The sequence below is a fragment of the Megascapheus bottae genome, chromosome 31, assembly GCF_031878675.1.
Source record: "Megascapheus bottae isolate mThoBot1 chromosome 31, mThoBot2.hap1, whole genome shotgun sequence".
Taxonomy (NCBI): domain Eukaryota; kingdom Metazoa; phylum Chordata; class Mammalia; order Rodentia; family Geomyidae; genus Megascapheus; species Megascapheus bottae.
In genome coordinates, this window is record NC_143539.1 from 5,961,233 (window position 1) to 6,226,780 (window position 265,548).

The window sequence follows — 265,548 nt, forward strand, 5'->3', positions numbered from 1 at the left end:
CCAAGCTCAGACAGAGTCACACCCAGAGCCTGGCACCAGGGGCAAGAGAATACCCCTCCTTCCTCATCCCTGCCTGGGACAGCTGCCAATCCAGGTTATATTTAGCCTAACTGTGCCCTTCCTGAGTGACAGGTCCTGGGGTGGGGTGAGGGAAGCTTCCGGAAGGAAACCCACCCCACCCCAGGTACTCCTTGTTCCCAGCCCTACCTATACCACTAGGCAGGGGGAGGGGCAAGGCTCCTCCAGGAGTCCCAACTCACACTGGATGAGAGATCTCATGGGGTTTCCATGTGAATGAAGTCAGGTAGAATCTTCTAGATGCCAAATGTTGTTTTGATCTGTTGGCTTTTTTTTTTTTTTTTTTTTTTGCCAGGCCTGGGGCTTGAACTCAGGGCCTGGGCACTGTCCTTGGGCACTTTTGCTCAAGACTGGTACCAAGAAACCGAACCCAGGTCTTCATGCATGCTAGGCAAACACTCCACCACTAGGCCAAACTCCTAGCCCCTGGCTTTTTTTTTGCTGGTTAATTGGAAATAAGAGTCTCATGGACTTTCCTGCCCAGGCTGGCCTCAAAACACAATCCTCAGATCTCTGCCTCCTGTGTAGCTAGAATGACATGTGTGAGCCACTGGTACCTGGCTGTCTTGAGCCCCTAAGCACGCGGGTCCACGGTCTGAAAGTCCACCTCAGGGGTGCTCAAGGCTTTCATTTTTGTTTGTTTGGGTTTTTTTTTGTCGGTCGTGGGACTTGAACTCTGGGCCTGGGCGCTGTCCCTGAGCTCTTCAGCTCAAGGCAGTAGCCCTACCCCTTGAGCCACAGGGCCACTTCCAGTTTTCTGGTGGTTAATTAGAGCTAAGAGTCTCACGGACTTTTTAGTGCGCAGGTGGCTTTGAACCTTGATCCTCAGATCTCAGCCTCCTGAGCAGCTAGGATTACAGGTGTGGACCACCAGGCCCGGCTTGCTCAAGGCTTTCATTGCAGCTGGTACGGGGGAGTTGTCCCTTGGGCTCAGGCCCCTCTGTGGAGCCAGGGCTTCTAGGAACCTTCCAGAAGCCCCTCTGGCATGCTTTTGGACCATCACCAAGCTCAGCTCCACTGGTCATCAGGGGCCACCTGACTTCAGCAGGTCCCTGCACATTATTAGCTCAAGCCATGAGGGGCCAGGGGCGGGGTGCTAAGGCAATAGCTGCACTGCCTTCAGTTTTTCCCTGCTCCATCCCCTCCCAGGTAGGAAGATAGTAAAGGACCTTCCCCTCTGGGGCCTCAGTTTCCCCACCTGTAACATGGAACCGATCAAATGGCCTAGAAGGGTGGCAGGTGTGTAGAATAGTCCTGCTGTGCAGGAAGATGGGGGGACAGGTATAAACTAGCTTCCTGCAGCATCTGGCAGTGCTTCTGTCTCCTGGGGTCTCCTGTCTAGCCTGGGCTTGCTCAGTGGTCACCACCCCTTAACCAATCCCCAGGCACAGGCTCAGCAGCAGTTCCACAGCCCCCCTGGGGAACCAGTTCAGTGACCTGGCCTCTACCCAACCCATTTTAGTGGCACAGAGGTTGAACTATCCTGCCTGAGTCTACAAAGTCAGAAGGAGGAGGAAGTTGGAATTTGAACCCAAGGTGTGACTTTCAAGTTTGTGCCTCTCATTTTTGTTTGTTGCTATTTTTGGAGCAGTCCTGGAGCTTGGACTCCAGGCCTGGATGCTGTGCTCATGGCTAGAACTCTACCACTTTGAACCGCTGCTCCAATTCTGTTTGGTTTTTTTTTTTTTTTTTTGGCGGTTCCTTGGCGATAAGAATCTCTAACTTTCCTGCCCAGGCTGGCTTTGAACCATGATCCTCAGATCTCAGCCTCTTGCATAGCTAGGATGACAGGTATGAGCCACTTTGCCTGCCTTGAACTCTTCTGTCACTCTCCCACCCTAGCCCCAGCCCCTCCCAAGCCTCCCAGGTCTCCCGGGTTTTGTTCCCAAGGTTTCTCAGCTTGGGCCAGGAGAGGACCAGCCAGTTGATGTCTTACCCTTGAACCTCCAGGCGCTGTCAGGACCTCCAGAGCTCCCAGCCTGTCTGGCCAGTCCCAGCCCTAGGCTTGGAGGGGAAAAGGGATGGGGAGGGATGGGAGAGGGAGACCCCCAGCCATTGGCTGCCTAGGGGTGATGTCAGCAGAGGGTGGGTGGTAGAGAAGCAAACATCCCTTCTTCCAGTGGCATGCATGGTGGGGGGGGGGAGAGGGGGAAGGGAGAGGGGAGGAGGGGAAGGAGATAGGGCTGGAGATGCTGCCCCTTCTTAGCCTGAGCTGTGACCTCTACCTAGTCTGATGCCAAAGGGGTTTGCACTCAACCATCATCCTCAGAGACTAAGCAACCCCCTCCCCCTATCATCGCCTGAGTCCTCAAGGTCAACTGCTCTTCTTCCCTGTTCCTTGATACTTTTAGTTCAGATCCAGCTCCATCTGGCTGGGGTGAAACCAAGTGTGTCTGGGCTTTGATTTCTTCCTCTCTGAAGTGAGAGTAGGGGTGCCCCCCCCTGGGGTGGTTTTGAAGGCCAATTGAGTATTTTAAAAAGGCTAGAAATAGCACACACCTGTAATCTCAGCCTTCTGAGTGGTGAGAGCAGGATGGTTATAAGTTCAAGGCCAGCCAAGGTGTGTGTATCACAACATCCTTTCTGAAATACAAAATGAAGCTGGGAGCTTGTGGCTCACGCCTGTAATCCTAGCAAGTCAGGAGGCTGAGGTCTGAGGATCACAGTTCAAAGCCAGCCTGGGAAGACAAAGCCTAGAGATGCTCATCTCCAGTTAATTAGCAGACAAAGCTGGAAGAGGAGCTGTGGCTCATAATACACACACACACACACACACACACACACACACACACACACACACACACACACACACACACACACACACACACACACACCCAGCATGGCCTTGGAATGAGAGTGTTAATCTGACTGGCAGGTAAGAGGCCCCAGGTTCCTTGTACTGTTTGTTGCACACATTAGAGGGCTGGCTATTTTGAAGGGGCTTTTGGACCCCACTGTTTAAGGGGGTCCCCTTCTACATACTCAGTACTACTGGGCATCCCAAGTTCAGCCTGTGCCTCAAGGTGCTCATTTTGTAGTTCTATGACCAGGAGATGGTGGACCTGGGCTCCAACCCCAAGGACTGGGCTATGCTCTTCACAGAGAAGAAGGTTCAGAGTGGGTGAGTGAGTCATCCTGACCCAGCAGCCAACCATTAGAAACCCAAACCTGCCAACTCCCAAACCAAGGCCACCAGGCTTCCCCGCCTCCACTGCCCCAGGCCCCCAGCCTGCCCTGACTCACCAGACCCGGGGGGGCGGCACAGAGAACACAAGTACCCCCACATGCCCCAGGTGCCCACTGGACTGCTGCCTTGGCTGCTTGTGGCTCTCTGAGCCAGGGCCTGGGGCAGGGCCGGGACGAGGCTGGGGGACTTACCCCCAATGCATATGTCAGCAGCTTCTGCCCCATTGTGCAGCCAGGCAATGCCATGGGGCTTGGGGCAGCCACAGGGCCCCTGTGGACCTGTCCCCAACCCCCCAGGCAGACCTGTTCTGAGGGTGTGGTGCGAGGGGAGGGGGGAGCAGGCACAGGATGGCAAGAGCCCAGAATGCTGGGGGGCCTCCATCCTCTCTCTCTTCCAGAATGTCCCCCAGCCCACTCTCAGCCACCAGGGAAGCCAGGAATGTGCTGAGCTCTAGGAAATGCCTTCCAGGCCTGGGCGGGGCCGGAACCCGGCCAGCAGCAGCGCCAGCCTTGGGGATCATGGAAGGAACTGGGTCCCTGTGGTGGGGGCTGCTTGGGGAGAGACCCCCCCCCATCTCCCTGCCTGTTTCTCTCTCTCCTCCCTCTCACGCTCCCTCTCTCTCTCTCCCCTACCTTGACTCAAAAAAAAAAAAAAGCATTCTCTTATTTATTTATTCATTCAACAAACCTCCCAGAGGCTGAATGCTGGGGACACCACGCTGGGGATCGACTGACTGGAGCTGTGATCCTCAGATCTCAGCCTCCTGAGTAGCTAGAACGACAGATGTGAGCCACCAGCACCTGGCTTTGTTTGTTCGTTTGTTTTCAGTTGTCTTAGGGCTTGAACTCAGGGCCTGAGTGTTTTTCGCTCAAGGATACCACTTGAGCCACAGCTCCACTTCTGGTCTTTTTATTTATTTATTTTTTTGTGATTAATTGGGATAAGAGTCGCGTGGACTTTTTCCTACCGAGGCTGGCTTTGAACCATCTCAGCTCCTGAGTAGCTAGGATGGCAGGTGCCAGCCACTAGCACCCAATTTTTTATGGATTTATTTTTAAATTTGTTGCTAGACTTTGAAGTTGGGCTTACACCCTTGTTGTCTTCATAAGCCACACTCCCAGCCAGCCTTTTTCCCTCTAGTTCTGAGATAGGGTCTCACCTTTTTCTTTGCCCAGATTGGCCTGGACTATGATCCTAGTCCACTTTCTGTGGAGCAGGATGCCAGGCACCACCGCTGTGCCCCGGTTTTTATTGGTTGAGAAGGTAGGGTCTCAAGCACCTTTGGGCCCTGGCTGGCCTGGAGCTGTGATCCACTCATCTCCAGCTCCAGAACAGCAAGGGCTACAGTTGTCTCTGCATCGGTTTCACTCTTGTCGCCCAGGCTGGTCTTGAACTTTTCATCTGCCTGCCTCCGTCTCCCTAGCGCTGGGCTTACAGGTGTGTGCCACCACATGCAGCTCGTCTGTTTTTCTGTCTCCCTGTCTGTCTTGCTTTCCTCCATCTGAAGGGGTGTGGCTAGAGGAAGTTGAGTTTTGCAGGCTGGGGGTGGGTGGGGGGGTGGCACTGGTGTCCGGTTCCGGCCCAGGTCACTTCAGTAAACACAGGACATCCTGCCGGGTTGGGGAAGCAGGAGGAAGGCGGAAACCACTCCCCCAGGGACCACCCTCTCCTGACCCAGCCAGGCAGCGGGCTCATTCTGTCCTGCCCAGCGTGGCCCAGCCCCTGTACCCATGCTTTCTGCCTGCTCTCACTCCTTGTTTTACCAGTAGATGCCTCCCCCTCCATAGCATCATCATCATCATCATCATCATCATCATCATCATCATCATCATTTTGGTGCTGGTTCTGGGACTTGAACTCTGGCTTGATGCCGTCCTTGAGTTTCTTATGCTCAAGGCTAGCCCTCTACCACTTGAGCCACAGCTTTTTTGGTGGTTCACTGGAGGTAAGAGTCTCATGGACTTTCCTGCCTGGCCTGCTTCAAACCGCAGTCCTCAAATCTCAGTCTCCTGAGTAGCTAGGATGACAGGGGTGAGCCGCCAAAGCCCGGCTGGAGTTCATTCTTAGGCTCCAACCATCTGACAGTCAGGTGATGGATCCCTAATGACTTCCTATGTCTCCTGTGCTGCCCCCAACTCTGACTGCTCCCGTATTCCCCCTCATCCCCCCAAACCCAGTGGCTTAGAGACCCCTGAAAACATAAAACATTGAAGCCCAGCACCTCTCAGCCTTTGTACATGGTGTTCTCCCTCTCCCCCCCTCTCCCCCATAACAATAGCCCTGGAAAGTGGATCCAATTCCTGTTTGGATTCACAGCTGAAGACGGGGTGACCCAGAGATGTTAGGTACCTTACCACAATCACACAGCACCAGAGCACCAAAGCTAGGCTTTATGATTTACACACACACACACACAAGCCTAGCTGGCTCTTTTTTTTTCTTTTTTGTGTATTCTTTTGCCAGTTCTGGGGCTTGAACTCAGAGCCTGGCCACTTTCCCTGAGCCTCTTTGTGCTCAAGGCTGGCACTCTACCACGTAAGCCCCACAGCACACACTCTCACTTTCTTCATGTTGTCTCTGATTAGCCTATAGGAGGTAAGAATCTCATGGCCTTTCCTGTCCAGGCTGGCTTTGAACTACAATCCTCAGATCTCAGCCTCTGGATTAGTCAGGATGACAGGTATAACCCACCAATGCCCAGCTGTTTTGGTATTAAACTATTTTTTTTAAATGTCAGTTATTTGGGGGGACTTGGGGATCAAACCTAGGATGTTATGCTTGCTAAGCAAGTACTTTTTCATCCCAGTCCTCATGTCTATGTTTATGGTTACAGTTTTATAGGAGAGGGAGGTCAGATACCTGAAGGAGCATGTCCTTAACACAAAAGCACCACTCTGGTCCCATCCTCCTTGTATCCCTGAGTTAATGAGGGTTCAGGCCTGAGACCCCCCCCTCCCTCTTCCCATGCTAGACTCCCACAGGCTGGGTCAGTCCCTGGGGGCCAGAGCACTTCAGCCAGCAGATTCCAGAGCCCACATCATTCCTGGCAGAGCCGCCAGCCCTGGCACTGCTACTGCTCCTCACAGCGCCTTTGTATATTCCAGAGTGGACCCACCCACCCCAGCCCCCCCACCTCAGGCCAGCTGTGCTCTGGAGTGTTCACTCACACACAGCCAGCCACGAACACCCGTCTCCTGACACCTGCAGAGCTGTCTCCCACTTTCCCTCCCTCATTTTTGTATCCCTCCCTCACTCAGCAGAGATTGATGCCCTGTGTACCTGTGGGTCATGAGGCCGCCCCTGAGCTCTTCAGCTCAAGGCCCTACCCTTGAGCCACAAGGCCACTTCCTATTTCCTAGTGATTAATTGGACATAAGAGTCTCAAGTTCTGCCCATCGTAGTGGCTCCTGCCTGAAATCCTAGCTACTCAGGAGGCTGAGATCTGAGGATCAAGGTTCAAAGCCAGTCCGGCATAAAAGGACCTGAGACTTATCTCCAATTAACCTCTAGAAAATGGGAAGCAGGGCTTGGCTCAAAGTGTAGGGCAGTAGCCTTGAGCTGAAGAGCTCAGGGACAGCACCCAAGCCCAGAGTTCAAGCCCCATGACCCACAAACACACAAAAAAAGAAAGTCTCAGGTTCTTTAGTGCCTGGGCTGGCTTTGCACCTTGATCCTCAGAGCTCAACCTCCTGAGTGGCTAGGATTACAGGAGTGAGCCACTGCACCTGGGCCTGGCTAGGAAAAAGGTTTGTCTTTTTTTTTTTTTTTTCCCTTTTTCTTTCTGGTTGTGGGGTCTTGAACTCTGGGTCTGGACACTGTCCCTGAGCTCTTCTGCTCAAGGCAGCACTCTACCACTTCGAGCTACAGAGCCATTTCTGGTTTTGAGTGGTTTGCTAGGGCTAGCTTCGAACCATGGTGCTCAGATCTCAGTCTCCGGAGTAGCCAGATTGACAGACCTCTTCTTACAGTAATACTTTTGCATTAACTGGGGTTTGAACTCAAGAGCCTCAGGCTTCCCTAGTGCTTTAACTGCTGGAGCCACATACACACTCCTATTCTTTTGTGTGTGTGGGGGGGGGGTCACAGGGCTTGAACTCAGCCTGGGTGCTGACCCTCAGCTGTTCAGCTCAAGGCCACCACCCTACCTTAAGGCCAAGCCTCACTTCCCCTTTTCTAGAAGTTAACTGGAGATCAGTCTCAGGTCCTTTTGTGCCTGGGCTGGCTTTGAACCTTGATCCTCAGATCTCAGCCTCCTGAGTAGCTAGGATTATAGGCCCACCGCACCTGGCTTCTTACTCTTTTTAGTTTGTGTGTGTGTGAGAGAGAGAGAGAGAGAGAGACAGACAGACAGAGACAGAGAGAGGAAACTTGAACTCAGGGCCTGAGCACTGAACCTGAGCTCTTTTGCCCAAGGCTAGCAGGCTACCACTTTAAACCACAGCGTCACTTGTTGTTTTCTGCTGGTTTATTGGAGATAAGTTTCAGGGACTTTCCTGCCCTGAGTGGCCGTCATCAGATCTCAGCCTCCGGAGTAGCCAGGATGACAGGTGATGGCCACGGGTGCCCGGCTCCTTTTTAGTTACTTTTCAGGTAAAGTCAGCCCTCTCCTCTTTCTGAGAAGGGGGACTGCAGGCTCGTCACCTCCACGGGACCCTGTCTCCCTGCAGACCAGCTGAACTGCAGGATGCACGCAGCAGAAGCCGCCCCCTGTGTACCGAGAGGAAGGTCTCTCCCAGGACGCCCCCGACCCCAGCCCCGCTGAAGGACCCCTCCCTTCCCAGCCCTCTCCTAGGATCCCACCCCCTCCCCCCAGCCCCCACCTTCCCTCGGGACCCCCGCCCGCCCCGGTCCTCCCTCGGGACCCCCATCCCGCCCCGGCCCTCCCTCGGGACCCCCATCCCGCCCCGGCCCTCCCTCGGGACCCCCCCTCCCCGCCCTCCCTCGGGACCCCCCGCCCGCCCCCGCCCTCCCTCGGGACCCGCCCTCCCTCGGGACCCCCCGCCAGCCCCCGTCCTCCCTCGGGACCCCCCCCTCCCCGCCCTCCCTCGGGACCCCCCGCCCGCCCCCGTCCTCCCTTGGGACCCCCCCTCCCCGCCCTCCCTCGGGAACCCCCGCCCGCCCCCGCCCTCCCTCGGGACCCCCATCCCGCCCCGGCCCTCCCTCGGGACCCCCCGCCCGCCCCCGCCCTCCCTCGGGACCCCCGCCCGCCCCGGCCCTCCCTCGGGACCCCCCGCCCGCCCCGGCCCTCCCGCAGGACCCCGGGTCGGCGCCAGGGGGCGCCGGCGAGCGCAGCGCGGACGCCCAGGGTCAGGGTGGTTGGCGCCGGGCTGGGGTTCACCGGGCCCCCGGGAAGACCCCCGCTCAAGCCCGGGCACCTGGACGGCCCCAGCCGCCTCTCCCGGGCCAGGCTCGGCCACTTCCACAAATGGGCACCGACCACAGCTCCGGGAGGCCGAGCTGCGGCCGCCCCTTCCCGCCTCCCAGCTCCACCGCGACCAGCCGCCGCGCCCAGCGCTTCCGGCCCGCGGGGAGGGGCGGGGCGACGGGGGTGGGCGGGGCGGCGGCGGGCGGGGGGGGGGGAGGCGGGGCGGGGCGGGAGAGGCGGGGCGGCGGCGGGCGGGGGGGGAGGCGGGGCGGGGCGGGGGTCTCGTCCCCGCCGGCCGTCTGGCCGCCGTCCAGCCTCGCCCGGCCTCCCCCTCCCTCGACCCCGGTGACACCCGCCCCTGCCCCCTCCCCCTCCTCCCCGCCCCGCCCAGGAAGGACGCCGCCCGGTCCCGTGCCAGGCCCGGGAGCGCGGCCCCGCCCAGCCGGGCCAGGAATGCGGCTGGACGGCGGGGGCGGCCGCGGACTCCCGGCTCCGGCTCGGCGCGGCCGTGGCCCGGGCCTAGCCCGGCCCGACACCTGGGCAGGTGGCCCCCGCCCGCGGGGCCTCCCTCCCCAGCCGAGCCAGGGGCCCCGGTGTCAGCTGCCCTGCCTGCCCGTGCCCGCGGCGATTGGAAGCCAGCATTGCTCTTCGTTGACTCCAGGCCTTTTTTTAATTTTTTTTTCGTGGAGAGCTTGAGTTCCATCCACTCCCCTCAGCTTTCTGGCTCTCCTCTCCAGGCTGTTTTTCATTTCTTTTCTTCTTGGGCCAGGTCTGGTCTTGAACTCAAGTCCTGGACACTGTTCTTGAGCTTTTTCAGCTCAAGACGCTGCTTGAACACTCGAGGCACTGCTCCACTCGCAGCTTTTTGGTGGTTGATTGGAGATCAGAGTCTCACTGGCTTTCCTGCCAGGACTGACTTCTGACGAGGATCCTCAGATCTTAGCCTTCTGATTAGGCATGAGCCACCTAAAGCGTTTGGTTTCCTTTTTGAAGTAGGGTTTGGATGTGTATCTCAGGCTGGATTTGAACTATCATCTTGCCTCGGCTTCCCCGAGAGCTGAGACTACAGGCACTATCTTGTCCATTCTGGAAACTTTTCTTCCCTGTCTCTGCAAAATACACAGGGCAGGACAGATTTATTATTTAAGTGTCCTGGGGCTTCACACTTAGGAACATATAGGCAGGACAAGGAAACAGGGCTGGATGTTCTGGAGAAAAAGTCCCACCAGTTGTCAGACTTGTTCTGCTTCTTCAGTGAAACCCATGGTTTGAAACATAGTTCCCCAGAGCCTCAGTTTCTGCTGGGGTTTTACAGGATTTAGTGAGCCAATACATGTCAGTACTTAGAACAGGCATGGAGCCCTGTTTAAGCTCAATAAAGCTTAATATCTTGGCCTTAATAAACATATTTGCTTTTTGTCGCTGTGGGGCTGGAACTCAGGGTCTGGACAGTCCCTGCTGTCTTGTTCAAGGCTAGCACTTTGAGCCACAGCCCCACTTCCAGTCTTCTGGAGGCCAGCCTGGGCTGGCTTTGATCCTCAGATATCAGTCTCCTGAATAACTAGGATTATAGGCATGAGCCACTGGTACCAAGGCTGTGATTTAAAAAAAAAAGAAAAGCTCTATCTCATGCTTTGGAGCTAGAACTCGGCCTGGGTGCTGTCCCTGAGCTCTTCAGCTCAAGGTTATACAGCCCTACCCTTGAGCCAAGCCCCACTTCCCATTTTCTACAGGTTAATTGGATAGGAGTCTCAGGACTTTTTGTGCCTAGGCTGGCTGGCTTTGAACCTTGATCCTCAGATCTCAGCCTCCTGAGTAGCAGCTAGGATGACAGGCGTGAGCCACTGAGCCCGGCTATCTTCTGCTTTTATTAGATCAGAGACAATGAAACTCACAAACTTGAGATTTCTCAAGAATGCTTTTAATTTCAAAAACAAAAAAAGTTGTGACCTCTTCCCATGTCAGGGAAGGAGAAGCCAGGGTTATTTCCCCAGGAAATGCAGTCGAGCGCAGGGCACAGGCCAAACACATCAATCACCAGATCCTGTCACCATCCATAGAGGCCTGCGCCACTCCTTGCCAGCCCAGACAAGAGGATGGATGCAAACCTGCCCAGGGACTGATTCTCACTCCAAGATCATCAGAGCCCATCCTGTGTCAGGGAAACCAGCTGCATGTCTCTAGGAGGGGCTGGTCCCATCACTAGACTCCACTCAGACACCTATCCCAGCCCTGGGGTTCAGCGCTCAAGCCCCTGTGTGCCCACCAGCACGTCCATAAGGTAGTCCAGCTCGGCCTCGTCCAACACCGGACTTTCCTCTTTCCCCAGCCCATTCTCAGAGCCCGGTTTGTGGCCCTCGGAGGCTGGTGCCCAGAGTTCACTGTCATACATGGAAGTGTCAATATCCTCAAACAGGCCCTCCAGTCCGTCCTCTAGCAGACAGCCTGTGGCTGGGCCTAGCAGGTCCAGGGCACCCAAGCCTGCTGGGGCTCCCCCAATGGTGCGGCCTGGAGGCCCCTCATCTGAAAGGGGTTGAGGGGCCTGGCTCAGGCCTTCAATATGGCTAAGGTCCTCCAGGAGGCCAGCCATGGAGGCTGAGAGGGCAGCATCTGAGCTGGCCAGCAAGTTGTCAGTCTCCATGGGGGTTGGGGGAGGTGTGGGCACAGAGGGCAGGGCAGCTGAGGGGGCCATGGAAGCCTGGATCCGGCGCAGTGTGTTCACGACCAGCACCAAGTGTCTCAGGTCAGGCTCGCTCTGCCGCAGGCTGTGATGAAGCTTGAGCACAGAGAGGTCAAAGAGGGAGTTGGAGGCCACTGTTGGGGGGCCTGAGTCCAGCCACCAGGCATCTACTGTCAGGGGTTCCTTCTCCTCCTTTTCCACCTCCTGCTCCTCCTCTTCCTCCTCCCGCTTGCGCTTTAGACCCTTGCTCAGCATCATCTGCAGGGAAAGAAAGCAAATATTCAGTTCATACATTGGCTGGGATAAATGCTGCTAGTGCAATCTTGGATAAGTAACTTAACCCCTCTGAACCTTGGTTTGTTTCCTTCCTTCCTTCTCCGCCCCTCCCCCCTTGTTTTGTGCTATACTGGGACTTGAGCTGAAAAGCCTCACACTGTAACCTAGCTTTTTCTCTCATAGCTGATACTCTACTGCTTGAGCCATGTCTCCAGTTCTGGCTTTTTGCTGGTTGATTAAAGATGAGGCTCCAACTTTCTGTCTGGGCTGTCTTCAAACCACAATCTTCAGATCTCAGCTTCCTGAGTAGCTAGGAGTACAGGTGTGAGCTACTAACTGCCTGGTTTGAGACCCAGACTGGTCTTCATGGAGGAACTTAGGTTTGGATGAGTTATTCCTGCTTTATACATTGTTTTAAACATTAAGAGAAGGACTGGGAAAGTGGCTTAGTGGTGGAGTGCTTGACTAGCATGTATGAAACCCTGTGTTCCATTCCTCAGTACTACACACACAGAAAAAACTGGAAGTGGTGCTGTGGCTCAAGTGGTAGCCTGTTAGCCTTGAGCAAAAGCAGCTCAAGGACAGTGCCCAGGCAGAGTTCAAGCCCCAGGACTGGGGGGAGGGGAGGGGGAAGGTTAAGTGAAATAAACAAAAAGCACTTGAGGGGAGGGCGAGTTTGATGGTATACATTGTATCACAATGAGACCCCTGGTACAATTTATAAACGCTAATTTAATGAAAGCACTAGCAACATCGCCTGTTACTTGGTAAAGCTTCCTCTTACTAAGTAACTCTTGAGAGTATCTCATCAAATGATGTGGAGTACTGACCCATCTTTTCAGTTACAAAAGCACCTGTTTGACATGGCGTGTCTAGTATGCATTAAACACTCAACTTGAAAATATAGGAAATGCGGATCGTCATAGACGACACCAAAGGATCCTGAAGGTGGTCTGGGAAGGCTTTGAGAAGGAGGTGACATTGGAACTGAGTCCTGATAATAGGTGTGAGCCCTGGAAGGCCCAGAGGAAAGCATTCTGGGAAGAGGTCACAAAGGCAAAGAAATATCTAGAAGCCTGGTAAACCAGAACTGGAGAAAAAACATCCAGTGTGGCCTTCCCAGTCCGGGAGACCCTGTAGGAGTCCGGGTGGGGGTGGGGCACAGGGGAAGACAGATGGGAGGAGCAGGGGACCTGGGCTTCTAAGTAGCAGGAGTCTCAGGCCTGAGGGTGTCCCAGCAGGGTGTGATCTGATTAAGTTTCCAGAAGATTCCTCCTTGGCTATGGCGAGGGGATAGGTTCGGACCCATTATGGGGGGGGGGGTCTTCCTGGGCCCTGAGATGCTGGTGATGAGCATGGAAAGGGGTTGAGAACTTATATCGGAGCCAAAAACAGTTGGACCGGGCTTGCGGAATGCGGCTGGGGGTGGGGGGGGAGGAGGCAATCAAGATGGGCACGGGAGGTCGGCGATAGGGGGTCGGTGATCAGACGAGGGGGTCGGTGATTGGCAGGAGCTTAAAGACGGAGGGTGAGCGGGCCTCAAGTTTTGGGGACCTCTGGCCCAAACTACCCGGCGGGGGTGGGGGTTACCAGGAAGATCCCAGGGTCCGGTCCCCGAGACGCTTCCCAGGCGAGCCGTCACGACTCAGAACTGAGTCTCTCTTGCCCACTCCGCCACCGCCAGTCCGGGAGTCCGGGAACCGCAGGAATTCAGCCCCCGCCCTGGCTCCGCCCCCCGGGCCGCAGCGCCCCCTAGCGGACCTCCTCCCACCGCCCCCCCATCCCAGGGGATTCCGGCCCGCCTGACCCCGGGATCCCCAACACTGCCTTGGGTCGCGCCCTACGACTTCGGCCTGCCGGGCCAAGGCGTCGGGACCCCCGACGGGCGGTTCTGCGCGCTCCTGGCTTCCGGAAGGCCGTGGAGGCGGCGGCGGCGGGGGCGGGTGAGTCACGCAGCCGGAGCCAGGGAGCCCGGCGCCTCCGCCCCCTTCTCGGGCTGCGGCGTGATTCACCCAGCCCGGCCCCGGGCGGGTGGCACGTAAAGACCCGGACGCCTCGATCCTAGGTCAACCTTCATCTAACCCAAGCCTTGGGGATCGAACACGCCGAGAAAGCCGGCCCGCCGGTAACCCCGTCTCTCCCCAGGCCCCTTCATTTACATACCCAGCTCACTCGCTGCCAATCAGAACGAAGACGTAGCCACCTGCAGCCAATCAGGAAGTGGCGGCGGCAGCATCGCTCGCTCACTCTCCACCGGCAACGGGCGACCGGCTCGGGAGACGCAGTTCTGACTCTGGCGCACGACTCCGGACTCTCGACTACCCTTAGGGACCGCCCACTCGCGTGGCGGCCACGCCCCCTCCGCCATGATTGGTTCTGGACAGTAGTGGGCGGGGCCTGGATGCGACAGATTAAAATGAAGGCCAGGTTGGTTTAAAAAGCGCATGCCCAGCCGGCTCCCCGGAGCAAAGGCTGGCGATTTGCGGCGGGAGGGGGGGCCGGGAGGGACGGGAGAGGAACTGAGGCAGGAGAAGAGGCTTTTTGGCGTTTGAAACTACAGTCCCGTGTTCCTGCTAAACCCAGGGGCTTAGGTACCCAGTCCCCCAAAGAGGGGACACTGTAGATCACTTAGGGTTCAAATCCTATCTCAACTCACTAGTGTGTGTGACCCTGGGGAAAGGCTTAAACCCTCTCTGCCAAAAATCTGTTAAATGGAGGTCTTCTTGCTTACCTCTTCAGAGTTAGGCTAGGATCTTATCTGTAAGAGCACTCTACCAGATTCAGCAAATGGTGGACAGTTGGATTCAGTTGTAGTTAAAGACCAGAGGGGAGGGGGACTGTGGTGGCTCATGCCTGTAATCCTAGCTACTAAGGAGGCTGAGATCTGAGGATCACACTGCAAAACCAGGACCAGAAAACCGAAAGTGGAGCCGTGCCTCAAAGTGGTAGGGGCTGGAAGTGGGGCCTAATGGTAGAGTGCTGCGCCTAGCATGCACAAAGCCCTGGCTTCCATTCCTCGGTACGACATACGCAGAAAAAACAAGAAGTGGTGCTGTGGCTCAAGTGGAGAGTGCTAGCTTTGAGAAAGCTCAAGGACAGTGCTCAGACCCTGAGTTCAAGCCCCAAGACTGGCAAAAAAAACCAAAAAAACAATCAACATTCCAATGCCCAGGCCCAGAGTTCAAGCCCAGGACTCACTGAAAAAAAAAAGAAAGACCAGAGTGAGATCAGAAGGGACTGTCACCTAGGCATCATGGCTCATTCTTGTAATCTTAGCTACTCAGGAGACTGAGATCTGAACATGGAGGTTTGAAGCCAGCCTGCCCAGAAAAGCCTGTAAGACTCTTATCTCCAATTAAATAGCCAAAAGCTGGAAGTAAAGCCAAAAAAAAAAAAAAAAAAAAAAAGCTTAGGAACAGCATTCAGGCTATGAATTCAGGCAGCGGGAGGAGATTGGGGGAGAATTTCTGAAAGATATTATGTAGTTTCTTTATTGCAACCCAAGTAGCAGGTGAACCTTTTAGTTAGTTCCTGATTTGGGAGAGGAAAAAAAGCAACTGTAAATGATCTTTTACCCTGGCATGGAAGTGTCTACCTGAGGTTCCAAACTGGGAAGGATCTCATGAATTCAAAGGCAAGGAAAAATATTTGAATATACATTGGATAATAGGGGATACATTAGAAAAACCTTCTATCTCCACCACAAATGCCTTAAGAAAAGTAACTTCCTGGGAAGCATTATTTTACTCAGTTTCAGAGATTTTGGTCCATCATGAAGGAGGGGGCATGAGGAAATAAAGCAGCTCACCTCCTGGTAGCCAGGAAGCAGTAAGAGGGAGACGGGAGGAAAAAGAGAAAGCACTAGCTTTTTACTCTAGGAAGCTTCCTCCTTGTCTCCTTCTCCTTTAGCTAGCCAAGTCCTTTGGGATGGTGGCACCCACATTCGGGGCCAGCCTTCCCCCAGAGTTAATCATCTCTGGAAATACTTTCACAGACACACCCAGAGGTGAGCTTAAATTCATTTCCTAGGCACTTTTGAGTGCAATCAAATTGGCACTTAACATTAACCATTGCAGGTGATTTTGTGGAATTCTCCACTATCTTAATATGTGAAATAATATTTCACTTGTGGTTTGTAAGTTAACATTTTTTGTTGTTTTTCATTTCTTTTCACTTTTCATGGTATTGGAAGGGAAGCCAGTGCCTTGAGGGTGTTAGGCAACCACTGAGATCTACCTCAGTTATCACTCCTATAAATATCATTGACCATTTTTTCTTTCCTCTCTTCTTTTCTTTTTTAATTGGTTGTCTCACTGTACCATTCAGACTGGCCTAGAAGCCAAGATCCTCTTCCTGTAGCCTCTCAGTGCTGGAATTACAGGTATTTATCCCCATGTTCCATTTATCTTATTATTTTTTGCTTCCGTTCTGGGGATCAAACTCAGTGCCTGGCACTGTCCTTGAGCTTCTTTTGTTCATGGCTGGCACTAGACCACTTGAGACACAGTTCTGCTTCTGGCTTTTGGTGGTTCACTGAAGATAAGAGCCGCATGGAGGGCCGGGAGTTTGGCCTAGTGGTTAAAGTGCTTACCTAACATGCATGAAGACCCAGGTTCGATTCCTAGGTACCACATACATAGAAAAAAGCCAGAAGTGGTGCTGAGGCTCAAGTGGTAGAGCTCTAGCCTTGAGAAAGTCCAAGGACAGTGCTCAGGCCCTGAGCTCAAGCCCAGGACTGGCAAAGAAAAAAAAAAGTCGCATGGGCTTTCCTGCCTGAGCTGGCTTTGAACCATGATACTCAGATCTCAGCCTCCTGAGTAGTTAAATTTACAGGCATGAGCCACCACCATCCACCAGGCCGATGACTTTTTAGAAGGCAGAAAGTCTGAATTGGGGACATGGCTCAAGAAACAGAGCACTGAGTTCCAACCCCAGGAGAGAGAGACACAGAGAGAGAGAAAGAGACAGACAGAGAGAAAGAAAGACAGAGAGAATAGCATTGAGCATTGAGCATTGTGGCTCATGCCTGTAATTCCAGTTGTTCAGGAGGTGGAGATCAGGAAAGTCCAAGTTTGAGGCCAGCAAAAACAAACAAACAAAAGTGTTTGTGAGACCCTCATCCTCATCCCAACCAATCTGATTTCAATTAAGCAGGAAGTATAGCTAGAAGGATCATTGTCTGAACCAATCTGGGCAATGTCTGAAAAACAATAAAACAGGCATGGTGATATAAAGGCCTGCTTAGCAAGCAAAGCCTTGAGTTCAGTCCCCAGTACTTCCAATAAACAAAGGAAGAAAAGAAATTAAAAGGAGGATAAAGTACAGAGGGAGGGGCCAGGAGTTTTACCTAGTGGTAGAGTGCTTGCCTAGCATGCACCAAGACTTGGTGCCACATACACAGAAAAAGTGAGAAGTGGTGCTGTGGCTCAAGTGGCAGAGCTCTATCCTTGAGAAAGGCCAAGGACAGTGCTCAGGCCCCGAGTTCAAGGCAGGACTGGCAAAAAAAAAAAAAAAAAGTACAGAGGGGGAGGGGAAGTGTCATTTGAGAAGACGTGACAAAATTCAGGCAGCAGCAAAATTGAGGGGGCATTCTTACAGCGAAACAGCCAGTGCCAAGGCTCTGCCATGCTGTATGTCAAAGAGCAAGGACAACTGGAGTGGCAGTGGCTTTGGAAGTGGGAGAATTTATCAAGGACTTTTGGACCATTTCGTGAATCTTCTTTCTCCACCTGCAGAATTGGGTGATGCAAAACTCCCTGGAACATGAAGGAAGAAGGAAAAGAATTTCTGCTGGCGTTCAGGGATGGAAGGGCTGAGAGGCCTGGGGGTGGGGGGAGGTGCCTGGCTAGGGCGATTGGACTGAGCTGGTCCCAAGGAGGTGACACTGGAGCCAGGAATTCAAAGTTGGGGGAAGGGGGGGATGGGGCGGAGGAGGAGGAGGAGAGAGAGAGAGAGGGCGATCGCACAACTAAGACTTGAGAAATGAAACCAGAAGGGAAGCCACCAGCCCCGGGAGGAGGGAAGGGGGGCGGGAGGGAGGGGGGAGGCGCCGAGGCGGCTCCAGCAGCCCGGGTCTCTCGGGGGGGGGGGGGGGGGGAGGGACGCGGCCTTCCAGTCCGGCCCAGGGCCACCTCGACCCATCCCCCTCTGCAGTCCCGCGGCGGGAGAGGACTGGTTGGGGGAAGGTGGACTCTGCCCTCAGGGGCTGCCTTCCTCCTCCGCAGGGCCTGCCTTTCCACTTCTGCAGCCAGTGCTTTCCTGGGTGCCACTGCAGCCTCGACCTTCCCCTGCACGGTCTCTTCCGTCTGTCTCGCAGCCCTGTAGTTGCACTGCCTGGCTTGCTCGCTGCTCTGGAGGCTGAGATCTGAGGCTCCCAGCAGATTAAGTCTTTGAGACTTTGCTCTAATTAACCCACACAAAGCCAGAAGTGGAGCTGTGGCTCCAGTGGTAGCCCTAGCCTTGAGGAAAACAAACAAACAAAAACACCTCAGTGACAGCACCCAGCCCCAGGACTGGTGTGCCTGCCTGCGCACTCAATCTTTTTATTTCAACCTGAATGTATATTGTGTGCAGGCTGCAAGAACTTAGGGGAATGGGAATGTGGTTCAGTGGTAGAGTGCTTGCCCAGCATGCACGAAGCCCTGGGTTTGAGTCCTCTGTACCACATACACAGAAAAAGCTGGAAGTGGTGCTGTGGCTCAAATGGTAGAGTGGAGGCTTGATCAAAAAAGTTCAGGTGCTTGCTTTGGCAGCACATATACTAAAATCGGGACGATACAGAGAAACATTCTATATGTAAGAAGAAAAGGCAGAAGGAGGAGGAGAAGAAATTCAGGAACAGTGCCCAGGTCCTGAGTTCAAGCCTCAGGACTGGCACCAAAAAAAAAAAAAAAAAAAAGGGAAGAAAGACAAAGAACTCAGAGTCTCGAACTGCTCTACCACTGATTACCCCAAACCTCCAAGCTTCAGAGATTTCCTAGGTAAAAAGTATTAATAGGCAAGCACAAGAGGGCCTCACACTTAGGTCAGCAGGGGCAGGAAAATCTATAAGACTCTTATCTCCAATTAGCCAACTATAACCAGGAAGTGGTGCTGTGGCTCAAAGTAGTAAGAGCACTAACCTTGAGGGAAAAAGCTCAAGGAAAAAGCATCCTGGTCCTGAGTTCAAGCTCCAGGGCCAGCAAAACACACACACACACACACACACACACACACACACACACACACACAAAACAAATAAGTACCTATGTACGTAATAGTGAAGATGAAAGGATTTAATTCAAATTAAGTTACAACAGTAATTTTTTTTTTTTGTCAGTTATGTGGCTTGAATTCAGGGTCTGAGTGCTGTCACTAGCTTTTTACACTCAAAGCGAGTGATCTACCATTTTGAGCCACAACACCACTTCTGGTTTTCTGGTGGTTCATTGGAGATAAGTCTCATTGACTTTGCTGCCAGGCTGGCTTCGAACCCCGATTCTTATATTTCAGTCGGCTGAGTGGTAACTAGGATTGTAGGCGCGAGTCACCAGTAACTGGCATACAACAGTGCTTTATTTATTTATTTATTTAGGCCAGTCCTGGGGCTTGAACTCAGTCAGGGCCTGAGCACTGCTTGGACTTTTCTCAGTGCTTGCCCCCTACTACCTGAACCACAGCTCCACTTTTGGCTTTTTCTATGTACAGGAAAAGAAATCAGGGCTTCATGCATGCTAGGTAAGCACTCTACTACTCGGACATACTCCCAACCTTTTTATTTGGCCAGTCCTTGGGCTTGAAATCAAGGTCTGGGCACTGTCTTTGAGCTTTCTTGAGATGAGCACTCTATCATTTGACTCACAGTGCCACTTCTAGCTTTTTCTGTATTTGTGGTATCAAGGAATCACACCCAGGGCTTCGTGCATGCCAGGCAAGCACTTTACTAGGTTACACTTCCAGCCACAAAACCCTCTTAAGGAATACTCAGGCACTTATATGATGATATACCTGCTCTACCCTTTGACAAAGAAAAGGGTAGGAAACTTACCAGAGCCTTCCCATCATCCCAGTGAAATCTACACACCGAAAGCCACACCAGATCTCTCCAAAATACTTTTATTCAAAAAAAATGTACAATACTAACAATAAAAAAATCCCCAAACCCATAAACCCAGCCTTTCTTAAATATGTGGTTTCCATCCATTATTGCACATGGTCCGGCCTGCTTATGAATCAGGCTGCTGGAACTGGGGTTCAGCCTGGGAGGAGAATGGTGGGGGGAAGACCAGCCTCTCCTCTCACAGAACAACCTGGCTGCACAGTGCTGTCACTCTTGGACTGGCCCAGTTTTGTCTTTCCTGAGGCCCCTGTGTGGTCAAACAGGGGAGGGGGAGGTGCACATGGACGAAATGTGGTCATGAGAAGTCAGACTCCAAGCAATGGAGTCTTGTTAAGGCATTTGGAGCAGATAAATTAATTCAGGAAGAGCCACCTTCACAGAAGGCTGTGGTAACCAGACATACCACACATATACATACACACACACACACACTCATGGGACAGTCTGTGGAACCCTGATACAGGAAGAAAGGGGGCCACGGTCTCTAGTTTTTTCAGAGCCTACACACACACACAAAGTCACTTCTAGGGATCCAGCCCACCAAGGCTGGAGGAAGGATGGTTGATGGTCTTTAGGACCCCAGAATGATTTCCATAATGTGGTCTAGTTCATTCCACTCCCAGGACCCAGGAGCACAGAAGAGGTTGTGTGAAGGTTCTGGGGTAGCCAGTGCAGGCTCCTTTTCCACTCCAGATGTGTCAATGTCCATGAAGAAGTCATCCAGGCCAGAGTCGCCCAGGTACCTGGAGCTCAAAGCTTCTAAGAAGACTGGCCCAGGCTGGGCCAGCCCTTCATTTGGAAGGCCTGGGGCAGCCCCTGGAATCTGAGGTGATTCTGTCTCCATCGATGTCTCCAGCTCCCTGAGGATGGAGCCGATGGTGGTGGAAAGGGAGAAATCTTCTTCACCCAGAAAGAGGGGCTCAGGGGGTAGGGTGGGAGCTGGGGACAGATGAATAGCAGCCTGGAGCTGTTGCAGGGTATTGTGGATAAGCACATGCCGCCGGAGGCTGGGGGCTCGGGGGCCCAGGCTGCGCTGGACTTTGTCTAAGGAAATTCGGAGTAAGGCCTGGTGGTAGTTTTGAAGGCGGGCTGGACTGCAGTCCCACTTCTTTTCCTCCTCTTCCTCATCTAAGTCCGAGTGTTTCCTCTTCAAGCCTCCCACCATGATGCCCTGGGAAGAGACAAGAGTTGTGATTCTCTTTTCTTTTTTTCGGTGCCAGTCTTGGAACTTAAACTCAGGGCCTGGGGACTGCCTCTGAGCGTTTTTGCTAAAGGCTGATGCTCTACCACTGGAGCCACCGCTCCACGTGGGCCTTTTTGGTGGGTAACTGGAGTTAAGGGTCTTACACATACTTGACTGCCCAGGCTGGTTTCGAACCATCCTCAGATGTCAGCCTCTTGAGTAGCTAGGATTATCGGTTTGAGGCACCATAGTCCCGCTGTTTCTTTCTTGGTCTTAACTGACTGGCAGCGAACCCAAGAGCAGGGAAGGGGCCGCCTTCCTCATTCCTTCCAACAGCGCCTCTGATTTCCCTAAAGTGCGCCCCAAAGGAAAGCTCGCTAGATCCCCACTAGCGCCAAGCTCCGCCCCCTCAAAGCTCACCCAACCAGATCTCGACGTCCCAGAGCCCCGCCTTCCCCTGGACCTCAATTGAGCACCTAGGACCGCCCCCGATTTGCCCCGAGGGCTTCTGGGAAATGTGGACCCAGCGTAGCCTGGCACTCCTATTGACGGGGACGAGGAACTACAATTCCCAGAGGGCCTTGCTCGCGGAGGGTACCCTGCTTCCCCACCCCCACCCCAGAGCAAGCGCACTAGGAGCCTAGCTGGTGGGGGAGGGGAACCCGGACGTCCAGCTGCCGGGCGCCAGCCGAGCCCCGCCCTCCACTGCCTCCGGGGATGTGGGTCTGAGCTCCACGCCCGGAACACCCCTCCCCCACCCTACTCCAGCTCTAAAACTGCTTTCACCCCGTCCAACCACCCGTCCCCCCTCCCTCCCGGGTCTGAGATTCTTCCCCAAACAGCGGAGGAGTCCTGAGACCCAGGCTCTCATCAATTCCCTCCAAGCTTTCTGATACAAATGCTTTTGTATGGGGAGACTTCGTATCTCAAATTCTGAGATTTTTCTCCCCACCCCAGATCTTTCCAGTTCACCTCCCAAGGCCACGTCCCGCAGCTAGGACCCCCACCCTCACCTCCTCCCCGGGACGCACTCCCTGCCACGGCGTCCAGCGAAGGGCCTTAGGATTCCACAACTCTCGGGGTAGCCGTCTAGAAACGCTCGAGATCCCAGCCTTAAACCACTTCCACTTTTTCCAGTACCACCACCAAGTTCCCACCCCAGGCCGTCCGGAGATGAGCCGAAATTCTCTGCTCTCCAAAGTTTCTTCTGGTTCTCTCGCTTATCTACCTCCGCCCCCCAACTCCTGGCTCCCCGCCTAGCCGCCGCTCCAAACTTTCTCCAGTTCAAAAATCTTTCCTTGTCTCCCCTGCCGGATCTCGAACTCAGGTCTCCTCCGGTGCTCAGCCCTCCAAACCTCATCACTCAACCTCCACTCCGGCGCGGACTCCGCCTTCAGCAGTCAGGGACCTGTCTCCTCCCGCCCCCAATCATAGGTAAATCCCCCTCCTCACCAGAGCCTTCTGGTTCTCAACCAGGGACGCGGACCGCCAGACGGGACTCCGACCAGAACAGAGCAGAATCCTCGCTCTCCTTCCCCGGGCCTCCGAGTCTCGGCCGAGACCCAGCCGCCCCGCCCCGGAGCTGGACGGCCTCCTGTGATTGGCTGGAGTTCTGCCCAACGCCGGACCACGATTGGCTGGGCGGAGCCGCCGCCGCCGCCCGGCACCGCCCTCCCCGCCTGCCCCTCCCCAACGCCCGGGACCATTTAAAGGATTTTTGACTTGTCAGGGGCCGGGTTTGTGTCTGGGCTGGAGAGTGGCAAAGCCATCAGAACCTTTTTTTTTTTTCCTTTTCTTTTCTTTTTCCTTCTGCCAGGCGCCGATGGCTCCTGCCTGTAATCCTCCCTACTCAGGGTCTGGCGATCGTGGTTTTGAAGCTAGCCCAGTGAACCACCAGAAAGCCGGAAGTGATGCGGTGGCTCTGTTGGTAGAGCGCTAGCCTTGAGAGGGGGTAAAAAAAAACAACAACAACAAACACAGGGAAGGCCCCCAGGCCCTAACTTCAAGCCCCAGGACACACACACACGCAGAATCTCTTTTAGGATTCTGCTGAAGTTTCTACTGTGGAATCGTCCCCATAGTTCTCTCTCTCTCTCTGTATGTTTCTCCTCTCTCGTCCTGCCGCCCCTTTATGCCAGGGTCCACACCCCCACCCCCACACGGCGTCTTCCCCCGGCCTCACGGCAGGGCGGGGCTGAGCAGCCAGAGCACGCCACGCCCCCGGGTTTCCCGAGGCGGGCGCTGGGCAGCGGAAGGTGATGACGCACGAAGTACTAGCCAATAGTAGGGCTCGGCCTCTGTTGCCTGGCGACCGCAGCCCCGCCCCTGCTGGGCGCTTCGCCCGGGATAGGAACCCCTGTTTTAAAGTCGGTTGGGGGTTTCTCGGCGCGTTTTCGGGTGGTCCCTCCTGGGTAGTCACTCTGCGACTGGAACGTTTTCATGACTCCCCACCATTCTGGAAGAAAGTTCAAAGCCTTTCTGTCTTTTTGCGTTTGTTTTGTTCCTTTTTTCGGACACAGGGACTGTGTGATGTAGTCCCAGGCTGGCCCTTCCATTTTTCTAGCTCCACCCCGGGGTGCGAGGATTATAGTAGCACCACTATGCTTGGCTCCAACTTATTACATTCCTCTGGAAGCCAGCAAAGGATCTGGCCAGCGAAGCCTGGCAGTGTAAAATTCACTGTTTCCAATCATCTTAGCTGCCTAAGAGGCTGAGATCTGAATATCCCCCCAGTTCACAACCAGGCTGGGCAGGCGTCTGGATTCCCAGATTTTGTGTGTCTGTTTGTTCAAGTCTAGCACTCTACAAGTTGAGAGCCACAGTGACACTTCTGGCTTTTTTTCCCTGTGTATGTGGTACCGAGGATTCGAACCCAGGGCTTCATGCATGCTAAGCCACATTCCCAGGCCATATATATATTATATATATATATACATATATATATATATGGGCTTTAATTCAGGGGGATTCCAGATTTTTATTTTCAGTTAACCTGGAAAAAGTGAGCCAGGTGGGACCAGGAGTTTGGACTAGTGGTAGAGTGCTCACCTAGCATGCATGATGGCTGGGGGTTCGATTCCTCGGTACCACATACATAGAAAAAAGCCAGTGCTGTGGCTCAAGTGGTAGAGCTCTAGCCTTGAGAAAAAACCCAAGGACAGTGCTCATGTCCTGAGCCAAGCCCAGGACTGGTTAAAAAAAAAACAAAACAAAGTGAGCCAGGAACAGGTGGCTCTAAAGTTCTCTGTGATCCTACCTACTCACAAGGCTGAGGATCACATGTTTGAAACCAGCCTGGGACAGGAAAAGCCAGAAAATTCTAATCTCCACTTAACCACCAAAAAGACAGAAGTGGAGCTGTGGCTGAAGTGGTAGAGTACCAGCCTTGAGCAAAAGAAAGCTCAAGGACAGTGTCCAGGACCTGAATTCAAAAGAAGGGAAAAGAAAGAATAAAGAATAACTGAACAGAGACAAACTGAAAGAAGAGTCATGGAGTCTTCTGGAATAAGTTGAAGCTCTTGGCTCAAGATTTACTCCTTCCTTGGGGCTCATTTCCCAGCATCCCAGGCTTTTAGGCAGAGTCAGGGTTCTAGTCATACTGGTGGGATGGGTAAGTATTGTGCCCATTGTACTCATCCGTGGTGAGACAGCGCAGCATGAAGTGACCTAGGTCATGTTTGGAGATGACCCTCGATGGGCCCCGTCCATCCAGGGTCACGGTGTAGGCCCCAGTGAGTGGCTGGTCCCCTGGGAGGTAAAGAGGGGCAGGGTGAAGTAGATGTCTCTTTTTTTTCTCTTCTCCCACATTTTTTCCTACCATGAATGTGTGTGCCAGTACTGGCACCTGAACTGGGGCCCCAAAATGTGTCATCAGAATTTGTTAAAAGAAATAAATAAATATGGGCCTGGTGCTAGTGGTCTATACCTATAATCCTAGCTACCCAGAAGGCTGAGATTTGAGGATTGTCAGCCAGGCAGAGCACCAAGGCCCCTGAGACTCTTGCATCCAATTAACCCCCAGAAAACCAGAAGTTGAGCTGTAGCTCAAAGTGGTAGAGTGCTAGCTTTGAGCTGAAGAGCTCAGAGACAGAACCCAGGCAGAGTTCAAGCCCTATGACCAACCAAAGAGAAAAGCAAAAAACAACAAAACAAAATGGACTGGGAATGTATGTAGCTTAGTGGTAGCGTGCAAACTTTGGGCACAGAGAGGCTCAGGGACAGAGTCCAGGCCCTGCATTCAAAGCCCCAGGACCGACTGGCAAACAACAACAACAACAAAAGAAAACAGCAAGAAAAACTAGGTTTGGTGGTAGCTCACACCTATCATTCTAGCTCCTCAAGAGGCTGAGATCTGAGAATTGAGGTTCAAAGCCAACCCAGGCAAGAAATCCTGAACAGTCGCATCTCCAGTGATTGAATTTGCCTCTTACATGCTGGGATAACATGCTTTTGTCACCTCATCACCTCACCCACCTCAATTTTCTTCTCTATTTTTATTTTTAGTGCCAGTTCTGGGCCTTGAACTCAGGGCCTGAGCACTGTCTTTGAGTTTTCTCAAGGCTAGAACTTTACCACTTGAACCACAGCATCACTTCTGGCTTTTTTTAATTTCCTATGTACGCGGTAATAAGGAATCAAACCCGGATCTTCGTACATGTTAGCCAAGCACTCTACCACTAGGCCAAATGCCTGGCACTCTCTCTCTCTCTCTTCCTCTCCCCACCCGCCTTCTTTGAGAGTAATGAGAAAAAGCCCTGTAGATGTCTCTAGAAGTTTTGGTGGGACAGGCTGGTGGCAACTCACCTATATGTGGAGGCATAACAGCCACATATTTAAGGCCAGATTCCTGCAGTACTTTGTGCATCCGGATATGGTCATTGGTCACCTCCTGCAGGCGTGGGGGTACCTTAGTGGGGTCCCATAACAGAAAGGCTACAAGGGTGGGAAGAAACACATGGGGCAGGGTCAGCTAGAACTGTCTTGTCTTTACACCCAGGACAACATCTTTCTGCAGCTGAGGGCTGGTGGCTCATGCCTATAATCCTAGCTACTCAGGAGGCTGAGATCTGAGGATCAAGGGTCAAAGCCAGCCCAGGCAGGAAAATCTGTGAGAAATTAGCTGCAATAAATCAGAGAAAGCTAGAAGTGAAGATGTGGCTCAAATGGTTAAGAGCCAGCCATAACAACGAAAAGCTTGGCCTTGTGAGGCAGGCCTGTTACCCTGGCATTCAGGTGGCTGAGGCAGGAGGATCCCAAGTTCAAGATTGGCCTGGGCTACATAACCCCATCATGTCTCCCTCCAATATTCTCCCTCTCCCCCAGCATTTGGGTTCCATTTCCACTTCTACATTTGAGACAAATGCATTATATATGCAGCTGAGTGCTGGTGGCTCACTCCTGTTCTCCTAGCTACTCAAGAGACAATGATTTGAGGGTCGAGGATCAAAGCCAGCCAGGGAAGAAAGTCCTTGAGACTCTTATGGGTCAATTAACCACCAAAAAGCTGAAAGTAAAGCTGTGTAACTCAAGTGGTAGAGTGCCAACCTTGAGCAGAAAAGCTAAGATACACAGCCCAGGTAATTAGGCATTGAGTACAAGCACCAGCACCAGCGCAAAACAAACAAAGAAACAAGAGCAAGGGAGATGACTTTACTCAGACTCTCAGCTAGGTCTCGCCTCTGGCCCTTTGCTTGTGCTGCTCTTACTGCCTCGGAGCCATCACTCTCTGGTAGCCTTTCAACAACACAATCCAGCTATTCCGTCCCTAGAGAGGCAGCTAAGAATGACGTCTGTGATGACAGCTTATGGAGAGAGTCCGGTGTACCTGCCAGCTGCCAGCTGTGTCAGCTGAGATGCTGTGAACCCATGGAGTTTGCTGCTTACTTACTGGGGAGAGTCTTACACACAAAGGAACTCTGTGAGTTTCCCGAGGGGCTCAGGCAGGGCTCAATAAATGCTAGCCACCTGCAGCCTCCATTCAGAGCAGTGTGTGTGTGTGTGTGTGTGTGTGTGTGTGTGTGTGTGTGTGTGTGTGTGTGTACTGGAACTTGAACTCAGTGCCTGGGTGCTGTTCCTGAGCTTTTTCTCTCAAGGCTAGCAGTCTACGCCTTGAGCCACAGCACCACATCTGGCTTCTGATGATAAGTGTCTTACAGACTTTCCTGCTCAAGCTGGCTTCTAAAGGCAATCCTCAGATCTCAGCCTCCTGAGCAGCGAGGGTTACAGAGGTGAGCCACTGGCTCCTGGCTCAAACTTTTTTTTTTCTTTTCTCTTTGTTTCCTCCCAGGGCATTGTGCACACAGATGGTTAGAGAAAGGGCATCTATCCATAATAAGGTCACCACGAAGGTCCCCTCTGTGACTCAATCATGCACAGTCCAGCTGGTCAACACTTTGTCTTCTGCATCCACCAGCAAGGTGAAGGCACACAGTTGGTGCTCAATAAATGCAAAAAAAAATGTCACTTGGAAATATGAGCTCCCTGGCTCCCCTGGCCAGTTTGCGCCTCCCAGCTCAGCCCCACCTCCAGAACCCACCACCCACCCGATGTGCACGCCACGACCTTGTCCACTCCATGCGCCTTCATGGCCGCCACAATATTCCTGGTGCCCTGGGACATCACAGTCGTGGGACCTTAGAGGGGACAGAGAGTGGCTGTCACTGCTGGGTGGCGGTGGTGGTGGTGGCAGGGGTGGCAGGGGAGGGGCTGGGGGTGGGCGTGGTGCTGGGGGCCGTGGTGCAGGGGTGGGCCTGGGGCACAGGGGGGGCTCAGTACTGAGGTCAGTGCCAGTGCCCAGGAGGATAATGATGGCTTCCTGTCCAGCCACGGTCTTGTCCACGTCGGCGGCCTGCAGGACGTCACCCACCACCACGTGAGCTGGCTGGGGCCCCTCCGACGGCAGCCTGGAGGTATCCCGCACCAGCACAGTTACTTCATAACCTGTGGTCAATCAGAAGTGAAGAGGAAGGTCAGGGGACGTGTGGGAGGGCACTTGGGGTCTGGATGGTGCCATGAGCCCCCAAATCCACTGCCCCACATCCACTAGGCTGAGACACTGATTTGTAAGACGGGTATATGAAATCATTTCCCTCTCTCTGCTTGCTTGCTTGCTTGCTTGCTTGCTTTCTTTCTTTCTTTCTTTCTTTCTTTCTTTCTTTCTTTCTTTCTTTCTTTCTTTCTTTCTTTCTACCACTTGAGCTACAATCCCACTTTGGACATTTTCTCCTTAAGTGGCTAGGTTGGCTTTGAACTACCCTTCTCTGTTCTCCATCTCCAAAACAGGTAAGATGAGGCATGCGCCTCCTTCCTGGACTCCGAGGCAATGCAGCAGTCAGCAGAAACAGGAAGTGGATAAGTGGTAGCCTCAGGCTGGGTGAGGTTAGGGCTGGAAAAACCGTGAGTGTGGGGGGTGGGAGCAGGGAGAAAGGAGATGACTTCTGAAAGTTTCTTTCTAGGATGATGAAAATGTTCTAAATTTGTTTTTGTTTTTATTTGTTTATTTATTTGCAGGTCCTGGGGCTTGAATTAAATTAAGGGCCTGGGCACTGTCCAGAGGGGTTTTGTTTTGTTTTATTGTCAGTCATGGAGCTTGAACTCTGGGTCGAGGCGCTATCTCTGAACTCTTCAGCTCAAGGCTACTGCCCTACCCCTTGAACCACAGTGCTATTTCCTGTTTTCTAGTGGTTAATTGGAGATACGAGGGTCTTGTCTTTAGTTCCTGGGCTGGCTTTGAACCTTGATCCTCAGATCTCACACTCCTGAGTAGCTAGGATTATAGGCATGAGCCATTGTGCGTGACTGGTCCAGAGCTTTTTAGCTCAAGACTCTACCACTTGAGCCACAGCTCCATTTCAGAATTTTGCTAGTTAATTGGAGACGAGAGTCTCTCCCTGACTTTCCTGCCTTGGTTGGCTTTCAACTGTGACCCTTAGACTGCAGCCTCCTAACGAACTAGGATTACACAGGTGTGAGCCATGGATGCCTGGTGAATTGTACGTTTTATTTTATTTTTACTTTTTATTTCTTGCCAGTCCTGGGGCTTAAACTCAAGAGCATTGTCCTGGGGCGTTCTCAAGGCTAGAACTCTACCACTTGAGCCACAGCCACTTCCAACCTTTTCTATGTATGTAGTATGGAGAAATCAAACCCAGGTCATCTTCTTTTTTTTCTTTTCTTTTTTTTTTTTTTTTTGGTGGGTCACGGGCCTTGAACTCTGCCTGTCCCTGAGCTCTTCAGCACAAGGCTACCGCCCTACCCTTGAGCCAAGCCCTACTTCCCGTTTTCTAGAGGTTAATTGGAGATAAGACTCTCAGGTCCTTTTTTTTTTTTTTTTTTTTTTTTTTGCCAGTCCTGGGCTTGAACTCAGGGCCTGAGCACTGTCCTTGGACTTTCTCTGCTAGGGCTCTACCACTTGAGCCTCAGCACCATTTCTGGTTTTTTCTATGTATGTGGTATGGAGGAATCGAACCCGGGTCTTCATGCATGCTAGGCAAGCACTTTAACCACTAGGCCAAACTCCCAGCCCCAAGAGTCTCAGGTCTTTTTGTGCCTGGGCTGGCTCTGAACCTTGATCCTTAGATCTCAGCCTCCTGAGTAGCTAGGATTATAGGTGTGAGCCACTGTGCCCAGCTCTTCTTGCATACTAGGGCAAGCACTCTACCACCAGGCCGAATTCCCAGCCAAACTGTACATTTTAAATGGAAGAGTTGTATAGTATGTGAATTATAGCTCAATAGAACAGTTACTAAAAAATAAAAATAAAACTGGGCGTGGTGGCTCATGCCTGTAATCCTAGCTACTCAGGAAGCTGAGATCTGAGGATCACAGTTCAAAGCCACCCCGGCACTAAAGAACGTGATACTTTTCCCCCCCCCATATTTTTGTATTGTAATTAATAGAGGGGTTACAGTTATACTTGCCAGATAATAGGTGCATTACTTCACATACATTGACACCCCTACTCATGTCTTTGTCCCCATTTCCCTCCCCCCAAGAATATGATACTCCTTTTTGCCAGTTGTGGGGCTTGAACTCAGGGCCCGAGCATTGTCCTTGGACTTTTCTCAAGGCTAGAGCTCTACCACTTGAGCCACAGCACCACTTCCGGCTTTTTTCTATGTATGTGGTACTGAGGAATCGAACCTGGGCCTTTGTGCATGCTAGGTAAGCACTCTACCACTAGGCCAAACTCCCGGCCCCAAGAACGTTTTACTCTTATCTCCACTTAATCACTAGAAAATAGGAAGTGGGGCTATGGCTCTAGGGGTAGGGCGGTAGCTTTGAGCTGAAAAGCTCTTGGCGAACACCCAGATCCAGGGGTAAGGTGGTAGCTTTGTGCAGGAGAGCTCAGGGACAGCAGCCAGGCCCAGAGTTCAAGCCCTAAGACTCACAAAAATAAAAATAAATGCAGCTGGTTACCGGTGGCTCATGCCTGTCATCCTAGCTGAGGACTGTAGTTCAAAGCCAGCCCAGGCAGGAAATTCCCCACGAGACTGTCATCTCCAAGTAACCAATCAAAAAGCCAGTAGTGGCGCACAGAAGTGGCGCTGTGGCTCAAAATGGTAGAATACCAGCCGAGAGCACAAAGAGGCTCAAGGTCAGCACCCAGGCCCAGTTCAAGCCCACAACCAACAGCAACAGCCAAAAAAGCTAAAGCAGCCACAACAGGACACTTCCTGCCTGCGATCCCAGAACTTGAGAAGCAGAGGCCAGACGACAAGCCCAGGCTTCATAGTCAGGGTTCCACCAGCTCCTATCTCTCCAGACAGATCTTTCCAGTCATGTCTAAATGTCTTCCTGCTCGGATCCTTCCGCCCTACTCTCCCTTTCTTCCCACTCCCCCCTACCCCATACCTTGAACCATAGTCTGCTCCCCTCAGTACTGCCTCCTTCAGAACCCCTCTGGACCAGGCCTTGTCTAGTCTTCACCCACTGTACTCCTTTCTTTTCTCAAACACACATGCTGTTTCCTGGCTCCTGGCCTTTGCACGTGCTGTGCCTTGGCCTGGATCAACCTTCATCTTCTCTCCCCAGGCCTTTCCCAGTCATCTGTACTTCCTCCGTCACCACTCTCCCGCTGACAAGAGAAACACAAGAGCTCTGCAAGTGCAGGGACCATGTTATTTATTGCTGCCATCTCCCTGACCCCTGACAAACATAAAAATTCAGGCTTGAGTGTCACAAAGACCTGGTTTTGTTTTGCTTTGTTGGTGTTTGTTTGTCTGTTTTGAGACAGGACCTCACTGTGTAGCCCCGGGGAACCTCAAACTGTGGATCTTCCTGCCTCAAGAGCCTGAGCTTGCAAACTGGCTTGGTTACTGATTGCCTGAAAAAGTTCATTCAATGCTTTCATCCGGGCCCCGGCTTCCTGTCCATTTACATTACTCTATGATCGCTCTTTAAAAAAAATGATGCTGGGCCGGGAGTGTGGCCTAGTGGTTAAAGTGCTTGCCTAACATGCATGAAGACCCGGGTTCAATTCCTCAGTACCACATACATAGAAAAAAGCTGGAAGTGGTGCTGAGGCTCAAGTGGTAGAGCTCTAGCCTTGAGAAAGTCCAAGGACAGTGCTCAGGCCCTGAGCTCAAGCCCAGGACTGGGGAAAAAAAAAAAAAAAGCAGGAAGCTGTTATTGAATGCAACTTACAATGCTTAATAAAAATCTTAAAAAAAAAAATGATGCTAGGGGACCAGGAGTTTGGCCCAGTGATAGAATGGTTGCTTAGCATGCATGAAGACCCAGGTTCGATTCCTCAGTACCACATACATAGAAAAAGCCAGAAATGATGCTGTGGCTCAAGTGATAAAGTTTGAGAAAGCCCAAAGACAGTGATCAGGCCCTGAGTGCAAGCCTCAAGACTGGCATAAAAAAAAAAAAAAGAAAAAAGACTCTGGAAGCCGTGTGCTATGGGTGTAATCCCAGCTACTCAGGAGGCTGAGATCTGAGGATGGAAATTCAAAACCAGCCCGGCACAAAAGTCTTTGAGAATCTTATCTCCAATGAACCACCAGAAAACTGGAAATGGTGCTGTGGCTCAAAGCCAAAGAGGGCTAGCTTTAAACAAAAAAATCTCTGGAACAGCACCCAGGCCCTAAGTTCAATAAACAACAAACACATAAATAAAGGACTCAGGTCTAGTGCTGGTGGTTCACGACTGTAATCTAGGCTAATCAGGAGGCTGAGATATATCTAAGGTATCTTAGCTTTTTTTTTTTTTCTGTCCGTCATGGGGCTTTGGCACTGTCCCTGAGCTCAAGGCTAGTACTCTGTCACTTGAGCCCCAGCACCACTTCCGGTTTTCTGGTGGTTCATTGGAGACAAGTGTCTCATGGATGTTCCCGCCCAGGCTGGCTTTGAACCTCAATTCTCAGATCTCAGCTTCCTGTGTAGCTAGGATTATAGGTGTGAGCCACCGGTACATGGCTTATCTTACTTCGTTGTTGTTCAAGGTTGGAATTTTAGTACTTCAGCTACACCTCCATTTCCAACTCTTTTTTTTTTTGGTGGTTAATTGGAAATGAGCTCACAGTTTCCGGCCTGGACTGACTCTGAACCAAGATCCTTATATGTCAGCTTCCTGAGTAGCTAGAGTGAGGGTGACATGCGCCACCAGTGCAGGGCTAACGTAAATACATTTCTGTGGCTTATAAGCCACCTAGTGGATAGTATTTGTTATGGCAGCCCCAAAAAAGCGTTCTTAAGGCAGTCGTGGCTTTGACTCCTTTGGTGTTAGGTACTAAGAGGTGGTGATAACAGGGAGAACTTCCAAAGGCTACTCTGCCTCACTTTTTCCAGGAGTGGACTGAGTGCTTTTTACTTTCTTTGTTTTGGCTTTTTTTTGAAAACTTTTTGTAGAGGTGGAGCTAGAACCCAGGGCCTGGCCTATGTCCGCAAGCACTCTACCACCAAACTACATCCATTGCCCAAGTGGAATTTTCTTTTTCTTTTGTGCCCCTCCTGGGGCTTGAACTCGGAGTCAGAGGCTGGGCACTGTCCCTGAGCTCTTTTGCCCAAAGCTAATGCTCTACCACTTGAGCCACAGTGTCACTTCTGATTTTCTGCTGGTTAATTGAAGATAAAGAGTTTCATAGACTTTCCCGCCCAGGCTGACTTGAACCATGATCTTCACATCTTAGCCTCCTGAGTAGCTGGGATTACAGGCATGAGCAAGCCGCACCTGACTTCAACAGGCCCCTTGGCCTTAGCAATCACCCAGAGGCAAATAAACCCCAATTTATCTAAACCTTTCCTAATTTTTTTTTTTTTTTTGCCAGTCCTGGGGAGTGAACTCAGGGCCTGAGCACTGTCTTTTGGCTTTCCTCAAGGCTAGTGCTCTACTACTTGAGCCACAGCACCACTTCTGGCTTTTCTGTGTATGTGGTACCGAGGAATGGAAGCTGGGTCTTTGTGCATGCTAGGCAAGCACTCTACCACTAGGCCAAACTCCCGGCCCCAACATTTCCTAATTCTGATAGGAACTCTCAGAAAAGGCAAAGCACCCCTGGGGCCCCTGCCATCCCCTTGGGTCAGCCCTGGGCGCAGCAGAAGTGTAAATGAAACCTGTGGATTTAGGGATTAAGAAGAAGGTAGACACACACACACACACACACACACACACACACACACACACACACACAGAGTGACTCAGCATGTTCCCACGTGTGTGTCTCTCTCTTCCTGTCTCTAGAAATGCTTATCAGCAAATTAAAATTTAATGGAGTCCCTAGTTCACTCCTTCCTGAAAATCAAGATCCTCACAAGGCTCCCGGGGCAGAGGACAGTCCGTCTAGTAGTGGAGAGTTGTCAGAAAGAGTCTCTCCTTCCTAGCAGCAGGGCATGGTAGGGCTCATGTACAGTGCCAGCCCCTGGGAGGCAGATGGAGGACGGTGAGTGCAAGATTAGACTTCCAAACTGTCTCAAAAAAAAAAAAATGCTGGGCACCGGTAATCCTAGCTACTCAGGAGGCTGAGATCTGAGGATTGTGGTTCAAAGCCAGCCTAGGGGGCTGGTAGAACATTAGCCTGGCATGTATAAAGTCCTTGGTTCAACTCCTCAGTACTACATACACAGAAAAAGTCGGAAGTGGTGTTGTGATAGAGTGCTAGCTGTGAACAAATGGAACTCTGAGACAATGCCTAGTCCCTGGGTTCAAGCCCCAGGACTGGAAAAAGAAAAAAAAAAAAAAGCCAGCCTGGGCAGAAAAGTCCAACTACCTCAGCTCCAATTCATTACCAAAAAGTCACTAAAAAAAAAAAAAAGCTAAGGGACAGTTCCAAGGTCCTCAGTCTAAGCCAGAGAGACACAGAGAGAGAGAGAGACAGAAGAGAGAGAGACAGAGAGAGAGGGAGAGAGAGACAGAGAGAGAGGGATAGAAACAAAAACTTTGTCTGTAAACAGCAAATTTTGGATACTGAAGATCTCCACCCTTTGGGGGCACACAGATATTTTATCTTCAGGGTCCCTGAGGCTAACTAGGAAGGGTGGAGTCCCATATCTGGAACTTCCAGGCCCAGCTGGTCACTGGTAAACTCTAGCAAGAGGGGCAAGGGATAATGGACAACTCTGAATCCTCCCCCGGAGTAACCAGAATTTTTTCAGCCCTCACTGCCATTTCTAGGACGAGAGCAGGAGGTCACAACCTTTCCTGTAACTTTTTCAATTTTCTTCTTGTGGTGTCCAAAAACAAAACAAAACAAAACAAAAACCTAGTAAATTTCTTTTATGTTTAAGAGCAGGACCTGGAGCCAGTGAGTCACACCTGTAACTCTAGCTTCTCAGGAGGCTGAGCTCTGAGGATCACAATTCTAATCCTGCCAGAAGCTGGTGTGGCTCAAGTGGTAGAATGCCAGTCTTGAGTAAAAAAAGCTAAGGGACAGTGCCTAGGCCCTGAGTTCAAGTCCCAGTACTGGTGCACACACAAACTTGTGCTCACACACACACCAAAACAACAGCAACTGGCTTCAAACCTTAGCGCTATCACCGACCTGACGTGACATCGTGAGCAAATCACTCTCTGGGCCTCAATTGTTTTCTCTGTCAAGTTGCCCTCATACTAGCACTCCCCCCTGGAGAGGGCAGAGCTGCGTGGCAGGCAGAAGCTGGCTTAGTAAACTCTCTGGGTGTGCCCACAATCTCCATGACTTTCACAAGAGCCCTGATCTAGCCACTGCTGTGTCACTGGCCTCCCCCAGGCCCTCATGGGCCGATTTCAGTGTTATGTGTCTCAGCCTCCCATGAAACGAAATCTCACGGCCTCCCTGCATTCACTGGCCCCGTGGTCTCTTCCTTTGCTCCCTGAATCTCCACGCACCTGACTGGGGCACTGATGGCCCCAGTCAGCCTCCGCCTGGCCCAGTGACCCCCCTTTCTAAATGCCCGGCCCTGTGCACGCCCCCATCCCACCGTCAACGACCCCTGCTCATGCCTGCTTGCACCGCCTGCGCCATAGTGGTGAGTCCGGTCTTTCCGGTGGCACCGAAGATTGCGATCTTCTTGACAGTCATGCTGCCCGGGGGTCCTAGGGTCTGCAAGGCCAGAGGCTCGGGAAGCGCGGGAGCCCAATGGCCGCTGGCAGGGTCCTCCGCCCTTCTTTAGTTGGAGGGATGGGGCGGAGCTAGTGCAGAGAAGCCCCGCCTCAGCCCCGCCCCCGATCATTGGTCAGCGGGCGTGGCAATCAAAGCCACGCCCCCAAAGGGAAACCCGAGAGCGGGCGGGGCAAGAGTTTCCTCACCCTGGAAGGACACGCCCCCTTCTCTGGGAAAGGCGCGAGTGGGCGGGGTCAAGAGCGCTTGTCACTCACTGCCCCGCCTTCACATTCCAGCCACTCAGGGAAGGCCGGTGGGACGGGAGCCACGCCCACCGCCTCTGCTGGCTCCCCTCGGGTCTTCCCAGCGTCTGGGGTCGGAGGTGGGGCTCCGGGTCAGGCTGAGAGCTTTCTCAGGGGGCCTGTGGCGTGTAACGGTGTGACCACAGGGGGAGCACGCTCGTGGGTGTCCCCCCAGGCGTGAGTGTGACGGCGTGTGATCGCACCTGTGGGAGGCACTGTTCTTTGGTGACCTTGGGTGACACTGAGTGACAGCGAGTGTCAGCCTGGGTGACAGCACATGAGCGTGGCACACGTGTCAGGGATTATTCGATTGCTTCGGGAACACCAAGCCCCTCGGACGGTGTCTGTCGTGGTTGGGACCGAGTGGTGACCGTGTGATCGACGTCTGCGTGTGTCCTCCTGCGCCTGTCACTGGGGCAACAGGCTTGAATTGTACTTACTTATTTTTGTGCCAGTATGGAGGCTTGAACTCAGGGCCTGGGCGCTGTCCCTGAGGATTTTTTTTTTCTTCATTCAGAGCTAGCACTGTACCACTTGAGCCATGAAACCACTCCCAGCCTTTTCTGTTTCTGTGTTGCTGAGGAATCGAACCCAGAGCTTGATGCATGCTAGGCAAGCACTCTACCACGAAGCCACCTTCCCGGCTCTCTTCTGGGTTTTCGCTGATACATTGGAGATAAGAGTCTCGTGGACTTTGGGGGGGAGGAGACAAGAGTCTCGTGGACTTTGGGGGAGGGAGGGAAATGGGGACAAAAACTTGAGAGGGGTTAGCAAGGTGTGAGAAGTAATGAACCTACTACCTGACAAATGTAACTGTAACCCCTCCATACATTATTCCGACAATGAAAGAGAGAGAGAGAGAGAGAGAGAGAGAGAGAGAGAGAGAGAGAGAGAGAGAGAGAGAGAGAGAGAGAGAGTCAGTCAGTCTCATGGAGTTTCTTCCAGGGTGCAGGCTTTGAACCATAATCCTCATCTCAGCCTCTTGGATAACTAGGATAACAGGCTTGTCACACCTGGCTGGTGTGACACTCTTGTTTTTTTTTTTTTTTGCCAGTCCTGGGCTTGAGCTCAGGGCCTGAGCACTGTCCTTGGACTTTCTCAAGGCTAGAGCTCTACCACTTGAGCCTCAGCACCACTTCTGGCTTTTTCCTATGTATGTGGTACCGAGGAATCGAACCCGGGTCTTGATGCATGCTAGGCAAGCACTTTAACCAGTAGGCCAAACTCCCGGCCCTGGTGTGACACTCTTGAATGTGTAAATATGAAGGCAACTCTGAGCTGGTGAAGATGAATGTGGGTGGGGAGAGTTTGAAGGTCTGACCCAGAGTATCCTCCTGAAAGGAGTGACATGGATTGTGGAGACTGTGTGATGTTGAGGTGACCCAGTGTGTGTGTGTGTGTGTGTGTGTGTGTGTGTGTGTGCTGTCAGTGTGGAAATGTCTGTGTGTGTCAGTGTGGGTGTGTGCCAGTGTGCCAGTATGGATGTGTCAGTGTGGAGTATGTGTCTGTTGGTGTCAGTGTGGAGGTGTCACCCTCTGTCTGTGGAGGTGTCTGTGTGGGGGTGTCAGTGTATGTGTCAACATGTCTCTGTGTGTGGCAGTGTGTGTGTCTGTGTGTGGCAATGCGAGTGTGTCTGTGTGGGGGTGTCAGTGTGTGTCTGTGGAGGTGACAGTATGGGGGTGTCAGTGTGTGTCTGTGTGTGACAATGTGGTGTGGCAGTGTTGTCTGTGGGGTGTCAGTGTGTGCGAATGTGGGGGGTATCACTGCTGTATGTATGTATCAGTGTGGGGTGTGTCCTTGTGCGTCATGTGGAGGGAGTCAGTGTGTCCCTGTGGGTGGTCAGTCTTTGTCAGTGTGGAGGGTGTCTGTGTGTGTGTGTGTGTGTCAGCATGGGGGGTGTCCGTGTGTGTCTGTGGGGGTGTCAGTTTAGGAGTGTCAGTGTGTTTGTGTGTCCATGTGTGTCAGTGTGGAGGTGTCATGTGTGTGTCAGCGTGGTGTCGTGTGTGTGTGTCAGTGGGGGTGTCGTGTGTGTGTGTGTCAGCGTGGGGTGTTGTGTATGTCAGCATGGTGTTGTGTGTGTCAGTGTGGGGTGTCATATGTGTGTCAGTGTGGGGGTGTCCTGTGTGTGTCAGTGTGGGGTGTTGTGTGTGTGTCAGCCTGGGGGTGTCGTGTGTGTGTCAGCGTGGTGTTGTGTATTTGTGTCAGCGTGGGGGTGTCCGTGTGTGTCAGCGTGGGGGTGTGGTGTGTGTGTCAGAGTGGGGATGTCGTGTGTGTGAGCATGGGGGTGTGGTGTGTGTATCAGCGTGGGGGTGTCCGCATGTGTGTGTGAGCGTGGGGGTGTCCGTGTGTGTGAGCGTGGGGTGTCCGTGTGTGTCAGCGTGGGGGTGTCTGCGTGTGTATGTGAGCGTGGGGGCGTGGTGTGTGTCAGCGTGGGGGTGTGGTGTGTGTGTCAGCGTGGGGGTGTGGTGTGTGTGAGCGTGGGTGTGTCCGCGTGTGTGTGTCAGCGTGGGGGTGTGGTGTGTGTGTCAGCGTGGGGGTGTGGTGTGTGTGTGAGCGTGGGGGTGTCCGCATGTGTGTGTCAGCGTGGGGGTGTGGTGTGTGTGTCAGCGTGGGGGTGTCCGCGTGTGTGTGTCAGCGTGGGGGTGTGGTGTGTGTGTCAGCGTGGGGGTGTGGTGTGTGTGAGCGTGGGGGTGTCCGCGTGTGTGTGTGAGCGTGGGGGTGTGGTGTGTGTGTCAGCGTGGGGGTGTGGTGTGTGTGTCAGCGTGGGGGTGTGGTGTGTGTGAGCGTGGGGGTGTCCGCGTGTGTGTGTCAGCGTGGGGGTGTGGTGTGTGTGAGCGTGGGGGTGTCCGCGTGTGTGTGTGAGCGTGGGGGTGTGGTGTGTGTGTCAGCGTGGGGGTGTGGTGTGTGTGTCAGCGTGGGGGTGTCCGCGTGTGTGTGTCAGCGTGGGGGTGTGGTGTGTGTGTCAGCGTGGGGGTGTGGTGTGTGTGAGCGTGGGTGTGTCCGCGTGTGTGTGTCAGCGTGGGGGTGTGGTGTGTGTGTCAGCGTGGGGGTGTCCGCGTGTGTGTGTCAGCGTGGGGGTGTCCGCGTGTGTGTGTCAGCGTGGGGGTGTGGTGTGTGTGTCAGCGTGGGGGTGTGGTGTGTGTGAGCGTGGGTGTGTCCGCGTGTGTGTGTCAGCGTGGGGGTGTGGTGTGTGTGTCAGCGTGGGGGTGTGGTGTGTGTGTCAGCGTGGGGGTGTCCGCATGTGTGTGTGAGCGTGGGGGTGTGGTGTGTGTGTCAGCGTGGGGGTGTGGTGTGTGTGTCAGCGTGGGGGTGTCCGCGTGTGTGTGAGCGTGGGGGTGTGGTGTGTGTGTCAGCGTGGGGGTGTCCGCGTGTGTGTGTCAGCGTGGGGGTGTCCGCGTGTGTGTGTCAGCGTGGGGGCGTGGTGTGTGTGTCAGCGTGGGGGTGTCCGCGTGTGTGTGTCAGCGTGGGGGCGTGGTGTGTGTGTCAGCGTGGGGGTGTCCGCGTGTGACACTGTGACACTGTGTGACGCTGCGTCGCGCCCCCTCTCCAGTGCAGCTGCGCGTCGGGGCGCGCGGCGGGGCGGGGAGCGGGGGTCCGGGCCGGGGTCCGGGGCGGGTCCGGGGCGGGTCCGGGGTCCGGGGCCGGGGTCCGGGCGGTGCTGGGCCGGCTCGCGGGCGGCCGCGCTGCTTGGGGGCGGCGCGCGGCCGGGGGGAGGCGGCGGCGGCGGCAGCGGCGGCGGCGGCGCGGAGGCGGCGCATGCGGATCTGGCCGAGCTGGGGACCGGCGGGGCCGAACGGAGCCGGGGCCGGGCCGGGCCGCGGACACCGGCGGCGGCGGGGAGGAGAGCGGCCGGGCGCGGCGACGGCGATCGGCGGGGAAGGCAGCCCCGGCGTGCGGCCGCGGGCCCAGGTGAGCGGCGGGGCGGCCCGGGCGCCTCCCGCAGCCTCTCCCCCGCCCCCCGCGCATCCGTCCTCCGAGCCTGGCGCGGGGCGGCCCGCAGGCCTCGTCCCTCCCCGGCCCCCACCGCCCCTCGATGGCCGGTCCTGCGGGGACGCAGGGCGGCCGCGCCGCTCCGGAGCGCCGGCGGGGTCCCCCAGCCCGCCCAGGGCCAGCCTCCGCGGCCGGCCGGGACCCTGCCTCCCCCACCGCTCCCGCCACCGCCACCATCCCCTCCGCCTCCGGCTCCCACTCGCCCCGCACCTGAGGCCAAGCCGCTGCCCCTGCGTGTGACCCGCTCACCAAGTCCTCGAGGCCACCCCCTCCCCCCGTCCCCAAGCACCTCCCTCGAGGAAACGGCTCCCAGCCCTGCTTCACAGGGAAGGAAACTGAGGCACGGAGAAGCCAGGTGGGAGATAAGCCGCTGTAAGACACAGGAGGAATGCAGCAGGGGATCGGAGCGGTGGTGCCAGCCGGGCTGGCGCGGAAAGGCTCAGGGACGGGGCTCAGGCCCCGAGTTCAAGCCCTGTACCAGCTCAGGCTCCCACAAAACGAAGAATCACGCCGAGAGCCTGCGGTGTGCCAGAGACCACAATCCCGAGCTCTGGGAGCTCACCTGATCGAGGCCCCTGGGACTTGAACCAGGGAGTCGGCTGAGGATGGAGGGGGAAGTGGTTGGACCCAGGTTACCCAGGGAGGCGTAGGCTTGTGTGCAGCTTTCCACAGACACACAGAGTCGCAGTGGGTTTGGTTGGGCGTGTTCACCAGAGGGAATAACTTCCACAACTCTGCACCACAATCCGCTGGATTGGCAACTGTCTGAATCGTGTGTGTGTGTGAGTTACGGGGCTTGAACTCTGGGCTTGAGGCCTGTTCCTGGGCTCCTTTGCTCAAGACCAGCACTCTAACACCTTGAGCCACAGCTCCTTCTGGTTGTTTTTTTTTTGGGGGGGGTTCATTGGAGATAAGAGCCTCATAGACTTTCCTTCTCCAGGCTGGCTTTGAACCCCAATCCTCAGATCCCAGCCTCCTGAGTAGCTGGGATGATAGGTGTGAGACACCAGTGCACAGCTCTTAGCCACCTTTTGCTTGGCTTTTTTTTTGCCACATAGAGTCACTCCTCTACTTCTGGCTTTTTTTTTTTTTTCAGTTGGAGAAAAGAGCCTCATAGACTTTTCTCCCTGGTCATTAGTATCATTTTACGTCATTATGTTACTGTTAGTAATGTTATTGTTTAATAATAATAATAGGATCAACAATGACAGGTTGCTGAGTGGCTATCTGGTGCGTGGCACTAAGTCAGGTGACCTTCACATAGTCCTTTGAAAGTGGACAGGATGGACACTGTTGTCACCCTCACTCACGATGACAGAGGCAACCAGACTCAAAACCAATCATGGTGAGAAGCAAGTCCTCTGAGCTGAGACCATGGCTCCAGCCCTAACCTACCTTTCTCCATCCCTTCTCCCTGCCACTGCCCCAGGCCCTTCCTTCCCCAATGGCACAGATTCCAGGGGAGCTGGATAACATGGAGGGCCTGCCTGCGCCCAACAACAACAACCCTGCAGCCCGCTGGGAGAGTCCAGATAGAGGCTGGGACCGGGAGCCAATGGCGGCTTCCACAGCAGCTGCTTCGCTGTTTGAGTGCTCCAGGATCAAGGCCTTGGCAGGTACATGGAAGAGGGCTGAAAGGCTGGGATGAGGGGGAGGGGCAGGGGAGGGTGAAGGAGGGAAGCAGGGAGTGGGAGGGGCTTTTGGGGTAGCCTTAGACATTACTGTTTAAGAACCTTGGTGGCTGTGAGAGGAGAGGAAAGCCAATGAGCTTTGTCCAACAGAACTTTCCATTCTGCAGGAAGTCTGCATCCATGGTGGTTGAAACCATGACCATTAGTTTATATGGCTCTGGAGCCCTTGAATTGTGGCGCGTGCCACACTTGAGGGACCACTTTAAACCTTTTTGTTTTAATTAGTTTTAACTTCTATAACCACGTGGAGCTCAGCGCACAGTCGAGTATGGGTTAGCCCCGCCTTAGAAGCAAGTGCTTATATTTCAACTCCTGTGTAGCCCAGCCTGGCCTCAAACTGACAATCCTCCCGCCTTAGCTCCCTGCACGCCTGCTGTTTACAGGTGTAAACCACTATGCCTGGCTGGAAACTGAAACCTGTAGAAATGAAAAGAATGCAAATATATAACTGTATGTCCCAAGCCTTAGACATGTGTGTGTGTGCTGACTCGATCTTGAACTCAGGATCTCTTGCACTCCCTTAGCTTTCTTAGACAAGGCTTGCACCCCTGCCACTTGAGTCACAGAATTTAAAGGGCACCAGTGGTTCTTTCCTGCTAGCTACTCAGGAGGATCTCATATCAGATGATCTGAGGATCTTGGTTCAAAGCCAGCCTAGGCAAGAAAGTCTGTGAGACTCTTACCTCCTATTAATCACCAAAAAGCTGCAAGTGGAGCTATGGTTCAAAATGGTACAGTGCTAGCCTTGAGCAAAAGAGCTCAGAGGCAGCGCCCATGTCTTGTGTTTAAGCTCTATGACTGACAAAAAGAAAAAGAAAGACAAGAGGCTCATGAACTTCCCTGTCTAGGCTGCCTTCATATCAAGACCCTCAGATTTCAGCCTCCTAAGTTGTTAGGATTTCAGGCATGAGCTACCCAGGTGTAGCACACGTCTTAGAAACTTTGGTCCTTGGCTGCAAGCTGTGAAAAACTAAACTCTAATGAATACACATAGACACGTAAGACATCATTCTAAACTGTTAGAGTTGCAGGTAAAGAAGTGAGGAAATCTCCAAAGTCTGAAGTCTCAATTAGCTCCCTCAGAATCTAGGAACTGTGCTGTCATCTTACAACTGGGGGTATTCCTGTAATCTGCACTGGTGTTGAGTGGAATGGATCCAGGACCTTAAGTTACCAAAATCTGAGAATGTTCAAGTGCCTTATATAAAATAGCATACGATTTGCATATTACCTACACATATCCTCCTGTACATTTTATTTATTTTATTATTTGTATTAAGGTTTGAACTCAGGGTCTCATGTTTCCTAAGGAGATACTGTGCTGGGCTGGGCCATGTTTTCAGCCTTATCTTTTATTATAAAACAGATTCATCAGAAGTTATACAAGTTATAATGATAATACAGATGTTTAAAAGACCAAGAAGCCAAATTTAAAATGGTCAAAGAAACAAGGTGTTAGTGGCTCTCGCCTGTAATCCTAGCTACTCAGGAGGCTGAGATCTGAGGATGGCGGTTGAAAGTCATTCTGGGCACAAAAGCCCCTGAGACTATTTGACTCTTTTTTTTTTTTTTTGTGGGTTGTGGGTCTTGAACTCTGGGCCTGGATGCTCTCCCTGAGCTCTTCAGTTCAAGGCTACCACCCTACCCTCCAGCCACAGCCCTACTTCCCATTTTCTAGGGGTTAATTGGAGATAAGAGTCTCACGTGCTTTAGTGCCTGGGCTGGTTTTGAATCGTGATCCTCAGATCTCAGCCTCCTGAGTAGTTAGGGTTACAGGGGTGAGCCATGTGCCCGGCTTAAGCCTGTGAGACTTTTCTTTCTTTCTTTTTTTTTTCCAGTCTCAGAGCTTGAACTCATGGCCTGAGCACTGCCCTTGGACTTTTCTCAAGGCTAGAGCTCTACCATTTGAGCCATAGCACCACTTCAAGTTTTTTTCTATGTATGTGATACCAAGGAATCGAACCCAGGTCTTCGTGCATGCTAGGCAAGCACTCTAGGCCAAACTGGACCAAATCTGTGAGACTTTTATCTCTAGTTAACCACCAAAGTCAGAAGTGGAGGTGTGGTTCAAGTGATAGAGTACCAGCCTTGATCTGAGAACATGAGGCCCTGATGTATTCAAATCATAGTACCAGCATTAAAAAAAAAAAAGGACTGGGAGTTTGGCTAGGGGTAGAGTGTTTGTCTAGCATACAGGAAGACCAGGGCTCGATTCCTCAGTACCACATACACAGAAAAAGCTGGAGCTGGCTGTGGTGTCTCATGCCTGTAATCCTAGACACTCAGTAAGCTGAGATCTGAGGATCATGGTTCCAAGCCAGCCTGGGCATAGAAGACCAAGAGACTCATCTCCAATTAATGGGGCTGTGGCTCTAGGGGTAGGGCGATAGCCTTGAGCTAAAGAGCTCAGGGTCAGAGTTCAAGCACCATGACCCACAAAAAAAAATCCGGGCACCAGTGGCTCATGCCCGTCTAGCTACTCAGGAGCTGAGATCTGAAGATCAATGTTCAAAGCCAGACCGGGCAGGAAAGTCCAGGAGCCTCTTATCTCCAATGAACCACCAGAAAACTGGAAGTGGGGGCTGGAAGTCTGACCTAGTGGTAGAGTGCTTGCTTTGCGTGGACAAAGACCCGGGTTCGATTCGTTGGCACCACATACATAGAAAAAAGCTGGAAGTGGTGCTGGGGCTCAAGTGGTAGAGCTCTAGCCTTGAGAAAGTCCAAGGACAGTGCTCAGGTCCTGAGTTCAAGCTCCAGGACTGGCAAAAGAAAAAAAGACCTGGAAGTGGTACTGTGGATCAGAGTGGTAGAGTGCTTACCATCCTTGAGCTGAAGAGCTCAGAGACAGCACCCAGTCCCAGAGTTCAAGCCCTATGACTGACAAATAATAGTAGTAGTAGTAGTAAGACTGAGAGTTTGGCCTGTGATAGAGTACTTGTCTAGCATGGATGAATGCCTGGGTTTGATTCCTCAGAACCACATTCATAGAAAAAGCTGGAAGTGGTGCTGTGGCTCAAGTGGTAGAGCTCTAGCCTTGAGCGAAAGCCTAAGGACAATGCTTAGGCTCTGGGTTCAAGCCCCAGGACTGGCAAAAAAATAGTAGCAGTGGTAGTAATAATAATAATACCATGCACTGGTGGCTCATGCCTATAATTCTAGCTACTTCAGGAGGCTGGGATTTGAGAGTCAAGGTTTAGAGCCATCCAGGTCAAGAAAGTTGGTAAAACTTTTTTTTTTTTTTTGGCCAGTTGTGGGGCTTGAACTCTGGGCCTGAGCACTGTCCTTAGACTTTTCTCAAGGCTAGAGCTCTACCACTTGAGCCTCAGCACCACTTCCAGCTTTTTTTTCTATGTATGTGGTACCTAGGAATTGAACCCGGGTCTTCGTGAATACTAGGCAAGCACTCTACCACTAGGCCAAACTCCCAATCCCACTGGTGAAACTCTTATCTCCAGTAAACTACCAAAAAGCCAGAAGTGGAGTTGTGGTTTAAATGGTAGAGCAAACTAGCCTAGGAAAAGAAACTTGGGGACAGCACCCAGATCCAGAGTTCAAATCCCAGGACTAGCACAAAGGAAAGGAAAGGTAGGAAGGAATAAATCTGATACTGTGTAATTTATACCTTATACTACATATATAATAACAACAGCTAGGAAGAAGGCTCCTGATCAATTTCTCTAGCCAAGTGAAGCAGATTTTCTGCTTTCTTCTGCTGCCCTCTCATTGGTGAGAAGCCAGTCATGTGTCTTCTGGTACCCTTGGGAGGCAGGAAATGTAGAGTCAGCTTGTCCTACCCCATTGCTCTAGACAGGGAAGGGTTTCCTGTCTGTTTTCCACTCAGCAACCAGAGGACTTCCTGAACCGCACCTTTCATCCTGACACTTTCTTCCTTAAGTGTCCCCTCACCCATTGCCTGTGTCCCAGCAAACCCATGTTCTGTAAGTACAGTTCCAAGAATGGAGTGGGTGGCACCTGTTGCATAAACGAATGAACAGATGCGCGAACAGTTCCATAGGCTAGCAGACAGGAAATGGTATTTCAGGAACGCCTGCACAGGTGGCTCGTGCCAGTAATGCTAGCTACTCAGGAGGTTGAAATCTGAGGATCCTGGTTCAAAGTCAGCCCAGGCAGGGAAAGTCTCCAATGAACCACCAAGAAGCCTAAAGTGGAGCTGTGGATCGAATAGTAGAGTTAGCTTTGAGAAAAGGAAAGCTCACAACAGCAGCCAGGCTTTGAGTTTAAGCCCCAGGACCTACACACACACACACACACACACACACACACACACACACACACACACACACACACACTCTTCAGGGCAACTTCATAAAAGAAAGCAACCTGTTTACCAGGCACAGATAGCATCCCTGGCAGGGGAAGCTTCCAAGACCTAGGCCTGAGCAGGCTTGGGCTGGGTGGTGGAGGCCTGGAGAGAAGCTGGAAAAGGGCACAAAGGCTTCAGGGGAGGTAAGAATCATGAGGCCCCTTCCCCAGATGAGCGAGAGGCCGTGCAGAAGAAAACCTTCACCAAGTGGGTGAACTCGCACCTGGCCCGCGTGGGCTGCCACATCGGGGACCTCTATACCGACCTCCGGGATGGCTTCGTGCTCACGAGGCTCCTGGAAGTGCTGTCTGGGGAGCCGCTGGTAAGGGGGCCAGATGGGCAGGAGAAAGGGGGTGACCCTAGGGGTTGGGCATCGCTGGAAGGCTGGATTTGGGGCTTAGCTGAAGGACTGGCAGGGCACCCTACAAGAGCCCTGTGAGTACAAAGCCCCTTGGTTTGAATGGGTGGGGCCCTGGCCTAGGGGCGAAGCTTGGTGGGGAAGAGCTGGGGTATGTGGATTGCCCGGGAGCTGTGTTGGAGGGGGCGTGGCTCCGCGGGAGGGGCGTGGCTCCGCGGGAGGGGGCGTGGCCACAGGGAAAGGGTGGCGCTTTATTAGAAAGAGCCAGCCAGGTTATGAGCTAGAAAAGTGGCCTGGCTGTAAAAAGCCAGAAAGAATTCTGTTGCCGGGCGTCCGTGGGGCTCTAGGATGGGATCTGAGATTGAAGGAAAGGGGCGGGTATTGTGGTAAGAGCAAAGACCTCATGGAAGGGGCGGGGCTTTGTGTGGAGGGGCGTGGCAGGACCCACTGGAAGGGGCGGGGCTCAGTGGTGAGTGACAAGGGGCAGACCCAATGGCACGGGCGGGGCTTTCAGGCTGCAGGTGGATCATCGGTGAGAAGCGCGGGAAGAAGTGTGAGGGTAAAAGGACTGGGTGGGTTTGGAGTCGTCCACAGCACTGGAGGGTCTGGTCGTGGAAGTGGGGCCGAGCGCATCTTGCCCACTGCCCCTAGCCGAGGCCCACGCGGGGCCGCATGCGGATCCACTCACTGGAGAACGTGGACAAGGCCCTGCAGTTCCTCAAGGAGCAGCGCGTGCACCTGGAAAACGTGGGCTCGCACGACATCGTGGACGGGAACCACCGGCTGACGCTGGGGTTGGTCTGGACCATCATCCTGCGCTTCCAGGTGACCCCCAAGAGACCCCCGACCCGCCCCTGCCCTCCCCCTTGGGTCCTCACCATCCATTCCCTAGGTGGTAGGAAGGGAAATAATTGCACGTTATTGTGTCATTTCTATCTTGTTCTTTCTGTTTGGGGCATTTTCTTTCTTTTTTTTCCTCCTCCTCCTCCTCCTCCTCCTCCTCCTCCTCCTCCTCCTCCTCCTCCTCCTTCTTATTCTTCTTGCCAGTCCTGGGCAAGGACTCAGGGCCTGAGCACTGTCTTTGGATTTTTCTCAAGGCTAGAGCTCTACCACTTGAGCCTCAGCACCATTTCTGGCTTTTTTCTAGGTATGTGGTACTGAGAAATCGAACCCAGGTCTTTGTGCATGCTAGGCAAGCACTCTACCACTAGGCCAACCGCCTGGCCCTTGAGGCATTTTCTGTGTGTGTGTGTGTGTGTGTGTGTGTGTGTGTGTGTGTGTGTACACACCAGTACTAGGGCTTGAACTCAAGGCCCTAGAGGCTGTCCTTTAGCTTTCACTCAAGGACTCGGAGTTACAGCTCTTCACCCAGGGGTGCTGGGTAATTAGAGATAGGAATCTCACGGATTTGGTTTGTTGGGTTTGTACTACAAACCCTGATCCCCAGATCTCAGCCTCCTGACTAGTTAGGATTAAAGGCCCGAGCCACCAGTGCCTGCCACTCAAACCTTTCTTTGCATCCTCCCAGATTCAAGTCATCAAAATTGAGACGGAGGACAACAGAGAGACGCGCTCAGCCAAGGATGCGCTGCTCCTATGGTGCCAGATGAAAACAGCTGGGTGAGCGCCCCCTCCTCACAGACAGGTGGGCCCCTAACCTTTGGGGTTCCTACTGGGACAAGAGCTTAAGGAAGAGCCGGTGTCCTGAGTCGAAATTTACAGCCGGAGCTAACAAATTGGTAAATAAAACATAGCCACTTGAAGGCCAAGTTCAAATGTGGTGTGTGAGGGGGGAGGGTTTCAGACTCCTTCCAGAGCAGTGCTTGGAAAATGGTGGCTGTCCCTCTGCCTCCTTCCCCTTCCCAACCTGGACATCGGAAGACCCCAGCCCAGCCCACGTCCTGACTCTGCTCACTGTGTCTTTTGGCAGCCAGCCACTCCTCTCTTTAGGAGGGTACTGGCCTGGTGTGTAGCAATCCAGGGAATGTAATCCAGGGTCCTGGCACCTTCTGTGTGGTTGAGATGATAAAGGCAGACATGGGCTCTAGTGGGTGTGTTATGTTGGAGCCCCAGCTCTCTGCCTTGTGAAGAGAGCATGGCCTAGAACTCCAGAACCACTCCCCCCCCCCCCCCCAGGGAAGTAGAAGGGACAGATGGCAGAAAGGTGGGCTTTCGGTGACTTGCTATTCTGGGCCTGTGTATTTGCCCTGCAGTGCAGTCTGTGACTCCATGTGTGTCTTTATCTCTATATCTGCTGGTCTTTGGACTTACATCACACCTGCCCTGCTTTCTCTCTGCCTTCCTGTCCCTCTGTCTTTCTGTCTCTTTTACTTACTTTCTTCTCTCTGTCTCTCCCCTCTTTCTTCTCTCCTTTCTTTACTTTGCTTCTTTCCTTTTCTTCTCCTGTCTTTCTTCATCTCCCTGACTCATTTGGTCTATCTATCTATCTATCTATCATCTATCTCTACCAATCTATCTACCTTTTATCTGTTCATCTACCTATCATCTATCTGCCTATCTATCTCTATCCATCTGTCTGTCTATCCACCCATCCATTTCTCGTACCCACTGGACTTCCATCTTTTATGTCCTTCTTCCCTGTATTCCATCCTGACTCTGCCTACCTCTGCCTCTGCCTCTCCCTCTCTACTGCCAGTTACCCAGAGGTGAACATACAGAATTTCACCACCAGCTGGCGGGATGGCCTGGCCTTCAACGCCCTCATTCATCGGCACAGGTACCACCTGCTTGGGGGGCATCCAGCCCTGACCCATCCACCTCCTACCCCATGCCCCATGTCCCTGCAGTTACATAGCTGTGTGTGTAGACATAAAAGATCCCATTCCTTTGCTCCAACACATACATACACATTTGTTTCACTTTCTACATCTGCTCCTCATATGAGCAGGCAGGTACAGCCACATAGATTTTTTTTTTTTTTTGGCAGGGGAGGGAGTTGGTAGTACTGGGCTTGAACTCAACACTTGCTAGGCAAGAGCTATACCACTTGGGCCACATGCTTCCAGGCCACAACTCTACTTTCAGTTTTTTAGTGATTCATTGGAGATAAGAATCTTACAAAGCTGGGCACCATGGCTCACACTAGCAATCCTAGCTATTCAGGAGGCATAAGATCTGAGGATTTCAGTTCAAAGCCAGCCCGGGCACTAAAGACCTGAGACTCTTATCTCCAATTAACCACTAGAAAACGAGAAGTGAGGCTGTAGCTCAAGGGGTAGGGTAGTAGCCTTGAACTGAAGAGCTCAGGACAGTGTCCCGGCCCAGAGTTCAAGCATCTTTTTTTTTTTTTCCAGTCCTGGGCTTGAGCTCAGGGCCTGAGCACTGTCCTTGGATTTTTCTCAAGGCTAGAGCTCTACCACTTGAGCCTCAGCACCACTCCCGGCTTTTTTATATATGTGGTACCGAGGAATCGAACCCAGGTCTTCATGCATGCTAGGCAAGCACTCTACCACTAGGCCAAACTCCTGACTCCAAAGTTCAAGCATCTTATAGACTTTCCTATGCAAGCTGACTTCAAACGATGATCTTCACATCTCAGCCTCCTGAGGAGCTGGGATTATAGGCACAAGCTGCCTGGGATGGATACACTCATGGTGTTGGATCATCCCACAAAGACTCGCACAAGCATTTCTTCCACAGATTGGTGAGCTCACACATTGCCATGTAGATTGATGTACAGGTACCCAGGACAAACGCACAGAACATGTGCAGTCCCAAGGCAGCTCACACCACACACACTTGCAGCTCAGCCCCATGCCAGCACACTCAGTGTCCCCTTGGCTGGGTAGGGCCCCTCACTTGATGGGGGGGGCTGGTAAGGAGTTCAGACAAGACTATCTTTTTACCACCTGGCTTGGGCCTGACTGCGGCCTGCCTCCTCTATGCTCTCTACCCAGGCCCGATCTTGTGGATTTTGGCAAACTCATCAAGTCCAATGCCAACTACAACCTGCAGAGAGCCTTCTGCACAGCTGAGCAGCATTTGGGGCTGGCACGTTTGCTGGATCCTGAAGGTCAGCCGAGGGTGACCCCCCAGCCCTACTTTTCTCCTTGGGGGGAGGGAGATACCCAAGATCAGTTAGTTCCTTCTCAAGATTCCATTTCTTCCAGCACTGCCACATCCCAAACTCAGTTCAAAATTCCACCTTTATCCCCAGCCCCTCCACCTCCTCATTTCCCATCCCCAGCCCCCATCTCCCCATCAGTCCTCCTGCCTCATTCTCAGCACCATCCAATCCCTGGGGTGTGTGTGTGTGTGTGTGTGTGTGTGTGTGTGTGTGTGTCAGTAGGTACTGTCCCATATCACTCTACCACTTGAGCCATAGCTTCACTTATGGCTTTTGCTGGTTCATTAGAGACAAGAGTATCCTAGGCTGGATGCCAGTGGCACATGCCTGTAATCCTAAGTGGGGGACTGAGATCTGACGATTGCAGTTCAAAGCCAGCCTAGGCAGGAAAGTTTGTGAGACTCTTATCTCTGAATGCACTTCCAAAAAAGCTAGAAGTAGAGCTGTGGCTTAAGTAGTGTCCAGGCTATGAGTTTAAGCCCCAGGACTGGCATGTGCGCTCTCTCTCTCCCTCTCTCTCTCTCTCTCTCTCTCTCTCTCTCTCTCTCTCTCTCTCTCTCCACACACACACATACACACGCCTTCAATAAATCCATAAATAAACAAATAAGTGTTTCCTAGATTTTCCTGCGCTGAACTACAATCCTCAGATCCCAGCCTCCTGAGTAGCTAGGATTATAGGCGTCAACCACCATGCCTGGCTCTCATCATGATTTCTATGTATCAGGCACTAAGGATGGATTTCCACAAGGGACGGATGCAAAAAACCCAGGAACAGGCTGTGTCACTCCAAGTCACACAGCTCCTGAAGTCTCCATCTTGTGCCTCCTCTTCCCTCCCCTGCCCATCCTGCCTTCCCTTCCCCCTCTCCTCAGACGTGAACATGGAAGCTCCAGATGAGAAGTCAATCATCACATATGTGGTGTCTTACTACCACTACTTCTCCAAGATGAAGGCCCTGGCAGTGGAGGGCAAGCGGATTGGAAAGGTTAGGAGGAGCAGGGGAGTGGCCTGGGAAGTGGCTGGGAGCCACTGACACTCAGCCCACCTTCCTTTGCTGGCTCAGGTCCTGGATCAGGTGCTGGAGGTGGGAAAGATCATAGAGCGCTATGAGGACCTGGCGGCTGAATTGCTGGCCTGGATTCACCGCACTGTGGGTCTTATCAGCAACCAGAAGTTCGCCAACTCTCTAAGCGGGGTGCAGCAGCAGCTTCAGGCCTTCACGGCCTACTGCACGCTGGAAAAGCCTGTCAAGTGAGACCCCCGCCCTGGAGGAAGTGCCGAGGGGGTTGGAGATGGAGGGGCGGGGGAACAAGACCCCCTGAGTTCGTGCCCCTTCCAGGTTTCAGGAGAAGGGGAATTTGGAGGTGCTTCTCTTCAGCATCCAGAGTAAATTGCGAGCTTGCAACCGTCGCCTCTTTGTGCCTCGGGAGGGCTGTGGCATCTGGGATGTTGACAAGGTAAGGCTGTGGGTGTAAAGGAAAAACGAAGTTGCTTGATGGGAAAGTTTTATAGGCTGTGCACTGCTCAAGAGAATGCATTGTAGACTTGCGAGTTGGATGTTTATTGAACACTTTCTTGGGAGTTATAAGTAAACATTTTTTTTCGCTTTTTTTTTGTCATCAGTAATGGGGCTTGATCTCGGAGGTTTTGTGCTCAAGACTAGCAGTGACTTTGAGTCACTACGCCACTTCCAATTTTCTGATGGTTCATTGGAGATAAGAGTTTCTTGGGCTTTTCTGCCTGGGCTGGCTTCAAACCATGATCCTCAGAGCTCAGCCTCATGAGTAGCTAGGATTACAGATCTGAGCAACCAGTACCCGGTCACTTCTGGCTTTTTTTTTTCCTGGTTCATTGATAATGAGTCTCATGGACTTTCCTACCCAGCCTGTCTTCCATCTGTGATCTTCAGACTACAGCCTCTTGAGTAGGTAGTTACAGAGATGAGACACCGATACTTACACTCTTTCTAACTTGCATAAAGTTCTATGTATGATAGAACAGGGTCATGAAAATGGGAGATAAGCTGGGTGGCAGATGATTCTTACCTGTCATCCCACCTACCCAGGAGGCTCAGATCTAAGGATTGTGGTTTGAAGCCAGCTTGGGGAAAGAAAAATCTCAGAGACCCTTTTGTCCAATGAACCACACCCAAACTGGAATTGGAGCTGTGGCTCAGGTAGTTGAGCACCAGCCTTGAGTAGGAAAGGCTAAAAGACAGTACCCAGGCCCTGAGTTGAGTTCAGGCCCCAGGACTGGCACAGAAGACAGTGGGCAAGGCTGTTGACTGTGTCCTGTCTTCCTTAGGCATGGGGCCAGCTGGAGAAGGCGGAGCATGAACGGGAGGCAGCTTTACGGGCTGAGCTGATTCGGCAGGAGAAGCTAGAACTCCTGGCCCAGAGGTTTGACCACAAGGTGGCCATGAGAGAGAGCTGGCTGAATGAGAACCAGCGCTTGGTCTCCCAGGTACAAAGAGGAAGGCTGGGTTCCATGGAAGGGAAGGCACACAGGGTAAATGGCTTTGAGACTCAGAATGGAGCCTTGATCTCCTTAGCAATGAGAAAGGGTTGAATTCATCAAATGACAGCAAGACAGGAGTCTTAAGAGATGACAGGTAGCAAAGTGCCAGTGGCTCATGCCTAATATCCTAGCTACTCAGGAGGCTAAGATTGAAGGATCTTAGATCAAAGCCAGCCAGGGCAGAAAAGCCCATGAGACTCTTATCTCCAGTGTACCACCAAAAAAGCCAGACATGGAGCTGTGGCTCAAGTGGTAGAGCACTGGCTGTGAGTGCAAAAGTCAAGGGACAGTGCCCAGGCCCTGAGTTCAAACCCTAGGATGAGAAAACCACCCCCCCAAAGAAATGAGGAAAGTGGAGCCGAACTCCAGGTGAACAGAAGGGAAAGCATGGTCCTCGGGGAAACTAAAGAGCAAAGAATTCATTTCTTCAGAAATGACGGTTCATCAGGGTAAAGGTTAAAGGAAGTTGAACTAGTGTGGGGACTCAGGAGGGTAGAATTGGGCTCCTAAATAACAGAAGAGTAAACCAGACTCTAGGGCAATGGAAAGATGGGGTCTGTTTCCTGGGTGACAAGGGGTTAGAGAGGCAGCAGAAGAGAGAGGAGATTCATCTCCAGCATCATGGAGGAGGCTAGGGCTCACATCCACAGTAGGTGGGCAGGGTGGGGCTCGTCTCCAAGGTAACAGGAAGCTAGGACTGATTTCCCAGGTAATTGGAAGGTGGGGCTGGTTGCCAAGGTAACAGGGGGAAGGTAAGGCTGACTTCCAGAGGAGCTGAGGCTGGTGGGGCTGGTTTCCATGGTTACTGGGAAGGATGGGGCTGGTCTCCGGAGCAACAGGGGATGGTGGTACTGGTGGGTAGGGTGAGTAGGAACTGACAGGGCTGGTTTCCAGGGTAACTGAGGAGTACCTGGTATCCAGGGTATTTGGGGGAGTATTCAGGGTCCAAGATAACAGCTGGACTGCTGAGGCACCATGGTAAACATCTGGCTTGCACTGCTTAGGACAACTTTGGGTACGAGCTGCCGGCTGTGGAAGCTGCCATGAAGAAGCACGAGGCAATCGAGGCAGACATCGCAGCCTATGAGGAGCGGGTGCAGGGCGTGGCCGAACTGGCTCAGGCACTGGCCACCGAAGGCTATTACGACGCCCGGCGCGTGGCAGCTCAGCGAGACAGTGTCTTGCGCCAGTGGGCTCTGCTGACCGGGCTGGTGGGTGCCCGGCGGACCCGCCTGGAGCAGAACCTGGCTCTGCAGAAGGTGTTTCAAGAGATGGTCTACATGGTGGACTGGATGGAGGAGATGCAGGTGGGGACCAGAGGAGGGGCTGGAGGCTGTGGTGCGTGGGGAGGACGGCGGGGTGCCTGGAAGAGTGGGGCAAAGAGGTAGAGATGGAGAGGGAGGTGAAGGACAGACATAAAGAGACAGAGGGCAGGGGCTGGGAGTTTGGCCTAGTGGTAGAATGCTTGCCTAGCATGCACAAAGACCCAGGTTCGATTCCTCAGTACCCCACATACATAGCAAAAAGCCAGAAGCGGTGCTGAGGCTCAAGTGGTAGAGCTTTAGCCTTGAGAAAGTCCAAGGACAGTGCTCAAGCCCTGAGCTCAAGCCCAGGACTGGCAAAAAAAAAAAGAGAGAGACAGAGGGCAGTATAATTGCAGCTACTCAGGAGGCTGAGGCCTGAGGGTTGAGGTTCAAAGCCAGCCTGGACAGAAAAATTCCTGAGACTCTTATCTTCAATTAACCACAAACAAACAAACAAACTCTAGAAGTAGAGTTATTGGTCAAAGTGCCAGCCTTGAGCAAAAAAGTTAAAGGAAAGTGCCCAGGACCTGAGTTCAAGTCCCCCAGAACCAGTCCCCCTCCCCCCCCAATACACACCACAGAGAGAACTAGAGTACAAGCATGAAGTCTCAATTTCATCTCTTTAGATCTACAGAAAATGACATACTGCTAAAGTCAATTGGGAAAGAAAACCCATTAGCTAGGCTGCATGTGTTTCAGGCCTGTCGTCCAAGCTACACAGGAGGCTGAGATCTGAGGACCAAGGCTCAAAGCCAGCCTGGCAGGAAAGTCCTTGACCCTCTTCTATCCAATGAACCACCAAAAAACCAGAAGTGGAGCTGTGGCTCAAGTGGCAGAGTGCTAGCCTTGAGCAAAAAAAATCTCAAGGCTCTAAGTTCAAGCCTCAGAACTAAGAACTAGCATGCACAGACTCGCACGCGCATGACAGATGGAGATGGGTGCAGAAGGGATGGAAGGAGAGGGGGGAGAGGATGACAAAAAAAAAGCAGGAGTAAAGGTGAGGGAGTAAGAGAACCAGAAACACAGGTGAGAGAGGAACACACCCAGAGACAGCCTGAGACCAAGTCCACTGAGGCAGCCATCAGAGCTCCAACCGTGGAATCTTGTAGCAGAGGGCTGGCGTGGGGGAGGGGAGGGACCGGTGCCCTCCCTCCTGTCCTCCCTTCCCCTTCTCTCCCTCTCCTCCCCCCATCCCCATGGCAATGCCAGACCCTTGCTTCGTGCTTCCCGCTCTGCAGGCTCAGCTGCTGTCCCGGGAGTGTGGACAGCATCTGGTGGAGGCAGAGGACCTGCTGCAGAAGCACGGGCTGTTGGAGGGGGACATTGCGGCCCAGAGCGAGCGGATAGAGGCTCTCAACGCCACAGCGCTGCGGTTCTCCCAGCTGCAGGGTAAGTTAGGGAGTGGGGGTGGGTTGGGGTGTCTGAGGATTGGCACCGCCAGAGGTGAGGACTCCTGAGAGATGGAGAAAACTCCCTGTCCTTGGAGACATGTAAGCAGAGACTTAGATCTCTTTCCTTTCCCCCTTTTTTTTTCTGTCTGAGGCGGGAACTTGAATTCAGGCCCCAATGATGCTTTCGCTCATTGGCTGGAGCTCTACCAACTCAGGCCTCCAACCCTGAGACCAGGACCTCATGGCTCATTAGGAAATCTTGAGGGAGGATGGCCCTCTTGACCCCTTCCTACTTAGATTCTACAGTAAACTGCACATATTCATTGAGCGTTTAGGTGCTCGGCCCTTCCCATTTCAATCTCAGTGAACATCAATAAAACCATAAAAACAACCTGTGTGCTGGTAGCTCACATTTGTCATCCGAGCTACTCAGGAAGCTGAGATCTAAGCATCACAGCTTAAAGCCAATCCAGGCAGGAAACTCCACAATCTCCAATTAAACACCAGAAGATCAGATGTGGAGCTGTGGTTAAAGTGGTTAAGTGCTAGTTTTGAGTAAAATAGCTCAGGGACAATGCCCAGGCCCAGAGTTCAAGCCTCATAACTAGAAAAAAAAAAAAAAGCCCACACAAACAAACCCTCTCCCAAACTAAACTGTGTAAGGGACTAGAAATGTTGTTCAGCGTGGTAGAGTGCCTGTTGCAAATATTTAGGGGTCTAGACTAAATCCCCAGAACCAAAAACAAACAAGGAAAAAACTACCCTCCCCTGCAACACTAGTATAAGATAATATATAGTCAAGACCTATTCAGAAAGTAACTGAGAGAAACTTAATTCACCTGTTTGAAGGAGTCAAGAAAAATAGATAGGCTTATGTAACCAAAATGTCTAAAGAGGACATGTTGTGACTTCAGGTATAGCTGGATCCAGAGGGGCTCCTTGATGCTTTCCAGACTCTTGTCTCTCCATGTTTCAAATGTCTGGGTTAGTATCATTGTCAGGCTGGCTGCTCCCTTGTGGTGAAAAATCTGGGATGATTCAGCCTTTTATTCACAACACCTGAGCCATTAAACAGTCCCCAAAAGTAGACAATTTCCCTTCTCTCAAGAAGTTGACTCAAGGTCCAAGGAAAGATTTCATTGGCTCACTGTGGTTTCCATCTTCATTGCTCAGCCAATCATGTGGCATCAGGACATGGACAGCTCTCATTGGCCCATATCTGTGATATGCTTGCCCACTCCAGGGCCAGGAAGAGTGTCAGTCCCCTTCAAAGACATGACAGAGAAAATCTGGAAGATGGGGCCACTCTTCCTGAAAGGAGAACATGAATGCAGATAGACAAATTAATACATTAATTAATATTATATATACTTACCAAAGGACTTATTGGTAGGAGTTAGTGCTGGCTTAAGTGACAGGAGATATGTCAGTGCAGGGGGTGTTTTGAATAGCATGCCATAAGGATCTGGGGAAAAATTGTACGACTGAACATCCCATTGTAATCACTTGTTTTGTGTGTATGTGCTGACACTGAGCTTGAATTTAGGGCTGGAGCACTGTCCCTTAGCCTTGTCTGCTCAAGGGTGGTGCTTTACCATTTGAGCCATATGCACCTCCAGTTCTGGCTCTTGGCTGGCTAATTGGAAATAAAGAGTCTCATAAATCTGTCTGCCTGGGCTGGCTATGATCTCCAATCTCCAGGTCTCAACCTCCTGAGTAGCTAGGAGTACAGGCTTGAGCCCACTGGCACCTGGCTGTCTGTAATCATTGCCTTTGTGTGTATGTGTTGGTCCTGGGCTTGAACTTAGGGCCTGGAAGCTGTCCCTTAGCTTTTTTTTGCTCAAGGCGGGAGCTCTACCATCTTAGCCACGCGCACACACACACACACACACACCCCTCCATTTCTGTCTCTTTACTGGTTGATCGGAGATAAAAGTCTCATAGACTTTAGTGCCTACGCTTGTCCTTGATCTGCGAACCTCAGATCTCAGCCTCCTGGGATTACAGGCTTGTGGGGAATCCCACCAAGGTTTTCTAAATATCTCCTTCTTCCTCTTACCTCGTGGGCCTTGGAGAAGGGATGAAAAGGAGGACAAGGTGAGTAACCTGAGGCCCACATCCAACTCGATCCTCTCCTTCTCCTGGCCCAGGCTACCAGCCTTGCGACCCTCAGGTCATCTGCAACCGCGTGAACCACGTGCACGGCTGCCTGGCGGAGCTGCAGGCGCAGGCGGCCCAACGGCGCGGGGAGCTGGAGGCGTCGCGGAGCCTGTGGGCGCTGCTGCAGGAGCTGGAGGAGGCGGAGAGCTGGGCCCGGGACAAGGAGCGGCTGCTGGAGGCGGCGTCGGGGGCGTCGGCGGGGCCGGCGGCGGGGGGCGCGGCGGGGCCGGCGGCGGGGGGCGCGCACGACCTGTCCAGCACCGCGCGCCTGCTGGCCCAGCACAAGATCCTGCAGGGCGAGCTGGGCGGCCGGCGGGCGCTGCTGCAGCAAGCTCTGCGGCGGGGCGAGGAGCTGGCGGCGGCTGGCGGCGGCCGGGATCTGGGCCCCGGCGCCGACCCGGTGCAGCTGGCGGGTCTGGCGGAGCGCGCGGCGAGCGCCCGGCGCCGTTGGCAACGCCTGGAAGAGGCGGCGGCGCGGCGGGAGCGGCGGCTGCAGGAGGCGCGGGCCCTGCATCAGTTCGGGGCCGACCTGGACGGGCTCCTGGACTGGCTCCGCGACGCTTACCGCCTGGCAGCCGCTGGGGATTTCGGCCACGACGAAGCGTCCAGCCGGCGCCTGGCGCGCCAGCACCGCGCGCTCACCGGGGAGGTGGAGGCGCACCGCGGGCCCGTGGGGAGCCTGCGACGCCAGCTGGCGACCCTAGGGGGCGCGAGCGGCGCGGGGCCGCTGGTGGTGGCGCTGCAGGTACGCGTGGTGGAGGCCGAGCAGCTGTTCAACGAGGTGGCCGAGGTGGCGGCGCTGCGGCGCCAGTGGCTGCGGGACGCGCTCGCCGTCTACCGCATGTTCGGCGAGGTGCACGCGTGCGAGCTGTGGATCGGCGAGAAGGAGCAGTGGCTGCTCGCCATGCGCGTGCCCGACTCCCTGGACGACGTCGAGGTGGTGCAGCACCGGTGAGCGCGTGCTCCGGGGTGGGGTGGGTATGGGAGGGGGGTCCCCCAGCCTCCGGATCCCTTGCTCACCCCCCCCCCCCGCCCGCCAGGCTCCTCCTTAACGGGCCTTGTGACAATCTGGAGTTTGCCCAAACCCTCTGAACCTCGCAGTTTGCCCATCTGTGAAATCGGGCAGGAAGCCAGACGCTGGTGGCTCACCCCTGCCATTCTAGCTACTCAGGAGGCTGAGATCTGAGGATCAGGGCTCAAAGCCAGCCAAGACAGAAAACCAGTCCTGGATCTTGAACTCAGGGCCTGAGCACTGTCCTTGGATTTTTCTCAAGGTTAGAGCTCGACCACTTGAGCCACAGCACAGCGCCACTTCTGGCTTTTTCTATGTATGTGGTACCAAGGAATGGAACCCGGGTCTTCGTGCATGCTAGGCAAGCACTCTACAACGATGCCAAACTCCCAGCCCCGACAGACTCTTATCTCCAGTGAACTACTGGAAAACCAGAAGTGGAGCTATGGCTCAAAGGGGTAGAGCACAAGGTTTGAGCAAAAAAGCTCAGGGACAGCACCCAGGCCCGGGGTTCAAGCCCCACAACTCATAAAAAGGGAAGGGTAAATGGGACTGTGGGGCTAGTAGGAACAGAACCGGCCTGTAATCCCAGCTATCCAGGAGGTCAAAATCTGATGGTCATGGTTCAAACCCTGCCCTGGACAGAAAAGTCCTTGAGACTTTAATCTCCAATTAACCAGCAAAAAGCCAGAAGTGGAGGCATGGCTCTAGTGGTAGAGCACCAGGCTTAAGGATAAAAGCCAAGGGAAGGTGTGAGGCCCTGAGTTTCAGGCCTAGGACAGGCACAAAAAAAAAAAACAAAACAAAACCAGGGGTGGTTTGGTGAGGAAAGAAAGCAGGCAGACAGGAAGGAAGGAAGGAAATGAGTAAATTTGAGGCACTTAGCAAGCCCCTGGGGTACCCATGAATTTGTCTCCATCCTGGCCAAAATGATTCACAGATACCCCAGCCCAGCCTGCCACTACAACTCCCCAGCCCTACAGTTAATGTCGTCTCCAACCCTATCCCTTCCATTCCCCTCGCCTTCTTCACATTTCTTTATCTCTCACCCTCCAGCTCCATGTGTCATGCCCCCAGTTGTCTCACCTGACAGCCCTGAGTGTTAAACGAGTGGATGGATAATGTCTGTCCTCTGCTTCCCCTACCCCAGCCTCTTGTCCTTCCATCCAGCCAGCCATCTATCCTTGCACAGGGATTTCCTGAGTTCCAGTTCCAGAGCTGGACTTGAATAACTGACCACCAATATCCAGTTGTTTTATACAATGCTTTTTACAAGAGAAGACCATGTTCAAGTTGGGGCAAGAAACAGGGGTGGCTGGAAATTTAGAGAAGCAGCTGGGTTGGGAAGGGGACAGGCCTGAGCTGTAGTTAAGAGTCCAAGTGCCAGGCGCGGTGGCTCACACCTGTAATCCTAGCTACTCAGGAGATGGAGATCTGAGGATCCAGGTTCAAAGCCAGCCCAGGTCCTGAGTTAACCACTAGAAAATGGGAAGTAGTGTTGCGACCCAAGGGGTAGGGCGGTAGCTTTGAGCTGAAGAGCTTGAGGACAATGTCCAGGTCCAGGGGCAGGGTGGTAGCCTTGAGCTGAATTGCCCAGGGACAGCGCCCAGGCCCCGAGTTCAAGGCCCATGATCCCCCCACACACAAAAAAGTTCAAGTAAAGTGGCCATGGCGTGGTGTTAGTGGACTGGGAGCAGGGTGTTAAGCTAGACCCAGGGGTCATCTGTCTTGGGGTGATGATGGGGAGTGTCGCTGGGCTGGGGAGTCCAGAGGACAAAGTAGAGTCAAGATGGCCGTGAAAGCCCTGCGGAGAAGTAGTACAGCAAGCTTTAAGGTTAGAGGTAAGTTGGAAAAGAGTTTAGGCTTGCAACTGGATTGTGGCTGGCTGCTCAGGGGTTCGAGGTGTGAGGTCTGAAGATGTGGCGATGGGTGTGATGGACAGGATGGGGTGCTTAGCAACCAAGCATGTCCGCTGCCAATAGAAGAGGAGGAACTGGCAAAGGATTCTGGGACACGAGCTGGAAAGGCAGGACCAGAGCCAGGAAAGGGAACATGAAAGTCAAGACTGGGGGGCAGGTCCCAGGGGCCTGACCCCTGAGCACTTCCACCCTCCCTTTGCAGATTTGAGAGCCTGGACCAGGAGATGAATGGTTTCATGAGCCGTGTCCTGGATGTGAACCACACAGTCCAGGAGCTGGTGGAAGGAGGTCACCCCAGTTCGGATGAGGTGCGCTCTTGCCAAGACCACCTCAACAGCAGGTAAACGGGGCCTGGGCTCAGAAGTTCTTCCTGGGATCTCACATTGTTGTTGTTATTATTATTATTACCACCAGTCCTGGGGCTTGAACTCAGGGCCTGAGCACTGTCCTTGGGCTTTTTCTTCAAGGCTGGCGCTCCACCATTTGAGTCACAGGACCATTTCCGGTTTTTACTATGTATGTGGTATGTGGAGGAATGGAACCCAGATGTTGGTGCATGCTAAGCAAGCACTTTATCACTAGGCCACATTCCTGGCCCCTTACATTGGTTTTTCCTATCTTTCTCCTCACATTCAATCCACCATGATAACCAAACCAAATGTATCAAACTGGTCTCCTCTTCTTCCTCCTCCTCCTCCTCCTTTTCCTCCTTTTTTTGTTGGCTGTGGGGCTTGAACTCAGGGCTTGGGTACTGTTCCTGAGCTCTTCAGCTTTGAGTCACAGAACCACTTCTGATTTTCTGGTGGTTATTTGGAGATAAGATTCTCACAGACTGGGCTGGTTTTGAACTATAATCCTCACAACTCAGCCTCCTGAGCACCCATCTTTCGTCTTAAAACACTTGCTGAATGTTCATTGTAGGTGTGTGTGTGTGTGTGTGTGTGTGTGTGTGTGTGTGTTTGTGGTTTGAACTCAGAGCCGGGGTACTGTCTTTGAGACTCTTTGTGTTCAAGCCTAGTGCTCTACCACTTTAGCCACAATGCCACTTCTGGCTTTTGAGTGGTTAATTGGAGATCAGAGTCTCAGGGGGACTTTTCTGCCTGAGCTGACTTTGAACTTGGATCCTCAGATCTCAGCTTCCTGAGCAGTTAGATTACTGGCGTGACTTACCAGCACCCAACTAATCTCTTTCTTCTTAAAACACTTCCTGAACATTCGTTCACTGTAGTGCGCATAGGTGTATGTGAGTGAGTGAGTGAGTGTGTGTGTGTGTGTGTGTGTTTGTGGTTTGAACTCAGGGCCTGGGTGGTGTCCCTGGGCTTTTTCACTCAAGGCTGGATCTCTACCACTTGAACCACAGCTCCACTTCTGGCTTTTTGCTGGTTAGCTGGAGATAAATACCTCATGGACTTTTCTGCCCTGGGTTGGCTTCAAACTGCCATCCTCAGATCTCTGCCTTCCAAATACCTAGGATTCCAGGCCAGCTTGCCCAGCGCCTGGTTTGCTCTAAGTTCCAGTGAACCTGTTGCTCAAAGCTGGGGTTCCGGGTTCCATCTTAACAGGCAGAGCCCACTTGATCACGGGGCGTGGGTGGAGGGGTGGGGCCGGGGAGGGTTCCTCGAAGCGGAGGCGGAGTCCCTGCCCTCCAGGCTCGCGATTTTCCCCTGCGCAGGTGGAACCGCATTGTGGAGCTGGTGGAGCAGCGCAAAGAGGAGGTGAGCGCGGTGCTGTTGGTGGAGAACCACGTGCTGGAGGTGGCCGAGGTGCGTGCCCAGGTGCGGGAGAAGCGGCGGGCCGTGGAGAGCGCACCCCGGGCTGGCGGCGCCTTGCAGTGGCGCCTTAGTGGTCTAGAGGCCGCTTTGCAAGCGCTCGAGCCCCGCCAGGCGGCCCTCCTGGAAGAGGCGTCCCTGCTGGCGGAGCGCTTCCCAGCGCAGGCGGCGCGGCTGCACCAGGGAGCCCAGGAGCTGGGTACCGAGTGGGGCGCCTTGGCCAGCTCGGCACAAGCCTGCGGCGAGGCGGTGGCGGCGGCTGGGCGCTTGCAGCGTTTCCTGCACGATCTGGATGCGTTCCTGGACTGGCTGGTGCGTGCCCAGGAGGCGGCAGGGGGCGGCGAGGGGCCCCTGCCCAGCAGCCTGGAAGAGGCCGACGCGCTGCTGGCGCGCCACGCCGCGCTCAAGGAAGAAGTGGGTCAGCGCGAGGAGGATTACACACGCATCGTGGCGGCCAGCGAGGCGCTGCTGGCAGCCGATGGCGCCGAGCTGGGCCCGGGCCTGGCCCTTGATGAGTGGCTGCCACACCTGGAAGTTGGCTGGCACAAACTGTTGGGTTTGTGGGAGGCGCGCCGAGAGGCGCTGGTTCAGGCCCACGTCTACCAGCTCTTCCTGCGAGACCTGTGCCAAGCTCTGGCCGTGCTGCGCAATCAGGTGCCAGCAGGCGGGGGTGGGGGGGTGGGGGGCATGGGGCTGGGCTGGGGGGGGGGTCCTGGGCCACATGTGGGGAGGGCGGGAAATGCTTTAAGTGCATGGTCTAGTTTCCAGATCATTCTGGGAGGAGAACCAAATGTAAAAATACAATAGGGGAGCCAGGCGAGGTGGCTCACCTCTGTAATCCTAGCTGCTACTCAGGAGGCTGAGGTCTGAGGACCTCGGTTCAAAGCCAGCCTGGGCACTAAAGAATGTGAGACTCTTTTTTTTTTTTTTTTTTTTGCCAGTCCTGGGCTTGAGCTCAGGGCCTGAGCACTGTCCTTGAACTTTCTCAAGGCTAGAGCTCTACCACTTGAGCCTCAGCACCACTTCCGGCTTTTTTCTATGTATGTGGTACCGAGGAATCGAACCTGGGTCTTCATGCATGCTAGGCAAGCACTTTAACCACTAGGCCAAACTCCCGGCCCCGAATGTGAGACTCTTATCTCCAGTTAATCACTAGAAAATGGGAAATGGGACTGTAGCTCAGGGGTAGGGCCGTAGCCTTTTGCTGAAGAGCTCAGGGACAGCACCCAGGCCCAGAGTTCAAGCCTCATGACCCCCTCCACTAGCACACAAATTCAGTAGGGGCTGGGAGTATAGCCTAGTGGTAGAGTCCTTGCCTAGCATACATGAAACCCTGGGTTGGATTCTTTGGTACCACATACACAGAAAAAGCTGGGAGTAGCGCTGTGGCTCAAGTGGCAGAGAGCTTAGCCTTGAACAAAGTGTCCAGGGATGCTCCAGGACTAGCAAAAAAAGATTAGTGGATAGAAACCATCAGTTTAGGGGCTGGGAATGTGAGGGGGGGAGGAAGGAAACCCTCAGTTTAGCCAGGTGCCAGTTGGCTCTCTCCTGTAATCCTAGCTGCTCAGGAGGTTGAGATCTGAAAAGCACCAGTTCAAAGCTAGCCCAGACAGGAGAGTTCTTGAGACTCTTATCTCCAATGAATCTCCAAAAAGTAAAAAAGAAAAAGCCACAAGTGTAGCTGTGACTCAAATGGTAGAGCACCAGCTTTGAGCAGAAAAGACCAAGCAGAGCATGAGGCCCTGAGTTCAAGCCCCTCGTACTAGCATACTCAACACAAAAAGCTAAAATCCAAATCAAAACCAAACCCTGATGCCAGGGATAAGCTATAGGTACCAAGTGAGGTTGAAGAATATAGTTAATGGTTTGAGCATTTCAGAGGCTTGAACAAGAGGAGACAGCCATGGTGGAATCTAGAGGTCCGGCTGTCAGGTAGAACATACAGCATAAGCAAAGCTCGTAGGTGGAGCCAGGCCTGGCACAGTCCATTTGAACTCATGGGGTGGACAGTGGCAGTAACAGCTGGAACAGGAAGCTGACCTGTGCTCCCTCTCTTTCCCAGGAGGTGGCGCTGTCCAGCACAGAGCTCCCGGGTACAGTGGAGTCTGTGGAAGAGGCCATCAAAAGACACAGGGATTTTCTCACCACCATGGAGCTGAACCAGCAAAAGATGCAGGTGGCAGTGCAGGCTGCCGAGGGCTTGCTGCGGCAAGGCAACGTCTATGGGGAGCAGGCCCAGGAGGCTGTGACCCGGCTGCTGGAAAAGTAGGTCCTCACATGCAGGGGACAGGACAGACACGCACTCCTGGTGATGTGGGATGGCCCTGGGGGACCTACACTGTGGGCAGGAGGCCAGACTGATGTCTGGGCCTGGGTCCAGCCTGCCAGTGTTCTCAGGCCAACACCTGACCCCGCCCCCTATGCCCTGTAGGGGCCACCGCCCTGCCTCTCTGTGCCCAGTGCCATCTCTCTCTTTCCTCTTTGCACCTCTGCCTGTCATCTGTCTGTCTGGCTGACTATGACTTCCTGGTGCCATCTGGGCACCACTCTACCGGTTCCTTTCTGGGGTCTCCCAACTTCCACTGTCACTTTCCTCCCTCTTCCTCCTCTCTTTCATTGTCAGAAGCTGCTTCTCTTTCTGCCTATGCGCTGGTACTGGGGCTTGAACTCAGGGCCTGGGCACTGTCCCTGCTCAAGGCTAGAACTCTGCAACTTGAGCCACAGTGCTACTTCTGGCCTTTTCTGCTTATGTGGTTCTGAGAAATTGAACCCAGAGCTTCAAAAATGCTAGGCAAGTGTTCTACCACTAAACCGTATTTCCTCCCCCAACTTTTTTCTTTTTGCCAGTCCTGGGGCTTGAACTCAGGGCCTGAGCATTGTCCTTGGGCTTTCTCAAGGCTAGAGCTCTACCACTCAAGCCACAGCACCATTTCTGGCTTTATTTCTATATATGTGGTACCAAGGAATCAAACCTAGGTGTTTGTGCATGCTAGATAAGCACTCTACCACTAGGCCAAACTCCCCCCCCCACTTTTTTTTTTTCTTAGTCTAGAGCTCTACCACTTGAGCCACAGTATTATATCCAGGGTTTTCTATGTATGTGGTACTGAGGAATCAAACCCGGGTCTTTGTGCATGCTAGGCAAGCACTCTACCACTAGGTCAAACTCCCGCCCCCCCCCCACCTTTTTTTTTACCAGTCCTGGAGCTTGAACTTGGGGCCTGGGCACTGTCCTTGGGCTTTCTCAGGGTTAGACCTCTACCACTTGAGCCACAGCACCAGCTTTTTTCTACGTATGTAATACCAAGGAGTAGAACCCAGTCTTTGTGCATGCTAGGCAAGCACTCTACCACTAGGCCAAACTCCCAGCCCATCCCTGAGCTTCTTTTGTTCACGGTTAGCATTCTATCACTTGAGCCATAGCATGATTTCCATCTTTTTGGTAGTTTATTGGAGGTAAATCTCTGGGCTTCCTGTCCTGGCTGGCTTTGAATCCCAATCCTTAGATCTCAGTCTCCTGAATAGTTACAATGACAAGTGTTAGCCACCTTTTTTTTTTTTTCTGTTTCTCTTCTCATACTTCTTCTCTGGAGTTGTCTAATTCTTTCTCTGCCTCTCTGCAGTCCAGAACCTGCCTCTGTCCCACTAATATCTCTTGCCTCTCCTCATGAGTTGCCACCTAGTTCCTCCTCCTCTTCCTCCTCCTCCTCCTCCCAGCACCCTTATAATTTTAAAGTGTCTCCCCACCAGCGTTTCTCCCAACCTTTCTCTTTCCCATCTCCAGGAGCCAAGAAAACCAATTAAGGGCCCAGCAGTGGATGCAGAGGCTATTCGACCAGCTTGGACTGCAGCACTTCCTCCGAGACTGCCACGAGGTAAGGCCTGCACCTGGGCCCCCCCAGGGATCCTGGCAGGGAAGGGGGGCAGCGGTGTCCCCTTGTCCTAGGGAGGGACTTGCTCCCCGACAGAGGGGGTGGGGGTGGGGACGCCCCGTCCAAACGGGTCGCGGAGCGAAGCTCCCCGCTGTGCCGCCAGGGGGCGCGCGGGAGTCGGCTCTCAGTGCGCATGCTCGGCCGTGCAGGCCCGCCCACGCCAACTGTGGGGGTAGCGGGGTGGGGCCTGGGCGCCCCTGGCAACGGCGCGCGCCCGCGCCGACGGGTCCCGCGGGGACGAGCTCTGAGCTCACCTCCCAGTTGGTCTGAGAGAAGCGCTCGGCTCCGGGAAGCTGCAGGGAGTGGGGGTGGACCTTGAGTGAAACTTTGGGGCCCCTCCGCACCCCTCTGAAGGAATCTAACCTCTTCCACACACACACGAAGGGTGGATCCACCTGAGGGGGATGATCAGGAGACGGGCCGCCCCCCCGGCCTTCCTCAACCGGGGCAGACTCTGCCCACGTCAGACTGGGCCCAGTAGTTCCCTAATCGCCGAAGACGATCCCAGCCCCAGGTCCTGCATCGGAGCGCCTGCGCCTTAGATCTTCTAGCTGAGCCCCTTCCCCCAGATCCCCCACCTTTCCCCCACCTTGACCCCCTCTTCCCCTCCAGATCCCCCACCTGAGCCCCTTCCCCCAGATCCCCCACCTGAGCCCCTTCCCCCAGATCCCCCACCTTGACCCCCCTTCCCCTCCAGATCCCCCACCTGAGCCCCTTCCCCTCCAGATCCCCCACCTGAGCCCCTTCCCCCTAGATCCCCCACCTTGACCCCCCTTCCCCTCCAGATCCCCCACCTGAGCCCCTTCCCCCAGATCCCCCACCTGAGCCCCTTCCCCCAGATCCCCCACCTTGACCCCCCTTCCCCTCCAGATCCCCCACCTGAGCCCCTTCCGCTCCAGATCCCCCACCTGAGCCCCTTCCCCCTAGATCCCCCACCTTGACCCCCCTTCCCCTCCAGATCCCCCACCTGAGCTCCTTCCCCCTAGATCCCCCACCTTGATCCCCCTTCCCCTCCAGATCCCCCACCTGAGCCCCTTCCCCCTAGATCCCCCACCTTGACCCCCCTTCCCCTCCAGATCCCCTATCTGAGCCCCTTCCCCTCCAGATCCCCCACCTGAGCCCCTTCCCCCTAGATCCCCCACCTTGATCCCCCTTCCCCACCAGATCCCCTATCTGAGCCCCTTCCCCTCCAGATCCCCCACCTTGACCTCCCTTCCCCTCCAGATCCCCCATCTGAGTCCCTTCCCCCAGATCCCCCACCTTGACCTCCCTTCTCCTCCGGATCCCCCATCTGAGCCCCTTCCCCTCCAGATCCCCCACCTGAGCCCCTTCCCCTCCAGATCCTTCTCGGAACCCCTCCTCTTCATCCTCCATCTGCCCCCTCACCCAGGATCAGCCTGATGAACCGGACGCGGTTCTGGAGCCAGGTTCTCGCTCTCTTCCCACCCCAGCTAAAGACAGTTCCACAGGGAACCCCGACACCCGAGGGAGGGGACCTTGCCTCCTGCTTGCCCCGACCCCCGCAGACTGTTCTGGAGTATGGGAACGGATGTTCCAGGGCCAGAAACCCGCGCCCCCGCGCGGCAGAGCTGCCCCCGGGGCTGGGGGTCAGCCCCCCTCCACGGCCCCCCTCCACGGCCCCCCCACTCCCGAGGGGTGAGAGACGCGCAGAACCCTCCCCGCCCCCGCGGAGTGAGGGGGAGCGGTGGTGAGGCCTCCTTCACCCCAATTAGGGCCTCCCCCCCCCCCCCCGCATGGAGGCGAGCCCGGAGGCCGGGGGGGAGGCGCGCGGGCGGGCGCGCGTCCGCGGCGCGGGGGCGAGGCGGGAGGGGGCGCGCGCCGCCGCAGCTCCGCCGCCGTCCCCGCCGCCGTCCCCGCCGCGGACTCCCCGCCGCCGCCGCCGCCGCCGCCGCCAGGTCTCGGGGGCGCCCGGGGGAGGGGCGGGGGCGGCGGGGACCCCCGCCCCGGGGGAGGGGCGAGGGCGGGCGCCGAGAGCTGTCCGCGGTGCTGGCGCGGGGCGGGGCGGGCGCCGGCGGGACTGGGGCGCCGGGGGTCCCCCGGGAGAGGGAGGGCGCGGGGGGGGGGGGGGGCACTGACAGACCTGCTCCTGGGGCGTCCGCCCGCCCTCGGGGGCCCAGCCTGCCTCGGGGGCCTCGGCTCCGGGTCGGGGGGGGAATTTTCCATGTGTCGGGGTGCTGGCGGGGGGAGGGTGGGGGTGCAGCACTTTTGGGGGCCTCCGCGCTTGGCCTTAGGGCTTGTGGGTTGAGTGTGTGTTTGGGGGGGAGGGTCACTGACTCGGGGTGGCCTGGCCTCGGGGATGCGAGGCGGTCCGTACTTTTGGGGGGACGGTTACCTTGAGGGCTGGGACCGTCTCCTCCTGGGGGGCTCTGGCTGCCGGGGAACTCGTCCCTGCGGCTGGGGCGGCTGGGGACGGAGCCGGGGCTTGGGCACCTGTGTGTGTGTGTGTGTGTGTGTGTGTGTGTGTGTGTGTGCGCGTGTGTGCGTGTGTGCGCGCGCACCCCTGGGGAGCACGTACTTCAGGGGTGCGGGCGGGGCCTGGCCAGCCCGGGAATGGTCCTCCGCGGTGTTGGAGTCCGTGGTGGGTTTCTCTCTCTCTCTCTCTGGGGGGAGGAGGGGAAGGATCTTATGACTGGAGGGGGAGGGGGAGGCAAAGGGGGAGGAGCCAGCTCGTCCCAGGTGCCAGGTCTGGCCGTAAGCTAGGAGGTTGTAGCTGGGTGGGGGTGGGGGTGGGGACAAGCCTTGCTTTTTATTTTTATTTATTTAATTAGTTATTTTCCTGGAGAAGTGCTCGGAAAACCCTGGTTCTGTCCAGGGTATTGAGCGGATAACCGTAAGTGACATGGTCAATGTCTGGTTTCCCTGCTGGCTTCCATTTGGGGAGCACGGTTGGAAGGAGGTTTGGTTTCATTTACCTTGGGGAGTCTAAAACTGGATTTGGGGGTCAAGCTGGTTCAGGGAGCAAAAAGGCAGCCTCGTTGTTGTCAATTTTTGGGGGGTAGGGGTGGGGAAGGATTAGCTTTCGTTGGGAATTCAAGCTGATGGTGGTTTGGGGGAGACAGGGGCTGGATTTGGGGAGCCCTGTGGGGTTTCCTTGGGGGGGTGCCATTGGAATTTGGTCGCATAGGATTGGGTCTGCATTAGCTGTCAATCGTTGGGGGGCGGTTGGGGGCTCAATCTGGCTGCGATGGAGTGAGTATTTGGGTGCTAGATGGGGGACTAGCTTGGAAGAGGGTGAAGATTTTGAACCCATCCTTTCGTGGGGACTGAATTGGGGGTGGAAGCTTTGTCATGGGGGGGATGGCTGAAATTGGGAGTTTGCCAGATTCATGTGGAGAACTTGTTTTGGGGCTGACCATATCCTCAGTGTTGCACGGAGACTTGGGGAGCTTTTCATACGTATTCCACAGAGGACAAGGCTTGAGCTTGCCCCTACCCACCACACCCAGCCAGCACCAATGTAAAGGCCTCTCTTGAAAAGATTTGCCCATCTCTACCTCCTTCAGATGGTTCAGCCCCCCCCAAACCTACTTCCATAAGTGGGGTTTCCTGGAAGGCGTGAGGGGACCATGGCAAGATAGAGGGTGGGGGTGGCTGATCCGTCCTGCTGTGCCCTGCACAGCTGGATGGCTGGATCCACGAGAAAATGCTGATGACCAGGGATGGCACACGTGAGGACAGCCACAAGCTTCACAAGAGATGGCTCCGGCACCAGACATTCATGGCCGAGCTGGCTCAGAATAAGGAGTGGCTGGAGAAGATCGAGAGGGTGAGGACCCCGAAGGCCCCTCTGCCCAGCCCTCTCACTTCCCATGCTCCTTCATGGCCAACCTGCTGGCCTTGTACCCCTGAACTGGTTCAAGCCAGCTCTGTGTCCTCCTGGCAGTGTAACCTCTTTGAGCCTCAGTTTACCCACCTGCAAAGTGGCTGGCCTCTCTTCTAAATGATAGCTTCTGTTTGTGAACTCTTTCATCTCCATTTTTTTCCCTCTGGTATTGAGACTTGAACTAAGGCCCTCATCCTCTCCTTTGGTTTTGTTCTGTCCGTCCTCCCCCCCCTAGTTAATTGGAGATAAGAGCCTTTAGGATTTTTCTACTCAGGCTGGCTCGGAACTGTGGTTTTCAGATCTCAGCCTCCTGAGTAGCTAAGATTACAGATGTGAGTCACCAGCACCCAGCTTGTGGTATTATATTTTTTTTTAATTTTTTTTTTTTGCCAGTCTTGGGCTTTAGCTCAGGGCCTGAACAGTGTCCTTGGACTTTCTCAAGGTTAGAGCTCTACCACTTGAACCTCAGTACCACTTCCAGCTTTTTTCTATGCATGTGGTACCAAGGAATCAAACCGGGATTGTCGTGCATGCTAGGCAAGCTCGCTACCACTAGGCCAAACTCCCGGCCCCTGGTGTTATATTTTTTGCCAGTCCTGGGTCTTGAATTCAGGGCCAGAGCTTCTTTTGCTCAAGGCTAGCACTCTGTCACTTCAGCCAGAGAACACTTCTGGCTTTTTCTTTTCTCTCAGTCTCTCTCAATCTCTCTGTCTGTCTGTCTGTCTGTCTGTCTGTCTGTCTCTCTCTCTCTCTCTCTCTCTCTCTCTCTCTCTCTCTCTCTCTCTCTCTCTCTTGCCAGTCCTGGATTTGAGCTCAGGACGTGAGCACTGTCCTTGAGCCTTCTCAAAGCTAGACCTCTACCACTTGAGCCACAGCACCACTTCTGGCTTTTTCTATGTATGTGGTGCCGAGGAATGGAACCCAGGTCTACGTGCATGCTAGGCAAGCACTCTACCACTAGGCCAAACTCCTGGCCACTTCTGACATTTTCTGTGTATGTGGTACTGAGTTATCAAATCCAGGGCTTCATGCTAGGCAAGCACTCTTAAACCACATTCCCAACCCCTGGTATTATTTTTAATATCTAGGATCCATGTGGCTCTGGGCTACCAAAGAACTTGATTACCATTTTGAAGACCAGATAGAAAATTACTTTAGGATCCAACCCCTTAGACATACCTCCTACTAAGGCTGAACCTCTAGACCTGCTAGCCCTGGAACCACCCCCCAATCTTCTCACTCAGATGAAGAGATGGAGATTGTTCTTTCTTTCTTTCTTTTTTTTTTTTTTTTTTTTTTATAGGGCTTGAACTCGGCCTGGGCGCTGTCCCTGAGCTCTTCAGCTCACGACCACCACTCTACCCTTGAGCCAAGCCCCACTTCCTATTTTCTAGAAGTTAATTAGAGATAAGAGTCCCCGGTCTTTTTGTACCTGGGCTGGCTTTGAACCTTGAGCCTCAGAATTCAGCCTCCCGAGTAGCTAGGATTACAGGTGTGAGCCACTGCACCCGGCCTGAGATGGAGATTGTTCTTACACCTTGACATGGTCATTTGGGAAGCCATAAATGGCAGCATAGAGCCAAGTCCAATTTTCTGGACTAGGAGTTACGTGGAAATTCAATCTTTACTTCTTGATCACTCTTTTCTCTCTTTCTCTGGTCTCTCTGATGGCCATTCGTGGCCTTCTGTGTCCATCACTATGGCTCTCTGCCTCTTGTTTTTCTCTCCTATCTTCATTTGTGTCTCTTGTCTTCCTGCCCATACTGTGTTTTTTTCTTCTTGGTTCCTTCCATCTCTGGGCTTTTCTCTACCTCTACTTTTCCATTCTCAATTCCCTCCTTTATCTTTCTCTCCTGTGTTTGGTTACCCCAACCCATGTCTATCCATCCATTTTGCTACCCCCTCTTCTTCCTTCTCACTTCCTGCCCCTTACTGCTGCTACAGGAAGGCCAGCAACTGATTCAGGAGAAGCCAGAGCTGGCGGCCTCTGTGCGGAAGAAGCTGGGTGAGATCCGCCAATGCTGGGCAGAGCTGGAGAGCACCACCCAGGCCAAGGCCCGGCAGCTTTTTGAAGCCAGCAAAGCAGACCAACTCGTGCAGAGTTTTGCAGAGCTGGATAAGAAGCTTTTGCACATGGAAAGCCAACTGCAGGATGTGGATCCGGGTGGGGACCTGGCTACTGTCAACAGCCAACTCAAGAAGCTGCAGGTATGGACAGGTGCCACCTGCCCCCGCCCTCAACCAGCATTTCAACCTGAAGGGATTTCATGCAGGCCAGAAGAGCACAAAGGGGATACTGAGGCAGTGTTTACCAGTAATAACTGTTATAAGCAGCCACCACCACAGGGCACAGGGCATAAAGGAGAGGGGAAAACTAGGCAGTGATGGCTTACCAATGTCCTCTTAGCTGCTTAGGAGGTGGAGACCTGAGGATCAGGGTTCGAAGCAGCTCAGGCAGGAAAGCCTGTGAGACTCTTATCTCCAATGAACCACACACACACACAAAAGCAAAAATCCAGACGTGGAGGTATGGTTCAAGTAGTAGAGCACTAGCTTTGAGCACAAAAGTTTAGGGACAGGGCGTAGGCCCTGAGTTCAAGTCCAGTGCTGACATGAATAAATGAATGAATGAATGAGGAACCAAAGAGCAATAGATTCATACCCAGAACCCTGAGGCTCTCTCTCTGGATCCTAGTACCTGTTGTCTGAAGAAAGGGAAGGCTCCGAGGCAGGAAAGTTATTGAGAATTCAATTAACCAGCAAATAAAAATGCTGAGCTGGGGCTCAGAGTTTAGGCTAGTGGTGGAGTGTTTGCCTAGCATGCATGGAGACCCAGGTTGGAATCCTCAGTACCACATACATAGAAAAAAGCCAGAAGTGGGGCTGAGGCTCAAGTGGTAGAGCTCTAGCCTTGAGAAAGCTCAAGGAGAGTACTCACGCCCTGAGTTCAAGACTCACAACTGATAAAAAAAAATAAATGCTGAGCTAGGAGTAGATTTGTGGTCCAAGTAGTAGAGCACCAGCCTGGAACAGAAAAAAGCCAAGCAATCGCTGCTGTTGGTGACTCATCTGCCATCCTGGTTACTCAGCAGGCTGAGATCTGAGGATCACAGTTCAAAGCCAGCCTGGGCAGGAAAATCCATGAGACTCTTGTCTGCAATTAACCCCCTAAAAACTGGAAGTCGGGACCTGTGGTCCAAAGTGGCACAGCACTAGCCTTGAGCTAAAGAGCTCAGGGACAGTGCCCAAACCCTGAGTTCAAGCCCCCCAACTGACAACAACAAAAAGGTGACTTCACACATATGCTTCTGTATTTGGTCTGTTGCTGTCCCGTAGGTCATCTGGTTTCTGGAAAACTTGATGGAATACTCCATAAGGCATGAGAATGAGAAAGGCAAATAACACCTTAGTTTTGTTTTACCAGTCCTGGGGCTTGAACTCAGGGTCTGGGCATTATTGTCCTTGGACGCTTTTTGCTCAAGGTCAGCCCTCTGCTTCTTGAGCTACAGCACCACTTCGGGCTTTTTCTTGTATGTGGTATCCAGGAATTGAACCCAGGGCTTCATGCATGCTAAGTGAGCACTCTACCACTAGGCCATGCTCCCAGCCCAACACCTTAGTTTTATTTTTAAAAGAGTTACAACTGACTAGTTGCCACATGTGGTATTAGTCACTTGTGATGTGGCGATAATAAGGCTGCAGTTTTGAAGTCTGGCCTTGGGCACAAGTGTAAGATATTTATTTTAAGAAAAGGAAAAAAAAACCCAAAAAGCACTGGGGATGTGACTTTGCTGTGAGACCCTTAATTCAATCCTCAGTACTGGAAATAAAACAAAGAAACCAGCCAACCAAAACAGTGACCTTGTACACACCTTGACAAGATGGCTGATTCCAGGGTGTGCAGGCCACACTGGGAGAGGCGCTGAGGAGGGCTACACCCAGGATTGTTCTGGGCATCATTAGCCCCGCCTTTCCCTCCCCCTTCCTCCCCTCCCCCCCCCCCCCCCCCCCCCCCGCAGCTGCCAGCAAGCCACCGTTACCTCATGCATCCAGAAAAAGCCACTGCGCAGAAAGGATCTGTGGTTAGCTCAAGGTCACACAGCCACCAGGTGGCTGGGCAGTATTTGGTTTACTTCCCCTCCACCTTTCTCCTTGGATTTCTTGTGGACCCCATTGGGGACCTGAGGCAATCTCCGGCTGGCCTCTGACCAGTGAGTCTCAGATGAGACTCACTCTCAGGCTCTCAGGCTCCCAAGAATGACTTGACTTTAAATCTTCTCATCTAGATCTTCCTGAGTGTGTGTGGCCAGTGGTCTAGATGGCCAGACTTGAGGAAACAGCAGGAAAAGCTGCCAGGGACCCAGGGACGAGAGCTAGAGCTCAGATCCCAGCCAGAAACCTTGCTCTGATTCCCCCACGCCTCCCCTGACCTCTCAAGGAACACACTTGTGTGAACCTCACTGGGCAGGGCAAGACTGGGCATAGAAAGGTGCCACTTAAGCCAGGTGCCATGGCTCGTGCCTGTAATCTTGGCTACTCAGGAGGCTGAGAACTGAGTGCCAGTTCAAAGCTGCCCAGGCAGGGAAGTCCATAAGACTCGTATCTCCGATAAACTATTCAGAAAAAGCTGGAAGTGGTGCTGTGGCTCAAGTGGTAGAGTGCTACCCTTGAGCACAAAGAGGGTCAAGAACAGGGCTCAGGCCCAGAGTTCAAGCCCCAGGACTGGCAAAAGAAAAAAAAAAGAAAAGAAGTTAGCACAGTACTTTGAATCTGAGTTCAAATCCAGCCTGGCTATAGGGCAAGTTCCAGGCCAACTTGGTCTTATCCACTGAGTCTCCCAGCCCCCAAATAACTGGGGCTATAGCTCAGTGGGCAGGGCACTTGCCTAACATGTGAGGCATTAGACCCTATCCCCAGTGCTGGAAGAGATAGATAAGTAGATAGACCGACAGAGAGACAGACACATACACACACACACACACACAGCAGAGCTGGGTGCTGGTGGCTCATGCCTGTCAAGCTTGTGATCTTAGCTATTCAGGAGGCTGAACCACCAGAAAACTGGAAGTGGCACTGTGGCTCAAAGTGATAGAGTGCTAGCCTTGAGCAAAAGAGCTCAGGGACTGAGCTCGCCAACGAACCCCTAGAAAACTGAAGTGGAGCTGTGGCTTGAATGGTAGAATGCTAGCCTTGAGTGAAAGAGCTCAGGAGGGCCGGGAGTTTGGCCTAGTGGTTAAAGTGCTTGCCCAGCATGCATGAAGACCTGGGTTTGATTCTTTGGTACCACATACATAGAAAAAAGCCGGAAGTGGTGCTGAGGCTCAAGTGGTAGAGCTCTAGCCTTGAGAAAGCCCAAGGACAGTGCTCAGGCTCTAAGTTCAAGCCCCAGGACTGGCCAAAATAAAATAAAATAAAACAGGTTTTAAAGAAAGAAAGAAAGAAAGAAAGAAGAAGAAAGAAAGAAAGAAAGAAAGAGCAAGCGAGCTCAGGAACACTACCCAGACCCTGAGTTCAAGCCCCTTGACCGACACAGAAAAAGGAAGAAAAGAGGAGAAATTACTCAGTTAATCTTTTCTCCCTCTTTCCCTTGGTCACATACGTTTTCCTCCCATGATGCATAAGAATTTCATTTCTCTGTGTTGCTTTGAAAACCTGTTTGAGGGGTGGCATATGGCATATGAATCCACTGTCTGCATGCTGCCAATTATGGGGTGTCTCGTCCTTCTGAAGAGCGATGCTCCCTCCCACAGTGTGGGTGCTCTCATCCCCTCCACCTGGGGCCAACACCTGGAGTCCCCACTGCAGCATCTCCCCATTCTCCATAGCCAGCTGGGTGGAACTTGGGGAGTTTTCACTGCAGCCCTCCCGGAAGTGGCCAACGTGGGCCTTGCGTCTCTCTGGCTGGCCATGTTGGTGTCAGAGGACAGATGTGGGGCCTGTGGGGAGACCATGAGAACGGGGCATATGTTATGGAGTGGGGAGGCTGAGGTCTGGATAGGACAGCGGATCCCTGGTCATGAGGGTGGGGACAGCCAGTGCTCGAACACCGGACTCTGTCTCGTTTCCCAGCAGAGGGAGCTCGAGGCAGGGAGTGGACCCTCTGTGGCCAGCACCCCCAGATGGTGCCAGCTGGGGCCTCAGAAGCCGCAGAGGGAGGAGCAGGGGACCTCCTGAGGCCCTGCGGTCCCCCTGGAGCCTGGCCATCCAGCTTAGCATGTGGCCTGGCTGTCATGCCCCCCCCCCCCCATCTCAGTGTTACCTTCTGGATTGTTGTGTCTGCCTGCAGTCTCACTGTCTTTTCTCCGTCTCTTTGTATTTGAATGCCTCCTCTCTGCCACTCTTCCTGGGGCTGCTCCTATTCCCTGGTGACTTCCCCATGTCTCCGTGTGTCCAGTCAGATATCATCTTCCTGCTCTAGGCCGTGTGCTCAGATCCTGGCTCATGGTCTCTTGTCTGTCCTTCTGGTCCAGGGAACAGATGGTGGCATCCTGCACTCTTGCTTCTCAGCCCTCAGGGGCCCTGGGCCAGCTGGTCTCACTCAGTGTGATGGGGTGTGGGGGAGGGGACCCCCTTGCTGGGCACCCCAGGGTTTGACTCTCTACTGTGGGACCTGGATCCCTGACTCCCACCCACCTGAGCTGCAAGGTCCAGTTTATAGAGAAGCAGAGAGGGGAGGTGTTTGCTTTGTGGAACTGAGGTCCTGGGTTCAAATTCTGACTCAGGAAGTTTTTACTGCTCTTGCTCCACTCTGAGCTTCAGCCTCCACAACTGGAAGCTGGAAAAGAGCAAGGGGGATCCAAATAAGAATAAGGTGGAGCCGGGGGTTTGGCCTAGTGGTAGAGTGCTTGCCTAGCATGCAGGAAGACCCGGGTTCGATTCCTCGGTACCACATACATAGAAAAAAGCCAGAAATGGTGCTGAGGCTCAAGTGGTAGAGTCCTAACCTTGAGAAAATCCAGGGACAGTGCTCAGGCCCTGAGCTCAAGCCCACAACTGGCAAAAAAAAAAAAAGGTGGATTCGAAGGACAGTGATTCTGACATCTTGCCTATTGTATGGCTAAGGACTGAGGCTGCTTTGCAAGATGGCTCTTCTGTTTGTTTTGTTTTAACTAGGATGCCTTAAAAAAAAAAAAAGCCAGATGTAGCGGCAAACACCTGTAATCCAAGCACTGGTGAGACTGAGGCAGGGGGATCTGGAGTTCAAGGCCCACCTAGGCTAGATAGTGAGACTCCTGTTTTTTGTTGTTGTTATTGCTTTTTTTTCCAGTCTTGGGCTTGAACTCAGGGCCTGGGGCTGTCCCTGAGCTCTTTTGCAAGGCTAGCCCTTTGTACTTTGGGCCACAGTGCCACTTATAATTTTCTAGTGGTTAATTGGAAGTGAGTCTCTCAGACCACTCCTGCTTTGGCTGGCTTTGAAACATGATCCTTAGATTTCAGCCTCCTGAGTAGCTAGGATTATAGGTGTGCCACCAGTGCCCAACTTGATTCTGCTTTTTTCTTTTGATTTCTACAATTGTAATTGTGCCTCTGTGTGTGTGTGTGTGTGTGTGTGTGTGTGTGTGTGTGTGTGTGTGTGGCAGGGGGTGGTCATGGGGCTTGAACTTGGCCAGAGCACAGTCCCTGAGTCTTTAGCTCAAGGCTATCACTTTAGCCCTCGGCCTGGGCACTGTCCTTGAGCTCTTCAGCTCAAGGCTACCACCCTACCCTTGTGCCAAGCCCCACTTCCTGTTTTCTAGAGGTTAATTGGAGATAAGAGTCTCGGGTCCTTTTGTGCCCAGGGTGGCTTTGAACCTTGATCCTCAGCTCTCAGCCTCCTGAGTAGCTAAGATGACAGGCGTGAGCCACGGTACCAGCTCCCATGCTCCTTTTGCCCAAGGCTAGCACTCTACCACTTGAGCAGTCACAGAACCACTTCCAGCTTTTTCTGTGTATAGGATACTGAGGAATTGAACCCAGGGCTTTATGCGTGCCAGGCAAGCACTCTACCAACTAGGCCATACTCCGGCCACTTGAGGTGTTTTCACCGGTGTACTTAGATAATAACATGACCATCTCTTACCTACTCCTGGTTGCCAGAGTGAGTTCAGTGTTCTGATTAGCCAGGCTTGGTCCATCATGGAGCTCTAGGTTTGATTAATTCCTCTGTGGGATTTAAGATCTTTGTAAAGGAGGGTATGAGTGTTAACTCAGGCAAAATCACAACTCTATACTACAGAACCTTACAATAAAAAGCTTTACTTGGAAGCTCAGAGAGACACTGCACACCTGTAATCCCAACAATTGGGAGGTTGAGGCAGGAGGATTGTGAATTGGAGGCCAGCCTGGGCTACATAGCAAGACTCTGTCTCAAACAAGAGCCAGGCGCTAGTGATCACACCTGTAAATCCTAGTCACGTAGGAGGCAAAGATGTGAAGGTTACCATTGGATGCCAGCCTGGGCAGGGAAGTTTGTGAGACACTTGCCTCCATTTCACTATCCAAAATCCAGAAGTGGAGCTATGGCTCAAGTGGTAGAGCAGTTAGGCCCTTAGTTCAAGGTCCAGTGCCTGCACACACACACCCCCTCCACACACAGCCTTGGCTTAGTTCTCAAGTTGTAATTTTTGTTTTGTAGTCATTTTCTATAATCTGTTACCTCTTAATTTTATTGTTTTGTTTTCTTCTTTCGCTTTCCTTCATCTGTTTAGAATCACACAAGCAATAGATAATCATATTCTTTTGGTTAATTCACTAACCTACAAGTCCTTAGTAAAACATCTCTCTTGAACTACCACATCCATTCACACACCCCAACATGAACCTTAGGTTTCACTTGGTGTGCATTTTTCCAGATCTTTGAACAAGATGTTTATTATACATTTACAAATCTCTTAGTATTATAATTTTATTATACATTCACTTCTTTGAAAATACTCGTTTTTATTTAGTAGTTGTACAAAGTAGATTCACTTTTAATGCTTTCATCTTATTTATCTTTCATCTTTTATTTGCATTTCTTGAAAAAAAAATAACATCTTCATGGTTCAGGCATTAAAATCATATTTAAGTAAATCTTATGTGAAAATTTCCCCCATCCATCTGGGTTCTTTTTACAAAGTTCCTATCCCCCACCCCATCAATGCCACCTGTTATTAATTACTTGTTTACTCCCAGGCAATTCTTCATGCATGTACAATTTGCTACAAATACAGATCATATGGAGGTTTCTCGACGGCTTTTTCCTCTTCCCAGGAGCTCTGGTCACCCACACTGACGCTGATTTCATTAACTATTTCATTCTGGCTGAATAGTGAGTCATTTCCAGGTTTTTCTCATTATAAACTCCATCCATTGGGATGAAATTTTTTTGTGTGTGTACGCGCGTGCGTGGGTGCCAGTGTGTCTGGAGCTGGTTCCTCGAAGGGGAAGGGGCTAGCGGCCAATGAAGCATCTACACTTTGCATTTTGATAGGACCTACCAACTTGCTTTCCAAAGAGGCTCAGCCAATTTGCACCACCGATGGTGGCTGAACACACCCCTCTCCTTCCATCTCTGCCAACCTGAGATACTTGCACATTTTTGCTAATCTGATAGATAGAAAAGACTATCAAGCCGAGCATGCCATGGTCTCACACCTGTCCTCCTAGCTACTCGGGAGACTGAGATCTGAGGATCACAGCTCAAAGCTAGCCTGGACAGGAAAGTCTGGGAGACTCATTTCTAATTAACCACCCGAAAACCAGAAATGGAGTGGTGGCCCAAGTAATAGAGTGCTAGCCTGAAGACAAAAGTTCATGAATAGCACCCAGGCTCTGAGTTCAAGCCCCAGGACCAACACACACACACACACACACACACACACACACACACACACGCACAATCAAGCTGGGTACTGGTGGCTCACACCTGTAATCCTAGCTACTCAGGTGACAGAGTTCGGTTCAAAGTCAGCTCAGGCAGGAAAGTCCATGAAGACGTCATTTTCAACTAACCAGCAAAAAGTTGGTCTGGAAGTGTGGCTCAACTGGTCCAGACACACCATCCAGCTCCCTACTCATTTTAAATTTATTTTGTTTGGGGGAAGACTTAGATCACAATCCCTTTATCTTTCCCCACCTCATAGCTCGGGCAAGTACACACTGCCATACCTGGCTTGGTTGAGATAGGTTATTGTTAACTTTTGCCTCTAATATGAATCCATCCAATCTCTTCCTTCCAACTAGCTGGGATTACAGGCGTATGTTATCATGTCCTGCTGCTTTTGCACTTTCTGTTTATCTTTAAGGGCCTCCAGTCATCTGAATGACTATAGGTTTCTATTTATTTTTGCTATATGGCTAAGTAAGTTAGGTAAGTTAGCCTTTTGCACAAACTATTTCACTCCTGTGAGCCTCAGTTTCCTTCTCTGTAAAACTGATATAATCAGCCAAGAAGGGTGGCTCTGAGGGTTGATAGACCATCTTAAAGCTGAGGGTTCTTCAATTTAGTAAATTTTGGGGGTGTCGGTTGTGGGGGTCCCTGAGCTCTTCAACTTAAGGCCACCACCCTACCCCTTGAGCCACAGTGCCACTTCCAGTTTTCTAGTGGTTAATTGGAGATAAAAGTCTCACGGACTTTAGGCCCCAGGCTGGCTCTGAACCCTGATCCTCAGATCTCAGCCTCCTGAGTAGCTAGGATTATAGGCATGAGCCACCACACCCCACTAATTTTATTTTATTGTAATTTAATTATAATTATTTTTGCCAATCCTGGAACTTGAATTCAGCATTTGACCACTGTTCCTGGGCTTTTGTGCTCAAGGCTAGCACTCTTCATCTTGGGACACAGCTCCACTTCTGGCATTTTTGGAAGTTAGTTGGAGAGCCTCACAGTGTGGCCTAATGGTAGAGTCCTTGCCTAGCATGCACAGAGCCCTGGGTTCAATTCCTCAGTACCACATACACAGCAAAAGCCAGAAGTGGTGCTGTGGCTCAAGTGGTAGAGCTCTAGCCTTGAGAAAGCCCAAGGACAGTGCTCAGGCTGAGTTCAAGTCCCAAGACTGGCAAAGAAAAGTCTCACAGACTCCTTCCCAGGGCTGGCTTCAAACCATGATCCTCAGATTTCAGCCTTCTGAGCCTCTGGGATTGCAGGCCTGAGCCACGGGCTCCTGGCTGGGCAGGTGACATTTGAGTTGAAGTCTGACTGGCAAGGATAACTGGCTGGCAGAGGACTAGCAAAGCCAAACAGGAGGCAGGACTGGCCGGGACTGCTGCGGCGTCAGAGGATACCGCTGTATCTGGGGATACAGGGATCTGGGGAGCCACAGCAGGCTGGGTGGGGACACAGCTTAGTGACACCGCCCCTGTCCCCCGCAGTCCATGCAATCTCAGGTGGAAGAATGGTACCGAGAGGTGGGAGAACTGCAGGCACAGACGGCATCGCTGCCTCTGGAGCCGGCCAGCAAGGAGCTGGTGGGCGAGAGGCAGAACGCGGTGGGCGAGCGCCTGGTGCGGCTGCTGGAGCCGCTGCAGGAGCGCCGCCGCCTGCTGCTGGCCTCCAAGGAACTTCACCAAGTGGCCCACGATCTGGAGGACGAACTGGTAAGGCCCGGAGAGAGGGAGGGAGGGGGGAGCTGGGCCAGGGCAGATGCAGGCTGAGAGCCCCCCACCCCTCCTTCTGTTGCAGCCGCTGGCTGAATTATTCATAAACTGACTTCTTTATCCACTCAGCCATACTTGATTCTGTCTTCTGCTCTTCTATCTACTTCCTGTGCATGCATCTGCCCATTCTCTCATCCACTCATGTCCTCCTTGAACCAAATCTGCTCACTCATTCATTCCCTAGAGCTGGGATTTGCTCACCCACTCCATCACTCTGTGCCCAGTTCGGTGGGCATGGTGATTGCCTGCCGAGGGCTCAGAATCCAAAGAGAAACAAAGATTTGTGATTACTGGGCCCACTTAAGGCAGAAGTTTAAAGTTACGACGGGCTCCCTGGCAGAGAGCTTGTCTGAGGTCAAGGAAATCCAGGAGTGGCAGGAATAGGATGGCAGTTTCAGGAAGTAAAACCTGAGTGTGGCACAAGCAAAGGCCCTGGAGTAAGGAAAACTGGCCCAAGTACAGACTGCAAGACGTCAGTCCAGGCAGCTCAAGGCAGCTCGTGGGTCTCACACCAGGGGGATTGGATGCTGTGGAAGGGGCCTGAAGATTTCTTGAGATGTAGCCACCCTTGAATCCAGTCTCTTTGACCTGACTCCCTGTGTCCTCCTCAGGCATGGGTTCAGGAGCGGCTGCCAGTGGCCATGCTGACCGAGAGAGGGGATGGTTTACAGGCTGTCCAGCAGCACATCAAAAAGAACCAGGTGAGCTGAGCCAGACGATAGAAGGAGGGAGTGTGGAGATGTCTGGAAACTGCTCAAGGGGGTGAGAGGGAAAGACAGACACAGACAAGACGGACGCCACAGGTTTTTCTTTTTCTTAATTCCTGTGTGTGTGTGTGTGTGTGTGTGTGTGTGTGCGTGCTAGTGCTTGAACTTGTTCTCACTTGACCTTTTCTGCTCAGGACTGCTGCTCTACCACTTAAGCTACTTTTAAGTAAAGAATACATTTCCTTTTGGACCATTTATGTTACATACGCCACTTTAAAAAATGCTTTTGGGGGGCCAGGAGTGTGGCATAGTGGCAGAGTGCTTACCTAGCATATACAAAGACCCAGGCTTGATTCCTGGGTACCACATACACAAAAAAAGCTGGAAGTGGTGCTATGGTTCAGCTGGCAGAGAATTAACATTGACCAAAACGTGTCCAAGGACAGTGCTCAGACCTTGAGTTCAAGTCCCAGGACCAGCACCAAAAACTTTCCTTGTGCCAGTCCTGGAGCTTAAACTTTGGGCTTCAGTGCTGTCCTTAAGCTGTGTTTTGCTGAAGGCTAGCGTTCTACTCCGGATATCTAGCTTCACTTCCAGGTTTTGGACAGTTAATCGGACATGAGAGTCTCACAGACTTTCCCTGTCTGGCTGGCTTTGAACCATGGTTCACAGATCTCAGCTTCCTGAGTAACTAGGATCACAGGTGTGAGGCTTAAAGCCACTAGTTTTAGTATTTGATGAAAATACTATATGGACAGTGGTCTATCTATCCTTGCTCTAGTTGATGCGTTTTTATTATTATTTTTTTGGGGGAGGGGGATTCTGAGAACAGGGTCTAGCTAGACAGGCTAGCCTCGAGCTTGTGATGTCCCTGCTGGCAGCCTCCTGAATCCAGGATGAAAGGCACGGGGTTTATGGGTGACCGAGCACCGGCAGAATGGTCCCTAGCCCGTGGTCAGTGATCGGTGGGTGTCACTCAGTGGATCCTGTGACTCGGGGTCTCTGGAGGCCCCCTCTATGCGGGTCTCTCGTCCGCAGAGCCTGCGCCGGGAGATCCAGGCGCACGGGCCGCGTCTGGAGGAGGTGCTGGAGCGCGCGGGCGCCCTGGCCTCGCTGCGCAGCCCGGAGGCCGAGGCCGTGCGCCGGGGCCAGGAGCAGCTGCAGGGCGCCTGGGCCGGCCTGCGGGAGGCGGCCGAGAGGAGGCAGCAGTCGCTGGACGCCGCCTTCCAGGTGGAGCAGTACTACTTCGACGTGGCCGAGGTGGAGGCGTGGCTGGGTGAGCAGGAGCTGCTCATGATGAGTGAGGACAAGGGCAAGGTGCGCCCGGGCTGGGGGGGCAGCGGAGGGCCCGGGGCGCTGCAGCCGGGGGCCGGCCGCTGCCGCCTCACGGCGGCGCCCTGTGTCCCCCTCCCCCTCTTCCACACCCTCAGGATGAACAAAGCACCCTGCAGCTGCTCAAGAAGCACCTGCAACTGGAGCAGGGCGTGGAGAACTACGAGGAGAGCATCGCGCAGCTGTCGCGCCAGTGCAGGGCGCTGCTGGAGATGGGGCATCCGGACAGGTGGGCGGCGAGGGGCGGGGCCAGGAGGGCGGGGCCAGTGCCCAGGAAAGGGACCAATGGGAACCGAGGCTTCGCTGAAAGGGACCAATGGGAGCCGAGGCTTCGCTGTCGGTGGGGGCGGGTCTGGGATCGGATGTTGGAGTGGAGTGGGCCCTCATGGTCCTTGGATTTGGGCCGGAATGGCTGGACATAGAATGGTTGCCACGGTGGGACCAGGAACACTCTACCCCTTAAGCCACAGCACCATTTCCAGTTTTCTGTGGTCAACTGGAGATAAGAGTCTCATGGACTTTAATGCCCAGGCTGGCTTTGAATCTTGATCCTCAGATCCCAGCCTTCTGAGTAGCTAGAATCACAGGCCTGAGCCACAGAGTCTAGCTTAGAGTGCTACTCTTGAAAGGCAGCTAAGGGGGCCGGGAATGTGGCTTTGTGGTAGAGTGCTTGCCTAGCATGCATGAAGCCCTGGGTTTGAGTCCTCAGTGCCACATAAACAGAAAAAGCTGGAAGTGGCACTGTGGCTCAAGTGGTAAAACACTAGTCTTGAGAAAGCCCAAGGACAGTGCTCAGGACCTGATTTCAAGCCCCAGGACTGGCAAAAAAAAAAAAAAAAAAGCAGCTAAGAGACAGTGCCCAGGCACCAAAAGAAAGGAAGAGAGAGAGGGAGGCAAGAAGGGAGAAGGGGGGATAAGGGGAGGAAGGAAAAAAGGAAGGGTAGGTGATCACTGTAAATGGAATTAGATGATTGTGGCTCAAGTGGTAGAGTGCCTGGCAAGCTTGAGGTCCCGAGTTGAATTCCTTAGTACTGTATGAGAGAGACAGAGGCAGAGACAGAGAGAAAAATGAATGGACCCCAAGAGTGAGCAACCCTCATAGCAGAACCAATAGAAATTGATCAGGAAGGCTTAGTGGTGAAGACCCTGCAAGGTGACTGAGTCCCCTGGTCACTGGACAGTGAAGGGACCTGGTTAAAACAAACAAACAAACAAACAGGGGCCTGGCAAAGATAGAGGCGAGGTTAAAGACCAAAACCAGTAAAAGAAATAGTGTGAGCCTGGACTGGGAGTGAGCTCATCACACCTCAGACGAGTGTTGAAATCCAAGTGGGACAGGCTGAATCTGAGACTTGGAGAAAACAGTGGGGGCCATGACTCTTTCCTGGAAATTCTGGGAAACAGCCCTGCTGTTAGAGGGGGGAGATTCCAGGCTGGGAAGTCACAGAGGGCTCTCTCCCTACTCTTCCTTCCCTCATCAGTGAGCAGATAAGCCGGCGTCAGTCTCAGGTGGATCGTCTTTACGTGTCACTCAAGGAGCTGGGGGAGGAGCGCCGCGTGAGCCTGGAGCAGCAGTACTGGCTGTACCAGCTCAGCCGCCAGGTGGACGAGCTGGAGCATTGGATTGCGGAGAAGGAGGTGGTGGCTGGCTCACCTGAGCTCGGCCAGGACTTCGAGCATGTCTCGGTGAGCGGGGGATAGCAGTAGCACTCAAGGCTAAATGAATGCAATGAAAGCACTTAAAAGTATCTGTGACTGGGTGTTGGTGGCTCACACCTGTCATCCTAGCTACTCAGAAGGTTGAGATCTGAGGATCACAATTTAAATCCAGCCAGGGCAGGAAAAGTCTAGGAGACATTTATCTCCAGTTAACCAGCAAAAAGGGTGAAAGTGGAGCGGTGGCTCCAGTAGTAGATGCTAGTCTTCAGCAAAAGTTCAAGGACAGCACCCAGACCCTGAAGGTCAATTCCCAGTGCTGGCACAACACAATATTTTTTTTTTTTTGCAGTCCTGGGGCTTGAACTCAGGGTCTGGGCACTGTGCCCGAGCTTCTTTTTGCTCAAGGCTAACACTCTACCACTTGAGCCACAGAGCTCCTTCAGCTCTTTCTGTTTATGTGGTACTGAAGAATCAAACCCAGGGCTTTGTGCATACCAGGCAAGCATTCTACCACTAAGCCACATTCCCAGCACCACAGCACATTTTAAAGGGCTGGGGATGTACCTATGGAGGTAAACACTTGCCTGGCACTTGCAAGATCTCGTGTTTGATTCCCAGCACCTGAAAAAGTATAGATGTGTGTGGCACATAGTCAATACACAGCCCAGTGTTCAGTATTAATACTCTATTATTATAATTCTATTATTGCTACAGAATGTTTAGATGTTATTTCTGCTTTACTGGTGTTTATTGTGACCTATCTCAAGGGAGCAGGTTGGAAGGTGCAGAACTATTGCTCACCTGATGCTGTGCACACCCCGCTCTCCCCCCCCATGGCCTTGTGGCAGGTGCTGCAGGAGAAATTCTCAGAGTTCGCCAGCGAGACAGGCACGGCAGGCAGAGAGCGGCTGGCAGCCGTGAACCAGATGGTGGATGAGCTGATCGAGTGCGGGCATACGGCAGCAGCCACCATGGCCGAGTGGAAAGACGGGCTGAACGAGGCCTGGGCCGAGCTGCTGGAGCTCATGGGCACGCGGGCCCAGCTGCTGGCCGCCTCGCGGGAGCTGCACAAGTTCTTCAGCGATGCCAGAGAGCTTCAAGGGCAGATCGAGGAGAAGCGGAGGCGGCTGCCCCGCCTGACCGCCCCGCCCGAGCCGAGACCCAGCGCCAGCTCCATGCAGAGGACCCTGCGAGCCTTCGAGCACGACTTGCAGCTCCTCGTGTCCCAGGTGGGAGCAAAGCCCGCAGGGCCAAATGGGGCGGGGCCAGGCCAGGGCGGGCCGAGGGCGTGGCCTGCGCGCCAGAGGCAGAAAGAGGGCGGGGCCAGGTCACAGGGGGGCGGGCTGAGGGCGTGGCCTGCGCGCCAGAGGCCGAACGAGAGCGGACCCTGAGCCACAGAGGAGGGGGTAAGGGGTGGAGCCTGAGTGAGGGAGGGCTTAGCCAATGGGCGGGCCGAGGGCGTGGTCTTGCTCACAGGGGTTGTGTTGGGGGCAGGGCCTTTGCCACAGGGGCGCGCGGGAGGGCGGGAGAGAGGGCGGAGCCTGTTGGCCAGTGGAGGATGGCCCCGACCTCGCATGCCCCTCAGGTACGGCAGCTACAGGAAGGGGCAGCCCAGCTGCGCACAGTGTATGCTGGCGAGCACGCAGAGGCCATCGCCAGCCGGGAGCAGGAGGTGCTGCAGGGCTGGAAGGAGCTGCTGGCCGCCTGCGAGGATGCCCGGCTGCATGTGAGCTCCACGGCCGACGCCCTGCGCTTCCACAGCCAGGCCCGCGACCTGCTCTCCTGGATGGACGGCATCGCCAGCCAGATTGGAGCAGCTGACAAACCCAGGTTGGCCTTCATCCCACTTCCTAGATACCTCTAGCATCCTTCCCCTGCCACCCAGCGCATGCCCAGTCACTATCCTGTAGGAAAGGGCCAATACAGAGGTTGGGTACAATCTCCGTGAGCCGTGCTTGTCAAAATCCTTGTCAGGTCAGAGGAGCACACAGGAGACATGTTCTAACTAACAGTGGCCTGTCCTGTCTGCCAGGAAGACTGAGGCTGAGTGCAGGTGTGTGTGCTAGAAGAGAAGGACTTGAAGGGCAAAGTCATGTGGCATTGCTCCTGTGGTTATGGGCCTTGAGCCTTCTTTACTCAGCAAAGATGATCTTTGTGCCAATCCTGGGGCTTGAACTCAGGGCCTAGGTGCACTGTCTCTTAGCTTTTCCACTCAAGGCTGGTGCTCTAGCTCTTGAGCCACACAGTTCCACTTCTGTCTACTCCTGGTTAAGAGATGAGAGCCTGAGGGACTTTCCTTCCCAGGCTGCCTTGAAATTTCAATCCTCAGATCTCAGTCTCCTGAGTAACTAGGATTATCCAACAGCAAAGATTTATAGATTTGATGTCGGGCCTTTATATGCTAGGCTCAGAAAATGTTTACTGAACGCTTGTGGAGCTCTGGATGGAGAACAAGGCTGAGCTCTCAAAACTCCTTATGTTCTAAAGTGGGACACTAATCCCCCTCCCAATATTAGTTCACAGAGTAAAATACTGCGGTGAAGAAAAATAAAGCTGGATGCCAGTATTATATCTAAGTCCTAGCTCCTCAGGAGACTGAGATCTGAGGACTGATATTCAAAGCTAGCCCAGGCAGGCAAGTGTAAGAGTTTTCTCTCCAATTGATTACAAAAAAGTCAGAAGTGGAGCTGTGGTTCAAGTGGTAGAGCACCAAACTTGGAATAAAAAAAATTGAGATCAGCTGGGAGTTTGACCTAGTGGTAGAGTGCTTGCTTAGCATACATGATGACTTGAGTTCAATTCCTTGGTACCACATACATAGAAAAAGGCAGAAGTGGTGATGTGGCTCAAGTGGTAGAGCTCTAGCCTTGAGAAAGCTCAAGAACAGTGTTCAGACCCTGCGTTCTTGACTGGCCAAAAAAATAGTGAGAGTTTGAGGCCTTAAGTTCATGCTGTCAACACACACACACACACACACACACACACACACACACACACACACAGAGTCATTAAATTAGTGAATATTCTGGAAGATCCAACTTGGTCATAGGAGGCTGGTATTCTGAGGAGCTGAGAAGAGCCCATCTAAGGATTTGGGCTCATTAGCAGCTGCCTATTGAGGACAGGCCGAGGGAGGGCAGTTGCCTGAGGCTTAGGTCCCCACCCATCACCCACTGCAGAGATGTGTCTTCTGTGGAGGTGCTTATGAACTACCACCAGGGCCTGAAGACAGAGCTGGAAGCACGGGTGCCAGAGCTGACTGCCTGCCAGGAGCTAGGGCGCTCTCTACTGCTCCACAAGAGCGCCATGGCTGATGAGGTAGGAAGGGGTGGGAGTGCAGGCTGCTCCCCGCCCCCTCATTGGCTCGGGAGTCACCCCTGATGCTCCTCCATCCAATCATTGCCCGCAGATCCAGGCTCAGCTAGACAAGCTGGGAAGCAGGAAGGAAGAGGTGTCGGACCAGTGGGACCGCCACTGGGAGTGGCTTCAGCAGAGTGAGTGGAGACCCGGACAGGGGTGGTCCAAGGACACAGAGACTTCATGGCTGACCAAGATTCCAGGGGTGACATGGACATGTTTCCCAAGAAATGAGTCTAAGGGCGTGAGAGGGCAAACATGGGGGCTCCTTGGCTATTGAATCTGGTTGGTATTGAACTAGAGGAGAGAACCATGCACAGGTGGCTGAGATCTGTGGATCATGGTTCAAAGCCAGCCCAGGCAGGAAAGACTTGAAATACTTATCCCTAATAAACTAGTCAAAAAACAAAAACAAAAACCCAGGCCTGTACTCCTAGCTACTCAGGATGCTGAGATCTGAGGATCGAAGTTCAAAGCTAGCCTGGGTACTAAAGACCTTGAGATTCTTATCTCCAATTAACTTCTACAAAACTAGAAGCGATGCTGTGGCTCAGGGGCAGGGCATTAGCCTTAATCTGAAGAGCTCAGGGTCAGTGTCCAGGACTAGAGTTCAAGCCCCCTGACCAACAAGAGGGGGGCAGGAAGGGAGGGAGGGAGAGAAAAGAGAAAGAAAAGCTAGACCTACGCATTGGTGGCTCATGCCTGTAATCCTAGCTACTCAGGAGGCTGAGATCCAAGGACCAAGGATCATAGCCAGCCAAGGCAGGAAAGTTTATGAGACTCTTATCTCAAGGAATCACCAGAAAACCTATAATGGCACTGTGGCTCAAAGTGGTAGAGCTGTAGTGGACAGTGCCTAGGCCCTGAGTTCAAGCCCCAGGACTGGACTGGCACACACACACACACAAACAGGAGAAGCTAGAACCTTCAGAAATAGCCATAGGCTGTCTCTGCTGTACTGCTAGAGTGTCAAGACTGGAGGGGGAAGCAAGAGAGGGGTTAGGAGATGGCCCCCAGCACGTCTCCCTGCATGCCTGCCCCCAGTGCTGGAGGTGCACCAGTTTGCCCAGGAGGCCGTGGTGGCTGACGCCTGGCTGACAGCTCAGGAGCCCCTCCTGCAGAGCCGGGAGCTGGGCGGCAGCGTGGACGAGGTAGAGCAGCTCATCCGGCGACACGAGGCCTTCCGCAAAGCAGCTGCAGCGTGGGAAGAGAGGTTCAGCTCTCTACGGCGCCTGACCACGGTCAGCACCCCCAGATTTTGCCTCCCATCTCAACAGCAGGCAGGCACACCTGCGCTTGGGGTGCAATTTGGTGTTGAGGGTGGAGACAGATGCTTCCTGGGCACTGAGCGGTGTGAGGGGGAGGACAGGGGTCAGAGCTGTGAAGGGCAGGGATCTGGGTGGCAGAAGTCTAGGGAGCCAGGAGAATCTAGCAGCACTTGATCTGGTTGGAAGAATGAGGTGGTGAGACCATTATTAATTTCAAATCTCGAGGCTTGGAGTGGGAGGATATGGAGGAAGTGAGGAGGGAGGTCGGAGAGGCACCAGTAAGTAATCACAGCTACTCTGGAAGTTGAGCTCTGGGGGATCAAGATTCCAGGCCAGGAACAACCAAAAGCTAGTGAGATCCCTATCAATAAATAACAGGGGCCTGGGAATGTGGCCTAATGGTAGAGTGTTTTCCTAGCATGCATGAAAGCCCTGGGTTCGATTCTTCAGTACCACAGAACACAGAAAAAAAAAAGCTGGATTTGGCACTGTGGCTCAAGTGGTAGAGCGCTAGCCTTGAACAAAAGAAGCTTGGGGACAGTGCCCAAACCCAGGGCCATTAAACATAAAGATTTGGGGTTCGTTTACCTAAAGAATAGGAATGAAGCCAGCAGTAGAGAAGCAGCAGGGCCTGAAATCCTTGCTCCTTCAAAGCACCGGTAAAGCTGAATGGCCAGGCAGGACCCCCTCTCCATCTGACCCCTCTCGCCCCGGCTCCCCTGCCTCCAGATCGAGAAACTCAAGGCAGAGCAGAGCAAGCAACCGCCCACCCCACTGCTGGGGCGCAAGTTCTTTGGGGACCCCACGGAGCTGGCAGCCAAAGCAGCCCCTCTGCTGCGACCCGGGGGCTACGACCGAGGCCTGGAGCCGCTGGCCCGGAGGGCCTCGGACGCGCTGTCGGCCGAGGTGCGGACCCGGGTGGGCTACGTGCGCCAGGAGCTGAAGCCCGAGCGCCTGCAGCCGCGCCTCGACCGGCTGCCCGAGGCCCCGGGCAGGGCGGACCCCGCGTCCCCGCCGGCCGCGCCTCCGGACGCGGCGGCCGCCCCGGTGCCCCCGGTGACGGTGTCCGTGGAGCAGGTGCGCCCGCGGCCCGAGCGCCAGGAAGCTGCAGATCGCGCCCCCGAGGAGCTGCCCCGGAGGCGGCGGTCGGAGCGGCAGGAGTCGGCCGATCCGCCCGAGGAGCTGCCCCGGAGGCGGCGGTCGGAGCGGCAGGAGTCGGCGGAGCACGAGGCGGCGGCGGCGGCGCACAGCCTCACGCTGGGCCGCTACGAGCAGATGGAGAGGCGGCGGGAGCGGCGCGAGCGGCGGTTGGAGAGGCAGGAGTCCAGCGAGCAGGAGACGCCCACCAGGGGAGAACTGCTCAAGGGGTGAGGCCTCCGAGCGATCGGAGGGGGGGGGGCAGAGCTCCTAGAACCCCAAAGGCCCCCGGGCAAGGAAACGCGAGATGGCATCGCGGGCCCCATAGAGGCAGATGGGGCTCTGGCCTCATGGGCAGCCTGCTTGATCAACTGGAGGAAGAGCAGAAACCAAATCTGCCCTTAGCTCTGTCTCCAGGAAGCTCAGAATCTGGGGGGGGAGGGGGTCCTCTGGGGAGGGCACGCTTGTCACCCATCAATGATAGGGCTGAGATGGGGACAGCAGGAGAAGGGAACTCGGGGTGCTGCAAAAGGAGGCAGTGGGTTCAAAGACATGGAGATGCAGCTTTTTTTTTTTTTTTTTTCCAGTCTTGGGGCTTGAACTCAGGGCCTGCATGCTGTCCCTGAGCTTTCTCAAGGCACTCTATCACTTGAGCCACAGCACCACTTCTAGCTTTTTTCTGTCTGTGGGACTGAAGAGTTGAACCCAGGGCTCATGTACATTAGGCAGGCACTCTATCACTAGGCCACACTCCCAGCCCTCAGCTTGCTTTTATGATCTTGAGGCTGTTTAAAGCTCAAAGAGGGAGCCAGACACCAGTGTCTCACTCCTGGAATTCTCAGGAGGTTGAGATCTGAGGATTGAGGTGCAAAGCCAGCCTGGGCAGGAAAGCCTGTGTAAGGCTTTTTTTTTTTTTTTTGGCGGGGTGGGGTGGTTGTGGGACTTGAACTCTGGGCCTGGGCATTGTCCCTGAGCTCTTCAGCTCAAGGCTACTGTCTTACTCCTTGAGCCACAGCATCACTTCTGGTTTTCTGGTGATTAATTAGAGATAAGAGTCTCACAGACTTCAGTGCCCCATCTGGCTTTGAACTGTGATCCTCAGATCTCAGCCTCCTGAGTAGCTAGGATTACAGACGTAAGCCACCAAGTCTGACTTGTATCAGACTTTTAATCTCTTATCAGCCCAAAGTAGGAAGTGGAGAGGTGGCTCAGGTGGCAGAATGCTAATGTTGAACAAAAAAAGCTAAGGGACAGTGCCTAGATCATGAGTTTTCACAGCACTAGGTACTGGCTGTGCATGTGTGCGTGCACACACACACACACAATCTCCAAGAGGACTGGTGACATGGCTTCAGTGGTAAGCCCAATGCTATGAGTTCAAATCTCAATACTGCCAAAACTTGAAGGGAAGAGAGGCTTTGTATTGGGCATCCAGTATCTGAACACATCTGTGGAGATAGTGAAAGGGGGACAGGGACTGGTGTTTCAGGTTAAAAAAGTGGAGGCTCCTCTTCCTAGCCAGGCAGGCCTGTCCTTGCCAAAAGGCACTTCTGCTCTGTTGAGTCTTTCTGTCCCTCCTTCCTCAGAAAGGCCACCCTGGCTGACATTGTGGAACAGCTGCAGGAGAAAGAGGCAGGCCCGGGGCTCCCAGCTGCAGTGGTAAGTTGACCAAAGCATGGAGGGGCGGGCAATGAAGGCTCCTCTCCACTGAGCAGACCCAGGGATCTCAGAACAGTAATCAGTGCTCACTTCACTTCCCCACCTGGACCCTCCAGAACCAGCATGGGCTTTAAAAAAATTTTTTTTGTCCCCTGTCCTGGGGCTTTCCCTGAACTCTTGTGCGCAAAGCTAGTGCATTACTATTTGAGCCACAGCACCACTTCTGGCTTTTTCTGAGTAGTTCATTGGAGATGAGTGTCACTGACTTTCCTGCTTAGGTTCACTTCAAACTGCAATCCTCAGATCTCAGCTTTGCCCAATTTAAACATGGATACCCAGATGTCCCCTACAATCTGAACATTTCCCCCCTCCCGTCCTCCCGTAGGCATGTGGCTCACACCTGTAATCCTAGCTACTCAGGAGACTGAGATCTAAAGATTATGGTTCAAGACCATCACTGGCAGGAAAGTCCATGAGACTCATCTTTAATTAATCCAAAGAAAACCAGAAGTGGTACTGTGGCCCAAAGTGTTAGAGCTCTAGCCTTGAGCAAAAGAGCTCAGCGACAGCATCCAGGAGTCCAAGTCCCACCATCAACAACAAAAACAAAGTGGAACCTCTAACCTAGGAGACCCCACTTCCCAATCTTGTGTGTGTGTGTGTGTGTGTGTGTGTGTGTGTGTGTGCGTGTGTGTGCCAGTTCTAGAGCTTGAATTCAGGGTCTGTCCCTGAGCTTCTTTTTACTCTACCACTTGAGCCACAGCACCACTTGGGCTTTTTCTGTGTATGTGGTTCTGAGGAATCAAACCCCAGGGTTTCACTCTACTCCTAAGCATCCTTTTCCCTACGTCCTGGACTCCCCTCGTCTCCAGCGTTGTGTTTTCTCAGGGACAGCCACAAACATGCACAGAAGGCACCGCCAGACTCCCTTCCTTCCCACCTGTGGGTGGGAATCCTGGCAGGGCCACACCCAATATCTAAAGGGGCCCCCACAGAGTTAACTCCCCAGCCCTGCGTTCCTTCCATGCGGGCCTCCAAGACAGATGAGGGATGGGGACCCCAGACCCAGGGCGCCCCCAGACAGATAACCCCCATGCCCTTCGCTCCATTCACACAGCCATCGCTGCCCCAGCCTCGCGAGCTTCCCCCCGGCCGCCTGCCTAACGGGCTGGAGCCGCCCGAACGGACACCCCGACCCGATCGGCCGCGGGCTCGGGACCGGCCCAAGCCCCGACGGCGGCCGAGGCCTAGAGAGGGCGGCGAGGGCGGGGGAAGCCGGCGCTCACGCTCCGCCCCGGCCCAGGGAGGCTCCGCCCCCGCGCCTCCGCCCCCGCCCACTCACACGGTGCAGCACGAGGGCTTCCTGTTGCGCAAGCGCGAGCTCGACGCCAACCGCAAGTCGTCCAATCGGTGAGTGTGTGGGCGGGGACCTTGAAGGCGGAGCCTCCGGCTCACCGTGTCCAATCAGTGAGTAGCAAGGCCGAGGAGGGGCGGGACTCAACTTCTAGGGGCCCAAACTCTGGCTCCGGGGCTGGAGATGGGTTGGGGCCCGTGAGCAGAAACGTCCTGTGGCTCACGCCGCTCAGGCGGCTGAGATCTGAGGTTCGCGGTTCAAAGCCACCCAGAGATGGATTCTAGTCAAGAGGGGTCCAGTGCCAGGTGAGGTGGAAGCTGAAGATGGCATCCAGCTTCTGGGAGTCTTGAGGCCTGCCTGTCTCCATCCTCATGTCGTAGCCACTCATGAGGCCGAGATCTGTGGATCAAGGTTTAAAGCCAGCCCAGGCAAAAAAAAAAAAAAATGTGAGAATCTTATCTTCAATTAATAGGCGAAAAAGCCAGAAGTGGAAGCGTGGCCCAAGTGGTCGAACCCTAGCCTTGTTTGAGGGATGGAGAAATGGGGAGGAAGGCAGGGAACCTGGAGGGGGCAGTAATTTAGTATTGTGGGAATAGGGTAAGGAAAGACAAACTCTGGAGGTACCACACTGGGCAGAAGACTTGATCCTGGGAACCTTAGATAATTCCTACAGTGCAAGAAGAGCCAGCCACAGGGTAGAGCATCCTGGGTACAGCGCTAACTAGCTTGGACAAAGGCCCATTGGTAGAAAGGCCCAGCCATATGCTAATGAGACTGCCAAGGTACAGTGTTGCAGCTCTGCCTCAAACTCCATGTCATCTTTCCAGGTCATGGGTGAGCCTTTACTGTGTGCTCAGCAAGGGAGAGCTAGGCTTCTACAAGGATGCCAAAGGCCCAGCTTCAGGGGGCACACATGGTGGGGAGCCATTGCTCAGCCTGCACAAGGCCATCAGCGAGGTGGCTAATGACTACAAGAAAAAGAAACATGTCTTCAAGCTCCAGTGAGCAGCCAAACACCCCCCCCCCACCCTTCACCCCATCCATGGGCAGATGGGAGGGATCCAAAGGGCCCAACGTCCCTTTCCCAGCAAGAGCTGGGCTCTCCTGATCCTTCAAGTCCTATGTCTCCTCCTGCAGGACCCAAGATGGCAGTGAGTATTTGCTCCAGGCTAAAGACGAGGTGAGATGACCTTCTGTGTAGACCTCAAAATAATCTGGTTGGGTGACTGAGGCCTAGTCCAGAATGATAGGGCTATAGTAGGGCTGAACATAGGCTAGAGTTATCAAGGCTATAACAGAAAGCCTATAGGCAGTGGGAGGCCAAGGAAGGCCCGGAAACCAAGAATGGTGGGAAGGGCTTTTGGAGAGCTGCCTGTAATCCCAATGTCAGAGTTCAGCTTCCTTGCCTTGGGGACTCGGGTAATACTGGAAAGACAGGCGGGGAGATTTAGCTTCCAGAAGGGATGATCCAGAGTCGGCACCTGTAATCTCAGCTACTCAGGAGGACCAGATCTGAGGCTCAAGGTTCAAAGCCAGCCTGGGCAGAAAAAACCCTCAAGACTCTTATCTCCAATTACCAGCAAAAAATGCTGGATGAGACTCCCGTGGGAGAGCACCAACCTTAAGTGGAAAAAGCAAAGAGATATGCATAGGTTCTAAGTTTAAGTGATAGTATCTACACATACACACACAACTGAAGTAGGCCTTATTCTTCTAGGCTTCTTTTTTCCAATCTGTAAAATAGTTTTGTATGATAGTATTTTTGTGAGAATTAGATTAGTTGGTACACACAGAGAATTCAGTGATGTTTTGATGATTATCTCTCAGTGAGTGAATTCACAAAAGTGCCTCCGACAGATTCTAGGCTGTGGTGTAAATGCTTGAGTCCTAGATCCTTCATCTCCTGTTCTCCAAACATGAACCTTGTGTTCTGTTTCTTCCTCCAGGAGGAGATGAACGGTTGGCTGGAGGCCGTGGCTGCTTCCGTGGCTGAGCATGCGGAGATCGCCCGCTGGGGCCAGACACTTCCCACCACATCATCCACAGATGAGGGCAATCCCAAACGAGAAGCAGGGGAGCGCAGGGCCAGTGGGCGTCGGAAGTGATCCCTAGTGGGGCCCCCATCAGGGTCTGATGCATCTCCCCGGCCCTCCTCTCTTGCACTGTGGGCACAAAGACACTTTCTCTTCTGCAATTTGGCGGGAGCAGAACTGCAGAGGCACCGTGATGGGCACTGGAAAGGAGGGGACTTCTCCCACACCCCAAGAGATGTGTGGGTGTGGGGGGGAAATTGCTGCCCCTATAGCCATATCTCGGCCCCTTCCTGCTCGCCACCTCCCACCCCAGGTGCTGGGGATCCATTATTTTTATGCAATAACAGAGCTTGGTGGGGGGCGGGCAGGGGGCCAGTTGAGCCAAGTTCCCCCCCACTCCAATCCCCAGATCCTGCCCCCCCCAAAAAAACAACTGAGGTGGTGGGGGCAATCATTCTTGGCCTCCTCTCCACCCTAAGGATGGGCACAGGGGGCGCTGGTGAGGTCCCCTGGACCATCCAGGGTGCTAGGGGTGGGGAGGGAACAGTCCCTCCTTGCCTTTACCTCACTTCCAATGCTGCCTTGACTTCTGTCTGGGAGGGGGGAGCGAAGGGGCCCCAGTCCCTTCACTCTACCACCTCAGAGCCATGTGGTTAATTCCTGACTTAGTTTATTTTTGCAAAACATCCACCACCACCCCGACGGGCCCCCCTCCCCCCACCGCATCTGCGCCAAGGCTTTTAAATGGGAGGGGGCGTCAACGCTCAAGGAAAAAAAAAGTCTTCCTCTCTCCTCCCCCCTCCAGCTGTACATGACCCGAGGCAGGAGGGGAGGGGTGAGAGGGAGCCCTCCCTCCTGCATGCTTCTGGCTGGAGCACCTCCCTGGGGAGTCTGGCAGGGGATCGGGGTTGGGGCAGCCCCCCCCCCCCGTGGCCGCCTGGAGGAGCTGCCGGAGCCCCGGGGTGTGGGGCAGTGTGGCTGGCGCACACTGTCTGTACCTATAATAAACCCTTCGGCTTTGACGGTCTGCCCTGGTTTGTTCGCGTGAAGAGTGCGCTGGTTGGCGGGGTGCAGGGACCATCTTCATGGACCCCTCCCGCCGTGGGGCTGACCTCTCCATCTGGTACTGGGAAGTGGGCTCCGGGCCTGGGCACTGTCCCTTCGCACTCTGCCACGGAAGCCATTCCTCCCCTTCTGAGAACATACGTGCTTTGATGAACCACGAAGATGTCTGTCACGCCTAAACCGCAAACACTAAAGCGACGGGGAAAACAAACTTCCCGCAAAGAGCCGCTGCGCCGTCCGCCCCGTCCAGGGCAGGAAAGGCGGATCCCCCTTAAGGAGGCTTAGGACGTAATTGCGACCTGCGAGTATTCTGTCCAATCACCAGCGGCCCCGGGAGCCTCCTAGCCAATGAGCAGGCAGCAGGGGTGGGACTTGAGTACACACCCGGAAGTGGGTGCTGGCCGGCCGGCTCACCCCCGGGGGCCATGGCGGCGGCGGAGACGGCGACCGAGGGGGTCCCGAGGCGCGGCCCTCCCGGGGAAGTGATTCATCTGAACGTGGGAGGCAAGAGGTGATGCTGGGAGATTTGTGAGACTCCCTCCGTCCCCCCGCCTTCCTCGGAGCCGGGGAGAGGGATGGGGAGCCGCAACTTCATCCCTGTCAATCAAGGGTTGCCCCGCCCCGTCGTGGAGGCCCCGGGCCTCTCCGGGTGGGACCCGGCTTCACCCTCCTGCTCATCCTTCATCTCCTGCTTTCCCGGTTTAGATTCAGTACTTCTCGCCAAACTCTCACCTGGATCCCGGACTCTTTCTTTTCCAGGTGATCGGTCAGGCAAGGGGGTTGGGTTGGGGTGGGGTGGGGGTGGGGACAGGGCTGGGAGGGGAGGGGGGCGGACACCTTAATTGGCACCTTTGCTCTGTCTCTGGTGTGTGACCACCTGCCACTTCTCCTTCCTGCAGTCTTCTGAGCGGACGCATCTCCACTCTGAAAGATGAGACTGGGGCAGTGAGTAGCCAGGCGACCCATAGGAGGGGGGACAGGACCTCAGTCCTGCTCTTTTTCCCATCCTTCCTTTGGCAACCCCTCCATCTTCCCACACCTCCCTCGCTTCCATCCACAGATCTTCATCGACAGGGACCCCACCGTCTTCGCCCCCATCCTCAACTTCCTACGCACCAAAGAATTGGACCCCAGGTTGGTATGGATGAAGAAAAGGGGAAAACCCTCCCTGCCCCACCATCGTCACACTCTTAGAAATCTCTTAAGATGGCCACTAAGGTGCCACTCCATTAGGCTTACTTAGAATGGTGACTATTTTTTAAAGTTTTAGTCCTAAGAATTTTCCCAAACATGTTCACACTGGTGTCATTTGTCCCTTACAGTCTTTTTTTTTTTAATTTTTATTTATTTATTTATTTGTTGGTTGGTTGTGGGGCTTGAACTCTGGGCCTAGGCGTTGTCCCTGACCTCTTCAGCTCAAGGCTACCACCCTACTCCTTGAGCTAAGGCCCCACTTCTGGTTTTCTTGTGGTTAATTGGAGAAAAGCATCTCATGGACTTTAGTGCCCTTGGTGGCTTTGAACTTCGATCCTCAGATCTCAGCCTCCTGAGTAGCTAAGATTACGGGTGTGAGCCACTGCGCCCAGCTCTCTTAGAATCTTGATTCTATCAGAAATAAATTCCTTGGCTAGAGAGAGTAGCTTGTGCCTGTAATCTCATTTACTCAGGAGGTTGAGGTTTGAGGAGCACAGTTCAAAGTCAACCCAGGTAGGAAAGTCTAGGAGAATCTTATCTCCAAAAAGACGTGAGAAATGGAGTTATGGTTCAAGTGGTAGAGTGGTAGCCTTGAATGAAAAAGCTTTAGGACAGCATAAGGCCCTGAATTCAAGGGCTAGTACTGGGAAAAAGAAAAAGAGAGATGATGGGGCTGGGAGTGTGGCCTAGTAGTAGAGTACTTGCCTAACATGCATGAAGCCCTGGGTTTGATTCCTTGGTGCCACTTAAACAGAAAAAGCTAGAAGTGGTGTGGTGACTCAAGCGGCAGAATGCTAGCCTTGAGAAAGCTGAAGGACAGGGCCCAGGCCCTGAGTTCAAGCCCCAGGACTGGAGAGAGGAGTGGAGCAGGAAGGGAGGGAGATATAGAGACAGACAGAGAGAGAAGAAAGAAAAGATAAGGAAGGATCGAAGCCTGCCCTCCCAAATTCTCTGTATGGTTTCCCTTAACTTCTCCTTCAGAATTCTTTGCCCTTTCCTGTAGCCCAGACCTTGACTTCTAATCAATTCCTCTACCCAGGGGTGTTCATGGTTCAAGTCTCCTTCATGAAGCCCAGTTCTATGGTCTCACCCCACTAGGTAAGTGGGGATCCTCAGTTAATATACTCATTGCATAGACAAACAGCTTTCCGTGGACACTTCCTGAATGCTTTCTGTCTTTATTTCCTCTCTCCCCTGAGAGGGTTGGTTTAGAACTAAGACTACAGAGATTTGGCCCTGGTTCTATGGGGATGTGCTTATTCTGTAGAGAAAGAGATGGGGAGATAGAAAAAGGGACCTGCTTTAGTGCCCCTTAAAGCCCAGCTTTGCTTTGAGTCCTTCATTGCAGTTCGTAGGCTGCAGCTGAGAGAGGAGTTGGATCGTTCTTCTTGTGGAAACGTCCTCTTCAATGGTTATCTACCTCCACCAGGTGAGAAATCCGAATGGATGGCTGAAGTCTACGTTTCCCATAATGCTTCAGCCTTGTGAGCCCTAACACCTAATAGAAGTTGTAGTTCTGTATTAGAGGAGGGGAGAGGAAGTAGGAAACAATATTTTCCATGAGGCAGTAGGCCAGCAAATTTGTTGAAAGCTCACTAGCATACCATAGAGCCCAATGGGAGTTGTAGTCCAGCTTTGTTTTCTGTTTGGGAAGATTTTGGAAGAACAAGAGTCCTTGACATAGAAAGAAGGAAGTTATTGGTTAGACTCTCCAAGAGAACTTGGGTCAGCCAATCCATCCTTTGGAGGACTCGCCCCAAAGGCTGTTGGGAATTGTGGTCCACTAGACTTCGCTGATTGGTAGAAGGGATAGAATGGAGGAGGGGGCTGTTAATGTATGGCTTTATTCCCTTACCTCCAGTCATTCTCTACAGTTGGGAAGTTCGCCATTTATAAAGACCTTTGCTATTATTTTCCTTAGTTTTATCCCAGTTTCCAAAAAAAAGTGTGTGTGGGGGGGAGGTGTGCACACATGCACACCAGTACTGGGGTGGGCTTGAACTCAGGGCCTTATGCTTTCAGTTGACCTTTTCACTCAAGGCTGGAGTTCTGTCACTTGAGCTACAACTTCACTGCGAGATTTTTGTTTGTAAATTGTAGTTGTCTCCTAGATTTTCCTTCCTGGGCTGACTTTGAACCGTGATCCTTAGATCTCAGCCTCCTTAGTGGCTAGGATTATTAATGGAAGCTAACATAACCTAACTGAAAGCTTTTTTGATTAGATTAGCCAAGTATTAAAGAGCTGTTAGGGCTGGGAATGTGGCTGAATGGTAAGAGTGCTTGCCTAGCATGCATGAAGCTCTGGGTTCAATCCCTCAGTATCACATACTCAGAAAATGCTGAAAGTGGTGCTGTGGTTCAAGTGGTAGAGTCCTAGCCTTGAGAAAACTCAAGGACAGTGTCCAGGCCCTGAGTTCAAGCCCCATACTGGCAAAAGAAGTAGAAGAAGAAGAGGAGCAGGGAGGAGGAGGAGGAGGGGGAGGAAGAGGTGGTGGAGATGTTAATATTATAGTATCTCTGCAGTACAGTAGATAGTAGGGCACTGGGAAGGGACAAGCCCTAACATTTTCACCAAGGGTGAGAGACAAGGGAGGTGAGGGGGCCATCTACACCGATAACTGTCCCGAGAAATATAACTGCTCTACCTCTCTCTCCCAGTGTTTCCAGTGAAACGGCGAAACCGCCACAGCCTGGTGGGACCCCAGCAGGGTGGGGGACGCCCAGCCCCCGTACGTCGAAGCAACACCATGCCCCCCAACCTGGGCAATGCAGGGCTGCTGGGCCGGTTGCTGGATGAGAGAGGCCCTCCTCCGCCCTCCGGTAGGTCTCTTCCTTCTGGGAGGTAAGGACAGCCCGTGGACCCCTGTGGTCCTATTCTAGGCCCTTCTCTTTTCCTCAAGGACAACCAGAGGAACCTGGGATGGTGCGATTGGTGTGTGGTCACCACAACTGGATTGCTGTGGCTTATGCCCAGTTTCTTGTCTGCTATAGGTGCCAGGATGAAGGGAGGGGAGAAGGGAGGTCTGATCTTGGATGGGGGTGTGGTGTGAGATGGTGATTGATAATACTTCTCCCACCCCCCCTTATAGACTGAAGGAAGCCTCTGGCTGGCAGCTGGTCTTTTCCAGCCCCCGCCTAGACTGGCCTATCGAGCGCTTGGCACTCACAGCCCGCGTACCTGGAGGAGCTTTGGGGGAGCATGACAAGATGGTGGCTGTGGCCACAGGCAATGAGATCTTGCTGTGGGCTCTGCAGGCAGAAGGCGGAGGCTCTGAGATAGGTACTATTCCTGGCCTTTTGCAGAACCATCGTCCCTGGAGAATTCTGTGGCCTGTTAAAATAGCCTGCCCTACAAAATTCTCAAGCCTGTAAGACTTCTCCACCCTGTTAGATCTCTCTGCCCCTATGAGAATGCACCAGCCCTTCAGAATTTTATACCCTGGCTGAGCACCATGCTTCCTACCTGTAACCCTAGTACCTGAGGAGGCTGAAGTCTAGTTCTTGAGTTTGAAACCAGCCTAGGACAGGAAAATCCTCCAGATTCCAGCTCTAAAATCATCAGCAAAAAATCAGGGGCACATGGCCCAAGTAGTTGAGCATAAGCCCAGCATTTGTGAGGTCCTTAATTCAAACCTCAATGCTGGGGAAGGAAAGAAAAAAAAAAAGAATTTCCAATACTGTTGGAATTCTTTAATCTCTTAGAAAACTCCTCCTAGGTACAATTTTCTCTTCCATCTAAGTTTGATTTCTTTGCTCTGTCAAAATGTTCCCTGGGAGTAAAAATCCCAGGGCCTATTCAAATCTATTGGTGCTAGACTTGTTAAATCAATCTGACCTTGATGATATCCAACCCCAGCCAACATATTTTTGCTCATTTGTTTTCGTTTGTGCAAGTACTAGGACTTGAACACAGGGCCTGAGTGCTGTTCCTTAGCTTTTTTCCTTAAGGCTGGTGCTCTACCACTTGAACCATAGTTCCACTAACTGCTTTTTACTGATTAATTGGAGATTAATTGGAGAGTCTCACAGACTTCTTGCCTGGGTTAACTTCCAACTGCTCTCCTCAGATCTGTCTCCTGAGTATCTAGAATGACCAATATGGCTACCTGCACCTGGCTTTTTCCTTTTCCTTTTTAAAACTTTCTGCTGGAATCATCTCCCTGAAGAGAATTCCATGGCCCAGTATGATCCTCTGAGCCTTGGAATTCCTCCTGCCACATCCGTCCCCATGAAATGGGGTTCTGGCTGACCCTCCTTGTCCCCTCCTTGTCCCCCACAGGTGTCTTCCACCTGGGTGTGCCCGTGGAGGCCTTGTTCTTCGTGGGGAACCAGCTCATCGCCACAAGCCACACGGGGCGTATTGGGGTGTGGAATGCTGTCACCAAGCACTGGCAGGTCCGAGCTCTGGCCAGCCTGGGGCCCCCCTGCTTTCCAGATCACACAGCCTAAAAGAGAGGTTCCTTTCTGTCCCACTCCACCGAGAGAAAGCCAGGAGACCCAGTGATGGGCGGAGCCTGGATATGTGTTGTATCAAAGGCCTTCCCAGGCCAGGAGCGAATGGCTCACACCTGTCATCCTAGCTACTCAGGAGGCTGAGATCTCAGGATCACGGTTCAAAGCCAGCCTGGGCACTAAAGACCATGAGATTCTTATCTCCAATTAATCAATAGAAAACTGGAAGTGGCGCTGTGGCTCAAGGAGTAGGGTAGTAGCTGAATTGAAGAGTTCAGAGATAGCACCCAGGCCCAGAGTTCAAGTCCCACAACTGACCAAAAAAAAAGAAAAAGGAGTCTCAGGACAGGTAGAAATAAGGCTGTAGCTGGCCAGGCTGGGAGAAGTAGTTTTGGAGCCCAGGTAGGTGTTGGAGGGTGGGCGCTCTGTGAGGGGTACCATAAGAGCAAAGTTGTAGAGGGACAGAGTCCCTTGTTGCCACCTCCCGCCTGTCCTCCCTTTAGGTCCAAGAGGTGCAGCCAATCACAAGCTATGATGCTGCTGGCTCTTTCCTCCTCCTGGGCTGCAGCAATGGCTCCATCTACTATGTGGGTAAGTGACAGCCTCCTGGAGAACAGAAGGGCCAGCAGGGGGCCTGAAACACACCTCACTTTTCCCCCCCTTCTCCCTCCCCGCCTCCCAGATGTGCAGAAGTTTCCCCTGCGCATGAAAGACAATGACCTCCTGGTCAGCGAGCTCTACCGGGATCCTGCGGAGGACGGGGTCACTGCCCTCAGCGTCTACCTCACCCCCAAGACCAGTAAGCTCTGGCACCTGTTGCCAGCTGGCCCTGGCCCAGCCTGCAGCCAAGTGGCCACCTGTGTAGCCTGGCATGGGATTTATTATTTATTAAGCAAACATTCATGGAGCACTGTTCTCAGGGCTGAGCTGAGGCCAAGCCTCTCCACCAGATGCAGAACTGGCCTCTAGGAGTTCATTTTGCTGTTTCTCTTCCATCCCTGGTGGTCAAGGCATGATGTTTGTGTGTTCATAAAATCGGAAAGCTAGCCGGACGCTGGCGCCTCACACCTGCAATCCTAGCTACTCAGGAGGCTGAGATCTGAAGGTCTTAGTTCGAAGTCAACCCTGGGCACAAAAAGTCCTAGAGACTTAGTGCCCGGCTGGCTTTTGTTTTTCTATCTCTTTAATAACCTATGTCTAATGTTATATGTCTGTGCCTGTCTGTCTGATTCTGAATTGTTCTAATTCAGTTTCCCAGTTCCGTGTGTGTGTGTGTGTGTGTGTGTGTGTGTGTGTGTGTTGTGTCTTTTTTTTTTTTTTTTTTGCTAGTCCTGGGGCTTGAACTCAGGGCCTGAGCACTGTCCTCAGGCTTTCTCAAGGCTAACGCTCTATCACTTAAGCCACTGCACCTCTTCTGGCTTTCTCTATGTATATGGTACTGAGGAACTGAACCCAGGGCTTCGTGCTTGGTAGGCAAGGACTCTACCGTTATGCTAGCCTCCTGACCTCCCTGTGTCTCTATTTTTCTGTTTCTCTTCTCTCATTGTCTTTTTTTTTTGTCTGTCATGGGGCTTGAACTCTGGGCCTGGGCACTGTCCCTGAGCTCGTCAGTTCAACGCTACCACCCTACCCCTTGAGCCACAGTACCGCTTCTGGTTTTCTGGTGGTTAATCAGAGACGTTAGTACCAGGCTGGCTTTGAACCACAATCTTAAGATCTTAGCCTCTTAAGTAGCTAGGATTATAAGTGTGAGCCACTGCACCTAGCTCTCTCATTGTCTTAAATTTTGTCTGTGGTCTTCTTGCTCTGTTCCTTTATCCTTCTAGTCCTCCAATTTCCTCATCTCACCAACTCTCTCTGTGTCTGTCTGTCTGTCCCCCGGCGTCTCTTCTGGGCCAGTCTCTGTCCACCTCGGTTTCTGTCTCTCTGTGATATGAAGGTTCTCTCTCTGTCCTTGTCCCTCACCAGGTGACAGTGGAAATTGGATCGAAATTGCCTATGGCACCAGCTCGGGGGGCGTACGGGTCATCGTGCAGCACCCCGAGACTGTGGGCTCGGGGCCACAGCTCTTCCAAACCTTCACTGTGCATCGCAGTCCTGTCATCAAGATCATGCTGTCTGAGAAGCACCTCATTTCAGGTGGGTCCCCCGCAGGAGAGACGAGAACAGAGCCACCCTGGGGTTTCATGGCTGAGCCTGACTCTGCCGTCCTGTGCTCCCCAGTCTGTGCTGACAACAACCATGTGCGGACGTGGTCCGTGACCCGCTTCCGTGGCATGATCTCCACGCAGCCCGGCTCCACACCCCTGGCATCCTTCAAGATCCTAGCTCTGGAGTCAGCTGATGGTCACGGAGGCTGCACTGCTGGCAATGACATCGGTGCTTCCTGATTCCTGGCCCCTCCCCACTGCCCCGCCCCAGCAACCCCTGTAGGTCTCTGCTGACCAATTGGGCTCCCCTTTCTAGCCTTCACCATTGACTGTTGACCCTTGTGGACCCCTGTGTCCCCTGCCACATTCACTGATTGCTACTGACAGCCCCCAGGCCCAGGGTCCCCCCACCCGATCTGCTGATAGGCCTGAATTCACCACTGCTCCCCCTCTTCTTCCCTGACCCCACCCAGGGGCCTGGGAGTGAAACCCATGTCTAGAAGGAGATTCAGCCAGGGGAAAGTGAACCTTAGGGTCTGGAGGTCCCAGGGCCCCTGACTGGTCCTGAACACCCACCCCTACTTGTCCAGGCCCCTATGGCGAGCGAGATGACCAGCAGGTCTTCATTCAGAAGGTGGTGCCAAGTGCCAGCCAGCTCTTCGTACGTCTGTCAGCCACTGGGCAGCGGTAAGGATTGTCCTGTGAGCCACAGAGACCAGAAAAAGGGGTCCCCATGGGAGGCCAAGCAGGCTTGGTGGCTCAAGAGGTAGAGTGCTAGTCTTGAGTGGAAAAGCTAACTAAGGGACGGTACCCAGGCCCTCAATTCAAGTCCCAGAACTAGCAAAACAAATAGGACAAACACAACAAAATAGGATAACAACAACGAAAGGACCAGGCTGGGCCTGCGGACCCTGATGGCTCGCTGTGTGCAGGGTGTGTTCCGTGTGCTCCGTGGACGGCTCCGCCACGACCGCCTTCACCGTGCTGGAGTGCGAGGGATCCAGGCGACTGGGCTCCAGACCCCGGCGTTACCTGCTCACAGGGCAGGCCAATGGCAGCCTGGCCATGTGGGATCTGACCACTGCCATGGATGGCCTGGGACAGGCACCTGGTACTCCTGCCTCACTTTGAACTCAGCCCAGCGCCCTCATCTAAGCCTGCTGTGGTGTGATCTCGTGGCTCATCCTGTCCTGCAGCTTCTTGTTCTTACTTCCCTGTCTCTACTTCGCCCCTGACCCTCGGCCTGACCATCTCCAAACCTTTTCACTCATCCCAACTCTGGATGCTTGCACTACTGCCTCACTGCCTTGCCCTCTGACTCTGCTTCCTGGGTCCCCAGCAGGTGGTTTGACGGAGGAAGAGTTAATGGGACAGTTGGAGCAGTGTGAGCTGGCCCCCCTGGCTGCCTCTCGGACCTCACTTCCCAGCCCCTCGCCCCGGACCTCACTTACCAGGTATAGTTGATTGTGGCTCCATTTCTCCCCGTGGTATGGTTGGGGGGACAACAGTGTGGCCTTGGGGGGGAGAGGGACAGCCCACTGTCCCCTGATGCCCCCCTTCCCCCTCCCCTTCAGTCTCCACTCAGCCTCCAGCAACATCTCCCTGTCTGGCCGACATGGGAGTCCCAGCCCCCCACAAGCAGAGAGCAGGCGTCGAGGGGGAGGCAGCTTTGTGGAACGATGCCAGGAACTGGTTCGGAGTGCCCCAGAGCCCCGGCGACCACCCACGCCAGCCCCTCGGCCCTCTGCGGGTCTCGGGACACCCCTGCAATCTCCCAAGAAGAAACTCAACGAAACTTCTTTTTAAACCCAGCTTGCCATGGTGCTTTGGATTCCCTGCTCCCAGGGGACGTGGGTGCCTCTCTGCTTCTGGTGGGAACCTTGAGTTCAGGGCCAGGGTCTCCACGAAGCAATCATTGTTACTAGGTCTCCATTTCCCCTTCCCTTCCTGCCTTTTTTTGGGAAGCCAAAGTCACTCTCCTCAATAACATTTTCACTGCCAACTCCCTGTTTTGTATTCTTAGATTTTGGGGGGAGTAGGTCCCTAGGGAGTTGTGGGTCCTGGTGGTAAACTGATGAGTATTTGCCTCTCCTGGTTTAAGAAATGGCTTACTCTCTGACTTCAGGCATGGCTACATCCAGGGGTTCAAACTCTCATCCCCAATGGCTTTCTCTGTCTCTTGGATTTGCTTTCCTCTGGGCTGCGTCATTGCCAATCAGTGGCAAGATTATTATTATTTTTATTATTACTATTACTGTTGTTGTTTGATTATTTGCCAGTCTTGGGGTTTGAACTCTGGGCCTGGGCACCTGTCCCTGAACTCTTCATCTCAAGGCTGGCACTCTACCACTTGAGCCACTTCTGATTTTCTGTTGGTTAATTGAAGATGACTCTCATGGACTTTTTTTTTTTTTTGCCAGTCCTGAGGCTTGAACTCGGGGCCTGGGCACTGTCCTTGAACACTTTTTGCCCAAGGCTAGCATTCTGCTGCTTGAGCCACAGCACCATTTCTGGCTTTTTCCTGTGTATATGGTACTGAGGAATGGAACCCGGGGCTTTGTGCATGCTAGTCAAGTACTCTGTCGTTAGACTACACTCCTGGCCCCAAGTCTTATGGACTTTTCATGTCCCAGCAGGCTTTGAGCCATGATCCTCAGATCTCAGCCTCCTGTGTAGCTAGGATAATAGATGTTAGCCACCAGCTCCAGCTCTGAGCCTCATTTGCTCAAGGCTAGCACTCTACCACTGGAGGAGCCACGGTGCCACTTCCAGCCTTTTCTGTGATACTGAGGAATCAAACCCAGGACTTCATGCTAAACAAGCACTCTACCCAATCCCAACCTGGCAAGATGATTTTTAGGGAGCTCTTTAATTTTCTTTTGCTTTCTAGCAGCAAAAACCATAGGTCTGATGATCACTGGCTTGCGTTGATTCAGATGAGCATTTCTGAACCATTTACTATGGTGATGGATAGCGCTAGGTCTTCTCTCCCAGATGGTGGGTTCCTGACTCTCAGAATCTGAAACAGTTGACCTAACGCTGATAGATTCTAAAACCTGGATGTTTCAGAACTCTTCAACCTTCAGAACAATTTTTCTTGTTTTGTTTGGTGCTGGGAATGAAGGCCAAGGCCTTGTGCCTGCTAGACAAGTTCTCTGCCACTGAGCTACGTGCCTAGTCATGGATTTTTTTTTTTAAACATTCCAGGACATTCAGAACATTGAAAAGTATGTGAATGTTAAGAATTCTAGAGAGAGTGGGGGAGGCATGTAAAATGGCCGCATATTGAGAACTCAGAGACGTTGTTATCTAATGCTCCCAGATCTAAACAACTGACATTACCTGCTGTAGGGAAATCTTGTGAATCTTGAATTTCATGATCTTAAAGTAATAGAGAAAGATAGTATATTGTCAAATCTAGAACACTAAAAGGTTTTATTTGGGGGTGGGGGGTGGGAAGTGGGTATGGGGCTTAAACCCAGGGCCTAGGCCCTGTCCCCGAGCTTCTCCCCTCCCCCTTCCCTTAAGGCTAGCACTGTGCCACTTTGAGCCACACCACCAATCCTGGTTTTCTGGTGGTTAATTGGAGTTAAGACTCACAAGCTTTCCTGCCTGGGTTGGCTTTGAACTGTAATTCTTAAATCTCAGCCTCCTAAGTATCTAGGATGACAGGCATGAGCCATTAGCACCTACCTGGCTTTTATTGTTGTTCTCCAAATAAGATTAGAGATATTGCTGCACAGTGGCTCACACCTTTAATCCTAGCTATTTAGGAGGCTGAGATCTGAAGATCTCAGTTCAAAGCCAGCCCAGGCACTAAAAAGTCTGTGAGACTCTTATTTTTATTTATTTATAATTTTTTTGCCAGTCCTGAGAAAAGGGGCCTGAGCACTGTCCTTGGGTTTCTCAGGGCTAGAGCCCTGCTACCTGAGCCACAGCACTACTTCTGGCTTTTTTTTTTTTTCTTCTATGTATGTGGTACTGAGGAATTGAACCCAGTTCTTCATGCATGCTGGGCAAGCACTCTACCACTAGGCCAAACTCCCAGCCCCAAAGTCTGTGAGACTCATTTCCAATTAATCACCAGAAATCCGGATGTAGGGCTGTGGCTCAAGGGGTAGGATGGTAGCCTTGAGCTGAAGAGCTCAGGGATAATGCCCAGGCCTAGAGTTCAAATCCCACAACCAAAATTAAAAAAAAAAAAGACTAGAGATACAAAGGTATGGAGGAGAGAGAGAGTGATAAGAAGAAGCTTCTGGAATGCCATAGGACTGGAGAGGTTCGGAAGGGTTGGGAGTTAGAACAGGTTCCAGAGATAACATTGATAAGATTCCAGAAGATAAGAAAAGACTGGTTGCTGGGTACTCCAAATTCTGGGGAGGGGAGGAAGGGAGGCCAGTACCATCCCCGGAAGTTGCAGTGGTGAGCCAGAGGCTGTTGCCTAGCAACGAGCATTGAAGATGCCCTGGATCCCAGGCAGAAGGCAGAAATTTCGGCAGCGCCCCCAGCAAATGCTCCAGCCACAGGGTAGGATGTGGGAAAGGGGATGGAAATGGGTGAGGGACCACGGTGGCGTGTAGGGCCATGTGAATGGGGATTTTGAGGCCACACAAAGGCAAAGGCAGAGCACATGTAGTGGGCAGAGCCGGGCAGTCTGGCCTCAAGCTGGGTCAGTTCTTGAATGGCTGTGATGAGACAGCCATTGTTAACTGCTCCAGGGAAATAATGTGTCCATGAATGATGGTGGGCTCAGATTTCTAGGTGTTCGTATGAGATGGGAATTGCCGTAGGTGGTGATAACGGTGGAAAGACGGTGGAAGTGTAGCTGTGTGAGTCAGCCTGTGTGTCTCACGGCAAGGGAGGGGTGACTGCTTTACGCTACACATCGTCCATTGGCAGGAGTAGGAATAAGGAGCAGGGTAAAGCCAGAGTATTTGTTCTTAGTCTGAGGTGGGCTCTGCCATTAGGAACAGGGGCCCTGTAGTACCCTGTGTGGACTGAGCTCAGGATGGGCTAATGCTATAGAACTATGGAAATGTTGAGACTGCTGGGAGAGAACCCAGAAGCTGAACAAACATGGAAAGGGTGGGGCCTAGGATCTTAAATGTGGGATTGTATCCCACTTCTCTGGAAGAGGTGTGGTCAGACCTATCAGGAAAATGAAGGTGGTCAGAGGCCAGGGACCAGCCTGAGAGACAGGGTTGGGGAGTGGGGAGGAACACAGCTTATGTGCAAAGAGGGCAAAAATTTGTATCTGCTCCTGATTCAAGAACAAGTAAGAAAGCTGAGGGTGAATGCAGGACCCCGAGTTCAAGCCCCAGTACAAGCATACATGCACTCGAGCGCACATGCACACACACACACACACACACACACACACACACATTACAATGAGCTGGACACTGGTGGCTGGTGCCTATAATCTTAGCTACTTAGGGGGATGAGATCTAAGGATTGCAGACTGAAAGCCCAGGCTGGAAAGGCCCTAAGATTCTGATTTCCAACTAACTACCTAAAAAAGATTGAAAGTGGAGTTGTGGTTCCAGTGGTAGAATGTCCGCTTGAGCCAAAACAACAACAACAACAAAAAACCCCTCTCAGGGACAGTGCCCAATCCCTGAGTTCAAGCCCCAGGACCAGCGCAAATAGAAGATTCACATGGGGAAGGAGTCTGGCACTGCCAAGGAGCAGAAGCAGGGTGGTGGTGAACAAGGCAGAGCTGGAGTCCTCTGGGAACAAAATCTGTGGGTAGAGCCAAGAGTGCGCCTCCCCCAACAAGCTCTTACAGATGTTGGTCCTGGAACAGAGGGATAGGACCTTGGGAAGGGACAAATCTTTTTGGAAGGTTTAGTGTGGGTCTGGGGCCCTCAGAAGAAAAGACCTCAGCCTGCGGCAGGATTAGCATTCCACACCCATATTTCTCTGGGGGAGGCAGAGATGGGGGGGGGCTGTCTTGGTAAGTCAGCCAGGCTGGCCTTGAACTAAAAGCTCCTTCTACCTCAGCCTTTTCAAGTACTGGCATTATAGACATAAGCCACCATGATTTTCACTCCCCAAACCAGGTGTTTGGGGAGTGAAAATCAAGAGACTGGGATCTGAGGACTGTAGTTCCAAGCCCGCTCTGGCAGAAAAGTTCATGAGACTCATCTCCAAGTAACCAGCAAGATACTGTAAGTTCAAGCCTCAGTACTGGCACACAAACACATCACAGCAAAAGATTTTCAGGCCGGGTGTGGTGGCTCACGTCTGTCATCCTAGCTATTCAGGAGGCTGAGATCTGAGGGTCGAGGTTCAAAGCCAGCTAGGCACTAAAGAATGTGAGATTCTTATCTCTAATTAATCACTGGAAAATTGGGGCTGTGACTCCAGGAGGAGGGCGGTAGCCTTGAACTGAAGAGCTCAGGGACAGCCTCCAGGCCGAGAGTTCAAGCCCCATGACCCACAAACAAAGATTTTCACCCCCAAATCTTTAGTACCCCTGGCATGGGAAATGGGTACTGTGAGGCTGTCGCTTGTACCCCAGAACTGGGAAGGAGGGCTGTGGCCTGCCAGCAGAAATCTAATTTAAGGGACCCTGCGCCTCTCTGTGCATGTCCCCCCAGTTGTAAGCAACCCTCATGCGGGACCTTTACTGTCTAAGAGGGCTGGAGGGCTCGGTGCCTGACTCCAAGATTGCTCGCTCCCCCTGGAGAACCTCAGACCCCGCCTCCACCGACCCCGCCCCGCACCTGTCCGTCTAGCCCCGCCCCTGCCGCTTGCTGATTGGCTGTTCGCGGAGCGCCAGCCAGCGCCGGGGTCTGATTGGCGGGAAGTTTGCAGTTCGCAGGCCGGGACAGTGGAGAAAGTGAGTCGTCCGTGGAGCAAGGGGCGGAGGCGGGGGCGGGGCGGGGCTGGGGTCCCGCGGAGCTGGACCGGCTGGACAGACCGCCCGCCGGGAGCAGGACACGATGTGGCAGCTTGGCCCCAGCAGCCGCCACCCCCTGCTGACACTGACACTACTGATGCTGGCGGCCGCTGCCCAGCCCAGCCCCGACCCCAGCCCCGGGCCCAGCCCCCGGCCCAGCCGGGCCTTGGAGGTCGCAGAAGACCTGGGCCGCCCGGCCGGGTAAGCCTCCCTTCTGCAGCCCCTTCTTCCGGGTGCACCCTCCACCCAGTAAGTCTGGGGGTCCGGGAGAACCCGGGGCTTTCACTGATTCAGTGAAAGGATGAGCGGGGGACCGGGCCCTGTTGTGCGGGGGTCAGAATCCTAGAAGTACTGAGATCTCAGGAGGAAAGGGCCCCCTCCCCTTTCCAGGGACGGTGAAGATAGCTGCAGCAGGCCCCGCGAGTGCAGGGACTTATTTTTGTGGATTTAGGAGAAGAGGCTTTGCATTCTCTCCAGAATGTAGAGATGGATGGGGACCCTGAGCTAGGATGGAGTTCCCCCAATCTGGGGGGATTCTCAAGGAAGAACGGTGTCGGGAGCTTCGGGAGAGTGTTGGGCGGGGGTTGGACTGGGTTTGGGGTAGCCCTGCATTCGTTTAAAAGGACCTTCTGGTTTTTCTACTAGATTAGGAAGACGTGGATTCTGGGGGTGCTGGCATGGGAGTTCTTCAGGTTTGGACACGCTCTAGGATTGAATGAGTGGCCATTTATTTCTCGGCGGGAGATGCAGGATGTCCTGCGGATTTGGGGTTTACGGGGCACCCCTCCTATCCAGGGGTGGCACGATCCAAAGAGCCAAAGAAACCGTCTGCCAGCACCCCCCCCCCCCCCCCCCCGGCCCAGCAGCCCAGCGCTCCGTTACAAAGGCCCCGGGCTCCACTCCCGCCTCGGTCTCTGCGAATGCATTTAGTAACCCGAGCCGCGCCGGGGGGCGGAGCCGGGAAGGGGTTAACCCGGAGAAAAAGCAGGAGGGATCTTGACGGGATTGAGGGGGGGGTCCCAGAAGTGCCCTCTTGGGGAGGCGAGAGGCCTCCTTCTCCACTGGGCCCCAGGGTCTGGAACAGGTCCAATAAGCTGAGGACCCCGTTCTCAGCATCCTACATTGCTCTGCTGTGAGGATCTGGACCCAGCTCTCATCCCTTGCACCCCCCTTAGGCCTGGGGATAATGGACTTGTCTGTTGCGGGGAGGGGAGGGTGGCTGGATTGCAGTGTACTTGGCCACTGAGACTGTTCTGAGTGTAGAGATGTCTTCAGGAAAGAGTACTTCTGTCCAGGCAGGAAGCTGAGACCCACAGATCAGGAGATACTGGCCCCAGGATGCACAGCATGGAAAGCAGGAACGGAGTAGAACTCTGGCCTGGAGACTGCCCCTTCCACATCTCAGCACCCTCAGGACCTACAGTCAAAGGGGGTAGAGACCAACGGTGCTCAGCTGCAGAGGCCTGAGGTTGTAGCACCACCTATTGACCAGCTCAGGGAGGCAGCTGAATCTCAAATTTGGGGTGGAAGATTTGGACGGGAGGGCAAAGTTCCACATCCTGAACAGTTGGGATTTGGGAATGTCCATAGAAATCTTTATTTTTATTATTTTTTAAAATTTTTTGTGGGTCATGGGGCTTGAACTCTGGGCCTGGGTGCTGTCCCTGAGCTCTTCAGCTCAAGGCTACCAACCTTGAACCACAGCACCACTTCCTGCTTTCTAATTAATTGACAGTAAGAGTCTCCGAACTTCAATGCATGGGCTGGCTTTGAACTTAGATCCTCAGACCTGGGATCTGGGATCTGAGGATCTAGGTTCAAAGCCAGCCCAGGAACAAAAGTCTGAGAGGTACTTATCTCCAATGAACCACCAGAAAACTGGAAGTGGTGCTGTTGCTCAAATGGTAGAGTGTTAGCCTTGAGCTGAAGAGCTCAGGGTACATCCCCCAGGTGCAGAGTTCAAGGCCTGTAACTGACATATGTGTGTGTGTATGTGTGTGTTTGTATATGTGTGTGTATGTGTGTGTGTGTGTGTGTGTCCTGTAGCAAAGCCTTAACTATTAAATTGATTTCATAAGATCACATAAAAGTAACATAGCAAAACAGAGCTGGTGGCTCATACTTGTAATCCTAGCTGGTCAGGATGCTGAGATTGTGGTTTGAAATCAAGCCTGGGCAGGAAAGTTTTTGAGATTCTAATTTCCATAAGCTATGCAGTGGCTCAAATGGTAGAGCACTAGCCTTAATCAAAAGAAGCTTAGAGGGGCCAGGAGTTTGGCCTAGTGGTAGAGTGCTTGCCTAGCATGCATGAAGACCCGGGTTCAATTCCTCAGTACCACATACGTAGCAAAAAGCCAGAAGTGGTGCTGTGGCTCAAGTGGTAGAGCCCTAGCCTTGAGAAAATCCAGGGACTGTGCTCAGGCCCTGAGCTCAAGCCCAGGACTGGAAAAAAAAAGAAATAAAGTGCACAAAAGAAGCTTAGAGACAGTACCCAGGCCCAGGACTGGGGAATGGGGGTAACTTTGCTTTGACCTTTATTCTTCTATTATATAAGCCTCCCATGTCAGGATGGGGAAACTGAGGTATGCAGAGAGTTGTTGTTTGTTTGGTTGGTTGGTTTTTTTGGTCAGTCCTGGGCCTGAGCATAGTCCGTGGGCTTTCTCAAGGCTAGAACTCTGCCACTTGACCCACAGCAACATGTCTGGCCTTTTCTATTTATGGGGTACCGAGGAATCCAAGCTGGGTCTTCATGTATGCTAGGCAAGCACTCTACCACTAGGCCAAACTCCAGACCTGGAGATTTTTTTTAATGCAAGTTTGTTAAATGCTTCTTTCCAGATTCTTCAAACCTTGAGTTCCCCTCCCTCCCTCCCTCCCTGTCTTGCTCTGGGGGAAATTCTGAGTTTAGGGGACCCTATTCTTCTCCCCTATATTTTTTATAGCATTGCTTCTTGCCGCTGCTGCTTAAACCAGACACCTAGGAGAGGCCGTTGTACCCGAGGTGGGTTCTTCCTGATGGGGTATGGTAGGGGTGAAATGGCTAAGTGCTGGGGGCTCCATTCCTCAGCTTTATTCTAGTGGGAGAATGAAATGTACTGGGGAGGTGGGTCCTTCTTCACTTAGTCCCTGGCTGTCTATGAAGCCTCCTGCAGGGTCCGAAGCTGCTCACCTGAAGAGTGCACAGGCGTCTGGCAGTGCCACACCCCAGCACCTCCAGTGCCAAGCCCAAGCCCCAGTGCCAGCACAAGCAAGAGACAGGTGTCCCTCAACTGGCAGCCACTGACGTAAGCGTGTGGTCATCTCCCTATTTGGGTCTTTGGGGGACACATTCCCCCCCTTCTCTTCTCACAACGGGCCTGTGTCAGTATTTCTATTTCTCTTTCCCAGCCTAGCTGAGATTCTTCAGTGTGTTTCTGTCTCCTTGCTTCTCTTTCTGCCTTTCCTTCTAAGCTATCTAAAGAAACCTGCGGCCTGTTCACTGTAAAAGAGCCTAGAAATGGGGTGAGGTTGGGGGGGTTGGTTTGGGAGGCCCTTTCCTTGAAGGGGTGAGGTGTCAAGCTTGAGTGCCACCCAGCTCTTTCTCTGCCTTGTCCCACCCAGGCTACAGGAGGCCCGAGCCTTGTTGAAACGAAGGAGGCCAGGAGCACTACTGAAAAAGAGGCCCCCACCGCCTGCTCATTCGGGCCAGGCCCGGGGTAAGAACATCCGCTTTTCCTCCGTCTGGGGGGTGGGGGTGGGGGTTCCGGGTCTGATAAAACCGTCTGGTTCCCACGGTCCAGCTGCCGCCTACAGGCCACCCCTCCCCATTGTAGCTCAGGGCCGTCCCCCGCCCCCCAGGACTCGGCCACCTCTAGGGACCCCTGCCTCCGGCTGTGAGAGGTGAGCTCGGGACAGGACTAGACGCAGGCCAGAGGTCCTGACCCATCGGGGTGGGGCCGGGAAGCCAGGCGTCCAGGCTCCTGCAGCAGAAGGCAGGGAGGGAGGTGGCCCATTGGCCAGCAGAGAATGAAGCTAAAACCAGCCCAGACAACAAAAGTGATTGTGCGGGTCGGCGCCTGCCCCCTGGAACTGAATGCCCAGGATTGTAGGGGCACGCAGGCGTTTTTTTTCTCTACCCCAGCCTGACCCTCCCCTGCCCTGCCCTGCCTCTCCCCGGACTAGAACACCATCTAGACTCAACCATCCTCAAAAGTCCCCCTTCTGCTGTGGCCGTCAGCCCAGATGTGTCCCCTCCTTCCTAAAGCCTTCCAGATGTGGGCCCAGCGCCAGCTGCAAGGACCCCCGCCCACAGCCTCCCTCAGTCCATCCCTTCTTCCCTGTATCCATTCTGACTTTCTCTCACCAGGTGTGTGAGTGGAAGGGGAGGGGGTCTTGGCTCGATGCAGCGACGTCTTCAAGTGTGCCCCCTTTCCAGCCTTCCCTCCAGGACCCAGACAATTCCTTCAGGTGTTCTGGTGCCAAGACCCTTCTCCCCCTGGGCTGTGTTACCTGGCTGCTCAGATATGGCACAGTAGCTACCTGTCTAGACAATCAACCCCAGGCAGATCAGCCTTTCGGCTGGCTTCCCAAATGTGAGCCCCCCCTCCCCACTTCACTGATTTTAATGAATTTCCGCTAAATGGATTTAAGTCTAAAGGGGAGGGGGGGAGGAAGTTCTTCCACCCTCACCTGTCGCTTCCCGGGTGCACCCCTGCGGGCTCCTTCCACTTGTTGGAGTGCAGGGTGGGGGTGCGGAGGGGGCGCCCCCCTTCCTCCTGCGCGCCTAGGGCCCAGCCTTCGCGCCTCTGGCTAAGCGCCCAGCCCCACGCGCCCCTGCGCGGCCGCCGGGGAGGGAGTGGTGGGGAGGGGGGGCCTGGGCGGGGGCGCGGCCGCCCTCCCCCGCGGGCGGGCAGGCCGGCAGGCGGGCGGGCGCGGCCGGGCCCCTCGGGCGGGCTCGGGCGGCGGAGCTGCAGCCATGGCGGGCGGCGCGCGGCTGCTCTGGGTGTCACTCCTGGTGCTGCTCGGGCCCCAAGCGGGGCAGGGCCGGCCCCGAGAGCGGCTCCGCGTGCGCTTCACCCCGGCCGTGTGCGGCCTGCGCTGCGTCCACGGGCCCAGCGGCTCCCACTGCACCCCGATCTGCGCGCCCCGCAACGCCACCAGCGTGGACAGCGGCGCGCCCGGCGGGGCGGCCCCGGGGGGATCCGGCTTCCGCGCCTGTGAGTGCGGGGAGGGGGGCTGTGATGCTGCCAACGGAGGGGGGGGTGCCCCGAGGGAGAAGAACCCCAGGAGATTGGGGCGGGGGAGACAAAATCCTGCTGGGAGAGGGGAGCCCAGATTTCATGTGCATTGGCGCTGAGGAACGGGGAGAGTTAATGCTTAGGGGTAGTTGAAGCGAAGAAGGGGTTCACACTGCTAGTTCGGGGTGTGGGTCCTCAGGATCTGGATTTCACAAGCAGTGTGAGGTCTCGGGGACCAGTGTTGTCCCACGTGAGGGGGCTGGGGCCGGCTTTCGTGCCTTTGAGTCAAAAGCGAGAGCGTCAGAACTTTTGGGAAGGAAATGAACTTGGAGTCTATGTAATCGGTCCCCAGGGAGCCAAGGGAACACTTTTTTTTTTAGGGCTGTGTGGAGAGGGGGGGGAGGGGGGGCTCCCACTTTGGCCGGGAGGGATTAAGGTCGACCTGGAGAAGAGGAGTTGGGATGAGGAGAGCCAAGAGGAAGGGGGTCGCAGAGAGAGGTGGGGGTGAGCAAGATGTCCCTGCAGGACCGGAGTTACAGGGGGTCCCACGTGCTTCAGAAATCCAGACAGGAGGCCTGGGGAAGGGGCGCCCCCTGGGGGGCAGAGGAGAAGAGTATGCACCAGTCAAGGGGAGCCTTCCAGGGGTGGGGGTTCAGGTGAGGTGGGAGAGACTGCAGCCACCTGTTGTTCCAGAGTATGGAGGTGGGCAGGCTATAGGGATGTGGACTTCTCCCTGCCTCTCATCCCTCAGGTCCTCTGGAGTGGGGAGTGGGGCCTCTGGCGCCGAGAACTCGCCCAGCCTGGCCTCTAGCCAGCCTAACCCGGCCCGTTGTGAGCTCATCTCCCGCCTGAGCCCCCGCCCGCTGCCACTCCCTCTCTCCTCCCCTTCCTCCCTCCTTCCTTCCTTCACTCCCTCCTGGCCCAGCCCCTACTTGCCCGTGCCAGGCGCCGTGCCCAGGAGGGTGCCAAGCCCCTGGAGGCACAAGGAGGGGCATGTGGAAGGAAGGCTGACCTCAACAGGACCCTGGTGTCCTCATCTCATCTAACAGAATGCTCCAGCCTGGGCATCTTTCAGGGAATTGAGGCTGGCAGTCTACACACAGGCCCAAGATAAGGCAGAGAAGGACCTTCTGAGGCAAGGAAGTGCCTCTGGGTCTGGCTGGCTTCCAGGATTTCCATCTGAGACCCTTCCCATTTGGAATCTTGCTTCTTAGTGAAGCAGGATTAGCAAAGCTTCTAGGCCTTGCTACTCAAGGGCTCCCCCCCCCCACACTACAATATTTGGAATCCAGATCTGTTTCTCCTAACTAGGGGACCCCAGAGTTTCTGCCTGTGGATCCAGAGCTGCCTCCACACCCCTGCTAATAGACTCCTGAGAAGAACTCCTCCAGCCAAGTTCCCTCCCAGTCTTTTAAAGTAATTCCCCAACACTGTGGCCCTCCCCAGAGAATGCTAATATTGTCCCTTGACCACTTTTCCCATTTCCAGGAGAAACCTGAGATTTCAAGCTCTATGTAATGATAATTCCCCTCCCCAATTGAGAAGCCCACAAAGGGGTCACATTTCCTCAGACTTCCAAGGGAACACCCCAGTCCCATCAGAGATCCCTAATTCCTGCCTCTCCAAGTCCAGCTGACTCCTTTCCCAGAAACCAAATCACATATATCTTCAGAGAACGTCAGAGTTAGTCTTTTTTTTTTTCCAGTCCTGGGACTTGAACTCAGGGCCTGAGCACTGTCTTTGGGCTTTCTCAAGGCTAGAGCTCTACCACTTGAGCCACAGCACCACTTCTGGCTTTTTTCTATGTATGTGGTACTGAGGTATCAAACCTCCGTCTTAATGCATGCTAGACAAGCACTCTACCACTAGGCCACACTCCCAGCCCCCAGAGTTAGTCTTGATAGGTGGATTTTCCCAAGACTCCAGATTCATGTTTCCCCCCCTCCTTCCCCAGACAGCCATTAGGCAAATCAAAAGACTTTGGTGGGGGGTTGAGAGATAAAGGGGTTTCTGCAGTATCTTAGGGTCCCAGACAGTGAAGGTTCTTAGGTGCTGGAAACTTCCATTTCTCCATCCAAACTTGCTCTGATTGTCCTGATTTCTAGGTAACTCTCTTAGATCCTCAGTTTCCTCTGAATTTGCCTTCTCTGTTCTAGAAACTTTCAGCTGTCTTTGAACCCTAAAGTACAGGGAATCTAGCTGATCTGTCCCCTGACCCTTCTAAATTGAGGTGGCCGTTCCTGTGCTTTTTTCTCTACAGTTGGTGGCTCACAATCCCAACATGCCTCTCTGGACCGCCCTGGCTGTCTGCCGACCCTCCTTCCCCTCGGCACAGCTGTCTCCAGCTGTTTTCAGGGAAGGAAAAGAAGGAGGGGTGCCCTCATTAGACACATCCAATCCCCCCTTTGGCTCTGTGGTTCCAGGGCTCCCCAAGGGTCGGGAATGTGGGGACACCGCCCTGGCCCAGCCGCACCCCTCTCTTTTGTTTATCCCGCGGTACAGCTGGCAGTGCCCCGCCCAGAGGTGGCCAGGGGCCCAGCGAGGGCGCGCAGAGGGGAGAGGAGGCGCGTTCCCGCTGGTTGTCCCAGCCTGTGTGCTAGTGGAGGGGGGACTGGATGGATGGAGATTGTGGGGTTGGGCAGGGCATGAAGGAGGGAAAATCGGGGTAGGGACGAGCGGTAAAAGGTGATGAGGAAGGGGCGCTAGGCCTGTGGGCGTGGCCAAGCCGGTGGGCGTGGCCCACCACCAAAGGCAGAGGCGAGCCAGTGGGCGGGGCTCGTGATGGGTGGGCGGGGCCTGTTCAGTGGGCGTGGTTGGAACCCCTTGTTCTCGCAGAAAATGGGTTTTGCTGAAATAGGGAGAAAGCAGGTGTCGGGACCGCGCGCCGGAAGAAGGCGTGGCGAGCCCACTGAAGTAGGTGAGGCCGCATCCTAAAGGGCCGAACCACTGCCTCCGGCGCAGGCCAACCACCGGAGCTGGGGCTGTCTCCCTCTAGATACTTGGACGGCCTATTTGCAACGCTGAAGCCTCAGCTTGGGGTGCGTGGGCCTGAGGGGCACCTGCCATGCGTGGGCGCCGACCTCGCATGTCCTCGATTCCTCCCCGCCCGCAGTCCTGTGCCCTTTGATCTGTCACAACGGCGGGGTGTGCGTGAAGCCGGACCGCTGCCTCTGTCCTCCGGACTTCGCCGGCAAGTTCTGCCAGTTGCATGCCTCAGGAGCCCGGCCCCCCGCCCCCGCCATGCCAGGCATCACCCGCTCGGTGTACACCATGCCTCTGGCCAACCACCGCGACGACGAACACGGTAAGGCGGGCATGGCCCACAGTCCCCGTCCCTGTTGTCTGACCTCCGCCTTGGTGGCATTCCCCCCCCCACCCACAGCTCTAGCCCTCCCCCCTCGTAGACGTGCCTTTGCCCACCCCGCCCTCTCTGCAGGCGTGGCGTCCATGGTGAGCGTGCACGTGGAGCACCCGCAGGAGGCGTCGGTGGTGGTCCACCAGGTCGAGCGAGTGTCGGGCCCTTGGGAAGAGGCGGATCCGGAGGCGGTGGCCCGGGCCGCGGCGGCGGCGCGGGCGGAGGCGGCTGCGCCCTACACGGTGCTGGCTCAGAGCGCCCCCCGCGAGGACGGCTACTCGGACGCCTCGGGCTTCGGATACTGCTTTCGGGAGCTGCGTCGAGGCGAAGTGAGAGGAGGCCCGTGGGGAGGGGCCCGGAGCGTTCGGTCCGGTGGGGACGCGCTCACCCGACGCTTCCCCAACAGTGTGCATCGCCGCTGCCCGGGCTCCGAACTCAGGATATCTGCTGCCGCGGGGAAGGCGTGGCCTGGGGCGTTCACGACTGTCAGCCGTGCTCCGAGCACCTGGGTGAGCTCAGGGTCGTCTCCCCCCAGGTGTTGGAAGCCCCAGTAACTTTCCTTACTGTGCCCATAGGTGAATCTGCTTCACAGATTCTAGTTAGGCTAGAGTTTTTTAAAATCATTTTTTAGTCTACATCTGCAAATTTCTTTTGGTGCTTTTTTTTTGTGTGTGTGCCAGTTTTAGGGCTTGAACTCAGGGCCAGGGCACTGTCCTTTAGGGTTTTCAAGGGTAAAGTGCTCTACCACTTGAGCCACAGCAAAAATTCTGGCTTTTTTTCTGTGTGTGGTACTGAGGAATTGAACCCAGGGCTTTGTGCATGCTAGGCAAGCACTTTACCACTAAGGCACATTCCCTGACTTTGGTGCCTTTCTTTTGGGGCTTCAACTCAGTTCCTTAGCTCGGTCCCGTAGCTTTTTCAGCCAGTGCCAGTGCCCTACTACTTGAGCCATAGTTCCACATCTGGCATTTCGGTGGTTGATTGGCAATAAGAGTCTCAGATTGGCTGCAAACATGGCTTAGTTGCAGTATGCTTGACTAACATGCATGAGGCTCTGGGTTTGATTCCTCACTACCACATGAGCCAAAATAATAACTGGAAGGAAAAAACCAACCCTCACAGACTTCCCTGCCTGAGGTTGGCTTTGAGTTGTTATCTTCAGATCTCGGCCCCCTGAGTAGCCAAGATGACTGACAGGTGTGAACAACTAGCCCTGGGCTCTACACCATTTTCTGACTTTAGCCATTGGGTTCTCAACTTGATTTTTTTTTTTTTTTGTCCATTGTGGGGCTTGAACTCTGGGCCTGGGCATTGTCCCTGAGCTCTTCAGCTCAAGGCTAGTGCTCTACCACTTGAGCCACAGCACCAGTTCTGGTTTTCTGGTGGTTAATTGGAGATAAGAGTATCTCAGACTTTTGTGCCTGGGCTGGCTTTGAACCTCGATCCTCAGATCTCCACCTCCTGAGTAGCTAGGATGACAGGCATGAGCACTGGTGCCCAGCTCCCAACTTGCTTTTGCACCTTGTTGCCATCCATGAGCTTTGAGAGCCTCCCGAGTGAGGGTTCGCAGACCCCACACCACTTTATCCCTACCCATCCCATCTTTGTTCTGCGCTCACTAATTTCTCCTCTCTGTCCACCTCAACTTCCTCTCCATAGGGAACAGAGTGGGTGGCTCCGATGGACCTTGCCCCACCGGCTTTGAGAGGGTTAATGGATCCTGTGTAGGTGAGGCAGAGCTTGGTTCTCTGGTGGGGGGGTAGAAGTAGAAATCACGTGGCCCCTTCCACGGCGACTTTTCTCCCAACCCACGCAGATGTGGACGAGTGTGCGAGCGGAGGGCGCTGCCAGCACGGGGAATGTGCCAACACGCGCGGCGGGTACACGTGCGTGTGTCCCGACGGCTTCCTGCTGGATTCATCTCGCAGCAGCTGCATCTGTGAGCTGCCAGGAGAGGGGCTCTGCCCTCAGACCACGTCCCCAGCCATTCCCGGCTTGTCTTAAGCCCTCCCCCACCCAAATTCTGCCCTCGACCCCACCAACCTTTCCCCCGCCTCCCCAGTGTCTCAGTCGAACCCCACTGACTCCCCACCCTGCCCTAAGCCAAGGCTCTCCCCCTTCTTCCAGCCCAACACGTCATCTCAGAGGCCAAGGGGCCCTGCTTCCGCGTCCTCCGAGATGGCGGCTGCTCGCTGCCCATTCTGCGCAACATCACCAAACAGATCTGCTGCTGTAGCCGTGTGGGCAAAGCCTGGGGTCGAGGCTGCCAGCTCTGCCCACCTTTCGGCTCGGGTGAGTGCCTTCCCTCGGTTGCCAGGAACCACACAGGCTCCGTCTAAGCTCCTCCTCCCTCCGAGACTTGGAGCACTCCAGCTCCCAAGGGCCCGGGCTTGGCCACGCCCCCAAGGCGTTGGGATCCGCTTGATTGGCTGGAGACTTCATCCTTAGCCACACCCACCCCTGCGGCTTTCCACCTTAAAGTTAGTCTGTGTCCTGAGCAATCTCACACACATTCCTGGCTCCTGAGAGGTGCAACTCTGTCCAGGAGCTTTAGTCAGAGCCCCAACTCTGCAGACACCACCTTCAGTTCAGGCACCCTAAGAAGGCCTACCACAGAACTGCTTCTGGCCCCCCAACTCACCCTTACAGCCCTCCAACCAGATTCTAAGTCCTGGTCCCTGTCATCATGCCAAATGGGTAAAAACTTCACTAGCTTCATCTTTAGTCTTGTAGACTTTTAGGACACCAGCGCAACCCAGCATCCAAGCAAAATTCCTGGCACACTCTCTCAGGCCAAGGCACTCCTGTCCACGCCCCTTCGCTTCCTTCCCTTTCCTCTCCCTGTCTTGTGCCCAGAGGGTTTTCGTGAGATCTGCCCCGCTGGACCTGGCTACCACTACTCAGCCTCTGACCTCCGATACAACACCAGACCCCTGGCTCAGGAACCACCTCGAGTATCTCTCAGTCAGCCACGTGTCCCACCGGCCACCCCTCAGCCACCTGCAGGTGAGCTGGTTCTGGGAGGTGGGGGAGGACATTGATTTCAAATTCAGTCCCCCCTCCCTAATACCTTTTCCTTACCAGGCTTTCTGCCCACTCATCGCCCAGAACCTCGCCCTCAGCCTCGGCCTCAGCCTCGACCTGAGCCCCGCCCAGATGCCCGCCCCGCATCCCGCCCTGAGTCTCGACCTGAGTCCAGACCTAGCCCTGAATTTCCTCTGCCCAGCATCCCTGCCTGGACTGGCCCCGAGATTCCTGAACCAGGTGAGGTAGAGAATGGAGAGTATTGATGGCAGGGTAGATTCTAGAGGGAAGAAGATGCCAGGGGAGATCAAAATTAGGTAAGGGACTGGTAGGAAGAGATAAGAATGTGTGTAGGGGGCTGGGAGTTTGGCATAGTGGTAGAGTGCTTGCCTAGCATGCATGAAGTCCTGGGTTTGATTCCTGGTGCCACATATACAGAAAAAGCCAGAAGGGTTGCTGTGGTTCAAGTGGTAGAGCTCTAGCCATGAGAAAGCTCAAGGACTGTGCCAAGACTCTGAGTTCAAATCTAAGGACTGGGGATCGGGGGAGAAAAAATGGGGACAAAAACATGAGAATGGGTATCAATGTGTGAGAAGTAATGCACCTTCTATCTGGCAAATATAACTGTAACCCCTCTATACATTACAATAAAAAAAATCCAAGGACTGGCAAAAGTAAATAATGTGTGGAGGGTTATATGGTAATTAGATCCTGGGATGGCATAGGAATTGGGCTCAATTCTCTGTTAGTTGAGAGAAAATGAGGACTGTGAGGCTTCAAGGTTTCAAAGAGATGCCTCTGACATATTCACCAGATAGAGAGCTATGGAGAGTAGATTCTGGCAGATCAAATGCAGATACTTCAAGGTTAAGAGTAAGATTCTCCTCTAAGACTGGACTTGGGGAGGAGAGTTCCATAAAGGTGTTGTAGGTGAACTTGAGCGAATTCAGATCAGAATTGGAACTTGGCTGACTGGACCCCCTCTCTGTCTTTCCCCAGGTCCCTCCTCTGGCGTGTGTCAGCGCAACCCTCAGGTGTGTGGCCCAGGCAGATGCATATCCCGGCCTGGTGGCCACACTTGCGCCTGCGACTCGGGTTTCCGCTTGAGCCCCCAGGGTACCCGCTGTATCGGTGAGCTGGGCCGAGCTGGTGGTCGGGCTGTGGGTGCTGGGGATGGGGTGGGGCTCTGCCCATCACCTGATGACCCTCCCTTTCCATGCCCTCAGACTTGGATGAATGTCGCCGCGTACCCCCTCCTTGTGCTCCGGGGCGCTGCGAGAACACACCAGGCAGCTTCCGCTGTGTGTGCAGCCCGGGTTTCCGAGCCAGCCCGAGGGCTACGGAGTGCCTGGGTGAGAAAGTTATCAGCCAGGCTCCAGGTCCCACCATTGCCTGGCTCTGGTCCCTGATCTCACCAGAGCTGTGACCCTCCTTTCCTTCCTCACCCTGGCCCAGCCCTAGTACTGTCCTGTCTCACCCCGGCCAGCCTCAGCCCCCTCCTTTAGATCAACTCTAGGCCTCTTTTTGGCTCCACCCCTGCCCTACCCCCTCTCCCCAATCTGGCCAATCTTTTCCTGGCGGTTGGCCTCTACTGTAGCCTAGCATTCTTTCCAACCTGGCCCTGGCTCCGCTCTTCTGTTGTCCCCTCCCCTTCTCCATCTCTGACTAGCTTCTTCCATAAGCCCCGCCTCTGTAAAGCGCACGATTTCCCCCTCTCGCATCAGATCCCCATCTCAAACTGCCCTTCTTTCTCTATCCCTGCTCCTGCTTCCCCCTCCTTTTTTTTTTTTTTTTTTTTTAATCCAAGCTCCCCCCCATTCCCCTCTCCAAATTGCCCCCTCTCACGATCCTCCTAACCGGGACAGCCGCCCTTGTCTGGCCTCCCAGGCCGTCCCACTTTCTAGCCCTGCCCAAAGCTCCGCCCCCAATTTGGCTCCACCTATTGGCTTCCCTGTCCCGCTGACCGCGCCCACGGACTCCGCCCCCACGCGGGTGGCCACGCCCCCTCCGGGCTCTCCGGGGATTGCGCCCCACTCCCCAGTCACGCCGTTCTGCCCACAGATGTGGACGAGTGCCACCGCGTGCCGCCGCCGTGCGATCGCGGGCGCTGCGAGAACACACCCGGCAGCTTCCTGTGTGTGTGTCCCGCCGGGTACCAGGCTGCCCCTCACGGAGCCAGCTGCCAGGGTGAGAGGGGCTGAAGGGAAGGGGTTACAGAGGAAAGGAAGCTTCTAGCAGAGATGAGGGTTGGAGAGTGGATAATTGAGAAGAAGTGAGGGTGGCTTGATGAGAACTCCAGGCCAGGGAATCAGACCCAAGGTGTCTGGACTATAGAGTGACCTGGGCAGGAGATGCCAAGTAACGGGATACAGAAAGGCTGAATTCGAGGATGGACAATTAGAATGCCAGGGACAGGCAGGGAGGGGGTATGATGCAGAGTGGGAAGTCAGGTTGAGGGTCAGGGAAGCCAAGTGGAGCCTCAGGAATAAAGGAGCAAGTGATCCCTGGTCCTCTTGTCCCCACCTCACCACCCCACAGATGTGGATGAGTGCACCCAGAGCCCGGGACTCTGTGGCCGTGGGGTCTGTGAGAACCTGCCCGGCTCTTTCCGCTGTGCTTGCCCGCCTGGCTTCCGGGGTTCGACATGTGAGGAGGATGTGGATGAGTGTGCGCAGGAGCCACCACCCTGCGGGCCAGGCCGCTGTGACAACACCGCTGGCTCCTTCCACTGTGCCTGCCCTGCTGGCTTCCGCTCCCGAGGACCAGGGGCTCCCTGCCAAGGTGAGGGTGCTGCGTCCTGCAGCAACCCTGCTTGTAAGAGCTATGTGACTAGGGGAGGAGGGGGGCAGAGACCAAGGCCAGGGACACTGATAGAGTGGGGAGGATCTCACTAACAAAGAGGCAAAGGAGGGTGATAAGGAGGAGGTAGCATAGTCTGAGAGCCTATAACATGGGCAAATAATGGTTTCATCTTCAGGCACCAAAGACTCATGCCTGTCATCCTAGCTACTCAAGAGGCTGAGATCTGAGGGTCAAGGTTCAAAGCCAGCCAAGACAAGAAAGTTCCTGAGACTTTTTATCTCCAATTAACCGGCACAAGGCCAACATTGGATGCATAGCTCAAGTGGCAAAATGCTAGAATTGAGGGGAAAAGGTCGCAAATTCAAGCTCCAGTACATCACACTACACACACACACACACACACACACACACACACACACGGTTTCATCTTCCTGGGAGGCTGCCTCAGGCTGGAAAGGTAGATGGAGATGGAAGTTGCCTAGATCCCTTTCCCAGATTAACTGGCTCCTCTCTGCCCCAGATGTGGATGAATGCGCCCAGAGCCCTTCACCCTGTGCCTATGGGCGGTGTGAGAACACAGAAGGCAGTTTCCAGTGCATCTGCCCCACAGGCTTCCAACCCAACGCTGCTGGCTCCGAGTGCGAGGGTGAGGCCGGGGAGGGAGGGAGGAGTGTGGACAGGGGACGGGTTGTCTGGTGGCTCCTTCAAGGCAACCTCTCCCCTGCTCCACAGATGTGGATGAGTGTGAGAACCACCTGGCCTGTCCTGGGCAGGAGTGTGTGAACTCACCTGGCTCCTTCCAGTGCAGGGCCTGCCCTGCTGGCCATCTTCTGCTTCGAGGCAGATGCACTGGTAAGACCATGACCCCTGACCCCAGATCATCACCCCCAGACTGACCACAAGCGTGACCTGACCCCTTACTTTCTAACCTGGACCTTACTCCTCTTACCCAGACAACAACTCCTGTGACTCTATATCTGACCAGGCCACAATCCCTGAATCTGTCCTTGAATCTATCATAACTCTTACCTTGAGTCTATCTTGAATCTGTCCATTTATCTACCTACCTACCTGACGAGGAGCCTCCATCTTTGTGTCAGTTTGGGGGCTTATACTCAGGGCTTTGGCACTGTCCCTTAGCTTTTCCCACTCAAGGCTCAAGGCCATAGCACTGTCCTTGGGCTTTGTCAAGGCAAGAGCTCTACCACTTGAGCCTCAGCACCACTTCTCGCTTTTTTCTATGTATGTGGTACCAAGGAATTGAACCCAGGTCTTCATGCATGCTAGGCAAGCACTCTACCACTAGGCCAAACTCCTGACCCTTGAGCCATACAGTTCTATGTCATGTGTTTTGCTGGTTAATTAGAGAAGAACCTTCACAGACTTTCCTGCTGGGGTTGGGTTTGAACCACAGTCCTCAGATCTCAGCCTCCTGAGTAGTTAAGATTACAGGCCTGAGCCCACTGGTGCCCGTCTGGTCCATGAATCTAAAGGTGACTCGACTCCCTGACTGTGACATTTGACCCCACAGATGTGGATGAGTGTAGTTCAGGAGCATCCTGTGGTCTCCATGGCCACTGTACCAACACAGAAGGCTCCTTCCGCTGCAGTTGTGCACCGGGTTACCGGGTGCCATCTGGTCGACCTGGACCCTGTGCTGGTGAGTGGGAAGATGACCCTGGGCCTGAGTTAGGGCCAGTGTACCTGAATGAGCAGGAGTCAGAGAAGTGGAAACTGGATAGAGAGTCTGTGTGTGGGGGGACATCAGTATTTAGATGGGACTTGTGGGTAGAGCTACAACCTTGGTGGGCAGAGATGCAACCGTGTGGTGGGTGTGGGCACATAATTGTGGAGGTGGGGCTGTATCGTTGTGGGTGGGTCTTAGGTACAATGGGCCAGCTTCCCTCTTTGCCCTACCCTAGACATAAACGAGTGTCTGGAGGGTGACTTCTGCTTCCCCCATGGCGAGTGTCTCAACACTGATGGCTCCTTTGCCTGCACTTGTGCCCCTGGTTACCGGCCTGGACCTCGGGGAGCATCTTGCCTTGGTGGGTACCCTGAAAAAGTGGAAGAAGGTAGAATAGGTACTCTACATAATAAAGAGTTTTTAATTTTTATTTTGAGGGTAGGGGATGTCTCCTTGCAACAGGGAGGGAGGACTTCCAAGAGTGTCTAGGAGAATAGGAGGGAGTCTGGGTAGTGCTTGGAAAGGATCTCCCCTAAGCCCTGGGGGGGCAGGTTTGGGGGGAGGGATGGGGCCTAGGAGAGCAGTGGAGGGGTGTGGCTTGGGGTGTTAGTGGAGGAAGGAGGTGAGCCCGGGGTTGGGACACCGCCCTGCAGATGTGGACGAGTGCAGTGAGGAGGACCTTTGCCAGAGTGGCGTCTGTACCAACACCGACGGCTCCTTTGAGTGCACCTGCCCTCCGGGACACCGCACAGGCCCAGACCTGGCCTCCTGCCTGGGTGAGGTGACCCCAAAGCTCCCCTTCCTTGGTCTCCCACCTCTGCCATCCCCTCACCGGCTCCCCCTGCCTCCTGGATCTCTGTGTGATGGATGCTGGCACTGGAGACTTGTGGGGAGGGGGAGGGTTGCAACTCAGCGGGTGGGGACACATGTGTATGGGCGTGGCCACACCAACACAGGACAGTGACTTGAATTAATTAGGGGGCGGGCTTAGGTTTGATGGGCAGACCCAGCCACCCCATCTCTTTTCTACTTCCCCTCTAATCTTCTGTCTACCCCCCAACATCCCCTGCCCACGCTGCATCCCCCAAACTGACCTCCATGCCTCCCTCCTCAGACATTGACGAATGTCGAGAACAGGGCCCAGCCCTCTGCGGGTCCCAGCGCTGTGAGAACTCCCCCGGCTCTTACCGCTGTGTCCGGGACTGCGATCCTGGCTACCACACTGGCCCCGAGGGCACCTGTGACGGTGAGACAGGCCCACCACTCCATCTGCTTCCTTGGTGACCAGAAGGAACACCCTGTCATGTGGTCCTGGAGGAAAGCACCCTCCCACTAACTCTATCTTTCCCCTCCCTCTGTGTCCTTGGTCGGAGAAGATACTTACCATGGCCCCCTGGACAAGCCAAGAATCACCTACCTAAAAGAGAACTACTGAGGCAGGAGACTGGGGAGGAGGGTGGTTAGGATGGTCTGTGGGTTAACATTTTCTAGAACTTAGCGAACAAAATATTTGTGGGCTACCTTGGGCTCTCTGCTTGCTAAACCTCAATTAGTGTCACTAGATCTCATGTATCCATTCCAAAAGAACTTATTAAGTACCTAGTTTGTGCCAGATACTGACGCCACAAACAGGGAGGGAGTCAGGTGAAAATCTTCGTTCTCACAGAGCTCACATTTGGGGTGCCTCCCCCCCTCCCCCGCAAAGGAAATAAGGTCAGGATTCATAATGAGTATTATAGGGTCCATGGGGTCAGGCATGATTCTATGTCTTTTGTTTTGTTTTGTTGCCAGTCCTAAGTCTTGAACTCAGGGCCTGAGCACTGTCCTTGGACTTTCTCAAGGCTAGAGCTCTACCACTTGGTACTACCTTGGTATGAGGTACCAAGGAAATGAACCCATGTCTTTGGGCATGCTAGGCAAGCACTCTATCACTAGGCCAAACTCCTGGCCTTTTTCTTATGAGGCTACTGTGGCTTGAACTCAGGAACTGGACATTGGTCCTTTAACATTTTCCCTGTGTGGAAAAGTAGCAATAGGAGCGCTTCAGTGAAATAAAAGGGGGAGTAATGCAGATTGCTGGAAGGAGGGTATACCTGACAGAGAGAATAGCAAGTGCAAAGGACCTGAAGTAGATCCTGTTTGAAAAATGGCAGTGTTCTGGGCACTTGTTCATCTCTGATGCTCAGATTCCTAGAATACCAGATTCCCTGCAACTTCTTAGTTATGGGAAGTGGAGGTGGCAATGGGAGCCCATAAATTCAGGCCCTGAGCTCACTTCTCTCTTCTCTTCTTTCTCTTGAAGACGTGGACGAATGCCAGGAATACGGCTCTGCGATCTGCGGAGCTCAGCGTTGTGAGAACACTCCTGGCTCTTACCGCTGTGTACCAGCCTGTGACCCTGGGTATCAGCCCACCCCAGGAGGCGGCTGCCAGGGTGGGTGTTCCCCACGCAGTGAGGGATGTGTGGGAGGTGGAGGCGGAAGGTGTGCGGGTGCCCTGACTTCTTTGATGGTTGCAGATGTGGACGAATGCCGGAACCGGTCCTTCTGTGGTGCTCATGCAGTATGCCAGAACCTACCTGGTTCCTTCCAGTGCCTCTGTGACCAGGGATACGAGGGGGCAAGGGACGGGCGTCACTGCGTGGGTACGGGTCTCCTGGGGGTGGCTGGGGTCGCAGGATAGGAAAGAGCTGGTTTGTCAGTTCATGTGTGTGTGTACTGTGTCTGTATGTGCTGGTCCTGGGGCTTGAACTCAGGGCCTGGGTGCTGTCCCTGAGGTTTTTCACTCAAGGCTGGTGGTCTACCACTGGAGTCCCAGTGCTTTATTAGAGATCAGAGTCTCACAGACTTTCCTGCCTGGACTGAGTCTAAACTGCAGGCTTTAGATCTCAATCTTCTCAATAGCTAGGATTAAAGATATGAGTCACCAGCGCCTCGCTAATTCTTTTTTTTGGTTAGTTGTTGGACTTGAACTCTGGGCCTGGACGTTGTTCCTGAGCTTTTTAGCACAAGGCTACCACCTTACCCCTTGAGAACCACTTCCAGTTTTCTAGTGGTTAATTGGAGATAAGAATCTCACGGACTTTAGTGCCCAGGCTGGCTTTGAACTGCAATCCTCAGATCTCAGCCTCCTGAATAGCTAGGATGACAGGCGTGAGCCAACGTGACCAGCTCTATTTTCTTTATTGTGCCTGATTTCTTTCATGTCTGCCAGTGGATTCATATAATTGTTTTGGACAGATTCTATAATTAGACTGCAGGCCTTGATACATGAACCCCTTGAATTCGTCAGCATTTGTGCATAACATTAACTAAAATTCAGTATATGTAAGGAATCTTTTCATTTGAGGTCTAATTTATAACAAAGTGCATGGCTCTTTTTGGTGGTACTGGTGTTTGAATTCTGGGCCTTTGGTGTTTGCTAGGCAGATTCTACTATTTTGCCACTATTTTTTTTCTGGTGTATATGTGTGCATGTGTGTTTGTGTGGGTGTGTATGTGTGTTGGTCCTGGGGCTTGAACTCAGATCTGGGTGGTGTCCCTGAGCTTTTCTTTACTCAAGGCTAAAGCTCTACCATTTGATCTACCCTTCTACTTACTGCATAAGCATGCTGGAGGCCTGGCTCAAGTGTGAAGCACCTGCCTAGCAAATATGAGGTCCTGAGTGTCCCATCCATCTCTAGTACCAGAAAAAAAATCTTTTTTGTTATAGTAGAGAGTTCATATTTTCAGACTTTGGGAAATTACAGATATGTGTGTTCCTGTCTCCTGGTTACAGATGTGAACGAGTGTGAAACACTGCAGGGTGTGTGTGGAGCTGCCTTGTGTGAAAATGTGGAAGGCTCCTTCCTGTGTGTCTGCCCTAGTAGTCCTGAGGAGTTTGACCCCATGACTGGACGCTGTGTCCCTCCTCGGACTTCTGCTGGTGAGAATGGTTTGTTTATTTGTTTAGCTGGTGGCTGCAGGCCCTGTAGGAAAGCGATGTGGCCTGACCAGCCCTGATATGGACAGCTGCCACTAGCCAAGTGCTGTTGTTTTCCACAGCAACAACAAAAAAAATTCAGATTGTGTGGGCTGCCAAGGGTATAGGACTCTCTCAGGAGCTCCACATCCTGGCCCAGATTCTGCCAAGTTCCTGCATTCGAGAGGTGTTCACAGAGTGTTTAATGTGTTCAGACTTTATTGTGGCCGCTAGGGACTCAGTCATGTCCCTGATTTCCAACCTTGAGGCCTCAAAATCCAACAGAAAGCTAGGTAATGGTGGATCACATTTGTCATCCCAACACTAGAGAAATTGAGGCAGGAAATCAGAAAGATCCAGGCCAGACTAGACTCCACAATCAGACGCTGTCTCAAATAACAACAAAAGAGACTCGGAACAGCCAGTGACTCATGTCTGTCATCTTAGCTAATGAAGAGGCAGAGATCTGAGAACCAAGGTTCACAGCCAACTCAAGCAGACAAATCTAAGTGACTCTCAGCTCTAGTTAACCATCAAAAAGTGGGAGTGGAAGTATGGCTTAGGTGGTAGATCGAGGGACATAACCAAGTAAAGAGCATGAGGTCTGGAAATCAACCCCTAGTACTGATCTAACTCCTGCCCCCCCTCCCCCCCCCCGCCTTTTTTCTCTCTCTCTGTAGGCACATTTCCAGGCTCACAACCCCAGGCACCTGCCAGTCCTGGTCTGCCTGCCAGGCCGCCCCCTCCATCTGCACCACGACGGCCCAGCCCACCTAGACAGGGTCCTGTGAGCAGTGAGCGACGGGAGTGCTACTTTGACACCGCAGCCCCAGATGCATGTGACAACATCCTGGCTCGGAACGTGACGTGGCAGGAGTGCTGCTGTACCGTGGGCGAGGGCTGGGGTAGCGGATGCCGCATCCAGCAATGCCCGGGCACTGAGACAGGTGGGAACAGGGTGAGGGTTTGGGTAGAACTAGAGGATCATGGAACCTGGGGCAGAGGTTACAGGAGGACATGAGACTGAACTATCAGCACCACAGGTGGGTGGGGGGCACAGAGCTGTGAGGTGGGCACTGGCAGGCATGGGCCTGAGGACTCAGGCCAAGGACAAAAGCAGAAAGCCAGGTTTTGCTGCTCACAACTATAATCCTAGCTACTCAGGAGGCTGAGATCTGAGGATCAAAGTTCAAAGCCAGCCCAGGCAGAAAAGTCTGTGTTGAACCTCTTACCTTTCATGAACCAACAAAAAAAGGGCCAGAAGTGAAGGTGTGGTTTGAGTGGTAGATGGGAAAAAGCCAAGCAAGGTCCTGAGATCAAGTCTCAGTAGCAACACACACACACACACACACACACACACACACACACACACACACACACACCCCAAGCAGAAGTGAGCCCTGGGCCCAGGACAGGGTCCTGGGCTTAGCCTTGTCTCTTTGTGTAGCTGAGTACCAGTCCCTGTGTCCCCACGGTCGTGGCTACCTGGCCTCCAGTGGAGATCTGAGCCTTTGGCGAGGTGAGGCCAGACTTCAGCCCCCACCCGCCTTCTGTATCCTGACCCACCCTTGGCCCTGTCTCCATCTCTTCCTGTTTTCTTTTCTCTCTGGATTTCCTGATCTCTGTCTCCATTTTTTTTTTTCTTTCTAGCCCCTGTGTCTCTTGAGATTCTCTCCATCCTCCCCCTTCATTCCAGCAGTCACACCCTCCTTTCATCCTGCCCCTGCCCCCCTACCCTGGCAGGGCTCCATCTCTCTCCACCCTTCCTGCAGATGTGGATGAATGCCAGCTCTTCCGGGACCAGGTGTGCAAGAGCGGTGTGTGTGTGAACACCGCCCCAGGCTATTCGTGCTATTGTAGCAACGGTTACTACTACCATGCACAGCGGCTGGAATGCGTTGGTGAGGGTCTCACCGCCATCCTCCGGCCCCTGCTCCGTCTCCCCCCACAACTGTCCAGTCACAGCGGGGAAAGCCTTCTTGGAGTCTATACTCCATCCATCACACTGTCAAGGGCCTAGGGGAGTGAAACGGGAAGGGCTGCCACTTAACAACCCCCCTCCTCCATTGCTTCCTCCTGCATTGCTTTGCTAGACAACGACGAGTGCGCAGACGAGGAGCCGGCGTGTGAGGGTGGCCGCTGCGTCAACACGGTGGGCTCCTATCACTGCACCTGTGAGCCCCCACTGGTGCTGGACGGCTCCCGGCGCCGCTGCGTGTCCAATGAGAGCCAGAGTCTCGGTAACCCCGCCCCTATCCCCACCCCCACAGGCTAAACCCCGCCCACGGACCCACCCACCCCTCCTTGGGCTCACCTCTGGGTCATACCCTCAATATGGCCACGCCTTCGTGCGGCCACGCCCCCTGCAGAGGCCACGCCCACTCGGGCCCCAGTGTCTTCCTTGTCATGGAGGGGGCAGCTGACCTGGTGGTTTTGGAGATTTTAGGGGCACTCTTCTACTCATTTGTTGCGTACCCACACTCATTGAATCCCCTCTTGTGTCCCCTTGTTTTGAGATAGTCTCCTCCCCCCATCTAGTTGAGACTGGCATCACATTCCTGACACTCCTGCCTTCTGATTTCCCATCAAATGTTTGATCCCACGGTGCTGGGATTACAGGCACCTGCCTGCACCAAGGGCTAGCTTTCCTTTTGCACACTGGGTAGATAGCTCCTAATAGGGTGGAATTTTGTTCTATTCTGTTTTTTTTTTTGTTTTTTTTGCCAGTCCTGGGCTTGAGCTGAGGGCCTGAGCACTGTCCTTGGACTTTTCTCAAGGCTAGAGCTCTACCACTTGCGCATCAGCACCATTTCCAGCTTTTTTCTATGTATGTGGTACTGAGGAATCAAACCTGGGTCTTCGTGCATGCTAGGCAAGCACTCTACCACTAGGCCAAACTCCCAGTCCCTATTCTGGTTTGTTTGGTTTTTTTTTGGGGGGGGGCAGTGCTTGAGGGTTGAACTCTCTACTTCTTTTTTCTCCCCTCTGTTGTCTTGGACACTGACTCTGGATGTGTTTATATCTCTTTAGGTGTTTTCTTTCTCTACTTCCCCCACTCCCCCTCCCCTGTACACTTCTGACCCACGTCTTTTTACCCTTCAGCCCAAATGCTCTTCTCTGATTTCCTGTTCCTGAACATCTTTCATCTCTGTGACTTCAGTCAGACATTTCCCATGGGGTGCCAGGCATGGTGGTACATGCCTAAAATCCCAGCACTCAGGGCTTTAGCAGGGAGGGGACTCAGCCTTTGGGAGGATCTGAGGACCAGTCCTTCCTGATGCATGCTGTCACTGCCCACAGATGACAATCTGGGAGTGTGCTGGCAGGAAGTAGGGCCTGACCTCGTGTGCAGTCGGCCTCGGCTGGACCGTCAGGCCACTTACACGGAGTGTTGCTGTCTGTATGGTGAAGCCTGGGGCATGGACTGTGCCCTCTGCCCTGCCCAGGACTCAGGTACTGCCTGTCCAGGCCTTTGGATTGCCCAGCATTACAATCCCAGGTCCCCCCAAACCTGGCATCTTAACCCATGTCATAGCTTGTTTCCAGATCTTTGGTCCCAAAGTCACATTTCAGTTTTAATTTTAGTTTTGGTACTGGGGTTTGAACTCAGGTCATTGTCCTTACGAGGCAAGAGCTCTACCACTGAGCCATGCCTCCAGCCCTAAGTCACATTCTAACGACTTCCAATTACAACAGAGATTTAAGGGCTGTGTTCCTGGATCCTCTCACTCCAGCACCATAAACCCCAAGTCTCCTCTGCTGTATCCTCAACTTCTCAAATGCCAGTGGTCCAGACCCTACAGCATGGTCACAGACCTGGTGCTCAAGATGCCAACACACAGCCCCTGGAGATCTGAGATGCCCCCCTAATCCTCAGCCTTAGAGACGGGAGTCCCCAAAAACTCTAGTCCTGAGTCCTTCGATGTCTCTGTCCCAGGCCACCTGGAAAAGGCCCTGGGAGGCCCTGGCCAGGTTCCATAAAACACCTTCATTTTGTTCACATGCCTTGACTCTTAGTTGTGGTCTGCAGGCCCTCTGAACCCCAAGGATCAGTACTCTGACTCTCAATGGTAGCCTCAGACCCATAATCCTGCCCCCCTCCATTGAGCCCTTCAAGCCCCTCCCACTGCAGGCTTCTCCCAAGGTCTTCCCCCATCCTCTCTGGTCTCTCTTCCCAGCAGGGGTGGTGGGGTGCATGGGGAATGGGGTTACCCTGCACCTGAGTGCCAATTATGTGCTGGCTTGCTCTTCACAGATGACTTCGAGGCCCTGTGCAATGTGCTGCGCCCCCCTGCCTACGGCCCCCCGCGGCCAGGTGGCTTTGGACTCCCCTATGAGTATGGCCCAGACATAGGCTCACCCTACCAGGGCCTCCCCTATGGGCCAGAGTTGTACCCACCCCCTGTGCTGCCCTATGACCCCTACCCACCTCCACCTGGCCCCTTTGCACGTCGCGAGGCCCCTTACGGGGCTCCCCCCTTCGACATGCCCGACTTTGAGGATGATGGTGGCCCTTATGGCGATTCCGAGGCCCCTGAGCCACCTGGGCCAGGCACTGGCTGGTCCTATCGGTCCCGGGACACGCGTGGTTCCTTCCCAGAGCCTGAGGAGTCTTCAGAAGCTGGAGGCTATACTGGTGAGTGACAGGCTGGCTCAAGCCAGGCGAGACAGAGCACAGAGAGGTACGAGGACCAAGAGCACGAAGGCTGGATTTGGGAAAATAGTCAGTTGGATGCTCTGGCTCATGCTTGTCTGGAAAGCTAGCTGCTCAGAACGCTGAGACCCAGGTCTGTGGTTCAAAGTCAGCCCGGGCAGGAAAGTCCAATTAACCACCCCAAAGTTGGAAGTGGAGCTGTGGCTCAAGTAGTGGAACGCCAGCCTTGAACACACAACCTAAGGGGCTGCACCAAGGACTTGAGTTCAAGCCCCAGGACCAGCACCAAATAAAGGAATGAATGGCTAAGTGAAGACATAAAGTAGAAATCCCCTGTCCTTGTCCCCTCCAGGCGCCCTATCTGAGCGATATGAGGGGCTGGAGGCGGAGGACTGCGGAATTCTGGACGGCTGTGCCCATGGCCGCTGTGTGCGGGTCCCAGAGGGTTTCACTTGTGACTGTTTCGATGGCTACCGCCTGGACATAGCCCGCATGGCCTGCCTTGGTAAGGAGCCGGGAAGGGAGAGGAAGAAAGCTGGGGCCAGAAGTAGGAGGAGTCAGGGGCTCTGGGAAAAGGAGGTAAGGCCAGCCTGGAGGGAGTCATTCTTGCTTGAGGTTGGGGCTTGGATGAAGAAGGGGTTGTGTGTTAGTGCGAGGAAGGCAGGGCTGGACCACACAGCCTGGGAAACCTGACTTCTTACGACTGCCCGTGCCATCTGGGTCAATGGCATGAGCTCTTTGGAAAGCATCAGTCTTCCCCATCTGTAAAACAGCTGTCTATCTAGTTTAGACAGGGGTCAAGCTAAGTAGTTACCAAAAAAACAAAAGCTGAGGAAGCTGGGTGTTTGGTGGTTCATGCTATAGAATCCTGGGTACTCACGAGGCTGAGATCAGAGGGTCTCCGGGTTCGAAGCCAGTCTGGGCAGCAAAACCCTCATGACTCTCTTGTCTGCAATGAACTGGCCACAATCAGGCAGCAGTGGTAGAGCGCCTGCCTCGGGCAAAGAAGACTCTAGAGTTCAACCCACGACTGCTCTATGGGGAGGGGTGGAGAACCAAACCTCAGTAGTCTGGGCCTAGTCCAACCCTGATGCCCGGGCCTGGAGCGGGGCCACCGGCCTGCTGGGCTCACGTCTGAGCTCCTGGGTCCCCTGGGTGCAGGACCGGCCAGGCAAGCTTCGGGGTCCCCAGGCCCGAGTGGCCATGGTCCTTCTGTCCCCTCCGCAGACATCGACGAGTGCGATGAGATGGAGGCGGCCTCCCCGCTCTGCGTCAACGCGCGCTGCGTCAACACCGACGGCTCCTTCCGCTGTGTCTGCCGTCCCGGATTTGCACCCACGCACCAGCCGCACCACTGTGCGCCTGCGCGGCCCAGGGCCTGAGCCGGCGCGTCCTCCACCCCCATCCCCGACCCCCTTCCCCCCCCCCCCCGCCGCCCAGTGCGCCTGCGCAGCCCGTGGCGGGCGCGCGCCCCCGCCGCTGCCTGACCAGTGCGCCTGCGCACGGTGCCCTTCGCCTGAGCACGGGCCATCGACCACCCGCCCAGGGCGCCTGCGCGGCCCCCAGGCTTGAGCGGGCCACCAGCTGCTCAGCGAGCCTGCGCTGTCTGAGGCCTGGGCGTGCACCTGCTGCCAGCTGCAATTCAGGATGCACAGATAATGTACAGACACGAGTCGGCCCCTGCATTCCAGCCCTTCCCACAGCTCCCCGGATCTGCCGTCCCTCGGTCCCCTTTTATAAAATCTTCCATTAAAATCACCTATTTTGTACCTCTTGTTCCTGCTTGCCTTTATTTCTCCTCCTCCTCCTGCTTATCCTTCCCCTCTCTCTTTTTTTTTATCCCTCCTGCAAGAATGAGGTTCTGCGTTCAAATCCCTAGTACTGCTGGGAGCAGGCTGGTGGCTCACACCTGAGGATCATGGTTCAAAGCCAGCCCAGGCAGGAAAGGTCCGTGAGACATTTAGTTTCATGAACCAACAAAACGTCAGAAGTGGAGGTGTGGCTCAAGTGATGAGTTGCGGGCTTTAGGGAAAAAGCCCAGGCACTGAGTTCAAATCCCAGGATTGGCCTGCATGCACTGTGGCCCTCTCCAGGACTCCCCATGAATGCCATTTCTCAAGAAAGGGATGAAGAAATCCCTTTACAGAACTCCAGGGGAGGGTGGCGTGGGGATTGAGGACACAGTGCCACATGTGTCAGTCCACTGCTAAGACACTCCTAGAAGAACAGAGCACAGATGTGGCAGGCAATTTCTAAACATTTCCACTCTTCCCTGGAAGTTCCTGTGGGCATCTCCTTCCTGGATCTCTCCAATCACCTGGCTGTACAAATGTCACAGAAGCAGAGGACAAGCAGGGGTGACACACAGGGCTGCAAAGTTTTGTCAGATTTCAGCCTCTGGGAGTGGGGTGGGCAGCTCGCTGTCTGCGGAGGCCTGGGATTTGCACAAAGCATTGAAATTTCCTCCCGTGTCCCCTGCATTAGGCCCCAGCCCTGGCCTTGGGTTTTTTTTTTTTTTTTGGCAGCACTGTCTGGGATCTACCAGTTCAGCTCTGGAATGTCCAAAGAGAAATAGTCCAGCCGGTCACTGGGCCCATCCACCGGACAAGTGCCTCAGCGTCCCCTGGTGGTCACCATGCACTGGTGCAGCCCCCAAGCTGGGTACACCCCCTCAGTGGCCAATATGCTATCCCTCATTGGTAGTGGCTCAGGCCTGCCATCCCAGCGATTCAGGGAACTAAGATCTGAGGATCATGGTTCAAAGCCATCCGGGTCAGGAAAGTCCTTGAGGATCTTATCTCCAGTTAGCCAGCAAAAAGCCAGGAGTGGAAATATGGCACAAGTGGTACAGCACCAGCCTTTGAGTTAAAAAGCTTACAAGCAAACCGGGCACAGTGGCTCACGACTGTAATCCTAGCTACTCAGGAGGCTGAGATCTGAGGATCAAGGTTCAAAGCCAGCCTGTGTGTAAAACTTTTATCTCCAATTAAACCACTAGAAAATGGGAAGTGGGGCTTGGCTCAAGGGTAGGGCAGTAGCCTTGAGCTGAAGAGCTGAGGGACAGCACCCAGGCCCAGGGGCTGAAGAGCTCAGGGACAACTCAGGCCCAGGGATAGGGTGGTAGCCTTGAGCTGAAGAGCTCAGAGACAGCACCTAGGGAAGTTCAAGCCCCATGACCCCCCCTCAAAAAAAAAGCTTACAGGCAGTGCTCAGACCCTGAGTTTAAGCCTTAGTATTTACTCATATGCACACGCACACACACACACACACACACACACACACACACACACAAAGAGAGTATATATATATATATATATATATATATATATATATATATTAGAAATCCATATTATTATGGTTTGATGTTGTTTGCCCCTGAAGATTTACTTGTTGGAAGCTTGGGGATGGAAGTAGGAGTAAATCCCTGCAGGAGGTGATTGGAACATGGAGACACCGCCCTTGGAAGACATGAAGACTGTGCTAGCGGGACTGGATTATTCCTCCCGAGAGAGCAGTTACAAAAGAGTGAGGCTGGCGTCTCCCTGGACCCTGGCTTCCTGCCTGCCCTCGGGATCTCTCCCTTTCCAGAAAGTTCCTGCCATGAGGCCCTCATGGAGCCAAGCATGGGGTCAATGCCAGGCCCTGAACCTCCCAAACGATGACTTAAGCCTTCCTTTTCTACACATTACCTCAAGGACTGAGGATGGAGCTCAGGGCCCCAGGCTTGTCAAGAACTGTACCACGGTGCTACATAGAAGACCCAGATTGAGTACTTTGTTATAGCACTGGAGAAAAGTCTCTCCTCCCCCCTCCTCCCTCCCCTCCCCCTCCCCTTACTCCCTCCCCACCCCCCTCCTCCCTCCCCTTCCCTACTCTTCTCTTCTTTCTCCCCACAGGATCTTACTATATAGCCCAAGTTGTCCTAGAATCTCCTACTTTCTGCCTCAACCTCCCAATCGCCGGGATTACACATGTTCATACCACAACCAGACTCCAGTGTTTATTTATCTTCTTTTCTTTGGAAAACAATGTTGGGAAGGAGGGAGGGAAGAAGATTGGAAGGCCAGGAGCATGGCCTAATGGTAGAGTGCTTGCCTAGCATGCACGAAGACCTGGGTTTGATTCCCTGGTACCACATACATAGAAAAATGCTGGAAGTGATAGAACGCTAGCCATGAGAAAGCCCAAGGACAGTGCCCAGGTCCTGAATTCAAGCCCCAGGACTGGCAAAAACATAAATAAAAGAAAGGAAGGAAGATGGTGGTGGTGGCGGTGGTGGCGGTGGTGGTGGGCTCAGGTTATCTGAGGGAATGTGTGAGGTGGGGGTGGATGCCTGGAAATGGAGTCGGGAGAGGAGATGGGGAAGGGTGGGAGCTCAGGGAGGGAGCTGAGGAGCTTGGTAGCTGGGTAGCAGAGGGGCAGGACTGTGGAAAGACCAGGAGTGGGACAGGCCTGGGGACTGGGGGCTGTGGAGGTACCTAGTTTGAGTACTACGGAAAGTAGAAAATACAGTTCTATATACAGCCAGGCACAGTGACACCTGACTGCAATCCGAGCATGTGGGAGCCTGAGAAAGGAAGATCATGAGTTCCAGCTGTTGCAAAATGAAATGAGGGGAGAGAGAGGCCTCCCTGCGAGGTCAGCTACGGAGGAGAAAGAGAGGTTGGGGAGACAGGGAATATTGTGGTTCAGGCCCTGAGATGATTCAGAATCTGTAAATAAAGGAGGAGGGCTGGGAGCATAGCCTAGTGGTAGGGTACTCGCCTTGCATGCACGAAGCCCTGGGTTTGATTCCTCAGTACCACATACACAGAAAAAGCCAGAAGTGGTGCTGTGGCTCAAGTGGCAGAGTGTTAGCCTTAAACAAAAAGTGTCCAAGGGCAGTGCCCAGGCCCTGAGTTCAAGCCCCAGGACCGGCAAAAAAAAAAAGCAAAACACAATAAAAGGAGGAAATTCAGAATTAAGCACCAATGTAATCCTAGCTCCTGTACCAGTAATCCTAGTTCCTCAGGAGGCTGCGACCTGAAGATCATGGTTCAAGGCCAGCCTGGACAGGAAAGTCCACAAGACCCTTATCTTCGACTAGCCATCCAAAAGCCAGACGTGGAGCTGTGGCTCATGGTGTAGTACTAGAATTTGAACTCAAAGCCTCAAGCTTGGTAGGCAAGAACTCTACCATGTGGCACTCCCCAAGGTATTAAGAAAATGGAGGGGAGCTATGGCTAAAAGTGGGGACAGGGACAGTGCCCAGGTCCTAAGTTCAAGCCTTACCACTGACAAAAAATAATAAATAAATAAAAAATATTGCCGGGCATTGGTGTCTCATTCCTGTCTTCCTAGCTGCCTGATAGATCCAAGGATTGTGGTTCAAAGCTAACCCTGGGGGTAAGTCCACGAGACTCCAATAAATCAGTAGAAGATCAGATGTGGCACTGTGGTTTAAAAGTGGGTGGCTGGGCCCGGAATTTGGCCTAGTGGTAGAGTGCTTGCCTAGCACGCATGAAGACTGGGTTTGATTCCTCAGTACCACACATGTAGAAAAAAGCCGGAAGTGGTGCTGTGGCTCAAGTGGTAGAGCTCTAGCCTTGAGGAAAGCCCAAGGACAGTAGTTAGGCCCTGAGTTAAAAGCCCCAGGTCTGGGGCTGGGAATTTGGCCTAGTGGTAGAGTGCTTGCCTAGCATGTATGAAGACCAGGGTTCGATTCCTCGGTACCACATACATAGAAAAAAGCCAGAAGGGGGGCTGAGGCTCAAGTGGTAGAGCTCTAGCCTTGAGAAAGTCCAAGGACAGTGCTCAGGCCCTGAGCTCAAGCCCAGGACTGGCAAAAAAAAAAAGTGGGTGACCAAAAAATGGGGGGAGGCACAAACAAAAATATTAAAAATCTTGATGGTTTCTGAAACTGAATGAAAGGTTTAAGACTGTTGTATTGCAGCTTTTCTTCTTTCCTTTCTTTCTTTCTTCTTTCTTTGTTTCCTTTTTTTATCAGTCCTGGGGCTTGAACTCAGGGCATGAGCACTGTCTCTGAGCTTTTTTTTTTTTGCTCAAGGCTAGCACTCTACCACTTGAGCCACAGCATCGCTTCTGTCTTTTTCTATTTATGTGGTCCTAGAAATTGAACCCACGTTTTCCTGCATGCCAGGCCAGCACTCTACCACTAAGCCTCATTCCTAGCCTTACAGCTTCTTCCATGTGGGTTTTTTCTACGTGTGTGTGTGTTGCATAACTGCGTGAGCGAGTTGTTTACACATTGCAGTGTTTTCCCCTTTTTACAATGTAAGTAGTTTCTGAGTTAAAATGTCTTTATATAAACATGCTCTCTCATGTTTCCATTCTGTTTATTCAAAACGACCTCATCACCAGGCTCTGCTCTCCATTTCCTCCCATTATAAATAACACCCCATCAAGCATCCCCCGGGGAGTCCCAGGGGTGGCGTTTGAGGGCCAAAGAGTGAGGAGCGCCCCTGGCAGAACCCCATGGCTAGAGTCACCTCAGACAGAAGCCTGCAGTGGTACTGCCTGCTGCAGCCGTGACTCAGCTTCTCTCTCTGCCTGTCTCTCTCTGTCCCTCTTCTCTTTCAGTCTCTTGTTGTCTTTGTTTCCCTCTCTTTCAGATGATGTTTTAGCTGCATGCCACAGAAATCCAGCTGAGTACTGGTGGCTCATACTTGTCAGCTTAGCTACTCAGGAGGCAGAGATCTGAGGATCATGCTTGAAGCTTGCCCAGACAGGAAAGTCTATGAGACTCATGTCTCCAATTAACCAGCAAAAATCCTGAAGTGGGGTTGTGCTTCAAGTGGTAGAGTTCCAGCCTTAAGTAAAATAACAGGGGAGGCCGGGTGTCAGGCTTAATGGTAGAGTGCCTGTCTAGCATGCATGAAAGCCCTGGGTTTGATTCCTCAGTATCACATAACCAGAAAAAGATGGACCCTGGAGCTGTGGCTCAAGTGGTACAATGCAGGCTTTGAGCAAAATCAGCTCAGGGACAGTGGCCAGAGCTCAAACCCCAGGATTAGTGCCAAATAAATAAATAAACAATAAATTTAAAAAAATACAAAAGAACCTGAGACTCATCTCTTCAATTAACCTCTAGAAAACGGGAAGTGGGCTTGGCTCCAGGGTAGGGCGGTAGGCTTGAGCTGAGGAGCTCAGGGACAGCGCCCAGGCCAAGTTCAAGCCACATGGCACACAAATAAATAAATAGGCTGTTGGGACAAATTGTGGGAGTTGGGAGGACTTCCTAAAGAAGGGAGGAGCTGAACCAGGCCCTGAAGGAGAATTTTGGTAATGAAGCTACCAGTGTTTATGTATTTGTCTTCATTGCCTCCTTTTGGCCAAGGCCCAGTGGGGTCCCTCGGGCGCTGCGCCGCCTCGGCCAGCAGGCGGCGCTGCGCCGCCGCACTTCCGCGTCCCGGACCACGTGGCCCTGGCTCAGGCAGGTCTCGATCTCCCAGCCACCATGGCTGGTGTGTGCGCGTGCGCACGCGTGCAGATGGGGCCCAGGGGATGGCTTCGTGGAGCCAGAGGGGGGTGCGGGCCGCTTCCTCCGCGATGATCCCCTCCAAGGTGCTCTGGGCTGGGGGGGGGGGGAACCCCAGGGTTCCAGCGCTGCTGCTGGGACCAAGAAGTGGGGGGCTGGAGGTCCCCCCAGGACATGAGATGGAGACGGGGAGACCAAGAGAGCCCGGACAGGCCCCCCCCCCCCCCGCCTCACAGTCCAGCGTGGCTGCCAAGGCCTGGCTGTGTTGGCAGAGGCCCTGACCCGGCCTCCAGGGCTGGCCACGCGGGGAGCTCGTGTCCGGCCGAGCCCCTGCCCGCACCCCCCCCTGGAGGAGCGGGGAGCAGGGTCCTCCGATTTCAGCGGTGAACCTCGGGTCATCTTAAACCCCGAGAGCACCTGTGGGCTTGCAAGGCGCACGAGATGGGACCCGCAGCTGGGGACAGGGGCATCTGCTAGGGTAGCCCAGCTCTGCACCAGCCCATGGCTCCAAGATGGACGGGATCAGAGGGATCTGGAGGCCGCCCTTCTTCTTGTCTTCATTCCCAGTCTGCTGGGCTCCCTGCAGTTGCCCACGTGGCAGGAGCTGACCCCCAGCCACCACGCACGGGTGGGGCGCGGGGCGACCCTCGTCCCCACCCCCCCCAAGCCCTGCCCGGTCCCCAGGGCCACCGTGATAGGTTTCCTTTATTGGCTGTCCTTATACAAATCTGCAAGTTTAGATACAAAACAAAACAAAAAATCTGGAAATAAAAGATAGAAAAGTACCCGCCAGGTATCCCGTTCCATTGTTCTGGGACACCCCCCACCCCCAGCGGGCACCCACATGAGGTAACTGAGCATCTCCTCTCTCCCCGCTCCCCACCTCCTGGGCCCCCAACCTGGCCCCAGTCCCATGAGACCTCGGTCCCCAGAAAAGGGTCCCTAGGGGTGGAGGGAGGCAGTGGGTGGACACAGCACTGGCAGTGAATGCAGGGTGGGCAGAGGGGAGCCCTTAGCTTGTGCTGTGTTTGGGGGGGGGGAGGAGATAACCAGACTTGGGGTAGGCCCAGGAGGGCGCCTAGGTGGGTACCCCCTCCTCTATCCTGCCCAACACTGGCAAGTTGGAAGGGTGACAAGAGAAACTGGGAAATGCAGTTGAACTGAAGGTATCGGGGTGTGGGGGGAGGGTGGGGACCTGCAACCGTCCCCAGGGCTGGGGCAGGCACTGGCAGTTCAGTCCAGCAGTGAAATGGTTCCCTTAGCCCGGCTGGGTTCATCCCTGAATTCCACCCTGTTGCAACCTGGGCATCACGATATTGGTTCTGTAGTGGTTTGTGAGGGGTGGTGGAAAGGACTTGGGGGGGGGGGCGCTGCGGGGCACAGTCCTAGGGGAGAGAGGTTGTGTCTCCACTCCCAGGCATGGCACACCAGGAGCCACGGGGTGGGCAGGGCAGCTGGGGCTACAGTTCAATCTCGAAGGTCTTCTGCAGGTCTCCAGAAAAGGGATTGGGGGGCCTCTCGGCCGAAGGTTTGCCTTCTAATGCTGCCCATTGGGCCTCAAAGGGGTCCAATTCCGGGGCAGGGGCAGGGGCTGGCTCTGGGGGCCAGGGGGCTCCATTGGGGCGTGGCCGGGCCTGGCCCCCTGGGGCACTGGGGGCAGCTGAGGGTGGGAAGGCCCCAGCTTTGCCAAGTAAGGTGGCAGGCTGAGGCTGGGGCTGGGCAGCTGAGCAGAAAGCATTGGCTACCATCTGTGAGGGGGTAATGCCCACCACAGGCACCCGAGGCATGGGGGGGTACCCCAGGCCTGGGTAGGTGGGCACAAATGGGGGAGGCTGCATGTGGGGGGGCGGCAGGAACACGGCCACCTGGGCAGGTGTGGCATCAAAGGGCCCCACAGGGGCAGGGAAGGGCTGCAGGGCAGGGGGCACGGTGGGCACCGGGGGCACGGAGGCAGCTTGCTGTTGCTGTTGCTGCTGCTGCTGCTGAGCTTTTGCCACCTGAGACACTTCCTCCAGCCATCGTTCGGCCTCCGAAGGTGTCCGTTTGTGTCCAGGCTGGAAGGAGGCGGCAGGGGGCGCGGGGGGCTCACCCCACGCAGACAATCCTGGGGGAGAGCAGAGAAGGCAGGCGGATGGGCATGGGTAATCCCACGTTGGCAGTGTGGACAGCTGGCGTCAGGGCACAGGCTCTGGAGCCTCGTCTGGTTCTGGCATTTTGGGAGTCGCTTTAGGAGACTTCAAACCCTAGGACTGTTGGGTGCCAGTGGCTCACACGTGTACTCCTGACTGCTCAGGAGGCTGAGATCTGAGGATTGCGAGCCTGGGCAGAAAAGTCCCTGTGAGGCTGATCTCCAGGGAACCATTCAAAAACCACAAGTTGGCCAGGAGTGTGTGGCCTAGTGGTAGAGTGCTTGCCTAGCATGCAAGAAGCCCTGGGTTTGATTCCTTGATACCATCTACATGAAAAAGCTGGAAATGGCGCTGTGGCTTAAGTGGTAGAGCGCTAGCCTTGAGAAAGCCCAAGGACAGTAGCCAGGCCCTGAGTTCAAGCCCAGGACTGGCAAAAAAAAAAAAAAAAAAAAAAGCAAAAACCCAGAAGTGGCACTGGTTCACACACAGGAGCACAAAGAGGCCCAGGGACAGTGCCCAGGCCCTGTGTTCAAGCCCTATAACTGACCGGAAAAAAAAAGACCCTAAGACTGCATGGATTTTTCTACAGCTGATTACTCAAATGGTGAGTAAGCGCGGTGGTGTAGAAGGCTGGGTTTCCTAACATGCACAACTGCAGCACGTGCCGAGGAAGTCCTGGGATCCTAGGAGCAGCTCAAGGATGGTCCATGATTCAGAAACGACCACTTGGCCCACGGCTCTCCATGAGCCCAGGCCTCTGGTATCAGAGTCTAAGATAACCCTACAGCTTGAGGGTGACCTGGATTCCCATGTGGATCCCATGACAGTGACCTGATCCCAGTCCTACAGTGATCTCAGGATCCCAAGATGATCCCATGATTCTGTGACCATCGCATGGTTCTAAGATGAACCAGGAATCTAAGATGATCCTGCTGCTCTAATATAACCCATGGTTCCTTGGTGATCTCTTGGCTGTGGATAATTCTATGGCTCTAAGATGACCGGTGGTTCTAACTCCAAGCCACCCAAGATTCCTAGGCTATGTCCCAGGAGGCTGTGAGTGGGAGAGGGGCTGCAGCAGGGGCCACTTTACCTGCCGTGGCGGATGGTGGTCCAGATGTGGGGGCAGCAGCACTGGCAAAAGAAGAGCTGATCTGGGTGCACAGAGCATTGATGCTGTCACTGTCACTGGCACCTGGAGGTTCCATCTCAGGCACTGGGAAGAGGGAAGGGCAGAGGTCAGCAAGCAGGCCCTCTGAGAACCAGACTCTTCCTTCCCAAGGGCATTTGTGCTGCTTTTCTTCTTTCCCTTATGTGTGCCAGACCTATTACCTGGCGTACTTTGCCAACCAATCATGACATCTGTCACCCAACTCCTTCCCTTGAACACAGCAGACATTGCTAATTGATCATGACTTTTCTACCATCCCTTACCCTGAGCAGACATGACTAATCGATCACAACTGATAAGCATAATTTGTGCTTATCCCTCTTTCCCCTCCCTCCTTCGCTTCCTTGCTTCCTTCCTTCCTTGGAGAGGGTCTCATTATGAAACCCAGGTTGTTCTCAAACTCATGATCCTCCTGCTATAGCCTCCCTAAGTGCTGGGATTATAGGCATGTTAGCTCTACTCCCAGCTCTTGCTACTCGTCCTCCAAGTCCTTATTCTTGGCAGACATTATCAGTAGATCATGATATGTTCCACTCATCTAGCCGCTCCTGGTCGACACTGCTCCTCTTCTCTTGCCCACATCAGTGCTCCCCTTGGGCCCAGGCTCACCTGTGCCCTTCACCTGGAAGTCAGTCCGGCGCTGCAAAGTGGAAGGCAGCTCATTCAGCCGGAGGCTCAGCTGCCGTTTGAACGGCGAGTTCTTCTGGCTGAGAGCTGGAAACCCTCGAAAGGAACCCTGGCGGACCAGCTGCTCCAGAGGGGCATGGCGCCGGGGGATGGCAGCCGCCGTGGTGCCTGCGGCCACTGGGGTGCCAGCCTCCCCTTTCTCACCAGGGGATGTGGTGGCTGGGGTTGGGGACACATGTCCAGGCTGGGCGGGGCCAGGAGCCACAGCGGGGGCAGCCACTGCCTCTGCTGAAGATGTGAGAGATGGTCAGGAGACATCTTGTTTTGTCACCTGAGACCCCCACCCAAATCTCCCAATCTCAGCCCCCCAAGTGGTTAGGATTACAGGTGTGAGTCAGAGGCATCCAGCTCCCTCTCTCGTTTCCCAGTATCCCTCCCACCTCATCCTCCCTCCATTCTACCTCCCTTAGCACAGCTATATGTTTAGCTTTCCAGATTGTTCTAGCACCTCATCCTGGGCTCCTGCACAATGGAACTATCCTCTGACTGCTGGAAAAGCTGGTTCTCCACACTCAGGCTTAAGAAGCAGGAGAAAGTCTAGCACGGGAGGCTCGTGGCTATAATTATTCCAGCTACTCGGGAGGCTGAGGTCTGAGGACTGCAGTTCAGAGCCAGCCCAAGCAGAAAAGTGTGAGGCTCTCATCTCCAGTGAACCAGCAGAACATCACAAGTGGAGCTCTGGCTCTAGGTGGGAGAGTGCTAGCCTTGAGAGAAAGCGCTGAAGGACAGTGCCTCACCCTGAGTTCAAGCCCTAGGACCAGTGCACATGCAGTGCGCGCACACACACACACACACACACACGCGCGCACACACGCACATGCACACGGACACACGCACACACCTCTAGCTATTCATGAGGTTGAGATCTGAGGATCCTGGTTTGAAGCCAGCCCAGGCAAGCACACTGGAGACTCTGTGGCTGTCCCCAAACGGGTCCCCGACTCCAACAGCACCCCCTTTACCCCTTCCAGGCAGTACCCACCTTTCTTCTTGTCTGAGGCCTCACGCTCAGCAGGCCGCCCGCCACCTGACAGGCGGAAGGAGCCCTCGCGGGCGAAGCTGGTGCGGCTGGCATCGAAGGCAGCTGTCACCCCACACTCCTTCTCCCTTCGCTGCTTCCGCTCCAGGCAGGCCGCGAACGCACAGCCCACGGCATGGCTCAGCCGCTCTCCCTGTGCATATTCACGGGGATCTGTCAGGGATGTCAGGCCTGGACCCAGCTCTGGGTGTGGGGGCTCCCACATGGCTTCCTGCACCTCTCTGGGCCTGGGTGGTCATCAGTACTGTATGCCAGGGTGATAGGTGGCAGCTCCTGGGCTGAGTATGGCTCTGCATTATGGACATGACCCAGCATGTGCAAAGGCCCTGGGGTCATCCTCAGCGTGTGTGTGTGTGTGTGTGTGTGTGTGTGTGTGTGTGTGTGTTAGTCTCAGCTACTCCAGAGGCCAAGACAGGGCTATGCCTTGAGTCCAAGAGTTCAAGACCAACCTGGGCAGGAAAACCAGGATCCTGGCTCAAAATCAAACCCCAACTAACGGAACAACAAAATCTCCACCATAAATCAAATAGCAGCAGCTAGAAGGAAACATGCCAGACACAAATTCTAGAAGGAGTGGGCAAGTGGCTCACACCTGAATCCTAGGTACTCAGGAGGCTGGGATCTGAGGACTGAAGCTGGAGGCCAGCCCAGGCAGAGAAGTCTGTGAGACTCCAATTAATCACCAAAAATCTGGAAGTGGGGCTGTGGCCCAAGTAGTAAAGTGCTAGCCTTGAGTAGGAAAAAAAGGGGGGGCGGCCAGGAGTTTGGCCTAGTGGTAGAGTGCTTGGCTAGCATGCACGAAGACCGGGTTTGATTCCTGGGTACCACATATAGAAAAAAACCAAAAATGGTGCTGAGGCTCCAGTGGTAGAGCTCTAGCCTTGAGAAACTCCAAGGACAGTGCGCAGGCCCTGAGCTCAAGCCCCAGGACTGGCATGCACACACATATACACATATGCGCATGCACGTGTGCGCACACACACACACACACACATCAAAGACTGGAAGACTTAATTTGTGGTTAAGATGGCTATATGCCCTGAAGTGATTTACCGATTTAACAAAATATCAGAACCCCCAATTATACGCTTTCCCAAAATGAGCCAACCCTAAGATTCATCTGTAATTCCAAAGAAATCCAGAATAGCCAAAACAACTCTGAAAGGACAAACAAAATACAGAAGACTCATCACATTTGCTGATTTCAAAATGATGCAGCAAGACTAATCAAAACAGCATGGCACTAGCTCAGGGATACATGTACACAGAGCAGTGTAAACTGTCTCAACAAGGAAGCCACAGGGCTCCCCAGGGAAAGACGTCCCCTCAACAATCCATGTCTGAATGCTTGGAGAGTTGGACTCTCCTCTTACATCCCACACATAGAACCCAAAGCCCACCACGGTGACACATGCCTGTAATCCCAGCTCTCTAAGAGGCTGAGGCAGGAGGATTTCAGGTCAAGGCTAATCTGGACTATAGAGCAAGTTCCAGCCGAGCCTGGGATACATATTAAAATCTTACCTTAAAAAAAAAATAAGCCGGGCATGGTGACTCACGCCTGTAATCCTAGCTACTCAGGAGGCTGAGATCTGAGGATCAAGGTTCAAAGCCAGCCAGGGCACAAAAGGACCTGAGACTCTTACCTCCATTTATCTCCTAGAAAATTGGAAGTGGGGCTTGGCTCAAGGGTAGGGAGGGGGTTAACCTTGAGCTGAAGAGCTCAGGGACACTGACCAGGCCGAGATCAAGCCCCAGGACCCATAGAAAAAAATACAATAATAATAATAATAATAAATAGGGAGCATGGCCTACTAGTAGAGTGTTTTCCTAGCACGCACGAAGCCCTGGGTGGATTCTTCCATACCATATAGACAGAAAAAGCCAAAAGTGGCGCTGTGGCTTAAGTGGTAGAGCACTAGCCTTGAGCACGGAGAAGCTCAGGTACAAAGCCCACGTCCTGAGTTCAAGCACCAGGATTGGGGGAAAAAAGAGAGAGAGAGAGAAACAGAAAAAGAAATGCAAAGAATAAATAAATAAAAGCAAGCCAGGCTTTGGTGGCTCTCGCCTTTAATCCTAACTAACCAGGAGGCTGAGATGTGAGGATCAGTCCAGGCAGGAAAGTCGTGAGACCTTTACCTCCAATTAACCACCAGATAGCTGGAAGTGGTGCTGTGGCCTACGTGGTAGAGGGCCAGCCTTGAGCAAAAGAAGCTCAGCGACAGTGCCCAGGCCCTGAGTTCAGGCCCAATGACCAACTAAAAAACAAAGTCTTCCTTTGTTAGTTATTTCTGTTTTGCTGGTACTGGGGTTTGAACTGAGGAGCTCAACACTTCCTAGGCAGGCACTCTATCCCTTTGGCCAAAGTAGGACTCATGATCCTTCCATCTGGGATTACAGGCGTGCGCCACCAACCACACCCCGCTTACAATGAAGGTTACACTTGAGCAGTTCTAGGAATTCCATGAATATTTTACGCCTGTAGTTCAGATTTGGGAAAGCAAATACCCACTGGCACTCGGCTCTTCCCCAGCCTTGGTTCCCTCATAGTTTGGTTTGCTCTTCTTCCCTAAATATTCCACCCACTGAGTCACTCGGGGCCTCACGAGACCTTGCTGGGTGGGATGATAATGAACCCCGCTTCCCCCCTCTTCTCTCCAGAGGGGGTCAGGACACTGTGCCCACACAGCCAGGTGGCTAAACACCAAATCCACACCCCAGCTATATGCCAGCAGATCTTCCAGAAATAGCCACAACAAATTTCTGGCCCACATGTACTCTTCTAGAACATTCCACTCCCCCCTGGAACAAACACGGCACCATGGTAGCCATACTTGGTGATGGTTAATCCAAAATGGCGATATGGCTTTCTCCTGGTCCCCTCTTCTCTTTTGGGGGGTGGGGGAGGCACTGGAGTTTGAACTTAGCATCTCTGCTTGCTAGGCAGGTGTTCTGTCACTGGAGTCACACCTCCAGCCCCTTTTGCGCCCATTATTTTTCAGATTGGGTCTTGTGCTTTTGCTCAGTCTTCCTTGAACGAATCCTCCTATCTCTGGAGTAGCTGTGATTTCAGGCGCCTGCTGTCATACTTAGTACTTCCTTCCTTGAAACTTCACTTTGGTGTCTAAGTGCTCTAGAAACTTCCACATTTTTTTAAAAAAAGACTCTCCTGGGGAGGTCCTGCCATCATAGGAAGGCATCTATCTGGCCAGTCTTCTGATGCCATCACCCAGAGGCTAGCTGTGGCACATGACCTCCTGGAGCCAGAACCCTGCCTTTCCCGAAATGAGTGGATTTTTTTCTTTTCTTTTTTACTTTGGTTTTCCCCACTCCTGGGGCTTGAACTTCGGGCCTGGGCACTATCTTTGAGCTTTCTCAAAGCTAGTACTCTACCACTTGAGTGAGCCACAGTACCACTTCTGGCTTTTTCTGTGTATGTGGTATCGAGGACTCAAACTCAGGGCTTTGTATATGCTGGATGAGCCGAGTGCAATTTCAAACTTCAAAATGTAGGGGGGCACTATGAGCCAGCAAAGAGCAGCTCTCCTGGTTACCAGGATTCCTGTATACTTCCTTGCCAGCCCTTGCTGGCGCCATTTATGAGAGACTCAATCAATACAAATGTGTTTCCCACTTCTACTTCCAGTTCTCAAGTTATATGTGTGAGTGGGCACATCGGGGGTACTGACTAGTTTGGGGAGCTCAGAGCTATTAGGATTGGGGACTCACCTTCCCTCCCTTCCTCCCTTCCTCCCTCCCTCTCCCCCGCTCTCTGATACCAGGTCTTGATATAATAGCCATGGCTGTCCTCAAACTCAGGATCCTCCTGCCTCAAGTCCCTGAGTGCTGAGATTGTAGGTATGCACTCCCAAGCCCAGCGTGGATTGGGAAACACTTGAGTCTGCGGTGGGGCAGTCCGGTGACACTCACAGAGTCCTTGAGCGCCAGGAAGCAATGGCAGATCCAGCGGCGAGTGGTACCGTCCCGGCAGATATAGGAGAATGCCTTGTCCAGATTACGATCAGGAGCACAGAAAGAGACTTTCTCAATGGTCTGATCCACCAGCAGGTCCTAGAGAGAAGCAGGGAAGCAGCATGAACGTCCTTTCCTGGGCACTGGGATTACAGGCGTGTGCCCTCAAGCTCACCTGACTCCAGTATTTCAAACAGCTTTTACATACTTTGTCTTTATTAAGAGGATCTATGATAAACCTCTTTTTTTCCCCCTTTTTCTTTTTAAGAGGCCACAAAGCCAGAAAAGGGGTGAATATCCTGGCCAGGGCCCCCTCCCCCCTAGCTGGTGAGGGGGCGACTGGGATCAGTGCTGAGGCGCCTGCTCCAGTTCGTGCTCTCACCCACTCTACACCAGCTCACAAATAACTGCAGCCCTCATTTCTGAATTAGGACTGTGCAGTGAGCCCTGGCCTCTACAGGAACACATGGCACAGTCTACAAGAGCCCCTCGGGAGAGAAGGGTCTGGAAGGTTCCAGAGGGTGTGGCCAGGTAGCCTTGGCCTGATTGGAGCAGGGGGAGGAAAAGGATACAGGCCTCCTACCTTAGTCTTGTCATCCACTACTCGGAGCCCATCAGCAGATACCCACAGGACTGACTTGACAGACTTCCGGCCCATCTGGGGGAGGGGGGCAGGGGACAGAGGGGCCTGGTCAAGGCCATCTGTGCCAGGCTGACCTCGCCTCCTCCCTGGCTCTGGCCCACCCCACTCACCGCCTTCAGCTTCTTCACAGCATCTTCACACACGTGCATTCCCCGGGACTCCTCCACCTCCACGTGGCCCAGGTACTTGAGTGGAGATGGGGACAGAGAGACAGGAAATAGTAAGCACTTGGGAAGGTGATCCACCCTCCCCTGGTGAGGCCCACCACAGACAGGAAGGCATTCATTTTGTACCACCGCAATGCAGGATGGGGGATGTGGTGTACTTCCTGGCCTAGAGGTGCAGCTGAGGAAACACAAATGTGGACTGAAGTATTTCTGTGTGCTGCTCTGACTGACTGACTGACTGACTGACGGGGATGGAGGGGACTTAACTGTTGCTGCTTAATTGATGTACTGGTTTTACGTACCTGTGCCCAAGGGGACTGGCCGAAGGCCACACCAGGCTGCTCTGCCTCCCAGACCACAGGTAGAAATAGCCCAGGCCAGTCCCCACTCCCTGCCCGGCAAGGACTGATGGGAGGTGGAATGGAGCTTGGCTGCCCAGAACTGAAATTCAGCTGTCTTCCCTTCCTCCTTTCCCTCCCACCCAGTCTGCTCTGGGGAAGGGAAAAATCAGGCAGAGGAGCTAGCCAGTGCCCCCCAGTGGAACAGGCTGAGTGCCACAGCCATGCCCTCAATCCCAGGGAAAAGCACGCAGAAGCATGTGGTAGGAGTTCTGGCTGTCTTAAAGCAAAACACCCTTCAACAGCGGAGGGCTTTGTGAATGCTTCCGATGTCTCCCAGTGTGACCTCCCAGTGAGGCTCTCTAAGTCCCCCGAGAACTGGGTGACCTCCCCCCAGCCAAGTAGTACACCACCCCCCAACACCAAGCAGTACATCCTCCAGGTGATATTTTCCTGGTACAAGTTAGCTTGTCCTGGGTTTTATGTCCACTTCGGTAGGCTCCACAGCTCTTGGAGAACAGAAAGCCTCCTGCTCACAGCACCAAGCCTGGTATGGAGACTGGCAGGCATCCAGCCAGTGGCTCTGGCCATGAGTGCATGCCCCGCCTACCACCTTAAGTCTCTCCCACCACTGCCTGCCCCACCTATCAGGGCCATCTCACAGCTTCAAGCCCCGCCCACCATCTTATGCCGCACACCCTATCACATCACACCACTCCCATGGCTACATGAATCTCCATTCTCTCTCCGTTGCAGTAGGCCCCGCCCCCCGCCAAGGGCCCCGCCCCCGCTACCTCATACCCTTCCTATCACCTTGCACCTTGTCCCTCATGCCCCGCCCACCACCTTACGCCCCGCCCCCTGCCCCACCCACTTACCCTGACCGGAAAGCTGCAGGTGCCCTTGCGCACAGCATCCTCGTCTGCCTGCCACTGGTGCGGGCGCGACGCCTCGGGCACATAGGCAGGTTTCCTCCGCCGCAGGCTCTGCCGTAACTTGTTCATGGTGCCCGCCTCGTCTGGAGACACACGACAGTATAGCAGGGCAAGGAGGGAGGTCAGAGGACATGGAAGTGGGGTTGCAGGGTCAGAGGGTCATGCGGTGAGAGAACTCGCAGGTCCAGGCAATGTTCATGGGGAAGCCCAGGCAAGTGGAGTGTGGCATGGGGATGGGGGGGGGTAGGGGCGGCTCAGAAATGAGGGGCAAAGGAATAGGAAGTTTGGGATGGGGCAGGAGCTATGGGGTACAAGAAGCATGAAGATCAAAAGGATGGGACGCCAGTGTCAGAGGGCATATAGGGCTCAGGGGTTCCAAAGGCAGGGGCTTTAGGTGTATGAGGGCCGAAGGTGCTATGATGAAAAGGCCCAGTAGTTGGGAGCTGAATGGGTCAGGAGGCTCAGGATGTGGTACGTGTGATATCCGAGGTAGGAGTGTGTGTGTGTGTGTGTGTGTTTGTACCAGTACCACAGCTTGAATGTAGGGCCTTGAGCTTGGCTTTTTCTCTTACAGATGGCACTCTACTACTTGAACCATGCTCCCAGTCTGCCTTTTTGATGGTTAGAAATAAGCATCTTCTGGATTTTTCTGTCCGAAATGGCTTTGAACTGAGATCCTTAGATCTCAGCCTCCTGAGTAGTTAGGATTATAGCTGGGAGATATGGTGCCCAGGTTTTTCGTTTTTGTTTTTGACAGGGTCTCATGATGCAGCCCAGGCTGGCCTGGAATTTTGCCATCCTCTTGCTTCAGCCTCCTGAGTGCTGGATTACAGGTGTATGCTACCAACCTGGCTGTGTATTCTTGTGTACCTCATGAATTCCTGTGGTTCCTGTGTGAGTCTGCAATGGTGTGTTGCTATACACAATCACTGAAAGTGTGAGGACTGTGGTGTGTGTCTGTGAACTCAGGGCCTTGGATGGTCTATGCAGTTCCTTGATCTCTGTTGGACTCTAACAGGTCACTCACCTGACTCCGTCCTGAAGGTCTCAGGAGGCCCCGGGGCCCCACAAGGGGCTGGGGGCAAATGGGGTTCAGGCCTCCTGGGTCCGCCCTGCCCAAAGGAGGGAAGAGAAAGGTGAGAAGTTTGTTTGGGATGGGGTTGAGTTCCCCTACCTCATCCCTTTTGGACTTGAGCCAACCCCCCTCCATCTCAGGCTCCCTGGTGAGAACCCTAGTTGCCATAGCAACCGTTGCCAGGGAGACTAGCCACCTGGTTCTACAGGCCTAGGAACTAGTAGGTGTATTGGGGTGCAGGGTGGGGGGCATTGTTGGAAATGTGCTGGCCTCAGGAGGCCCTCAGTACCCAAGGGAATGATATGGCTTTGTCATGACGCATGTGCAAGGCTATAGGCTAACATACATTCACACATAGGAAGCCAACTCAGGGCTATAGTTGTCCTGTATACCCAGTCACAGTTCTGCACACTCAGTTACGTGGATACCATCATAGCCACACACACACTTCAGGTGACACGTCAGAGCCACAGAAGTAGTCATGGCCACACATGGCTGCCACTAGGAAGACTCACATAGCTCTTCTCGGCATTTGCCCCACATCTGCCCAACCTCACTAGCCTGGTCACACTAGCAACTGGTCTTTGTTCATCCCCATTTTCTCAGCCACACACACACACGCACACACACACACAGAGCAGGGCCCAAGCCTAGCCACAAGGGCAACACATGTCCAACCACACCCAGCGACAGTTGTGTTTCCTCAGGCATCTGCCCAGGAAACCTACGTCCCAGGCCCCCAGACAAAATTCTATCCAATCCCAGTTCACCCATCCGGTTATCCATTAGGAGCCAGATACACGATCACAGCTGTATACCTTTGTCCCACGTAGCTCCATGGCTTCACATCTGGATGCAGAGACAGACAGATGTGTTTGGTCTCACGAAACCCTCACAGGCACACAGCTTGAACTCAGGACCTGGGGTCTGTCACTAAGCTTTTCAAGGCTAGTGCTCTACTGCTTTGAGCCACTGTGCCACTTCCACTTTGGAGGTGGTTAATTGGAGCTAAGAATCTCTCAGACTTCCTGCCAGGGCTGGCTTTGAACCTTGAGCCTGAAATCTCAGCCTCCCAAGTTGCTAAGATTATAGGCATGAGCCACCAGTGCCACCAGCACATTTTTTTTTTTGGTTGTGGGACTTGAACTCCAGGCCTGGGCATTGTCCCTGAGCTCTTCAGCTCAAAGCTATTGCCTTACCTTTAAGCCACAGCGCCACTTCCAGTTTTCTGGTGGTTAATTAGAGATAAGAGTCTCATGGTCTTTCATACCTGGGCTGGCTTTGAACTGGATCCTCAGATCTCAGGCTCCTGAGTAGCTAGGATTACAGGTGTGAGCCACCTTGCCTGGCCAGAAAAACCTAATGCTAAGTGCTCATGTTTGGTCTCACTGTTGTCACATGACAGTCACTCTTACATGACACTTCTTTCTCCACACCAGCCACATACTGTATTGATGGCCACAGCCTGCCATTACAGAGACAGGCAACTCCATGAAAGACACAGCATGCCACCACCCAGACACATACATCCGAAAGAACAGCCATTCTCCCAACCATTCCAGAAAGGGAATCAGGGTACACGTTATCCCGATTTCTGCCTCTTCAGGTAATACACAAGTCATGTGTCATTACAGCCTCGCATGGGCAGGCAGAAAGTCACAGCCCCACCTACACATTTAATAGGGCCATTACCACACAGCTCAATTGCCCATAGAGCTGGGTACTGGTGGCTCACACCAGGAATCATAGCTTCTCAGGAGGGTGAGATCTGAGGATCGGGGGTTTTGAAGCCCAAGCCAGTACAAGAAAATCTGTAAGGCCCATCTCCAATAATCACCAGAAAACCAGAAGGAGCTTTGTGGCTTCAAGTGGTAGAGCACTTGCCTTGATCAAAATAACTCAAGGATAGTCTCCAGGCCCTGAGTTCAAGCCCTGTAACTGACAAAGAAGGAGGAAGAGGAGGAGGAGAAGGAGGAGGATCAGCAAGGCAGGGTATGAGTGGCATTTGTAACTTGTTTTACATGGTCCTGGACAGAGCTGTTTGCAGTGTCATGGGCCAGTCACCACCTCACCAAATCACAGAGACTCAACCTCAGCTAATCCAGCACATGTATGAGCATGCACACACACACACACACACACACACAGCCACATTTCACAGATACACACACAAGCATATACAAGCACTCAGGATCATAAGCACTGAGGTTATATCAGGACACAGCCGGTCACATACCCCAAACACACACCCCAAGTCTCTAAGCCAGCTCACAAACAACAGCTCACAAACAAGAGCTCAAGCCATACATAATTAAATAAATACATAACACAATAACACAAATCACACACAGGAGACTGTAACTACACACACAGCTAGAAGCAGTCCTTTACAGACATACAACCTCCATCACACATAGCACTATCACCCAAACCAGGCCACAGTGTGACTTTGGTGTGTCACATACACACAAGCACAGTTTCAAGTCACTGGGAGAGTCACATGAACAAGGACTGGGACACAACTCTACTGAACACACACAATCACCCACATTGCCAGCCACACACATGTCCAAAGGCTATCCACTGTTGCACACCAACACACACAAAACACAGGGCCACAAGACAACCACCCAGCCACAACCATGCTTTCATCCAAACACAGGCTCAAAAGTAGAAGGTTCTGTACAGCTGTCATTCACAAATACTGTGGTCACCCACAAAAACCCTGACACCACCACGACACATAGACATACTACGCAGGATTCTTCACAGGCACCAGCTTTAGTACACACATCCACGCGCATACGGGGTCATACTCCTAGCCACCTCCCCATCCCTTGTTTCCCCCCACCCTTCAGGTACCATACACAAAGCTGCTGGTCACTGAAGCAGATAGACAGTGGTTAGTGTGGGGTCTGAGAAGCCACCCCCAGCCCACCCAGTCTGTATACTGGGGCCTGGGTGGGGGGTTGGTCTGGGAGGAGGGGGGTTGACTGTGTACCATCTGTGGGTGGGGCCTCTCTTGGACAGCTGGGCAGCCCTAGGGACAAAGAGGGTGGCCTAGGAGACCTGTGCCCTGAGACCCTTGACCACGAGTGGGGGTGGGGGTTGTCTGAAATTCTCTGTGTTTGCCTCCAGGGAGGATGGAATGAGGTGGAGTTCCAGGCACCGGGGAGTGGGAAAGGGGGCCTTGTTTTGAGGAGGGGATGTGCCTGGGACCCGCCCAAGGACTGGGGTGGGGGTGGGAAGACGGTATTCTGAGGCCTGGGGGGCAGACTGCTGGGAATCTGGCTTCTCCCCCCCATCCTCGGCTCGGTGGGTAAGTGGTACCTCGTCTTCGAGGTGTGTGCTCAGAGACTCCCCCTCAGGCTGGGAAGGATGGGATTGTCTGGCATCGCTTCAGATGCCTTGGTTTGGTTCTGGGGTGGGGGTGGGCTGTGTCCCAGACCTTATCCCCCAAACCTTGCTTGGGGAGCTGTCCCTGGAATTTCTGTGCCTCTGCCCTCGATCAGGGGGCCTCCTAGGTCCAAGGTCCCTGTTTCCAGGGTCTTGGCCCGTGCCGGTCTCCCCGTTCTCGGCGGCAGGAGCCTGTTCCCGGACCCCCGCCCCGGACCCCCCTCTCCAGTGTTGGCATCTCCTCTCCATCCGGGCGCCGCGGCCGCCTCCCACCCTCCGCCACATCAGCAGCGACGCCACCCCCGACCCGAACCCCCCGCCCTCCCGCCCTTCTCACGCTGGCCGCTACGCTGCGGGACATCCAGGGCCCGGGCGCCCCCGCCTCCCGAGGCCCTGGCTGGGCCCGGCTTCCCGAGTGGCTGCGGCTGCTGGGGCGGCGACGGCTCGGCGTGACGCGGGCCGGGCCCGGGGACGGAGGCTGGTGCGGGCTGCACGCGCGCGAGCCAGCTCGGCTCCCCGAGGGCTCCGCGGCGGGGGCGGGAGCGTCCCTGGGCCCGGCGCCCCGCCCCTCCACGCCCATTGGCCCGCCGCTGGCAGCACACGCAGAGGGTCCCGCCCGCCCCGCCCCGCATGCAAATGCGAGCCCCGCCCCCCGCGCGGCCACCGCCCCGCCCCGCCCCCTGCTCTGCCGGGCTCCCCCCGCCGCCCCCTGGCTGTCAGGCGTGGGGTCCCCCGCGCCCTCCGTCACCCTGACCTCAGGTTCCCCCCGACCGCGCCGCGGCCGGGAGCGCGGCTCTGGGAGGCGCCCGTCCTCGCGTCTTCCCGTCACCCCGGGCTCTCCCGGCCGGCGGGGGCGGGCAGAAGCGGTGACGAGGCGCTTTTCGCCCCGAAGCGGGGGACGGACCCTCGGTCCGGGAGGCGGGGGCGCCAGGCTCGAGCCCGGGGGGGGGGGGTCGGGAGGGGGCGCTGGCCTCCCCCCGCCCCCCGATCCTGCGGGTTTGGCAAAGCAGCTGGCGCGGGCACCCGGGCCCATTAGCCAGGGCGAGGTTGCTGGGAGTGAGAGGGGACCAGCGGCCGGGAGGCCAGGGCGGGGTGTGGGGGTGATGGGGGGCCATCCTCAGCTGCCGCAGCCCTTCGAGCAGGTGGTCAGCACATGGGGGGGCGGGGGAGGCAACAGATGGCCCAGGCAGGGCTGGGGCCTTTAGACAAGGGGGCTTGGGCGGGGGCTGACCATCTGCACCTGGAGGCCTCCCGCGAGCTCCTCCCCCTTCAGTGGAGAGAGAAAGAGCTGGGGGAAGAGGCGGGGCGCTTTTATTCGGAGGGAGGGTGCGGACCCCCCATCCCACCCCCCGGTACACAGGCTGGAGCCCCGGGTGAGAGCAGCTGGAGGAGTTTGGGAGGCTAAGGTGAGGGGTTTGTCTGCCACCCCCATCTCCCCTTTCCACACGGGATGGTGGGAGAGGTGGCACGCAGCGGGTCCTAGGGCTCCCTCAGCTGGAGGCAGAAATCCCTGGCTTAGAGCTCCGGATGCCAACTTTGGAGTGGGAGAAGCTAATTTGGGTGTTCTCTAGCCCCCAAGTTCCTGAGCTCCATGGCCAAGAGGGGTGTGTGTTGGGGGTGTCCTTTGACCAGGACAGGGGTGACCCCACGATGACACCTGCTATTCTCCATGCTTTGACAGCATGGAGGCTGTCAAGGATGCAAAGGGAGGTCTGCTCTGTCAGGAAGCCTGGGGCAGAGCGGGGTGCCTGGCCCAGTAGCGGTGGTAGATGTCTTCGAAGAGGTCCCGGCAGGCGACGTGGGCTTGGAGGCGGGAGCAGGCCAGGAAGGCCCCTGCCAGCTTGCGGTGCAGGGCATAGGTTTCTTCTGGTGGTGGTCGCAGCCGGTGCTGCAGGAGCACGGGGATGAGACTCTGGATGCGGTGTGCAGTGTCACCTGCCCCAAAATTGTAGGGGCCGGGGGCAGCAAAGGGCTCTCCCAGGATCATCACTGCTTCCACATGGGCGTCCGAGAATGCCTAGGAGTGGGGCCACATGAGCAGAGGGAGATGAGAGCCCCACATTTATGAGAAAAGAGAGCCCTCAATTCTCTGGAGTCTCTAGTAGAAATACCAGACCCTAACTTCCCTGAAGAGTGCACCCCAAGTACACAGTAACCTGTCCCTACACAAACCCACACAAAAATAAAACCAACTCCCCCCCCCAAAACAAAACTGGTTTCCTCCCAGAACTTCTTTATAAGGGTCTTACAGACCTTCCTGGTCCGGCTGGCTTTGAAACACCATCCTCAGATCTCAGCCTCCTTTTCCTTTTTGCCAGTCATGTAGTTTGAACTCAGGGCATGGGCTCTGTCCTTGAGCTTTCTCAAGGTTAACACTCTATCACGTGAGCCGCAGCACCACTTCTAGCTTTTTCTAAGTATCTGGTACCAAGGAATCGAACCCAGGTCTTCATGCATACTAGGCAAGCACTCTACCACTAGGCCAAACTCCAGACCCTATCTTGGGCTCCTAAGTAGCTAGGATTACAGATATGAGCCACCAGCACCCGGCCCTGCCCTGTGGTTTTTGAGCAGTCAGACGGTGTCCTTAACACCTCCCCAGGCCCACTTCTCCAGGGTAGAAATACACCCTCCCTAGTGGACAGGAGGCTCCCAGCTGTTGCTCCCCAAAAATGTCCCCATCCACCCTTATTCCTCAATGTCTCCTAACCTTTGTTTCAAAGCCTGTGAGGAATTTTAGGTCCCGGGATTTCTGCAGGACACGGTCTCTGTCTCCATCAGCTGCAGCCTTCACCACCTGGACAGATGGATGTTAGGGAGCCTAAGACCAATGTAGGGGCCAAGGAAGGTTTTAGATCAAAGGAAACACCTGGGCTCTGGCACCACTTGTAACGAAGCATGAGGGAGGCAGAGGTAGAAGAGAACTCCAGGCCAGCTTGGAACAGTGAGACTGTCATCCACAGGAGTCTGGCAGGTGCACAGGTCCATACACAACCCGTCAAGGATGTGGCACAGGGCTCCCAGCTGGGTTCAGGTGCCCAGGGCACAGGGCCCTGGTGCTCAATATGCTCTGGGAAGCCCTGGCTTGAGCAAAGTAGAGTGTGTGGCGCTGAGCCCCTCTCCCGCCTGGAGGAGGGAGGCTGGCTCTGGGATCAGGGGCCAGGCAAGCCACCCACATTGCCTGTGAGCTTCTGCTTTCCTGTGGAGAAGCCTGGATCAGGAGTTTTCTGGTCCTGGGGTGATGAAGGCACACTCGATATAGGCCTGTGTGCAAGGAAGCATCGCAGACAGCTCAAGCTGTTCCTCTTATTATAGGATGGGAAGACACAGGCTCCGTGTGGCACTGGGTCCCCACTGTGTGGTCCTTTCTTGAGGGGAGGGTGAGGCCAGGATGAATCCAGCATTCTATTCCATCTCAGCATCCTGCATGACACCCCCCCCCCCACCTGTGCCTGTCTGGCCATCTGTTAGGCCTTGGTCTCCTGAGGCCCATGTGACTGGGCATTTTTTAAACTGGAAAAGGCTAAAGAGGTCTGGGGGTTGTTGATGGGTGGCCCTGACTTTGTGTGGCCTGCAGAGGAGGCCCAAGGGACTATTTGGGGGAGGGGCAGGGAAGAAAGCTCTCCCTACCCACGAGTAGCTTATCCGCTTGTGGAGTATCCACTAACTATCCCAGTGCCACCCAGTGCATTTCTCCACAGCTTCTGGGCTCCAGACCTCCAATTTTAGAGGCCAGTGGCTATTCAGAGGGGTTTCTTTTCTTCCTTTCAATCCCCCTCCCTTCCTTCCTTTTTTTTTTCCAATACTGTATTGAGGATTGAATCCAGAGCCTTACACTTAAGCATTTGCTAAGCGGGCACTCTACTATTTCAGCCACACAATCTGTTTTTACTTCAGTTATTGTTCAGATAAGTTCTTAGGATATTGCCTAGGGCAGGCCTTAGCTCCCCTCTTCCTCCTACAGCCTCCAGCACCGCTGTGATTACAGGCTGTCTTCCCACCAGGCCAGGACTATATCTTTCTAGATCTAATCCTTTGTGTTGCTTTCCCAGAACTCCAAACAAAGTTCTGACGTCTGGAGCCCGAAGTGATTTTGGCTCTGCGGGCAGCTACCTGTCCACTGAAATCAGGGGACTCCCCATTTAGCCCCACTAGAGCCCACACTGTTAGGATCAACACTGACCCCCCTGGGGGCCTGTGGAGGCTCAGCATTTTGTCTAACTTCATACTAAAACAGTATCACCAGTGCACATGCACACAGGGAAGCCTGGACTGCTCTGTATCCCTTTGACCTTTGCACATGTTCTTAGCTGGAACCCCCTCTAGCCTCCTCCTGATTGGTCCACTGAACTTGTCCCAGCTCCTCCTGCAGAAAGCCTTCTTCCATCACTCCCCAGGGCAGGGCAGGCTCCTTTGGACTTAGCAATTTCCTGTTGTCTTCCAACCCCACCTTTGATCTCTCTGTTCCCCACTTCTTCTGTGAGGCCTGCCACGGACAGGCTCTGTGAAGGGAGGTCACTGGTGTGTCCTCAGTAGCATCAGGACAGGAGTGGGCATACAGTGTCAGCTAGAGGATTGGAAGACTCAGGACGGAAGTCCAGTCTCTAGATATTTGCCAGACAGTGTTTTCTGAGGTGTCTGACAGGGGAGAGGGACAGCAGAGTCGGTGAGGAAGAGCTTCCTGAGGCCAGAGCAGCCAGTAGGCACAGGTGGACACAGGCCCTGGACAGAGTGGCCATCACAGGCCCTCTGTTAGAAGGGGATGTAGTGAGGGCTGGGATGGGGCTTTGAACCCACACTCCCTAAGCGTGCCTCCTAGGCCTCTGGGGAGCTGGGGCGGACCCTCTCTAGGCCCAGGAGCCTCATCTGTAAACAACCCCGAGGAGCTGCTACCACACAGCAGAATCTGGCATACTATTATGTACTTGGTATTTATAAGTTGCTTTTAATCTGGCTATTATATCTTCTTTCTCAGTTCCAGACCTGAGGCCAGCAGGACTCACCTCGATGTAATGGTCTGTGAACTCTGTCCCAAATTCCCGGCTTGCCCCAAAGTCCAGGAGGGTCACCTGGGAATAAGGATAAATGGTAAGAAGAATGTGGGGGCCCATTCACCGCTAGATCCATTGTCTACTAGGGCAGCTTTCCTTCCTCATTCCTTAGCCTTGCTCTAGCGGTGGTCTCCACCTGGCTACCCCAGGGGCTCTCAATCTCTCGTCCCCACACTCCCTAGTCGCCCCAGCATGTCAGCTTAAAGGGTTTGGCTTTCATTTTATTTTAGTCCTACTTAGTTTTCATTCGTTCATTCACTCACTATAATGAGGTCTGGCCACGTATGTAGTTCAGGCTGGCTTTGAACTCACTATTTAGCTGAGACTGGCCTCAAACTCATGGTCCTTCTGCCTTAGACTCTGGAGTGTTTGGATTATAGATGCACACTACCATATTTTCTCTACCCTATTTTATTTTTATTGAAAAAGTGGTGAGCAGGGGGCCCTACGTTCTTTTATTATCTATTTTAGGCCCAGAAAAATCCAGAGAACAAGATACATAGAAAAGCAAATGAACACAAATCCTATCACCCAGCTGAAAATTGTATTTCACCTGGATCCCCCATATTCTCAGGATTTGTTTCTGTTTTTCCTTTTTTAGGGGCATCACTTTCCTGAAACTATTGTTAAGAATGCCCGCCCTGACCTCTTGGTGCCCAACCCAGGACCGGCTGGGGCAGGCATAGCCCTCGGGTCCCGCAGCCTCTCATATCCTCCCTCGTCTCAGCAGGCCTGAGTTTCTGCATCCGGGTACCAAGCAGATCATCAGTGAGTAACGATAAAGGAAATGACATGATGTCACTTCTGGCTGAAGCAGTTAGGCAGGGGTCTTCCTGAGTCACCACATGAGACTACCCTCACCAGCCTGATGTGTGAGTAGTAAAGCACTCCTGCTGTGAGCTACTGAAATGCTGGGGACTACATGTTACAGCAGCAACTGTACCCTAACTCCATTACAAGGGACTAACCTGGTGGCTGGAGGCATCATATAGGAAATTGGCCCAGTTGGGGTCTGTCTGCATGAATCTGAACTCAAACAGTTCCCGCAGGCACAGCCTCAGGAGCTGGAAACAAAGCTGGGGTGGGGAGAAGCCATCTCAGTGCTGTGCCCCTGCAGAGCCCCCTGACTTGAGGAAGCCTGGGCCCAGCTCAGCCCTTCCCTGTGGTCCCACAAGGCACTGTACCTGGTTCCGGAGGTCCTGGCTCAGGCCCTGGCACTGGTCCAGAGGGATGCCTGCAGCCAGCTCCATGGCCAGCACCCGCCTGGTGCACAGCTCCTTTACCACAGCTGGCACCCGGAAGAAGGGGTCATCTGCCAACAGCTGCCTGGGGCAGGAGGAAGCAGGGCGAGGGGGGCGTTATGCTTCAGAGCCAGAAGCTGGGTCTGAGGTAGCCTTCTTCCCTTCACAAAGTCCTCTTCCTCTGGGTGATGGTTGACATTGAACCAGTACCTCTGCACCACCCACTGTGCTGTACCCTTCAGCTCCGTGTTGCTGGAGACCCAGCTACCGCTTCCTACCAGAAGGACTATAGGTGGGAGCCGCCCACTGGCACGTAGCTTATTTTTTTAATCAATTTATTCTTTCTGTTATAGTGGGAATTGAATTCAGGGTCTGGTGCTTGCTAGGTAAGGTGCTCTACCACTTGAGCCACATCTCTAATTTCTTGTCGTTGTTTTTTCTCTTGTTTCAGGTACTTGGGGTCATCCACAGTCTAAAAAACATTACATGGACAATTCCAGGAAGAGATAATTGGGAGGTTTTAAATCCCTCTGAGTAGGTGATGGAATCCTAATTCTGTCATGCCTGTGCAGAGCCTGCACGTTAATCACCCGGCCAGCTCAGCTTCCAGTCTGCCTCTCATCTCGTGGTAGTCCACCACTACAGGCTCCAGGGGTGGCCTGGGCAGAGGGGGACTCCCTACACTCCAGAGTCTGTGGGAAGTCAACTCACCGGAAGTTCTGGGCACAAGCTGCCTCCCGACGGTAGTCACACTCCCAGGCCAGCTCCCGCTGCAAGCTCTGCAGGCTCTGTTCAGCAAACAAGCCTGGGGGATGGCACCAAGGTTAGCTGGGGATCGTCGCAGCCTGTCCCCCTGCCTCAGCCCCTGCTCACCGACCTCCCCATGCACAGCCCAGTCTAACTGTCTCTCTCACACCTGCGTTGACACCATCCTGCCCCACACCTGTGTTCTCTTTGGAAGTCTGTGTCCTGGACTGTCTGTCATATACACCCTGGATCCGAGACGTCACCAGCACACAATGTGACTTCCTCCCTGTCTCTGTGTGGCTCTCCGCTGGCTCCCGTAAAGCACAGCCTGTTCCGTCTGCCGCAGGCATGCATGTCTCCTGTGCCTGGAGACAAACTCACTGCACCCTCCCTGAACCCCCATTCTGCTTGCTCAGCTGCATGCCACCTGCAGGACCTCTCCCCACACTGTGCATGCTCAGTGACCATTTCTGCATGCTGTCTCTGGGCTGTCTCTGCCCACTCTGATCAGCATGCATTTATGTCACCCATGTGCACACCCCCTCCTTGGCTGGGGGCAGAGTGGGCGCCTCACCCTCGGGCAGGGCCGTGCTCATCTTCAGCACAGCCAGCAGGTTCTGCACATCACTCTGTATGCTCTGGGCGACGCCAGGGTACTGCAGGGCAGGGGGGAGGCAGCTGAGAGTCACATCTCTGGGATGGCAGGAAGCCTGCCTCCCCACCCTGCAATCCAGCCTCACCACTCACTTGAATCTTCACCGCCACCTCCGTCCCATCCCTCAGCAAGCCCTGGTGCACCTGCCCGATGGAGGCAGCGGCGAAGGGCACCTCCTCCAGGGAGGCCACCTTGGTTGGCCAGTCCTTGCCCAGCTCCTCTTCCAGAACTCTCTGTGGGGTGGCGGGAGAGGAAGTGGTCATGACAATCCCCATCATGGTCGCAGCCTGCTGAGTTCCTTTCCACTGTGTTGTGTTTGCCTCATCAACAACCCTAAGCTGAACTCCTGACTGCTACACTACTTCACAGAGGGGGAAATGGAGGCTCAGAAAAATGTCCCCTGCCAAGGTGACCAGGCGGGCTCTGGCACATGGGGAACCAAGTCCAAATCTGTATTTCTTCCTTGCCAGTACAAGTCTTGTAGAGACTTCTTGATAACCATCTTTTTTTTTTTTGGCCAGTCTTGGGGCATTATCCTTGAGCTTTCTCAAGGCTAGGGCTCTACCACTTGAGCCACAGCACCACTTCCAGCCTTTCCTATGTACAAGGTGCTGAGGAATCGAACCCTGGTCTTCGTTGCATGCTAGGCAAGCACCTTACCACCACTAGGCCAAACTCCCAGTCCCTCGATAACAATTTATTCAGGGGTGGTCCCAGTACCAAGAATTGAACTCAAGGCTTATGAGCTGTCCCTTAATGTTTTTGCTTTTGCTAAAGGCTAATGCTCTACCACCTGAGCTACCCCATGATCCCTTGTGTGCATGTGTGTGTTGGTCATGGGACTGTCTTTGAGATTCTTTTAGCCCAAGACTAGTGCTCTACTATTTGAGCCACAGTTCTATTTCTGGGTTTTTGGTAGTTTACTGGAGATAAGAGTCTCACAGACTTTCCAGCCAGCACTGGCTTCAAACCATGGTTCTCAGATTTCAATCTCTTGAGTGGCTAGGATTACAGGCATGAGCCACTGACACTCAGCTATAGTTCATTTTTTTGAGAACCGTCTCCCTGAGTCTGCCTGGCCTGGACCTCAAATCCTCCTGCTGCCCCTTCACATAGGGTGGTAAGGCCAGTTTTAAGTTCTGCATTGTAAATTATCTACTGGCCAGGCATGGTGGCTCACGCCTATAATCCTAGCTACGCAGGAGGATCAGGATTCCGGGCCAGCCCAGGCAGAAACGTCCTCGTGAGACTCTTATCTCCAATGAACCACTCAAAAACCAGAAGTAGCACTGTGGTTCAAGTGGTAGAGTGCTACCCTTGAGCACAACGAAGCTCAGGGACAGTGCCTAGAACCTGAGTTCAAGCCCCACAACCAACAACAAAAAATTACCTATGAATTTATTTCACCCTAGAACATGGGTGTGGCTACCGTTCTCTCCATTTCTCAGATGAGGAGACTGAGGCTCAGAGAGGTCCGAAGGACAGCCAGCTCTTGTGTTTTGCTGCCTAGCTAGAGCACTGAGTGACAACCGGGATTAAACCAAGCACCCAGCATCATCCCTTCATTTAACCACAGTGGGGAGAGGTGATTCTCATTTTACCGCTGGGGAAAGTGAGGCTGCCAGTCAGGCAATGAAGTGGGAAGGGGTGTCAGTAGGTGTGGAGGAGACTCACCAGCATTTGCCAGCGGGGCATGAAGTCGGCGCTCTGGCGGACCCGCTCAAAGATGCGTTGCAGCTGGGGGCTGATGAGACTGTTGTCTTAGGAGATAGTGGGGCAGGGGAATGGTGAGGGTGGAGGCAAGGGCGGGAGGGGGGGGCCACAGGAGTACCTGAAGCCAGGGTTCCTGGGTGGGTAATGTGAAGGGTCAGGGGTCAAGGATCATGCAGTACCCTGGATGCTGAGCATTTGGCCAACCTTGAGGGCGGCCCCCCGAACTGTACATAAAGTCTGCACAATCCGTTCTGCATTGGCCTCGGACAGGAAGGGGCTGGAGCTGGGCCTGGAGCCACCCTCTGGGGAGGAGAGTTAACCGTTAGCATTGCAACCAGGATAGTTTAAACCAGAAAGGCGATACGGAGAGCTGCCACAGATGGGAGTGGAGGTGGGGTGCTGGCACATGCCCTTTGGGAAGTTTCCAGAAAAGCACATGCCTTATATTTTATGCAATTCCCCTCTTAGGTGTATAGAGAAGAGAATGTTGGACTGTGTCCTCTGATATGCAAACATGACCACAGCAGCCTTGCTGGTGACAGTTCCAAATGGCAACAACCCAAAGATTGCCCATGTAACTACTTTCTTTCCTTTTCCTTCCTGGTGTGTGTTTATGTGTGTATGCCAGTACTGGGACTTGAACTAAGGGCCTGGGTGCTATCCCTTAACTTTTTCACTCAGGCCTTTTCACTCTACCACTTGATCCACAGCTTCACTTCCGGCTTACTGGTGGTTAACTGGAGATAAGAATCTCTCAGACTTTGGCCGGGAGTTTGGCCTAGTGGTTAAAGTGCCTGCCTAGCATGCACGAAGACCCGGGTTCGATTCCTCTGTACCACATACCTAGAAAAAAGCTAGAAGTGGTGCTGTGGCTCAAGTGGTAGAGCTCTAGCCTTGAGAAAGTCCAAGGACAGTGCTCAGTCCCTGAGCCTAAGCCCAGGACTGGCAAAAAAAAAAAAAAAAAGAATCTGTCAGACTTTCCTGCCAGGGCTAGCTTTAAACAGCAATCCTCAGATCTCAGCCTCCTGAGTAGCCTGGACTATCAGCCTCTAGCTTGGCTTTTCATTGAGATATCTCTCTCTGTAGCTCAGGCTGGCCTGGAACTCTTGCCTTAGACTAGAATGATGATATACTTCTATCAGTGGCTGTCCTGACAGTGGCTTAGCTCTGGTTCTGACTGCAAAGAGATGGTGCAGCTCTTAACTAATTACCATCACACTCATCTTCCACATGAGGAAACGAAGGCTCAGAGAGATGATGTCACGTACCTCAGGGCACACAACAAGGCTGGTGTCTGAATGACCACCTGGTGATATGGCTCACTCACCTGACTGAAGACTTCCTCCAGGCAGGGACTTCTTAGCCACCTCAGCCAGTGCTCCCAGCCCCAAGCCTACAGCCAGTCCTGGGGAACAAGAAAGGGTCTGGTAGTCTGGGGCCTGCTCTCTCAACCTTCTCCTCCCTCACTCTTTCAAGACTGCCTCCTAGCCCTTTGTTGCCAACATCCTATATCTGTCTCCAACTCAAGCTCTAGCTTGCTTCTTGCTTGATTTTCTTTCAAGGTGATGTGGCTTCCTTCATCTTTCTCCCCAGGACCTCATCTCCCTCTTAGCACTTCAGATTTCCGGCTACACCTCATGGTATAGCTCAAAAACACACCTGTAATCTCAGCTACTTGGGAGGTGGAAGTAAGAGGACTGTGGCTCAAGCCTGGGTTGGGCAAAGCAAGAATGAGATGAGTGGAGAAAACAAGTAAAAGAAAAGGGCCTAGGAGTGTGTCTCAAGTAGCAGAACATGTAAGACTCTGAGTTCAATTCCTAGTACCATTAAAAACAAAAATAAACACCCCTAAACTGGGCGCTGGTGACTTCCATCTATAATCCTAGCTATTCAGGAAGCTGAGATCTGAGGATGATGGTTCAAAGCCAACTGGGGCAGAAAAGCCTATGAGACACTTATCTCCAAATTACCCAGAAAACCTAAAATAGAGTTTTGGCTCAAAGTGGTAGAACACTAGCCTTGAGCAAAAGAGCTCAGGATAGTGCCCAGGCCCAGAGTTCAAGTCCCACAAAATGAGGAGAGACAGAAGTTCAAAAGGGAAAGCCAAGCACAGGTGGCTCACACATGTAGTCGTAGCTACTCTGGAGGCTGCGACCACAGTTTGGAGCCAGCCCACATAGAAGATCACAGTTCAACCAGCCCAGGCACAAAAGTCCTGGAGACTCATCTAAAATTAACCACTAGAAAACTGGAAGTAGGGCTATGGCTCAAGGGGTAGGGCAGTAGCCTTGAGCTAAAGAGCTCAGGGACAGTACCCAGACCCAAAGTTCAAGCCCCACGAGCAACAAAAAATAAAACAAAACAAAAGCTCAGGAACAGTGCCCAGGCCCTAAGTTCAAACCTCATGACCAACAAAACAACAACAAAACCCTGTCTGGTGCTGGTAGCTCATATACTTTTTTATGAAACAGTATTTTTCCTCACTTTGCAGATATACTCATATCCTCTCCTCCCCCCACCCCACTACTATTTTTTTTCTTTTTCTTTTTTTTGGTGGGTCATGTGCTTGAACTTGGCCTGGGCATTATCCCTGAACTCTTCAGCTCAAAGCTACCACCCTACCCTTGAGCCAAGCCCCACTTCCCATTTTCTAGAGGTTAATTTTAGATAAGAGTGTCTGGGCTGGCTTTGAACCTTGATCCTCAGATCTCAGCCTCCAGTGTAGCCAGGGGTGAGCCACTGCATCTGGAATTTCTTTTTTTTTTTTTTTTGAGTAGGATCTCACTTTGGCCTCCTCTCAGTGCTAGGATTATTCAGCTGGCTATCATTACACCTGGCTTTCTTTCTTTATGTTGGCTGCATGCCTGTAAATTATTGCTCGCAGGTTTGAACAATGATTCTATATACGTCATGTCACGTCTCCTAGCCTTCGTTTCCTCATGTACAGACTGGAAAGAAACTCTCATCAACCAGAAGTGGGGAGAACAAGACGTGGAGGTTTAGACAGCTCAGGCTTTCAGTAAAGTCCGTCATCGGTGCATTCCCATTTGTTTTGGTTTCTCAGGATTTTGCCTTTGTCACTTTTTCCATCTCTCCCTGCTCTGTCTCTGATTCATCCTTTGTCTTGCTTCATTGCCTCTGATTTAGGGCACAGGTTGATTCACCCCAAAGTCACCTACCCCCAAAGCTGGCCAGGCGGCTGAGGCGAGAGGCAGGCACCTTGCGTTCTCGAGAGCGATCACTCAGCTGGGAAATGGAGCAGGTCTGAGGACAGGAAGGTGGGCCCGATGCCCAGAAAAATCCAACTAACTTGCCACCACCTCCTCTTCCTCAAGACTGAGTCCCAACAGTCTTTAAGAGGAGTTGTTGGGTCGGTCAGGGAAGGGGAGGGAGCAACGGATACCTGGGGCCGAGTCATCTTCTTGGGACACACTTCTCGTGCCCTGCGAATATCCTCTTCACTCAGGCCTCTGCCAGACCCATCCTGATGAAGCTTTTGGGCCCAAGACCCCCCATGTGGTCCCTGTAAGACACATGGACTTTGACAGGAGAACAGAGGACACAAGGTCTGCTGCATGACCCCTTTCTGTCCTTTTACTCCCTGAAGGGCTCCCTCCACCTCTACCCCTAGAGGCCCCTCCCCAGCCTCTTACCCACCAGTGGGGCCTAGGCCCCAGAGCTGCACAGGGCAGCCCAACAGTCCGGCTCAGCTGTTTACAGGTCCCGCGCAGAATGCCCCCTACTTCGGGCCACATTGCCTAAGAAGAAGAGGATTATTCAGATAGGATCTGCAGGACTGGGCTCCCTCACACTGCAGTGCCCAGCATCCATCAAAGACTCTGCTAATGGAGCCCCCATCCCCCACCCCCTCATTGCTAAGACATACACAGATCCTCTAGGGATACTTCTCTACTTCCTTGAGACCCCCCCCCCATCTTGTTGCTAGGCACCCATCATTCTTCCAGTACCCCTACCCCATACACACCCCGTTACTGGGCACCTCCCCCTGTTGCTAAGCACCCACTGCTCTCAGGCGCTGGGTCCAAAAAACGTGCGGGGAGCCACCCATGCTTCCGGGAACATGTGTAGCTCGGCCCCCTCCGGTAAGCCAGCCAATGAAGGAGCAGCAGCTTGTTGATGGGCATGAATCCCAGGCCACTGGGCAAAGGGGTGGGGGGGGCGGGACTGAGACACTAGATGAAGGCTTGGGTGGGGCTTCAAAGTCAGCCTGGATTGCCGGAGCACACACATACCCCCTCATGCTCTTCCACTAACTTCCGAGTGCCTTGTCTTGGGCAGGCTTTTGCACCCACATTGTCTTTCTGGCAAGTCTGCACCACTTTTCCTTACACACTTCACAGCCCTCGGCACAAAGGCTGCACAAACATCTTGCACCTCCCTTCTTATTTTGACGCCTACCACCTTGTCTCTCCCCTGAACTCTTTCAAGTAAACATTCTCTTTGCGCATGAAACACCTCTCTCCCTTGCACAACACCCACATCTTGGCACCCAGCCTCCTTCTTCATACAGATAACCCCCCCCTTGCCTTGATGTCCAACTGTCTCTGGCTCAAATCCTTCACTCTGTGTACATAAAACTCTTCACTTGCACACCGAGCCTCTGTTCCCTCACACACCCTGCTCTCTCTGTTTTCCACCCACCTTCGGGATGGCGTGAGTGGGAGACCTCAGTTTCCTGCAGGCCTGACATTTCCCAGAACAGCCTCAGCCAAGATTCCCAGTGCTGACTCAGGAATCTTGGCATCCCAGAAAAATCAGCTCACAGCCTGGCCTGTGTGTGTGTGTGTGTGTGTGTGTGTGTGTGTGTCTGTAAAAGTGCTGTGGGCTTACTCTTTTTTCTCACCATCTGGAATAGAAACAGCTGTTTTCTATTCCAGGGAGGAATGTAGATATGTTCCTCACATCACCCAGCTGTCCTAGTCCAGCACCTCCACCCTTGCCAGGAATTGGGCCTTTCTTGGTCTCTCTCCATTCCTTTGCTGTGTGACCTCAGAAGAGTCCTAGTACTCTCTGAACCTCGGCTCCCAACTTGTACGGTGTACCAAGTAGGCCTCTGCCTGTGATTTCTCACTGGTTTATTAAAAGCTGATTCATTATAAAGCCTAGAACCTGTGACTAGTGTCTCGCTCCCCTGTCAGTGAATTTCTGTATTGAAAGCACCTAGTAATCTCCCTCCAAAGGTGAGGCTGTGACTTAAGAAGTGAAGGCAGCTTACTGCTGGGATAAAATGTAAAACATACTTATGAAAACACCCTGCAGAGCTGAGGCTGCCAGTACCAAGCCTGGCACCAAATGTTTCACATACAGAATTTACCAAATAGTGCTGAGGCCCCAAAGGCTACAGGCTGGTAGACTGGACACAAGTAAGGACAAATAAGTGTGCGTATTTGTAAAATGAGACCATGACAGCCCTTACTGGCCATTACAGACAGTAAAATAGTATTCGGGCCTGGTACAAATGACTGCTCTAGATATAATTTTTTTCTCTCTCTCTTCTTTTTGCACTGGGATGCCCTGTCATTAAGCTACATGCCCAAATCTTAGCTATTTTTTCTTTTTCTTTTCCGTTGCAAGACGGGGTTCAAACTCGGTCCCCGAGTCTCTGCTCCTTGGCTAAGATTCTACCAACTTGGCCACGCCTCCTATTCCCCCCCCCCGCCCCTTCTTTTGAGATAGTGCCGCACACACGAGATTTCTTAGGGAAATTCAGCGGGGCATAGAAAGCATTCGCTCCAGGAAACACGGCTGGGGAAGTGGCAGAGACGGGTTTCGAACCCGGGCCTGTGATCGCCCCCAAATCTTTCGGAAACATCCGTTTGGCTTCGGAATGAAGAATGGGTTGTGCGGCTGGACTCGTCCCCAGAGGCTGAACAGGTCACCTGAGGGTGCGCGGGAGGCTGGGATTCCAGGGCCCGGACCTGGGGACGGGCAGGGGTCGCGCCCGCGTCTCCGGAACTAGACCTCCACGCCGCGCAGCTCAGCCAGAAACAACATCCGGCGCGCGGAGGCCACGCCCCCCGACGCACATGGCAGGCTCGCCCTCGTCATTTCCGGTGGGCGGGACCGCGGGGCTTTTCCCTGGGAGGTGGAGTATCGGTTAACCCCTGTGTGGCTGGGCGGGCTGGAGCTCCGCGGGCCGGAACCCCGCGAGTCGGGGCTCCCCTGCCACACCCCTCACAGGATTTAAAGCCGGGGAAAGGAAAAGCCGAGCCGCCCGAAGCCCGAACTGAGGGAGCGGGCATGAGGCGCTGCCCGTGCCGGGGGAGCCTGAGCGAGGCGGAGGCCGGGGCGCTGCCGGCGGCGACGGCCCGCATGGGCCTGGAGACGCCTCGAGGTGGGCGGCGGCGGCAGCCGGGGCAGCAGCGACCTGGGCCCGGTGCGGGGGGTCCGGTGGGACGGCCGGAGGGGGGCGGGCCCCCTGCCTGGAGAGAGGGATTCCACACGCACACCGAGCCTGAGAGAACCGGCCTGGGACCCGAGGCGAGGACGGACAGACAGGATGATGATGAGCCCGAAGCAGCTGGCCTAGGAAGAGAAGTGACGGAGAAGTTCAGCCCCAATACAGAACCAGACACGTCCGGCCTCCCGGCACATCGAAAAAGAAGCCACCACAGGCCAGAGCTAGAGATGGCCGGTCCCTGGACGGAGATTGCGACAGATGGCGTTTGGGCTGGTTCACACAGCTGCGACCTTCAGGCTCAGCCAGGCTGTTCCAGTCTCTACACCCAGCCAAAGGTTGATGAGCCCTGGACAGAGATACTTGAGTGGCAAACTGAACCAGAGAGGATCAAACCTTGGGCTGATAATCTCCGGACTCACCCCGATGGAGCTTGCCTCTCAACAAAACCAAGCGCTGATGGCCTGGGGAGAGAATTGTACACCCATAGCTCCAAGACACCCCAGGATACTGAAGTCTCCTGGACAGATGTACATACCGATGACTGCCCCAAACGAACGGACACTGAGACAGCCCTGAAAGACCCTGCAACTGATGGTTTGCCAACACAAGATACACATGGTCCCCAGTGTACAGCGGTTGGAACAAACTGTCTTTTAGGGGAGCCCAATGGAGATGGTCCATTAGAAGAACCAGAACCTGAGGAGTTGGTGACTTACCCCCATTCTCAGCTGGAGTGCAGCTCCCTATGCTCTGTCCCTCGCCTCATCATCACCCCTGAAACTCCCGAGCCTGATGCCCAACCAGCAGGATCCTCCTCCCGGATTGAGGGGGGCAGCAGCAGCGGCTTCTCCTCTGCTTCATCGTTTGATGAGTCTGAAGATGACCTGGTGGCCGGGAGTGGAGGAACCAGCGATCCCGAGGATCCATCCGGGGTAAGTGGGACTTAGCCTTGGAGATACTTTCCATCTCCCTCTTTGGGAGACACTTCACCCATCCACTGACCTCTGACAGCCAAGCTGTCAGAAGGTTCTCCCGACATCCTCTACACTTTCCCTTTTCTCTTTCCCCCTCACTTTCTCCAGTTCTGGAGTCTATAATGAGTCATCTGTGGGTCTGATTTACTGAATTTTGTGTGTGTGTGTGTGAGTTTATTTTTGTGCAAGTACTGGGACTTTGAACTCTCCATGCCTGGCCGCTGTCCCTTAGCTATTTCCACTCAAGGCTGGTATGTTACCACTTGAACCACATCTTGGCTTTTTGGTGGTTAATTGGAGGTAAGAGTTTCACAGACCTTCCTGACCCGACCTATTCTGAGTCTTGATCTTCAGATCTCAGTCTCCTGAGCAGGTAGGAGGATTACAGGTATGGAGCCACAAGCACCCAACTCCCTGAATAGTTTTTATGGTGCCCAGGGACCCCCCCCCCCAAAAAAAAATACCATTGTTGTGTGCGTATGTGTGTGTGTAGTACATTGACATAATTTTGCAGCCAAGTTCTGTGGCTTGAGTTGAATCATCTGCAGAAGACTTTGGTCCCTAAATATGAAGCACACACTAGGGAGACAGAAGAAGTACTTTTTGCCAGTCCTGGGGCTTGAGCTCAGGGTTTGAGCACTGTGCTTGGGCTTCTCGCCACTTGACCCACAGCACCACTTCCCACTTTTTTTATGTATGTGGTATCTAGAAATTGAGCCCTGGTCTTTGTGCATGCTAGGCAAGCACTCTACCACTAGGCCAAACTCCCAGCTCACCCTTTCTTGTTTAGATGTTTTGGTCGAACCTGCCTTAAATAGTCAGGAACTATGTTCATCCCTTTGCCTGTTTTTCTTTGGAGTGCAATCACACACAGAGCTTTCTTCAGAGAGCTGTTGAACAACCCAAAATGCTCAGGTTGGCCAACGACCCACCTGACCTTCTTGTTGTCCCCAGCTCCCCAAAGGACCCTGCAAACTCTTGTTTATGTCTTCCACCCTGGCCCCCAGCTTGGGTGTGGCTCTTCCCAGGTGAATCAGTAGGGCTTGCTGGACAGGTTTGGGAAGGGAGGGAAGGTCAGAGCTGTTGCAGGTGTGAAAGGAAGCCTCACGTAGGTCTAGGATTGCAGTCCATAGTCCATCTGCTTGCCAGCAAACCTCTGAGTCCTCCCACTGTGCTGGGGCCCCTGGCTGGAGTCTGCCCTCCGCCCAGTTTAGTCCACATGCTCCCCCTTTGGGGTGTGTTCATATACAGACCTACCTGGACATACCAGTGCCCTGGCACTGAGTTGAGTCCTCAGGGTCTTTCTGCCATCACTCCATCACTCTTCTGATCTACCCTTATCTCTTTGGTTGGAAGTGGTCATATTAAGAATGACAGAGGAACTGGAGGCGTGGCTACCTTAATTGGATTGGAACCCCTTCCCCAGTTGTGCCAAACAATAATAACAATGATAGTATTAATAACCACGACAAAGAGTTCATGCTGACTCTTGCTCCTGCCTGACCCAGTGCTAGCCTCTCTGCTCTCTGCTCTGGTTAAGTTACTCTTCACAGTGATCCTATAATGTTGATACTGTGATTAAGGTGTAGAATCTTTTTTTTTTTTTTTTGCCAGTCCTGGGGCTTGAACTCAAGGCCTGAGCACTGTCCTTGGGCTTCTCAAGGTTAGAGCTTTACTGCTTGAGCCACAAGCACCACTTTCTAGCTTTTTGTATGTATGTGGTACCGAGGAATCAAACCTGGGTCTTTGCGCATGCTAGGCAAGCACTCTACCACTAGGCCAAACTCGTAGCCCATAGAACCTTATTTTTTTTTAATATTTTATTTTAATTATTATTTTTTTTGCAGGTCTTGGGGCTTGAACTTAGCCTGGGTGCTGTCCCTGAACTCTTCAGCTCAAGGCTACCACCCTACCCTTGAGCCAAGCCCCACTTCTGTTTTCTAGTGGTTAATTGGAGATAAGAGTCTCAGGTCCTTTTGTGCCCGGACTGACTTTGAACCTTGATCCTCAGATCTCAGCCTCCTGAATAGCTAAGATTACAGGTGTGAGCCACCGCGCCCGGCTTTTTTTTTTTTTTTTTAAAGACATGTTTCCCTATGTATCCCAGGCTGGACTTGAACCTTTGGTCTTCTTACCCTTTTTGGAGTCACCAGGCAATATTCAGAGTGCTTTATATGTGTTACCTCTGAATTCATCCAGCAGCCCAGTGGGAAGATGGGGACAGTTATCTCCATCTTACAGCTAAGGAAACTGAGGCACAGAACTGTGATGTCATTTGCTTAGCGTTGTCAGTTCTGCTTGAGTTTCAGTTCTGCTTGAGTTTCAGACCTGTCCTTTTAACCCTTGTAGGTATGGAGATCCATCACTCACATGTCTTCCTTCCAGGTCTCCCTGACTCCAGCTTATCCTCATCTTTTTGAAGCTACCTCTGTGGCTCTCCTGGGCCTCACACTTGTGCTATCTTCCTGTACACTATGAGTGTTCAGCACTGCTGTTTTTCAGAGCTGTTTTGTCCCAGTGGCCCGCCATCCCTCTCCTGATCCGCCCCTTTGCTGTAACTAACCCAGGTACAAAGTGTTCAAGAACATTTTGCCACTTTCCCGCCTCCCCACCAGTCATTGCTCAAACTCTTCCCACTGACCACTTGCTTTTTCCCTTGCTTCCTTCTCCCTTCCTTTGGAAATTCCATCTGACCCTAAAATACCTAGCTAGCTTCCTTTCTCCCTCCCTTCTTTCCTTCTTCCTTCCTCTCTTCTTTCCCTCCTCACCATCCTATCCTGATCAGACACTAGTCATTCTAATGCTGGCCGTGCTGAGGGGAAGACATAGAGGACTGTTCTCCCCGGCTGGTGGGGCGGGGGGAAAGACACAGAAGATCTCCAGACGCTGGCAGTTCAGCCTGGGCAGGGCTGGGCTGGGCTGGCATAAGTCCAGAAAGGTGTGGGAGTCTAGAAGATAGGATTGGCCAAACCAAAGCTATTAGTAAAAGCTTGCCGTATGAGGGGACAGAGGAGCTGACACTATCCTGAAAGTATCTCAGAAAGATCTGATTAACCCTTGGACCCTAAGATAAAAGAGAGAGAGCTGGGGCTTTAGTGGCAGAGCAGGTTAAAGGTCCTGGATTTTATCTAGAACTTTGAGGGTGTGGGGGGTGGAGAAAGGAGAGGAAACGTGGGGAAGAAGTGAAGGGAGGAGTAGATATAGAAGGAAGAGGAGGAGATGCTAACTTTATTGACGCTAAGCAGTGATCACTTGGAACTGGGCGTCTTGATGTACACCTGTAATCCTAACCTTTGGAGGCTGAGGCAGTAGATGCTCTAGGCCACCCAAGGCTAGAGAGCTAGACAGTCTTGCTGAAGCGCCTTTATTACAAGCACTGTTTCTGGAGCACCTACTCTGTGTCTATAGGTGGTATGGTGGGCATACATGTCTATGACTGTGGCCCGGGCCTCTTCCTGCCCTGTCTTGAGTCAGAAGACTAGCATGGTGCTGGCTGGCATTGGGAGAGTGACTTCACCTCTCTGAGCCAACTTCCTCCTGGGTGACACGGCCAGTCCAGCTGTCTTCCCAGGGTTATATTTTTAGGAGTAAAAAGGGTATGGCATTCTGGTGTATTTGTCATTGTGCCTGGAATGTTCCAGGTGCTTAGTAAACAGGAACCTCGATTAATCATCAGGGAACAGCCTCTGCTGTCTAGCTGAGTCCCTGCTTAGCCTCTTGCCCTGAGTGCTGGGCAGCTGGTAGCTCAGATCTCTGGTGGAAGAAAGCACACCCTTGACTGGGGGTGCAGGGGAGAGCTGGGGGGGAGGAGGAGAGCTTCCTCCCAGAGAAGACCTACCTCCTGAGACCTGTACAGGAGACAGGCGGCTGTGAGCCTGGGGACAGGGCACTGACTGACTCAGCCTGGAACGATACAACTAAATCCTGTGGCTGGCTTTCTTTCTTACCTTCCTTCCAGGCTTTCTGCCTCTGCCTGCCTACCCTGTGCTCATCACACTCCACTGGATGGTTTCTTTCTTTCTTTCTTTCTTTCTTTCTTTCTTTCTTTCTTTCTTTCTTTCTTTCTTTCTTTCTTTCTTTCTTTCTTTCTTTCTTTCTTTCTTTTCCCCCTAGTCATGGAGCTTGAAATCAGCCAAGGTGCTGTCTCTGAGCCTCTCTGAACCTCTTTGTGCCCAAGGCTAGTGCTCTACCACTTGAGCCACAGTGCTACGTCCAGCTCTTTTGAGTAGTTTATTGGAGATGAGTCTCACAGGAACTTTTCTACCCAGGCTGGCTTTGAAACACAATTCTCACAGTTCGGCCACCTGAGTAGCTAGGATGACATGTGATCCATTATGCTTAGCACTCTACTGGTTTCTACTTTTTTCTCTCTCTCTCTTGCTCACTCACTCTTATACCCTTTCCTTCATCTTTTTATTTCTCAGTTTTTAAAATTTTATTTTATTGTGGGGGTGATGTATAGAGGGATTGGTTACATTTGTCAGGTAGTGGATACATTATTTCTTGAATATTCATACCCTTTTCCATGTTTTTCTCCCACTTTCCTTCACCCCTCAGTTTTTTCTCTAATTTTCTTTCTTTCTTTTTTTTTTTTTTTTTTTTTTTTTGCCAGTCCTGGGCTTGAGCTCAGGGCCTGAGCACTGTCCTTGGACTTTTTTCTCATGGCTAGAGCTCTACCACTTGAGCCTCAGCACCACTTCCAGCTTTTTTCTATATTTGTGGTACCGAGGAATTGAACCCGGGTCTTCGTGCATGTTAGGCAAGCACTCTACCACTAGGCCAAACTCCAGGCCCTCTCTCTGCTTTTCTTCCTTTCCTTTCCTTAATTTTATGCTAGTCCTAGGACTTGAACTCAGAGCCTAAGGCTCTGTCCTTGAAGTTTTTTAGGTTGGTCATGGGGTTTGAACTCTGGGCCTAGGCCTTATCCCTGAGCTCTTCAGCTCAATGCTACTGTCCTACCCCTTGTACCACAGCACCACTTCCGGTTTCCTGGTGGTTAATTGGACATAAGTGTGTCACGGACTTTAGTGCCTGGGCTGGTACCTCAGATCTCAGCCTCCTGAGTAGCTAGGATTATAGGCATGAGCCACTGTACCAGGCTTGTCCTTGTTTTTTTTTTGTTGTTGTTAGCACTGTTGTGGGGGGGGGGGTGGTAGCCTGCTGGTAGAGTGCTTGCCTAGCATGCATGAAACCCTTAGTGCGATTCCTTGGTACCAAATACACAGAAAAAGCTGGGGACAAAGCTCAAGGATAGTGCCCAGGCCCTGAGTTCAAGCCCCAGGACCGGGGGAATGGAAAACAAAACAAAACAGATTATCACTCTTCCATTTGAGCCACAGTTCCACCTCTGGTTTTTTTGCTGGTTAATTGGTGAACAGAGTCTCACAGATTTTCCTGCCTGGGCTGACTTCAAACACAGCCTGCACATCTTAGTTTCCTGAGTAGCTAGGATTACAGGCATGAGCCACTGGCACCTGGATGTCTCTCTGCTTTTCTATGCACCTGGATGTCTCTCTGCTTTTCTACGCACCTGGATGTCTCTCTGCTTTTCTACGGTTCCTTCTCTCCCCCCCCCTTGCCTTTTTATACCTATCAAGACTTTATATAACAACAGACAGCCCCAAATCTGTCTAATTTAGAACAACAAAAGGTTCTCTTGATGGAGGGAGGTCTCATCACTCTTTCAGCTATTTCCTTCCTCCCTCTTCCCCCTCCACCTACCAGGGAACTCAAACATGGAGAGCCATGAACTGGCTTTAAACACTTCTCTCTATAAGCAATACTTCTGCTCACAGTTAATTGGTGAAAGCAAAGTAGTGACCTCAGTTCAAGAGGGCAAGGATGGGAGCCACCTGCAATCCTTGTAGATACTAAAGAGGCTGAGGTCTGGAGGATCATGGTTCAAAGCCAGCTTGGGCAGGAAAGTCCACGAGACTCTTACCTCCAGTGAACTGCTAGGAAACTGGAAATGGTGTTATGGCTCAAAGTGGTAGAGCACTGGCACAAAAGTTCTGGGAAAGTACCTAGGCCGAGTTCAAGCCTCATGACTTAAAAAAAAAAAAATGTGGTGAAGTGCTAGCTCAAGTGGTAGAGTGCCAGCCTTGAGCAAAAGAATCTCAAGGACAGTGCCCAGGTCCTGAGTTTAAGCCCCAGGACTAGTAAAAAAGGAAGAAAAAAAAAGGAAAGAAAGAAAGAAAGAACTGGGGGTAGAGATAGGGATTTTGTTTTTGGAGAAGGGTGTGTATTTTAGGGCAGGATTGGGGGGCTTTTTGCTTTTTATTGTAATAAAACTTATTCTTACTTGTAAGAAAAGTACAGAACCGAGAATGGAAGCAGCAATACTTTCCCCACCTTTGTCCACACCATTGTAGATTTCATGATGTCTAACCTACACAGGGTCCCCTCACCCAACAAGCTTGGGAACAGAGATCACAGGAGGGGATTCTGGTCCCAGCAAGACCCCAGGTCCACCTTGGTTTCCAGCCCTTCCCTTCCCTGACTTCTGCCCTCATCCAGCCTCATCTGCCCCACAGAGCAAGCCCTGGAAGAAGCTGAAGACGGTTCTGAAGTATTCGCCTTTTGTGGTGTCCTTCCGAAAACACTACCCTTGGGTCCAACTCTCAGGACACGCTGGTGAGAACTGGGAAGAGGGGGATGGGTGGGAAGAGGCCTGGGCTCCCTGATTTTAAGTTCTCTGCCTATAAAATGGCCTAGTGGTAGTGCTTGCCTAGCATGCACAAAGCCCTGGGTTCGATTCCTCAGTACCGCATACACAGAAAAATCTGGAAGTGGGGCCAGGAGTTTGGCCTAGTGATAAGAATGCTTGCCTAGCATGCCCAAAGACTGGGGTTTGATTCCTTGGTACCACATATATATAGAAAAAGCTGGAAATGGTGCTGTGGCTCAAGTGGTAGAGCTCTAGCCTTGAGAAAGCCCAAGGACAGTGCTCAGGCCCTGAGTTCAAGCTCCAAGACTGGAAAAAGGGGAACAAAAAGAAAAAGAAAAATCTGGAAGTGGCACTGTGGGCCCAAGTGACAGAGCACTAACCTTGAGCAAAAAGTGTCCAAAGACAGTGTCCAGGCCCTGAGTTCAAGCCCCAGGACTGGCTAAAAAATTAAAAAAATTAAAAGGCCTTGGTGAGGTCTTTTGGAGCTCTTCTGAGCTCCCAGGCCTGGGCATTTTTGAACTCATGGTTCTCCCACTTGCTAGACATGTGCTTTACCACTTGTGCAACACCTCCAGCTTTTGGGTTTAGTTTAGAGAGAGTCTTGCTAAATTTGCTTTTCCTGATTGGGCTCAACCTAGAACAACCATGATCTTCCTGTTTCTGTCTTCTGAGTAGCTGTAATTACAGATGTAACACTCACCACTCACCCTATCCATGAACTGGGCTTTTTTGGGGGGGGAGGGGGGATAGCAGTCCTGGGACTTGAGCCATAGCACCACTCCCAGCTTGTTCTGTGTATGTGGTACCAAGGAATCAAACCCAGAGCATCATGTATGGTAGGCAGACCCGCTACTGCTAGGCCATGTTCCTGGCCTTGAACTGGGCATTCTTCTATGAGGGTGCAGGCTTTTGTTTATTTATTTTTGGTGCTTGTAATAGGGCTTGAACTGGGTCTGGGCACTGTTTCTGAGTTGTTTCATTCAAGACCAGGGATCTACTTGAGTGGTGGCTCCACTTTTGGCTTTTTTTCCCCTCTGGAGTTTTTGCTGGGTTGGCTTTGAATTGTGCTCCTCAGGCCTCAGCCCCCTGAGTATAGCAGCTGCCTGAGGATAACAGCTGTGAGCCACCTGCTCCCAAATCATTCTGTTTTTTAATTCACAAGTGGTCCTGGGAAGGTTACTCTCCCTTCTTGGACATCTGTTTTTCTGTCTGCTATCCACAATGTTTGAGGATTGCTGCAGGCATAGAGTCAGGCAGGATGCTGCTTGCAGGGAGATGGGGATGGGCTGGTGGGAGAGGTGGGAATCTCTCTGAACCAGTTTTTGATGCACGCCTTGGTCCTACTGCTTCTAGGGAACTTCCAGGCAGGAGAGGATGGTCGGATTCTGAAACGCTTCTGTCAGTGTGAGCAGCGCAGCCTGGAACAGCTCATGAGTGACCCCCTGCGACCCTTTGTGCCGGCCTATTATGGGATGGTGCATCGGGACGGCCAGGCCTTCAATCAGATGGAGGATCTCCTGGCAGACTTTGAGGGCCCCTCCATTATGGACTGCAAAATGGGCAGCCGGTAGTGTCCGGGCAACCCTGGATGGGGTGGAGGTGGTGTGACAGTCCCTTTGTTCTGCCTTCCTGCCAGTACTTGGTATTGTCTTACTACTTAAATCTCTCTCATGGTCACATGGAGGGATTCCATTAAGGTCCTTATTATTGTTGTTCTCTGTGTGTGTGTGTGTGTGTGTGTGTGTGTGTGTGATTTTTTTTTTTTAACCTGTGCATTGTCCCTGAACCTTTTTGTGCTCTGCACTTGAGTCACAGTACTACTTGTGGCTTTTTCTGAGTAATTTATTGGAGATCAGAGTCTCACAGACTTTCCTGCATAGGCTGGCTTTGAACTGTGATCTTCAGATCTCAGGCTCCTGAGCAGCTATGATTACAGACATAAGCCACCACACCTGGCTTGTATGTATGATTTTTTAAAAAAAAATTTGTGTGGATTGTGGGGCTTGAATTCAGAGCCTGGGTGATGATATTCTTGAGCTTTTTCACTTAAGGCTAGTATTCTACCATTTGAGCCACATCTTTACTCTGGCTTTTGCTAGTTTATTAGAGATAAGAGTCTCACAGAAGCCAGAAGCCGGACATGATGGCTCACGCCTGTAATCCTAGCTTCTCAGCTACTCAGTAGGCTGAGATCTGAGGATCACAGTTCAAAGCCAGCCCGGGCACTAAAGAATGTGAGACTCTTACCTTCAATTAACCACTAGAAAACGGGGAGGGGGACTTGGCTCAAGGGGTAGGACATTAGCCTTCAGCTAAAGAGCTTAGAGATAGAGCCCAGGCCCAGAGTTCAAGCCCATGACCCACCAAAAAAAAAAAAAAGTCTTACAGAGTTTCCTGCCTGAGGTGGCTTCAAACCCCACACTTCATATCTCAGCCTCCTGAGTAGCTGTAATGACAGGCACAAGTCACCAGCACCTGTCTTCATTTGCATATTCCTCTAACCCAGCCTCACTTGAATGTGTCTTCACATGAGGAAGTACGAACCCTCTGGCCTTGTGCCTCCTGATTTTCCTTTGTTTCGTCTTTGTCTTTTCAGAACCTACCTGGAGGAAGAACTGGCGAAGGCCCGAGAGCGGCCCCGGCCCCGGAAGGACATGTATGAGAAGATGGTAGCTGTGGACCCCGGAGCCCCCACCCCAGAGGAGCATGCACAGGGTGCTGTCACAAAGCCCCGATACATGCAGTGGAGGGAAACCGTGAGCTCCAGCTCTACGCTGGGCTTCCGGATTGAGGGCATCAAGGTGAGAGCCTGCCACTGACTGCAGAGGTAGACCAGGAGCTGTGCTTCCTACAGAGCAGGGGAGGCTGGGATGCTGGAAGGATGCAGCTGTGAGTGAGAAGCAGGCCTAGGAGGATGGAGAGGCCTGGTCTGAGGAAGACTCCACTTTTCTCTCATCCCTGTAGCCTGCAAGGCTGAAGTTTTATTTATCTGCCTGCCTAAGGGTCTCAGCTGGCCATCTTTTTTGTTTGTGTATGTGTGCCAGTCCTAGGGCTTGAACTCAGGGCCTTTGTGCTGTTCTTGAGTTTCTTTGTGTTCATGGTTAGTGTTCTACCACTTGAGCCACAGCACTACTTCTTACTTTTCCTGAGTAGTTTAGTGGAGCTAAAAGTCTCACCACTTTTCCTGCTTGGGCTGGAGCCTCCGTCTGCCCAACAGACTCATCATCTTCTTAATAAAGAGTTGAGCATGAGCTGGGTGCTGATGGCTCGAAACTGTAATCCCAGCTACTCCGAAGGCTGAGATCTGAGGATCATGGATCAAAGCCAGCTTCGGAAGACAGTGTGTGACACTCTTACCTTCAATTAACCACCAGAAAACTGAAAGTGGTGCTGTGGCTCAGAGTGGTAGAGTGCTAGTCTTGAGCTGAATAGCTTAGGGAGATCCAACAGGCCGAGTTCAAGCCCCACAACTGACAAAAAACAAAACAAAAAGAGCCGAGCCTGGTGAAGTACACCCAGCATCCCAGCACTATGGGAAGCTTAACTAGACGAATCACAGTACAGACCAGCTGGGCATACATGCAGGAAGCTTAACTAGACGAATCACAGTACAGACCAGCTGGGCATACATGCAGGAAGCTTAACTAGACGAATCACAGTACAGACCAGCTGGGCATACATGCAGGATGATATTTGAAAACTTAAGTGTTCAGCCCAAAAGGCTGAACCTAAGGCTGAAGTGGTCTAGAGCCTGCCCAATAGATACAAGGCCCTGAGTTCAAATCCTAGTATACTTCATCTCACAAGTTAAGACTTGGAAAGAACACGATGATCTGAAGCTGGATTGAGCTGGGCCAGCCTCAGCTGTGGCATCAGGGCAGGCATCTTGGAGGCCCATGGGTGGTCCAGGGCTGGGGCATGATGACATTCCTTCCCCCCCTGTCTTGCAGAAAGCTGATGGCCACTGCAACACCAACTTCAAGAAGACGCAGGCATTGGAGCAGGTGACAAAGGTGTTGGAGGACTTTGTGGACGGGGACCATGGGGTTCTGGTGAGTGGGATGTCCTTGTCTCTAAAGGTGACTGCTGAAGACATTGTTCCTTCCAGCTTCTAGTTATGTAGCTCTGGGCCTGGGCTGTTCCCAGCCCGCTTTGCTCAGAGCTCAAGGTTAGCTGGTGGCTTGGTTCAGGCTGGCAGGGTCCAGCCTGGCTTGGTTTGAGTGTCTGCTGGCTCATTGTCTTGGCTCAAAATTGTCATCTGTCTGTCTTGATAGAGCAGATTAGCCCAGGCTGCCTCTTACTTTGGGAGCAATAAACTAAAAGAGCAAATAGATGGCCAGCCTTCCCGGTACCTGGGCCTATTCTGTTGGACAGAGCAGGTCATGGCATATGACTCCGCATAGTCAAAAGGAAGGGGAAAGCCAGGCACTGGTGGCTTATGCCTGCAATCCTAGCTACTGAGGAAACTAAGATCTAAGGTCAGGGTTCGAAGCCAACCTGGGCAGGAAAGTCCATGAGACTCCTGTCTCCAGTTAACACTCAAAAAGTAGAAGTAGAGCTGTGGCTCAAAGTAGAAGAGTGCTAGGCTGGGCGAGATGGCTCATGCCTGTAATCTTAGCTACTCAGGAGGCTGAGATCTGAGGATCAAGGTTCAAAGCCAGCCCGGGCACAAAAGGACCTGAGACTCTTATCTCCAATGAACCTCTAGAAAATGGGAAGTGGGGCTTAGGTCAAGGGTAGGGCTGTAGCCTTGAGCTGAAGAGTTCAGGGATAGTGCCCAGGCTGAGTTCAAACTCTATGACCCACACAAAAAAAGTGGCAGAGTAGGGCCAGGAGTTTGGCCTAGTGGTAGAGTACTTGCCTAACATGCAGGAAGACCCCGGTTCTATTCCTTGGTACCACATACTTAGAAAAAGCCAGAAGTGGTGCTGAGGCTCAAGTGGTAGAGCTCTAGCCTTGAGAAAAAATCCAAGGACAGTGCTCAGTCCCTGAGCTCAAGCCCAGGACTGGCAAAAAAAAAAAGTGGCAGAGTACTAATCTTGAGCAAGGAGCTCAGGGATGGTGCCCAGACCCCAAGTTCAAGCCCCATAGCCAAAAAAAATAGGAAGGAGAAACATTTCCAGCCCTCCACTCAAGGGGCTGTGTAACATGCCCCATTTCCTATCCTGACCGGAGTGTGCCCACTTGGGGAAGGCAGGATGAGGGCAGGCTGACAGGTCGCACTAAGTCTCTAACCAAGACACTCACCTTCTCCCACCCAGAGAAAGTATGTGGCCCGCCTGGAAGAACTTCGAGAAGCTTTGGAGACCTCCCCCTTCTTCAGGACCCACGAGGTGGGAGCCCCTGGACACCACGGGTGTACGTGAGGGTGGTGGGCCAGGCAGCATGCTGGGAGCTGTGCACAGCTGGCTCACATCTGTCATTCGAGCTATGAAGGAGGCTGAGATCTCAGGGTCGCTGTTTGAAGCCAGCTTGGCAGGAAAGTCCATAAACCTCTCATCTTCCATTAACCACCAGAAACGGAAAGTGGCACTGTGGCTTAAAGTGGTAGTGTGCTAGCCTTGAAAGAGCTCAGGGAAAGCTCCCAGTTCAAGTCCCACGACTCACAGTAAAAACAAGAGGGGCTCCATAGTTTGGTGGTCTGCTCTAGGCACACAGGACACAGACAGGAACGGTAACTTTCTTTTCGGGGGTTACTGAGGTATGACAGAGCCAGTCATGTTGGGGCATACAAGACATTTACATTCCTAGCTCTGACAAGTTTATAACCATTTTTCTCTTCATTTTGTATTGAATCTCAGGCTTGACCTCAGGGGCTTGCCCTCCTGCTCAACTTTTTTGCTTGACTGATGCTTTACCACTTGAGCCACACCTCCAGTCTGCCTGGTTAAGTGGAGATAGAATCTCACAGATCCTTCTGCCCAGGCTAACTTTGAGCCTCAGTCCTATGGACCTCAGTTTTCTCAGCAGGGAGGAAGCAGTAATTATATATAGATACTGTTACATGTCCTCTTTATTTGGTATCAGATGCCCTTCTCCCATCGCCCCCATTCCCAGACCATCTCTCTTGGGAAACATTTCTGAGCGGGGTTAGGAAGCCTATGCAGAGGTGGCCTCGTCCTGGGAGCATCCACTGCTCCCCAGGCTCCTTTTCTCTTTTTCAGCCTCTTTCCTCTCTTTCCTAATATCTCCCCAGAGATCCAGAGAGCGCTGACCAGGGAATCTGGTAGACCTAGGTTCACATCCCAGCTCTGCCCCCTCCCTAGCCTCCTGAGACTGGCAGCCATTCCAGGCAGCCTCAGGGTCCACATCTGGAGGGCAGGTGACAGTGCACCTGCCACATGACTGAGCATAGCGAGGATGGCGGGGTATCCATGAGCACCCAGCCCACAGCAAACCATCAGGAGGGGCCAGCTGTCACTGTCATGTTTGTTTTTAAACAAACGTCACCTTTGTTGCCCTTATCCCAGCCTTTAGACTTTAAATGGGAATCACAGAGGGAAGGCGTGGGGAGTCCCTCTCTTTTCTCTTCGATGCCTGTGTTTGGTTTTGCCTATTTCTGGTTTTGTTGTTTTTGTGGGTCTTGAACTCTGGGCCTGGATGCTGTCCCTGAGCTCTTCAGCTCAAGGCTAGCATTCTACCATTTTTGAGCCAGAGTGCCACTTCAGGTTTTCTGGTAGTTATTGGAGATAAGAATCTCAAGGACTTTCGTGCCCTGGTTGGCTTTGAATCCTGATCTTCAGATCTCAGTCTCCTGAGTGGCTAGGTGTGAGCCACTGGCACCCCAGCTGGTTTTACCTGTTTGGTGATATCTTTCTCTCTCTCTCCCTCCCTCTTTCTTTCTTTTTGGTAGTATTGGGGTTTGAACTCAGGGCTCTGACCTCACTAGGCAGGCACTCTAATACTTGAGCCACAGATCTGCTTCTGGCTTTTTGCTGGTTCATTGGAGATAAGAATCTCACAGACTTTCTGTTTGGGCTGGCTTTGAACCTTGATACTCTGATTTTAGCCCCCTAAGTAGCTGACAGGCAGGAGCCACCAGCACCTTGCTGTGCCCTCACTTTGTATAGAAGGAAGCAGTGTCATACACAGAGAAGTTAAACCGTCTCAAGACAGCCCTGTGACAGAGTGAGGATGTGAATTCAGGCTAGCTGAGTGAATTCTAGCCCCACTCCTGTGCTAGCCAGGGCATCAACTTTGGCCAGTGCTCACCCCACCCTCACTGTCTGTCTCTCCCCTGCAGGTGGTAGGCAGCTCTCTCCTTTTTGTGCATGACCACACTGGCCTGGCCAAGGTGTGGATGATCGACTTTGGCAAGACAGTGCCTCTGCCTGACCATCAGACACTCAGCCACAGGTTGCCCTGGGCCGAGGGCAACCGGGAAGATGGCTACCTCTGGGGCCTGGACAACCTGATCGGCCTCCTTCAGGGCCTGGTCCAGAGTTGACCTAGCCAGCAGCTGCAAGGCTTGTTCATGGGATGGCACTGCTCTGGCTTGGAGGAGCCTCAAGATTCTGTGGGAGTCTTAAGCCAATGGCACAAGACCTGTGTGAAAGGTCTGAAGGCCCTGGAACAGCCAGGCAGCAGCCAGCTCTGTCATGGTCTGGGGCAAACGACCAGGTCCCCTGACTCACGCGGGAAGGCTTCTTCTGAGGGTCTGACCTGTGAACACCCTCGTTAGCCTTTCCTGGCTCTCAGCTGCATTTCTGAGCACTGGGCCCAGATCGGGCATCCCTTAGAATCACATGGCTGAGAATGACAATTCAGTCACTCTGGAGGCTGTTCAAGTGCTGAGTGACAGGGCGAGACACCATGGACAACTGGGGCTGGGGTTTCTCGGTGGGGCATAGCCATTGCCTGCAGCCTGGTTCTTTGGAATCCTCCCCTTTCCTGTGAGGACTCCCCTGATCCGCCACACACCCAGACCACAGACACTGCCTGCCAGCACTGTCACCAGCACAACCTCATGCCTTAGTGCACCAGATCCAGCCTCTGGACCTCCTCTTCCTGCTGGCCCCCCTGCCCTGGAGTTTTGAGTGGGGGGGTTCCTTCCTCTTAGCACACTGAGGCTGCAGGAAGGGAGTTTCTGAGGCCAGGGTAACAGGTTTTTTCCTTGGGAATCAGCATTGCCTTGCTCAGAAGAGCCCCCCAGTGAAAGGCCTGGTGGCCCAGAAGCACAGGTGGGGTAGCTGTTGGCCATGACCTTGGGCATTTAGTCCAAGATCTAGACCAAAGATTCCAGAACCTTGGATGTGGCAAAGGTGTCTTCTGTCCCACTGCTGCAGCATCTGTGACATTGGCTTCCTGGCCCAAGGAAGGGTGGACGGTCACTGACCTGCTCCCTATGCTGAGGCCCCGCACTATGGGGCTGAGAAGATGGCCCCCTCCTTTTCTACTGGCTATCTTTCTATGTATTTATAAGCCAGGTAGTTGTTAGATGGGGGGAGAGGGGGTGATGGGGCAAACGGTTTCACTGCATCTTCTTCCACAGTACCCTAATAAACAGGGCAAAGTCAATGTGGTAGGCTTTTTTCCCCTTGTATCGGGGTGTGTGAGTTCACATTCTTATTCTGGGTTTAGTGCTGGGGTGTGGCAGGTGCGACAGAGAAGCAGGCTCAGGGCTGACTCAGTCTGCATACACTTCTTTTAAAACCAGCCTGGAACTCTTGAATTTTTAAAAAACATTTATTGCCATTATTTCTCTTTCTCTTTTTCTGTCAGTCCTGGGGCTTGAATTCAGGGCCTGAACACTGCCCTTGGGTTTTCTCAAGGCTAGAGCTCTGCCATCTGAGCCACAGCCCCACTTCTGGTTTGTTCTTTGTATGTGGTACTGAGGAATCGAACCCGGGTCTTTGTGCAATGCTAGGCAAGCACTCTACCACTAGGCCAAACTCCTGGCCCGCCTTTATTTTTTTAAATTACGATCATCATCTTGGTGCTGGAGACTCAGGCCTGTAAGCTTAGCTTCTTCAAGAGGTTGAGATCTGAGGATCGTGTTTCAAAGCTAACCCAGGGAAGGAAAGACAATGAGACTCTTCCTGCTTAACCATAAAAAAGCTGGAAGTGGGCTGGAGTGTGGCTTAGTGTAGAGTACTTACCTAGTACTCTACCTAGCATATAAACAGAAAAAGCCAGAAATGGTGCTGTGGCTCAAGAGGTAGAGCATCAGCCTTGAGCACAGAGAAGCCCAGGGACAGAGCCCAGGCCCTGAGTTCAAGCCCCAGAACCAGGAAAGAAAAAACAAAAAGAAAAGCTGGAAGTGGAAATGTGGGTCATGTGGCAGAGCACCAGCCTTGAGCAGAAAAGCTAAGACACGACACGAGCCCTAAATCCAAAGCCCAGTATCAGGGCTCCCCCCCAAAAAAAGTAATGTACGCCAGGGCCTTTAGGAAAGGCCAGTGTGGTGAGGGCTCAGAGGGAGAAAAAGGCCAGGGGAACGAGGTGGGGCCTAGGCAGGAGGTGCCTGCAGATGTCCTGTGAGGTGGCAGTGGATGGGAAGGATGGAGGGTCTAAGTTGTGTCTCCCTGGAGAGGGGGATCAGTGCCCAACTCTAGAAGAGATGAGCTTAACACAGGATAGTGGGGGGACCTGGGACCTCTGAGCAGAGAGACCCGTGCTAAACCCACGGCTGTCCCACTGGAAGAAGCTAGGGCACCTATCCAGTGGTGACAGGGCAAAGGTATGGTTAGCTGCCACAGCTAGTGGCTGGACTCTCGTGGTCTGAGGAGCAGGGCCTGGCCACAGAGGCCTGCACGGACCCCCCCAGTGGGCACCACGTATACCCGTCCATCGGTGGCCCTTGCTGGTGAGAAGTCTATCAGCTGAAGGTTGCTATCCCGGACTTGGTCATAGTCCCACAGCTGGTAGTGCCAACTCTTGCCTTGCTTGGAGAGAAGGAAGACAGTGCCTGGAGTGCCTTCCTCTGGCAGGAATGGTGGCTGGCTGGCGGCACCTGGTCCAGGGTGGAAAAGGCCTGGAATCTCAGGGTCCTCCACGTAGCCAGGGCTTAGTGTGCCCTGCACACCCAACAGGATACCTTGAAAAGAGAAGAAGAGGAGCCACCTGTCTCCTGGTGACTCAGGAGGCTGATATCTGAGGATCGAGGTTCAAAGTCAGCAGGAAAAGTGTGAGACTCATTTCCAAATGAACCACTAGAAAACTGGAAGTGGAGCTGTGGCTCAAAGTGGTAGAGCTATCCTTGAGCAGAAAAGCTCAAGGATAGTGCCAGTGCCCTCTGTTCAAGCCCTAGTACTGGCACAAAAAGATGTTCAACTGCCTGACTGACTTAGTGGGGGTTCAGTGGGTACACTGCTGGGCCAAAAGTGGGGCCTAGGCCATCTGGCTCCACACCTAGAGCTTTAGGCACCTGAGGCTCTGCCTTCTGTGGCCCAGGGGCAGTGAGTGTATGTGCGTGAGTTGGGGGTGGGGGGTGACAGTGGAAGGGGCAAACCCTGTCATCTCCAGCTGTCCAGGAAGAAAATGCTCAGAAAGAGCCTCCAAGGCCACAAAATGGAGCAAAGCCTCCACGCTGGCCTCCTGTCATGTGGCCTCTTCCAGGCAGGGGAGAATGCAGTCACAGCGCTGCTGCTGATTCCTAAAATGGGTCACGTGCCAAGCACTGGGCACATGGTCTACTGTCACCTTCCATTTCCCTCATTTGTGGAAATCTCAGAGGAGCCCTGAGGCACCCACCGCTTGCCACATCTGCTTGTGTCACCTGTGGGGACATGGGTGACCCAGTTCTGCCATGCCTCGCAGCAGAGGCATCAAGGCAGGGGCAAGAATGTGAGGAAGGCTAATGGGGGTTGGGGAGACTTAGAATGGGGTACAGGGACAAAGGAGGGGTCTCACCTGCACACACCGCCCAGTGGGCCTTGTGGCCTTTCCTCTCACATGGCTCATGATTGAAATCCTCATCGTAGCTGACAAGTGTGTTAAGGACAGAATTGAGGGGTGGCCCGAGGACCCACCCTTTGAACCCCTGCCTCCCCCGCCCACCTGGCTACTTCCTGGGCCCTGGGATACGGGATGAGCATGGGCTGTCCAGTGATCAGGTGCTGTAGGACACGAACTCGGTTGGGGCCACCCAGGCCACCGTAGATCAGCTCAGCCTGGCAGCCCAGTGTCTCCTGTGCCAGCCTGCCCATGTTGGCCACTGCAGGTGAGAGGAGAGAAGGGGGGCTCAGTATATGCCTAGCACCATGCCAAGCCTTGCACAAGATCCACCCACATTTCCAACCTCAATGCACCCACCAACACTTGAGGACAAATGCAGAAAGCATGAGAATCCAGCTAGTGGGCAAAGCTGGGCTTGGAACCCAGGGAGGTTGGCTCTCCAATTCAATTCGGTAACCATTCTGGCCAAGGGGAACAGGCCTAGAAAATGGAGTGAGCAGCCTCCCCCCCGAGTGCCCTAGCCTGCCTCTCTAGCCCCTTAGGGAAGACTAAGGGGAAGCACTGGTTTGAAGCCCTTTCCCACCCAACTCACCAGAGAACATCTCTCCCTGGGCCGTGTAGCCTCTCTCCAGGGCCACCTGTACAAGTCTCTCCAGGGGGATGCCACTGGGGGGTGACAGAAGAGTACCTGCCATCCATAAGGCCACCAGCCCGCACCTGGGAGAAACAGCCCCAGCTCCTCAAGTTTGTTGTCTTTTTGGACTCCTGTGTACCATAGGGTAGAGATGGGAATGGGTTTGCTTTCTGGGGGACTTCTCCCTCCCCCCCAGGGCACATACTGAGGGCCTTCTTGGATGAGGGACGGTAGGTCAGCACAGAAGAGAATCCACTGCAAGTCACTCCGGAACCTGAAAAAAAATTAAATTTTAAAAAATGCCTGGATTCATAAACTTCCAACACTGAGCATAGTAGACCATGCCTGTAATTCCTGGCTTCTGGGCATAGTTCAGGAAATAGATAGACTAAGGTTCAAGGATGCATGGGCAAAAGAGTGAGACCCTTTCTGGAAAAAGCATGGTTCAAGTGGTATATTGAGGACTTGACTTTTTTTGGTTTTTAAATTGTTGGGTGATGTACAGAGGGGTTGCAGTTACATTCATCAAGTAGTGGGTACATTACTTCTTGAACATTGTTATCCCTTCCCATGCTTTTCTCCCACTTTCCTAACCCCGACCTCCTCCCACTCATCTTGTTTTTCCCTTACCTTCCCTTTTTCAAATAAACATATAAACCACATTCAGACACAGTAATGGCACGTGATAAACCATAGGGGAAAACAAGAGAAAAGAAATAGCTTCACACAGTACAACAATCACAAAGATAAAATCTCTTGTTTCCATATCCTGGAATTGATTTCACTTAGGCCTGACTTCAAATTCTCTGTTACCACCTAAATACTCCATTTCTCCAGACACACTGTGTGTATTCATGTGAGTTCTGGGGCCTCAGGCCAAGCTGTCTTCTCTCATCACATACCACCTGCATGATGCACCTGGCAGCATTTAGGGCTCCTCTTCCAGAAATCCTCACTGACTCTCCCAGCCTGGATCTGAACTCCCCCCCACCCCCCCTGGCCGCCCTCTGGATTCTATCACTGCAATCCTAGCTACTATGGAGGCAAATGGTGGGCCCAAAATATGACTGCCTTTTCTACTGGAGCAGACCTTAATAATATAGGGTTGACTGAAGACAAATAAACTCTTGAGCCATAACAAGGGATCTTGAGGAAAGGTCCCTGTCACGCAGGTAAGCCCAAGTGGGATGAGGTGTGGAGACCCTACCGGTCCTTGTGCAGCTTAAGCAGCTTCTTCACATCTTCTCTGCCCTTGGAAACAGGACAGGACTTCTCCAAGGCCTCTTTCAGGAGCCGGCTTTTCTCCAGGCCATAGACGTGAGGGGGAGCAGTCCCCACCGCAGCAGGTGGAGGAGGCAGTGGAGGTGGTGGAGGGATGGGGGCCTGGAGACCACAGGGAGCAAGTGAAAAAGAGAAGTTCAGGGGACTTGTGGGGAGAGGAGGTGGAAGGATGGGGGCTCTGGGAGAGACTAGGGGCTCTAGAGGGAGGGGGCATTGAGAAGTCATTTTGGGGGTCTTCAGGAGGCACTGATGGCAGAAGGCAAGATTCTCCAAAGAGTTGATCTCAGGGATGTAGATTTCAAAAGCTTTAGAGCATCCAGATATGGTGGCAATGTCCTTGTAATCCCAGCACTTGGGGAGATGGAGGATTATGTGTTCAAGGCCAACCTGGGTTATATGAGACCCTGTCACAAACAAACAAAGAAAGCTGTTAAAGTTTAGTTGTAGACGGTGGTGCTTGGCCAGTTGTTCTGAAAGAACCAGAGCTGGAACCTGAAACTATGCAACATGGACTGGGGCTTGACTCAAGGGACGAGGGGCCTGAGGAGGGTCCTTAAGTTTAGAATATGTGTGCTAGGAGGCTGGGGTGAACGGGGTTCTCTCTATTCATGTGTGTGTGTGTGAGATCTTCCTTTCTGGCACTGGATGCTGTTTTGTAATATGAAGGGCCAAGTCGGTACAATTTAGGGACCCATAGCCTGGAAACCCGAGGAACTGAAACTGGATCCCCAAAGCCACACATCCCAGACCCAAGTTCAGAACCAGAGCGCTGACCTTTGAGCCAGAGGTCAAGGGGTCAAAGGGCACCAGACAGGGAAAACAGTCCAGCAATCAGAGAGGATTACTAGATCCCGGAATCTGCAAGAGACCTGGAGAAAGCTGAGAGCTGAGGCCGCGAGCCCGGCGCCAGACCGGGGGGATGAAGTTGTAGTGTAAGTACAAGGTGCCGGCCTCCGGTGCAAAATGGCAGCTCCCGCACCCCGTCTTCGCTGTGTCACGTGGACGACCGCGCAGCGAGGGCCCGCCCCTTTGATGGCCACGTGACCCAAGGCGAGCGCACTCAGGAAAGAGGCGCTGCTTCCGAAAGACGACTTCCGGAAGGCCACAGCGCGAGCGGATTGGCCAGGACCTCGTGACCGTCGCTGATTGGGCCCGTAAGGCTGGGCGCGGCGGAGTGCGGAACGCCGGCAGGGGGTGGGAGCTTTCCACCGAGGCGGGAACCCCAGCGTGTTTTTGATTGGCAACTTGCGAGCCGAGGGGGATGAGACTCGCTCTGATTGGTCAACCTTCCGAGTCTACGTGCGGGGATTGGTTGTACAGGCAAGCAGAGGCGGGGCCAAGAGAGGAAGCTTTGGGGTCCGGTCTGAAGGAACGTAGTTGAAGCTTTTTGCCGAAGCTTCGGCCCTTGTTGGTAAGTTATGTCGACTACAGAACAGCCATCGGCCACCGGGAGGGTGGGCGGAGTACTTGGCCCTGGGCCTATTTGTACGTTGTCTGGGGATTTTTGTGGGGTTTGGGGTTTTTTTTTTGCGTCTGTAGTTCAGGTTGTCTTTCAAGTAGTCCTCGCTTTCTTTAACTGGCTCTTACATCCGGGGTCTTTCTCCCGCACCGCCCTTTTGCCGCGTGGACCAATGGGCATCGCCGCTTGGAATGCTCCTCCCCCGTGGGTCGCGCTGAGCTTCTTGGGACTTGTAGTAAACTTTTGGAGGTAGCGCTGAGCACGCGGGAGTCCCACGCACGCATTGTTGCTCAGGGTGTTGCCTTAAGTTCCCCAGCGCCAGAGCCTACCTGACTTTTCTCTTATCCGTCCCTGCACACAGCCCGGAGGACAGTTGGGTCAAAGGATTTGGAGAAACTCAGGCTGAAGTCACTTTTTACGTTTTAAAGCTCTACCTCAGTATCTCACAGCATGGCAGTTCCTGAGACCCGCCCCAACCACACAATTTACATCAACAACCTCAACGAGAAGATCAAGAAAGACGGTGAGTTCTCGGTGTCGTCTGGATTATAGATTACCCCGCATGAGTTGGTGCCTTTCCATTTCCAGCATTCACTCTTACCGTCGCCTCCAACCCAACCGTTGAAGAAGAAGAGGGAAAAAAAAAGAAAGCTAACCCCATTGGCCTGCACACGACTTCTGCCTCCATCTCCAGCCTGATGCTCTGCCCTTGAACCTGATTCTTGTTAGTAATTTGTTTAGGTACTAATTTACACAGGATCTCTCTCTTCCAAGAAGCCTTACTGGATTTCTCCCACCCTCCCCTGAACTCCAGATCATTTTGCACTTCATCAGGCTGTCTCCCCACTGACCTATGACCTCTTTGAGGGCAGAAACTGAGATGGTGTTTTTAGGGGTGTTCTCAGTGTTTAGATCCTCTTTACCTCCACTCCAGAGCCGGGATTACAGGTTTGTGCCACCATGTCTGCCAGTCTGCCAAGCTGTAAATGTTAAATATAGGTAATTCTTAAAATAAGCTGCAGTTGACTGGTGTCTCCCCCCCCCCCACATTTCTTTGTTTACTAGGATTTGAGCTTTGCCTTGATCTTACTGGGCTAATGCTCCCCCATTTGAACCACACCCTCAGCTCTATTTTTTACTGATTATTTTGGAGATGGAGACTCACAGACTTTTCTGCCTGGGCTGGTCTTGAACTACAGCCATCCAGATCTCAGTCTTTTGAGCAGCTAGGATTACAGGAATGAGCTACCAGTGCCTGGTTAGGGGTATGAAAATGCAGTTAAGAACCACTTATTCTTGGAAGAGGAGGTTGGCTCAAGTGGTAGAGGGGTGGCTTTGAGTGGCAAAAGCCAAGCAGGGGTAAGACGCCCTCTGAGTTCCAGCCTCAGTTGGCACACAAAACAAAACAAAAACTTACTCTTGAGCTGGGAGTAGTGGTAAAAGGTATGGTCCGAGCATTTGGGAGGTTTAAGGGTGGCTCAAGTCACAGAACTAGGTCTTGTTTCCAAACAAAGCAAGAACAATAACAAAAGAACTCTGCTCTTGCCTGGGGTATAGCTAATGGGTAAGAAACACTACCTAACTACACATAAAGTCCAGACTTTCTCAATACCCAAAACAAACTCTGGCTACCTCAGTTCTTCTAATCAACAAAACTCTTTTTTTTTTTTTTTTTTTTTTGCCGGTCCTGGGCTTGAGCTCAGGGCCTGAGCACTCTGAGCACTGTCCTTGGACTTTCTCAAGGCTAGAGCTCTACCACTTGAGCCTCAGCACCACTTCTGGCTTTTTTCTATGTATGTGGTACCGAGGAATCGAACCAGGGTCTTCATGCATGCTAGGCAAGCACTTTAACCACTAGGCCAAACTCCCGGCCAACAAAACTCTTTTAACAGATTCTAGTTATACCCAGCAGATTGTGAATGGGGAATGTTAACCCTTATTACCATTTCTAGCCAGTTGGTCAGTCACAAGATCAGGCTTAGTGTTGTACCTCTGTATCCCAACCCTTTGGTAGTTGGAAAGATGAATTCAGAGGCCTGTCTGAGCTACATGAAAAGGAAAAAAACAAGAATTGAAAATGGTCAGAAGAATAAGAATGATGGAATTAATTTCTGTCATTACCAGGCACTGGTGGTTTCTGTATGTTATCCTAGATACTCAGAAGGCGGAGCTCAAGATCATGGTTCAAAGCCAGTTCAGGGAAGAAAGTTCAGGAGATTGATATCTCGAATGAACCAGCAAAAAGCCAGAAGTAGAGGTTTTGCTAAATGGTAGAGTGTTAGCCTTTGGTGAAAAAGCTCAGAGGCATGGACCAGGCCCTGAGTTCAAGCCCCTATACCAGCATACATACACCAAAAAAAGATACACTGAGGAGTAGACTTATGTCAGAAGGAAAAAAAATTGACCTGAGGGTAAGGAGAAGAGGGCTATGGGGAACATATGGTCCTAGAGGCTGGAGAATGCCTCCTAGGAGTGGTTCCATTTCTGCAGAGACCTAAGTGACTAGCAGTCAGTCTTATAACACTTCTGGGAGGATGCTGCAAGCGAAGAGGGCCAGGACAGGGGCCATGGCAGGCTTGAGACAGGCCTTGGAAATGGTGCAGAACACATCAGAGTTTGGTTTGTCGATCGTTTTCCCTGTAATGTGTCAGATGCTGTTTTCAGCCCTTCCCATGATGAGCTCTCTCTCCTCAAAGCAGGAGCCTGACAATTGCCAACCTGCTTGTCCTCTACTCTTGTGACTGTGTGTCCTTGAGAGATGACCGACCTGTGACATTCTGAGTGCCTTGTCTCCTGGTTGGTGGCACTCAAGTCCTAAGATATGGAACAGAGGCCTCTGGCTATAGCATGATCTTTTCTTCCTCTTGCCTGTCTGTAGAGCTGAAGAAGTCGCTGTACGCCATCTTCTCACAGTTTGGCCAGATTCTGGATATCCTGGTGTCGCGGAGCTTGAAGATGAGAGGCCAGGCTTTTGTCATCTTCAAGGAAGTCAGCAGCGCCACCAATGCTCTGCGCTCCATGCAGGGCTTCCCCTTCTATGACAAGCCCATGGTAAGGAGGGAATCTTGTCAGAAAGTCCTTTTAACGATATAACTACTACTGCTTCTTTTTTGTTGTTAGTGATCATGGAGCTTAAACTCGGCCTGGGTGCTGAGCCTGAGCATTTTTGCTAGTGCTCTACCACTTTGAGCCGTTTTTTTTTTTTTTTTTCTATGAATGTGTTAATAAGGAGTCAAATCTGGGTCTTTGTGCATGCCAGGTAAGCACTCTACCACTAGGCCAAACTCCCTGCCCAAGAACGTGAGACCCTTATCTCCAATTAATCACTAGAAAATAGGAAGTGAGGCTGTTGCTCAAAGGATAGGGCGATAGCCTTGAGCTGAAGAGCTCAGGGACAGCACCCAGGCCCAGAGTTCAAGCTCCATATCCCACAAAAAAATAAATAAATAAAATAACCCTCAAGGACAGTGCCCAGACCCTGAACACTAGGACTGGCCAAAAAAAAAAAAAGAAAAGAAAAGTCACACAGCATAGACTTCTGTGCCCGTTTAGCTTCTGTTCTCAATCCACAAATCTCAGCCTCTGGAGTAGCTAGCATTCCGGGTTTGCGGTATCAGCACCCAGTTTCCCGTGTGCTTCTTGCATCAGAGGTGACGGCAGTCACCTACTCCTGGGGCGTCCTGTTGTCACAGAGAACAAGGCTCCTTTTGAGGCTTGAGTGAGGGCTCTTCGCTCTCCTGCTTCCTAGAACAAATACAGTCTTCACCCACGACAATTCCTGGTGATCTGGGGACCGTGCCTTCTCCCTCCTTCTCTTCAATGCCGGCAGGCCTAGCTCTTTCTGTGGCTGTTCTTGTGCTGGAAGGTTCTGTCTCCAGATGGCTTCAGGGTTGGCTTCCGCCCCAATTCCTTTTATGTCTGCTTACTTATGTGATCTCCATGAAACCTTACCTGGCCACTCTCTGCAAATGTCGCCTTCTTTCCCCTTGCTGAGTGTGCTCCCTTGGACAGGGCTTCTGTGTGCTCACATGGCCAGGCTCCAGGCCTGCAGTAGAGACCCAGACTCAGGCAAATTGTCCTTGGGAGGGCTGAATGAGTGAGTTTCACCCTGCACCACTCTGTCGTCGTTTGACCAGAAATTCCCCTGCATGGGGCTGGTGGTCAGGCTGTTCCATCTGTCCACTGAAAATCCCAGTGTTCTTACTGTGTATCAGGTACAGCTCATTCCAGCACGTATGCTCAACCCTCCCCTCTTCCAGTGGGAAGCCACCTCATTTCTGGCATGAGTAAAGTCGTAGGAAAGCATTTCTATGACATTTCTCTCCAAGCTCCTAGTGAGGTCTGATTTTTTTTTTTTATTTCATCCCAGATAGTTTGGCTGTGAATTCCACACCTTTCCTTCTGTTTTGGTAGCGCATCCAATATGCCAAGACGGACTCTGATATCATCGCCAAGATGAAGGGGACCTTTGTGGAGCGGGACCGCAAGCGGGAGAAGAGGAAGCCAAAAAGCCAGGAGACTCCATCTGCCAAGAAGGCTGTGCAGGGCGGGGCCGCTGCCCCTGTAGTGGGAGCTGTCCAGGGGCCTGTTCCGGTAAGCCACCAGTCCCCAGCAGCCATGGGCTCTGATGAGTCTCATGGACTTTCAGCCGGTGCAAGGTGCAGTGGCTCACACCCGTAATCCTAGCTACTCAGGAGGTTGAGATCTGAGGATCAAGGTTCAAAGCCAACCTGGGCACAAAAGGACCTGAGACTCTTATCTCCAATTAACCCTTAAAAAATGAGAAGTGAGGCTTGGCTCGAGGGTAGGGTGGTAGCCTTGAGCTGAAGAGCTCAGGGACAACACCCAGGCCGAGTTCAAGCCCTTCAAGCCCCATGACTCACCAAAAAAAAAGAAAGAAAGAAGATGCTGGCTGTAAGGGTAATGTGAATCACATAGTTGTTCCGCATGCTATGAAACAAAGTAGGCTCTATATTGAAAAATAACATGTAGAAGTCAACAAAATTGTAGGATCACAGTTCAGAGCCGCACCAGGCAGGAAAGTCTTATGATACTATCTCTCATGAACCAACAGAAAGATGGGCTATGGACACGACTAAAGCATAGAGCGGCAGCGAAGCAAGGGAGAGAGCCCAAGCCCTGAGTTCAAACGCTGGATTGGCAAATAAACCAGAAAAGATGTACCAGTGACATAGACAAAAGAGTCTAGAAATACCCATGTATATTGATCAAGACAGGTTCTGGCTGTGTAGCCCAGATTGACCTTAACTTCACTCCTCCTGTGCCAGCCCCAAGTGCTGAGGAAACAGGCATGCACTCTCTCACCTGGCTGAGGTGCTGGGTCTCTCTCTTTTTGTCTCCCATGCGGGCACTGTGACTCTTCCCCTCTTAGCTTCCCTTCCTCCTCAGCGTGTCAGCCTTGTCCTTTTCTTTGGCAGGGAATGGGCATGCCACCGATGACCCAGGCACCACGCATCCTGCAGCACCTGCCAGGACAGCCGCCCTACATGCCGCCCCCCGGCATGATTCCACCGCCGGGCCTCGCGCCAGGCCAGATCCCACCGGGAGCCATGCCCCCGCAGCAGCTCATGCCAGGGCAGATGCCACCTGCCCAGCCTGTAAGTGGCTTGTGCCTCCCCGGTCCTGAAAAAGCAGACTCGGGGAACCAAAGGGACATGGTCGTGGGGAGCTGGTTTAGATGGGGGAGGTCTGAGCAGCCCTTCTGGGCACCCCTCCTAGCAGGGGTGGGAAGGGGGGAAGGGTTGGCCAGAACAGAGCTCAGCATCTAGATTCGTCCCTGCCACCCGATGAGTGCCAGTGTGGGCAGCCGGCCTGGTACTGGGCAGGGGGGAGGGGAAGAGAGTACAATGGTGATCCAAGCAGCCGATGGAGGTGTGGAGTGCAGGCGAAAGGCTAGGAGGGCACCCAGGGGCCACTGAGCTTCCCCTGGCTGTGGCTCTGGTGCTCACACTGGCCTCCTCCCTCTTGCACAGCTTTCAGAGAACCCACCCAATCATATTTTGTTCCTCACCAACCTGCCAGAGGAGACCAACGAACTCATGCTGTCCATGCTTTTCAACCAGTAAGTGCAGCCACACAGGGAAATGACACAGGGGGGCCTCGGGGCTGGGCTCTAGGCCCCCCGAGCCAGCTCTAGCCCGTCAGCAGGGACTGGGATGGTAGGTTTGAGGGAGGAGCATTCCAGACTGGGGCTAGGGAAAGGCCATTTGGTGAAAACGGGGTCACACTGGCCTTGGGTTAGCCTCTGAGGAGCGGGTCAGTAAAGTTCAGGTTTGTCTTAGCGCCGTCCACACTAATCCAGCTGTTGTGAGAACCTGTCCTGCCCTGTGCAGGAGGTTTAGGCTCTGCTCACTACGTGCATACATGAGGGGTGCAGTCCTGAGATGTGCTGTTCCTTCCTCCCAGGTTCCCTGGCTTCAAGGAGGTCCGCCTGGTCCCTGGGCGGCACGACATCGCGTTCGTGGAGTTTGACAATGAGGTTCAAGCAGGGGCGGCTCGTGACGCCCTGCAGGGCTTCAAGATCACCCAGAACAACGCCATGAAAATCTCCTTTGCAAAGAAGTAGCACTCTTCCCCTACCCCGGACTGCCCCAGACCCTGTCCTGGGGTCCACCCCTGTCCCCCTTGGCTCAGTCCCTGAAGGTAAGTCCCCCTTGGGGGCTTCTGAGAGCCGTGTGTGAGTGCGTGGTCGCCACACAGCATTGTACCCAGAGTCTGTCCCCAGACATTGCACCTGGCGCTGTTAGGCTGGAATTAAAAAGGTTTTTTTTGTTTTTGTTTTGTTTTGTTTTTGTTATTATTGTTTGATTGTTTTTTTTGAAGTTTCTTTTGTTTTTGTTTTTGTTTTTTTAGAGGTTTGGTTTTTCACAACCGTTTGTCCCATATTATTATTATTACTATTACTATTATTATTATTATTTTGCTTTCTGTGGTTCTTTCCCTTCCCTTCATATCAACACACTCCAGGTTTTTAGATCTTATGGAGTTTTGGGAAAACACACAGTGGCATAGTAACATTACACAAACTTAAGTTATGGTAACATTATACAAGCTTAAGTAACATTTACTTCTGGGCTATTTTCTTTCTTTATTGGGGGTAGGGTGAGGTGGGGTTGGTCATAGGCTTGAACTCAGGGCCTTGGCTCTGCCCCTGAGCTTTTTTGTTCAAGGCTACCACTAGAACTTTGAGTCTCAGTTTCACTTCCAGTTTTCTGGGAGTTCATTGGAGATAAGATTCTCACAGACTTGCCTGCCTAGGCTGGCTTTGAACTGGAATCCTCATATCTCAGCCTCCTGAGTAGCCAGGATTACAAGCCTGAGCAACGAGTACCCCGCCTGCGGTTCTTTCCTAGCTGCCATGTGCAAGTTAGGCAGGTTGTAGACTGCACAAAGATGCACCCTGTTTTATGTGGATGCCGCTTCCTGCCCCCCTCATCCACTTTGTTAAAAGAGGAATGTGCAGTCTTTCTCCCTGCGTGACGTGAAAGTCAGGAAAGGAGGATGGAGTTGCTGTCATCACTCAGCGATGGACTTAATGTAAGTGGGCGAGTGGAAATGTCTCATCCACCAGACAGGAACCACAGGCCTCATGGGCCTGGTGCTTGTGACATGTGGCTTCTGTGGTCAGCTGATCCTGGCTGGTTTCTAGTCTGGGAACCACCCCCAGTTACCCCAAGGGCAATCCATGTCCTGGTGGTATTTTTATTTTCTCCTATGAATACCAGGACAGCGTGTGCACACATCCATATCACACTTAGTGAGTACTTGCTGTCTTCTGTGGAGGGGATGGGTGTGCAGTAGACTGGTGTTAATGTTAGCAAAAAGTGCTGACTTGGCAGTCCAGAAGTTGGAGGGGAGGGAGGTGATCCTCTGCCCATGCAGCTGAAACAAATTTACAGGTGAGAGAGATATGATCAAATCTACTACTTCCTGTTTCTGACCATGGCATATGACTGGACTCCAGGCCTTGGGTTTCTCCTCAGCTTGACAGAAAAGGAAAACGAAGGGCAGAGCTGAGGAACTCCTTGGACTGAACCCCCAGAAAGACACAGAGCAGCCAGCCATTGGGAAGGCCTAGAAGCAGTGCAGAGGATCGGTCTGAGGCTGAGAGACCTCGGTGTTTGAGGACTGTGAAGAAGGAAGAGTGCAGAGTGCCCATGTGCATTCTCGTTAATAGAATTGCGTCTCAGGGCCCTGGTGGAATGCCTGTAATTTGGAGGGGAAATAAATGTTCTACAGGAGCTGGGGGGAGGGGAGTCCTTGATGAAGTAAATGTGCCCACATCACATAACCTTTGCCAATGCTGGTGAAATTCCCTGCCGGACTCATGAACACAGTGGGGGACCCCTCTCTTCTCTTGCGGGGGGGGGGACATCTCTGAGCCTTTTGGTGCATTCCTGAATGCACAGGTAATAGTGAATCTCCACAGGTTTGCCAGTCATGGTTTCAAATTTGTTTGATGCAGCCTTGATCTAGCCTCTTGATGTCATGAATTATGTAGCAGTGGTAAGTAAATTGCAAGTTTGGGGAAATTAATTTCTTGGGCAGTTATAGGCTACAGCCAATAATAGTGTGTTCTAAAATCATCTTTTTTTGGGGGGGCAGGTCACCCCTGGGCTCACACGTGAAGCACACACGGCCACCAGTCTACTTTGATTGTATCACACACTAGCTGGGTTTATTGTTTGTCCCCATAATGAGTTTTTCATTTCCTGATGAGTCTCCAGGGACAATATTAGGAGTTAGTATAATGTATATAATCACGTATTTATTGCATGAAGATTCTTCAGTTTTAAATACCAGCCCTGTGGCTTGAATTCGGAATCTTTTGTTTTTGCTCAAGGCAAGCACTGTACCACTTGAACCACAGCTTCTCTTCTGTCTTTTTAGTGCTTAATTAGAGATAATTATAGGCTGGCTTTAAATCTTGATCCTCAGATTGCATAGGTTTACCGGTGTGAGCTGTGAGGTCCCAGCTCCTTTTTATTTGTTATTCATTCATTTATTGCTGGTCCTGGGCCTTGGAGTCAGGGTCCTGAGCTCTGCCCCTGTGCACAAAAGTTTTCAAGGCTAGAGCTCTACCACTTGGGCCACAGTGTCACTTCCAGCTTTTCTGTTTCTGTGGTACTGAGGAATCAAATCCAGGGCTTCATTCATGCTAGGCACTCTTACCACAAGTGTACACCTAGTGGTTGTGTGCTTGCCTAGCATGCACGAAGACCTTCAATACCACATACATAGAAAAGCCAGAAGTGCTGGGCTCAAGTGGTAGAGCTCTATCCTTGAGGAAGGCCCAGGGACAGTGCTCAGGCCCTGAGTTCAAGCCCCAGTACTGGCAAAAAGAAAAAAGCTGGGCACCGGTGCTTCAGAGGCTACCATCTGAGAATTGTAGTTCAAAGCATCTTCAAGTGGGAAAGCACAAAGCTCAGGGACATTGTCCAGCCTTAGAATCAATAAACAACTGAAGAAATGATCTAAACTGTACCGTCTGGAGGCACTGTAGTAATTTGCATTTGTTATCTCCATTTTATAGCTAGGAGGGGTGGGTTGAGAAGAGGACTTAGCCCAGCCCTGCTCCTCTGGTCAGGAGTTGGCTAGTGAGGAATAGAAGGGAGAGGCATTGCCTGATGCCCAGAATAAGGGGCTCACTCAGTACCTGAGCTCTAGGGCTGGTCCAGGTAATCAAAGGGTGCCTTGTTTTGCCATTCCCCTTCCTCTACCCCACACAGGAAATTCCAAGGTGGATTTCCATATTTGGCTACTCTACTTCTCTCCCTGGGGCTGATGGGTAACCAAGTCCAGCTATCTTAGCTGAATCAAAAGATGATGGAATTGAATATCCTGCCCTCAGATTGTTAGGGGGCGGGAGGGGCCACTTGAAGTGGCCTGGTTTGCTTTGGGGCCCATCTGGGGGCATTTGGTTGGGCCAATTGCCTTTACCCTGTCCTTGAAGTGCTTCTGGTTGGCTGGCAGTCTGGATGGGGTGTGTGTGTGTGTGTGTGGTGGAGATTTGGTTTAGGGCGGAGGCAACGCTGAGAACACAGGTTTTCTTGTGCCTCAGGAGGGGAGGAGGGAGGGAAGGCAAGAGGAAAGAGACCCCACTTGCTTGCTTGCTCACCATCCATGATGGCAGCCTCTCCAGTGTTTCTCGTCGTCTTCTTGCTGTGTGCTTTCCCAGGGTCTGCAGAGGCAGGGCGTTCCATGCCCAAGCTGGCTGACCGGAAACTCTGTGCTGATGAGGAATGTAGCCGTAAGAGTGGGGCGGGGGGGGGGGGTGGAGACCCAGGAGTTATGGGTGTATGGGTGGCTGGACTGTGTGGAAGGTGTCATTTCCCTTCTATTCCTTCCCCAGACCCCATTTCTATGGCGGTGGCTCTCCAGGACTACGTGGCACCTGACTGCCGATTCCTGACCATATACAGGGGCCAAGTTGTATATGTCTTCTCCAAGCTGAAAGATCGTGGCCGCCTCTTTTGGGGAGGAAGTGTGAGTCTTGAGTGAAAGACAGGGAAGGATTTGGAGCTAGGGCCAGAGCAAAACCTATTTTCCACCTGAAGGGAAAACCAGAGGGAGGGTGACATACTGGTTTTTTGTTGTTGTGTTGTTAGTCATAGGGATTGAACTCAGGGCCTGGGCATTGTCCCTGAGTTTTTGCTGCCACTTGAGTTACAGCACCGCTTTCAGCTTTCTGGTGGTTAATTGGAGATGGGTCTCATCAACGTTCCTGACTGGGCTGGCTTTGAACTATGATCCTCAGATCTCAACCTCCTGAATAGTTGGGATTGTAGGTCTGAGCCACCAGCAGCCAGCTAGCTACTTTGCTCTATTTAATTACTGTGGTGCCATTCAGTGTCAAGTTTTTTTCTCTTTACTTTTTTTCCCTTGAGACAACATCTTAATAGGAAGCCAGTCTGGCTTTGAACTTGCTGTAAATTCCCCTTATCCCCCCCCCCCACTGATGCAAAACTTGGGATCCTCCTATTTCAGCCTTCCAAGTACTGGGATTATAGGCACCCACCACTGTGCCTGGTACCAGGTTCTTGTCTAAATATCAAAGATACAACAGGGAATAATAACCTTTTCTAATGAAGGGAGACAATAAGGAAATCATAAAAAAATAGTAAATATGTGTTGCTATATTTCTACAGTGACTGGGAGTTCTCAGGGAGGGCCTCTGGGCTGGTCACACTTATGTGGAAAGATGGAGGTAGGCCTGTGGAGCTCAGGGAGAGGAGAACACAGAGGCTTTTAACTGGGATGAGAATACCATCTTCCCAGACCAGGCTTTCAACAACTCGTCTTCAGGTCCAGGGAGAATACTATGGAGATCTGGCTGCTCGTCTGGGTTATTTCCCCAGTAGTATTGTCCGAGAAGACCAGACTCTGAAACCTGGCAAAGTTGATGTGAAGACAGATGTGAGTGTTCTGGGGCTGGCGGGGTTCTGTGGGGAAGACCCTTGGGCATGTGATGGGTAGAAATGCTCTTTGCTGTTTGAGCTGGGACAAATCTGTGTGTGTGTGTGTGTGTGTGTGTGTGTGTGTGCGCGCGCGCACGCGCGCGCACATCGCACATGCTTCACTGGTACTGGGGTTTGAACTCAGGATCTCTTGCTCTCACTTGACTTTGTTGGTCAAGACTATGAGTCTCAGATTTGTCTGCCATAGCTGGCTTTGAACTGTGGTCTTTAGATCTCAGTGTCCTGAGTAGCTAGGATTACAGATGTGAGCCATCACAGTCAGGGCAGATTCTTTGTTTGTTTGTTTGCCAGTCCTGGGGCTTGAACTCAGGGCCCAGGCACTGTCCCTGAGCTACTATTGCTCAAGGCTAGCACTTTACCACTTGAGCCACATGCCACTTTTGTCTTTTTTCTGGGCAGATATTGAGGAATCAAACCTCGGGCTTCATGCTTGCTAGGCAAGCACTGTACTACTAAGCCTTCCCAGTCCCTGGCCAACTTTTTGAACCACACCTTTACTTACCATTTTTGGGGATTTTTGGTGGGGGGGGGGGATAAGAGTCTCATGGACTTTCCGCCCAGGCTAACTTCTAACTGCCATCTTCAGATCTCAGCTTTAGATCTCAGTAGCTAGGGTTATATACCTCGTGGCACATTGGTGCCCAGATTTTTTTATTCCATCATGAGGCTTGAACTCAGGGCTTGGACACTGTCCCTGAGCTCTTTTTCTCATGGCTAGTGCTCTACCACTTCTAGCCTCAATGCTACTTCCAACTTTCTAGTGGTTTATTTGATATAAGAATCTCTTAGACTATTGTCCCTGGTGTGACCTTGAATTGTTATCCTAGATCTCTACCTCATAGCTAGGATTACAGGTGTGAACCACCTTTTTTCCCCCTCTCTCTTTTGAGACAATCTCTCTGTTGCTTAGACTGTCTTTAGACTCTCCATCCTCCTGCCTCAGCTTCCTGAGTTACAGGTATTACTGAGCACACTGTGTAAAGCCTTTATCTATTTGGGAGGAGCAAAGGTTAGAAGACTCTACGCCAATTTGCACAGGTCTTTTGTGGCCAAATCTGGATCCTGTGGCTACAGGTTTTTGCTAAAACCGCTAGATCCACTGTGGTATAACTGTCCATTTTCCTTCCAACGTTTTTGCCTTTCTCTTTTTCAGAAATGGGATTTCTACTGCCAGTGAACTCAGGCTACTACTGTCCCTGCTGTGCTTTAAGCAAAATACATCAACCCAGTGCAACTGCCTCTCTGTGGTTTTTGGGGTGGGTTAGGGATGTTTCGAAGGAAATGTTTCACAAGGTCCTGAATCTAACGAATCATCTTCCTGAAAGTGATGACATCACAGTTGCTAGGCAGACTTTTACTAGTGAAAGCCCTGTGCTCCAGCTGGTACCCACCAAGGCATCCTAAACTTCGTTTGGGGACATGAAAGAGCAAGGGAGAAGATGCATCATAAATTGAATATAAATAGCAGTTGCAACTCAGGCTGGTCTGGAACGCCAATCCCCTTACCACTAAGGTGGCACTTGCTGGGCAAGTTCTATGGTTTTGTTTATTCTTTCGGGGTGGTAGAAATTCAAACCTAGGGGTTCATGCATGCTAGTCAAGCCATCCTCTGTGCTTTATACCACAGGTTCTTTTAAGTGCTTGTGCGTGCGTGTGTATGCGTGTGTTCTTGTGTGCTTGTCTTGGGGCTCGAACTCAGGGCTTGGGCCACTGTCCTTTAGCTATTTCTCCCACTGGAGCTCCATTTTTAGCTTTCTGTGGTTAAATGGAGTCTGATGAGATTCGCTGCACAGGCTGGCTTAGAACTGCCATCCTCAAATCTCAGCCTCCTGAGGAGCTAGCATTACAGGTGTGAGCCACGGACTCTTCTAGCTGAGGTTTTCTTTGAAAAACGTTGGTGAGGAGGAATTGAGCGCCTGTCCTCCCAGTTGTCTTCTTTCCAGTCTTTGGGAAAAGAGCCGCCAGCAGCTCAAGAATCCTCCCTCTTCTGTCAATCCTGTCGTTGTCCCTTCTTCGAATTCGTGTCCCCGCCCCCGTGTCCGCTCCTATCCAATCAGGAGTCTTAACTGGTGCCCCTGACTCCTGACCAAATCCGTTCCTCCGCTAGACTAGCCCTCTCCGGCCTGCCCCTTCCCACTTGTCCCACCAATCGTTCGCCTCGGCTCCACCCCTTTCGACTAGTCCCTCTCCCGCTACCAATCACTGGCTCTTGTCCCGCCCCCTGCTCACTGAGTCAGCCAATCGCTGCTTTGGAAAGCGTGGCCTGGTATCCCGCAGCATTAGCGGGTCGCAGCGAAGCGGTGTGTGTTGGGGAGGTGGAAGGAGGGGGGGGGGCGGGTGGAGGCGGAAGTGGCGGCGCCGGGTCCAGGAGTAGGAAGGAGTCGGGGCTGCAGTCGGAGTGGAGCGGCTGCCTGCCGAGGAGCCAGGCGCGGCCGCGGCGCCATATTTGCGGCCCTCAGTGGCCGCGACCGAGTCATGGCCGAGACCTACGGTGAGAATGGGTGGACTAAAGCTGGCAGCATTGCGGGGGTCCGGGCCCACAGAGGATGCGGCCTGTGGGAGTGGGGCGGGGCTTTCGGCGCCGGTGGGCGGGGTCTGTAGCCATGGGGGCAGGGCCTGGGTGGCAGAGGGGAGGGGTTTCGTGGGTGGGGGTGGGCGTATCCAGGTGGGCGGAGCTTGTGGAAGGTCCGGGGCGGGATCTGAGGGAGCGTGTCCGGATGGGTTCACGATAGGACTGGATGGGAGATGGGCACCCTCACGGAAGGGGCGGAGCCTGGGGAAAGGGGCGGGACATTCACTGGAATGGCAGGGGTCGCGCTTCCGGGTCTATCTCCGAGCTCTGGGGCTGATCTGGAATGAACTTGGTGTCTAGGTTGTCCTTGAATTAGGGTGGTGAAGGTTGAGAAGGGGGGGGGATGGTTCTGAGGAGAAGAGTATAGAAAGTAGACAGAAATCAGTGTGAATGTACAATCAGATGGAGGGAGGGGTTCAGGAGTTCACCATTCCACAAGTAGGAAAAGCAGAAACCCCCATGTTCAGGCAGTAAATATAACTTGAAGGTTGTGGGAAATCGTTTATTGTGCCAAAGGCCATTGGGTTATTTATGATGTCATTCAAGGGCCACGCAAGGTGATGGACACAGCTGAGCACTAGTGGCTCAGGAGGCTGAGATCTGAAGATCCTAGTTAGAAGCCAGTGTGGACAGGAAAATCTTTGAGGTTCTTGTCTTGAAATAACCACCACCAAGAAAAGAGAAGCAAGGGCCAGAAGTTTGGCCTAGTGGTACAGTGCTTGCCTAGCATGCACGAAGATATTTCTTCGTACCACATACATAGAGAAGCTGGAAGTGGTGATGTAGTTCAAGTGGCAGAGCGCTACCCTTAGGGAAAAAAGCCCAAGGACAGTGCTCAGGCCCTGAGTTCAAGCCCCAGGACTGGCAAAAGAGAAAACCAACATCCATAGCTGTTCAGGAGGCTGAGATCTGAGGATGGAGGTTCAAAGCCAGCCCAGGCACTAAAGTCCATGAGATGATTATCTCCAATTAACCACTGGAAAAACCAAGTGGTGCTGTGGCTCAAGGGGTAGGGTGGTAGCCTTGAGCTGAACAACTCAGGGACAGTACCCAGGCCCAGAGTTCAAGCCCCACGATTTACCCCCCCCCCCCAAAAAAAAATCCAGGAGTGGAACTGTGGCTTAGGTGGTAGAGCACTAGCCTTGTACAAATACAAAATAAAGGACAGTGCCCAAGCCCCCAGTTCCCCAATTTAAGCCCCAGTAACCTCACAAAATAAATACATTAAAAAGAATTAAAACTATTATAAAGCTGGGGGTGGGGGGTGGGAGTGTGACCTATGGTAGGGTGCGTGCCTAACATGCCTGAAGCCCTGTGTTTGATTCCTCAGTACTACATACACAGGAAAAGCTGGAAGTAGTACTGTGGCTTAAGTGGTAGAGTGCTAGCCTTGAGCAAGAACATGCTCAAGAGTAGTGCCTAGGCCCTGAGTTCAAGCCCTAGAACTGGCAAAACAACACCAATAACAACAGAACTATTAAAAAGCTGGGTCATGGCTGAAGCAAATAGAAGTCTTGCCTGGCTGTTAGGAGGCCTTGGGTTCGATTCCTGGTTCCAAAAGAACAAAGAAAAAAGAGGGACAGAAGCTAAATTCCCATCCTTGATTAAATGTTATCTTCAGAGCCTTTAGAGGTAACCAAGCACAGGTGGCATGCTTGTGCTACCTGCTGTTGAGAAGGTGGAGGCAGGAGAAGCTTGTGCTTATAAGATGTTTGGCCTGGCTTTCAAATTCAGCTCTTCCTGTGTGACCTTGGGCAAGTCAGTTAATGTCTCTGGCCTCATATGTGTCACTGTCCTTTAGCTTTTTCATTCAAGGCTGGCACTCCACTACTTGAGCCATAGCTCTACTTTATAGCTTTTTGCTGGTTCACTGGAGATCAGCATCTGAAGGATTTTCCTGCCCCAGGCTGGCTTCAGCCTCCAGAGTCGCTTAGATTACAGGTGTGAGCCATCAAGTCTGGGCTCCTAACTCTTCCTGTTTCCTTTTTGTCCTTGATTCTGACTCCACGTAGACTTCCTCTTCAAATTCCTGGTGATCGGCAGTGCGGGAACTGGAAAGTCATGTCTTCTTCATCAGTTCATTGAGAACAAGTGTAAGTTTCTGGCTGTGGCCTGGGAACACGGAGCTGTGCATCTGGGCCTAGAGGTGGCCAAGTGGGCAGCTGGTGGAGTGGGTTGGGTTGGCCATGTTATACAGCAGTTCTGCTGTTGGCTTCTTCACCCTTACCTTGGTCTATGTTCTTTGCTAGGTCTTCAGTGAGCCTAGCAGTGAGCTTGGCTGTGTGGAGGTGAAGGGCTCCTCTTGAGCCTCTGTACTGTTTTCTGTCTCTCTTCCACTCCCAGTCAAACAGGACTCCAACCACACGATTGGCGTGGAGTTTGGATCCCGAGTGGTCAGCGTGGGTGGGAAGACGGTGAAGCTCCAGATCTGGGACACTGCTGGCCAGGAACGGTTTCGGTAGGTGGCCTGGGCTCCCAAGGAGGGATGAAGGGACAGCCAGGTGAGCAGACTCACCAGGGACACCACAGTAGGAGCAGGCAGCCATGGAGAAGCAGGAGAGAGAAACTCTCAGATTAAAAGTGGTGGGGTAGGGTGGTGCATACCTGTAAGACAGACGCAGAGAAACAAAGCAAGAGACTCCCAGTTTTTCTGAGGCAGAGAACAGAAATTGTATCTTCAGATCAAAGCTAGAATGTTTTTTGGTTTTTTTTTGGGTGGGGGGGAAGGTGAAGAGGGGCCTCCGAACCACCAGTCTCTCTCCGCAGAGGGGGGCAGTCCCGGGCAGACCCCAGCCTTGGGGGTGACTGGGTCCCCCTGGCCCCACAGGTCGGTGACGCGGAGTTATTACCGAGGGGCAGCTGGAGCCTTGCTGGTGTACGACATCACAAGGTGGGTGCCGGGCGTGGGGGGTGAGGGGGCCGGCTGGGGACCAGCGAGCCCTGTCCCATGCCGCCTTCCTCCTCCATTTCTTCTCCACAGTCGGGAGACATACAACTCTCTGGCTGCTTGGCTCACCGACGCCCGAACGCTGGCTAGCCCCAACATTGTGGTCATCCTCTGTGGCAACAAGAAGGACCTGGACCCTGAGCGTGAGGTTACTTTCCTGGAGGCCTCCCGCTTTGCCCAGGAGAATGGTGAGGCCTGAGCTAGGGGTTGGCCAATGGGGGCAGAGAGATTGGATCATGCATGGTGTCTGCGTCTGCTTCCTAGCTCTCTGTGGCTGAAGAGGGGGCACACAGGGACCTAATTCAAATGTCATTGTGGAGCTGTGTGGCCACTTGGACGTTGAGGGCCCTCAGTTGGGAAGTGGGCCCTGGTTAAAGAGATGGCGTGCTCTCCGCACCCCTGGCAGTAGATGCTAGATGGGCTTGGTTTGTTAAATTTCCAATACCCTAAGGAAATGGCACAAGGCATTGCAAATTCAAGATGGCCCTAGGAGCTGGGTGCAGGTGGCTCACGCCTGTAATCCTAGCCTTTCAGGAGGCTGAGATCTGTGGATCCTGGTTTGAAGCTAGCCCAGGCAAGAAAGTTCATGAGACTTTTTTTTTGTTGTTGTTGGTCTTGGGGCTTGAACTCAGTGCCTGGGCACTGTCCCTGAGTTTCTTTTCCTCAAGGCTAACACTCTTCCACTTGAGTCACAGGGCCCCTTCTTCCATGAGACTCTCTTCTCTTACCAGCAAAAAGCCAGAAATAGAGCTGATGAAGGGGTAGAGTACTAGTCTTGAGAGGAGAAAAAAAAAAATCTATGCCTCCCCGCCCCCCTATTTTGTAACCTAGGTGTAGAGATTTTACCACTACAGAACTTGGGTTTGAATCCTGTCTCTAGCTCACCCTCCCTGTGGTCTTATCCCGTGTCTGATGCGTGGCTTTGGACTCAGCGGTGAAACTAGTCCTAGGCCTAGCTCTCATGGGGCCCTCAGGGCGATGGATTGGGGTCCAACACCCCATTGGCAGACAGAGTAAGAGCCAGAGAGAGGACAGAGCCCAGAGCACTGACAGGGAAGGCGGTGGGAGCCCCAGAGTCATGTGACTCAGGCTGCCAGGCTTGCTGAGCCAGGATGGTAGAGCCAGGTGGGTGCCTGGGAGCAGAACAGCCTGTAGAGGGCTGAGGTTGAGGGAAAGGGGTGGATGGGACGTTTGGGGAACGAGTGAGAGGTGAAGAGACAGAGACTGATGGAGGCCTTGTGTCCAGAGCTCATGTTCCTTGAGACCAGCGCTCTCACAGGCGAGAACGTGGAAGAGGCGTTCCTGAAGTGTGCTCGAACCATCCTCAACAAGATTGACTCAGGTGAGCCCATGGCAGGTGAGAGGGCAGAAGGCAGGGCTGGAAGGATTCCAAGGGGACAGTGCTGACCTCTCCCTGTTCCACAGGTGAACTGGACCCCGAAAGGATGGGCTCGGGCATTCAGTATGGTGATGCATCCCTCCGCCAGCTGCGGCAACCTCGGAGCGCCCAGGCCGTGGCCCCTCAGCCCTGTGGCTGCTGAGACCTGCAGAGTCAGGTGGGACACTGGGGGTGTGAGGAGATAGGAAAGGGTTTTCTGGGGGAGGGGGTAGTGGTGCAGAGCAGATATGGAGACACAAATGTAGGTGCAAGAGAAAAAGTGGCTCTCAACACCCGGTGGTGGCTCAGGCCTGTAATCCTAGCTACTCAGGAGACTTGAGACCTGAGGATCTTGGTTCCAAGCCAGCCCAGGGGAAGAAAAGTCCCTGTGAGACTTTTGTGGGTCATGGAGCACTGTCCCTGAGCTCTTCAGCTCAAGGCTACCACCCTACCCCTGGGCCTGGATGTTGTCCCTGAGCTTTTTAGCTCAAGGCTACCGCCCTACCCTTGAACCAAGCCCCACTTCCCATTTTCTAGAGGTTAATTGGAGATAAGAGTCTTAGGTCCTTTTGTGCCGGGCTGGCTTTGAACCTTGTTCCTCAGATCTCAGCCTCCTGAGTAGCTAGGATGACAGGCGTGAGATACCATGCCCAGCTCCCTGTGAGACTCTTATTTCAAGAGGCTTAGGGATAGTGTTTTGCTCTGAGTTCAAAGCCCCACCACTGCCAAAAAAAGAAAAAAGAAAAAGTGGCCTGGAGCTGAGCAAGCCACATTCCCAGCCACAGGGTACCCACATGCCTGCCCCACCCCCAGGCCTCTGCCAACCCTGACCAGCTCATTCGGGGGTCTCACCTATGCAGTGAGCACCTATGTAGCCAGGAAAACAGGCCAACAAACTGTCCCTTGGTGTAGACAGTCTCTTGGGAGGAGACAGCGTAAACAGCAGAAGTGCTATGGAACAAATAATAAGCCTGCTGTGAAGGTGGATGGGGGATGAATGTTTCGATTGTTTCTGAGACAAGCTCAGAAACAAGCTCTGGTTCTGCAGCCCAGGCGGGCCTAGAACTCACTCAGCCCAAGCTGGTCTCAAACTTGTAATCTTCCTGCCTCAGCCTCTTGAGTATTAGAATTATAGGCATGTGTCGCTATATATTTTGTGTTTCTTCTTCTTCTTTTTTTTTTTTTTTGCCAGTCCTGGGGCTTGAATTCAGGGCATGAGCACTGGTTGTCTTTCTCAAGGCTAGAGCTCTACCACTTGAGCCTCAGCACCACTTCCAGCTTTTTTCTATGTATGTGGTACTGAGGAATCGAACCCGGGTCTTCGTGCATGCTAGGCAAGCACTCTACTACTAAGCCAAACTCCCAGCCCCGATAATATACATTTTTAAGTAAAAATAACAGTCCAGTACCAGTGGCTCATATCTGTAATTCTAGCTACTCAGGAGGCTGAGAGCTGTGGATCACAGTTCAAAGCCAGCCTAGGCACTACAAAGCCCTGAGACTCTTATCTCCAATTAGTCACTAGAAAATGGGAAGTGGGGCTGTGGCTCAAAGGTAGGGCGGTAGCCTTGAGGTGTAGAGCTCAGAGACAGTGCCCAGGCCCAGAGTACAAGCCCCATGACCCCCCCTAAAAATTTCTATTATCTTCGTTATTTTAATTAAGGTTAAATTCTCATAACATTACCTTGATCTCTCCTTCCTCCTTCCTTCCTTTCTTCCCTTCCTCCTCCTCTTATCTTCCTTCTTTCCCTGCAGTAGGGATTGAATCTAGGGCCTTGTAAAGTGAACAATTCAGTGACATTTAATATGCTCACTAAGTCGTTTGAGCATCTTCTCTTAAGTTTTTTTTTTTTTTTTTTTTTTTTTTGCCAGTCCTGGGATTGAGCTCAGGGCCTGAGCACTGTCCTTGGACTTTCTCAAGGCTAGAGCTCTACCACTTGAGCCTCAGCACCACTTCTGGCTTTTTTCTATGTATGTGGTACCGAGGAATCGAACCCGGGTCTTCATGCATGCTAGGCAAGCACTTTAACCGCTAGGCCAAACTCCCGGCCCTTCTGTTAAGTTTTAAAGTGTGCGTGTGCACTGTTTCTAAGGCTTGAACTCTGGGCATCATGCTCATGCTTGTGTTTTGTTTTATGGCTGGGGTTCTACCACGTGAGCCACAGCACCACTTCTGGCTTTTTGTGTGTATGTGGTAGCAAGGAATCGAACCTGGGTCTTTGTGCACGCTAGGCAAGCACTCTACCACTAGGCCAGCCCCAACTTCCAGCTTTTTTTTTTTTTTTTTTTTTTTTTGACCAGTCCTGGCTTGAACCTGATCAGGGCTTGAGTATTTTTTTTTCTTTTTCTTTTTTTTTTTTTTTTTTTGCCAGTCCTGGGCTTGAGCTCAGGGCCTGAGCACTGTCCTTGGACTTTCTCAAGGCTAGAGCTCTACCACTTGAGCCTCAGCACCACTTCCGGCTTTTTTCTATGTATGTGGTACCGAGGAATCGAACCCAGGTCTTCATGCATGCTAGGCAAGCACTTTAACCACTAGGCCAAACTCCCAGCCCAGGGCTTGAGTATTGTCCTTGGTATTTCTCAAGGAGAGTTCGTCCTCTTATCCTCTTATCCTCTGTCCTCAGAACTCTTATCACTTGAGCCACAGAACCACTAATGTTTTTGTTTTTTTTTTTTCTATGTATGTGGTACTGAGGAATTAAACCCAGGTGTTCCTGCATGCTAGGCAAGCTCTATACCATTAGGCCAAACTCCCAGCTCCAACTTCCAGCTTTTTGGGGGTGGGGGTGGGGGTGGGGGTGGGTTCATAGGGCCTGAACTGGGCCTGGGTGCTGTCCTTGAGCTCTTCAGCTCAAGGCTACTGCCGTATCCTTGAGCCAAGCTTCACTCCTCACTTTGTAGAGGCTAATTGGAGATAAGAGTCTCAGGTCCTTTTGTGCCCAGGCTGGCTTTGAACCTTGGTCTCAGATCTCAGCCTCCTAATTAGCTAGGATGACAGGTGTGAGCCACTGCACCTGACCAAACTTTCAGCTTTTTGACAGTTACTTAGAGATAAGACTCTCACCTATTTTCCTGTCAGGGATGGCTTCAGACAGTGGTTCTTAGATCAACCTCTGGTATAGCTGGGATTATAGGCATGAGCTACCAATTTGCCCAGCTAACATTTTTGACACACTGAAGAAAAATGGCACATCATGCCACAGCCATTCCCCACCTCCCCTACACTGTTAACCAGCCATCTTTCTATTTCTATCCACCAATATGTATTCATGCTTGAGCTCAGAGCCTTGAACTTTTTCTTTTTCTATTTTGCTCATGGATCAGGTTCTACTGCATGAGATATATCTCCACTTCTTGCTTTTTACTGGTTATTTGAGCTTGGGTTGGTTTTGAACCTCAGTCCTCAGATTTTAGCTTCTTTTTTTTTTTTTTTTTTTTTTTTTTTTTTGCCAGTCCTGGGCTTGAGCTCAGGGCCTGAGCACTGTCCTTGGACTTTCTCAAGGCTAGAGCTCTACCACTTGAGCCTCAGCACCACTTCCGGCTTTTTTCTATGTATGTGGTACCGAGGAATCAAACCTGGGCCTCCATGCATGCTAGGCAAGCACTTTAACCACTAGGCCAAACTCCCGGCCCCGAGATTTTAGCTTCTTGAGAAGCTAAGATCATAGGTATGAATCACTGGTGCCTGGCTTTCAATATTTTTATTTCATATGGTACAGTGTGTGTGACAGAGAGAGAGAGGGAGGGAGGGAGGGAGGGAGGGAGAGAGAGAGAGAGCACATACGAGAGCATGTCCTTGGGCTTGAACTCAGGGGTCTAGAGTTGTTCGTAAGCTTCTTTTTCTCAAGGCCACCATTCTACCACTTAAGCCACAGCGCGCCACTTCTGGCCTTTTCTGAACTGTTTATTGGAGATGAGATTGTAACAGACTTTTCTGCCCAGGCTAGCTTTGAACCATAATCCTCAGATCTTACCCTTCTGAGTAGCTGGAATTATAGGCATGAGCAACCAGTACACAGCCACGGCTTGTACTCTCCCTTTCTTTTTAAATGTTATTAGTGGTTTATATTAATTGTATTTTGTATTAGTGGTTTATATTGAGTTTTACTGTGACATGGTCTCACATGCGTATGACCCACTTCAATCTTAGTCAACCTCCATTATTTTCTCTATTTCTCATTTCCTTGTGATTATCTTTTATTTTTTATTGTATTTGATTTTTTTTTTTTACTTAAACTGTATTTTTTTTTTTTTTTTTTTGCCAATCTTGGGCCTTGAAGTCAGGGCCTGAGTACTGTCTCCTTGGGCTTTCTCAAGGCTAGAGCTCTACCACTTGAGCCACGGCACCATTTCTGGCTTTTTCTATGTATATGTGGTACCAAGGAATCAAACCTGGGTCTTCATGCATGCTAGGCAAGCACTCTACCACTAGGCCAAACTCCTGGCCCCCTTAAACTGTATTTTTTTTTGTTGTTGTCTTTTCTTTTTTGGTACTGGGGATCAAACCCAGTACTTGCACTTGCACTTAGTCGGCAAGCTCTTTGCCACTGATCTATATCCCCACCCTTTTTATTCTCTTTGAATAAAATTAGCCAAGGCCCATCATTCGATGCTGTACTCCACATTGGATCAGAAAGGTGGCATAAGAGATACTACAGATGCCCAGGAATTACCTGAGAGATTCTAAAGTAATTTCAAGATTTCTAGAAGCTTCTAAATAATACTTTATTGAGTCCAAACAGGGATCACCAATTAATGTGTCTGTCTAGTTTGGAAAATGCTGGAATGAAGCCTAGAATCAGGTCGGGATCACGGACATAGAACGACAGGGATACAAAGGTGGGGTTGTGGTCTTTAGACATTGCCAGACCCCTTTACAGATGCAGATGGTTCTCTGGGCCAAACAGAGTGGCTGAAGTTCCCTGCAGAGGAGAAACAAACAGCTCAGAGACTCTGGGGGAAAGCAAAGTGTATGGACAGGCAATCAGGAAGATACCTAGAAATGAAACGGAGACACCAGCTAGCCAGGTCCCAGACCCCTTAATGTCACCCACCTCTTCTCTTTCAGCTCATCTGTTCTCCGAGACCAGCCCTGCCCTTCCGGCTGGGGCCCAGACCCAGGCCCGTGGAGGCCTCGCCCCAACCTGCTCCAGCCCCAGAACAGCTGCCCTGCCACTTTGCCCTCCTTCCCTGGCCTGGTAGGGCCTGGCTATGGGGCAAAACTGAGCCAAGGGGGAAGGGAGAACCCATTCCTGCTGCTGCTTCCTCTGTCTTGGCTAACCTCTGTCCCCCCACCCCTGAACCTCCAACCTGACCCCTAGAGCTTCCAAAGCTTGAGACCAGGGCCCTTTGGCCCCAACTTCCTGCCTGGCCCTGCTGCTGCGAGTACTGAATATGTGTTATTTATTACCTGGAGGCTTACCCTGTCTCAACCCTTCCCATCCACCATAAAGCATTGTTTACACCGGTGTCTTGGCCTCTGTCATTCTGGGAGGTTGGGTAGATGGAAGACTTGTGGGCCTTAGTGTTTGGAGGCCACGTTTCTGGGTTGGATATATGGGGTAATAACAGGGCTCATGATGGGAGGAGTGTGTAATTGTGTGCAATTAAGATCGCACTGCATAGCCCAGGACGGCCTGAAATGCAGAGAAGCGCCTGCCCGGCCTCCTCCAGGGCGGGGATGGCGGGTCTGCACGCCACACCCGGCTGGTGCTCCCCGTGGGACAGTGGGTTTGCTGCGACCTGCATGTGTCTGAATTGGATGGCAGGTCACAGGGCCCCCGGAGTGCGTGATACCGAACACGAATGCGCTTTCCTGGTGATCAAACTAGTGAGGTGCGTGGGCATCCAGGCCAGGGAGGGCCGCCCCGTGGAGGTCTACCGGGCCGCGGGTGGCCGCCATCCCCTTCCGGAAGCCCGGCGGAGGACAGTCGCGGCTGCTCCCCCAGCCCCGGCCGGCGGGGCGTTGGCGGAGGAGGCCGGGCAGGAGAAATGACCTTCCCGGCAGTCCTCCCGGGAGGGACACCCCGCCGTCCGGGCGGCTGTGCTGCGGCCGCGGCCCCGGGGGGGCGGGGGCAGGGCGGGTCACGCAAATATCTGCTCACGGTTTATTACTCAGCTTTTCCGTCTGGACATCCCGTACTTTCTCCGTTATAAAAGTGCTTATGTAAATTACCGACGCGCAAATTTACATCTTCCTGCGAAGCGCGCGGCCACGTCCAGTCCCTCTAAGGGCTGGGGGAGGCGCGGCCTATGCAAATGTCCTCCTTTGCCTGGCGCTTTCCGAACCCGCCGCCCCCGGTTCCTCGGCTTTATTTTCCGCCGGGCCACTGGGTCTTTCCATGCAAATGATCTCATTTGCATTTCCCTGCAGACCCGTTCCTCCGCCCCGCGCGGAGGGGGCGGGGCGTGATATGTAAATGAGCCACGCGCTGGCGGCCGTCCCACTTCTCCCAAGGGACATTCCAGAGTCGCCCCGCCCCGCGTGGCTTTGCGCATGCGCCGGGGATATCCGGGAAAGGAGGGGGTGAGGAGCGGGCACCATCACGTGCCTACCGGGCGCGGGCGGGGTGGGGGGGAGGAGGTGGGGCGAGGGCGGAGCGTCGCGGGTGGTGGTGGGGGCGGGGTATGGCGCTCTGTGGAGCGCGGGGCGGTTGGCACAAACGGCGTCGCCGGGGTCGAAGGAAAAAGCTCGGTGAGCAGAGCGGCGGCGAAGGGAAGCAGGGGGAGCTGGGGCGGAGGAGAAGGAGCGGGAGTCGGGGCGGCACCGCGCGCCGGGCGTGGTGTGTGTGCGCGCGGCGTGGGGGGCGCGCGGGGCCCGCGGAGGGCGGGTGGGGGAGGGGAGGCGCGCGCGGCGGCCGCTCGCTGGGGGCCGCGGGCAGCGGGAGCGGGGGCCGGGCGGGGGTGTCGCGCGCCGCGGGGCGGGGGAGGCAGGCCGAGGTGGGGGGCGCGGGGCCCCCGCGGGGTCCCGGGCGTGCGCGGACCCCCTCGGCTGCCGTAGCCCCTCCTCCCGGCTCCCTTCCGTGCGTCCGTCCCCGCAGGACCTCCCTTCCGTCAGGGACGGAGTCCACCCCCCTCCCGCAGGCGGCCTCCGGTGGGCGCCGGTCGACCCCCGCCGCCCCGGCCTGCCCGCTTCCCTCCGGGGGGTTCTGGTTTTGTTTTCCTCCCTCTCTCGGGCCCCCCCCCCCACCCCAGTCTCTTTGTCTCTCCACTGCCCGGCTTCCTCTGTGTCCGCCTGCGCTTCCCCACCTACTACGACTTCCCCTGGACTCCCGCATTTCCTCTTTCTGTAGACCCCCCCTCCGTTTCTCCTCGAGACGCCCCCCCTCCCCGACAGATCCCGCCTCCCGTCCACCCCTCCGACCACTCCTTTCCTGCCCTGATCCCTCCTCCTCCGTGTGATCTGGACCTTATTCCCCGCCTCCTTTCCCTACCGACCTCTTTTCCCCTGCCGGTGGCCTCTCCCCTCCCTCCAACCCCCCCTCCCCCCCAGTTCTCAGGCTCTGCTCCTCCACTTGGGCTCAGGTACCCGGGGTCTGATTGTCGGTAGCTCCTCTCAGATCCCTTTTTCTTTCTCTCCCTCCAGCTACCCCAGCCGGTCCCTTCTTACATCCCTAGGGACACCAGTGAACTTGGGGACCAGCAAGCACCCCCAGGGCACAAAAAGGAGCCCCTGCTGCTGGCCCTGCCTCACCCTGCCCCACGCCAGGCCCAGCGGCCCCCGGCTGCAGCAAGTAGAGGAGGAGGTGGAGGAGGGTGGCATCATGGGCCGGGGCCGTGCCCTCCATGCCCGGGGGATGAAGACACTGCAGCCATGGACAGCCCGTGCCAGCCACAGTCCCTGAGTCAGGCTCTCCCTCAGTTGCCAGGGTCTGTGTCGGAGCCCTTAGAGCCTAGCCGAGCCAGGATGGGGGTGGACAGTTACCTGCCCTGTCCCCTGCTACCTTCCTACCACCATCCAGGAGCAGCTGGTGAGGTCTCGGCAGGGAGTGGGACCCTCAGAGCCACCGCCACTGTTACCACTGCCAGCCCTCTGCGGGAAGGCTTCAGGAGTCAGGATGGCGGTGAGCTGTGGCCACTGCAGAGCGAAGGTGCAGCGGCCCTGGTCACTAAGGAGTGTCAGCGACTGGCTGCCCAGGGTGCCCGGCCTGAGGCCCCCAAACGGAAGTGGGCTGAGGATGGCGGGGATGCCCCCTCACCTGCCAAGAGGCTCTGGGCCAGGCAAGAGGACCAGGAGGCAAAGGAAGAGGGTGATGTGGGCTGTGGCAGTGGCCCCAGCACTACCAGCAGCAGCAGCACTGGCAGCAGGGGTGAGGCGAATGCCAGGCTGAGGGAGGAGACCCTGCCCTCTGCACCGGAGCGCCTGGCCCTGGACTACATTGTGCCTTGCATGCGGTACTACGGTATCTGCGTCAAGGACAACTTCTTGGGGGCAGCCTTGGGGGGCCGGGTGCTGGCCGAGGTGGAGGCGCTGAAGTGGGGCGGGCGCCTACACGATGGGCAGCTGGTGAGCCAGCGGGCCATCCCACCGCGCAGCATTCGCGGGGACCAGATTGTCTGGGTGGAAGGCCACGAGCCAGGCTGCCGGAGCATCGGTGCTCTCATGGCCCATGTGGATGCTGTGATCCGCCACTGTGCCGGGCGGCTGGGCAACTACGTCATCAATGGGCGCACCAAGGTAAGGCTGGGTGGGAGGCTTTCACCCAGGCTGGGGAGCGCCTTGATTTCTTGAGCAGTCCTGGCATGAGTGGATTGTGGGTGGGCTTCTGGGGTTCTGTTTTCCTCTGGTCCGGTGGGAACTGTGGGATCTCAGGCCTCCCTCTGGGTCTTGCTTTATGCACCTGTAAGCTGAAGGGTTAGCCTGGGGCTCAGTGTTCTTGACCTTGCAGGAATCCTTTAGAGAGCCTGATTAGAGCTGGTGACCCACACAGCCCCGTGCCTGTGCACACTCTGCAGCTGGTTCTTGTCCTCTCATGTTCACATACAGCCTCTGGATAGAGGGCAGTCTGTAGGCAAATGTTTTTTTCCTCTGTCTCTGGCTTCTCTCCCTTTTGCCCTGTTCTCTGATCCGTTCCTGTCTGTTGGCCTGTCTTGTCTATCCTACCTCTCAGGTAGGAAACCCAGATGGTCTAGGAGAAGCAAAGTAATGGAGAGCTGGGATGAGTGAGGATGGGGCGGGGTGGAGGGGGGTGCCTGCCACCTGAGCACTTGCCCCAGGCTGCTCTGTGCCCTGTGGGCCAACTGTGCCGTTTGCCTCTAGGGGTGACATTGTATGTGCATGGCTGGTTCAGGAAGAGCTGCCCTGGACTGTTGCTTCTCTCTTGTCTTTTCTCACCCATCTCATCCTCTCCTCCACCTTGTCTCTTTAGTCCCCTTTTCTTTTCTTTTATTTATTTATTTTTTTGGCAGTCCAGGAGCTTGAACTCAGGGCATGGGCACTGTCCCTTAGCTTCTTCAGCTCAAGTCTAGCTTTCTACCACTTGAGGCATAGCACCGCTTCCAGCTTTTTCTGTTTCTGTGGCACTGAGGAATTGAACCCAGGGCTTCATGCATGCTAGGCAAGCACTCTACCACTAAACCACACTCCCAGCCCTTAGGGGTTTTGTTTTGAGGGGGAGGCAAGGGTAGGTATATATTTTTTTTGCCTTTTCTTTTATGGTACTGGGGGTCACTTGCTAGGCAAGTGCTTTGTCACTGAACTACATTCCGGCCCCTCTTTTTCTTGTAGAATAGTAGTTTTAATCTCTTTATGGAGTTGAGGCAGTTTTAGAAAAAATGCTTCTTGAGTTTGAGTTCACGGGTAGTTATCAAAGTTTCATAGGCCTCTGGCTGCCATCCAGGGGCCATAGCCAGGTATTGGTGGCTCTCACCTGTAATCCTAGGTATTCACGAGGCTGAGATCTAAAGATCACAGTTGAAAGCCAGCCAAGACAGGAAAGTCTTTTGAAACTCTTATCTTCAGTTAACCATCAAGTCGAAAGTGGAGCTGTGGCTCCAGCAGTAGAGTGCGAGTCTATGCCTGTGAGGGCCCTGGCCTTCTGTCCAAGGCCGGATGTTGTTGGGCAGGTGTGTTGGGTGGGAATGCCCACTTCTCAGTCCCACTGATGCTGGATTGATGGCGCTGGCTGTGCTCTGTGCTGGGAGTGTGTTCCTGGTATTTCCTGCCTTGTCACTCAGGTCCCATCTTAGATTCTGCCTCTATGGCTTTCCTCTCTGGCTGGAGCTGGCTCAGAGACCAGCCTCCCTACCCTCAGTTCAGGCCTGTGTCCTTCCACCCCAGCTGGAACTCTGGAACTCCAGAGTTACTTGATAGCTGGAGAGTCAGCACCCACCCCTTCCCTAGACATGGCTTTTGGGTGGGCAAAGTCAATGTGGCTCTCCTGACCCAGCAGCTGTACTGTGCTGTCCCCCTTCCCCCAGGAAGTGGAGAAACCAGAACCTGAGTGTCCAGGGTGGAAGGTGTGAGCTTCCCTCCCTCACCCCCAAATTAGACAGCTGGGTGAAGTCTGCAGTGGGCACACATGCACAGTGTGTGTGTGTGTGTGTGTGTGTACATGTACATACATGTATGTATGTACTCTTAGCATCTTGTCCCTAATAGTGTAACTCTTCAGTGTCTTTGTGTCTCTGTTGATTGCACCTGCAGTGTCCTTGCTGTGACTCAGGCTCTCATGTGAGGTGGGGTGCTGTCAGCTGGCAGAATGGGCACTGGGTAGGGGAGCTTGATCCCAGGGGTTTCCCTGGGGGCAACTTTTCAGGCTAGTCTAATGTAGAGAGCTGTGGAGTACTTAGGTGGCATGTGACCTGAGTGCAGGCCCAGGGTGGGGATGAAGTAGATGTCACAATTGAGCACAGTAAAGGCTATAGCATGTGAGGTGGTGGACCTTGGGGGTGCAGTGTAGGGACGGATTGTGGACAGAGAAGTCCAGTACTGCCCTGTCTGCCTTCCATCTGAGCACCTCCGATAGGTGTTCCAGGTCAGGGCCTTGCCCATCTCGCATCAGTGACTCACTGCAGGGCCAGGTGAGGCCACATTCTTCCCACCAGTGGGGGCTGTTTAGGACTACTGCTGTCTCCAGGAGCTGAGTGGGGCAGGGCCCAGGGCTTGCTTTCCCTGGGGGCTTCTCCCTGTGCCCAGGGGCTGACGGAGAGCAGGTTGGGCTCTTACTGCCTTAGTGGTGGATTCGATGCCCACAGCTGGGCCTGAGTGTGAACCCTAGGTCTTTTCCTTCCTTCACACCCCAGCCACCTTGTTCTTAGCTTGGGGGTAGCCCATGTCAGGAGAGTACAAGAACTCCAGCCAGGTGGGTGCATGCAGCAGCCCATACCAGGAGTCTGAACTCTTAGTTGTGTGGTGATCTGGAACCGTCTCTGTGCTCTCAGGACTGACTGCTCCTGCGGAAACAAGGTGCACTAATGTTGCTTTACAGCTAGGGTAGTTGAGGCTGGTTGAGGTGAGATGCCCAGAGTCACCAGAGATTTTGTAGTTGGAGCTTGAGGATCTGGTAGGGACCAGATTTATTTATTTTTGTGGCTCATGGGGCTTGAATATGGCCTGGGCGCTGTTCCTGAGCTCTTCAGCTCAAGACTACTGACCTACCCTAGCCAAGCCCCACTTCACGTTTTTCTAATTGGAGATAAGAGTTTCAGGTCCTTTTGTGCCCAGGCTGGCTTTGAACCTTGATCCTCAGATCTCAGCCTCCTGAGTAGCTAGAATTACAGGCGTGAGCCACTGTGCCGGGCTCTGTTCTGGTGTTTATGAGACAGATGTGTAGGGATGTGTATCTAGCCAGGTTCTTGTAGTCAAGGGCAGAAGTTCTCCACATTGCACCACCTTAGAACTTACCTGGGGATCCTTTAAGAATAATCCAGGCTCTGTCTTAAATCAAGCCTGGCCGCCTCTAAGGTGAAGCTTGCCTCCTCTTCTCAAAGCTTCTTTAGGAGACTCCACTCTGCAGCCAAGGGTGAGGCCCCCGCTGAGGTCTCTGAGGCCCAGGCACCTGCCTACCTGGAAACATTGAAGTTTGCTTTTGCTTCTCTGAGATGTCTGAGGAAGGGTTAGGAAAATTAAAAAAAAAAACCAAAACATCATCATCATCAAATCAATTTTCATTGAGAGCTTCTTGGGTGGCTGTGGAAGCCAGAAGCTTTTGATGAACTTGGGGGTAGTCTTGGCTGCAACTGCACTTGGAAACTGTGTCTGGGCTGAAGCCCTGGGGGCCTGCTATGTGACAGGGAAGAGGAGGGGTGGGAAGGGTCCCTGCCAGACTTCAGCCAACCCCTTCCCTGTCTCCACCAGGCTATGGTGGCCTGTTACCCAGGCAATGGGCTGGGGTACGTCAGGCATGTTGACAATCCCCACGGCGACGGGCGCTGCGTCACCTGCATCTATTACCTGAATCAGAACTGGGATGTCAAGGTAGGGGGCGACGGGCGTCCCCTCCAATCCAGCCCTCACTGGGCAGCGCAGGCGCTTCCTGGGGAATGGCACCTCCTTTCCAGCCCACCGCGGGGGGACCTCGGCGCTTTCCGGGAATGGTGCTGCCGGCCAGCCCCACCTTGTGCATTCTCCCCCTCTTCCTGTCCTTAGTGGCTTCCTGCCCATCGCCATGGCGATGAGGACTCGGGCTGTCTCTCATTCCTAGAGCCTGGCGGGAGGCCGGGCGGGGAGGCACGCCCCCTAGTGGGTGCGCAGGCGCAGTGCGCGGCAGAGGCCGCGCTGGGCAGGCCCAGCTAGCCATGGCCTCTGGCCTGCCTGCAGGTGCACGGCGGCTTGCTGCAGATCTTCCCGGAAGGCCGCCCTGTGGTAGCCAACATCGAGCCGCTATTTGACCGGTTGCTCATTTTTTGGTCTGACCGACGGAATCCCCACGAGGTGAAACCAGCCTACGCCACCAGGTATGACCTGTGTTTCTGGGAACATGGACACATCTTCTCAGAACCCCAGAGAGGAGGGTGGGCTGAGATGCAAAAGGCCTTGCGTGCCCTTGCAGGGTTGGGAATGCAGAACACTGATGCACGTATGATTTCGGTCCTCAGGTACGCCATCACTGTCTGGTATTTTGATGCCAAGGAGCGGGCAGCAGCCAAAGACAAGTATCAGCTAGGTACCTGCTTCCCCAGCCCTTTTTGCGTCTTCTAGCTCCCAGAATTTCCTCATCGCTGTCCCCTGCTGGCCTGTGGGTATGTTTACCCAGGGTCTCACACATTCTACAGGAGTACTCTACCACTTGTGCCCCTTCTCAGTCTTCCTTCCCCTCTCATGGTGCCCCCCACTTGGTAGGAAGGCTTTCTCTCACGTAGGGTGTCTTGCCCAGGGCTGGCCTTGGACTTCAGTCTTCCTGCCTGTGCTCACAGGTAGGTGGGTTGTAGGAATGAGCCTCCCTGTGCATGGCTCAGGTGTTGAAATGGAAGTCTTGTTCATTTGTTGCTTGACCTGGTCTCCAGCTGCAATCCTCCTGCTCTCAGCCTCCCGGGTAACTGGTATTACAGGCAAGCAGCCCCATGCCTGGTGCTCTTACTTGAGGCTTGATTTCCTGTATATTCTTTCTCATCTCTCTAGCCAGTTTTGTACTATCCCCATCACCAGCTTCTTTTCCCTTGGCCCCTTTGGCCTTTTTCTAGTGACTCATGGTTGCCTGTTCTCCCTTCCTCTCACCCTCAGCATCAGGACAGAAAGGTGTTCAAGTACCTGTGTCACAGCCGGCCACGCCTACTTAGTGGTTAGCACTAGTGCTACATGGATGGACAGCTCGCCCCCCAACTTCAGGAGAGCTTTGGGCCTGGCGGCAGCCCACCAACCCCAGTGCCCTGGACTCCCTGCCGCTGCTGCTGCTGCTTCCGGCTTGCCTCTGTCCTTGCTGGTGTGGAGGAAGGACTGCATGGCCGAGGACCAAGGAGGATGAGCCTGTGCTGCCCCAGGTGGGGGCAGGGTGGGGGCAGTATTGGGGTGTACCATTAGTGAAGCCGAGGGGCCCGTGTGTCCTGCCTGATCTGGTCATCTTTCCGCTGGGTGTGGAGAGGCAGGAGGCGAAATTTGGGGTTGAGGTGAGTCACAGCCTCTTGCTGGTGAGGCTTTGTTGGGGGGAACTTGTTCAGTCTCCCCAGACCCCCAGCCTGGAATGTGAAGTGACTCTCCAACCCCCCTGCCATGGCCCGTTCGGACTGGGCTGCCACCTGCTTGGGCAAGGTGGTGGTGCCAACAGGAGCATGGGTTTGAAAGTCCTGCCAGCCAAGAAATAAAGTTTACCTCAGAACTGCAAGTGTGACTTCCTCCTTGACTTTATTGACAGAGGGCAGGGGAGGTTGGGCAGGCGGAGCATGCCTCAGGGCCTCCAGCCTGAGCTGGAAGTACACTACCGGGTAAGGTGTATGGGCAGTGCCCCACAGAAGCACTGCCGGGCCAGAGGGAAGAGGAGGATCTCTGGGCTCACCTTGTCTTCCTGTGGATGGGGGTATGTGTGAATACTCGCGGGCCCCTGGGCTGCCCACACTCAGGATAAAGGGCATGAGGCCCTTATCTAAGGGCTTGCCAGGTTGTAGGGGTTGAAGAAGAAATGGTCAGCATCCTTGAACTAGGCGAGATCCTGGTGGGCAGACACAGCAGGGGAGGGGGCAGGCGGCAGGCGGGTGCTGTGCTCAGTGAGTGTTTCACCCAAGACCTAGTTATGCAGTGCTAGGGAGCAGCTTTGTAGCAAGCACAGATTACATAGCTCAGACTGGCCTCATCACACCCTCAAGAGCTGGGACCACTACTCCAGGCCCAAGACCTCTCCCAAATCCAGGCCCTTGTGCTGGCTGGACAAGTGTTCTGCTGTGCTGCATTCCTCAGACCCCAAGACCTGGGGCCTGAATTCAAATCCTGGTGCTGTCCCTGAGTTCTTTTGCCCAATGCTAGGCCTATTTGTTTAGCTAGGCCTCTATAACTTAGGTCACAGCGTCACTTCTGGTTTTTCTAGTGGTTAATTTTTTTTTTTTTTTTTTTGCCAGTCCTGGGCTTGAGCTCAGGGTTTGAGCACTGTTCTTGGACTTTTTCAAAGCTAGTGATCTACCACTTGAGCCTTAGCACCACTTCTGGCTTTTTGATATGTATGTGGGGTACTGAGGAATCGAACCCGGTTCTCCGTGCATGCTAGGGAAGCACTCTTCCACTAGGCCAAACTCCCGGCCCCCTTCTAGTGGTTAATTTGAGATAGTTTCATGGACTTGTATGCCTGGGCTGGCTTTGAACGGTTATCCTCAGAGCTCAGCCTTCTGAGTAGCCATATTCTTTTTTTTTTTTTTTTTTGGCCAGTCCTGGGGCTTGAACTCAGGGCCTGGGCACTGTCCTTGAGCTTTTCTCAAGGCTAGTGCTCTACCTCTTAAGCCATAGCACCACTTCTGGATTTTTCCTGTGTACGTGGAACCCAGTAATGGGCATTGTGCATGCCTGGCTAGAACTCTACCACTAGGCCACACTCCTGGATCCCCTCAACTTTTTAGAGACCTTGGAAGATGTTTTCTTCTGTTTCTGGGATTGCTGGTTCACATCAGTCTTGCTGCTAGAGCTCCTGCCCCCACCTGGCACAGAACCCCCAAACCCCACATATGCCTTTGGGTATTGAGAATGTGGGACACTTTAAGGTGGTGGCATGCTGATGGTGATGGTCTTGTGTAGACCAGTGTCCATGTAGGGGCATAGGGTAGGCCAGGACCCTCTGGAGAGTGGGGTGCAGACTGGATCCCAGCCTAACCCCCAAACCCCAGCCTGTTACCAGCATGCAGAACTGCCAACTCTGGGCACTTGGGCCAAACAAGGAGCTTACTGTGCAGGGTGATGCCACTCAAGACAAGGTTGTGATTCAGATTCTGGGCCCCTCCTGCAGCACAGTGGCTTCTGTGGGACATGGGTTGGGAGACATGAAGCTTCTGAAAGTTCTGACAATTCAGTGGTGCAGGCAGGAGCTGGGGGAGGAAAAGGGTGTCACACATCTGGAAGAGGATAATGTGTAAGGTGTTGCCCAGGACCTTGAGCCACAAGTTGCCTGGGGAGAAGCTCAGACAGTGGGAGTTCAAGCGTGTATGTCCTTCCTGAGTCTTGAACTTAGGGCCTTGTACCTGAGATGTTTTGATCAAGGCCAGTGCTTACCATTTGAGGCACATTTTCACCAATGGATTTTTGGTATTTCATTGGAGTTAAGCCTCTCATGGACTTTCCTATCTGGACTGGCTTTAAACCCCCATCCTCAGGGCTGGGAGTTTGGCCTAGTGGTAGAGTGCTTGCCTAGCATGCATGAAGACCCGGGTTCAATTCCTCGGTACCACATACATAGAAAAAAGCTGGAAGTGGTGCTGAGGCTCAAGTGGTAGAGCTCTAGCCTTGAGAAAGTCCAAGGACAGTGCTCAGGCCCTGAGCTCAAGCCCAGGTCTGGCAAAAAAACAAAAACAAAAAATCCTCATCCTCAGATCTCAGCCTCATAAATATAAGTATCTAGGATTATAGGCATTTTTGTTTTCTTTTTTCTTTTAGTCAGTCGTGGGGTTTGACTGCTTGGCCTGGGCACTGTCTCTGAACTCTTCAGCTCAAGGCTACTGCCCTCCCCCTTGAGACACAGTGCCACTCTGGTTTTCTAGTGGTTAATTGGAGATAAGAGCCTCACATTCTTTAGTGCCTGGGCTGGCTTTGAGCCTCAATCCTCAGATCTCAGCTTCATGAGTAGCTAGGGTTACAGACATGAGCCAACCAGCACTGGGCTGGCATTTTTGTTTTCTCAATGACAGTCACTCTGACCATTGACCAAATGTCATTTTGTTTTTCTGTCTTGTCTTTAATTCAGCCAAAATAAGTTAGAATCTATTAGAAAGAATTTGATTGGAAATGATACAGAAATTTCAGGAAAGGGCAAGTCACAGAACACATGGTGCAGGTTCTGGGCACAGGAGATGCGTTTCCATGTCCAAGTGCTTCTCTCCGAACCCACAGTGGATAATGGTACAGGATGGACATAGAATGATGGGAATGTAATGTGACTACCAGACAGGAACAGATGGTGGAGGACAGAACAGTCCCTAGATAGACACCCGCCACCAAGCTCACAGACCTATCTTCAGGTCTGTGGGGGTGTCAGTGTCAGCGAGGGAGCACCCTGAACTTGAAAGGCCTGGGCACATTGCCCAGCCCAGAGCTGAGCAGGGTCAGGGCAGTATCGGGCGCCCCCAGCGGCTACAAGGTGAAACGCTGCAGGCTGGCCGTCAAGTAGAGGAAGTTTCTAGCCAAAGGATCTCCTAGACACAGCCTGCGCCCTGCAGGGGTGAGAAGGGAGGGCCTGGAGGAATGAAGGCAAGATAAAGGCAAGATAAAGGGGTTGAGGGACTGCACCTGCCCCCCCCCCCCCCGCCCCGCAAGGTGCTTGGAGAAAATGGAGCAAATTCAAAGCTCAGCTGTCCTAGGTTCAAATCAATGTCAGAGCTCACTTTTGTGTTCTTGGGCAAGCCATAATTTTTGGGCAATATTTGTGTGTGTGTGTGTGTGTGTGTGTGTGTGTGTGTGTGTGTGTGTGTGTGTGTGTGTTCATGCCCACGAGGCATGCGCTGGGACTAGAACTTGAATTCAGGTCCTGGAGCAGTCACTTGGCTTTTTTGCTCAAGGCTGACTCTCTACTAACTTTTTTCACTGGTGAATTGGCGTTAACAGTCTCACAGACTTTGCTGCCATAACTGGCTTCAAACTCTGATCTGATAGATTGCAGCCTTAGTTACAAGTGTGAGCCACCAGGGTCTGGTTTATTATCTTCCTTTTTTTTTTTTTTTTTTGCAGTCCTGGGGCTTGAAGTCAGGACCTGAGCATTGTCCTTGGGCTTTCTCAAGGCTAGAGCTCTACACCTGAGCCACAGGACCACTTCTGGCTTTTTCTATGTATGTGAGACTGAGGTACTGAACCCGGGTCTAGTGCTAGGCAACTACTCTACCACTAGGCCAAAATCCTGGCCCTTTTATGTACATTTTTTTTCTTTTGGTGGGTCATGGGGCTTGAATTGGGCCTGGGCATTGTCCCTGAATTCTTCAGCTCACGGCTGCCAACCTACCCATGGAGCCACAGCCCTACTTCCCCTTTTCTAGAGATTAATTGGAGATAAGAGTCCCATGCTCTTTAGTGCCTGGGCTGGATTTGAACCTCGATCCTCAGATCTCAACCTCCTGAGTAGCTAGGCTTATAGGTGTAAGCCACCGTGCCCAGCCCTTTTTATCTATCTTTTTATGAGTGTGGGAGTTGAGGCTCAGAGAAGGGAAACAACAAATCCTAGGTCATATAACAAGGATAGAGGTGGGGTCAAACCCTCTGGGTGACCAGCTGTGAGCCCGGCTTTAGCCACTTTCCTTAGTAATCCCTCTCAGGCAGAGTTTGGTACACACTAGTGAATACGGTTATTATTTTTCTCCTTGCTACAGAGAAAATGGGAATGTTCCCCTTAAAGGGAGGACTGAGCCAAAATAAAGCACCAAAGCCGGCAGTGCTTCAACTGCGCCACCTAGTGTCAGAGATTTTAAGTTTCATGAGAGTTGGGAGAGCAAGTGACTGCATTCAAGGATAAGCGTGGATAGGATGGAGAAGCAAGGGAATTTACAGGGTGAAATGAGAACTAGGGCTGCTCTGTAGCTACTTAGGAGGCTGAGACCTGAGGATGATATTTAAGGTCAGCCAGAGCAGGAAAGTCCATGAAACACTTATCTTCAACTACCCAGCAAAAAGCTGGAAATGGAGCTGTGGCTCAAGTGGCAGAAGGCCAACATTGTGGGGGAAAAAATGAAGTGAAAACTCAAGGCCTGAGTTCATATCCCAGTTTAATGACACACACAACAAATACACACACCACCACCACCAAACAAAAGAAATCCTAAGGCTAGGAAGACTGATTTATGTACTCACCAGTTGAGAAGGGCATGAAGGCTGGTCTCTCTTTTTTTTTTTTTTGCCAGTCCTGGGGACTGAACTCAGGGCCTGAGCACTGTCCTTGGGCTTCCTCAAGGCTAACGCTCTGCACTTGAGCCACAGCACCATTTCCGGCTTTTTTCTATGTATGTGGTACCGAGGAAGTGAACCTGGATCTTCATGCATGCTAGGCAAGCACTCTACCACTAGGCCAAACTCCGGGGCCCATGGCTGGACTCTTCTTGAAAGACTGACTGGCTTCTAGAAAATGGTCGGGGTTGAATTCATGGGGAGCCTTGAACTGGCTGGGGTCTTTGTGCACGGTGTTAAGGAGGGCGATGACATCGGTGCCCTGTGAGGATGGGGAGGGGTTGGCTTTGTGCAAGCTGACATTTGCACTTTATAGATACCTGGAGTTTGCGGGCACATGGAAGGGGCAGAGGAGAGGCCACGGGACTCCATCTGGGGTTCCCGTGAAGCTGGTGTGTGTGGTGGCGTCTGAGAAAGGAAGGGGGGGCCCTCCCACCTGTATAAGCAGATGTTCAGTGTCTAGGTGGGGAGATGTCTCAGAATCGGGGTTTTTGTCACAGGAGATCCTAGGATGAAGTCCCAGGGGTTGTCAGGGTCTAGAGAAGCCTGTGATCAGATCTTTCATACCCCTGATGTTCTGGAACATTCATCAGTGTGGCCCTACAGGCAACCAGTCGAGAAGGCCCAGGAAGATGTTGTAGAGCTGGGAACCAGCAAGAGTTGGAGGGGCTTGGAGGATTAGGCAGGACGTGTTTGTGTTCTGTCTTGTGGCTGTCCTGTCCTGTGGCAAGGACTCAGGGCTACTGCACTGTCTCTGACCTGTTTTGCTTAAGACTAGCTTTCCACCACTTGAACCACACTTCTAATTTTGGCTGTTTGGGTGGTTGATGGGAAATAAGCATCTCATAGACTTTTTTTTTGTCTGGGCTGGCTTTGAACTGGGTTTCTCAGCACTCAACCTGCTCGCATGAGTGAGTCAACAGTGCTAGGATAGATTAGTTTTGGGGAGAAGGCATCCCAGTGGGATGGGGGCAGGGGGAAATTGAGTGCTTTAGGCAGCCTGGACACCAGTAATGTCTAACATGGCCAGAGCGTTAGAGCAGGTGGGTGGCCGTGGGGTATGTGACCTGATTGGGGCAGTGGAGGTTCCTTGGCATGTGGGAGCAGGACCACGTAAGAACTGACATGGGAAAGCTGGGTCTTGGAATTCCTTCTGCAGAGGGTTGTGGCGCATTGTGGGCGTGGCCACACTGCCTGGATGTTGGTCTCTGCAGGTTATTTCTAATTTGTGTTTGAACCTGTGAACAATCCCCAACCCTCCCACCTCACCCCCAGCCCGGCTCTGTCCCGCCTCAGCTGCTGACCTCGCCCCAGGGACCGCTCATGAACTGGCACGCTGGCTGGCCATGCAGCCACAGACCCAGCTCACAAGTTGTGGCAGCCACATCGCCACCCGCCAGGCAGGCTGTGCACCAGACCCGGAAAGTACTCAGCGAGACACTGGGCCTCTGAAAACCACAGCATTCTGCAGATTTCCATAAGACCCCACCAACAGAACGGGTTTTTCCTGCCATCACAGCACGTTCCAGATGATCAGGCTTGACAGAACACATGTAGCTGCCTCTCTCTCTCTCTCTCTCTCTCTCTCTCTCTCTCTCTCTCTCTCTCTCTCTCTCTCTCTCCCTCCCTCCCTCCCTCCCTCCCTCTCTCTCTCTCTCTCTCTCTCTCTCTCTCTCTCTCCTCCCTCTCTCTCTCTCTCTCTCTCTCTCTCTCTCTCTCTCTCTCTCTCTCTCTCTCTCTCTCTCTCACACACACACACACACACACACACACGAACACAAAGCTCGAACCATCTGAACAGAGCCACCCAGACCCAGTAATCCCAGCCCCATCTACTGTTCAGGAGACTTAAACCTGACTTGGGCTCCCCAGGTCCTCAGGTGACCTGGGCCTGCAGAAATCCCGATCCCTTAAGCTCAAATGGACTTCATGGGATGCCCCCCCACCCCGCCCCGGGGTCTCCTGGGTGTGATCTGACCCATTAGGAGACTGTGGAATAATGCTCCCCCCTCCCCCACAAGAAGTCCATGTCCCTTTCCTTACAACCTGTGCTTTTCACAGTAAAAAGGACTTTCAGATGTGATAAAGAATGGAGACAGCCAGGAGGAGCTGGTGCCTCACGCCTGAAATCTCGGTCATAAGCAGAAGGGCCTCTGGGGGCGCCATTCTCATAATGAGTCAAGTGAGGGCCCTCCAGAGGTTTTGCATTCACATCAGTGCCTACTAAGAAGGGTGCATGTTGATTAGGGTGGAGACGGCACTCACTAAGGACTCCTTTTCCACCCTGACCTTGTGTCTTCTGCAGGGACTCTAGCAGGAAGCTGCCTTCCTCCAGGATCCTCTCCTCCATGCTTCTCTTTCCTATCCCAAAGTTCTGTAGAATCTGGACAGAGAACTTTCTCAGGACCTTCCACCGTTCTCCATTGGAGAAAGCAAGGCCTAAGGAGAAGAGGAGTGGTTAGCCCAATGGACATCTCAGTTCCGGAATCCCCCTTTTCCTGGTGTTTCCTGGAAGACAGACTGATTCTCTTTTCAGGAAACCTCCAGGGTGGGTGAGATTGTTTTGTTTGAGTTTCCACAGGGCCTTGGGATTTCCTTTCCTTACTTCTGGACATCCTGACTCTTTCTTTCTTTAAGGACCCCATGACTGCTGAGTGCTGGTGGCCCACATCTGTCATCCTAGCTACTCAGGAGGATCAGATCTGAGGATCATGACTCAAATCCAGCGTGGGCAGGGAAGTCTGTGAGATTTTTTGTGTGTGGGGGGGGGTCATGGGGCTTGAACTCTGGGCCTGGGCGCTGTCCCTGAGCTCTTCAGCTCAAGGCTACTATCCTACCCCTTGAGCCACAGCCCCACTTCCCCTCTTCTAGTGATTGGTTCAAAGCCCGGGCTGGCTTTGAACCGAAATCCTCAGATCTTAGCCTCCTGAGTAACTAGGATTACAGGCATGAGCCGTTGTATCTGGCTTGTGAGACTCTTATGTCCAATAAACCACCCAACAATTGGAAATGGAACTGTGGCCCAAGTGGTAAAATGCCAGTCTTGATCCAAAAACCCAGAGGGCCAGCACTCAGTCCCTGAGTTCAAGTCCCAGTACCAGCACAGACATACAATAAGAATTTCCTCAGTGGGTGGCAAGCTTGTCTGCCATGAGAGGGGCCTGTATTGGTGACTACTCCATCTTTCGTTTTGCCAAATAGAAGGCTTGCTGGTGATTATCATCAATCAGTGCACCAGTAAGAAAGATAAGCAAAGAAAATAAATCTGGGGTCACTGTGATCCTGTCCCAGAACAAGCCAGGCTGCTGGGTCTTTACATAGTCCTTGCAAGTTCTTTCATTCTTTTTCCTAAATACTATTTAATTTCAATTTCTGGCCAATTTCATTTTTGGCCAATCTTGGGGCTTGAACTCAGAGTTTGGCACTGTCCTTGAGCCTCTTTGGGCGCAAAGACAGTGCTCTACCCTTGATGCACAGTAACATTCTGGCTTTTTCTACATAGTTTAGAGGAGAATAAGGATGTCACAGACTTGCCCAGGTTGCCTTCAAACCACCATCCTCAGATCTCACCCTGTTGAGTAGCTAGGACTCCAGGCGCCAATCACCAGAGCCCAGCTCTAGCACTTTTTTTTTTTTTATCACCCCTAGGTGTGAGAGCTAGAAAAGCTGAACTATGAGAGCCAAAAGGATTGGGAGTTTATAATGCCTTCTTCGAACATACTCTCAGAACACAGGATTTGCTGCACAGGCCAATCAGTTCTGGTTTAACAGGAATTCCATTTTATCCAGAGTATGGCCTAATTCTACCCTAAACTGCCTGAGAGCCTGGGAGCAGACTAAGGTTTGTACAAATTGTAATCTGTTTTCTATTTAACTCCAATTCCCAGACAAGGAGGTTATCTACCACTTGTATACAAAGTATTGTCTCCTGCTGAAGTTTCTACCTTAACACATTTCCCTATAAGAAACCAATAAACAAAACCTTGGTTAATGGAACTTTGGGATCTGAAGCAGGCAGAGGTTACAGGTTTTTTGGCGCCTCAAATCTCAGTTCCACAGTTTGGAATTACTGCCTTGCTCCTGATCAAGGCCAGTTAAGGAGCAGGCAGTGGGTTGTAACACGTAGATCCCAGGCTGACCTATCCTGGATATTTATGGGCAGTCTCATACTGACTTGCATTTCCCATTGCACTGTGACCACAGGATGATTCCTGACGATCACAGTGTCATCATGATAACTTGCATGTCCCATGTATTTGAACTATAAGATAACACCTGGACATTATTCTCACAGTATGACTTGCAAATCCCATTTGTCTTGGAACCACCAGGGAATGTCTTGGATCTTTTTTGGGGGGGGGGAGGGAGTGGTCATGGGGCTTGAACTCTGGGCCTGAGTGCTGTCACTAAGCTCTTCAGCTTGAGCCTCAGCACCACTTCTGGTTTTCTGGTGGTAAATTGGAGATAAGAGTCTCATGGACTTTCATGCCTGGGCTGGCTTTGAACCGCAATCCTCAGATCTCAGCCTTCTGAGTAGCTAGGATGGCAGGTGTGAGTCACTGGCACCTGGCTTAGCCTTTTCAATGACAGAAGATGTTTGAGGTCATTTAACAGTTCATACCACATAGTTTTCTTTCAATAAGAGATTTACGATTTAAAAGGTTTCAGAAGCACAAGCCTAGGTGAATTCAAAGTCTGTGGGGGACTGAGCAGAGGAGGAGTTTAGAATGTATGATGTGGATTGCCACGTGGTGGGGTACAGAGATGAGTTTGGGCTAAGATGGCCATGAGAATGGCGAGGATAAGGAGAGAGAAGATGAGACTGATGATAAATTGGGCTTGAGGCTGGTGGGGCATGGAGTTGGTGGGATGAGTGAGGACTTGGAGTCTGGACTTGAGTTTGGATGATGGTAGGTTGGGTGATGGCAGTAGGAAGATTGTTGACTGGGATCAAAGACGTGGCTGGTCCAGGGTGAGAAATGTCTAGAGAGTTCTCTGACCAGTGGGATTAACATGGGGCTGATAACAGAATTTAAGAAGTGGATGCTGGGCGCTGTCTGCTCATGCCTGTCGTCCTCGCTACTCAGGAGGGTCAGATCTGAGGATTGTGTTCAACGGGCAGGAAAGTCTGTGAGACTCTTATGTCCTATGAACCACCAAGAAGCCAGAAGTGGAGCTTGGCTCAAGTGGCAGAGCACTAGACTTAAGCACAAGAGCTGGAGTTGGATAGTGATGGGGTTGGGATGGAGCTGCAGTTCAAGGTCCTGGGGTGACTGGAGGTGGGAAAGCTTGGGGCATGGTGGAGGAGGAGGAGGGGAGACACTCACCATCGCCCTTGGTGAAGTTGAAAAACACTGGGTAATGTCCACGGCCACTGAAGTCCTCGCCCTGGTCCACCAGCGCCTCCTTCACCGTTTGGTACCCGCTCAGCACCACCACGCGCCTGGGCCCCAGGTACACGGTGTACACGGAGCCGTATTCCTTGCTCAGCTGAGGAGGGGAGGAGGGGGTCACAGGGGCTCTTGCCCCCTCCTCCCACCCCTAAGGGCCCGTCCCCCACCTTGGTGAGGGAGGTCAGCAGGTCTTGGGAGCGCAGCTGCAGCAGGTTCCCCAGAACCGGGAGAGGCCTGGGCCCCGGGGGCAGCCGGCCCTTGCCCTGAGAGCCCAAGGACAGGAGCAGGGAGACCCCTGCCAGCAGCAGGAGCAGCACCGCCGTGCCCACGCCGTCCATGCCAGGCAGCCTCTGGCTCTGCAAGGCAAAGGCAGGTGAGAGCAGCTCCTCTCTGTCCTCCTGTCCTCCTGGAGTCTTCCTTCCTCAGGTCACAGCAATGGGGCAGAGGGAGGGAGAAAGGAGGTGGAGAGAAGCAGAGAGGTCAGAGGAGAGGAGAGGAGAGAAGAGAGGAGGGGAGGGGAGGGGGGAGGGGAGGGAAGAGGAGTACAGGGCACCAAATAGAGGATGAGATGTTACAAGTACAGAAAGACAGGGATAAGGATGAGAGAGACACAAATGGAAATACCTGGAGACATATATTTCTATTGTTACATGCCTGCATCTATCTTCTAGTAACTATCCTACTTAATCAACCACTTGGTCTGTTTGCCTGTCTATAAAGACTCAGAATCTAGGCACAGAGATCAGACAAATCAAAACACAGAGATTGAGCCAGATCGAGAGAGAGAGAGAGAGAGAAAGAGAGAGAGAGAGAGAGAGAGAGAGAGAGAGAGAGAGAGAGAGAGAGAGAGAGAGAGAGAGAGAGAGAGAGGGGAAGAGAATAAAGACTTACTTAGAAGAGCCACAGAGACAGACCCAGACCCACGCTGATTCCCCCAAAAGTAGGTTTGGGGAGCAGGAGATATGGAGATATGGAACCCACAGCCTTAGCTTTTGGGAGTTCCCTCCTCCTCTGTGCCTGTCCCCCTTACCTGCTGTGCACAACTGAGGTAACTGGAAGATCTGGGCTGTGGTGATGTCTCAAGTTGAGTTATCTGCACTCCTCCTTTGCCCTTCCCCATCTCCACCCACATTCCCACCATGCTCTGGGCTGGCAGTCATGGAAGACTTGTGTATGTGTGTCCCAGGGCCTAGACTGTGTTCCTTAGTTTTGTTTTTATTCCGGGCTGGAACTCTATCACTTAAGCCTCAGCTCCATGACCTTCATAGCTAGCCTTCTCTGTCTTAGGGCTTGCTCGTCTCTCAGATTCCGTGAGTCTCATCTCACTTGACTTCTGTCTCCGGCGGGGTGGGATGGGAAGAGGGGCAGGGAGAGTCTCGGCTGTTGATTCTATTTGGTTCTCTCCTCTTCCTCTGGGTTTGGGTCTTTGACATGCTTTTTTCCTCCTCTCTGTTCCTCTGCCATCCATCTCCTGATAAATCGATGCTTATACCTTTTAGGTCTCTGTGGGAGGGAGAACAGCTCGCTTCTGGTTTCATCTTCGTGAAAGAGTGCACATTGTCTTACCAGAAATCATTTGCCTGACCAGTAATCACCTGACTGTCAACCCTTTAAGGCACTGTGAAGACCCCAGACTCTGAAGTCCCTTCCTCATCTGCTGAGGTCACTTCCTGAACCACTCCAGCCACCCTTCTTTGGACAATGAGAGGTTCCCCAGGGAACTTCCATACCTGCAGTAGTTCTGCCTCCCCCTTTCCCAATAGAATCCCTCCCACCCACAGTCCCCTCCCTCTTCTCTTCTCTCTCTGCATGCCTCCATCCTATGCAGGCCAGCAGTTTGCTCTCCCTCCAATAAACTCTTTCCTGCCTCAACCATGTGGCACTCTCCCTTTTCTGAACCTTGCATCTAGTGCCCAAACCCGGGAGGGGACGGTGTCAAGAGTTGCTGGATCCCCTCCTCTTTACTCTGTCAGGCTCAATCCATGTGGTCTCCTCCTTGGACCAAACTGCCGAAAGCCAGAGGAACCCCGTCTCAGACTCCTTGCCTTTACCATTGCTTGCTACACATCCAGCACTCTGTCTCCTCCCTCTGTCTGGTGAGTGACTGTTGTCTACAGGTCCTCTGTCTAATGCCTTTTTTTCACATGGCAGCATGCCAGAGGGCTCCTGTGCCTCCTTGGCAGGTCACTTCCTGCTTTGGGGATGCTTGGGGTGCAAATCTGACTCCCACTCTAGAAGAGATTCAGGTGGACAGGGACACCTTCCATCCATAACTTCTTTATACTCAGACTCCTCTCTTCTATGTCCCCTAGGACTCCTCCCTCTATGTCCTCATCAGACTCCCTCCTGATCTTTCTCCCTTTTTCCCTCCCTCCCTCTTCCTCCTCCTCTCTCTTCTCTCTCTTTCTTTCTTTCCTTTCCCATTCCTGGGGCCTGAACTCAGGGCTTGGGCACTGTCCCTGGACACATTTTGCTCAAGGCTAATGCTCTGCCACTTGAGCCACTGTGTCACTTTCAGCTTTGTCTGTGTATGTGGTACTGGGGAATTTGTGCATGCTAGGCAAGCATGCTATTTATTGGTCAATTCTTTATCTTTTTCTTTTTGTGGATCATGGGGTTTGAACTCTAGGCCTGGGCGCTGTTCCTGAGCTCTTTAGCTCAAGGCTACCATCTTACCCCTGGAGTCACAGCCCCACTTCTCATTTTCTAGTCGTTAATTGGAGATAAGAGTCTCATAGTCTTTAGTGCCCAGGCTGGCTTTGAACCTGGATCCTCAGATCTCAGCCTCCTGAGTAGCTACGATTACAAGGGTGAGCCATCACACCCAACATTATTGGTCAATTCCTAACAAGTTCCAGGTAATTTCTATTTAAAAATTATTTCTAGTGATCTCCTTATTACTTCAATTGGAAGTAAAGTGGCAAAGGTTCATTTGATCTGAGGGTGGCAGTTTGAGGCCAGCCTGAACAGAAAAATTCCTGTGGCATTCTTATCTCCAATGAACCAGCAGAATGCTGGGAGGGGTGCAGGGACTCCAAGTGGCAGAGCAATAGCTGTGAGCAAAAGAGCTCAGGGACAGTGCACAGGCCTTGAGTTCAAGCTCTGTTACTGACAAAAGAGATGCCAAAAAACAAGCCCAACAAAGAGCACCTAGACCCCCGGGGTCAAATCTGGTCCTGGGGTCATGGAGAGGAGTAAAAGGAGATGGTGTCCCATTTTAAATGGAGTCACTTTGTGTTTATCCTTTCAAAATTAACCAGAGCTGGGAGATCAACAGAAATAGTAAGCATGCCTCTCTAATGTTCATACCTGTCTTTTTTTTTTTTTTGCCAGTCCTGGGCTTGGGCTCAGGGCTTGAGCACTGTCCTTGGACTTTCTCAAGGCTAGAGCTCTACCACTTGAGCCTCAGCACCACTTCCAACTTTTTGTTACGTATGTGGGGTACCGAGGAATCGAACCCGGGTCTTCGTGCATGCTAGGCAAACACGCTACCACTAGGCCAAACTCCCGGCCCCTCATACCTGTCTTTTAAGTGGACAGGAAATTATAATTAGTCTTAGATTTGGGACAGTTTGCCTGTGGACACTTCTGGATCTCCCATCTCTACTATCCAGACATCTCCTAAGGCCTCCTACCAGGTCCTTAACCCTCCAATCCAGCCCCAGCTTCTGACCATGCTCTCTTCTACCCAATCACCAGATGTTAATCAGTTAGAAGAAGCTAGGGACATTTTCTACCAACTCCAGGACCACATGGAACACAGCAGATAGGAACTAGCCAATTCTTTCTTTTCCGCTTGAATGAATGGCTGTCCTTCCGTCTGCTGTTTGTGTACCCTAATAATTTTTCCTTTCTTATTGTTCAGTCCCTACTAAAGATTTCTTTCCGGTTTCATCCAAAGGCCATACACACGCTCTCTACCTAGGAACCATTACTGCTGCCTTCTCCCAGACTGGATTACATCTCCACCCCTTGTCAGCAGGAAGTAGTCAGAGAGAGCCAGAACCCCTTCATAACTATACAAAGGCTGAAATGTTAGGTCTGTCCTTCCTCTTTGTGAAAGACAATACATACCTTACCAGAAATCACCTGCCCGAAACCAGTAACCACCTGCTGTCAACCCTGACTGTGAGTCAGTAAAGGACCCCAGACTCCGAGGTCCCTTCCTCATCTGCTGAGGTCACACCCTGAACCACCTCATTCATACCTGAGGTTTCCCAGGCTCTGAGATCACTTCCACACCAGCTGGGGCCCTGCCCCTGCCTTTCCTACAGAATACCTCTCACCCACAGTCCCCTCCCTCTTTTCTGTTCTCCCTCCACATGCCTCCGTCTCATGCAGGTCAGCAATTTGCTCTCTCTCCAATAAACTCTTTTCTTCTTTCTTTCTTTTTTCTTTTTCCTAGTCCTGGGCTTGAGCTCAGGGCCTGAGCACTGTCCTTGGACTTTCTCAAGGCTAGAGCTTTACCACTTGAGCCTCAGCACCACTTCTGGCTTTTTCCTATGTATGTGGTACCGAGGAATCGAACCTGTGTCTTCATGCATGCTAAGCAAGCACTCTACCACTAGGCCAAACTCCCGCCCCCCAATAAACTCTTTTCTGCCAGAACCATGTTGTGGTCTACTTTTGCCAAACAGTGCAGTGATCTCCCTCTCTCTCCCCCTTCCCCTCTCTGGCAGTCCTGGGGTTTGATCTCAGGGCCTGGGCATTGTCCTTCAGTACTTTTGCTACAGGTTAGTGCTCTACCACTTAGGTCATAGCACTACTTCTGGCTTTTTGTGTGTGTGTACGTGGTACCAAGGAATCAAACCCATGGCTTCATCCATGCTGCCACATATTCTACCAACTAGGCCACACTCCTGCACTCTTGGCCCCAAGTTTCCTTGAACTCTATACCGGAAGTAATATTATTAGATTTTTTTCTCTCTTTATTTCCCCTTCCCTTTCTTGTACTTTTTTTTTTTTTTGTCATGGGGCTTGAGCTCTGGGCCTGGGTGCTGTCCCTGAGCTCTTCAGCTCAAGGCTACCAACCTACTCCTTGAGCCACAATGTCACTTCCCATTTTCTAGTGATTAATTGGAGATGAGTGTCTCAAGGTCTTCAGTGCCTGGGTTGGTTTTGAACCATAATCCTCAGATCTCAGCCTCCTGAGTAGCTAGGATTACAGGCATGAGCCACCATGCCCGGATCCCCCTCTTGTACGTTTATTTCACATTACAATATTTATTGCTAGCCAGGCACAGGTGGCTCAGGTATTTGGCACTTCTGTGGCTACTAGGATGTGTGTGTGTGTGTGTGTGTGTGTGTGTGTGTGTGTGTGTGTGTGTGCATTTGTGTCTGTGTATACCAGTCTTGGTTAGGAAAGATTTTTTTTTTTGCCAGTCCTGGGCCTTGAACGCAGGGCCTGGGCACTGTCCTTGGGCTTTCTCAAGGCTAGAGCTCTACCATTTAAGCTACAGTACCACTTTTGGCTTTTTGCTATGTTGTGGTACCGAGGAATTGAGCCTAGGTCCTTGTGCATGGTAGGCAAGCACTCAACCACTAGGCCAAACTCCCAGCTCTGTATACCGTTCTTGGAACTTGAGCTCATGTCGTGGGTGCTACCCCTGACCATTTTCACTCAAGGTTGGTGCTCTACCACTTGAGCCACACTCCTATTTCTGGGCTTTTTGGTGGTTCATTGGAGATAAGAGTCTTATAGCCTTTCCTACCCAGGCTGGCTTCAAACCTTGGCCCTCATATCTCAGCCTCCTGAGTAGTAATTACAGTGTTTCTTTTCTTTTTCTTTTTTCTTCTTTTTTTGTCAATAGTGGGGCTTGAACTCTGGACCTGGGTGCTGTCCCTGAGCTCTTCAGCTTAAGGTTACCGCCCTACCCCTCGAAACACAGCACCACTTCTGGGTTTATGGTGGGTAATTAGAGATAAGAGTCTCATGGACTTTAGTGCCCAGGCTGGCTTTGAACATTGATCTTTGGATCTCAGCCTCCTGAGTAGCTAGGATTACAGGCCTGAGCCACCAATCCTGGCTCCAGTTGTTTATTTTCTTAATGACAGCCATTCTGACAATTGATAGACAATCAGTGTCACTGAATTCATCCAAGAGAGTTTACGATCCAGTGGCTGATGGTAGTTATCCTAGCTACTAAGGAGGTTGAGATCTGAGGATTACAGGTCAAGCATCGCGGGCAAAAAAGAAAGGAAGGAAGGAATAAAGTCCCAGTGAGACTCTTATCCCCAATTAACCACTCAAAAACCAGAAGTGGTGCTAAAAATCAAGTGGTAGAGTGCTAGCCTTCAGAAAAAGAGCACAGGGAGCATGCCTAGGTCCTGAGTTCAAGCCCCATGACGTACAAAAATAAAAAATAAAAAATAAATTTGTTTGGAAATGATTCATAAATTCCAGGAAAGGGCGAATCACAGGACACACGGAGCAGGTCCCGGGCACAGGAGAGGGGTTTCTATGCCAAAGTGATTCTGTCTGAACTCACAGTGCATACAGGTACAGGACGGACATGGGTTGACAGGGGAAGGACACGTGACTACCAGACACGAAGGGGAGGTGGAGGAGGACAGAATATTCCCTAGACACCCGCCACCAAGCTCACAGGACAGGCTTCCAGGTGTAGGGGTGTCAGCGGGGGATCATCTTCAACTTGAAAGGCCTGGGCACATTGCCCAGCCCAGAGCTGAGTGGAGTCAGGTCGATGTCCTCGGGCGCCACCAGCGGCTGCAAGGTGAAACGCTGCAGGATGGCGGTGAAGAAGAGGAAGAGTTCCATTCTGGCCAGAGACTCCCCCAGACACAGCCTGCGCCCTGCAGGGGTGCCAGAGGAGGGACCGGAGGAGTGAAGGCCAGATAAGGGGTTGAGGGACTGCACCTTGCTCCCCCAAACCCTCAGAGGAAATCCTGAGGCTAGGAAGGTGCTTGGAGAAATTGGAGCAAATGCAAATTCAAAGCACAGCAGCTGTCCCGGGTTCAAATTTGGACAGTGTCAGAAATAATTTTTCTGCTGTTAGGCAAGACAGTTTCTGGGCATTTTGAGTGTGCATGTGCTGGGCTAGAGCTTGAACTCAGCTCCTGGGAGTCGTCCCTTGGCTTTTTCACACAAGGCTGGCTCTCTTCTACTTCAACCATAGCCCTTCTTCTAGCTTCTTTGGGGGTTAATTATAGCTAAGAGTCTGATGGTCTTTTCTGTCCTAGCTGGCCTTCAGCTGTGATCCTGCAGCTCTCAGCCTCCTAAGGAAGCAGGATTACAAGAGTGAGCCCCAGAGCCTGATTTATATTCTGCATATTCATGGGTGTAGGAGTTGAGGCTAAGAGAAGGGAAGAAACAAATCCAAGATCACACAGACAGGATGGGGATGGGGGTGCAAACCATCTGGGTGAGCAGCTGTGAGCCCAGCTCCAGCTCCTTCCCTGGTAATCCTTCCCAGGCATGGTGGGGTTCGTACAAGTGAATATGCTCATTTATTATTTTTCTCCTTGCCACAGAGAAAATGGGGAATTTCCCATTGAACCAAAATAAAGGATTGAACCAAAATAAAGCACCAAGCTGGGGCTGGGAGTTTGGCCTAGTGGTTAAAGTGCTTGCCTAGCATGCATGAAGACCCGGGTTCGATTCCTCGGTACCACATACATAGAAAAAAGCCGGAAGTGGTGCTGAGGCTCAAGTGGTAGAGCTCTATCCTTGAGAAAGTCCAAGGACAGTGCTCAGGCGCTGAGCTCAAGCCCAGGACTGGCAAAAAAAAAAAAAAAAAAAAAAAAAGCACCAAGCTGGCAACTATGTCATTTAGTGTAAGAGATTTGAAGTTACTTTTGAGTTCAGAGAGCATTCAAAGACAAGCATGGATGTGATGAACAAGCAAGGGAGTTTATGGAGTGAAATGAGAGCTACGGCTGATCTATAGCTACGCACGAGGATTATATCTGCTGAGGATGTTTCAAAGCCAGCTAGTGCAAGAAAGTCCATGAAACACTTATCTCCAATTACCCAGCAAAAAGCTGGAAGTGGAGCTCAAGTGGTAGAGGACCAGATTTCATGGGGGAGGGGGGAACACCTGAGAATACAAGATGGGACTTCAAACCCCAGTTATGGGGAAGGGGGGAGGAGGTGTGGGTGTGGAGGGACAACAAGGCTTGGAAGATTGACTCATGTACTCACCAGCTGAGAAGGGCATTAAGGCTGGACTCTTCTTGAAAGACTGATTGGCTTCTAGAAAATGGTCAGGGTTGAATTCATGGGGAGTCTTGAACTGGCTGGGGTCTTGGTGCACGGTGTTAAGGAGGGTGATGACATCAGTGCCCTGTGAGGATGGGGAGGGGTTGGCTTTGTGCAAGCTGACATTTGCACTTTATAGATACCTGGAGTTCGAGGGCACATGGAAGGGGCAGAGGAGAGGCCACGGGACTCCATCTGGGGTTCCCGTGATGCTGGTGTGTGTGGTGGCGTCTGAGGAAGGAAGGGGGGGCGTCCCGCCCGTATAAGCAGATGCTCAGTGTCTAGGTGGGGAGACGTCTCAGAACCGGGGTTCTGGCCACAGGAGATCCTAGGACGCAGTGCGCACCCCCGGGGACTGGAACGAGGAGCCCCGGCGGCGCGTGCTGGTGGCAGGCCAGGGGTGTGGGATTCCCAGGTCCTGGAAGGGGCTGGGGTGGAGGGCTGCCCTGTGGCGAGGCCCGGGCGCCACGGGCAGGGGGAAGAGCGGGAGGCGGGTCGGGTGGGAGCGCACCTCGGGGATCAGGAAGCCGCGGAACTCCGTGTCCTTGATGACGCGGTGCGGCAGGCTCATGGGGATGACGTCAGCGAAGCGCTGCACCTCGTGGATCACGGCGTCGGTGTAGGGCATGGCGGCGCGGTCCTCCAGCGTGGGCTGGCGCGAGTGCCCCACCACCTTGTCGATCTCTTCCTGCACGCGGGCTGGAGGCCGAGGGGGAAGGCGGGGCGGGCCGGTCACCAGGGTGAGCCGGGAGCCCGGGAGGGGCCCTAGAGAGGACCCGTGGGTGTGCAGGGCTGAGTGAGAGTGCGCGCGGAGCGGGTGGGCGCGCGGGCGCCTGAGGGAGGGGCTGTGTGGGCGGGACTTCCGGCCGCTGCTGGGGTCCTGTGGGCGGGGCTTCCAGGACCGGGCCGGTGACTGGTGGGCATCGTGGTGGGACGGTGCGCGCCTGTGTGTGAGCGGGAAGAATCTTGGGGATCAATCCAGGGGCCAGGGGTGGAGAAATAGGGAGTCCCACACTGGGCCTTGTGGGCGTGGGGAGATAAAGGAGGGTTGGCTATGGGTTGAGAGGTCTGTTGGAGGGCGTGGTTGTAGGCGTGGCTTGTGCAGGGCAGGGGCGTGGCTTGGGTGAGATCCAGGGCATGGTCGGGGGTGTGGTTAGAAGCACAGCTGGAGGTGGACTTGGGGTGTGGCTTTGGGCAAGGTTTTGGGAAGACCAGGGAATTGTGCTCCAAGGCTGGATCCCTACACACCCGGTTAGATCTGGCTAGGAGGCGTGGACCCTGCCCACTTTCCCGGGGCGCCTCAGGCTTTACCGCTATGTGTGGTCGTAATCAGAGCCAGCTCGCACCTTGAATTTTGGGGTATTTCATGAGTATGAGGAAGGCGTAGCGCATCGTGGTGCCCACTGTCTCCGTGCCACCGAAAAGCAGGTTATGCGTGGTCATCAGCAGGGTGTTCATTTGGAAGTGGGTGAGCGGGTCCTTCTTCTCCTGCAGAGATTGACACGGGATGGTACAGGTCAGGGCCCAGGGATTCCACTCCCAGCCCTGCGCCACGGTGCTGGGTGCCAGGTGGGCTTACTCCCTGGTTACCTTTCCAGGGAGATGGGGCGGGTTGGGGGCGCGGCTTGGGAGGGGGCAGAGTCCAGCTGGTGAAAACCTCAGTCCCAGAATTCAGGATGAAGTCAGCACTGGCAATGAGCCGTTAATTAGGACTCTCAACAGAGCCCAGTACCCCAAATGGTCTTCCAGGAGAAAATTGTTCAGCCCCTGCACAATCTGGGATCGCTGGAGGTTTGTGGTCCGGGTAGCGAGAGAGTTTCAGGCTCGACTACAGGTGGGATTTCCAAGGCAAGGATTACCTCTGCCATCTTGGTGAGGAAACAATCGATGAAGTCCCGGGGGTTGTCGGGGTCTAGAGAAGCCTGGTGTTCGCGGACGCTGCGGGCGATCAGATCTTTCATACCTCTGAAGTTCTGGAACATTCGTCGGTGTGACCCCACAGGCAGCCAGTCGAGAAGACCCGGGAAGATGTTGTAGAGCTGGGGATGGGGAAGAGTTGGAGGGGCTTGGAGGATTAGGCAGGGCGTGTTTGTGTTCTTTCTTTACTTTCCTGTGTTGCCTGTCCTCGAGCTTGAACTCAGGTCCTGGCTCCTCTCCCTGATTGTTTTTGCTCAAGGCTAGCTCTCACTTCAACCACACTTTTCATTTTGGGTATTTGGGTGGTTAATGGGAAATAAGCGTCTCACAGACTTTTTTGTCTGGGCTGGGTTTGAACTGGATTTCTCAGATCTGTCCCTACTCAGTAGCTAGAATTATAGGCGGGAGTGCTGGTATGGTATTTGTGGGGGGGAGGGTTGGAAAGAGACATGCTGTAAATCAAGAGCTTTAAGGAGACAGGACACCTATATGGTCGGGAGTGACCAGAGCCTTAGAGGAAATGTGAATGGCAGAGAGTGGGGGTTGGGGACCGGGGGGCGATGGGGGGAGGTATGCAGACTGGGTTAATGAAGGTTCTTTCAACAGAGAATGTGGCCATATAAGAAAAGTCTTGCTGGGATTGAGTCCGTGGACGTTCTATCCCAGAAGGGTGGGACCAGACTGGACCAATAGATGCCTCTTCTCCACAGGGGCGTGGCCCGAGGGGGGCGTGACCAGACTGGACCAATAGAGGTCCCTTCTTCAGAGGGGCGTGGTCAGATGGGCGGGGCCAGAGTGAATCCAGGCGCAGCATTTTCTGTGCGGGCTCTTTCCAGTGGCATTTCAATCTTAGTAACCACCCCTCCCACCTCACCCCCAGCCCGGCTCTGTCCCGCCTCAGCTGCTGACCTCGCCCCAGGGACTGCTCATGATCTGGAAGTTGTCGTTGATGAAGCGGATAATGGTCAGCAGGCGCTCGTCGCTGTAATCGAAGCGGTGGCCGAAGATCACCGAGCAGATGATGTTGGACACGGAGCGGCTCAGTATGAACACTGGGTCGAAGGGCTCCCCTGAGGGGTGGAGGAGGGGGGAAGGGGACGGAGTCAGGTGTCCAGCTGTGGAAGACACCCTGTGCCACCCAGGCCTCTCAGCCCCATGCTGCCTCGGCTCCAACTGGCACGCTGGCTGGCCATGCAGCCACAGACCCAGCTCACAAGTTGTGGCAGCCACATTGCACCCGCCAGGCAGGCTGCGCACCAGACCCAGAAAGTACTCAGGGAGACACTGGGCCTCTGAAAACCACAGCATTCTGCAGATTTCCACAAGACCCCACCAACAGAACGGGTTTTTCCTGCCATGACAGCACGTTCCAGATGATCAGACTTGACAGAACACATGTAGCTGCCTCTCTCTCTCTCTCTCTCTCTCTCTCTCTCTCTCTCTCTCTCTCTCTCTCTCACACACACACACACACACACACACACCCCTACACAGAGGAACACAATGCTCACAGTCTCCAAAAGCCACACAGGCCACAGTCAACAGGGGCAGAGGAACCATCTGAACAGAGCCACCCAGACCCATTAGTCCCAGCCCAGTCTACTGCTAAGGACACTGTGTTTGAAGCCTGACTTGGGCTCCCCAGGTCCTCAGGTGACCTGGGCCTGCAGAAGTCCAGTTCCCTTAAGCTCAGTTTTGTCTGCAGTCAAATGGACTTCGTGGAATCACCCCCTTCATGAGGCAATTGGAAGAGGTCAGTGATGGTGGGCGGGGTCTCCTGGGTGTGATCTGACCCATTAGGAGACTGTGGAATAATGCTTCCCCCTCCCCTCAAGAAGTCCATGTCCCCTTCCTTACAACCTGTGCTTTTCAGGGCCATGTGTTGGCCTAGCGGTAGAGTGCTTGCCTAGCATGCACAAAGACCCAGGTTAAATTCCTCAGTACCACATACATAGACAGAAGCCAGAAATGGTTGTGTGGTTCAAGTGGTAAAGCTCTAGCCTTGAGAGAGTCCAAAGGCAGTGCCCCGGCCCTGACTTCAAGGCCCAGGACTGGCAAAAAAATAAAGTTGTAACCTGTGCTTTTCACAGTAAAAGGGACTTTCAGATGTGATAAAGAATGGAGACAGCCAGGAGGAGCTGGTGCCTCACGCCTGAAATCTCGGTCATAAGCAGAAGGGCCTCTAGGGGCGCCATTCTCATAATGAGTCAAGTGAGGGCCCTCCAGAGGTTTTGCATTCACATCAGTGCCTACTAAGAAGGGTGCATGTTGATTAGGGGTGGAGACTGCATTCACTAAGGACTCCTTTTCCACCCTGACCTTGTGTCTTCTGCAGGGACTCTAGCAGGAAGCTGCCTTCCTCCAGGATCCTCTCCTCCATGCTTCTCTTTCCCATCCCAAAGTTCCGTAGAATCTGGACAGAGAACTTTCTCAGGACCTTCCACCGTTCTCCATTGGAGAAAGCAAGGCCTAAGGAGAAGAGGAGTGGTTAGCCCAATGGACATCTCAGTTCCGGAATCCCCCTTTTGCTGGTGTTTCCTGGAAGATAGACTGATTCTCTTTTCAGGAAACCTCCAGGGTGGGTGAGATTGTTTTGTTTGAGTTTCCACAGGGCCTTGGGATTTCCTTTCCTCACTTCTGGACATCCTGACTCTTTAAGAACCTCATGACTGCTGAGTGCTGATGGCTCACACCTGTCATCCTAGCTGAGATCTGAGGATCATGACTCCAACCCAACCTGGGCAGGGAAGTCTGCCAGAGTCTTACATGCAATGAGCCACAAAAAAATAGTTGGAAGTGGAGCTGGGCTCAAGTGTTAGAGCAACTATCTTGGGGCATAAAAGCTGAGGGCCAGCACTCAGTTTCTGAGTTTAAGCCACACATAAAGACTCTCCTAACTATTTAGTGAAGTGCTAGTCAGAAGCCAGGACAGAGGCTTAGGACGGTCCCTACTCTCCTTGCTTTTGCCTAGTGGGAGCCTTGTTGGTGATTACGCATTAAGCATTGCACAAATAAGAGAGAATAAACAAGGAAAATAAACCTTGGGTCACTGGGATCCTGACCTAGAACAAGACTGGCTGCTGGGTATTTGCCAAGTCCTTCTTGAAGGTTATCTTATTCTTCCTCCTAATTACTATAGACCCCTGGCCTACTACTGGCTTCATACTGATAGACAGTCTCATATTGAGTTGCATTTCCCAATTGACTTTGAACCATAGGATAATACCTTGAATTTGTTTTTCAAACTTTTTTTTTTTGGAGGTCATGGGACTTGAACTCTGGGCCTGGGCGCCCCTTCTGTTTTTTTTTTCTGGTGATTAATTGGAGGTAAGAATCTCATGGACTTTTTTTAGTGCCCAGGCTGGCTTTGAACCATGAACCTCAGATCTCAGCTTGCTCAGTATTTAGGATTACAGGTGTGAGCTTCTGTGCCTGGATTGCTTTTCAAACATATTATATGCTGGGGTTTACACTCAGTGCCTGGGCAGTGTCCTTGAGATGTCTTTTCACCCCTTAATTCTAGCACTCTATTACAAAGTCACAGTTCCGCTTCTGGCTTTCTGGTGGTTGATTGGAGACTCCAGTCTCATAGACCCTCCTTCCTGGACTTTCTTTGCACTGTGATCTTCTACATGTTAGCCTTCTGATTAGCTAGGATTACAAACATACCACCAGTGCCTGGCTTTGCAATGACTTTTGAGGTCAGTCAATAGTCCTTATCACATAGTTTCCCTTGAATGAGAGATGTATGCTTCAAAAATGTTGATTTCCAAGTTCATGGGGGACTGAGCAGAGGAGGATTTTAGAATGTGTGATATGAGCTATTGAATGGTGGAGCGCAGAGGTGAGTCTGGGTTGAGATGCTCACTAGAGTGGTGAGAACAAGGAGAGAGAAGGTAATGAGGCTGATGATAGACTGGGCTCGAGGCTGGGTGGGGGAATGGGGGTCGGTGGAAGAAGGACTTGGGAGTTTGGACTTGAGTTTGACTTTGGCAATGACAGTGAGATTAAGGTTGAAAATGAAGTTTGGACTTGTGTTGAAAACAGTGAGGTTTGGCAACTTAGGTGAGTAATTAGGATGGAAGATTTGACTGGTGGAGGATGGGGAGAAATGACTAGAGAATTCAGTGTAATGAGATTAAGGTGGGGCTGATAGTAGAATTTAAGAAGAGAGGGGGCTGGGAATGTGGCCTAGTGGTAGTGTACGCCTAGCATGCATGAAACCCACGGTTTGCTTCATCAGTACCTCATACACAGAAAAAGCCAGCAGTGGTGCTGTGGCTCAAGTGGTAGTGTTAGCCTTGAGTAAAAGAAGGTCAAGGACAGTGCCCAGGCTGTAAGTTCAAGCCCCAGGACTGGCCAAAAAAAATTGGATGCTGGTTAGTGATATAGCTACTCAGGAGGGTCAGATCTGAGGATCGTGTTCAATGGGCAGGAAAGTCTGTGAGACTCTATGTCCAATGAACCACCAAAAAAGCCAGAGTGGAGCTTGGCTCAAGTGGCAGAGCACTAGACTTAAGCACAGAGCTGGAGTTGGATAGTGATGGGGTTGGGATGGAGCTGCAGTTCAAGGTCCTGGGGTGACTGGAGGTGGGAAAGCTTGGGGCATGGTGGAGGAGGAGGAGGGGAGACACTCACCATCGCCCTTGGTAAAGTTGAAAAACACTGGGTAATGTCCACGGCCACTGAAGTCCTCGCCCTGGTCCACCAGCGCCTCCTTCACCGTTTGGTACCCGCTCAGCACCACCACGCGCCTGGGCCCCAGGTACACGGTGTACACGGAGCCGTATTCCTTGCTCAGCTGAGGAGGGGAGGAGGAGGTCACGGGGGCTCTTGCCCCCTCCTCCCACCCCCAAGGGCCCGTCCCCCACCTTGGTGAGGGAGGTCAGCAGGTCTTGGGAGCGGAGCTGCAGCAGGTTCCCCAGAACCGGGAGAGGCCTGGGCCCCGGGGGCAGCCGGCCCTTGCCCCGAGAGCCCAAGGACAGGAGCAGGGAGACCCCTGCCAGCAGCAGGAGCAGCACCGCCGTGCCCACGCCGTCCATGCCAGGCAGCCTCTGGCTCTGCAAGGCAAAGGCAGGTGAGAGCAGCTCCTCTCTGTCCTCCTGTCCTCCTGGAGTCTTCCTTCCTCAGGTCACTGCAATGGGGCAGAGAGAGGGAGAAAGGAGGTGGAGGGAAGCAGAGAGGTCAGAGGAGAGGAGAGAAGAGGAGAGAAGAGGAGAGGAGAAGAGGGGAGGGCAGGGGAGAGGAGGGGAGGGGAGGGGAAGGGAGGACAAAACAGAGGCAAGATAGTAGAAACAGACAGAGGTGAAGATCAGAGAGTCTGAGAAATAACAGGGCACAGACAGCTATGTGTTCTTAGTTAGATGTCTGTCTATCTATCTATCTATCTATCTATCTATCTATCTATCTATCTATCTCTATCATTTACTCAGCTAGTTAGTTATCTATCAAGTTAGTTATCTATCTACTGTTTCTAGGCACAGAGATTAGACAAATCAAAATATAGAGATTGAGGTACATTGGACCTTTCTCTCTGGAGGGACTCTTAGAAAGACAGGAGAGATGGAGATGAGGAAACAGAGAGGTTCAGTTACTTAGAAAAAATGAAGGGGGCAACAAGCACAAATGGAGCCAAGCTTTCACTCAACAACAAAAATAAAAACACCCCCCCAAAGGAACAACAAAAGCAGAAATATTTCAGGAGAGTGAGAAAGAGAGAGAGAGAGAGAGACAGAGAGAGAGAGAGAGAGAGACAGAGAGACAGAGAGACAGAGAGACAGAGAGACAGAGAGAGAGACACACAGAGAGAGACAGAGACAGAGAGAGACAGAGAGACAGAGACAGAGACAGAAAAAGAAAGAAAAGACTGAGTAGAAGAAAAAGAGCCACAGAAACAGAACACACACCCAGAGACACCTTGATTCCCACACAGGCTGGCAGGTAAGGTTGGGGTGAGGTTGATATGGAATCTACAGCCTTAGCTTTGGGGAGTCCCCCCTTCTCCGAGCCCTCCTTCCACTGCCTGCCATTCACAGCTGAGGTAACTTTGGGAGATCTAGGGGGTGGTGACTTCTCAAGTTGTTTTTATCTGCACCTACCCTATCCCCACCCACCTTCCCACCATGCTCTGGGCCAGCAGTCATGGAAGAGGGGTGGCCATAGCCCAGGAACCCTCCTTTACCTGGGGCCTTCTAGCCTGCAGGCTGAGCTGGGCTCTCCCAGCTGTGGTCAGTGTTAGATGTGGGTCCCAGATCAGGGCAAAGGCTCTTCTGCTCTAGGCTGGGCTCTGGGGAGGGTGGGGTTGGGGGGTGTGACTGCAGGAGGGGGCTGGCCTGGACAGGAGCAGATCCAGTGCTGCGCTGAGTTCCTTTGTCATTTTTTTTGGTCATGGGTTTCAACTCAAGTCTTGGCCTCTGTCTTTGAGCTCCTTTTGTTCAAAGCTACTACCACTTTGAACCAGGGCATTATTTCCATTTTTCTGGTAGTTCACTGGAGATAAGAGTCTCATAGACTTTTGTGCCCAAGCTGGCTTTGAACCCTGATCCTCAGATCTCAGCTTCCCCAGTAGCTAGGATGAGAGTTGTGAGACATTAGCAACTCTCTCCTTTGTCATTTTGGAAACTTTGGTTTTTATGTCTCTGGGTTTAAGGCCAATGCTGCAACTTACTGGCCAGAGACCTTGGGGAAGCCAAATTCTTCCCTGGAATTTTCTTGTGTCTAGGAGGCTGAGTTTCCAGAGCTTCTGTTTCCATCCTCTCCTCATCTCCTCTTCTTCCTCCTCCTCCTCTTTACATACATTCATACATATATATATACATATATATATATACACTCATACACACACATATCTCCATCTATCTATCTATCTGTCTGTCTGTCTGTCTGTCTGTCTGTCTGTCTGTCTATGGAGAGAAAGTCTGCTGGTCCTTTGGATTCAACTCAGAGCCTAGGTTATGTTCCCTAGCTTTATTTTTGCTCAAGACTTGTGCTCTACCACTTGTGCCACAGCTCCATGTCCTTTATATCTAGTCTTTGTTTCTTCATCTTAAAAGATGTTTGTCTCAAATTTTTTTTTTGCCAGTCCTGGGCTTGGGCTCAGGGCTTGAGCACTGTCCTTGGACTTTCTCAAGGCTAGAGCTCTACCACTTGAGCCTCAGCACCACTTCCAGCTTTTTGCTATGTATGCGGGGTACGGAGGAATTGAACCCAGGTCTTCATGCATGCTAGGCAAGCACTCTACCACTAGGCCAAACTCCCGGCCCCGTTTGTCTCAAATTTTGTGGGATCTCATTAGGCTTCTGTCTTGGGGCCAGGGGAGGCGTGGGTGGGCAGGGAGGACCTCATGCAAATTCCTGTTGGTTCTCTCCTTCATTTGTGTCTTGCATCTTTGCCTTGCTTTCTCCTTTTTTTTTTGCCAGTCCTGGGGTTTGAAGTCAGGGCCTGAGCACTGTCCTTGGGCTTTCTCAAGGCTAGTGATCTGCGACTTGAGCCACAGCACTGCTTGCAGTTTTTTATTTTGTATGTGGTACTGAGGAATCGAACCCAGGTCTTCATGCATGCTAGGGAAGCACTCTATCACTAGGCCAAACTCCCAGCCTAGGAGCAGGTTTTTTTTTTGTTGTTTGTTTTTGTGGGTCATGAGCCTTGAACTCTGGGCCCGAGCATTGTCCCCGAGCTCTCCAACTCAAGGCTATAGTCCAGCCTCACTTTGCGTTTTCTAGTGATTAACCGAAGATAAGATCTCACAGTCCTTAGTGCCAGGGCTGGCTTTGAACCATGATCCTCAGATCTCAGCCTCCTGAGGAGCTAGGATTGAAGAGTGGAAAAATACTTGTTGGTGAAATAACCTCCCTCGCCCCAGGCCTTGTTCTGGGAATCAAAAAACCGCAGAAAACACTTATTAACCGGGACGTGAAGCCCAGGTGGCAACGGTTCATCGCCCGGCGGTTAGACACCTGAGCTCTGACCAATCCTGAAGTCACCAGTGGTTCAATAAAAGCTGTGTGTAATCTCTGCTCCGGGCCTCTTAGCATCACCGGCAAGGAGTGCGTGGAGGACCGAGTTCGAACTCGCAATAAACGACCCTTGCTGCTTTGATTTGACTTCGGTCTCTGGTGGTCCTTTTGGGGGTCTTCGGAATTCGGGTACAACACTTGGGGGCTCGTCCGGGATCCCCCAAGCCCACCCAGACGCCTGGTCAATGGGTCGTAGGAAGTCGGCTGGTAAGTGATTCGACTCTGTCTCTGTGTATTGTCTGTTATTCTGGATTGCCTGCAGGCTCTGCATCTGGGCCAACAAAGAGTCCTGGCGGACGTGCTATAAGGCTGTCGGCAGGGTTGGTGGGAGATGTCCCCCGGACCCCATCTAGGGCTATCTGTAATAGCCCGTCTGGTCCGGCAGGACTTAGCCTGAAGCGCGCTTGCGGTCTGTGTCTGTGTCCGCTCCACGTATTTCTGTTTGTTCATCTCAACAGTTCCACTTTCAGATCACAATGACGCTGGACCGGGAAGGAGAAGGACCCGTCCCGCTCTTGCCAGAGGACTCAGACATTCCGGGCCCCTGGCCAGAATTATTCATCCTTTTGGTCTATTGCAGGTCACTCCAACTCGTTCCCCTGTGGAGACCATCTGCTGCGCTGTCATCTCCAACCCAGGAAGGTGGCGACTGTGTCAACTCTTCTCGATCTTTGACTATTTCTCTTTTGATTTGGGAATTCTCTTCCGAGATGGGTCAAACACAGAGTACCACACTTACTCGCCTAATGGCAAATTTTAAGGATGTTAGAGGCAGGGGCTCTGACTTGGGTGTGGAAGTCAAGAAAGGGACACTCATTACCCTTTGTAACCCGGAGTGGCTGACCGTTGACGTTGGATGGCCCTCAGAGGGCACATTCAACCTCCCCATCATATGGACGATAAGGGAGAAGATCTTTTTACCAGGATGGTTTGGCCACCCTGATCAGATTCCTTACATTCTTGTTTGGCAGAACCTGGTAGAGGACCCCCCTGCCTGGTTATCTCCCTTTCTATCCCCCAACCAGGAACCAGTGATGTCTTGTCCCTGTGCCAGGCTGATGCCCCCCGACCACCCAAGCCCTCAGCTCCCCTTTACCCTGTCCTGGCTGACAGCACAGACCCACTACTCCTTGAACCCCCTCCATTCCTTCCTCCTCCTCTCAATCCACAACCTCCTGCAATGCCAGCAGGAGGAGCAGAGGCACCTTCCCCTAACGAGGGAGAGGCAAACATGGCTGCCCCGGACCCTGCGAGAGAAATCAACACTGAAGGCCCAGCAGGCAGGACGCGGGGATGTGCCCAGTGAGCGGTGAGCCCGCGCCTTCCTGACTCCACGGTGGCCCTCCTGCTGTGAGAAATAGGTCTTCCAGATGACACTGGGAACCCGAGCCTCCGTACTGGCCTTTGTCCACCAGTGACCTCTACAACTGGAAAACCCAGAATGCCCATTTTTCTGATAACCCCAAAGATCTGATCTCTCTTAGTCAGTGTTATGTTCACTCACCAGCCCACCTGGGATGATTGCCAGCAACTCCTCCCAATCCTGTTCACCACAGAGGAGGGGGAAGGGATCCAAGTGGAGGCCAGGAAACTGGTCCCTGGCAACGATGGGCAGCCCACTGTCAACCCAGACTTAATGATAGTTTTCCCTTAACCAGACCTCCCCGGGAGGAATGGGACTACAACACGGTGGAAAGTAGGGGAAAGCTACGAGTTTATCACCAGACTCTAATGGCGGGTCTCTAATGGCGGGTCTCCGGGCTGCTGTTTGCAAGCCCACTAATTTGGCCAAGGTGTATTCCGTTCTTCAAAGTAAAGCAGAAACTCCCTCAGGGTACTTAGAGAGATTAATGGAAGCCTTTAGACAGTTCCCCCCAATGGGCCCTGAGGCCCCTGAGGCCCCTGAGAATCAGGCAGCTGTGGTCATGTCCTTTGTTAACCAGGCAGCTCTGGATATTAAGAGGAAGCTACGGAATTTAGAGGACCTAGAAGGGAAAAGTATCCAAGACTTTCTCAGGATTGCTCAGAGAGTTTTTAATAACAGGGATGCCCCGGAGGAGACACAGCTGAGAGCAACAGAGAATGACTAAAGTACTGGCTGCTGTAGTTCACCAGGGAAGACCACCACAAAGAGGTTCACGAGGCCCACAACCTTCGAGGCCCCCAGGATGAAATTTGAGCAAAGATCAATGTGCCTTCTGTAGAGAGTTGGGTCACTGGGCCAGGGAATGCCCGAAAAAGAAAAAGAACAGGTCGGACCAGTGGCAACAGAAACCTTCCATGTTGGTTACTCATGACGCGGAGGACTAGAGGAGATGGGGTTCAGATCCCCTCCCCGAACCTAGGGAAACTCTGCAGGTGGAGGGGACTCCTGTCCAGCTTTTAGTGGACACAGGAGCTCAGCATTCAGTTCTCACTAAGCCCCAAGGAAAACTCTCTGCAGCCACGTTGTGGGTGCAAGGGGTTATGGGAATAAAGAAATACCCCTGGACAACTCAAAGGACGGTGGACCTGGGAACCAGTAAGGTGTCACATTCCTTCCTGGTTATCCCAGAAAGCCCCTACCCCTTATTGGGAAGAGACTTATTAACCAAGATGGGGGCTCAGATTTATTTCCTGCCAGATGGGCCCAAGGTGACAAACTCCCAGAGTGGGCCACTGTCAATACTGACCCTAGCATTAGAGGATGAATACCACCTCCATCAGCAAAACCCCCCCCCGACCAGAGAATCGACACCTGGCTCAAACAGTTCCCAGAAGCATGGGCCGAGACTGGAGGGATGGGATTAGCTAAGCACTTTACAAAGAAACAAAACCTGGGGCCGACCCTGTCTGGGTCCAACACTACACTCCCCATGTCTCTGGAGGCTTGGGTGGGGATAACCCCTCACATCCGCCACCTCCTGAACCAGGGAGTGCTACGATCCTGTCGGTTAGCCTGGAACAAATCTCACATTGGAGACTACCGGCCAGTGCAGGACTTGAGAGAGGTTAACAAGTGGGTTATGGACATACACCCAACTGTGCCTAATCCTTATACCCTCCTGAGTACTCTTAGCCCTGAAAAACAGTGGTACACAGTCCTGGAGTTGAAAGATGCCTTTTTCAGTTTACCTTTGGCCCCCAAGAGTCAAGAACTCTTCGCGTTCAAGTGGACCGACGCAGAGAGGGGCATTAATGGGCAACTGACCTGGACCCGGCTGCTACAAGGATTTCAAAACGCACCCACTCTGTTCGACGAGGCCCTCCATGAGGATCTAACACCCTGATTTGAATCTCCTGCAGTACGTCGATGATCTTCCAGTAGCAGCACAGACCCTTGAGGGGTGCACACAAGGGACAGAGGACCTCCTACAGACTCTGGAAAGCTGGGCTACCAAGCATCGGCTAAGAAAGCACAGATCTGTAAGACTGAGGTAACCTATTTAGGGTACCTACTGAAAGGGGGGCAAAGGTGACTAACCACTGCCTGCAAAGAGACAGTGCTCTGCATCCCCAGACAACAATCACAATGACAGGTGTGGGAATTTTGGGGGTCAGCCAGATTCTGCCAGCTGTGGATTCCTGGGTTCGTGGAACTGGCCAAGCCCCTGTACTTGGCTCCAAGGACCAGCAACCCTTTTGCTGGACAGAGGAAGCCGAATAGGCTTTCCAACAAATAAAGACAGCCTTACTGTCTGCCCCAGCACTAGGATGCCAGGACGTTTCCAAGCCCTTCCAACTGTTTGTGATGAGAGCAAGGGGATAGCTAAAGGAGTTCTGACCCAACACCTGGGTCCCTGGAGGTGACCCATTGCCTATCTGTCTACAAAGCTTGACTCCATGGCAGCTGGATGGCCTCCCTACCCCCGAATGATTGTGGCCATGGCACTGATGGTGAAGGATGCAGATAAGCTGACCATTGGGGCAGGAGTTACAAGTCACAACACCTCATGCTATCGAGGGCATTTTCAAACAGCCCCCAGACCCATGGCTCAGTAACGCCCGGCTCACTCATTATCAAGGACTGTTGTTAAACCCTCTCAGAATTCTAACCCGGCCTCACTACTGCCTGATCCAGACCTGGAAGCCCCACTTCATGACTGTGCTGAGGTTTTGGCCCAAGTGCATGGAGTAAGAGAGGATTTGCAAGATAGGCCTCTGCCAGATGCGGAGATTGTCTGGTTCACTGATGGGAGCAGCTTTATGCACCAAGGCCAGAGGTATGTGGGGGCTGCAGTAGTCTCAGAGACTGAAGTAATCTGGGCTGAGTCCCTACCTGTGGGAACATCAGCACAAAGAGCAGAACTGGTGGCTTTAATCCAAGCTCTAAGACTGGGTAAGGATAAAAGACTGACAGTTTATACAGACAGTCAGTATACCTTTGCCACCGCCCACGTACATGGAACAATATACAGAGAGGGGCCTCCTCAAAAATAAGGAGGAAATATTGGCACTCCTGGCTGCTCTTTGAGAAGCAAAGAAACTGGCAATAGTCCACTGCCCAGGACACCAGAAACCTGTAGACCTCGTGTCCAGAGGCAATCACCTGGCTGACCAGATTGCCCTGGAGGTGACCTTATCTCCAGCCCCAGCTCTAGCCCTCCAGCTCCCAGACCCGGGACCCAGAGCCTTACCACTGATCCCAGGGTACACGGAGGGAGACTTGCAATGGATCCAAAAACTCCCTATGGCACAGCTCCTCGACGGATGGTGGAGACACTCCAGGTGTCACATAGCACTCCCTGAGAAATTAGGGATGAAGGTGCTGCAAAGAGTCCACCATAGTACCATCTGGGAGCCAGAAAAATGCAAGACTTAATAAGACAAACTGGACTACAAATTAAGGAGACAGCCGGCAAAATCGATCGGATTGTCTCAGGCTGCAGAGTATGTCAGCTAAATAATGCAGGGAGAAATCAGCAAAATCCAGGGGCAAGGCAGTGGGGGGATAAGCCAGGAGCCTATTGGGAGGTTGACTTTAATGAAATAAAGCCAGGAAAGTATGGATATAAGTATTTGCTAGTTTTTGTAGATACCTTCTCAGGCTGGTTAGAGGCCTTCCCCACAAAAGGTGAAACTGCGCAGATAGTGGCCGAGAAGATATACTAGAGGACATCTTAACTCAGGTATGGCTTTCCAGTACTGATAGGTTTGGACAATGGGCCTGCATTTGTCTGGAAGATAAGTCAGGGATTGGCTTCCATACTTGGGACAAATTGGAAATTACATTGCGCTTACAGACCCCAAAGTTCAGGACAGGTAGAGAGAATGAACAGAACATTAAAAGAGACCCTAACTAAATTGACCATGGAGACTGGCACAAACTAAGTAGCTCTTCTCCCCTATGCCCTGTACAGGGTTGGAAATTCCCCCTTTAAACTGGGACCCCCTATGAAATAATGTTTGGTAGACTGCCCCCTATAATACCCAATCTTAAAGAAAACCTTGTTAAAAAAAGAAGAGGATGGTGATTTTGAACTTTTGTTTTCACTCCAAGCCCTGCAAAGGGCTCACCAAGAGGTCTGGCCCAAGCTGAGGGACCTGTACAAGATGGAACCACCTCCTGTGCCTCACCACTACAGACCGGGTGATTGGGTACTCGTGAAACGCCACCGGCAAGAAAATCTGGAGCGACGGTGGAAAGGACCCTTCCAGGTCATCTTAACGACACCCACCGCCCTCAAGGTAGACAGACTAGCTTCTTGGATCCATTACACCCACACCAAGCCAGTGGACTCGTTTCCAGACCTCATAGATCCCTCAGTTGAGACAACTTGGAAAATTGACTGGACCAAAAGCAGCCTGCTGAAGATTAAGTTGAGCCGCCAGAAACTAATTATGCTTATTTTGAGCTTTGGTTTCTTAGTGTGCTTACTTTTGTTATTACTAGCTTTGATCATAGGCCCTTGTGTGATTAATAAGTTAGTTACTTTTGTTAAGAACAGGATTAATACTGTCCAGCTTGTGTTAAAAACACAGTACCAGTCCCTAGATGGCCAGGAATTACAAAATTATTCTAGTCTATAGAGATAGATCCAAGATCGGCTCTAGAAGCATCATGTGAGAGGAAGAAATGAAGAATGGAAAAATACTTGTTGGTGAAATAACCTCCCTCACCCCAGGCCTTGTTCTGGGAATCAAAAAAAATGCAGAAAACACTTATTAACCGGGACGTGAAGCCCAGGTGGCAACGGTTCATCGCCCCAAGGTTAGACACCTGAGCTCTGACCAATCCTGAAGCCACCAGTGGTTCAATAAAAGCTGTGTGTAATCTCTGCTTGGGGCCTCTTGGCGTCACCAGCAACAAGTACACGGAGGACCGAGTTCGAACTCACAATAAACAACCCTTGCTGCTTTGCTTTGACTTCGATCTCTGGTGGTCCTTTTGGGGGTCTTCAGAATTCGGGTACAACAGGATTGCAAGTGTGAGCCACCATTCCGGGCTTGCTGTCTCCTTTCTGTCTCTCTTCCATCAATCTCCTGATAAATTCTTGCTACCATGCTCTCTCTCTTTCTTCCTGTTTCTCTCTCCCCAATCTACCTATCCTTCCTTTGTCCCCCCTTTCTCCTCCCTCCCATTCCTTTCCCCTGCCTCTCTTTTCCTTCCTCCCTCATCTCCTTCCTTCCCCCTCCTGTCTTCCTTTCTTTCTTTCCCAGCTTGCAAAATTCATGACACTTTTTGTTTTTGATCTTTCGTTTGTTCATTTGAACTTCCTTCCTTTCTTTTTTGCCTCTACCTTCTTATTCTCCCCCCACCTGGCCACCCCACTGCGCTGTCCCCTCGCCAGACAGCCTGCAGCATGTATTCTGGACTCTGTCTGCCCTGAGTTGAACACTGGGTACATATAAGGTTCCCTGTTTGCTCCAGTGTTCAGGGGTGGCAAACTGTGCTATGACCTTGCTGGTTATGAAACATGACACATGACACTAATGGCTCCTCTCCAATCTTCTTGTCCTGTCCAAACAGTTAAATCAGCCAGTGCTGGGACCTAGACCCTGCTGAAAAGCGAAGTATTTGGGACTTGTTTACTCTGCCATATTATGACACACACAGGGCCCAAGAGATTTGGTTACTTTGTCACTGAAGCCCCTGGTCTGCCTGTAGAACCGGAAAGCTCTGGAAAGAGTAAAGCTTGTGAGACTCAGGCCTGCAGCTGTCAATCAGAGCCTCTGACACTCATGTTTTCTCACCTGCAAGGTGACAAAAATGATTGTCTCAGCAGCTGTGGAAGAGATGCACTGAAGGACTGTAGAAAAATCAAGGCAAGCTCTGCCTCCAGATT

At 52.9% G+C, this 265,548-nt stretch overlaps 16 protein-coding genes across 24 annotated transcripts; 8 read left to right on the forward strand and 8 right to left on the reverse strand.

Annotated features, from left to right (window-relative positions):
* Positions 1–10,529: 10,529 nt before the first annotated feature.
* On the reverse strand, positions 10,530–13,891 carry Sertad1 (SERTA domain containing 1). 2 transcript variants are annotated; one of them, XM_090322292.1, is made up of 2 exons: positions 13,750–13,891; positions 10,530–11,568 (listed from the first exon to the last, which is right to left on the reverse strand). In XM_090322292.1, exon 2 carries the CDS (start codon positions 11,566–11,568, stop codon positions 10,870–10,872), a length of 699 nt encoding a protein of 232 aa, XP_090178418.1. In that variant the 5' UTR covers positions 13,750–13,891; the 3' UTR covers positions 10,530–10,869. The 2 variants fall into 2 exon arrangements, with proteins under 2 accessions (XP_090178418.1, XP_090178419.1); XM_090322293.1 differs by lacking the exon at positions 13,750–13,891 and adding an exon at positions 13,414–13,697.
* A 5,775-nt stretch (positions 13,892–19,666) lies between these two features.
* Sertad3 (SERTA domain containing 3) lies at positions 19,667–22,400 on the reverse strand. The gene is made up of 2 exons (XM_090321860.1): positions 22,320–22,400; positions 19,667–20,855 (listed from the first exon to the last, which is right to left on the reverse strand). Exon 2 carries the CDS (start codon positions 20,847–20,849, stop codon positions 20,256–20,258), a length of 594 nt encoding a protein of 197 aa, XP_090177986.1. The 5' UTR covers positions 20,850–20,855; positions 22,320–22,400; the 3' UTR covers positions 19,667–20,255.
* Positions 22,401–24,371: 1,971 nt separating this feature from the next.
* Blvrb (biliverdin reductase B) lies at positions 24,372–35,465 on the reverse strand. Its single transcript, XM_090322131.1, has 5 exons — positions 35,290–35,465; positions 27,642–27,806; positions 27,410–27,499; positions 25,671–25,799; positions 24,372–24,614 (listed from the first exon to the last, which is right to left on the reverse strand). Exons 1-5 carry the CDS (start codon positions 35,366–35,368, stop codon positions 24,457–24,459), a joined length of 621 nt encoding a protein of 206 aa, XP_090178257.1. The 5' UTR covers positions 35,369–35,465; the 3' UTR covers positions 24,372–24,456.
* A 3,982-nt stretch (positions 35,466–39,447) lies between these two features.
* Positions 39,448–97,144, forward strand: Sptbn4 (spectrin beta, non-erythrocytic 4). Its single transcript, XM_090322316.1, has 36 exons — positions 39,448–39,600; positions 41,111–41,297; positions 45,867–46,018; positions 46,706–46,879; positions 47,583–47,674; positions 48,711–48,791; positions 49,972–50,087; positions 51,017–51,129; positions 51,208–51,395; positions 51,484–51,601; positions 52,449–52,607; positions 53,666–53,968; positions 55,204–55,354; positions 57,507–58,467; positions 60,650–60,787; positions 62,120–62,870; positions 64,279–64,481; positions 66,001–66,091; positions 69,789–69,935; positions 71,937–72,200; positions 81,327–81,551; positions 82,223–82,312; positions 83,357–83,635; positions 83,749–83,879; positions 85,132–85,336; positions 86,158–86,538; positions 86,895–87,139; positions 88,489–88,627; positions 88,719–88,803; positions 89,711–89,907; positions 90,664–91,301; positions 92,658–92,730; positions 93,848–94,140; positions 94,912–95,085; positions 95,222–95,264; positions 96,031–97,144. Exons 1-36 carry the CDS (start codon positions 39,448–39,450, stop codon positions 96,187–96,189), a joined length of 7,899 nt encoding a protein of 2,632 aa, XP_090178442.1. The 3' UTR covers positions 96,190–97,144.
* A 389-nt stretch (positions 97,145–97,533) lies between these two features.
* Shkbp1 (SH3KBP1 binding protein 1) lies at positions 97,534–107,229 on the forward strand. Its single transcript, XM_090322315.1, has 18 exons — positions 97,534–97,693; positions 97,888–97,941; positions 98,082–98,127; positions 98,243–98,316; positions 99,416–99,474; positions 99,725–99,805; positions 101,035–101,196; positions 101,277–101,367; positions 101,466–101,656; positions 102,656–102,771; positions 103,332–103,419; positions 103,511–103,627; positions 104,797–104,967; positions 105,052–105,207; positions 105,569–105,665; positions 105,911–106,089; positions 106,318–106,432; positions 106,553–107,229. Exons 1-18 carry the CDS (start codon positions 97,608–97,610, stop codon positions 106,782–106,784), a joined length of 2,115 nt encoding a protein of 704 aa, XP_090178441.1. The 5' UTR covers positions 97,534–97,607; the 3' UTR covers positions 106,785–107,229.
* Positions 107,230–116,812: 9,583 nt separating this feature from the next.
* Positions 116,813–138,349, forward strand: Ltbp4 (latent transforming growth factor beta binding protein 4). Its single transcript, XM_090322306.1, has 30 exons — positions 116,813–117,077; positions 120,211–120,402; positions 120,535–120,782; positions 120,860–120,962; positions 122,113–122,181; positions 122,270–122,392; positions 122,581–122,745; positions 123,310–123,459; positions 123,538–123,717; positions 124,477–124,608; positions 124,704–124,829; positions 125,539–125,664; positions 126,016–126,258; positions 126,800–126,925; positions 127,012–127,131; positions 127,811–127,939; positions 128,202–128,327; positions 128,620–128,742; positions 129,081–129,212; positions 130,269–130,400; positions 130,485–130,610; positions 131,744–131,890; positions 132,607–132,873; positions 133,374–133,445; positions 133,699–133,827; positions 134,020–134,166; positions 135,227–135,379; positions 136,182–136,562; positions 136,933–137,085; positions 137,808–138,349. The coding sequence occupies exons 1-30, from the start codon at positions 116,837–116,839 to the stop codon at positions 137,960–137,962; spliced, it is 4,716 nt and encodes a 1,571-aa protein (XP_090178432.1). The 5' UTR covers positions 116,813–116,836; the 3' UTR covers positions 137,963–138,349.
* Positions 138,350–144,744: 6,395 nt separating this feature from the next.
* On the reverse strand, positions 144,745–160,444 carry Numbl (NUMB like endocytic adaptor protein). 3 transcript variants are annotated; one of them, XM_090323085.1, is made up of 10 exons: positions 160,364–160,444; positions 156,166–156,250; positions 155,082–155,221; positions 153,809–153,883; positions 153,639–153,713; positions 153,014–153,154; positions 149,027–149,216; positions 147,967–148,272; positions 147,280–147,402; positions 144,745–146,161 (listed from the first exon to the last, which is right to left on the reverse strand). In XM_090323085.1, exons 3-10 carry the CDS (start codon positions 155,205–155,207, stop codon positions 145,518–145,520), a joined length of 1,680 nt encoding a protein of 559 aa, XP_090179211.1. In that variant the 5' UTR covers positions 155,208–155,221; positions 156,166–156,250; positions 160,364–160,444; the 3' UTR covers positions 144,745–145,517. The 3 variants fall into 3 exon arrangements, with proteins under 3 accessions (XP_090179211.1, XP_090179210.1, XP_090179209.1); XM_090323084.1 differs by lacking the exon at positions 160,364–160,444 and adding an exon at positions 159,947–160,119 and having other exon boundaries at positions 147,967–148,269; XM_090323083.1 differs by lacking the exon at positions 160,364–160,444 and adding an exon at positions 159,947–160,118.
* Positions 160,445–160,963: 519 nt separating this feature from the next.
* Coq8b (coenzyme Q8B) lies at positions 160,964–175,112 on the reverse strand. The gene is made up of 15 exons (XM_090322291.1): positions 174,917–175,112; positions 172,670–172,774; positions 172,420–172,539; positions 172,196–172,262; positions 170,344–170,421; positions 169,196–169,318; positions 168,978–169,063; positions 167,396–167,536; positions 167,223–167,304; positions 166,613–166,706; positions 165,845–165,986; positions 165,629–165,736; positions 164,613–164,678; positions 162,320–162,406; positions 160,964–161,626 (listed from the first exon to the last, which is right to left on the reverse strand). The coding sequence occupies exons 2-15, from the start codon at positions 172,769–172,771 to the stop codon at positions 161,330–161,332; spliced, it is 1,593 nt and encodes a 530-aa protein (XP_090178417.1). The 5' UTR covers positions 172,772–172,774; positions 174,917–175,112; the 3' UTR covers positions 160,964–161,329.
* A 165-nt stretch (positions 175,113–175,277) lies between these two features.
* On the forward strand, positions 175,278–191,688 carry Itpkc (inositol-trisphosphate 3-kinase C). The gene is made up of 7 exons (XM_090322285.1): positions 175,278–176,369; positions 182,945–183,044; positions 184,432–184,645; positions 185,675–185,879; positions 187,029–187,130; positions 188,340–188,411; positions 190,322–191,688. Exons 1-7 carry the CDS (start codon positions 175,278–175,280, stop codon positions 190,523–190,525), a joined length of 1,989 nt encoding a protein of 662 aa, XP_090178411.1. The 3' UTR covers positions 190,526–191,688.
* A 267-nt stretch (positions 191,689–191,955) lies between these two features.
* On the reverse strand, positions 191,956–196,882 carry Actmap (actin maturation protease). 4 transcript variants are annotated; one of them, XM_090322287.1, is made up of 7 exons: positions 196,759–196,882; positions 195,816–196,293; positions 194,814–194,882; positions 194,567–194,691; positions 194,104–194,233; positions 193,930–194,000; positions 191,956–193,114 (listed from the first exon to the last, which is right to left on the reverse strand). In XM_090322287.1, exons 2-7 carry the CDS (start codon positions 196,112–196,114, stop codon positions 192,777–192,779), a joined length of 1,032 nt encoding a protein of 343 aa, XP_090178413.1. In that variant the 5' UTR covers positions 196,115–196,293; positions 196,759–196,882; the 3' UTR covers positions 191,956–192,776. The 4 variants fall into 4 exon arrangements, with proteins under 4 accessions (XP_090178413.1, XP_090178412.1, XP_090178415.1 ...); XM_090322286.1 differs by having other exon boundaries at positions 196,664–196,882; XM_090322289.1 differs by lacking the exons at positions 195,816–196,293; positions 196,759–196,882 and having other exon boundaries at positions 194,567–194,739.
* Positions 196,883–197,114: 232 nt separating this feature from the next.
* Snrpa (small nuclear ribonucleoprotein polypeptide A) lies at positions 197,115–205,802 on the forward strand. 3 transcript variants are annotated; one of them, XR_016533429.1, is made up of 8 exons: positions 197,119–197,300; positions 197,710–197,871; positions 200,227–200,399; positions 201,762–201,941; positions 202,787–202,966; positions 203,342–203,430; positions 203,775–204,011; positions 205,352–205,802. XR_016533429.1 is itself a non-coding variant. In XM_090323050.1 (7 exons), the coding sequence occupies exons 2-7, from the start codon at positions 197,799–197,801 to the stop codon at positions 203,932–203,934; spliced, it is 855 nt and encodes a 284-aa protein (XP_090179176.1). In that variant the 5' UTR covers positions 197,115–197,300; positions 197,777–197,798; the 3' UTR covers positions 203,935–204,142. The 3 variants fall into 3 exon arrangements, 2 of the variants coding, with proteins under 2 accessions (XP_090179176.1, XP_090179175.1); XM_090323050.1 differs by lacking the exon at positions 205,352–205,802 and having other exon boundaries at positions 197,115–197,300; positions 197,777–197,871; positions 203,775–204,142; XM_090323049.1 differs by lacking the exon at positions 205,352–205,802 and having other exon boundaries at positions 197,120–197,300; positions 203,775–204,142.
* A 57-nt stretch (positions 205,803–205,859) lies between these two features.
* Positions 205,860–210,080, forward strand: Mia (MIA SH3 domain containing). The gene is made up of 4 exons (XM_090323051.1): positions 205,860–207,618; positions 207,721–207,854; positions 208,674–208,784; positions 210,000–210,080. The coding sequence occupies exons 1-4, from the start codon at positions 207,492–207,494 to the stop codon at positions 210,021–210,023; spliced, it is 396 nt and encodes a 131-aa protein (XP_090179177.1). The 5' UTR covers positions 205,860–207,491; the 3' UTR covers positions 210,024–210,080.
* A 1,108-nt stretch (positions 210,081–211,188) lies between these two features.
* On the forward strand, positions 211,189–221,212 carry Rab4b (RAB4B, member RAS oncogene family). The gene is made up of 8 exons (XM_090322088.1): positions 211,189–211,337; positions 213,431–213,511; positions 213,762–213,876; positions 214,246–214,308; positions 214,399–214,553; positions 215,612–215,707; positions 215,791–215,921; positions 220,812–221,212. The coding sequence occupies exons 1-7, from the start codon at positions 211,322–211,324 to the stop codon at positions 215,904–215,906; spliced, it is 642 nt and encodes a 213-aa protein (XP_090178214.1). The 5' UTR covers positions 211,189–211,321; the 3' UTR covers positions 215,907–215,921; positions 220,812–221,212.
* A 1,003-nt stretch (positions 221,213–222,215) lies between these two features.
* On the forward strand, positions 222,216–230,004 carry Egln2 (egl-9 family hypoxia inducible factor 2). Its single transcript, XM_090323022.1, has 6 exons — positions 222,216–222,269; positions 223,329–224,420; positions 228,042–228,161; positions 228,504–228,640; positions 228,782–228,849; positions 229,407–230,004. Exons 1-6 carry the CDS (start codon positions 222,240–222,242, stop codon positions 229,460–229,462), a joined length of 1,503 nt encoding a protein of 500 aa, XP_090179148.1. The 5' UTR covers positions 222,216–222,239; the 3' UTR covers positions 229,463–230,004.
* On the reverse strand, positions 229,700–240,528 carry LOC150043809 (cytochrome P450 2F2-like). Its single transcript, XM_090322526.1, has 6 exons — positions 240,301–240,528; positions 240,068–240,230; positions 236,862–237,179; positions 236,045–236,145; positions 234,868–235,002; positions 229,700–229,966 (listed from the first exon to the last, which is right to left on the reverse strand). Exons 1-6 carry the CDS (start codon positions 240,469–240,471, stop codon positions 229,700–229,702), a joined length of 1,155 nt encoding a protein of 384 aa, XP_090178652.1. The 5' UTR covers positions 240,472–240,528.
* Positions 240,529–246,507: 5,979 nt separating this feature from the next.
* LOC150043810 (cytochrome P450 2F2-like) lies at positions 246,508–255,368 on the reverse strand. The gene is made up of 9 exons (XM_090322751.1): positions 255,140–255,368; positions 254,907–255,069; positions 252,588–252,737; positions 251,178–251,338; positions 250,211–250,390; positions 249,698–249,839; positions 248,863–249,050; positions 248,295–248,436; positions 246,508–246,946 (listed from the first exon to the last, which is right to left on the reverse strand). Exons 1-9 carry the CDS (start codon positions 255,308–255,310, stop codon positions 246,765–246,767), a joined length of 1,479 nt encoding a protein of 492 aa, XP_090178877.1. The 5' UTR covers positions 255,311–255,368; the 3' UTR covers positions 246,508–246,764.
* Between the last annotated feature and the right edge of the window lie 10,180 nt (positions 255,369–265,548).

What these genes read in the sequence shown, in the direction of transcription:
- Sertad1 (XM_090322292.1), bottom strand. Translation starts at nt 11,568, where the DNA reads ATGATGCTGAGCAAGGGTCTAAAGCGCAAGCGGGAGGAGGAAGAGGAG.
- Sertad3 (XM_090321860.1), bottom strand. Translation starts at nt 20,849, where the DNA reads ATGGTGGGAGGCTTGAAGAGGAAACACTCGGACTTAGATGAGGAAGAG.
- Blvrb (XM_090322131.1), bottom strand. Translation starts at nt 35,368, where the DNA reads ATGACTGTCAAGAAGATCGCAATCTTCGGTGCCACCGGAAAGACCGGA. An exon ending in GGCGCAGGCGGTGCAAGCAG is followed by an intron (nt 27,807 to 35,289) that starts GCATGAGCAGGG and finishes GATTGACCACAG; the next exon opens with GTTATGAAGTAACTGTGCTG. An exon ending in GGTCGTGGCGTGCACATCGG is followed by an intron (nt 25,800 to 27,409) that starts GTGGGTGGTGGG and finishes CCACCCTTGTAG; the next exon opens with CCTTTCTGTTATGGGACCCC.
- Sptbn4 (XM_090322316.1), top strand. Translation starts at nt 39,448, where the DNA reads ATGCGGATCTGGCCGAGCTGGGGACCGGCGGGGCCGAACGGAGCCGGG. An exon ending in GTCGAGGTGGTGCAGCACCG is followed by an intron (nt 58,468 to 60,649) that starts GTGAGCGCGTGC and finishes CTCCCTTTGCAG; the next exon opens with ATTTGAGAGCCTGGACCAGG. An exon ending in CGGGGCTCCCAGCTGCAGTG is followed by an intron (nt 92,731 to 93,847) that starts GTAAGTTGACCA and finishes CCATTCACACAG; the next exon opens with CCATCGCTGCCCCAGCCTCG.
- Shkbp1 (XM_090322315.1), top strand. Translation starts at nt 97,608, where the DNA reads ATGGCGGCGGCGGAGACGGCGACCGAGGGGGTCCCGAGGCGCGGCCCT. An exon ending in CTATGGTCTCACCCCACTAG is followed by an intron (nt 99,475 to 99,724) that starts GTAAGTGGGGAT and finishes CCTTCATTGCAG; the next exon opens with TTCGTAGGCTGCAGCTGAGA. An exon ending in CTACCTCACCCCCAAGACCA is followed by an intron (nt 103,628 to 104,796) that starts GTAAGCTCTGGC and finishes GTCCCTCACCAG; the next exon opens with GTGACAGTGGAAATTGGATC.
- Ltbp4 (XM_090322306.1), top strand. Translation starts at nt 116,837, where the DNA reads ATGGCGGGCGGCGCGCGGCTGCTCTGGGTGTCACTCCTGGTGCTGCTC. An exon ending in CCCCGAGATTCCTGAACCAG is followed by an intron (nt 123,718 to 124,476) that starts GTGAGGTAGAGA and finishes GTCTTTCCCCAG; the next exon opens with GTCCCTCCTCTGGCGTGTGT. An exon ending in AGAAGCTGGAGGCTATACTG is followed by an intron (nt 136,563 to 136,932) that starts GTGAGTGACAGG and finishes TGTCCCCTCCAG; the next exon opens with GCGCCCTATCTGAGCGATAT.
- Numbl (XM_090323083.1), bottom strand. Translation starts at nt 159,970, where the DNA reads ATGTCCCGCAGCGTAGCGGCCAGC. An exon ending in CCCGCAGCGTAGCGGCCAGC is followed by an intron (nt 156,251 to 159,946) that starts GTGAGAAGGGCG and finishes TCCTTTGGGCAG; the next exon opens with GGCGGACCCAGGAGGCCTGA. An exon ending in TCCTGGCGCTCAAGGACTCT is followed by an intron (nt 149,217 to 153,013) that starts GTGAGTGTCACC and finishes GAATATGCACAG; the next exon opens with GGAGAGCGGCTGAGCCATGC.
- Coq8b (XM_090322291.1), bottom strand. Translation starts at nt 172,771, where the DNA reads ATGTGGCCCGAAGTAGGGGGCATTCTGCGCGGGACCTGTAAACAGCTG. An exon ending in CCAAATGCTCAGCATCCAGG is followed by an intron (nt 169,064 to 169,195) that starts GTACTGCATGAT and finishes CTATCTCCTAAG; the next exon opens with ACAACAGTCTCATCAGCCCC. An exon ending in GCTTGTGCCCAGAACTTCCG is followed by an intron (nt 165,987 to 166,612) that starts GTGAGTTGACTT and finishes CTCCTGCCCCAG; the next exon opens with GCAGCTGTTGGCAGATGACC.
- Itpkc (XM_090322285.1), top strand. Translation starts at nt 175,278, where the DNA reads ATGAGGCGCTGCCCGTGCCGGGGGAGCCTGAGCGAGGCGGAGGCCGGG. An exon ending in ACGGGGACCATGGGGTTCTG is followed by an intron (nt 187,131 to 188,339) that starts GTGAGTGGGATG and finishes TCTCCCACCCAG; the next exon opens with AGAAAGTATGTGGCCCGCCT. An exon ending in CCTTCTTCAGGACCCACGAG is followed by an intron (nt 188,412 to 190,321) that starts GTGGGAGCCCCT and finishes TCTCCCCTGCAG; the next exon opens with GTGGTAGGCAGCTCTCTCCT.
- Actmap (XM_090322287.1), bottom strand. Translation starts at nt 196,114, where the DNA reads ATGACTTCTCAATGCCCCCTCCCTCTAGAGCCCCTAGTCTCTCCCAGA. An exon ending in CCAGGGAGAGATGTTCTCTG is followed by an intron (nt 194,234 to 194,566) that starts GTGAGTTGGGTG and finishes TCTCACCTGCAG; the next exon opens with TGGCCAACATGGGCAGGCTG. An exon ending in CCACTGGGCGGTGTGTGCAG is followed by an intron (nt 193,115 to 193,929) that starts GTGAGACCCCTC and finishes TCTCTTTTCAAG; the next exon opens with GTATCCTGTTGGGTGTGCAG.
- Snrpa (XM_090323050.1), top strand. Translation starts at nt 197,799, where the DNA reads ATGGCAGTTCCTGAGACCCGCCCCAACCACACAATTTACATCAACAAC. An exon ending in AGATGCCACCTGCCCAGCCT is followed by an intron (nt 202,967 to 203,341) that starts GTAAGTGGCTTG and finishes CCTCTTGCACAG; the next exon opens with CTTTCAGAGAACCCACCCAA. An exon ending in CTGTCCATGCTTTTCAACCA is followed by an intron (nt 203,431 to 203,774) that starts GTAAGTGCAGCC and finishes CCTTCCTCCCAG; the next exon opens with GTTCCCTGGCTTCAAGGAGG.
- Mia (XM_090323051.1), top strand. Translation starts at nt 207,492, where the DNA reads ATGATGGCAGCCTCTCCAGTGTTTCTCGTCGTCTTCTTGCTGTGTGCT. An exon ending in GCCTCTTTTGGGGAGGAAGT is followed by an intron (nt 207,855 to 208,673) that starts GTGAGTCTTGAG and finishes ACTCGTCTTCAG; the next exon opens with GTCCAGGGAGAATACTATGG. An exon ending in AAGTTGATGTGAAGACAGAT is followed by an intron (nt 208,785 to 209,999) that starts GTGAGTGTTCTG and finishes TCTCTTTTTCAG; the next exon opens with AAATGGGATTTCTACTGCCA.
- Rab4b (XM_090322088.1), top strand. An exon ending in GCTGGCCAGGAACGGTTTCG is followed by an intron (nt 213,877 to 214,245) that starts GTAGGTGGCCTG and finishes CTGGCCCCACAG; the next exon opens with GTCGGTGACGCGGAGTTATT. An exon ending in CTGGTGTACGACATCACAAG is followed by an intron (nt 214,309 to 214,398) that starts GTGGGTGCCGGG and finishes TCTTCTCCACAG; the next exon opens with TCGGGAGACATACAACTCTC.
- Egln2 (XM_090323022.1), top strand. Translation starts at nt 222,240, where the DNA reads ATGCGCCGGGGATATCCGGGAAAGGAGGGG. An exon ending in ATCAGAACTGGGATGTCAAG is followed by an intron (nt 228,162 to 228,503) that starts GTAGGGGGCGAC and finishes GCCTGCCTGCAG; the next exon opens with GTGCACGGCGGCTTGCTGCA. An exon ending in CAAAGACAAGTATCAGCTAG is followed by an intron (nt 228,850 to 229,406) that starts GTACCTGCTTCC and finishes TCTCACCCTCAG; the next exon opens with CATCAGGACAGAAAGGTGTT.
- LOC150043809 (XM_090322526.1), bottom strand. Translation starts at nt 240,471, where the DNA reads ATGGACGGCGTGGGCACGGCGGTGCTGCTCCTGCTGCTGGCAGGGGTC. An exon ending in TGCTGACCTCCCTCACCAAG is followed by an intron (nt 240,231 to 240,300) that starts GTGGGGGACGGG and finishes TCCCCTCCTCAG; the next exon opens with CTGAGCAAGGAATACGGCTC. An exon ending in TGAGCGGTCCCTGGGGCGAG is followed by an intron (nt 235,003 to 236,044) that starts GTCAGCAGCTGA and finishes CCATCCTCACAG; the next exon opens with GGCACCGATGTCATCGCCCT.
- LOC150043810 (XM_090322751.1), bottom strand. Translation starts at nt 255,310, where the DNA reads ATGGACGGCGTGGGCACGGCGGTGCTGCTCCTGCTGCTGGCAGGGGTC. An exon ending in TGCTGACCTCCCTCACCAAG is followed by an intron (nt 255,070 to 255,139) that starts GTGGGGGACGGG and finishes TCCCCTCCTCAG; the next exon opens with CTGAGCAAGGAATACGGCTC. An exon ending in GCGGCTTCCTGATCCCCGAG is followed by an intron (nt 248,437 to 248,862) that starts GTGCGCTCCCAC and finishes CCATCCTCACAG; the next exon opens with GGCACTGATGTCATCACCCT.